This window comes from Lepidochelys olivacea (assembly GCF_965140295.1).
Source record: "Lepidochelys olivacea isolate rLepOli2 genome assembly, chromosome: 8".
NCBI classification, from domain to species: Eukaryota; Metazoa; Chordata; order Testudines; family Cheloniidae; genus Lepidochelys; species Lepidochelys olivacea.
Window position 1 is genome coordinate 7,094,557 of NC_140418.1, and position 285,542 is coordinate 7,380,098.

The 285,542-nt window shown below is 49.8% G+C and overlaps 5 protein-coding genes, 1 long non-coding RNA gene and 1 pseudogene across 11 annotated transcripts; 2 read left to right on the forward strand and 5 right to left on the reverse strand.

Moving 5' to 3' along the window:
• Nucleotides 1–434: 434 nt before the first annotated feature.
• Nucleotides 435–30,881, reverse strand: SLC6A7 (solute carrier family 6 member 7). The gene is made up of 14 exons (XM_084636997.1): nt 30,677–30,881; nt 22,052–22,235; nt 20,314–20,445; nt 18,320–18,554; nt 16,696–16,834; nt 16,011–16,145; nt 14,730–14,833; nt 13,802–13,926; nt 11,531–11,643; nt 11,299–11,430; nt 10,637–10,736; nt 10,087–10,187; nt 7,868–8,035; nt 435–3,530 (listed from the first exon to the last, which is right to left on the reverse strand). The coding sequence occupies exons 1-14, from the start codon at nt 30,707–30,709 to the stop codon at nt 3,321–3,323; spliced, it is 1,911 nt and encodes a 636-aa protein (XP_084493123.1). The 5' UTR covers nt 30,710–30,881; the 3' UTR covers nt 435–3,320.
• Nucleotides 30,882–40,463: 9,582 nt separating this feature from the next.
• LOC311524593 lies at nt 40,464–44,910 on the reverse strand. Its single transcript, XR_014712585.1, has 3 exons — nt 44,650–44,910; nt 41,379–41,595; nt 40,464–40,735 (listed from the first exon to the last, which is right to left on the reverse strand). It is a non-coding gene; the product is annotated as an uncharacterized lncRNA (long non-coding RNA).
• Nucleotides 44,911–49,552: 4,642 nt separating this feature from the next.
• On the reverse strand, nt 49,553–76,424 carry CDX1 (caudal type homeobox 1; the record flags this gene model as incomplete). Its single annotated transcript, XM_084636905.1, has 3 exons — nt 49,553–49,756; nt 50,895–51,040; nt 75,995–76,424. 3 exons carry the CDS (start codon nt 76,422–76,424, stop codon nt 49,553–49,555), a joined length of 780 nt encoding a protein of 259 aa, XP_084493031.1.
• A 20,582-nt stretch (nt 76,425–97,006) lies between these two features.
• On the forward strand, nt 97,007–159,748 carry PDGFRB (platelet derived growth factor receptor beta). 2 transcript variants are annotated; one of them, XM_084637661.1, is made up of 23 exons: nt 97,007–97,372; nt 121,444–121,517; nt 123,637–123,933; nt 124,453–124,719; nt 125,888–126,015; nt 127,277–127,451; nt 130,391–130,583; nt 130,876–130,991; nt 132,138–132,264; nt 133,431–133,642; nt 134,959–135,056; nt 135,827–135,959; nt 137,121–137,225; nt 137,771–137,881; nt 138,827–138,980; nt 142,688–142,854; nt 143,132–143,250; nt 144,311–144,433; nt 149,481–149,592; nt 149,929–150,028; nt 150,154–150,259; nt 151,695–151,933; nt 152,563–159,748. In XM_084637661.1, exons 2-23 carry the CDS (start codon nt 121,445–121,447, stop codon nt 152,711–152,713), a joined length of 3,306 nt encoding a protein of 1,101 aa, XP_084493787.1. In that variant the 5' UTR covers nt 97,007–97,372; nt 121,444; the 3' UTR covers nt 152,714–159,748. The 2 variants fall into 2 exon arrangements, with proteins under 2 accessions (XP_084493787.1, XP_084493786.1); XM_084637660.1 differs by lacking the exon at nt 97,007–97,372 and adding an exon at nt 119,579–119,673.
• A 9,745-nt stretch (nt 159,749–169,493) lies between these two features.
• CSF1R (colony stimulating factor 1 receptor) lies at nt 169,494–200,655 on the forward strand. 2 transcript variants are annotated; one of them, XM_084637719.1, is made up of 21 exons: nt 169,494–169,681; nt 175,110–175,364; nt 176,284–176,568; nt 177,474–177,610; nt 178,505–178,664; nt 180,012–180,201; nt 182,512–182,627; nt 184,382–184,502; nt 185,464–185,654; nt 188,493–188,605; nt 191,561–191,687; nt 192,307–192,411; nt 192,802–192,912; nt 193,482–193,644; nt 194,492–194,583; nt 194,739–194,845; nt 196,045–196,167; nt 196,576–196,687; nt 197,033–197,132; nt 197,969–198,074; nt 199,097–200,655. In XM_084637719.1, the coding sequence occupies exons 1-21, from the start codon at nt 169,633–169,635 to the stop codon at nt 199,226–199,228; spliced, it is 2,895 nt and encodes a 964-aa protein (XP_084493845.1). In that variant the 5' UTR covers nt 169,494–169,632; the 3' UTR covers nt 199,229–200,655. The 2 variants fall into 2 exon arrangements, with proteins under 2 accessions (XP_084493845.1, XP_084493846.1); XM_084637720.1 differs by having other exon boundaries at nt 194,492–194,571; nt 199,097–200,654.
• Nucleotides 200,656–201,528: 873 nt separating this feature from the next.
• HMGXB3 (HMG-box containing 3) lies at nt 201,529–229,167 on the reverse strand. 3 transcript variants are annotated; one of them, XM_084636366.1, is made up of 20 exons: nt 228,938–229,167; nt 227,661–227,808; nt 225,469–225,643; nt 224,012–224,578; nt 223,207–223,305; nt 222,006–222,137; nt 220,248–220,654; nt 219,552–219,727; nt 219,031–219,128; nt 218,320–218,418; nt 217,055–217,204; nt 213,442–213,743; nt 211,989–212,116; nt 211,256–211,387; nt 209,491–209,675; nt 207,963–208,182; nt 206,305–206,438; nt 205,731–205,847; nt 204,969–205,178; nt 201,529–204,251 (listed from the first exon to the last, which is right to left on the reverse strand). In XM_084636366.1, the coding sequence occupies exons 2-20, from the start codon at nt 227,804–227,806 to the stop codon at nt 203,775–203,777; spliced, it is 3,954 nt and encodes a 1,317-aa protein (XP_084492492.1). In that variant the 5' UTR covers nt 227,807–227,808; nt 228,938–229,167; the 3' UTR covers nt 201,529–203,774. The 3 variants fall into 3 exon arrangements, 2 of the variants coding, with proteins under 2 accessions (XP_084492492.1, XP_084492493.1); XM_084636367.1 differs by lacking the exon at nt 224,012–224,578 and having other exon boundaries at nt 201,533–204,251; nt 228,938–229,062; XR_014712626.1 differs by lacking the exons at nt 201,529–204,251; nt 204,969–205,178; nt 205,731–205,847 and having other exon boundaries at nt 207,963–208,153; nt 228,938–229,062.
• Nucleotides 229,168–259,611: 30,444 nt separating this feature from the next.
• On the reverse strand, nt 259,612–270,218 carry LOC311525629 (neuropeptide Y receptor type 2 pseudogene; annotated as a pseudogene). Its single transcript, XR_014714708.1, has 2 exons — nt 269,952–270,218; nt 259,612–261,212 (listed from the first exon to the last, which is right to left on the reverse strand). The product of XR_014714708.1 is annotated as a neuropeptide Y receptor type 2 pseudogene (transcript).
• Nucleotides 270,219–285,542: the final 15,324 nt, after the last annotated feature.

Here is a 285,542-nt window from a genome sequence, read left to right on the forward strand (position 1 = left end):
CATTGGTGTGTCTGCTTCTGGTCTCTAAGGGTGTGTCTCCCATGGGTTTTTCATCCCTGTGTAGACGTACTCAGCGTCTACACAACTGGCTGTGCAGAGGATCATGAATATGAAAAACAGCAACCCAGGACCCTCCATGGGGTAGCTCTCTGGGTGGTTTTGGGAGATGATGCACTGGGCTCCCTGGCCTCTAGGAAGGAACCAGTAGGTTTGGAGCCTGTGTTCGGGTTTGAGCTCAGGTTAAGGGAGAAGTTTGGGCCCTTCGATGCTGTGTCTGAAACACTGCTCAGCTCGAAGTGGAAATAACCCTCCTCCCCCACAAGGTGGCGTCTAGCCACTACACAACTGGTGCGTTAATAACGCAAGAGCGAGTGAGCTGCGGAGCCGCCCGGAACCAGCCCATTTCAAGCCCAGTGTGCAGTGAAAACAGCACGCACAGAAGGGTGGATCTTCATTTGTTTGCAATGTTACACCAACGACACACGCACACTTGAGAACACACATCACAGCAGGCGAACACGGGGTACATTACAAACCACCACGGGGGCAGCTTAGGTATTGAACTGCTGCTCCTTAAAAGAGGATGCCCTGCACCCTCCATACACAACAGCACCGGCAGGAGCTGAGCTGCTGACGCACAGACGCACAGCGGCTGCCAGGACCCTGCGGGGCGGGCTTTCAAAGTTGGAAATCACATGACCCAGAATCATTGACGCCCTGGCTACGCTGGAGCAGGACGGGCGAAGTCTGGCGCAGAGAGACGTACCCACGCTAGCTCTGATCAAGCTAGTGCGCTAACAGCATTACGTACCCGCAGCAGCGGGAAGGCCTAGCAGCCTCAAGTACAAACCCGGGGGAGGCCCTCGGCACCTACTGGGGGGCAGCTACCCCCTCCCACCGCAGCTCATTGCTGTTTTTAGGGCACAAGCTCTGATTGCGCTGACAAGGGATTGCAGCCCCAGCTCGAGTGCGGATATCCCCGCACTGCACCGTGGACCTGGGCTTGTGGACTCAGTGTTTCCAAGCCTGCACTTGAGCGTCCACACTGCATTGTAAACCTGGGTTCACAGCTGCTGGACCCGGGTCTCACAGCCATGCAAATGCTTCCATGCTGCACTACGCAGACCTTCTGACTTGGGTCTGCGGCTTGACCTGCAGCCACGCTGCAAATTGCCAGGGCTTGGACCCACGTCACAGCAGATCGCAGACTCTGACCCACTCCCCTAGCAGGGTTCTAGGATCCAGGTCAGACTGATTTGTGTGTGGACAGAAGTGGGACTTGGGCTCAAACCTGAGTCAGAGCCCAGGCTTAGGTTATGTCTACACAGCAAAGAGCCTAGGTCAACTGATGCAGGGTTCAAGCTGTGGGCTAAACATAGCAGTGTAGATGCTCAGGCTTGGGCTGGAACCTGGGCTGTGAAACCTGGCAGCAGGGGAGGGTCTCATATCCCAGGCTTCAGCCCGAACCCGAAAGTCTACACTGCTCTTTTGAGCTCGGAGACTCGCTGCCACAGACTGATTGATTGATTTTTGCTGTGTAGATGTACTCACAGTGCACAGGTAGACATACCCTCAGACTGCTGGGGGAGGAAGGTGTGGAGAACTGTGTGTAGCATAGGGTGAGCAGAAGACCTGATTTTATAGGGACAGTCCCGATATTCGGGGCTTTGTTTTATGTAGGTGCCTGTCACCCTCCACCCCCATCCCGATTTTTCACACTTGCTATCTGGTCACCCTAGTGTAGAAATTGTAACAGGCCATGTGGGGAGAGGACTTCCTGGAGACTTTGACAAGTCAGTACATTCCTGGAACTTTACTCCATGTCATGCAAGCAATGGCTGCCAGTCCAGGATTTTCCTATTACCATGTGAGATAAGGGGCACCCTCCCCCCAGACTTCAATAACAGGGACTACAAGGGAAGGTGAGCCGTGCCCCCCTTGAGTGGACTCTGGCACTGGAGGAGAAGAAGTGAGACTGGATTTCTGTCCCTGCCTGGAGAAGACTCTGGAGGCAGCCCCTCAGCATGGGGTCTCTGTGCCCAGCGAGTGGGATCTTACAAAGAGCCCATGCAGAGAGGTTTCTTCCATTCCTTTCTGTGAAGTTATTTTAGTAACACTTTCCAATAGCTCCTCATTCATAATTCACGGGCTAGTCAGCGCAGCACAGGCCCTGCAGCACAATGGACCACCGGTGCCAGAGAGCACGTGGCTGGTCCTGCTGCAGCCTTCACTCGCGAGTCGGCCGACCCCTTCGCATTGCAAACGTGGAAAAAACACACGTCAAGTGCCCCCCCCCGCCCCCCGGCCTGCACTCTGCTCCCAGGGCGTGTGACTGGGGGGGCACTGCTGAGATTAGACATCGCCCCCTCCCAGCCCCCACTCTGCTCCACCCTGGGCGGGAATAGGGGAGGGACAGCCACAGCCAGAGACTCTGCCCTTACCGCCAGCTGCAGTCCACGGAGGGGTTAACGTGGCGCAGCCTCACCCCGAGGTTCTGAATTCAGCTGTGTGAACAGGGGCCCAGAGTGCAAACGGCATCTCTTAAGAGCAACCTGCAAAGGATTGATTCATCCCAGGACCAGGGTTTACCTTTCTCTGTCGTGCACAGAAAGGCCTGTCCAGGGGCGGGTTGGTTTGTTTTATAACATGGGGTTTCTTTTCCCTAGACTTATTTATCAGGAATGGCCACTCTGGTCTTCCCTGGTGTTGCTGGAGGCTCCCAGTAGGGGCAGGACACACGGGCACCATGAGGACCTGGTGTTGCTGGAGGACCCCAGCAGGGGTGGGACACACAGGCACTCCACTGACAGGGTGGGGTTAACAAAGACATCCTTTCTCCACAACGTCCGTGCGTCATTGGAGTTAAACAGGCTTAGCAACAACAAACACCACCAACAACTACTAGCCTTGTTCTCCACTGCCTTGCTCACTGATGCCTGTGCAAAAGGAGCGCAAAGTGGGTGCATGTCGCAGTCTTTACACAGGGGTCAATGAGTCATAACTCTGGGCAGAGGGCACCCAGGCAGGGTGGGGCGGGCCTGGAGCAGGGTAGGGTCCGGGCAGCTGGTCCCAGACACTGGAGAGCTAACACACACATTCATTACACAGCTTGCCACACTGAACAAAAATCTCAGCAACACTGGAATTCTCAGCAGCGTTCTCCTGGAGAGGCCAGAGCATCCCGTGGGATGCTGGAAGGTCAGCAGCTCGCAGCTGCCTCTAGAAAGGCCTGTTATCTGGCCCGAAGTGCCTAAGTGCAACTGTGCAAGTTCAGGGGTGCAGTCCCCCATTCTCTGCTCCCCACCGGGGTCGTGGCCTCCTCATATCATAGACTCCTCTTCCTCCTCGATCTCCCTGTCCACCTCGATGGCTGTGTTCTCATAGCTGGTGATTCCCCCGTATTTCCTCATGTGGACCATCAAGGGTTTGGGGGACTGGCTGCCGGCCAGGGTAGCCACGTACATGCCGGTTCTGTTCTCCTCCAGAGAAGGGCCCCAGTCCATGGCTGGCCGGCTGGCTTGCTGGATTCTCTGTGGTTGAAATCAGGAGATGAACAGCAGTGTTACAGAAGCACCTGCTAGGCACTAAGGCTCAGTAATGGTGACAGATCACCAGGTGAGCGCTTCAGACAATGCCCCAGCATCCAATGCTTTGGACTAGACTCACTCCATAGCTACTGTCAGGGTATCAGAACCAACGGGGACTCTAATCCCATGGGGCACCAGACCATCTCCAGCCAGCCCACTGGGGGTACTGTAATCACATGGGGCACCAGACCATCTCTAGCCAGCCCATAGGGGGCGCTGTAATCACATGGGGCACCAGACCATCTCCAGCCAGCCCATAGGGGGCGCTGTAATCACATGGGGCACCAGACCATCTCTAGCCAGCCCATAGGGGGCGCTGTAATCACATGGGACACCAGACCATCTCTAGCCAGCCTACAGGGGGTACTGTAATTACACGGGGCACCTGTCCAGACCATCTCTAGCCAGCCCATAGGGGGCGCTGTAATTGAGTCTGAATGGAGCAATTGAAGCTCTAAAGGTGCCCCAGCCAGCACTTGTGTGGACAAGGATTTGCTGCTGCTCTGAGCCCTGTTCCCCGTGGCTGGGCCTCTCCTTGGACAGTCCCCCTGCCTCACTAGTGCCGGTGCAGCACTAACCCGGCACGGCCGTTTCTGTGTAACCTGGTCTGGAGGATGGTGAAATTGCCAGGGAACGCTAGTGCCATCTGCATCGGTGCCCTGCACCGTCGCTAGACGCTGGGAGACTTCCTGGGTGCAGTCAGGCCTAAGGGCGCCTGCGGAGATTCCCCAGGGACAGAAGAAAAAGGGAACATCGTCCCTGTATTGAAGCATTCCCAGTGCAGTGAATGATGCTGCGTGCCAGGAGCCAGCGGACTCAGGCCCTGCTGCCTGGGGCTGCTGTGTGTTTGGATTAATGCATCGGGCACTTTGCTCACTGCTCTTTGGCCCTCCCAGGGGTAAAGGCACTCCCAGGAGCCATGTGATCAGCACCCACACAGGCCACCTGTCTGCCCAAGTCCTGCAGCAGTGGCCCTGGGGGAGGACGGAGGGGGGGGACTCCCTCTCGCTCCAGACCTGCATCTCAAAGGGCTGCTCAGCTGGGCAGCTCAGGGGTCTGAGCTGCTGCACTCTTCCCGTCAGGTTGTGACCTGATGCACCTGAGGACTAATCAGCAGGGTGAAAGGCTTTGGGGGCAGAAGCACTGAGCAGGGGGTACAAGGAGGAGGAGGGACTTCCCCCTGAGAAGCAGCTTCCCACTATTCTCCTCACATCTGTGTGATGAGAGCAGCAGGGCTCAGGGGACACCAGTCCAGTGCAGGAAAATCACCACCCACCAGAACTGCCATTGCTTTGATGAGTAATCACCAGCTCGCAGCTGCAAGCCACCAGCAGAAACCTCTGCTTGCACAAGAAGAGGAGGGGCCACTCAGGCACAGAGGGAAGGGATTGGCTGAACCACCCTTCCATTAAGGACTGGAGAGGTGGGGACAGCCTTGTCCCAAGGCATGATGGGAAGGCAGCTCAGTATAAAACCCCCAGCAGTGGTCTAGCAAGCTAGCTAGTGGAGTTGTTTATGGTGTATGGGGAAAGGGTTGGGGGTCCTGAATTAAGTGGCTGTATTTGTTATGATTTGTCCTAGGTGCTGTGGCTTTGCTATGCAGTAAGTAGGGACTGATAGGGAGTTTCCTTTATTTTATTAGTCTGTGTTAGAGATTGGGCCAAAGCAAGAACCCAGCTTCATCCCTCTCCTGTGGCCAAAGCAGTAGAGAAGCCTGGATCTGGGTGCAGCTTTGCCACTTGAACCCTCTCAGTTGCGTGTTTTTCCTTTGTCAGGGAATGAGGAAATTCACTGAAAGAATCAGACCTCCCAAGGCCACTTACATGCTGCTATTTTGGGAGTCAGCTTGGTCATTTAACCTCAAGAAAGCAGGTGTCTACCTCTCTTTGCAATGGCCTCTGGGAGCCCGGCTGGGCTTCACGCTGGTATAGGGCACAAGTGAACTAGTGTCCTGAGCTCTAATCCTACTCCCTAGGGGGTGTTTGTTGCCCAAAGCCTGTGGGCAGGCAGGAAGGGTGTGGGCTTCTGGGGTGTGTTAATGGAGTCAGAAAGGCTGTTGCTATGGCTCAGTGTTATCTACAACAAGAATGTAGCTCCTGTCAAGAGGGAGGGAGAATGCTGCGAAATGTACACCGCAATAGCAGTGTGAAAGGCTTTGGGCTTCAGAGCACTGGCCAGGACCAGCTGACTTGACTGACCCAAGCTACTGCCAAACCTGGCTACCTGAGCCCATCCCAAATGCAGCCGTGGCCCTTTGTAGGAGCATGTGCTCAGAGAGGTTACTTTTGGGGCAATAGTGAGCCACAAGGGGTAATGGTTATCTGACACAGCAGAGCTGTAAGCACGGACCCATTAAGGCTCAGCATTTGGACAGTTGTGGGGAAGCCTCTCACCTGACTGAGTTAGGCATTTGTTATTTCTGTCTCTTTCCCCTTTTGTTGTTCATCACCATATGATGCTAAAGACCAGGGCAAAGTACTACACTCAGGAAGGAAAAATCAAATGCACAGCTCCAAAGTCGGGAATAGCTGGCTAGACAGCAGTGCTGCTGAAAAGGATCTGGGGGTTATAGTGGGTCACAAACTGCATAGGTCAACTGTACAATGCGGTGGCAAAAAAGGCAAATGTCCCTCAGGGCTGTATTAACAGCAGTGTCCTAGGTAAGACCGGTGAGGTAACTGTCCCACCCTGTGTGACACTGGCAAGGCCTCAGCTGCAGGACTGCATCCACTTTTGGGTGCCACGCTTGAAAAATGATGTGGACAAATTGGAGAGAGTCCAGAGGAGAGCAACAAAAATTAGATGTTTAGCAAACCCTGATCTATGAGGAAAGGTTGAAAGAGTTGAATGTGTTTAGTCTTGAGAAGAGAAGGCTGCGGGGGCATGTAACAGTCTTCACATTTATAAATGGTGGTTCTGCAGAGGACGGTGATCAATTGTTCTTTATGTCCACCAAGGGGTTGAACAATAAGCAATCAGCTTAGTTTGCAGCAAGGGAGATTTAGGTTAGATATTAGGAAAAGCTTTTTAGCTACAAGGACAGTTAAGCACTGGAAGAGGTTACCTAGGGAGGTTGTGGAATCTCCACCATCAGAGGTTTTTAAGAACAGGCTGGACAAACACTTGTCAAGGATGGTCTAGGTTTACTTGGTCCTGCCTCATCCCAGTGGGATGGACTAGATCTCTTGAGGTCCATTCCAGCCCTATGTCTCTATGATCCTGTAACTCAGGGAAGTTCTAGGATGAGAACAGAGAGGCTTGAGAGAGCTGTATATGGAAATCTGTAGCACCTCTTTAGCTGTAGCCTCTGCCATCAGAACTTCACTTTCCTGAGGCAAATCCACTGATTTACACTGGTTTAACCGCATAGCCTGCTATATTAATGTCACAAAACGCACCAAGAGGTGCGAACACACATGGGGCTGTGGCCTGCTGTCTGCTGTGCAGCATGCACTAGGAATCCACCTACAGCTATCCCCAGGTACGCCCCAGTGCATCCATCCCCCCTCCCTGCACGTGGGCTGCATTCGGAATCTGTGCACAGGCTCCGTCCACGTGTGAGCCACGAATAGTGATATCACCATGTGTTGCCATAGGGCCTGGCAAAGAAGTGAGGCGGGGCCTGTTTCCTCTCTGGATTATCATTCCCGTTCTACATCCCAAATAAGCATGACTTTGTGATGTCCCATGCAAACCACGAGAGGGTGCCACACACCATTGTAAATACACGGGAATAAGCTGTCCTGTACACCAATTCTCAGGATTCGTGGACAGGGAGGGTGGGATGGGAACCTGTGCTTCTGAAGTGAGGCCTTTGTCCTTGCTGGGGCAGATGCATTAAATCCATTCTGCAAAGGTTAGACAATATGGGTATGCTGGGGCCCTCAACTCCGGACCAGGCAGAGCTTGTGCGGGAGCTAACAGGGTGAGCCTGGAGAGCGGAAGGATTTGCCCTAGACAGGCTGCAGTGACAAGCCACAGGTTGAGCAGGCTGTGAGGTAGCCCAGTCTGACATGATGCTCAATTCTCAGCCCTCACACCTGGGAACAGCCCCAGGAGCCGGCCCCCTTTGACCTATGGCTAGAACGAAGACTCCAAAATGAGCAGGAAGGGGGTTGTCTTTTACCCAGCATGAACCAAAGAGCAAGATTTCATGGCACAGAAAACCAGTATCTAGCAGTGGGGAGAGCTGGGGAACGCAGCCAAGGGAAGAAACGCCCTGGAGGGGTAGAGTCCCCTCCCTTTTTACAGGCTGCCGCCCACGTCCATCTGCCACTTACCTCCCACAGCGTCCCTTCTTCTCTGAGCACCGCGACCACCATCCCTGCGGGGATCATCAGGCAGGAGAACAGCCCCATCAGGATGCCCAGGACCTCGGCCCAGTATGGGAAATGGTAACTCCCATACTCTGAGGGCTGGTACTTGACTATATTGTACACCAGCAGGGCCTGCAACACAGGGAGAGAGTCAAAGGGATGCGTCCTTCCTGGGGCTGTGTGACACAAGAACCCCTCAGTGCCAGCTGGCCAGAGGGTTACAGGAATGACCTGATTCTGGGATGCACATTCTGGTTCACCAACATCATATGAGCTCTCAAATGAAAGCCAGGGTCACACCAGTCACTAATCTCTTTGTGAACCGTATGTACAGGTGCTATGCAAGGAGTTATGTGTACACACAACACGGTCAATACATTCTTATTTTGTATCACAGCAGAGGTGGAGAACCAGGTTTTCTGCCAGATGAGGTGTTTATTCACCTGTCCCTCTGTTGGCTAGACAAGATGGGTGAGGGAATATCTTTTATTGGCCCAACTTTTACTGGTGAGAGAGACAAGCTTTGAAGCTACACAGAGCTCTTCTTCAGGTCTGGGGAAAGGATGTCACAGCTAAATACAAGTCAAACAAAGAGTTTAGCATAAGTAGTTAGCACATATTCTAAGGGCCCATTCAAGGTGAAGTGGCCCATTTACACCTCTGCAGTCATAGGACAAAAAGGGGGAGGGGGCTAGTGGGTTGCAGATTGTTTTAATAAACCACAAATCCAGTGTCGCTCTTCAGTCCATGACTTGTAGTGTCTAGCGGAGTTGTGAATTTAAGCTCCCAGGCTCGTATTTTGGAAGTGTTGGGCAGGTTTCTTTGGAGGCTGAGGACTGAGAGGTCAGATAGAGAGTGACCGCTGTCAGAAAAGTGTTCTCCCACAGACAACAGGGTGGTTTTGTCTTTTATCATTTTCCTGTGTGAGTTCATTCAAGAGCATAGCGATTGACTGGTTTCCCCTACTTAGGTGCTGGGGCATTTAGTGGGCTGTTGTGATAGGCATATGTGGGGACCCATGGATCTTGACAGGTGTGTTGCGGAGATATGTCTGCAGGTCTGATCTCTGTTGGATGTGAATTAAACATTGTAGCTAACACAATGGATGCCCCTTTACATACAAAATTATTGAAAATATGTGATGTCAATAAGAGAGCAGCACACAGGAAACACAAGCCCCGGGGGGTTATCCTGTCTCTGAGGATAGACAACAAACTCTGGGGATACAAGTAGAAGTCAAAGAAAACACCCCTTTACCCTGCCCTAGTAGGTAAATGGGCAGTGCTATTACATTCATGAAATCAGGATCGCAGCCCAGCTGGACTGAAGATGTTGCAAAAGGCTTTGAGTGAGATAAAATTTATTAGACAGGAGGCTAACCTGATAGTTAAGGTTAGTCTCTAGAAAATGGACAATGATTTTGTTTCCAGTTTCCTTACTCATGATCACTTGAATCTTGGCACTTTGATAGTAAATGCATTGCTGTTTTCACTATCAATGTATCTCAGTGCGGTGGTGTTAAGCAACGTGCTGGGCCTGAGTTGAATCGTACACGCTGGTGTGCGTACTGTTCCTTTGGGGATGGCAGACCTGGTGTTTTCGGAAGTGTTCAATGGAGAAGGGGCTGAATGCTATGGGGAAACGCTTCCAAGGGGCTCGGGGGCTGGGGCACACCTAATGTTAACCTGCAAGGCAAAGCTATGGCTGGCATAGCCCAGAGCAGAGGGCTTGGATGGCGATCAGGCTGGGGATGTGAGGGAGCAGACACCCAGTTACACACAAGCAAGACTCTCTCATGCTGGCAGCAGGAGGGTAACAAGGTGACTCCCAGACCTAGCCATCCCGAGGATCATCACAGGCTGTCATCCAAAATCTTCTGAGGGTTTCACACCCAAGCCCAGCCCTAGAACTTAGTGACACCTCCCCCACACCCAGAACCTGGGCTCCCCAGGCTGGGATGGGAAGGGGCTACCTGGACCCCACCGAGACAACGCAGGTTGGAGACCCATGCTGATACCAGGGTGCAAAGACCATTCCATGCTGCTGGCTGTGAGGGGGAGCCAGGCGAGTTGGGAAAGATTTTGTCCCAAAGGGACTAATCCAAATGGTGCTGAGACCATGACAATGGGGAGTGGGCAGAGTAAGGGAAGCTCAGCAAACGTCGGCAGGGTCACACCAGTTACCGTCATCATTGCCGGGGACAGGAACATCCAGCAGGCTTTAAAGTACAGCCCTGGTTGGAAGCCCAGCATCATGTGAATATCCCGGCAGAAGCGCTTCATGCCTAGAGAAAGGAGGAGGAGATGGCATCAGAAACCAGCCAGCAAGTCTAGCTGGGGGTTCTCCTGGCGAATCCCTTGGCTCCAGAGAGGCACCCCACCAGCTGTGTGAGCTCAGGGATTGGGCTGTCAGCCACGGGGGCAGAGAGAGCCTGGAGAACAACGGATGTGTTGTTTCTCCTTCTGTATCACGTGACTTTCGCTGCTCTGCTATGAGAGCAAGGAAGGGGTCAAACTGAGGTATCCGCTACCATTGTGATGACACAAATGTCTCTGGCTTGATCTGGAACTTCCATCCAGCTGCCTCGACCCTGGGAAGCAGCAAGAGCCTGGAGCTGAAGTGTCTAGCCCTCTGCCGTGGGGTTCATCTGCACAAGCTGGAAACTATACTTCCTGCTCCAGTTCAAACGCCCACTGAATAGACAAGTTTCCATGGAGGCCAGTCCCCCCTTACCATAGACACGTGTCACCACCAGGCAGGTTGTAATCACCACCACCAGGAGTCCAAACCCAGCACTGTAGTCATCCAGCAGGACGAGCCAGTACATCCCCCCCTGGAGAGAGAGAATGACAAGCAGCCAGACCCTCAGGGAAGGACCCGTTATCACCAGAGCTGGTCAACAAGCTCCCACCCTCGCCTTTTGGGATAAATTCTCTTGTGCCCCTTTCCTGGTCACATTTGGGAGGCTGAGTTTTAGGGGCCTGAATATTCGTGGGAAGCGAATGCCAGTGTATCCACCCTGTTTGCATGCTCATCCAATCAGGGGACAGAAGTAATGCCACGCCACATATTAGATCAATTGCAGCTTGGATTGTGAATCTCAAGTATGGAATACTCACAGCGAAATGTTAATAAACATGGGCTCTACTGATTAGATAAATTATTCCCTGCGAATGATTCACTCTGCTCTGAAGTCACCTAGCGTCTCCACTCCCACGGCCCTATCCGGTGGGACGCTCCATCCATTTCTCTTCCCGAGCCCCCTCCCACTCAGTCATAGTCACAAATGATCATGGATCTGACAAACGTCCCCCTGTAAATCCTCAACTAACTGAGCACTCAGACGCCAGTCAAAGTCGACTCTGACAAGCTGGCCCGTGGGAAAGATTGCCTACCTCTGTCGTGAGAATGAGCCCCATCAGGTACATGGCGATACAGATGATGGCTGAGAAAAAAGCCTTCTTGGGCCGCAGGTAATAAGGAAACTCATCTGTCACTGCAGTAACAATGGTCTCCATGAAGGCAAACTGCACATAACGGAAAACAAGCCACCCTAAGCGTGTGCGTCTGTGTGTGTGTCTGTGTGTGGGGGGCTAACGTACAAGGTTCGGCATGCTGTGTCCTTACCTGGCTGTCCAGGCCCAAGGTCAGCAGCATGAAGAAGAAAAGGAAAGACCAGAGTGGAGAAAGAGGAAGCATTGTCATGGCCTGGGGGTACACCACGAAAGCCAAGCCGGGACCTAGGGGACAGGCAGAGGATGGGACAGTGAATGGGATCGTACATCAGACACAGCTGTTACTGCTGGGCAGGGGGAGGCAGTGTACCAGCCCAGGCAGGGTATGGCACCGCTGGGAGAAGGGGGGGCGGGAGAGGTGTCCTACAAGAGCAGACAGGAGGTGTTCCCATGTGTGGGATCGAGCAGAAGCAGGCAGGGGCCGGCACCGTGGGAGGGGGCAGGAATCCAGCCTCAAGGCTTTTTCATGCTATTTTTTTAGATAAAAGGTCACGATTGCCTTTTCTTGATCAGCAGGAGTGTCGCGCAGCGCACGGCGGGCAAGGAGAGCCCCCAACAGCGGGCACCTCCCTTCTGCCCGGAAGGTCTCCCCCTGTCACCCACGGCCCCAGGTTTTCAACAGAATTGTACGCTGCCCGCAGCCTGGGAGATGCCCTGGCTGTGGTGGCAACGTCTCCCCAGCAGGGGGCACTGTAGGGGAGGCTACCCAAGGGGGAGCTGCTAAGTCGCTCATGGCTTCACCCGCCTCCCAATAGGAGGCCCTATAGGGAAGCCCTGGCTGGTGGGAGCTCCCAGCTGGAGGAATTGCAGTAGCCTGCGGATGGAGGAGGTCCCCAGTACCTCAGGTCTCCCCACTCACTGCAAGAGCGTCTGCCTCCAAGACCTGGGAGGGAACCAGCGCGGAAACGGACGTTAGCCCTTTGAGAGGGGAAGCTGATGGATCACAGCCTCCAGGAGCCACTAGAGCGGGACTCTCCGCTCTGCCTAGTTCCTTATCGCCCCGCCAAGGCCCTGAACGAGACAGCTGAGCATGATGAATGCCCCACTCCCCCCAAACCCACTCGTCTGTATCAAGCTGCCATTGCTACAACAGGCAGCGCTGGCTGGTGGAGCTGCGTGGCTTTATTCAGCCTCTTATCTGTCACCCCACCACCACGCAGCTAACATTCCCCTCTCTGCCAGCCCCGGGTTTGTCCTGGGAACGACATCAGTGCATGCAGGAGCTCCTGGGACGTCTCACTAAGCACCAAGGGACAGGGTTGTCATTCGGCCCATTCCTGTGGGACTTATCACAGCAGCTCCTGCCCCGATGCACTGGGGTGGCTCATGTCTCTCGTAAGGTGTTTCCCCCTGGGCCCCCAGTCAGGAATGGGCTTTGCAGAGAGCCTGGAGGAGTGAGAAGCTGGCTCTGATTATTGTTTCAATGCTCTGGCCTGGTTTTGGAGAGCTAGGCTAGTGCCCACAGCTGCATGCTCAGGCTCTGTGTGTCCTGCTCCATCCCTCCATGTGTCAAGCCTCCCCTCTGTAAGTAACACCATCCCCTCCTTCACCCGTGGCCTCTGGGCAGCGCCTGGTCCCCACCACGCTTGGCAAGGAGAGTCCCAGGGGCTCCCAAGCCATCTCTCCTGCATGGCAGAATGAAGAGCTGGCATCACACCACCAAACCGCCCTTCTCTTCCTCTGGGCGTTCCTTGCGTTCTCTGACACCCGCTGCGGTTTTGTTTCAGTGCTTGGCTCCTCTGGTTCCACGGGTGCCCAGGGAGACATATGTCCCACCTGAGCCCAGATTCCTCCCTGAGGCTCCGTGAGCTGGCTTCAGCTGTTTTATCAACCTAGACCACTTTGTTACAGTCCTACCAGACCAGCTGACACTTGGGCAGCAGCCTGGACTCACTGCAAGGGAAGGAGCAATGGCTCCCTGCACACGGGAAAGGATAAGGGCCTGACGACTGCACCAGAGGAGCTGCTCTGGGGAGTTCTGTCTGCGCTGGGAGCTGGAGAAAGAAAAACGACTGGGAAACAGTCACCATTAAACGCTGATTTCAGGCCCCATTAGGTGGCCACATAAACTATGCTCCCAAATCCTGAATTTGCAGCTGGGCACTTAGGCGCCTGCTTCCCTGTTTTCCCCTGGTGAGGGCCCATTTGTGCACCCACCCACCTTCATAATGTGCTTTGAACTGCTCCAGTGAATGGCTCTTTATCCATGCAAAGTCTCATGGTTATTATTGTTTTAAACTATCACACCTGAGTCTTATAAAGCACTTATAAGCCCGTCCCTTCTGCATACACACCCCAACCTACATATATCCCCACACACGCATGTATTCACACACACACACACCAAGAAAAGAGGGAAGGAATTATTATTTTTTGGTCTGACCTGCTTTTGCCACTTGGTTAACCGGGATGCCCAGCTCCTGCGACATGTAGCCCAAGACGGAAAAGATGGCAAACCCGGCCAGGATGCTGGTGATGGCATTGCCTAGGGTGACTATAAATGTATCCCTGCAGAACAGACAGCAGCTGATCTGAACGTGTCACCATCAGAGCCTAAAGAGACTGCACTGCTGAGAGCTCGCATGGTTTCCAGAGGAGAGAGAGGAGGCAGCGGCTGACTGGGGAGGGGCACCAAGAAAAGACCCACTTTGGGGGCACAAGCTGGCTTTCTGCGCCGAGCTGAGATGGGTTCCCCAGTTAGAGAGGGGACAGGCTCTTTTCTCTTTGCCAACATCCGCATTCAGGAGCCTGTGGGGAGCTGGACTTACAGAGAAACTAAAAGTGTGGAGGTGACACTGGGCAACTTCCCCACCTGTTTTGGGTTTTTATTACGAATATCAGGGAAAATCAATGGTGGGGGGCAGCAAATTCAGCTGGTTCTCAGCTCAGCTTGGCTGTGACACACCCCTCTCAACACTGGACAAGGCAACCCGTTCCTCAGCATCTGCTGGGGGCTGGAACCAGGCTAGGGAAAGCGGCACTCAGTGCCTGGCTCGTGCCAAGAGAAGGGCCCCTCCTGCATGCAGATGAGGATGCAGGTGTCTCTCCTTACAGGTTGCCACTGGGCTCCATGCATCCCTATCTTTCTGCTTGTTTCTTGCCTGCTTCTTTCTTCTTATCCACCTTATCCTGACCCATCTGTTCCCTTTAAAGAGACAGTTGGTGCTTACCCGTTGGTGCCCCATGATATGCAGCTTCCATTCCGGGAAGAGAGGTTGTAATAACTCTAAGGACCCAGGTCAGTTTGAACCCCACTGTGAGTGTCACCCCGAGGCTCACCTCCATTTCCTGTGTAAGGACTGGAAACCTACCTGTAAATATTCTGGTGGAAGGTGTTATAAGACGCAAAAGTGAGCAGTCCCCCGAAGCCCACCCCAAGGGAGTAGAAGATCTGCAGAGCTGCCTCTATCCACACCTGGGAGGGGGAAACAAGGAAGAAGAGCTCACTGCACAGAAAGGAGTGCAAATCTCAGCTCCACTCTCAAGAAGAGAGTGCTTTCCGGGAGGGATTCCCTCTGCTCCAGACGGACATGCTGACTCCTTTTACCGAGCATATCTCCACTCTTTGTCTGCATCGCCAACACAGATTCCATCCAACACGGGTCTCTTAGGGTCAAGTGAGGGCAGTTCCCATGGTCCTTCGCTTCTGGGCTTCTTCACAGAGAACTACCAAATGCTCCAGTGGACTCCAGCCCTGACCTGGTGCAACCACCTTGGGCAGGTGTTTGGAGTCCATGCTTGGACTTCTCCACCTGCTCTGAAATGGAGACCCCATCAGATTTGGAAGTACCCACATGGAGGAGGGAATTCAGTCTAGTTGCTTATTGATTACCCTAGGCTGCTCCACCAATGGGCCATCACCCTAAGGGAGGGAGAAGGTAATCAGTCCAGGGGTTTCTGCACTGGCCTCCAACCCAAAAGCCAATGGTGGAGAAGAACTGCATTTGGCCTTTTTGTTCGGGCATGCTTGGGCTTCTCTTAAAGTGCAGGCTGTCCTGGGCTTCCTAACAGCTGCTATTCATGCTGCTGATGTGTTTGCCGTACTTTATGCTACGCAGTGAGATCCTGGTTGCAGGGATCAGGCTGGAAATGATTTCCTAGTTTTTCTTTTCTACTTTCAAAGGCAGGAAATGATTTTGCATCTTGTTTGCATGCCAGTCAGCTGGTAAGAGTGTTAATTAGAGCCATGAATAACCAGATTGACCTGCCGTGGCATTAAAAGTCCTTATACAATGGAAGCTTTTCTTTTACACACATGTCAGATTTGGGGATTTCCCTGTTTCACAGCTCTGCTTTGCTTGTCATCATCATAGAATCATAGAATATCAGGGTTGGAAGGGACCTCAGGAGGTCATCTAGTCCAACCCCCTGCTCAAAGCAGGACCAATCCCCAATTGTTGCCCCAGATCCCTAAATGGCCCCCTCAAGGATTGAACTCACAACCCTGGGTTTAGCAGGCCAATGCTCAAACCACAGAGCTATCCCTCCCCCCCCCAAAATCACTTGAAAGCAGCGGCCAAAAGACTGGATCCCAGCCTGAACCAGGTAACTGAACCCCACAGTATGTTAAAAGTGCCCTGTCCCCTTCTCACCTTGGAAGACAGCAGGTGATCAAACTGGGGTGTGAGGTAGAACTTGATTCCTATCCAGGCCCCCTCCAGTGTCACACCACGAATGAGCAGCATGATCAGGATGAAGTAAGGGAATGTGGCAGTGATATACACAACCTGCGGGAAGAGCAGATGGATCTGAGTTTAAGCTTCAGCAAGACCTTCCCTTAACCGCACTGACACACAGGGGATCTTTGCCCACTGGACAGTTCCGGAGTCACTTGCAGAAGAGGCGTGCCCTTTGGGGAGCATCTCTGTTCAACTAAAAGTCTGCTTTATCTTGCACCTCACTGCTGTGTGGGTTTATGATGTGGGCAACACAATGTTGGATGGGTCACTGTGGTGTATCCATGCAATTTACTGAGGCACATGGCCATGCTAATTCCATCGGAAGCAGAGTTGTGTCATTAACTACATTCCAGCCCTGAATAGTGGGCAGGCATTTGATGATCTGCAAACTACCACCCTCTCCAAATTGTGCCTATTGATAGCCATTGTATTTAGCAAGAGAGCTAGTTATTCTAATTGATATTTCCAAGATATATATACACAGCCACACACACACAAATACTGTAGATCACGGAAAATGACCACTTAACCTCGCTCGGTTCATTCTCGTGAAGCAAACGACAGGGGGCTGCAGGAGGAGAATGACTCCTGGTCTTACCTTGCCGGAGGATTTGACTCCCTTGAGGATACAGAGGTACACGATGACCCAGGAGAGCAGGAGACACAGGCATAGATTCCAGCGGATTCGCCCAGGGTCCCCGATCCCAGAGCTCCCTTGGATATGCAGAACATAACGACTAGGGCAAAAGGAGAGCCATTAATAAACAGGTAGCATCCTCCCTTCAGCAATGTGCCAGGGACCAGAGCTCCTGTCTGAGAGCCCGTACTTTACGCTGCAGCACCTTAGAACCTGGATCTAGCTTTGACTCTGACAATAAAAATGATACTGAAAATCCCTTTGCGCAAGGAGAGCCAAGGGTTTGATTCCTTGGCGGGGGGAGTTAATTCCTGACCACACGTTAATGAACTGAGAGGTCCCCAGGGAAAGGCTGGTTTTTAGCTTAATTGTCTCAATCAACACAAATGAACTATTTTGAACATAAGAACGGCCATACTGAGTCAGTCCATCTGGCCCAGTATCCTGTCTTCTGACAGTGGCCAATGTCAGGTGCCCTAGAGGGAATGAACAGAACAGGGAATCATCAAGTGATCCCATCCCATCGTCCATTCCCAGCTTCTGGCAAACAGAGGCTAGGGACGCCATCCCTGCCCATCCTGGCTAATAGCCATTGATGGATCTATGCCTACATAGGCGACATGTTCCATTTTCACAAGTTCGTGTAAATTAACCCTTCTGCTGGGTCACATGATCATTCCGTACTATGGGAGACTCCAACAGGGCCAGAGAGTGCAGAAGTTCTTGACCTCGCAACTGAGAACGTCTCTCCCACACCTGCCCCCTGCCAGAATGGGCACTTAGGGTGGCATGAATTTTCTATGGCATGGTCACCCAAGTGTTTGGACCCTCACTAGCTACCAAGTGCTCTGTGCCTGGCAGGGTGGAACGGGCACATTGTAAAATGACATCCAGGGGTTTTGTACAGCCACAAAAGCTATTCAAATGTCAGCCTTAAAGAGTCAAAGAAGAGAGAGAGAGAGACACACACACACAAAGAGAATGACTGCGTTTAAAATAGACAGTAGAACCGTCGCTAATGGTCATCCACTAACCAGGGTCACCCATCCTATGTAATGGCTAGTGAAACTTCAGTCCCTGCAAGTGGTTACTCTCGTCTGACCATGCAGCCGCCTGTCAGAACAGCCAGCAACATACCCAGGCATTTGGTGGCTAACAGGTTCCACTGAATCAAAAATACACATGGAACCAAGGCCGATTACACAGAGACAGGACCAAACCCAGGCCCCTTTTGCCCATAACCACATGCCCCTTCCGCCTAAACTACAGCTTCCTGTATCTGTGAGTAAATGGCAAACTGTTAGATAGTGAAGCCAGCCATGAGAAGGCACCATGATCCCAGGTGCTAAGCTGGCATATAACATATACGACCACTGTCTCATTGCAGCAACGCAGTCCAGGTTGTGCCGACACGCTGGATAGTGCTGATGACAACAGCCGCACGCCTCATCGTGCACTTGGAGAAGGTGGGTGCCCATCAAGCCATAGCGTGTGTGTTGTAGACCCATCGCCATGGTTCCTACACCAGTCTCACTCACTCCAACCCCCACCCTGCTCTGCCACGGTCTCTGGCTAGCCTCCTTACTTCCAGTACTCCTCGCTCGGGCTGACGGTGTTAGTGATGTTGAATGGGATGGCAGCATTCCCTGCCTTGACGACCTGGTGATCCAAGCAGAGGTCGGTGTTCCACCAGTTGCCGCAGTGCTCCCAGGGCAAGTTGCTTGTCAGGGATGCGAAGAGGTAGAAGAGCACGTAAGCAATGATCATGTTATAGTAAATGGCCACCAGAGAGACAATCAGGATCGTGCCCATCCCAACACCTAAGGGAGGGGAGATGTAAACACAGCTCAGTGTGACGGCAAAGAGACACCACCCAGTCATCTCTCCCAGGGGCTGCTTAGCTACTGCGATGCTACCAGAGGCATCCTAGGGGCCCAGTCCTTGGTACAAGCAGACCAGCTGTTAGGAATCTAAAATGAACCTTAAACCACAGCCACGAGCTAGATCAAAGCAGAGCTGCTAGGTTATTGTGCAGGAAGGAACAATAACCCACCATAGCGAGGGGGATGTTGCATGAGAACATCAAGGATCTGCTAACAGGCTCATTGCTTTCCTGGCTTTTCCTGGCTCAGGCCCAGAGCCGAGAACTCTGCTCCAGCCACATCTGAGCCTTTCCTCCTGAGATCGCTTTGAAAGTCACAGGCACTGGTGCAGAAATGTGATAGATCTATGCAAGGGGGAAGCTGCCTTCTGGTGGAGAGAACTACTCTAGATTCCTGTAGACAAGTGTCAGCCAGAGAGACTCCTTTTCCCTTGTCAGAACTCCCTTTCCAAAGCTCAGCATTGGAGGTTTGCACTGGGTGAGAGAAGTAGCGTATATGCGCATACAGACCTTATATAAACTTTAATTATTTTTATATCTTAAATGAGTTTCATCTTGAGCAGTTTTTAGGTAACTTTTCTCTTTCAAGATGAAACTTTCAGAGCTGTGTTTGCCTTATGGCCCAGCCCCTGTATACCCAGATTGTCTTATTTGCATGAAGAATGATGGCATCTGATCATAAGATGTTCACGTTTATTTTTACTTTTGCTGATGGATGGACATTGAGTGGCTGGTTGTAGCCTAGAGTCTTTTCAAGCCATTATTTTTATAGGATTTGGGGTCAAACTTTCCATAAAGTGGTGAAATAATGTCATCGCAAGTTCTTTTCACCCAGCCAAGGCCATGTCAGCCTTCTCAAAAGTAATCGTATGTTCTCTACGTTTGATATTTGAAGGAGTGGAGGGCGGCTGTCACAGACGTACAGCCTCTGTGGTAGGCAAACAGTGAATATTTTTTAAATTGCTGGCTTAAGCAGGACTTTTCTCCAAATTGACACTAGCTAAGCATGATCTAACTCAAACCTGACTGGAGCAAGTTGCATGGCCATGCAAGAATTGAAATTGAAGGAAGGATCTCTGGCACTGAGGTTGAGGTTCAGTCATTAGATAATAATTTGGTTTCAGTGTCAAAATATTTAAAGAGCTCCAAGTTATAGATTCGATTGACTTTGGTAAAGCTCATTAGCTGGGCTTTATAATGAAGTGGACAGTCAGCTCCTTAGATGCTGTCTTAGAATTTAAAAGGGTTGATTACTTGTTGCATTCATCAGATGATTTAACTAAATGATGATTTAATTACAATCCAATATTGAAACTAATGTGTTGCTTTGACCTTGATTTGATGGCTGCATTGCTTTATTCTTAGGTTAGTTTAATATTTGTAACAACAGCTTAGCTGTGGTGATGTCCTCTCGATATTTATTTTTGTTCAATAGTTGTAATAAAATTTATGAAATTGACACTGAGTCACATTTCTTTCTGGAAGTAACGTGGGTCCAGAGCCCTGGAGGACCTGGATGGATAGATGCCAGCTAGTCAACCTAAAAGCCTGACGAGCTCCCCCTAATTAGATTGTAGTTCTCACAATTGCCTTAAAGATCAAAGGATGGCGATGCTAACACATCTCACCATCAGCCCTCTGTTATGAGGGCAGGAAGAAGGAGGGAAGAGAGAGCAGGATTGGGGTTCGTCACACACCTTTAAAGAGTGGGCTTATCTTCCAGACTGCAAGTGGCCCCAAGCTGGAGAACTGGCCTAGTGAGAGCTCCATGAAGAAGATGGGGATACCACATATTGCCAGCATGATGAAGTAAGGAACAAGGAAAGCTCCTGTAGGGGACAAAAAAGGCAGGGAGGGTGAGCCTGGAGCGCTGGTGCTGGGACAGGAGATCAATACAGTTTTATAAAGCTCCTGAAACCCTGAAACATCTCAAAGTGCACAGAGCCAAAGCCTGGAAGGTGATGAGTACCCACCACTCACATTAAAGGGTCAGTGAGGGTTGGGATTGCCTAGGGCCTCTCAAGATTTGGCCCTGTATATGTAGGGATCCCTCCCCCCACCACTGCAACAGTCCTCTCTGCAGCAAAATGCTGTTCCAGCGAGACTAAGCATCAGTTCTTAGGTCAAGGAGTCAACGACTGGGGGAATTTCAGCAGGGAGAATGTCATTATTATCTGCTAGAGTATGGTCAGGACCCCAGGGTTAGCACCCCACGAGTGTGAAAAGTTCTGGGAAAGTTATAGTAAGCAAGTAAGTAAGTAAGTCACGGTCTTCATTTTAAATCTCTTCTGCAAAGATGGCATCTCCAACAGCAAGGCACCCCTTGGTGTCATATTATCATGCCAGCTGGACACTGACTCAGCGGGATGCTGCCTGCCAAATCATAACCATTTACTGCAGCGTCCGGGAAATTTATTAGAGGTGTTCCAGGACCAGCTCTGACTCTGCTTAGCTTTTGGAATCTGGGGCAAGGAGAGCTGGGCAAATAATGCATCAGGAATGGTTTATTTCCTGTCCTTGAACTCTCTGCAAACAGGCTGTCAAACTCTCCAGTTTATTTACTATTCCAAATTACTAGCAAGTATCTCTCTGGAATAATTCTTCATCTGCGGGCTGTTTGCAAATACCCTACTGTGAAGATTTGTGATGATGTGCGGGATGGCCATATCATGATGGATCAGATCCTGGAATGGATGACGCATGTGACCAGACAAAACCCTGAATTTCAGGAGTCAAGTTGGCAATTAGCACTGTTGGTTAGTTATTGCATTGTGAAGAGTGCATGATGTTTGAGGTTTCACCCATATTCAGGCTGGGGTAGCCTGTTCACTGAGACATTTGCAGGGAGTGATTGCACAAAGGGCATGCCTAGATGCTGCGAATTTGTTCCATAAGTGAGATGAATACCCGTGGGAATTGTTTGCCAGGATCTACAGAGGTCTGGATTGGACCAACAGCAATGTGAGGTGGCTTTAGAGGTGGTGCCAAAGACCAGGAGGGACTCATAGTGTTTAAGACTATCAAAGCCCAATCCACATTCCCATTTTAAGGTCTTTGAATAGCAGGCCCCGTGGGGTGCTGTATTGTCACACACAGAGTGGGGGTTCCCAAGCATGCACTGTATATCCTTCTAGGGCATCATCAGATGAAATCATCCTTAGTCCATGGTAAGCCACTCCTGTACTGAGATACCAAGCCTCACAGAAGTGGACTGGTCCACTGAGATAAATCCTAGGCTGTTCGTCCTGACCAGTCTGAAGAGAGATCAGGCAGTTGCAGGGAAATCATCTGAAAGCCAAGAATTTCCAAGTAACTGCAGATTCCCAACCCTGAGAGGGAAGGGGAGAAAGGGACATAAGTGAGGCTTTAGTCCAACATGAGGGGATGGAAGTGGTGAAACTGAACCCATTAAAGAGGGGATGATCGAGCATGTACCTCCCCCATTGGTGTAAGCTCTGTATGGAAACCGCCACACATTCCCCAACCCCACACAGTAGCCAATACAGGAGAGAAGGAAATCCAGCTTCCCGGTCCAGTTCCCTCTCTCTGCTGGGTACTCCATCTCCAGGTCCCCATCTCCTTGGTCGCTGGGGCTCATCAGCAGGTCTGGAATTATGGGCTGACCGAGAAAGAGAAGAAGGGGGAGGAGGGTAAGGGAGTCGGAGAGAAGTAGGCCAGGGAAGGAGAAAGAGAGAATGAATAAACGAGGGGAGAGGAGAGTGCAGGCCGAGACAGGAGAGAGGATGAAACGAGGGAAGAATGACAGAAAGGCAGAAAGGGTTTGTTGTAGAAAGGGAGAAGGTGGAAAGGGAAGAGGTATGAGAAACAAGGTTAGAATTCATGTGGCTGATTCACCAAGACTTTAACCCCAAGGAAGGGTCCCCTAAGAGTCCCCTTATGGTCAGTTCCCAGAGGGCAGGCTGACACAAGTGACTCCAGCAGACCCTTGGCCATCGTTCAGTGGAATACTATCCCTTCCACGTTTCTTCCCACTCCTGGCTGAGCTAAGGAGTGCCATGGGGACTCTCCTTGGGTGGCCAGAACCATCTCCCAAGCACTATCCTGCCTGCTTTTCCCAACCAGAAAATTCAGAGGTGGTAAAGCCAGAAGGGACAATGATGAACATCTAGTCTGACCTCCTATAGCACAGGCCAGAGCATTTAGGAGGACAGAATGAGAAGAATGGTCTCTACATTGCCACAGACTGTCACATACCCACTGAGCCTGTGCTGGTGAGAACTGGAGTTGACCCTGCTTATATCCCCTTGCTACGTGGGACACTCCATGCTAAAAATGCTGTATTTATTTCCCACGCTTTTGGCTTACGGTGACCAGATGTCCTGATTTTATAGGGACAGTCCCGGTTTTTGGGTCTTTTTCTTATATAGGCTCCTATTGCCCTCCCACCCCCGTCCCGATTTTTCACACTTGCTGTCTGGTCACCCTATGTTGGCTTGAAGTACAGTGCTTCAGTGATAACCATGTGCCTGGTGCCTAAGATCCCTTCCAGGCTCACAGAATCTGACCCCTGATCCGCAGAGTGCATGCTGCTATCACATGGCAGGGTATTAACCCTTTCCTTTCCCCCAGGATCTCAAAGCTGGGCCACAGCTCAGCAGGGGCAAATCTTAAAACACAGCTAGTTTTGCTCACGCTCTTTGATCTGAAAGTGTGACTGGATATTTGGCTTTCCAATGAGATATCCAACCCTTCCTGGTAAGACACGCTTTCCGTAGCTAAAAAGACGGCAGAGCCTTACTTGGGGGATTGGCTAGATCAGGGGTTTTCAACCTTTTTTCATTGGCAGACCTTTAAAAAAATTCGAATGGAGGTGCGGACCCCTTCGGCATCTTAGACAAAGTCTGCAGCCCCCAGGGGGTCTGTGGACCACAGGTTGAAAACCACTGGGCTAGAAGATTAAGGCTGGTCCTTACTTTAACTGAAGTCATGCACCCAAATGACCGAACCTCCCTGACACACCATTGCCCGATGAGATCCCTGTACTGGTATGTCCCCAGGCAAGGGCTCTCTGCCACCCACAGGCATCACAGACCAAATGTCACAGGGCCAAAGCCCAGTGACAGAATGAGGGCCTCTCAGCCACTGCTTAGCTGCATGCTGAATATTCTAAGCCCCCAAGCTGCCGCCGTGTATCATGCTCTGACCAGTGCTGTGATGGCAACGAGACAGTGGAGGCAAGTAAGGCGACAGGTGTCATGGGACCACAACAAACTCACTGGCCAATAGAATACACACGGGTCAATGGGATGACGTCCTCCTAGTTCTAGCCCCTCCAACATTTGTACTAGGCTCTTACAAGAAAGACCCTATAAGGGTTTGGGAAACATCTGTATGAACAGCTGTCACACGGCGGGGAATCTGCAGGGGGCACCTGGTCTGTAGTTCCATGTTTTCTGCACAGGGATGGAGATGGCAGAAGACCCAGCTGCAGCTGTAGGGTCCCTTTTGGCCCGCACCCCAGAAAAAAAACAACAGACCAGCAACTAAAACGTGACTGGAAAGCCCAGTGCTGACCGTGCCGCTGACCGGCCTTGCCAAACCCGCCCAGCACTCAGACAGCAGCCGATGCTGGTGAAGCCTCCCCGGCCTGTCCTCCGGCCCCCTCTTCCACTTCTCTCCCTCTCTTGCCGCTGAGCTAGGGCTGCAAAGTTCCTGCTGCTCAGTTTCCATGGAGATGAGGAGCTGTTGGAATGGAGAACGCATGTGTGATGTTTAGCCAATCTGATCATTAAACACAGACCTGCCTGGGACGTGTGGGTTTGCCCAGATGGTTACACACCTATATGCCTCATGCCTGCCTCACATTTACATCCATGCATGCACACATAGACATACTTACACATGGGCACACATCATGCACACGCCTGCGTACCCATGTGCAAATACACACACCCACATTCTGGCAAGCTTGGAAAGAATATCAACCTAATACATAGCAGCAGCGTCCAGCAGTTTGGACAGAATTCTTCTGAAGTCTCAACAAAAAATCCAGCCTGAAGAATCTAGACTGAGACCAAAATAGTATCACTAAAAAAAAAAAAAAAAAAAAATGCAATGATCATTGAAGACACCATTAAAAACCTACCAGTCCCTGCTGGATGCCCCTATAACAGTACAAGGGCTAAATGAAAACCTCCAAAAATTCAAACTCAGAATATCATGCAGCTCTGTTAGTACATCAGATGAAAAGGAGTACTTGTGGCACCTTAGAGACTAACCAATTTATTAGAGCATAAGCTTTCGTGAGCTACAGGTCACTTCATCAGATGCATATCGTGGATGAAGTGAGCTGTAGCTCACGAAAGCTCATGCTCTAATAAATTGGTTAGTCTCTAAGGTGCCACAAGTCCTCCTTTTCTTTTTGCGAATACAGACTAACACGGCTGTTACTCTGAAAATACATCAGATGAGTGGCTTGAACGCAGCACTGACCACATCAAGGAAGCCTTTCTGAAGCAGTTTCATTTGGCTCTTCAGTTCAGAGACTTCCCTGAGGTATGGTCACAGACTAATTGCCCCAATACACATAAGCAGCGGTGACTTTCACTCACAGAAGCACCTGGGTTTGCCGTAACACCAGCAAATTATTCTGTAGCCTCCTTAATGAAAGATTTGACCACTAATGAAGTCAGCCAGGAGGGTCGAGCTGGATTCCTCACTGAGAACCAACCCCCCGCTCCCTTACCACCCAGAGAGCACGTTCACAGATGTGTGGACTGGTAACCAGACAAGGGAGCTGTCTGCTGTGGAGATTTTTAACAAGCTTTTGACTCAACCTGGTGCAGAGGGCTGAACCTTAAAATGGGAAGGAAAGGGAACGAGTGCCGCAATGTATGACCCTGTTAAATCCATAGACCAATCATCAAACATAACTTAAAAATAAACAGCACAAGATACGGAAGCCCTTTAAGCAAGAAAAGGCAGCAAAACAACCGGGTCACCTCAGGCTGCCCTTTTCCATCACGAATGAGCTTGGCACTCCCACCAAAAACCACAGTGGCAGGCAGGTGATCCGCTAGCACCTCTGCAAGACAGTCGCCAAAGGCATTCATATGACAGCTGCCACCAAGCTAAGTTTGACACTTGCCCAGTCCAGAATCAGTGACTGCACACAGAAGTGGAAGCCAGGGGAAAGCAAAGCAATGCTGGCCCCCCCAGTGAGCAGTGACTGCGAGCAACCTGGGGTGGAGATGAACTCTCTACTGTCATACACAAAATGCCAGGGAGTGGGAGAAAGAGATTCCCTCACATTATTGCAAATAAGAAGCACATTAAAAAACAATGAGGAAAAACGATGCCTAAGAATGGAGAGACCCGGCAGAGCTGGCGTCAGGGGACAGAACAACCTGCCACCGGGTCAAGGATGACCAATGGACCTAGGGGTTCAAATCCTCATAATCCTGTGAAGCTCCATCTGGGGTAGACTGTACCTACTTGTAACAGCGGCTGGAGGGTCTTTGGCAACACTTGTATTCAGCACCGTTAGTGAAATTCAATAGTGACACTAAATCTGCACTGTCTGGGGAAAGCTGGGGTTCATCAAACATTGGACCCGCTTCACACAAGGACTTTCATGAGCTGTGGGGCCCAACCGTGCACAGCACAGGGGCGTGGTGTTGCATATGTGAGTACATGCCATAAGGAGCGCTGAGGGGGCCGGGGAGTGCAGCAGGACCTGATCCTGCATCGCAGAGAGCACTGCTGCCCAATGACGCCAGCCTCACAGAAGGAGTGAAGCCGGACGGTTTGTCCCAAAGCCACTGAAATCAGTGGCGGGGCTCCCATTGATATTTGAGCACTGAATCACGCCCAAACAAAGACACCTGTAGCTAAGAACCTTGTGGACATGCTGCGGTGACGATTAAGACTCTCTCTCCTCAGAAATGCCCATTCTCTGCCCAGGCTCAGCCTCTCTCTTATCCTGGCACCTGTGAGTAAGGCACGCAGAGGGGCTCTAGACTTCTTTCTGCTCTGTGCAAAGGGCTACACCTCAGACTTAGCTTTCCTCACACCTTGTGCAGCCTCCACTTGCTCTTGTGCTGGACGGAGCACAGCAGCCTGGCACGTGGGCGGTGAAATACAAGCAGAATGGACACTGACCGGTAGTGCCCCCCGGGAAGTCTTTAAAACAAGACTTGAGCGTAAGAGAGGGGTCAGGACGAGGCCGAACCTCACATCCCAGCCCTCTCTGAACTTCCTGGGACCCACCCCAAATCCCAACCCCCAGCTCTGGTTGTGAATTTTGGGCCCATCTCCAGCAAAACCCAACTCAGACCTTTATGGAAGCACTGGTTAAGGGAAATCGGGTATAAAATCCATCAAGCATGAGAGATGTCTTGTTTTCTGTTACACCTGAACTTCCATCCATTTCGGAAAAAGACCTTAAACTCCCAACTCATGGATGGAAAGTGGATCAAAATCAGAGGGAAAAGCTCTTGAACTATCCGAGATGTGACCCCCCCCCCAAAGCCAACACTGTGTAAAACCTCTCAGCAATTGTACTGGGCTCCTTGGAGGAAACTTGATTTAAGAGATAATAACAAGTGTTCAAAGGTTCTAGGTGACAATGAGCACATGGGATTGTGGAACGGTTAAAAGGCCTGACCTGTTATCCCCCTGCCATTAAGTTCCATGAGAGTTTTGCCAGGATAGGGCCCAAAATGTTCTGTAGCAAAACAGCATGAATAATGGGGAAAACAATCCTGGAGACATACATTTTACTTGAGCTGGTATTTCAGGAACTAAATGTATCCCTGAATCAAAGTTTAAAATTGATCTCTATCAGGCGCAGTGATTGCTCATATGGAGACTTTGGAAGAAGGTAGGAAAAACTTGCCTATATGAACTTTTAATGGATCTGGCAGTCACTTTGTCATCCAAAGCAGTAATTTATGGGAAAGTGAATGAGAGGGAAGAGCCCAGCATAAGCTGGACCCTGCACTGAAACATCAGAGGGAGGGAGGAAACGTAGAAAAACATCCTACATTGTGCTGGGCAGCATAAGAGAAAAAGTGAACTAGGCAGAGACTTACAATGGGCAAAGAATCATGGGTAAGGGGTGATTTTACTTTAGCTCTCTAAACAGATATATATTACACAGATTATTCCAGGGAAACCTGTTGCAGGAGGTCAGACTAGAAGATCACAGTGGTTCCTCTTGTCTGGGAATCCATGAATCCAGGCTCAGTTACAGATGAGAGCAGGAGTTCTCAAATCTTTTCATGGTGTGGCCTACATTTCAATAGTGAGATTATCTCCTAAACCTCTCCCCTCCCATTCACTACAGTACATCCCCGCCTTCTCTCCCATTCCCAATCCTGCAATGTCCCTTTGGTAGCTACAGGAAAGAAACATCTGAATGTCTGTCTAACTGTCTTTTAATGTGGATTGGCAGCTAGAAATAAAGAGGAGCCTGAACCATATGACTAGCTCATGGAGGATCAGTCCATCAAGGGCTATTAGCTGAGATGGTCAGGGATGCAACCCCATGCTCTGCGTGTTCCTAAGCCTCTGACTGCCAGAAGCTGGGAATGGACAACCAGAGATGTATCACTTGATAACTGCCTTGTTCTGTTCATTCCCTCTTCTGAAGCATCTGGCACTGGCCACTGTCAGAGACAGGATACTGGGCAAGATGGGCCACTGGTTTGACCCAGTACGGCCATTCTTATGTTCTTAGCTAGGTAACTGCAGACCATTGGTGGTCAACAGAGCACAGTGTGAGAACCTACATACAAGGCTGTAAATGGCACCTATGGGATGGAACAGTAACGGTAGTAGGTGTAAATAGAGAGAGAGAGGTATGGAAAGAGAGTGTTTATACCTCATTCATTTACAGAGAGGGGAATTTAATTTTCAGTCGATTGAACTGTCATTATTTGAGACAAAATCACTGACAAAATAATTATATATATTGAACAATAAGCAAGCCTTCCACAAGAGCAGCGAGAGACAGGGAGGGCCAAAGCAGCCAAGGCTGGTAGAGTGACCGTATGTCTTGGTTTTACTAGGGCAGTCCTGGTTGTTCATACCATGTCCCGGTGTCTTAGGAACTTCTTTCATCATACCTGAAATGTCCCACGTTTTCGTTTCAGTCATCAGGCTGCTTGGACTTTTAAGAACTACAGAATATGTGGTCAAGACCAAGCTGGAATCCAGTCTAATAGGAAGAGTCGGGCGGCATGAGCACCCAAATGGGAGAAGGGAGAAGTTGAGCAGGCGTTCGCGACACTTGTAACACGTTTTGTGATACGCTCAGACAGGCACTATGCCGAGCGCTATTCTAGCAGGAGCAACCCCAGCCCCCACTTCTTAATGAAGCGCACTCTTCTCTTTCAAATGAGCGTTGGGGGTCTGGCGGGAGATTGGGGAGCTGGGCGCCGTGGCAGAGAGAAGGGCTTGGTGCAGATGGAAAAGCTCCACACGTGCTGGAGAACAAACAGAGTGCTGGAGAAGAGAGAGAGCCCAGAAGTAAGAGGAAGAGGGTCAAGGGGAGAGACAGAGTCTGCGAAAGCAGGGCCTGAAAGCAGAGGTTTAATAGTAGGTTCCTAGGCTGAGAGTTCCAAAGGGGCCGGAGAGGGAGCGGAGTGCCCAGCACCTATGGGATGACAGACCCCCTCAGGGCCCTCTGAACTCCCACCTTATGTGAAGAAAACTCCCTTCATGAGACCCAGTGTAGCCAGGCATTAGGGCTCAGTCCTGTCTGGAAGCAAAGGGAGAGATGGGTGGGAGAGTGCCCCAGTCACATTCGCTCCATTGTTTGGTCCCCTCGCGAGGCAGAGGAAGAGAGGCAAGTGGAGGGGAAAGGGGAGTTTTCTGGGGGTTGAAAGGTCTCTGAGAAAGGGGGATGCTTTGGTAAGGGCGGGAGGGGCCACGCGAGCTGAGGGGGGATTTAAAGATGAGACGGGGTGAGACAATACCCGCTTTATTTGAAACTATTCTGTAAAGAGCCTCTCAGCATTCTCCATGTCTTGTTAGCTGGATTCATTTAAAGAATCCCACCGGTTTCCCTTAAGGTCTCCAGATGTTCCCCACACAACCTGGGAATCGCAAAGAAACCTGCATCCGACTGGCCGTGAGGCTTCAGGGCCCAGGCAAGGGAGCTATGGAATCTGACAGGAATAAGCCAAAGGGGTGACATTTCCTACCGGGGTGACGTTTCCCTTTCCTACCCGGGTGACATTTCACCTCAGCTGCCAGGGTCTCATCCAGGGCAAATGGAACATTTGTGCCCTTTTGTGGTCCTGCATCTGTCTGGGAGGGGAACACCACTCCCAAGAACTAGACTTTGGGCCGGGGGGAGTCTCTTTATTAGCCAAAAGTCCAGCTGCTGGCAACTGAGGCAGGGGAGCTGGCTGGGACATGCCAGGGAGAGGACCAGTGCCTGGTCTGGGGAGGATCAAACTGCTTCCTGTCCGCTGGCCAGTCTGCTAATCCCAACAAAAGATCACTCGGGCCCTACTCCCTCCCCAGAGCACCTGTGCCCGCCCCACATCTGCTGCATCTGTCCCACCTTGGGTGTGATGCCAGGCATGCAAACCACCCAACACCTCGAGGAACAGCATGTTCCACCTGAGCACCCGCCCCGACACAACATGAACCATCCCGACGGAAACACCTGCTCGCTAGGAAAAGCATCTCCACGACGAAGCTGGCGGGCGAACGTGGGACCAGCCAATTAGCTGCACAGCGCCGGGCGTCGCTATTTACTGAACTTGCTAATTAAAGAGAGCGAGAAGAGCTCGTTACGAAATGACAGCCACCCACCTGCTTAATCTGCTACTGAGCCAGCTTTGGCTCCCCAAAACAGAAAACTCTGCTCTTCCCAGGTGCAACGAATGACCGTTAATAAGTACCCGAAAGAACCCCCCTACCCCAGGGGGAGAGGAGATGGAGGTACTGTGAGGCTGAACGTTAGTCCCCTCGACCTGCCTGGTTTGCATTAAAAAGGCATCCCCATGCTGGTCAGCCCTGCAGCTTTCCCCCTCCTCTCCTTCCCTGGCATCTCATTCTGTGTGGTTACAGATTGCTGCTTCCTACCTCCCGGAGATGGTGCTCCTGGACCTTCTTCATCTCTGAAGCCCTGCTGCGATGCTTCCCCTGCCTCTCCGCGCTCTGACACCTTCGCTCTCCTCGGAGACCGTCTCTACGGCGATGGGGAGGGAGACGAGTCCGGAAAAGAAAAGGAAGAATCCCACTTCTCGCTCTCCGGCTCTCTCCTCCTCGGCTGGGTGTTCCTGGCACAGGCAGACGAGATGTTAACCCTGTCTAGAATGAGGCAGAATGAGAGAGGGATGCCAGGCAGGCAGGGTGCAACCATAAGGGTTGGCAAACAGGTTTGCTCTGAGTTGGAAATCGCTGGGTGGGGAGCAGCAAGTGGGAAGAGGAGGGATCCCAGCAGGCTGCAGATGGGCTCTCCATCAAAAGGGTTTCTGCCATCTGCGGGGTCTGTGGGCTGAGTCCTGCTTCGGGAAAACAATGAGTTCCAATGAGGACAACCCCGGTGGCTCAGGGACTGGAGATCCTCAGTAACCCAGTGAGGGAATGCTCATTGGGTGGGAATAAGGAGGAGACCAGAGCTGCATCACATGTGGAATGAGTGTGCTGGATCTCATTGTGGTCCATCCCGGTCATGGATCCGGCTGGCAATCTGCCAATGCTGGCCACCTATGCCCGAAAGTGGCCCGGGATTGGATCAGCAGGCCATGTCACAGGTGAGGTTTGAGGTGGATGAGCTGTGGGGGGCACTGGAATAGCGGGGCACAGTAAGATGGGGCTGAAATGCTGCGGGGGGCCGGGGGGGCAGGACTTTAATAACAGGGTGTGCTGCTGGTAAGGGTCGAGCGATCAGCAGATACAATGGGATCAAGCCACTAAGAGTCGGCCTAGATATCCAGAGAGACTAGACTCATGGGGTTCATCCAATCCGCACTGACTGGGCCCTTCTTTATGCAGGCCCTGCGATAGCCCATGCAGAAGGCACCCCAGGGTTCTCCAAACATCCTGTAAGAGATGGGCTCTGAGACAGGGAACTCCGAAGCACAGCTGTAAATGTCAGACACTGGCGAGTACCCCAGCAGCCTCCCTGGACAGCGCGACAGCCCAGCAACATACAACAGGGTTAGTGTGTCTGTCTGGGAGCAAGAGCTGATTCCCCAGCAGGAGAGGGGAACATGTGAGGGAAGTCCCTCTTTCTGGTTGTAGAGCTGTCGGCCAGCATGCAGGTGCAGGACAGAAAACCAGACGTGTCACGCTGCACCTCCCGGTTCATTCCTGCCCGTATTTATTTCCCTTCCCCCAAAGAGACATTGCCACAGGAGCCATCGCCTGCAGCAGCCGGCGCTCCAGGGAACAGTGCTAGGACAGGGGCTCTCAAACATTCTCATAGCGCAGAGCACCTCTTCCTAGAGAGATGGGCTCCCAGACATCTCCCCTCCTGCCATGTCCCTGGGATAACTACACCAACTGCCAACCCACAAAAGGAACCTGAGGGACCATCAGCAGCTGGAAATAAGGAGGAGAACATGCCTCATTTACTTATTGGCTTTTCTCTGGTGCAAATTACTGGAATCTGAACATCTCACATATGCTAATGAACTAATCCTCAGAGCACCCACGCCCGATGAGGAAGTATTATGACACCCTTATTCTGGGGAAACTGAGGCACAAAGTGGTTAACTGATTTGCCCAAGGTCCCAGAGGTCTGATGCAGTGCTAGGAACAAACCTCAGATCTCCTGAGTTCCAGCCCACTGCCTTAACCACAAGCCCATCCTTCCTCCCACGCAATTAGTCAGCTCTCCAGGAACCACCTGCAAGGGTTGCATAAATCATCATTTGTCCCTGGATCACAGCTGAACACCTGCTAAGCTAATGGGCTGATGCTGTGACTTCCTGAGGCAGGACTCTGGGCACTGGCATCATACTGTGGTGGCAATTTCCCAGTTGCACAGAATCTAAGACTGCATGCACATAGGCACCGGGAGCCCATTCCTTTCCTCCTGCTTCCAGAGCAAGAAAATCTTTAACATCCCCAACTCTGTGTTCCAGCCTGAGACCCCAGCACAAACCGAGGCTGCAGTGAGACACAGAGGGACAGTGCTGGGATGTCGGGGAAAGATCCCCCCCCCCCCCCCCGGGCACAGGCGACATTCCCCCATCCCCAGGCTGGGGCATGAGAACGACCCAAGCAGAGGCAGCTCCCAGAGAATCCATCCCAGAAGCTCTGAACAGTGGGGGAGAGCTCTTTACTTGATCTCCAGCAGACAAGCAGCCATGTCTGAGGTGCCCGACAAAGCTGCCTGGAGTCTGTGTGCTTAGTGAAGGCTCCCAGTAACCTCAGCCTTAGGCCCCCGTCTGCACAGAACTGGGCTAGCGCTTGGCTGTGCCTCCCGGTTCTATCGCGCGTTGGCCCCGTCCGCACTGACCAGTCACAGCAGGTTAGAAATGGCCTGAAATGAGTTCCAGACACAGGCCCCCACCCGAGGGGGGCCAGGGGACCCTCATACCCACAGGCCAACCAGACTCCCCCTAACATGGAAGGGCTACGGAGAATATGGCTCTTTCCCTGCGGTCCCCATCCTCCAGTGAGAGACCCCGCTGGGCCATGGGCTCTCTGAGGAGCGGGGGATGTTGCTGCATACCTCAGCTGGTCTGGACACCATGATCCTGCCCACCCCACCCCTCGCCCTGTAAAATCCTACGGATCAGATCAGATCTGGGCTCCTTCTCTCTCCCTTTCCCCTCCCTCCATCGTGGCTCTGCTGCTGTCATTCTCTCCCCCTCCTGTCTTGCTTTCCTCCCTTCCCTTCTCCTCCTCCCCTTTAGCCCTCCTCTGGGTGGGAGCTGGTTTCCAGCCCTGCTCTGTCCAGGGGAATTGGGATGATGGGCTTTGGCGGCTGCCATTCCTACAGGGGTCTCTGCACAAGGCCCAAACCTGGTGTCCCTGCTCCCCCTGCTGGCGGAGCTCTGCAGCAGGCCCAGTTCGGAGAATTCTTGCAGCATGGGAGCAATGGAAATAATTAACTGGCGGGAAGGGTTGATTTTAAGAGGGGGAGCCGCTTCATGGTAGTTAGGGCTGTCGGGGGCAGGAGCAAACCCCAGGGAGGGAGAGGGGTTATTTAGGGTGGCACGCAGGGGTATAGTTCGGGCGACATGTAGCAAGCAGCGATGTAGGCGGGTGCTCAGCGGGGACCTGCTGGCAGTGAGCTGTACCAGGCTGAGCCATACAATCTCCAGCGAAGCGCTGGGACACTGGGATATTTTAGGACATCGGCCCCTTGCTTGGGGCATTTTGCTCCCAAGCAGGCAAAGCGATGGACAATGCAAGGACCAGCTCTGTATTGGGAGGGGACCAGCTCCCCTCAGCAGGGCTTGCCCAGCTCTTATCGCTCTGTTTCAAGAGCGAGAAGCAGGAATCCGCACAGTAAGGAACTGGGCCGCTCTCCCTTCCGTCAGGGCTTGCTCTGCTGGTTGTTAGAAGCCCAGGAGGAGGAATGGGCAGAGACTTCTTCAGCCCAGACGTCTCTGGGGCATTTAACAGACCGGCTGCAGATTTGAGGGACGGGCGGGGGGTGCATCTGGAAGGACTTGTTGAGACTGGAGAATAATACCCGACAGTGCTGGGCGTGAGCCCGGCATGGCCATTGTAACAGTGGGTAGGGTGAGCCAATGGCCTGAGTTATTGGTAAGACCCCACTTTTATGGAGTATCCCAGTGAATTATAACCGTGCTGGTATCTTATCCCATGGTGTCTTATCCCACCCACACTCACTGCTGCAAAGTAACCCTGGAACCCCAGTGGAAGGGCCTTCGGGCTGGGCCCCTGAGTGGCATTTCCCTTTCGCGCTGGTCCCGTTGCTCTCTTCTAATCCATGCGTCTCTTCAGCCAGGCTTCTCTGAGTTATGGGGAGCAGACGCCAGGGGGAGGCTGCTTGACCTGTCATTGGCCACAGGCAAAGTACAGTTCACATTCCCGGGTACTTGGAAATCCTTGCTGGCTACTTAGTGGGACCAGGTGTCCCTGAAACCCAAGGATGTCCCTGTTTTCCTCCCATCATGTTGAGCCAAATCCACAGGGGGCTGAGGAGGACAGTTGCTTGACTGAGGAGAGGAAGAAGTGGGTCCCCTTCTCTGTCTCAGCCTCCCTGATGGCCACCAGAACCATCTCCAGCGCACTATCTCCCCCTCTCCAGGATAGCTGTCCTGGTTTGCCCTGTTAGAGGCAGGTAAGTACCACATCCCTGAGGCTAATGAAATCTGGCCTTTGTTTTCTGCTCTCCCTCCCCTGCCCCCGGAGCTGGGTTCTACATGTGCCCTCTGCACGACAGGGGGCGTGTTACAGGCCAGGACATCATAGAGTGAATGGCTGAGAAATCCCTACAATGTGCCAGCCCTTGGGGGAATTAACTTGAGGACCCCTCTGAACATCACTGAACTCCTCTGTCAGAGCTCTAGGCATGAGGGGGCAGGACCATCAGAGCACGGTGGCTTCACAGACATGGGTAAAGATTCCAGGGTAGGTCCCGTTTACCCCCCCCCCAAATACCTTGTCAAACATGATCTGTCCAATACAGGGCCTGGCAGCCATGCTGCAGTGGCTGCTAATCTAATGGGAACGTCCCCAAGAGCCGCTGAAGCCATGATATCTACCTCCTGCAATCTGACACTCCATGTCTGTGCGTGAGAGCAACTTTGCCCATAGCCGGCTGCAGCAGCGTCTGTCCTCAGATGGCAGGAGCACTGGTCTTGCAGTAATGCCCAAAGGTTCCAGTCAGGATCATTACGGTTATAATACTTTGCGTACAGCATCCACAGATCTCAGTGTGAGTTATGAACACCCATTAGCTAAGCCACACGACACCCCAGGCAGGGAGGTCGCCACCATGGGTTGGTCTAGGACTCTAGATATATTTAATTCAGTCTCAGCATGGGATGGGATGGATGAGATGGCCTCTTGAGGTTCCATCTAGCCCTACATTTCTGTAATTATCCCCATTTTACCAGTGGGAAAACTGAGGCATGGTGCAGTGAAGTGACAGCAAGTCAGTGGCCAAATCTGGAGTGGGATCTTAGAGTCCTGACGCCCAGTGCCCTGCTCTAATCTGGGCCACAGATGGGCTCCTGTGGAGGGGAAGCAACTACAGGCACTCCTTAGGGAAAGACGGAGCAGCTGCTAGAGAAGGAAATAGTCCCTGGGGCTGGCGGTGCCCCCGGAGCTGGGATCCAGCTTTGGGAAGGGCCTCACGCAGGCAGAAGCAAGGTGTCTGCACTTCCAGGAGCTCTCACACCTCCTTGGCACTCGCAACCCAAGAGAGCAGGGGGTCTGCGGCTTCAGGGACTGTCTAACGGGATGCCGGCCCGGTGAGCATGTTAAAGACATGGAAGGCACCGCCAGTGAACAAGGACAGCTTGATGCCACCTGGCTGCAGTGCCGCAGTCGACGTGCTATTTCTGAACTGATGAGAGCAAAGAGGTCAGGCAAGCTGCAGACATCACTTTGAACGGAGGTGCTCCCTTTCTTGACTGCTGGAGGCTGCATCATCACCGATGCTAACGAGGCTCCTATAGATCACCCATGTCTGTAGCAATAAGTGAATGTGACAAAATATTTGTTCAGTGCAACCCCCCTTGCTGTCTACAGCTTGGCAGCCAGCCATCTGATGCGTAGTACGGGGTGCCTGGATTGGAATTCCTGCTCTCTCACGGACGTGCATGAAGCCAGTGAATTGTACCCAGGTGACATCGCCCTCTCTCCGTGGGTGCTGGAACTAGGGGCGCGGGGGCGTGCTGCAGCACCCCCTGACTTGAAGTGGTTTCCATCATACACAGGTCTTACAGTTTGGTTCAATGGCTCTCAGCTCCCCCACTATCAAAATTGTTCCAGCACCTTTGCTTCTCTCTGCTGTCTGACAGTTGGATAAAACTTTTCACTGGGTGGACTTGTTTTGTGCTGTACAGCGTATAATAGCTGGGTAGGCCCTTGGTGACATGGGGGGCGGGGGCATTATTTGGATCACTCTATCCAGCTCCGCCTTGTGAATGTGCAAGTGTTCTCCTGAACCCTCCAACCTGCTTAGGTCTGAGGATGAACAAGGAGCGTAGAATTTGTGTACGTTGGGGAAGGTATTAGATTAAATGATAGAGAGCGAGATTTTCAAAGTGCCCAGGGATTTAGGAGCAAATCCCATGGATTTCCAGTGGGATTTATGCACCTAAGTCCCTTTAAGCAGTTCTGAAAATCTACCCCTAAAAGGAAAAGGCGCCTACACATAAAAAGAATTAGCTACAAGAGCAAAAGGATGATGCAGTGCCTCAAAGTTTGCACAATTTACCACTTGGAGTCTACGTTTTATGATCTGAATTTCCCAGTGGGAGTGGGTGGAGCTGAGTGAAAAATGTATCCAGTGAATTTCTCCTCTTATCCTGCTATTAGAACAAACAGAATGCCAGATCCCATTTTTTTCAGCTGTATTCCCTATTTGGGAATACTCTGTGACTGCCCCTGCCGCCCCCACATACACCAATTTTGTTAACTCCATGGATTGCTCAAGAACGACAGCTCTTTGCAGATCTTCACTTTTGAGCTACATTGGTAGGCTGTGAGAGGGCAAAGAAGTCACATGGTATTATTTCTGTTCCCGGATTGGCTGAGTGTGCAACCGCGTAGATTCATAGATTATTCAGCCGGAAGGGACCACCACCCAGATCATCTAGTCTGACCTCATGCACAGAACGTTCCTGAATTAATTCCTGTTTGAACCCCAGCAGACCTTGTAGAAAATACATCCAACCTTGATTGAAAATTTCCAGTGCTGGAGACTCCACCCCAGCCAGTGGTATGTTGTTCCAGTGATTAATTACCCTCAGTCTTTCAATTTTGCACCTTATTTCCAGTCCGAATTTCTCTAGCTTCACCTCCCAGCCATTGGATTGTTGTCAGACCTTTTGTCTTTTAGCCCGAAGAGCCCATTTTCAGAGGTCTCACTTCTGGCTTACACTGTGCCTCGGCAGAACCAAGTTTCTCCCGTCGTTTGCATGTGCAACTTTGAGCTTGCCTGGAATATTTGTACCAGTGAAAGCCAATTGCATGAATGTTCATGGACAGTGGAAACAAAGCACCTGCCATGAGCAGTGGGTGAAACTCGTGATGTCAATGGAGTTGGGGCCATTTGCTCTAGCAGAGAATTGGGTCCAAAATGGGTGTGGGTGAGACAGATGCAAATTCACTTTGGTGCAGACCCGTGTAAGGTGTTCTGCAGAACCGGCCCAGCTCTGGCAGTGGGAGGGAATCTGCTACTCCAGCCGGTTTGGGCCCATTCAAGAGGAGAATCTGAGCAGATCAGGGATTGCACTTGGAATGCTGCTAAGATTAATATCAGGTAATAGGCTAAAAACCCAGACCTGGTGCAGGTGGCAGGGCCTCCACTGAGTTTAATGGGCTTCCTTCAGGGCTGCTGAACCTGGACCTACACTGTAGCAGAGATGGGAGGGAGTGGGGGCTGGATCTGCGGATTGGGAGGCTGGGATTTGGTGATGGGATAGGTCCCGCAAGAAGGCAAAGTGGATCTGGGACCAAGAAAGAGGCAGGGGGCCTAGGAGCAGCCGCAGTTCTGTGTTAAAACCATTGCGATTCCCTGTGCAGATCCCGCCAAAGTGCCGCCTTCTGCTGCTTTCCCACCCTCCTAACTCCCCAGACGCACCGGTTGCGTGTCAATTCTCAGCCCCAGAGTGGAATTTATGGCCACTTTCTAAACCCGTGAGAAGACGCGTTTCTGATGGAAAGGCTGGCACAGTCCCCACCCCGCCCCGCGGTTCTGTTCTGTCCCGGTAGTGCTGTGATCGGCAGAGTCTGCCGGTGCCTAGCCAGCCCCCCGCACTCCTTCCATCGTAACCCTCTCTGCACAGCTCCCGAAGGCCGCCAGGGAAATAGGGCCGTACAGGCACTTGACTAATGAGGAGGCAGACACTTTCTATGGAAATGCCCCGGGGAAATCGCTTGGCATCGCATGGCAGCTTTCCAAGGACTGAATGGTGCCGAAGGACCAGGAGCGGGTGCTACGGGTGGAAGAGGGTGCAAGGAGGAAGAGAGCCCACCCACACAGCCGGTGCATACACAGGCTGAGCACATTTGCAGTCTATACAGGGTGGTGCAAAGTTAGCAGCACCCGCAGCGCTCCAAGCCTCTCCTAAGAGGGTGGGCAGGGGCATGGTCATATCTCAACTCCTCCCTTCTGCGGCTGTCTGCTGGGAAGGAATGGTGAGTGGAGTTGCAATCGTGCAGTGCCCCAGCCATGCTACCCCGCCCCGCGCCCCCCGCCATTACTTACTATTATGCTATAGAGCAGGAGTGGGCAAACTACGGCCCGGGGGCCGCATCTGGCCCTCCAGCCATTTTAATCAGGCCCTGGAGCTCCAGCCAGGGAGTGGGGTTGGGGGCTTGCCACGCTCCACATGGCTCCCAGAAGCAGTATCATGTCCCCGCTCTGGCTCCTACGCGTAGGGGCAGCCAAGGGGCTCAGCACGCTGCCCCCACAGCTCCCATTGGCTGGGAACCGCGGCCCGTGGGAGCTGCAGGGGCGGCACCTGCGGACAGGGTAGCGGACAGGGCTGCCTGGCTGCGCCTCTGCGTAGAAGCAGGAGGGGGACATGCCGCTGCTCCTGGGAGCTGCTTGAGGTAAGCGCCACCCGGAGCCTGCACCCTGCCCTGACCCTCTAGTGCACCCCAACCCCCTGCCCCCTCCCTCCCTCTGAACCCCTCGGTCCCAGCCCAGAGCATCCTCCTGCACCGCCAACCCCTTATCCCCAGCCGCAGCCGGAGCAATCACCTCCCTCCCCCCCCCCTGCACCCCAACCCCCAATTTCATGAGCATTCATGGCCCGCCATACAATTTCCATACCCAGATGTGGCCCTCGGGCCAAAAAGTTTGCCCACCCCTGCTGTAGAACCTCAAGGGTCCACCTGAGACTGTGTGTACCCATTGTGCCAGGTACTGTCCTACGTCAACCCAGAGTGCCTGGCGCCTTTGTCCTTCCATCGGGGCAGCGTGCCGCTGCACCTCTCCAGGGCTGGCCTTTGGCCTAAAGTCACAGCTGAGCACTGAGAGGACAAGCCTGTACAGTATCAGGGGTGGCACACATCGCTGGTGAAAGTGAGGGGCCGATTGAGCTGGCTGGTGTAGCCAGCCATTGTGCAGCTTCTCCTGCAGCTCTGCCCCTGCCCGTCTGTCCTGCAGCACGCCCCCCGCCCCCCCGCCAGTCCCACTCACAGGCTCACTTGAGCAGAGGCTACGTTACACAGGCATCTTGCAATGGGAACGAGTCCATAGGTGACAGAGATGAGGACTGCAAACACATTTTACCCAGGAATTGGAGCCAAGGCCCTTGGTGAAAATTGGTGCAGTAACTCCCTGCACCCTGGCTGGAAGGCGGTTTGTCGCTGTGCCCACCTGGGACTCCAGAAGGAGTCAGATGTTTCATGTCGGGCATTGTCACAGCTCCACCCTTTCCGTTCCATGCACTGATGCTTTGTTTGCATTTTGCCACTTTTTTATCTCAATCAACCTTTTGACTTTTTCCCCAGGGATCCACCTAAAACACACAACAGCATTAAAGAGAAGAGGTGGGTGTCTGGTTGTTAAAATTGCCCCAGCACAATGTCACCAGGGCATATACCTAACTGATGAAAAACAATGCAACATTTAGCTGAACTGATATCAAACTACAGGCTTGTTTACAGGGAGGAATTTTACCAGCAGAACTATACCAACATAATTACACACTACAGTGATACTGGTATAGCTCCACATGGGAACAGTCTTATTCTGGAATAAGAGGATCTTTATTCTGGTTTAGTTTATGTCATTTTGAAAGCAATATAATCACACCGGTATAGTTTCTGGTCAATTTACCCATGTAGACAAGCCCTAAATGTAAAGAGATTCGCCTCCACCATCAGCAGAAGTATGCCCTGGCAGAACCCCCCACATGGGCAAAAGCCTGAGTAGCTAAATGAACTTTGTCCTTGTTCTGTCAACAGATCTGAGCTCCATTCGAGCATTGAGGGCCCTCTTCTGCAAAAGTATTGCCCTAATGTGTCTTCCTGCAAAGAGAAAAACAAATACTTTCATTCAGAAATGAGAGTAAAGAATAAAGAAGGAACCAAAGTAGAATCTCTAAGAGAGAGCATGGTGTAGGGGTCTCTATAAAGGGCTGCAGCTACTCTGAGAACAAAATGGCTGCTAAACACTGCACACAGGGAGAGATCTTAGGCTCTGGAAGCTGCAGCACACCTAATAATCGTAATAATAATACCAAGCTCTGTTCATCCATAGACCTCAAAGTGCTGTACAAAGGAGGGAAGCATCAGTACCCCCATTTTACAGATGGAGAAACTGAGGCACAAAGCAGGGATACTTGCCCAAGGTCACCCAGTCACTTAAAACCTAAGGCATCAGTTTCAAAGCTGCATACGCTGCATGCCCCAGCGCCCAAATGTTCACTGCTCGGGAGTGTAAGTGACAGCACGGCTGTCGATTTTGGCTGCTGTGACAGAGCATGAAGAGAGCTGCTTCCTCTTGTGCTTCCTGCTGAGGTGGTGCCAAGCCAGAGCTCTGAGGGCAAGGCTGGGCTGAGCTGCTGAAAACATTTGCCCTGCTGGGGTGGCAATCCCAGCAACCATAGAGAAACATTTCACAGTTTTGCCACAAATTTTCCTGGCAAGCTTTGCCTGTGGCCAGACTCACCGTAGCTTTACGTGGGAACTGAACTGGCCTGGGTGCACAGGGACTTGTGACAGACCAGGCCATTTATGGCCGAGAAAACACGTCCGTCCCTCCGGTGACTAGCTGAGTGCTGTGAGCGGGTGAAGGAGAATGCTCCTCTTCTTCCTCCTCTTCTTCCTCCACTCAGCCCTGGCACTTCTAGGCTTGGCGGTTCATAGCCCTGGCACCTGTGGGCTTGCTGTGTCAGTTATGAGAGTAAAAAGATTGCTTGAGTGCCGGCACCTCTTTCATTACAAATTAAGCCCTGCTTTGGAGGAATTGACTTTGGGATGTAAATCATCATAACTGAGGAGCTGGCCCTTCGTGTCAGTAATGGGGCTGTGGATTGGGAGGGGAGTAGGGAAACATACCAGCCTCTGCTCTGGGCCCATTGTACTGATCCCAGCTGCCTCAGACCCTGGGCAAGCGGGGGCTATTGTTATTTACGTGATTGGTGCTTTACAGCCGGGTCTGAAGAGCAAATATCAGTTCTCTGCTGGTGTGAAAGGCAAAATTCCATTGATGTGACAGACGCTGGGGTCATTTGTACCAGCAGAGAATTTGGCCTTTCAACTTCTCTGGTCCCAGAAAGCTTATAAACTGCACCGTCCTGAGCCAACTGGTCTAGCTGCTCCGCTACCATGCCCCAGCCATCCTGCAAGCTAGCAGAGAGCCCCTGATCTCGGGACACAGGTGTCCCAATTCAGTCTCCACTTTGCAAGACGTAAGAAAGGAGACAGATGTCTCAGGGCACCAGGTAGTCACTGTTTGGTAATGTACCTGTTTGGAGACTGTTGGCAGGGTGGCTGCGTGTTGGGCTAATTATATTTTGTGGGTTTACTTTGTAAAGAAGGTGTCTCCATGCAATGATTTACCAGGATAGCATGAGATCAAGGAAATGGTGCTGAAAGCCTCTAGGAGCATCGAAAATCCTGACGTGTAAGGGGCTGAGATATATACACACACCTGCAACACACACACGGTGTGGCCATGCTCCTTGGCCTTCCTCAGAGCCACCCTGTAAGTGCCAGCAGCCCAGTCTCTGTCCTGTCTGCCAGCGCTGGGATGAACTGGGAGCAGATGTGCAGTGGCCGCTGGCAGCTGGTAGGACTGGGGAAGGAAAGTGAGTGCCTGCCACCTGCTGGTGGTGCGCCTGTCACGGCGACACGTGGCATCTGGCAGAGCTGCCCGGGGGGAGAGTTTGTGTGTATGTGTCTGTTGGGGAGCTGGCTCGGTGACTAACGATCAACTTGCTCCCACCTTCTCCTCCAGCTACAGTCATTGACCAGTTCAGGGCAAACAGCAATATCCCAATGCTTTCGAAACCTAAAGCCCCAGCAGGGACCTGGACAGATGCATTTCATCACCCTGGGCAAGGTGTGTTCTGGGGTTGGGGGCACATTTATTGCCACTTCCCGAAGCTGCCTGCTCCCTGCACACACATGGCCAGCAGGAACCTGAGGGCACAGCGGCTTCATGGACTTTTACCCTGCTGTGCAAACAGTCAGGCACCTGATAGGAGTATCAGGTGGAATTTCATCCCGACATCGTAGTGCAGGAACAACCTGCAAACGCGTCTTCTCTCCCTCCCCCAGGGCCATCCCGTCCCAGACCCGTCCCTCCACCCCTAGCTCTCCAAGATGCCACCTCTCCTTCCTGCAGCTCTCCCTGCGGTACCACTGCTCCTCCCCCATGGCTGCATACCGTTCCCTTTGCCCACCTGGTCAGGGCCCACTCCCCTTCCAGCCCAGTGCCCTTCCTCCCCTGCACACCAGTGCTCGCACACGCAGACTTGCAAACCTGCCTGTCACACACACACACAGCGTGATTAGCCTGCTATCTCCACGCCAATGGTAGGATGATGGCAGAGGTGCCAACGGGCAGTGATGGAAAGACCTGTTCCAGCCACTGACTGGTGTGTGCCAGTGAGGGAGCAGCAGGGGCCTTTCTCTCCCCACCAGCTCTCACAGCTAACCTGGTGTGTTAACAACCCAGGCAATCCACAGCACCAACATTCAGCTGCAAGCCTGGGCTGGCTGGAAGGAACTTTGCTGCTTTGTTGAATGCTCTATTCGTGTAACTCACCCACCCCAAACCTTGGTTTGATTCCCCCTTCTCTTAACTTTTCCCTGCTCTTGTCCTGCCGGTTGAAAGGAGAGACAGCTCCTTGAGACACTCCAGGTCCAGGCAGCACTGGGGAATATGTCCCTGCACAACTGCCCCTTCCCAACCCCTCCCCTCCTATGAGACCTTCAGAGCTAACCCAGAATCTCTCCTCTGGCAGATACCTTCTAGTGCAGATATTAGCCCAGGTGCTCAGAATCTCCCATCTCCTTTACCCAGCTCACCCAGACCCAGCTCAGGTGTGCAAGGATGGTCCAGTGGTTAAGGTGCTAGACTGGAGCTTGGGAAGGAGGGTTCATTTCCCGGCTCCATTGCAGCCTTCCTGTGGGATCTTAGGTACGTCACTGAGGGCTCATCTACCTGGGTAGAAAGCCCCACACAGCTGGTGCTGAATAGCTAATAGCTATTCCACGCTAGTGCCCCTTTGTGGGGATCCGGTTAATCTGCTCTAGCACAGAATAAGAGTGTCTACACGAGGCAGTAGTGCAGAATAGCTATTGCACTTTAAATTTACCCCCTAGCTCTTGCACACTAACTTCCTTGTGCATTCCCCACGTAGGCAGCCCTTCATCTCCACGTCTCCATTCTCTTGCTGCTAAATGAGGGACACAAATATTTATGGCTGGAAATTGAAGCTAGACAAATTCAGACTGGAAGTATGGTGTACATTTTTAGCAGGGGGTAATTAACCACTGGAACAATTTACTGAGGGGGGCAGCGGATTCTCTATCGCTGAACATTTTACATCAAGACGGGCTGTTTTTCTTATAGATTTGCTCTCGTCCAGCCAGGGATTCATTCAGGCCCGTGTGAAGCCAGAGGTCAGACTAGATGGTCACAGGGGTCCTGTCTGGCCTTGGAATCTGTGAGTCTATGAATAGCTGCTGTGATGACCACCCTGGTCATGTCCCCCTCCCTATACTGCATTGACCCCCCCCCTGTTCTATATTAACTTCATCATGCCCCTTCTCCAGAGCCCCGCGGAGCTCTGCCCACCTCTCCCCCTTCACCTGCTCCCTGCATTCTCCCTCTCCCACTCGCTACCCCATCTCTGTACCTCCAGCCCCTCCATGCATTAGGCCTGTAGTAAGCTCCCCATGCTTCCCCCGACCCCACCTGCCAGACCCACCTTCACTGCAAAGCGGCTTCCCCACGCCATGCAGGTGTTCCCACCTCTCTCCATGCCTCCGGGGGAGGGCGCTGTGTTCCGTGAGGTGAACAAACAATAAAACGCACTGCTGATTAATACTGGAGAGGAGTCCCAGGCGCGGGCAATGGCTGGAAAGGGGTTTTCAAAGGCACTCAACCTTGCCCTAACTTTGCCATTGGCAGAGCAAGGCCCCATGTTGAATCCTACAGACAGCTCCACCCCAGCATGCCTGAGTCTGGATCTCCCTCTCCAGGGCCGTGGCAAACAAGGCGCTGGGTTAATATGGAACCAAAATGACGTAACCATCCGGTCCTCCTCACACCAGCTCCTCTCCCCTTCCCCCTCAGGTTACCCCAGAAGCTCTCTGGTGCTAGCAAGCCGAGAACAGCAGGGGGAATTGGCAGGGGGAGTTGTGGGGCTGGGCAGTTGGGAAGAGGGGAGGGTGAGGAGGAACAGTGTAACCGCAGAGGAAGGGCGAGACAGGGAACGGGAGCAGGACCAGGATGTGTTCCCAGAGCCAGTCGCTGCCCATCCGCCCCCGTTCTCCTTCACCATCCCTTCACCGCGCTGCCAGGCACCGGTGCCAGCTGTTCCACGGGCTATCTTGCATCTTCTCTCTTTGTTTATTGTTCTTGATTGGGGAGGGTATTTGGCCTGTTAACCGCCATAAACAGAGATTAGAGGTGAGAAAACACCTATCAGAGGCTGCCACGTTTAGTGGTGGCTGGTGGCCTTGTTCTTTGTTCTTTCCCCTCCCCCATGATGTTACAAGATTACAGCCTTCAGGGAGGTTCCCCCAGGCACGGCAAACTGGCCCAGGAACTGGGAACCAGGACACTAGCTGCGTGACAGTCTCGGCCCATTGATGGAGCCACCTGATTCTTGCTAGGGCCTAGAGGAACTAAATCTCTGTGCACTGCACCCAAAACATGCCTGCATATGCTCGGGGCATTGGGCACTGATGTGCCCATATGGGCCAGGGACACTGGGCACCAGGGAAATGCCTGTATGAGCCAGAAGCACCAGGCACTGGCGATGTGCCTGCATGGGCTAGGGGCACGGCACACTTCATACGTACCCCTGGTGTTAAGGCCCGGAAAACGATCACACTAAAAACCATAGAACCCTTTATTAATGTGACACAGACACTTCAAAACGAGTCAACAAGGGGGACGAAGGGCCCCTGCGCAGACAGCACTAGACACAAGCGTGCCCCCCCCAGCCATCGATGTCGGCGTCGGTAGCCAGGTGATTGGGGGCATTAACTTGGCTGGGATCATTGCCTTTTTCCCAGCCTCCACCAAACCCGGCGTGATGAGATGCCTGCCCAAATCTGACAGCCGGCGGGCTGGGAGCTGTGCGGAGATGGTCAGCATCCTGTTGGCAGCTGGGAGGAAAGCGAGAATGGCAGTGTCTTGCTTTGCTGCCTGGAAAACTCTCATTAGTTTAGATCACATCATGTGAATCTGGTCCGAAGCTTCCTCCAAGCCTGTGCTGGATACTAACTGAGACCGTGAGACCATGGGGGTGGGAACTGGCTAGCAACAAATTCACAGTGGGCCAGGTTCTTGCACATTTTTATTTTTCAAGCTGTTTTTTAAAAAAGGATTCCACTGTATGTACAAAACCCTGAGCCGAAGCCCTGAACCAATATAAACATCAATGTTTTGACCCCTGACAGCAGCAGGCAGGGAGTGTCCAGGGGGCAGTGCTCATGTGTCGTGGGATGGGAGGGAGCTAAAACTGCACTGGAGGCTGGACGCAGGAGCAGGGCTGGCCCAGGGAACAGTCCAGGACCCTCTGTGTCATCATTGAGACCTCAGTTTCCTTCCCCCATTGGACTTCTTGCTCTCTGGGCTGGAAGTTTCTGGCAGTACCACTGGGATATTAACCTCGGCCCCAGGGGACTGGGAAAGGAATGCATGGTATTCACCTGCAGCCCCCAGCAACCGACGGGCTGAGCAATGGTTGGGGAGATACAAAGTGGGTCTCGTCCAGTCCTCAGACTGTTATGATCCCCACGGAACTCCAGGCCGGAACGCTGCACCAACCCAAGAGACAGACCCAGAAAAGGCCATCCCAGCTTTGAAACAAGGCCCAGTGTGTGGCAGGACAGGACATCTTCAGAGGGTTCCTGTTCACTTCTGTGGTAGCAGAGCTGCAGATGCTCAAGCAAGCTGCTAGTTCTTTACCTTGGTACTGAGGCCCAGAACCCAGGCTATAATTAAGGAGTGCCCAGCTCAGGGTGGGGGTTGCAAGGCTGGACACAGTGCTCCCCTGCATAGGGCAGCTGGGTGCAGTAACTGTCCCCTGATGTGACAGGGTTTGTCTACACAGTGCCATAGTCCAAACCAGGCCCTGCTGGCATGAAAATGGGACCTAGTTCACACTGATGTAGTCCCGTGTCAAACAGGACTACGTTAAAGTGAATGATGGACCTTTGAGTTCACGCCAGCGGGGTCTCCATGGAGCAGTTAGAGCTCAGAGCGTTAAGAGCGCGCTACAATTCACACACACAATCCTAGTCCGGACTCCGGCATCATGTAGACAAGCCCTTAGAGCATCCTAAGGGCTAATGTAAGTTACGGTGACTGCCAATGGCCTCAAGGGGCCAACGTGACAATAATGGCTCGGGGAAAGAAGGGCCATCCTAGCCATGCGCCTACGTGGGCACCCAGGACCGGGGGTGGTGTAGAACTCATGATGCCAGCTGCACACCACCTGAGAATTCTCCCAACACTGGGTGATCTTCTTGAAGCTGGTTATGCCAGCTGTATGTCCAGATTGCTCTGCCAGTGCACTGGGGTCTGGATCTTTTTTCCGTGTTTATCTGGAACACAGTATAGATGGTGACAGGAGCAAGGGGCTTTGCAGCAAGAAGAGGGCAAGGGGGATGGTGGTGAGGAGAACAATGGATGAAAACCCAGAGGGCTCTGCGGTGTGCAGGACTCCACTGAGGCAGAGAAATGGGAAACAACCATGCTCACTAGCTTTGGAAAACCACAACTTTTACAGCATCCTCCTGGAGCCTGCATTTCCCCACACAGGTGGATGCCACTGTGTGTGCTGTCCCCTCACATCCATGGGGTGAAATCCCACCTTGGTCACCAGGCTGGTTGCATACAAACCCGATGCCACAGCAGCTGTATTCATTGTCACGTGTCATTTAAATCCTCAATTCTGCGCGCTGTACTAAGGGACCCTCTAACTTCACACACTCCTTCCCTTTGCACTTTTATCCTCCTCCACCTATTGGCTCATGCCACAAGCTGCAAGAGAAGACCTGCTGGTGGCTCCTGAAGCCTCCAGTAGGACATGCTCTGTGACTAGGACCAATAAGAGGTGCCCAATGGAACCAGCATGACCAGCAGGAAACTAACAGACTATTGCATCACCTCTGTAATAGCCCCATTCTGAATTTGCTTGGTCACACGAATCTCAGATATGACTTCCACCACCCCCTGCACCCAGCCTCAATTGGTTATGCTGCCCAGATATCAAACCCCAACACAACTAAAAATACTCTTATGCTCAGCTTGTTCTCTTTACAGTTCAGACTGCTCCTACAGGAGGACAGATCTGCAGACCAGATGCGGAAATCTCTCGGCATTTAAAGACTTCTTAAGACAAGAATGAGCTAGCTCTGGCAGTTCCTTCAGTCAGCCTTCCTCTCTGGCTAACCCCAAAACCAGGTTATTTCTTGCCACTCGCATTCCATATGGAGAATTATTCTTGATGCTCCTTGGAAGGGAGGGATGACTCTGTTGCCTAGCGGATTTAGGAGCTGAACTGTCACCTCTGGAACTCAGCTTCAGCCTTTGGCTTGGAGCACAGTAAAATAAATGTGGGCGAAGGTGGGCGGGTGGTGTCAGCCTGGCTCCTTCTGGACATTTGTCCACTTTACAAATCAATCCCTATGCACCTGAACCCGGTATCCCAGCTGTTCAGGAGACATGCAGGACTGGACTAGCATTGGCAGAGCTGTGTGTAGGGAACCTGGGACTAAATAGTGGGTGCTGCAGATGAGGACAAAGGCATGTTAGTGGAGTTCCCGCTCCTAGCCCAGTACTAAGAGGCCCTTGTTTAAAGGAGGACCAAATTCACCCTGTTTAAAACAGCCACCTTTCCTGGAACAGCGCTTACTCCACCTCCCACTTTCATGCCTCAGACTTACAAGAACACACTTGCTCCAGAGAACGTTCCTAGCTTGTCCCCATGTCCCCTCTCCACTTCTGTTCTCCCTCCAGGCACCAGCTGAGTGTCTTCTCCTGGCTAATCCCTTCAGTCCTGTCTCCTGTGTGCTCCTCACCCGATTCTCTGCAGAAGGACTTCCACTGCTTTTCTCCCTTCTCCCGCTCTGTGACTGTGGGGGATGCCAGAGACTGATTCAGAGGCTTGTTCCCAGCAGCACATCTACCTAGTGGTTAGTCTAGACTTGTTTGAACGGCCCCATTCCGCCTGATGTGCCGAGGGGAAGTCATTCCTGACCAGTCTCCTGAACCTCCAGCCAGGAGCCCAACCTGTCCCCCTCCTGCTAATGACATTTCCTAGGCCTCACTGTCTCCTCCCATCCCCCAAGCGCCCCCTCTTGCATTTGATTATAAATATTTGAGGCCCGATCAGTGTTTCTTTCCTACCACAGAGTAACAGTAACTAACCTATTGTTTTTATACATAGAACTGAGTCCATGACACGGCCACAGAGGGGTCGTCTGCCATCAAAAAGAAAGCTTATTCTTCCTCCGGAGAGAGAGGAAGTGGCTTCATAGGCTCAGCCATTGCAGCATCAGGTCTTTGTGAAGGGATGGCCAGTCTCCAGAGCTCCCCACGTGGTTCCACGCCGCTGCACGGCACATCTAGCCGTGTCTTGCTGTCTTCTGGCCTTAGGGCATGAACTCTTCTTTGATAGTCATTGGGGAAGAGGAGACCAGGTTGGTGGTGCTGCTGCAGATGCCGCCAATGGGACCCGGGGTGCCAACGGCCGGCGGGGTGGGAGTGGTGGTGCTTGTGGGTTGCGTCTGCTGCTGCATCTTCTTCTTGTTCACCTTCCTCTCCTTGGCTCTCCGGTTCTGGAACCAGATTTTCACCTGGGGAGACGAGACGAGAGAGACGGACAGGCATGGGAGGGGCCGGGGGAGAGAAACAGGGAAAGGAGAGAAGCAGGCAGGATGAAATATGGCAGTGAGCGAGGCCAGGGACAGAAGGGGAACGAGCATTTGGGAGGGAAAGAGCGTGTGAGGTGATGGGGACGAGAGGGTTGGAGGGAGTCAGTGCAAGGAGTCAATTCTCTGCCGGGTTAGTTTTTCTGTCTTCACTATTGTTCCTCTGGCACACACAGGATGGAGAGACTTTCCGACAGGGGACACCAGGGGATAGGGTGACCATATTTCCCAAAGGACACCGTGCAGGGCTAGCCCTGAGCCCCTCCCCCCTGGCCCGGGGGGGGGGGGGGCTGGCGTCGCCATTTCCCCCCCACACACAAGCACATTCCTCCACACCCCACATTTTTGACAGAAGTCGGCACTTGTCCCGTTTACTCTTGCCAACTGATCAAGCTTGGCAAGAGCAAACAGGACAAATGCCCACTTTTGCCAAAAGAGTCGGGACAGGGCTTAACAAAGGGATTGTCCCGGCCAAAACAGGACGTATGGTCACCCTAGGCAGGAAGGAACGAGGAGCCGTAGTGCGGGGCTTGGCGGGGAAGTCTTCGTTTTATGAGCCACGTCGCCGCTCTGAGCCTGTGCCCGAACACGAGCCTCCCGCCCCCTCAGAGCGCCCCTGATTCCTAACCTCGCTTCCCATCTCCTCCAAAGCTTTCTCATGTCCCCTACAGCGTTCCCGTCTCCCCTAGAGGATGCTGACTCTGCTGTTTTATAGGATCAGCCTAAGAGTGGGCGGGTTTCAAGAGCTCTCCGCATTGGTTTAATTGCAATGGAGTGCAATGGAGTGCAAAGGAGGGCAACTCCTATGCACTCGGGAGTTTTACCGCTGGCTTCAATGGGTGCAGTTAGGCCTAATGTCCGAGGCTGCCTGCATCAACCCATCCCACGGGACAATGCAGGCGCCACGTCTCAGCTGCCGGGGATGGGATCGGCTGGAGGAGCCCTTAGCCACTGGCAGTGGTTGGATGGTCACCCATCATCCTCCCATTGACGGTAGCTGGTGGGGCGAGAGGGAGAATAACCCCAGCCCGGCCCAGCGCGTCGTGGCTAACGCAGCACTGACCTGCCGTTCGGTGAGCCCTAGCGTTGCTGCCAGCTCTGCTTTCCGCCGGATGGTGATGTAGCGGCTGTAGTGGAATTCCTTCTCCAGCTCCAGGCGCTGGTGGTCCGTATATACCACCCGGTACTTGTCTTTTGTTCTGGTCTTGCCTAATGGGAACAGCAGAGAGGACAATGTCCAGTGACTGGAGTGGGGACTCGGAGTGCCGGCTGGCAAGGGATGAGTGTGAGGACATTACCCCCAGGGACCTGCCGGCTAGCCACAATTCAATGCCATGGATCGCTTGGTAGCACTGCAGAGCCCTGGTACCCAGAGGGCAGCGGAGACATCAAGCCCTTTCGGAAGGGATGCGGAAATGCTCTGCCCAGCAATTGCCCAAGTCAGTCCACCAGGGAGGCCCACAGACTCCTACCCATTGGCAAGCAGTCGCTGGAAGAAGAGAGCTGGCTGGGGCGGGGGCATCCAAGAGAGAGATGACACCGTAGACTGAGGAGGAGGCTGTGCGGTATCTAATTGCACCCAAGGAAGAGAGAGACACACGTTACGGCACCAGAGAGAGACAGAGTGCCAGAGTCAGGTGTTGGAAGGCAATGATGGACGCTGGCTAGGAAATGTAGAATGAACTGGTTTGAAATGAAACCTGAGAATGCAAAGGAAACCGGAGTCCCTTGGCCATAAAACTCCAAACCCAACCTATTGGAAGAAGGTCAGGTTTGATCGTTTTAAGATGCATGCGCTAGAAGCCAGGGAGGAAAAGTGTAGTGGAGTCTAGGGGATGGGGCAGTGGATTGGGAATCAGGAGACCCGCACTCTGTTCTTCTCTCTTCCTCTGACTTGCTGTGCGTCCTTGGGCAAGTCGTCGTTCCCCACTCCAGGCCTCGGTTTCCCCTCCCACCCTTTGTCAGTCTTGTCTACAGAGATGGTAAGAGCTTCAGGGCCAGGGCTGTTTCTCGCTATGTGTCTGTACAGCGCCCTGCACAAGAGGGCCCTGCACTTGGTTGGGCCTCCAGGGAGTACTGCAACCTGCACAAGAAATAATAACAGGAAAAGAAGATACCAGCAGAGCTAAAGATTTTCCCCCGGGAATAACAGCAGGATTGCAGATAGGAACAGCAGCTATGTCACAGCAGTAGCCCCAATGAGTTTACTGTCAGCTGTTTGGGGCCAGTTCTAGGGGTGAGCAAGCAGGGTTTTTCTGGGTGCCAAATTCCAGGGGCAACATGTTCCTGTGCCCCTTGACTTTTCCCCCCTTTCTCTGCTGCATTGGCTGACCTGGTTTTTCACTGTTGCTTGGCCAGCCGGAGTTGGTTTGTCTGATTTTCCCCCTCCACTGCTGAGGCGGGGGCGAAAACGTTTTCCACCCTGGCTGGCAAAATGGCTAGGGCCGCTCCTGCAGCTGCAGGCGAAGAAACCTAAGGGCTGAGCTCTGTTCCTGGATACCTACCCGAGACTTCTAGCAAGTGACCCCAGCAGGCAGTGCACCTAAGGAGGGAAGAAGGCCCTGAATTGCTCACCTCAGCCCCTAAGTAATAGTGAAGCAAAGGGGCGGCTTATGGAATGTGCTATGAACACACGTGTGTCTCTGCCATTGGGACAGGGCAGTACCACTTTTTCAAAGGGCAGCACCTAAGTTGTGTCTGCAAATGTGGGTTTTGTGCACAAAGCAGATGCAAGGGTATATTTTGCAGGTGCAGCTTAGCTGTCCACCTTCGACCAGCGTTTAGCGAGACAAAGCGTAGGGCAAGTTACTTGTTTGTTTGTTGAATGAGTTAAATAGGTTCTTTGGGGATATTTGTTGTGAATCTCTGCATCTGTTCACTGAATAATTGTTCGCAAACATATTTTTCTGTTACTCCGTTGGGCCCATTGATTTCAATCAGGAGTTCAATAGGGCTCTTTGTAAGCAGCAGATTTGATTTGACTGTGTTGATACATTTCACATGTAACACTGGAAAGGAAAGTGAACTGTTCTTCAGATCCATCACATGGTAAGTTATGTGAAAGTTGATTTTCTTTAGAGATGGCTGCTAGGCGGTAATAGAATGATATATAAAATATCTAGAGCCTATATACTGTAATAGAAATGATGATGATGATGATTAATAATAAAAGACAAAGCAGAGATAGAGCCCCAAAACCCCCAAACTCCACAACTGGACCCCACACATTGCTTCTCAGCCTCAGCCATAAGTAATTTAATTCCTCTGTATAACTATTTTCTCCTAAATGGAAAAATAAATGTAGAAGATGATACACAGGTCTCCTGCATTAGCTCATTCAGTGTGTGACATATATTTAGGGATAATATGCAAACTAAAAGATAAAGGTTTAATGAAAATATACCGTAAGAGAGAGGGCTCTGTCTTGGAGTTCCTGTGGGATTTTGCAGAGTAAGACCTAACTCTAACCACACAACAGGATAATGGGATGTATGCGTCAAAGACCATGGGTCGGTCATCCATTTTGCTAATCCACAAAGGTTTTGTCCGACAATTCTAGGGGTCCAAAATGTAGCATATTGGCTTTGTTAGCATTAAATACAAATGTCTGTTGAGCAATCCACATCGCTACCAAACAGAAGCCTAATTGCAGCAGAACATTCAGCTCCGCAATACCACGAGGTTGCCTGAAGACAAATGAGTCATGCACAACAGTGTCCTTGTGTACAGACAAGCAGTGACTCAGAAATACAGCAAATAAATACAACATAGGCCTTTGATGGTCCTGCCATCTCACTTATTACATTCCTGGATCAGTGGACATAGGTCCTTTCTTTCAAGACGTTTTAAAGAAGAACTGGATATACCCACATCAACAGGTTTACTAATAAGAATGTTGTGATTATCCCTACCAAATACCCAAGAGAGAGGGCAACAAACACAGCCATGAAAGTTTGTTTCATATCCAGAAATCAATAAATTTTGTTCCAGAATGGCAGGTGGGTCATGATGGTGTTTTCAACTGCATATTCAACATCCTCCTGCCTGGGAATCAGTCCATTTGTCTTCTTGGAAAACACAGGACAACAGATGTAGATGCCTGTCTTTTCCTAAACTTTTGCCAAAGAGACTGGAGCTGTACCAGGGAACAGTGGGTGCAAATCCAAAGCATCTTAATGAATTTCAATTGAGTTGCTCCGGATTTACATCAGTGTCACTGAAAACAGGGTTTGGCCGTGTGTTTTTTGACCTACAGAGGTTCTCCAGAGCTTGACACAGCAACAACTAAGAGATTTCCAAAATTCAAGAAGGCAATGGGCCAAAATCTGTTCAGTTGCACTGGTGTAAACCTGGCGTCACCCCACAAAAGTCCGTGGAGTTACACAGATGTAAATCTGGAGTAATAGAGGGCAGGATTATGTTCAAGACAGCTCATGCTGCATGGTGACTGGTGGTGCCAAAGCATGGAAAGCCTTTTTCATTGAGAGGACAGAATATTGTCACCTCCCTCTTTTTTAATTTGGAAAAGCATGTGAGGGTATTAAATATATTTTTAGAGTGTCAGTGTAATACTGTAGCAGTGAAAGGAACCATGAAGCCCTTCCAAACTAAGAAGTGTCAGCAATAGATTACATAAATCATCACAACCAGTCCCCCATGCCCACCCCACCCCACCCCCCATATACAGCTACCAGTTACTTTGCTTGGATCAGTTTAACCAGGAGGACATCCTTATATAGAGGGCCCAGTTCTTAGGTTGCTTGACACCCCTGCATGGTACAAAGCAGCTGGAAACCTGGTGGACACTGCCCTTCTGAAGATTCCCTCTGTGCAGGGGGAATCTGTGAGTGCCATAAAGAAAGTTTAGTGCTCTCTAGCATCCCGTCCTGGGACAGGGGACCTGGCCAGGGGGAAAAGGGCATGAAAAGGGATGTGAGAAGCCCACTGGAATCTCTAAAGAGGGGAGTTATTTGCTTTAGTTTTGTTTGTCTTTATCCTTCTTTAAGAAAAAAAAATGTCCCTTTCTCCTGATACTGGAAGATTCTTGTATGACTTGTTGACTCCATCTCTCCATGATGACGGCCATCAGTCACACTTGGTAAGACTGGCATAGTGAAAAGGAATGGGGGAGCTATGTATGATGCTGTGTATGCCGCTGCTGTGGAAAGTCCAGGCCTGGAGACCAAGATCCATTCCTACAGAGCAGGACAAGGTATCGGGATACAAAACCTTTCACTTCAAGTTCTCTGGTTCACGTCTAGCCCAAGACAGGAATGTTGCCTTGCTCTAGAGCAGTGATCCTCACACCTCAGTGATTCAGGAGCCAAATTAGTGATCAACATTACCCAAAAGAACCACAGTCGTGTGAATTCATTGTTTCATTTCCTAAAGTACTATCGATTCACATGTAAGCAGTATGCCAGGGGAAGTGTTTAGTATAACATAGTAAAAGCATCCTGACTGGTTAATAACTGAGATTGGCTAATAATTAAATGACCCAGTGTTTTAATACCATGTACTGAAAACAGCTGCAGGAGACATGTTAAAGAGTCACTTGCAGCTTGGGACCCTCAGCCTGAGTATCACTGCTCGAGAGGCATGATAACATATTGTTATATTGTCAGACAATTCTAGGTGTCCAAAATGTTGCATAGCTCTCCTAGGTGAAATAAATGGTACCTGGTGGACAGGTATCAAGTCACCACAGGTTTCAGAGTAACAGCCGTGTTAGTCTGTATTCGCAAAAAGAAAAGGAGGACTTGTGGCACCTTAGAGACTAACCAATTTATCTGAGCATGAGCTTTCATGAGCTACAGCTCACTTCATCAGATGCATCCGATGAAGTGAGCTGTAGCTCACGAAAGCTTATGCTCAAATAAATTTGTTAGTCTCTAAGGTGCCACAAGTCCTCCTTTTCTTTTTGCGAATGTCACCACAAAGCATGGGCAGCGTGGTATTCTCATGGGCATGTCTACTCACCCCAGGAGGGGTTCCTCCAGGAGAGGACTGGGCCCCATTGGCGGGCAGTGGAGGAGAAGCTTGAATTGCTGTTTCGGTGCTGTTCCTGTTCCACCGAGAGACGGCTCAGCCTTCCTGGGCTGCCAGCCTGGAGCCTTTCCACAGCACTACTCAGGCCTGCTCTTCACATCCCTGTGCCCCGCTCACTGTACCCTGACTCTTTGGGGGCCTGGTCTTTGCCCAGACTGCAACACCATCTTCGGAGAGCTAGAAATACAAACATACAGCCTGCCTGGCTGCTAGTCGATTTACTATGCCCATCACCGGGGTATCCGAACGCCAGTTAAAAAGATCAGCATCCATGGCTCATGTGGAAATGTCCTAGAGGCTCTGCTGTGGAACAGGATGATTTGTCTTATTATTAATCCCAGCAACCAAAGAGGATTATTGACCAAAGGGAACTGAAGCAGGAGAATTAACGCAGCAAAGGAAGCAGCGGTGAAAACGGGGCAAGATTTGCACGCAGAGTGCAGGGACGACCCAACTGACTCAGTGAGCAAAATGCAAAGCCAGTGGCAAGGGACTGAAAAGGTTCCACTGTGAGTTGCTCATTTTGCATCAGTCTGGGAATTTCACGTGGCTCCGTGTCATAAAGGCTCCAAGACTGGCACTTGGCCTTTTCTGGCCATCAGTCAGCTCCTTGCGCACAGGAGGGTAGCCCACAAAAGGAAGAAAGCAGAGGAGGAACAGGGCTCAGAGGAGGAGGCACACACTAAAAAGGAAGAAAGTGGGACCTTATGCCCATCACTGTGGTATCTGAGGGCCTTGCAGCCAATGCCTGGCCGGCAAACCCAGGCCAATAAAATATTAACTGGTCCCTCCCTCAAAACCTTCCCCTAAAATATGAGCAAGCCCATTTCTGAGGGTAAAAATATAGGAGTGCGTGTCAGGCTGTCCTTTTTAAATTTATGAGTAGCAGCCTGGGCATTGCCTGCTGTCAGCCTCACCCTCGGGATGGAAAGGCCAAATGGCAACGGAGAGGCTCTTCCTGGTAAGGGTGGGGCCGGGCGTTATTACACCACCTCACCTACCCGAGGCTTGGTGTTGATCGTACCAATGTTTGAGGGTGGGAGCAGGAAGCTAAGCCCCTCGCCCCAGTCTGGTCTCCCTATGCACTTGGAACGCTTTGCCCAGCAGGTTCCAGCCACCAAGTTGCCCCTTTCAGCCTCTCCGGCTTCCTTTGCCGCCCCATGGAGGGTTTGGGAGGGGAGGGCTCGAGGTCTCTGCAGAGTACACCAGAGAAGGAACCGCTGGAGTGGAAGACGCAACGCCCCCTTGCAGCCCTACCTAGCTGGATTTTCCCCTCATTCCGGGAGGCCTCAGCCGGCCGGGTGTGTCCCTTCTATACCTTCCCCATCTCAACGAGATGGGGCTTTTTTTTAAAACGGTTTCTTTCATGGAAAGAGGCGAGGAAACAAGGGTGAGCGTCATCAGAGGGCAGCGGCTCTGTGGCGGCCTGGGGCTCACCCTGGGCCAAGGCACAGGACCCCGGAGGGAAGAGTCCTCAGGAGAGATGTTGAGGGCAGGGTCACCCTGCTGAGTGATTGACGAGGGATCAGCCCACTGGCAATAAGAGCGGGAAAGGGCAGCCGCCACAACAGGTGATGTCTGAGCGTCGGGGCAAAAAGCAGCTGCTTTTCTAATGAGTAACCAAGCCCAAGCCAGTTTACTTCCTGCTTCCAGTTTGCCACCAAGCCAGATGCAAGAGTGTAAGCGTGTGTCAACACATGGGTATGTGTGAACGCATGTGTGAACCCGGGGGATGCGCCTGCATATGGGCGCAAGTGCTGGGAGACAGCTGATCCTGCTGGGACGGGACCTGAGGACCCCCGGCTACAAAAGCAGTCGCTCACCTTTTCAAGTGGAAGCAGGATTTCCATCCCTGTACCACTCACCGGGGCTTTTGTGTCCTCTCTCTAGGCCTCTGGCTGAGGAAGCCATTGAAGTGCATGTACTCGGCAAACAGCTCGAGCATATGCCCGTGCATACAGCCAGGGTTGCTCATCCCTATGTCAGTGTGTGTTCGGAGGTACACAGGCGTGGAGCATGGATTTGTATGAGCACCTATGTGGACAGAACAAGAGTGGGATTTCATATAGCACCTGTCATCTAAATAATAACATGCACATCTATGCAGCCTTGCCTTAGAGGAGCTCAAAGCAACTGACAAGCAGCAATTAAGTCTTCCAAGAACTCGGCGAGGTGGGCAAGGGCACAGCAAGTCTGTCACACGGCCAGGAATAGAACCCAAATCTCTTAGAACTGGGCGTTAGCCACTAAATCGCACGTAGCAGAAAAGACCTAATTTGATCATCCCTTGCCAGTAGAAGGGAAGCAAGGTAGTAAGACTGGCTCACGTCATATCTGCTCAGAAGAGAGCACCCAAGTTGGGTGCTGGGACGATTTTTATAGGGATTTTATACTGAAAGTCACTGAGCAAAACTCTAAATGCTGCATGTGATGGAAACCGCGCATTTGGATGTTATTATTACTTCAAGCCAGCACCTCCAGTTCCAGCGTCCTACCTCAATTCCTCGTCACAGCTAGCAAGAACGAACAGCTCGGTGACCACTTGAGAAATGTGTTTCAGTGTGAGAGTAAGTAGGTGTAGTTGTGCAAAAGAGAGATTTTATGTTTGTGTGTGTAACACGTGCAAATATAGAGCGAGACAAACACAAGGTTAAGAAAAGGGGCCTTATTATATTATGGACCCACCATAGCAAATCCACGTTTACTGTTGTAAGACAATTTGCATTATAAATCTGATTTCCTCCCTCTAACTTCCACAGACTATAGGGCCTTTCCATCTGAAATTTGCATCTATATTCTCCTGCTCAGGGGGATTGTTGGTGAGGTTTTTTGCAATTGTGAGGTGGATCTCACCGGCTGTGTATGCAACATGTGACTTCAAAAATTACTGATAAAAGTTTTGAGCTAGGAACTCTAAAAGTGTTGCAGTCACTAGATGCCAGAGAGAACTAGTGCACAGATGTGTATTAAACTGTGCCCGATGGATTATTGAAAAGCTATTAGCTAAGCAACAGGAAAATGGAACATCTTGGGGGCCATTGCTCTATGTATTCTCTGCAACGGCGATAACTTCCATGTAGAATTCTGTGTCTCTCACAACTCCCTCAGGCAGAGTATGTGGACAAAGTGATCCGAATTGCTCCAAGTCTCTAAAGTTACAAGCTGTGTAGGTGCAGCCTGAAATTCATTACCTGGTCAGGCACCCCTGGTCCTGAAATTTATAAATTCCGTTCACTAATTCTTAAGGGTCCTCTGCGTAGTTTATAAACTCTGCAGGGATTCTTGCAGAGTTAAATTTTGGAAGGACTCCTTCCAAGTTTATAAGCACTGCCGGGCTTACAAGCCCAATAATTTATAAACACAAGGAGTCATGAAGAAGTTGTAAACTCCACATGATCAGTGAGGTGGAAACCAGGGCTTCTACTCATGCAAAGCATATGGGAGCTCCATAGGAATCTGACTTCTAACTCTCTTTGCCCTGACTATTGTTGTGGGGGTGGGGGGGACCATTGGGAAGAGAGGAAATAAGATTAAAAATAAATGTTTGAAATTCAAAAATCAGATGGTGGGTGAATCCTGAATGTTCCATGAATTTTAGCAGGAATTATTATTCATCCAAAAGTCCCTGCGGGAAATTAGTCATTCACTGTTAGTTGCTGTTCACCAGATCTCATTAATTAATTCTCCTCTTTGTTTCAAATGTTTCAGTCACCTAATCAGGCAGATGAAACAATACCATGTGACTTGAGCGACCAGTCACTCACCACAAACATTATTATTAACCTTGTTTATTATGTTAGGGCCTAGCAGCCAACCAAGAGCGGGGCTCATTGTGCTAATACCACACAAACACAGAGTAGACAGGTCCTCCCATGTGGCACTTACAATCTAAACAAAGTAGCAAAGGTTGCACATTCAACCCAAAGACTGACGGTAATTCATCCCAACTAATGGTCAAATGCAAATACATCTGCTGAATTCTAAAGTGGCTTGTGGCAGATTTAGAGGCAGAAGAAAAGACCAAAATAGTACTCACAATGAATAATTCAACTCTCTTTAAATACAAATGCAGAGCTGCAAACTTAATGCTATCTTTACAGTGATTTTTGTCCATAACAGCAGCGCAGACTCCGCTGTCAAGCTCACCTCAGGGCCTGAGCCCAAACGTCTACACAGCTGGTTTCAGTGCGATAGAGCAAGGCTCACTGGCATGGGTTTTCAAACACAGTGTAGACGCACCCTCCGTGGTGGGTGTAGAAAGAGAGAGGGCTTCAACCAGGCATTTGTGGTGTCGAGCTCTTATTTGCAACAGAAAGCGACGCGTCTGAGAGATGAACGATGTGCTCGCTCCGCTCAGTCGCATTGGAGTGAATTAAATCGTTGGTGGCTGGGACAGAAAGCCACTCATTATGCCAAATCCTTCGGCCACCAAAGATTTCACCTCAAGACAGCTTTGCTCTGTTTGGAAAGACCAGAGCTATAAAACTGGACCTCTATTTCCAGCAGTGAAGATGGGAGACTTAATGTACGTACTCTAGTGATGCACATTATTAAAAATCAAATCACATCTCCAACTACCCTCATCCATGTCCCTCTTAAGGTGTGGCACCCCCCCCGCCACACACACACACCTGAGTAGACAGCCCTTCCATACTGTGTAAGCTTCATTTAAACCCTTAGGGGCCAATCCAGTCCCCTCCGTCATGGCTGCAGAGGCTCCCCTGGCAGGGCATTGCTCCAGGGTGGGCCAGGAACACATAAAGGACGTGCTCCCCTAGCATGGTAGAGAGCCCAGCTCTGCATTGCCCACTGCACTGCAGGGCACTGTAGTGCGTGGGTGGGGCAGGGCAAAAGAAGGTTGGGAAGGAGCCGCACCAGAAGGCAAACGGCGCAGCCCTGCAGCTCTCTCCTCCTCCTCGTAAAGGGGTAACTTTACTGCCACTCACTGTGCTGCAGCCTCAGAGTCGCAACAGCAGCTGCAGAATGATTCTGCAGGCTAGGACTTCCTTCCCTGCTGAGCAACCCGCGTAGCTCCCCAGCCCCCGGCGCAGCATCTGGGCTCTGTGCCGCGTGACTACGTTTGGGCCCGAGGGCAGAGCTCCCGTGATCGTGCACAAGCCCGCTACACCGAGCCACACCAGCCTAAGTGTAAGACTCATTCACGCGTGATGCAAGCCTGCAAGGATCGTGCGTGGAGTGTGGATGCCCCCCCGCCCACGCTCCCCAAACATGGAATCTTAAATTAAAACACAACCCCCCCGGGGCCCAATGCTATGTTTCATCCCCAGCTGTTTAAACTGACCGCACGGTGCTCCCGTTCTCCAGAGAAAAGTCCCGTGTAGGGGCAAGTGCTCCAGTGCCCCGGGCCCCTCAGGAGCCACAGCAGCAGGGAGGATGGGCTTTAATGAACAGCCCAGAAGCCACAACCAAGGTCTCCATGAGCACTTTCCACCCTGCCATTAATAAGTGGGCACATGTCAGCTAAGGGAGCTTACAGAGCCACCTGCAGTGTTGCCTACAGCCACCCTTCTCTTTGCCCCCCCGCCCTCCGACAAGGTCTGAGGGGAGCGCCAAGGCCCCCACACTGGGAGCTTGAGCCAACTGAGGGCTGAGGGATCGCTCAGTGGTTTGAGCATTGGTCTGCTAAACCCAAGGTTGTGAGTTCAATCCTTGAGGGGGCCATTTAGAGATCTGGGGCAAAAATTGGGGATTGGTCCTGCTTTGAGCAGGGGGTTGGACTAGATGATCTCCTGAGGTCCCTTCCATCCCTGATATTCTATGAGTCTTTTGGATAGCTCTCAGGCAGGCCCAGTTGCGTGCCATGGAACCTGGCCTCAGGTTCCTGAGAGTATCAGCATGAACTCGCTCCCTCTCCCTGACATCAGATTCTCGCTCGCCACCTTTGCTTTTTAATTCCCCCCTACTCCTTATGAATGAAGCCCGCCTCTCCTGACAGCCTGGCCACGGGCCTCCTCAGGCCTGGAGCCCTTAACTGGCCGCTCAAATTTTTGAAAACGTTATCACTGCCGCTTGACAATCTGCAGCCAAGTCAGGCCGGCTTCTTTTTAATCTTTCTCTGTCCTATCACAATCATGGCAGGTGAATGACCAGCCGCAAGGAGCCCTTCACGAGGCCAGTGGGAAGGATTTCAGCACCAGGATCAAGAAAGGGCCAATGTCTGTGTGGGGAGAGGGTATCATTATCTTTGTTAATATATAACTCTAATAGCCCTCACCTTAGCCACGATTAGATAAGGGAGCAGCTTTAATGTGCTGTGGAAACCAAAAGGGACTCACTTCTGAGCGTGTGCACACAGAAACACACACCCACTCGCACACATGGGGAGGGGGACGGGGATGGTAGGTTGGGTCCAGATTCTGAGCTGCACCCAGCATCCACCTGCTGTACTGCCTTCTCACAGATAAGGCCTCGTGGGCTCTGCCTGAGATCGCGCTCACTCTGAGACAAGGAAGGGAGCTCCGGCCTCAGCTCCAATGCACGGCATGTCCCATTATACCACATCTCATCAGAACGCACCTCTCTCACCATCTCCCAGCAGACTGGGATTGGCTGTGGCTGGGTTTAGGAGCTGGGTCTCCATCCATTCGCTGTGGCCCATGCAGCCCCAGACAAGGCGAGCTTTGTCGCTCCCTCCTAGCAGGGGAAGAAAGGGGAAATAAAAACTTCTTCCTGCTTCCTCTATTCTGTATCCTGGACTAGAGCAGCCTGCATGAGGCCAGCAGATAAATGAGGAAGTCAAAAGTCGCTGTTGGGGCTAGAAAGCAGAGTTTGGCCTTCAGTGAGGTCAAGGCGAATGGAAGATCCCACTTGCTCATGCCCAGAGAGGCAGCAGTAGTCAAGCCTTTCTCCCCAGGACTGACCTCCTCTTCCTGCTTCAAGACAGAGTTCTCAATGAGGAGCCTATGAGACTAGGCACCCAAAAGAATACTTTGGTATTGAATTGATTGTGCAAAGAACAGAACGATTCAAGGCGTTAGGTCTAAACTCGAAGAAATGGGCAAATATAGGGATGTTCAGATTAGGGTGGTATTAGGAACTGGAGGCTCAGGAAATACTTGGGAATATTCTGATTTGGAATGGAAATAACTGCATTAAAGAGTGACGGGCAAGGGCATAAAGACAGAAACAGCATTGGAGGAGCAGGCAGAAGCAGAGGAGGGGTGAGACTTGTATTTATTTAACAGAGGTGGCTGTTTCCTTTTTCTTCCTTACCAGAGATCCAGCCAGCCCTGGGTGAGGAGGGCACAGCTGATGCAGCAAATGGGAATGGCTAAGAGGTGGGCACCATTGTGTTGGCAGATGGATAACAGGCATTTGGCATACACTGCAGCAGCAGGAGCAGCACAAATGCATGCAGAGAGGACAGGAGAACTGTACAATTTTATGATGGTGATGGACTCATGAGCACAGTGATAGAAAGAGACACAGATTGGAGCAGGTTGTGTTGTGTCCCTATATAGTGGCTGCTCCACATAGAGGACAAGAGCCTACTACTGCTACCAGCTAGTGGAGTTACTCCTTTAGCTCAATTGGTAGAGGCTGGTGTTTCTGGTGCTGAAGGTTCAGGATTATATGCTCATTGACAGCCCCTGGTGGGGACCCTCTCACAGGGGAGAGCACAGTGTGGGGGCTGGGGTTGGCAGTTATTAAACCAAAGTAATTAACACTGGAAACTCCAACGAGGGAGAGTGACCTCGAGAAATGCCAGCTGGTGGATGTGGTCAGGAGCACAGAGCGCCGAGTCCAGCCATTTATGCCTCAGCGTGTAGCACTGCTGATCAGCCCTGCGCATGTGGCTTCACTCATCCACAGTTAAAACTAAAACAAAGAATGTAGGTTTCCTAAACCATATGAATAACGTAATAATAGACTGGCCTCCAGAGTCAAAAGTCAGAAACATCCAAAACTAAACAGGCAGAACCTGCAGCAAGCGAGCTTGAGCCAGGCCAGCTGTCTGAGAAGGGCACAACGCCCTGTGTTTGATGTGTGGGGTGCCTGTGTCCACTTCTTGCGAATGCTGCCTTCTCTGCCCCTCACCCTGCACTAGCAATGAAGCCAGCAGCAAAGCCTGAGAGAGCGTGGCACTTCTGTCCATCCATCTGTCTGTCCCCATAAGGATCTTCTCTCTCTCTCTCATGTATCCCTTTCCATAACATCTAGCTGCCATTTTTGTTTTAATTTTTTTTATGATGAAAATCCGTACTTATCCAAATACAACCATGGCACAAATGTTGACTAATTACACCTCTCACCACCCCTGTGAAGTAGCTAAGTACCTATTATCCTCCCTGTTTTATGGATGAGGAAACTTAGGCAGGGAGGCAAAGGGACTTGCCCAAAGCGACACTGCAAATCAGTGGCAGAGTCAGGACTGGATCTCAGAAACTACGGACTCCAAACCCTGTGCTGACTGCTCCTACCTGCACTTGCTCCAACTTTAAATCAATGTCTCTTTTGTAGTTTGGAATAGGAGCAACCTACTGGTTTTTCTCCTCATCTCCTGCATGAAGCACAGAGAGGAAAGCAGCAGGCAAAACGACTCATCGGTGATGGCAAGATGGCTGCCACATCAGTTACATGACTGAGATTGCAGATCTAGACACTTATTGGTTCTCATGAGGTTTGAAGGCCTCCCACTGGACTCTAACCCTCTCAGGCAGTCAACCATTTTCCAACCCTTTCAGTGTGAATAGTCCTGAGGTTCATGCTCGTCGGCCAGTGTATGATTACAGCGGCCCCTCCCTAACATACATCCCTTCCGGCAGCACCCAAAGCAACAAGAAGAAGCCAAATATACAATACACCACTGTCAACCATGGCACATCTTCCTAAGAAAATCACAGAGAAGAAATATAGAAGTAATTAGCTGCCGGGGCAGTTATTCTATTCTCTACTGTTGCAGCATTATCCTGGCTCCTAAGAAGCTTCTGCAGCGTTTCGGTCTCACAAGACCGACAATCCTTGCACTACAAAACTGTGGGGTTTGTAATACTGAGCCTGCACCCCTCACAACTCGCTCCAGCCTCTTCCACCAGGCCCACAGATCCTCAGAGTATATACCCGTAGGGTCTATCACTATTATCTTACCCCACAACTCTTGGTAAATCCCACCAGGGTCCGTGAGAGCCACAGTCCCTTACAATATCATCCAGCAGGATTGCCCACAAGTAACTATGAATCCAGTACCTTAAGGGTATTTCCATGGGTTGGCTGAGAGAGAAGAGGAATGTGCCAGTAAAGAGATGGTTTCCTATTAAAGTCTCTAAACTATCCATGCAGGTGTGGGGTGGGTATTTTATTATTGAGATGGTAGGGGGCTTGATAGCTCAAGGGGCTGATAATGGGACATGGAGAATTTCGCCCCTCAGCCAGTTATTCCGGCCTGGGTCAGGTCAATAGCCAACCACAAGCTGTTACCAACTGAAGGCTGCTCAGTAACCTTATGTGAAATGTTTGACGGTCCCAGTTCAGTTCTCACTGCAAAAGGGCTCCCATCACCGATAGAAATAATGGTAATTGCCTCCTAGTTCACAGTGTCACCAAAGAGGCCAAGAACTAAGCAGGAGGGCCTGGGACCCGAGCTACACGTCCTTATGGAAGCACAATAATCATAACGCTTTGCACTGATACAGCGCTTCCCCTCAGAAGAATGCCACACACTTTCGGCACATTATCTATTTTGCTAATGAGGTTGCATGGGGAAGCTGTTACCCATGGAGCTAAGTGTTCCCTGGCTAAAGAGCGGCCATCAGTCCTCAGGACAGTCAAACCAGCACATTCCACCATCACTAAACCCACTTTGTCTGAAGGAAAAGAAAGGTTGAGACAACAGCCTCCGTCTGAGAACCTGTGAGCCCTGGTAGCACCTGCCTTCCCTATTCTACCCACGCTCCTTTGTCGCCCTTGTATTTCATTGACTTCAGGCAGGAGCTCACGGGAGCTCCTACGGGGTGGGGGAGCCAAACGCACGATGGTTGAAGGACACTGTCCTGGCTGTGAATCAACAGGCCTGGTTTTCACAAGCCCTCTCCTACCCCTTTCTCAGCCCCCCACCACAGGAAGTGGAGTAGCAAAAATATAGACAGTGGATGAAACACTAGGGGTGTAATCTCGCTTTCAGAGGGGAAGGGGATGTCAGGTCATAGATGTGGCCAACAGCCGGTGTAGGAATCCTAAGAAAGCCCCTCCAAGTGTCCAGAAGCCAACATTGTACATGTTCCAGCAGAACTTTCACGTCCGCTGAGTGGGAAAATTCCAACGTCCCATGTGGGAGTTTTCATTGCAAACAAACTTTTGTTTCATATGCACAAGTATTACTCCTGGGGAATTCTGTGCCACTGTGCAGAATTTCCTTTTCCCCACAGAAATGCACTGCCGCCACTATGGGCTGCCAGACCTGGCAGAGCCCAGCTTGCACGCCGAAGACACTGCTGGCGGGAGGGAGTGGGAGCTAGAGGGTTCCTGGCAGCTGCAGTTCCCAGCCTGCACACGGGAAACTCCGTGCAAGCCTGGGACTGAGCATCAGGCTGTTTCTCCCTCTGGATCCCTGGGCTCTGAGGAGGGGGAGGGAGGCGGGTGTCTGGGCTGGGGGCGGGGGGGGGGGCTGTGGCTGGGCTCTGGGGTTGAGGGGTGCAGGTGTATTGGCTGGGGGGGACCTGCAGCTGGGCTCTGGGGGGAGGGTGTCTGGCCCCCTGGCTGGGCTCTGGGGGGGTCAGGGAGCAGAGAAACAGTAACTGGATTATCATAGGGGTTTCTTTAACTGTACTCCAGGGGGAATTTTTGTGTGTGTCTCTATTGTTACAGAAATGCTTACTAACAGGTATTATGAAACAAATTGCCAAAATAATTGAAACTGGCGTGATTATGTAGTTTGTTATTTTGACAAATAAAATTTCCAGAATTTTGCAGAATTTTTGTGTTTTTGGTGCAGAATGCTCCCAGGAGTAAAGCACAGTGTTCATCTAGTCAGGGAACAGAAATAATGCCATGTGACTCATCTTATCGGACCAATCACAATTAACCGCTACATCTCCACTGCAAACTATTCACAGAAGGCTGGCTGCAGTCAACTATTATTTACAGAATTGTAGTTGATTTGAGGGCTTTTGTCTGAATGGGGGAAAAAGTGCTTCCAGAAATATGAATTATTTCCCCAGTTTTGTGCCTATCGGAAAGTGGTTGTCAAAGGCTCCACAGTGGTCCAAAGCCAGGCTTAGTTACAAGTTAAATAGAGAAAAACCCAGTCCCTCCTGGATCTCACCATAACATTAGAGGCATCTCACAGCAGTGAGGAAGGATCAAGAACCTGTGAGAATTGCAAACCAAAGCAAGGATTTCTTAATACAACCCACAATGAAATTCAGGCCCCAGCCTAGGAGATGGTAGAACAGCTACAGTTTTCTATGTCACCCATCCCTAATCATCATCACACCCCCCTATTTAACGGAAAATGCACTGAAAACGGTGCTCTCTCTGAACCATAGGTGGATTAACTGTTAGGACGACATCACACGCAGACCTAGGGCATGTATTTCATGCAGACTCGTCTCTCCCCTTCCAATTCCTCAGAATTCAGCACTGATTTTGGCACCTGGCTGATTCTTTTGATTGCTCGCCCGGCTTTTCGTTAGTACACTGCTAAACCTCCCATCAACCGTACCTGCTGTGTAATGTCATATGTGGGAAGGTAGAGCTGAGGCAACAAACAGATCAGCTGGAGGGTGGGTGTATTGCGTACCGATTTCACATGGTTCGCCACACCCTGGCTAATGAAGCATGGGCCTACAGCCCCAGCCTACCGTAATTCAGCACCTCTTAGGATTTTGCCTGCTGTGTCAGAAGGAGCAGTGCCTTCCTACAAAGCAGCTGCAGACAGTCCCTGAAAAAAGAAAAGGAGGACTTGTGGCACCTTAGAGACTAACCAATTTATTAGAGCATAAGCTTTCGTGAGCTACAGCTCACTTCATCGGATGCACTGAATGCTTATGCTCAAATAAATTGGTTAGTCTCTAAGGTGCCACAAGTCCTCCTTTTCTTTTTGCGGATACAGACTAACACGGCTGCTACTCTGAAAACAGTCCCTGAAGATACTACAAAAAGAACAGGAGTACTTGTGGCACCTTAGAGACTAACATATTTATTAGAGCACAAGCTTCCGTGAGTTCTTTTTGCAGATACAGACTAACACGGCTGCTACTCTGAAACCTGAAGATACTAGCCCATCTTTACAGCATTTTCTACTCTTTTCTCAACTGCTTTTCAGCTCCCAGCCTCTGCGCCACAGTCAAACTGTCCAGAGTGGGCCTGATTCTCCTTGCGCTTATAAATCAGGAGCAACTCCACTGAAGTTCATGGAGTGACCCCAGTGTAAATCTGGTGTGAGAGCAGAATCGGGCTCCCTTATCACCATGAAAGCACGGTGTTGACAGAGTGGGAAGGTGGGCATCCTTGAAGGTTCCCCGTAAGAAACCTCCTCCGTTGGCCAGAGGTTTTAAGTGTCCCTTCACTAATCTCAGGGTATTATCTGGCCTGGCCTGTCACGTAGGTATCTTTAATGTTCAAGGGAAGCCCTTTTTTGTTCAAGGAAAGTCAATTCTAAGAAAGTTTGAAAACTCTGTACCTTGGACAGGCAACTAGCTGCTCAACAAATCCCTGGGTTAATAATTTAAGGGTGGCGGGGGTGGTTTGGGTGTGTACGTGCATGTGTGTGGGTATATAGTGTGTGTGGAGGGTGGGGGGTTAATTGTGTTAAGGACTTTAACAATGGAGCATCATTTACTGAAAACGCCCCCCACACACACACAGTTTAGCAGGCTGAATGAAATATACTGACCTCCTCAGATGAGACAATCCCCCTATTCACGAAGACATTGGGAATGGCTGCAAACGTTCCATCCCTGAGACTTCCTGCAGCAGAATTTCCAGAGCAAAACTTGCCACAACATCTCAGTAATTAGATTTTCTCCTCTCAAGATTTTGGGGTTAATACCAGAGCTGAGCAAATAGCGTGGGGAAAGTTCTGAGAATACTTGTTTGAATTCTAGACACATTTTGATTTGACCGCGCTTGCAGCAAGTTTAACATTTGCTTCCCACCAGCATTCAAGCGCTCAAACGTCACTGACATGAATGTTTGCAAAAAGCAGACTTTTTCCACTCATGGATGCACCAAAAAGTGAAGTTTTAATTGTACAATCAATCAGCTGCAACATTTGAAATTCACACCATGTTCATGAGTTACACAAATCCTAGAACACAATCCATACCATGCGCTTTATGTAACTCACCAGCACCGCGTGAATTTCAAAGTTCAGATCTGAAACATTTTCAGCAAGCCCTTCCTAAGCTATTTCCAGAGTGAGGTGAAATTCACAAGGAGGTTTGCAAATAACTGTGAACCATGAGCAAGCACGAGACTTTCACACTCTGCTTGTGAACATTTTATGAGCAGAAAAAAGAGGTGACGTTCGACAAATAATTTGTTAGGAATTATGTGTTCAATTCTATTGAATGCTTGGTTTCTTAACCAATTTCCCAACAACCCTTTCCCTGAAGTCTCTCAATTCTCTTGCATGGTACAGACAGCTGGGACCTCCCCCCAATAGTTTGGTAGTTCAATTGGAGGAGAACATGTAAATATTTAGCGATAACTATATAAAATGTTCCCTTATTTAAGGCCTGTCCAAAGCTCATCGAATGACTCAACTAGAGACTTTTCATAGGGTCCCCTGGGCTTTGGATCTCTCTATAGGATTTGCACCCCTTTCTCCCATATAAAGTTTGATGTTATTACAGTATCTTATTACCTAGGAAAAACACTTTCCCAGCGGCTTTCAGGCTAGAGACTAGTAGCTGTTTATTCAAGGAGTGATAGAGAGGAAGGTGTAATTTATAACCTTCTGAAATATTATGATTTATAGCACTCATAATTAAACTGTTGATATTTATAGTAAAAACGCTGTGGTATCAATTTCCTATTTCTTTTGCAGCAAGGTGGGTAGTTAATCAATCCAGGTTGATTAATGCCCAGTTTATTGATTGCAATAAAACAGTTCATTTAAGCATTTCTCCCTTACCTGTGCCAAACGTGCCTCTAGGCTGATTACTTTTTGTCTTAATAAAGAAAGTTTCTGAAGCATTTGCCTGTTTTAAAAAAGAATGGCCCAGGAAAGCCCTCAATATTTTATTTCCATTAGGTATGAAGGACCTGATTCTGCAAACGCTCTGCATACACAAATCCCACTGAAGACTGGGGTATATAAACAACATCTAATTGGTGCTAACCGATACTAGTCAATGGGAGTTTTGCTATTGATTTTGGTGAGGATTTCACCCAAGATCTCCCTGCAGGATGAAACTGCAGATTCTTACTAAGAATCCTGCTGTCCTACTCAGGCAAAAAATCCCACGTGTGGAGTGCTTGTGCATGGAGGAGAGGGACAGAAATTCTAAGCCAATTTTCGAACAAAATGAACTGGTACTACTGGATATTGTCTGATTTGGCAGCTCTTTCCCGGGGGAAATGCCCATGGACTTTGCTGGGAATTTATCTTGAGTGAGGCCTGCAGGACTGACTTCCCGAGGTAAGGACTGCAAGAATGGGCCTGTCATTAGAAGCCAACGATGCACTGGGCAGACGCAGAACTTGTTTTACACCCTCCTGATTTTAGACATTGGCTGGGGAGGGGAATTTCCTAATATGCATTGAAGGAGACAATGGCTACTTTATTTGGCCTTTGGTGTGTATTTAATCTAAGAGATACGAACTGAGCACCTCACGATATTTTTCACAATTCAATCAATCCAATTGTCATTTAACTCAATCAGAGGCGCTTTCAAGCCCCCATTTTATCTTAATTCCACTCCTGGGTGTAAAATTATTAAACAAGGTTCACCCAGAGAAGATGTTTGTTGGTTTCTTTCTCCCTTTATCAATTGTTTCAAACTTCTGCCCCTCCCAAGTTTCTCCTCCAAGGGCTGACCTGAGAGCCCAAAACTACCCCGTGCAGCTGGCTCTTCTTTTGATAATAGTGGATCATGGAGTTTTGATCATTCCAGGATCTCACTGAGCACTAATCAGAATGGGAATAAATTCCTGCCCTGGTACCGGGGGCTCTGGAGTCATCCACCCAGATAGTAATATCATGATTCACTCATCACATGTCCTCTCCAAGGCCTCAATTCTGCTATTTGCTGAATGTGCCTATGCAGAGCCCAGTGGGAAGGCAACAAGCTGCAAAACTGGGCACAGTATATGACAAAGAATTCACATGTGCTCTGCTCTAGTCAATTAATAGTATACATACAACTAATTCAATTAGGATTCCTATTGTGTAATCAATTATTGTTGTTGGAGTGCCTTTAATCTCAAAGTGTTTCTCAAGCTATGTACTTAGAGCACCACTGAAATACGACCACCTCTGGGGCAGAAATGCACAAGCAACTCTTGCACAGTACAACAGTACTGAGGGGATGGGGTATTTTCAGCCAAAGATATCTGGGCAAATGCCATTGTCCCTGAGAAATGCCAACCGATCTTTAGTGTCCACATAGAGCAGAGAGAGTCTCATATGAGAACACCGCACCCGCCATCTTACCCCACGTTGAGACCCTCCTCTCCCAAGCCAGTCACTTGGGAGAAAGAGTTCCCATTCCTATATCCTGAGCTACTGCTTCATCCAACTCATGACAGCTGCACCCATCCTGCTGTAAGAGGGAGAGGGCATCTGACCTGGTCGACATGTAGGTTTTGTATCCGTATAACTATTTCAGTTAGGAGTGTGACTTTTTACTGAAATAATGACACTGGAGTGCGATTACACTGGCGCATCCCAAGTGTGGATGCAGTTATACCAGTATAAAGATGCCTTGTAGCAGTAGAGTTTATTCCCCTTCCGGTATGGGACTAGCTGTACCAGTATAAGCCCTTTTATACCAGCATAACTGCATCCACACTAGGTGGCTGGTACTGCTGTAATTATGTTGCTACAGTTGAAGCCGTACAATTTTTGTGTGACGACAGCAGCAAGAGATGGCTACACAGCTCAGCAACGGGACCTTCTTGGCAGATGAGAACCCCCCATGGCCATATCTGTCCGCTTCGCATTCCAGCAGAGACTGAGGCTATCCCTCATGACAGCTCTTTTCCCCTTGGACTCAGGTCTCCTGCATGGCAGTGCAGAGCTCTCTCTCTACCCGCTAGATCATTACCCTATCCAAGCCATTCAAACATGTTGGAGGGGGTTGTTGTCAAAACTTTGAAAAGCTGCATAAAATAGGAAGTGCAATATTTAGATCACAGCCAAAGTGAGACACGGAGCATGTCTCATTTTGGCTTCTATTTTATTTAAGTTCTGATACCACCCCCACCCCCATGGCATCTGGATAGATGGATGAAAAAGATCTTCAGTGCTGGTGGATCACATTCTAGCAGGGACATATTTCCAAGCTGAGGGGCTGGTAAACCCACTCAGATTCATTTGATTTGTAAAAATTCCCTTTTCAAAAGGACACCTCCAAAACTCTCTTGACCATGAAGCATTAGGTACCTGAATTTTAACTCGGAACAATTGCGTGGAAGTTAGCAGGAATTCCTGGGTGCTGATCAATGGCCCGACTGGACATTATTGGCCTGATTTTCAAATGTGATCCCCAGCAGCTCTCACAGAGATGGATAATTGCAGCTGAGTGCTGGGCAGTTTTGAAAATAAGGGTGTGCACCGATTTCCCAAAGCAACTTTTGAATCAGAAACTTCCCTTGCTAAGGTATTTATTCTGTGTACTATATGCTCCCAGATATGGTCAAATTGGTGCAGATTATATGATTAGTGTGTAAATGAAGATTTTTAATATTACCAAGACCCAGTACTAGTGGGGGGCATCCTAAAAATCTGTACTCAGATACGTAGAATTTATACACAGCTTGATCTTTCTCCCACTGCAATCAACGGCAAGATTCCTACCGATTTCAATAGAGCAGGATCAAGCCGCAAGCTGTCTGTTCTGGCCCAGATCTATACAGCCCTGCAACTCCACAGATATCCACTTTAAATCCAGATGCAGATATCTGTGGACCATTTTTGCGGCTCATGGATCAGATGTGGATACAAATTCAGATCTGCCCCTTTTGCTAAGGTTGAGTAGTACCTTACTGAGCTACAAGCCCCAGGAGAATTTGAAAGCCCACAATGCTTCTGGGCTGTATTACTACTTGAAGAGTAAGTAAGGCAGTACTCAGTCTAGTAAGGTTCCTGGATTTAACCTTCCACTGTCATCTTGCTCAACTCTGAACCAAATCCAGACCAATCACGGTAGATGCAGACATGGAAAATCAGGGATTCCCCAGCCTGGGAGTGTGACTCCCCAAGACAGACCATCCAACATATCACCACCTACAGCCCAATTTATAAATATGAAGGAGGCATTACTGCAATAAATTCTGCTACCCCTGATGTAGCCATATGGCTTGATCAACTTCAGGGGAAATTGTAGATGCTGCTCTACACCAGCCATAGGAAAGAAGACGTAAGGAAGACAGAACTGGACCCCTTGTAAGGGCAGTTTAAGTGATGGGCTGGTCTACATGGGGAAATTTACCACTTCTGGTCCGCAGCTCACTCTGGGCAGAACCCTGGTGCATGTGAAGCCAATGCCAGTAGGATCTGCTCCTCTGATACATATATTTTTTAATAGGAGTCCACTTTGAGTTTGATATTGCTGGGGCTTTGGGGTCCTCACACCTCATGATGATAACCCCCATCTGAGGGGCAATGATATGTAGCTGGTAGCCTTCTGGGTCAAATCTGGCTCTCCCCATGTCCCCTGAAGCCGCCCACCTAACTCCAGTGGGGCTCTGGGATCTAGGGAGGATCTAGGCAGCAGGATTTGACCCAAAGGCAGAGCGGGGAAGGGAGCAGAGCCCAAGCCGGGCTGGAGATGCGGGGCAGCCAGCCATGGGTCCAAGCCACTCACAGCCGGCCCCTTTCCAGCCTGGATTTCCCAGTCCTGCCAGAGCCCTGCCGGGTTGGCGACGGCAGTGGGAGAAGGCCCCTGTGCCGCAGGCTGGGGAGGTCGGCCAGCAGGAGCTGGTTGGGCCAGTCCCCTTCGCAGCCTAGGGCCGGGTCGGGGGCATTGGCCAGGCCTTGGCCGCCCCGGCAGTGGGAGCGGGAAGATGTCTCTGGGGCGAGGTCCTGCCCCGCACCGACCTCTCGGCTCGGAACATCAAAGAGCAGAGCAGGGGCGACAAAGGCCGAGGACAATGGGGCTGCTGGGCGCCCCGCGCCTTCCTGCAACCCGGAGTCACTCCGGATCTGCATGACAAAGGGCAGCGCTTGTAAATTTGGGCTGCCCCCACTTCCAGCCCCCCTGCCTTAAACAACCGCGCTGCCTTTGAACTGGGCAGCCGGGCGGCCGCGGAGCGTGTTCATTTGGGTTGGCCTGGGGAGAGACTTCCACCTCCTCCCCCCCCGCCGGCCCCCCGCCTCCGGAGGGGTCAGGAGTTCAGCTGCGGCCCGGAGCCTGCGGGAGAGGCAGCGAGGTGCAGCCTCGAACCACTAGCGGCGGGGCCCGGGGCGCGGCGCCACACTGCGCCGGGGGGCAAGGGGCCGGGGAGAGCACGCCTGGAAGGGGGAGCTGGACACACACACACACACAACCCTGCACACCTCACACAAACCTCCTCTCTCACACAAGAGCCCACACAACCCCTACACACACCGCTCTCTCACACACAACCCCCCCCCGCACCTCCCACACCCCAACTCCCCTATACACCCCCCCTTTCTCACAGACACACTCACACAACCCCCCTCTCCAGCCCCCACCTCACCCACACACAGCGCGGGGGGCAGGGGGGCGGGGGCGCTCTCTAAAATCAGTGTAGGTCACTCCAGTGACTTGTGCAGGGTCTGTCCGGGATCTCCTCCAGAAAGGGTCTGAACGATCAGAAACTCTCTTCCCTCCTGCCACTTCCCTTGGGGACGTGTGCTCCCAGCTCTCCGGCCCCAGCCCTGATCCAGTGGGGCTTGGGAGAGGCCCCCAGTCTCCGCTTAGAAGCCTGTTGCTCCGAGGGATAAGCTCTGGGCATTTCTTAACTACACCAGAAATGGCAAAACTAGAAGCCACTGGGCCGCCTGAGATCGAAGCTCGCCCGTTCATAATGCCTGGCTCCCAATAACAGTGGACAGGAGGGGATATAGGCTGTCTGGGTCTGATCCTGCATCAGCGGCACACCCCGCACTGGGGGGGATTGGGGCCCTCAGGGGAGAGCGTCCCAGGCTGGGAAAAGCCAGCCTAGCACCAGCGTCTCCTTACCGGTTTGAGGAGAAACGGGTAAAACACCCAGGCCCTGGAAAATTGGGCCCTGAATCGGCCCCTCTCCGAGGACCATTGGGCTTTGGATCAGGTCTTGGGTGTTTAACAGAATGGCGTGACCCGAATTTGGAGCTAAACTCTTTGGATTCCAGTCCAGGCGGACTCCAGGCAGGGCCGGGGGTTGAAGAGAGAGGTCTTTGCAATAGGAAAGGAGGACTTGTGGCATCTTAGAGACTAACCAATTTATCTGAGCGTGAGCTTTCGTGAGCTACAGCTCGCTTCATCGGATACATCGGATGCAACAGGTTTCCCCGCAGCTGCCGCACCGGGGATGGCGATATTGCCCCGTGGGGACTATCATTACCACAAAGCAAGAACAAAGCACTTTTATGCAGCTCTACTGGGCAGGGGGAAATGCACTTCGACTCAGGGCCCGTACGGGCCAGCTCCGGGGACACGCTTGTGAAAGGACCCCCAGGAACCTGAGGCGTCGCAAGCGAAGTCTCCGAGATTGTAATTATCCCCCGAAGTTCAGATGGACGAAACCGCCGATATAAACTGCGTGTAAATATTAATTCACAAGCCCTGCGCTCTCCGAAATACCCTGGCACGTTACGGTGTCATTGACCAGAGCTCTCTAGGGTAATGGGCATTTGAAAACTCAGCTTCTCCCAGGCCGAATGCTGCCCTCCCTTCCTGGCATTGTTGGGGTGCAGGATTGCGCCCCAGCTACGACCTACGCAAAGACAACCCCGAGAGGCCGGGGGCGGGGGGGGGTCCTTACCACTGCTGCTGCTGGTTGGGACGCTGCGCCTCATCCACTCATAGGGGGTGCGCCTTTGCGCATTGGGGGAGAGCTGGGCCACCGAGCTGTTGATGGCTGGAGGTAGGAGTCCAGAGCCTGGCGGCTGAATTGGGTTAAAATCAGGGGGGCTGAATCCGAGCTGCCCCGGGTTAGCGACGGAAGAAGCGGCTCCAGGCCCGTAGGAATGCCAGTCCTCCTTGGTGGGTGTGTATGGCGACCCCCAGGCGCCCGCAGGCTGCCCATGGTGCGGGTCACTGTTAATCCCTGGCACGTGATGGTAGCTGGCAAAATCCGAGTATTGAGGGGGCGCAGGCACGTAGTTCTGGGGGCTGAGGTTCAGGCTGGGGTGCCTGACCGGGGCAGGGTACATGTTAGTGTCCTTATCCAAAAGATAGCCCACATACATCATCCCCGGCTGGCTCTGCGCGCATACTGTGCCCCTGCGGCTGCCTCTGGCCTGGCCTGAGCTCCCTGTAACAGCTCCCACTCCTTCCTGATAAGCGGTTCACCTGAACTTCTTGGGCAGCTTTCCCCCACCTCGCAAAGGCACCTCCCTGACGAAGGGCTTTTATTGGGCCAACCTCCCGGAGCATTTGCATTGAAAGGCAGGTTTGCATTTCAAAGTGCAGGAATCAAAGTGGCAGGCAGCGGGGCGAATTCAAACGGTACAAATCGCTCGCCAGGCACAAGAGGGTGGGGGGGGGGGAAGAAGGCCCATCCTGTGGGAAGGTTTGAGGCGGGTGGGGAAAGGCCGAGCGGCTCCGGGAAACACGGAGACCTCCGGGCTCAAGGAGACCGGCCAATGACCCGCTCAAGAGAGCGGAACTGCTGGAGCCCGGGGAACTTTTACAAAGTCTCCCCTACCCCTCCGAGCACCTCCGTGATGGCAACGGAGCGAGTCCCTTTCTGGTGGCACGAGTACTATTAGGGCCTGATCCAAAGCCTGATGAAATCAATGGAGCCTTCCCACTGAGTCCAGGGAGCTTTGGATCGGCTCCCCCGCCCCGGGGACACGTGCCCAGATTTGGGGTTATTTCCCTTGCTAAGGACCTGGCGCTGACCCTGGCTCCATGTAACTTCCCAGCTACTGGGGAACCCTTGGGGCTTCTGTCAAGCGTCTTGTTTTCCACCGACTTGCTGGGGCTCCTCTCCGGCGCCAGGAGGGCTTGGCTGGGGACCCGGAGGAGTGCGCCTGTTATGTGCAAGATATGGACCTTCATAAGAACACAGCGAGTGTAAAATACCAGACTTTTGTGCCCCTAAAAGGGCCCAACTGTCACCATTTTAAACCTACACGTTACAAAGCTCCGGGGTCTAATCGCAGTTAGGATTCCAGTTTATTTATTACCCACAAAAAATCCCCCCTTTTCTGGCCTTTTTCCCTGGGGCCTGACTCAGGCCAAATGTCAGGACGCTAATGGGGAGTTTTGTTTGTATCAAAAACTTCCTGACCTGAGAAACCCTCTTAAATGACGAAGGGAGGGAGTGAAATGAGCCACTGGCTTTGTGAGGGTACCATGGTCACCTTATCTCCCTAACACACCAATGGCTGGGCCTGTATTTATAAGGACGTTGGCCTTCCCAGCTCCAAACTACGGCCTCCAGTTAGTGGAAAGCCTCCTTTCCTGACTGGGGCAACCGCAGGCTGCCGGTGTGGGGACAGGACCGGCTCCGCCGGCCTGGCTCTGCCCTGTAGGGATACTGGAGGGCGAACGCTAGCTGGCTGGTGGGGAGGCTCTTAACCATGGGATCTGGCGGATGGAGGGAGAGATCAGATTCATCTCCATGCCTGAGAGGAGAATAGTGGTCGTCGCCCCACGTCAGCCAGGCACACTGCTGGACACAGTGCTCTCAGCCGGTTCACTCCCTCCAGTACTGCGGGGACACCCTCCCGAATGGGCTGTCCATTGCCCGTGTCACCCCTGGCCCGGACCCTCCAGCCATGTGCCGGAAGCTTTCCCCCTGAAGCCCCGGAGCCTGGCAGTCTCCCCCCGCCCCACCCCATCTCTTTCCTCTTGCTGGGGCAGCTCCCAGAACAGCTTCCCAGCCTGGATCTTGTGGCGGGGGAGGGACTGGGGGGAGGCAGGACTAAATGGGGAAATCATCAAATGCAGAGCAGGGGGCCCCTGGCCCCGCTGCCTAGTTCCACCTCCTCTCCCCTGGGCAGAGAGCCACCGCCCAACGCCCCTTCGTGCGCTTGGCCAGGGGCCAGGCAAGTCAAGTCCTAGGACGGGGCTGAAGTCTCTGCAGTGTATGTGGATTACAAGAAAGGCCCCGGCTCCGCTCAGCCCCTGCCCCCCAGCCTGAACCCTAGGGTCACCAGGGGATCATGCACGGAAGCTCACCCCCAGAAGAGGAGTATCCCAAACACAGCCCTGGCCTGCAAACCGCAGCTGGGCTCCGGCTCCAGGGCGCTCCACCCCCGGGGGCAACCTCCGAACGGAGCCCGATCCCTTCCGCACTGTACGCGGCAACAACCCCCCCCCCCGATTCGCTTCAGTGGGAGAGCAGCCCCTGCTCCCCGAGCCTCCTCGGGGGGATGGGAGTCCCGGGTGACCGGAGTCCTTGGGCGGAGGGTGGGTGGGTCTGGCTGGCCTCTCATCAAAGGCTGGAAGTGCGGCGGAGACTGGGAAAAGGGCGAGAAGGAGAAGGAAACAAGCCACGATGGGCGGTTGTCAGAAGGAAATAAACAAGGTGCCTCAGAAACACGTGGAAGCTGTGTCTGTAGTAATGACAATGTAATGTAACCGCATCTAGCCAGAGCCGGAAGGGACCATCAGCATCTACTCTGACCTCCCGCGGAGCTCCGACCTTACCCAACTCACCCCAGCCTATATTATGGTATATATAGTGGGCTGTACATTTCATATGAGGCACCCCGGTGTGCTTTAGCAATAATGAGGACACTGGCCATTGGCTATTCTGGAGAACAAAGTCGACATCCCTTATATGCCTTGTTCCTTTCTCCCTTTATTTTCTTGGGAGTCAGAGGTTTCATGTAAGCCCCGGTGTTTCTTCGAAGCATTGTGACTTAACCCCTTCAAGCATAAACACGATGTCCAGGTTAAGCACTTGTTTTGTACCTGGCCATCCCGGGCTTTTAAAAAAATGCCTTCGAAGCTGGAATTTGACCCTCACTATCTTGTGTCTCAGAATGAATTTTTCCAGCCAGGTGAGGAAGAAACGTTTTCTCAGCCTTCCCCCTCCCCCCCAGTTTAAAAAGTTTGTATTGCTTTCTAAAACAAAAAGGGGGAAAGAAAAGAAAAGAGGAACTATTCTATTCTATTCTGTTCTGTTCTAAACCATCCATTCATTTTTATTATATGAGCACTAAATGGGTGTGGAATTCTCTCTCTCTCTGATGGCCCTCGGCCATCGACAAAATGGTTTCACTCCAGCATGCTGATTCCGGGGACAGCTTGGTCCCAGCTCGGCACAGCCCTGCTGTTTATTTCTTACCCACATTTGAAAACCAGAACCACACTGGACCCATTGGCATTTTGGCGCAGACCGTGCAGAACAAGGGCATTTCCTCCCTTTTTTTTAGCCTCATAGATTCGAAGGCCAGGAGGGACTGTAATGATCATCTGACCTGATCTCCAGCATGACACAGGCCAGAGATCCTCCCCCAGTAATTTCCGCACCAGGCCCATAGCTTATGGTTGAGCTACAACAGAGCTTTTAGCAGGACAGCCAGTCTTGATGTAAGACGGCAAGTGAAGTCTGATCCCCACATCCATAGGGCAATTGTTCCAGGGGTTAATTTTACCCTTCCTGTTACTTTATTTCTAGTCTTTATTTTGTCTCGCTTTGGTTTCCAACCACTGGATCGCATCATCGCCGTCACAGATATTAAATTATTATTTTCATCAAGTCCTGGAGATTTTTTTAAAAATCCACTACAGTGATTCAAATGAGAGAAGCAAGGAGATTCCCCTCTCCTACACTGAGCCTGCATCTGCTCTGCTCAAACGCAATGGCAAAAGGCCTATTTACTTCAGCTGGAACAGAAGTGGGCTTTGATTGGAAGCTTCTTGGGGCAGAGACTGAATTTTTGGTCTGTGTTTGTCCAACACCTAGCACACTGGGGTCCTGGCCCAGGACTGGGGCTCCTAAGTGCTACCAGAACACTAAAGACTAACACATCATTCTTGGCCCAGGATGGCAAAGCAGTGCCCTTGATAGGAATGGAGAGAGTGTAGGTAAACTGAACATGTAATAGGCTGGAGAGAGATTGTAATGCAGGAATGGAAACGTAGATCCTCAGTGGAATATTAAAACCCGTGACAGTTCCGATCCCGTTTGAGGTTACGCAGGACGGACACTCCCATATGCCCTTCAAGAGCTGGTGGGGGCAGTGACTACTTCTGCAGCAGCCACTCCTCTGTCTGCTGTAGTGTAATGTGCAAAGATTGTTCCCCTTCCCCGCCCCCAACTTCCTGCATGACCCTTTGATGTCTGTGATGTTATAGCCCTTCCAGTTCTCCCATGGCCCAGAGCATACTGCCAGACAGCCCAGGCCTGACGTTTGATTCTAAAAAATAAACAAGACCCGCCCAAAAATTGGAAAATAGAACTCAAACCCTGCTTAGCCCGTTTAAAAACAGAATGAAGCCACAGCAAAGGCCACCGAGCTGTTTCTCGCCCCCCTACCTCCTGCTGAACAGATGGTTATTTGTGCGTTTGAAGGTCCAGCCTGTAGGATAGGATCAGAGCAGAGAGTCGTATAAAACCCTGGACCGATTGACAAATAGATACATAGGGTTTCTCCCAAGCACAATGGTAAACTTGGGATTTTTTTGCAAGGGCAGGACTGGGTCCCAAGATCTGTAGAGGTGAAGGAGGGGTAAAAGGATAATAACAACAATAATATCATAACATTGAGAGCCCCTTTTATCTGAGGTTCTCAAAGCCTTTTACATAATATTATCTCCGCTTTCCAGGTGGGGAAACTGAGGCACAGAAATGGTCAGTGACTGGCTCGGAGCCAGGCAGCGAATCAATGGCAGCCAGGGACAGAACCCTGCCCTCCTAACTTTTAGTCCATTGTTCTAGCCACTGGATGCTGCTGTCTCTCTTCCCTCCTCCATATAAAAGAGGTTCTTCACAAAAGTGTCTTAAGGCTGAACTCATCTATGGTTGCACAGGGATTTGAGCTCCCAGAGATGCTGTGGAAATGCCATTATTTATTTGCTTAAGGTTGGATTTTCCAAGGGCTCAGCCTCCGCCTAACTCTGTTCTGCCACTAAAAATAGGTCAGCTAAATGTGAGAGCTAAAGATGGGCCAGACCACAGCCCAGCAGCAGCCCCAGCCCCAGAACGATGGACCCAGTGACTTGCATTGCAGACGCAGTCCCAGCATGTCTGATCCTAGTTTGCTGGGTTTTTTTCATTTTTCTCGATTCAGTCTGAGATTAGGCAAAAATATTTCATGTGCTTGGAAACCTGTTTTTATCTTCTCCTGCTGGGAAGCTGCAGCAGCCACATGCGCTCCCTGCAAAAGGGTGAAAAGTCCATAGTGAGATTAAAGGGAAATATGAGGGCGAGATAAGGGACGGGCCTGCAAAGGGAACCCTGCAGCTCAGTGACACGCAGGGGAGGCTGAAGCCAAAGCAACTGGAAATGAGCTCCTGGCACTCGGAGGCTAAAAGCAGAGTAGGTGATGCTTGGCCTTCGAAGCAGGGAGTCTGAACCCTGCCCTGGCAGAGCTGTGCAGCTTCTTGGACTTCCGTGTAACTGAGGGCAAGATTGTTCTAAGCACAGCTCAGCCCGAACTACTAGCAAAGACGTGCCAGCAGATCTTGCTACACCCCAGCCACAGCTGCCCCGGAGACGTCTCCACAGAGAACAGGATGCAGCCCTAGACCGTTCCACCACCTTTTCCGGGGATTCTCCACAGGGCTGAGCGGTGTGGTACCCCATCCGCCCTAGCCCCGCCAATGCCGCCCCTGCCCCGCTCACCGACTCCTCCCAAGGCCCCAGCTACCCTGCCCACAGCACAGATGCCGGACTTGTAAAGAAGCTGTTGCAAGGTTTGAAGGTGGAAGACAGTGGTGCAGAGATGGCTGAGCCCACTCTCTGTGCAGGTGTCAGGGGATCTGCTTGTGGAGGGACCTCTCCAGGCATGGACCTGGGGGCGGAGGGAGTCAGAGCCTGGTAAGGAAAGGATCTTGGCTTGACCGGTGGAGGATACAAAAAAGGGTCCCAATTTAAAACATGTAAATCTTTCGTCAAAGAGTTTTTTGTTTGGGGTTTTTTTTTTTTTTTTTTGGGTCAGATTTGCAGCTTCATGGAGTTTAAGGCCAGGAGGGACCATTAGCTCATCTAACCCGACCTCTTGTATAGCACAGTTTGTAGAACCTGATCTAGTGATCCCTGTACCGGCATGTGGCACGCACAGAATGCATGATGGTGTGGCCTGGTACACAGGCTTCACCGGGGCTTGGATGCTTTGTGTACGCTAGCTGGTTCCATCCATCATGCATATGAAATGTGACCATCCAAACTTATGCAATAACAGCTGCACCGTCGTGTTTGCTCTCTCTCATATCTACTGATTGATTGACTGATCGATAAGCAGGACAATTCCATTTATCCCAGATCCTAGACTTGCTAACAGCTTTACTTAAACCCAGAAGTCAGTGCCCTCTTCCTCCTCCCGCTCTTTCATGCAAAGAAGCCCCCAGCTCCCACTCCTGTGCCTGAGATGAAAGTCCGGGTTGGACAGAGTAAAAAGAAAAGAAAATACCAACCAGTGGTATCACAGTGGGACAAGCGAGGGAACTTTATACATTGTTAGACAGCTGCTGTGTTCCTCCCCAGAGGTGGCTACATTTCAGCCATAGGTGACGTGGTGCCTACATAGGGCTGGATTCTCTCCTACAGCTAAGCTCCACCCCATGCAAGGGAAAGATGTGGGGGGAGTGGTTCAGTGAGCTGGTTATGGTTGCCTGTTCCTGAAGGCTGGTGTGTGCCAGTCCCAGCAAGAGTTAGAGCAGCCAAGGGGCTTGTTTAAATTATGCCCCTGGCCCAGAGTCCCCAACCTTTGCCAGTGTGCCCCTGTTGGGAACTGCAGGAAGCACCTCCAGGGGGAGAAGGGGACTGGGGTATGTAGTTAAAAGCAGGGAGCGCTAAAGGGATGTGGCAAACCTCACTGTGCTATTGCTCCATATGAAGAGCGATAAATAAGACTGGGACTTTTCAGCTAGGAACAGAGACGACTAAGGGGGCATATGATAGAGGTCGATAAAATCATGACTGGTGCAGAGAAAGTAAATAAGGAAGTGTTATTTACTTCTTCTCAAACTAGGGGTCACCAAATGAAATTAATAGGCAACAGGTTTAAAACAATCAAAAGAAAGTATTTTTTTCACATAACGCACAATTAACCTTTGGAACTTCTTGCCAGGGGATGTTGTGAAGGCCAAGACTATAACAGGGTTAAAAAAAGAACTAGATAAGTTCACAGGGGATAGGTCCATTAAGGGCTATTAGCCAGGATGGGCAGGGATGGTGTCCCTAGCCTCTGTTTGCTAGAAGCTGGGAATGGATGACAGGGGATGGATCACTTGATGATTCCCTGTTCTGTTCATTCCCTCTGGGGCACCTGGTACTGGCCACTGTTGGAAGACAGGATACTGGGCTAGATGGACCTTTGGTCTGACCCAGTATGGCCGTTATGTTCTTATGCTCTGTTCTCCTCCCCCTGCAGTTCATTCCTTCTGCAGTGCCCTTTGTTTCTTCCTACGGGCCCAACCCCGATAGCTGGGTTTGGGTCACAGGTAGAAAAAGGAAACAAAGCTACTTCTTTCCATGGTGCTGCTCACGTGTCCACGGGATCCTTCCGCCTGGACACAGGCAAAGCTCCCACACAAGTCAGGGGGGATTTTGCCCTCATGAGGCCACAAGTCCAGGCCACAAAACTCCTGATTTGTAGCAAACAGTGACAGGGAGAGAAGCTGGAGGGTGGCAAAGGCTCAGAAGCAGGGGCAGACCCCAGCAAGGGCCTGGGGCCTGGGGCAAACCTTACTGCCAGATTCTAGGAACATCAATGGGTGTGGGGAGCCGAGCTCTCTGCTTGGCGTTGTTTGTGGTCACACAGGCACCTGCCCCCACAGCTGGGGAGAAGCAGGTGGAAGCTACAGCTCAACGCCCATTTGCCAGGCACTTGCTAAGGACAACTCCTCCAGCTCTGTGTGAGTTCCCTCTGCAGGGAGTTTACCTTGGTGGGAGAGACTGGGGGGGGGGGGGGGCAGGGAGAAATGACTGAGGAAGACAATGGTGCCAAGACAATGGTGTCATAAAGATCTGGGATGATAACATTTCTTTTTCCTCCATTTTATTGCCACTCAGGGTTGTGTTTGGAAAAGTTTGTTCGTGGAAAACAACAAGCCCTTTGTGGGGCTGAGAGAGGAGCTCGGTCTATGGCAGGCTACACCCAGAAGACCAGGCGCACCCTAGATCAGCCCTTTGGAGGGCTATCTATGGTGGCTGGTCCACCCAGCTCTCACTGTGTGAGAAAGCAGCAGCCCCCTTGGGGGGAAGGGAATCAGAGCAGCTTTGATGTGAGTGCTGATGATTTAGCGGGTGTGTTAGACTTGGAGGGGCCCTGGGCCAGATCCTCAGGTGCACTGCGATGGGATAAGATGGCATAGGTGGCCTTTCTGCCCCCACCCCATCCCCTGGGCAGCAGCGTCTGGTCTGGATCACCCTTGGCACAGTTTAGCACAGCCTCCGGGTTTCTCTAACTCGCTGGCAATAAAGGCCTCCTGGGGGCCAGAGGCAGCAACACCACCTTTACCTCACCTGGGGGTTTTCCTTGGCCAGGGACATCCCTCTGTGGCAGGTTAAGCCAGCTCCGCACCCACTTTGTGCCACGGCAGCAGTACCTAGAGGGTGGAGCTGGGCTGAAGATCTGGTGCTTAGAATAAAAGGCTCCAGGCCAGAATCCTGGGGGCCAAAACCTAATGGGGTCCTGCAACCTTGGGCAAGGGACCAGGCCTTAACCTTCCTCCTGCATCCCCCTGACCGCAGATACAGCCAGATCCCACAGGCCCGGCTTGCCTTGCCTCTCTCACCCAGTGCCTAGCCCCAGAACAGCCGGAGGACTGATACGCTGCAGAGAGAATGTGATGAGTTCAACGGTGCCTGAGTTCCACTCAGGCCTGGCTCTAATGGGATCTAACAGGTGAGCTATACGCAGGGCCCTGAGGACCCCCAGAGTCAGGTCTTGGTGCATCATCAGAGGGAGCAGATACCCTAGGCATCTTGGTGCATCATCAGAGGGAGCAGATACCCTAGGCAGAAGTCTTCTGTGGGAAGCTCATTTGCAGGATCTGACAGCCCAAAGCCCTAATGGGCCATAAGGTCTAGAAAGCGACAGAGTACAGAGATAGGCTCTCAGTGAGCCCAGGCCAGACCACTGAGGGCTTCAGAGTTCACAGCCAGTCCCTGGGAGGTGCCTTCTCCTCACACATTTATGCAGGTGTCAGCCCGGGAAGGGGGCATTCCTGTTGAACAGGGTATGTCGTAGGCCTCCTCCCCTTTTCGTTGCTAGTGCGTTGATGGGAGGGGACTGGGTGAAGATTTCCCAGCCTCAGGGGGGTTCTTCTGCCTTTCTGGTTACCACTAGTCCATCCCTGTGGGGTGGGGGGATCTGTGCCCCTGGGCCATCCAGGGGATCCTGCAGGGGAGCGGTGGGTGTGCCAGCTCTGATCAGGTGTATGGTAAATCTGAGTGAGCCTGGGGGCCTTGGGGATTGTAAATTCCTGTCCTCTCCCCACCCCTTTCCCCTGCCACTGGCAGGCACCCAGTTTAAAGCAAATCATCTCTAATTGCTGCCCCTGCTTGAGCTGCAGGGACAGACAAGTTTTGCTGTAGGATGCCCAGGACGGCATGTCGTTTGGTTCCCGTCGTTCAAGGGGATGACACCCTCAGACTCCCCTTCAGGACCCCCCCAGCCCCTGTGCAGATTACTCAGTCGAAACCCCGCTGCGAACAAAATGTGGGTGCAACAGCTGAGAAGCAGCCGCCTCTCCTCACAGTAGAGGTAACTGACTCAAGAAGGAATGAGGCAATTCGTTGTCCCATTAATCGGCCCAGGCTGGTCAGGGGTGGACTGAGGCAGGATCCCTGGATATGGCCCTGGAGGCCTGAGCAGGCCAGGTGCCACAGGGAGGACCAGGAGGAGGAGACCAAGGAGTGAACAGATCAGGGAATGAACAGGGAGGAAGAGTCTTTGCAGGGCCTGGAGGGAAGCACATGGTTTTTGGGTGGCCCCAATGTTTGGCGGGAGGCAGAGCCGGGCTCCGGTTAGCATTAATCCAGCACTGCCTTACGGTGTTCACTTACGGCGAGGCCCCAAATTCCTGGCGGCGGTGCTGCTTTGCTTCAAACCGGTGCTCAGTCAGGCCGAGCGCAGGGAGGCAGCAGTGCTCCTGGGGCAGACGGAGGCCAAGCAGATGTCAGGCCCAGCGAGGCAGCGAGGAGTCCACAGCACCGCACAGCTCCCAAATCCAGGGCCTGGGCTGGGTTTTTCCCTGATTTATCTGTGATCTAATGGCACCACCTTGTGGAGCCAAAGGGTCTTGGTGCAAACAAACCAGAAACCAGGGCAGTGAAAAGGTAAAGCTGCTGCCAGCCCTGGGTTATGAAACCGGCACAGGAATCATGCAGTAAGAAGAGGGGTGAGGATTCCCCCCACCCCAAATGTTCTGTGAGTCGGCATTGAAGGGAGAGGAAACCTATGTGGCAGACGGAGGGGGCAGGGGTTAAATATCAACACAACGCCATGAGCATGTCGGAATTGCACCAGGCTGCCTCCACCACCCAGAACTTCACTGTGGCAGCAGGTACAGAACTCAGAGCACCAGACCCTGACATTTGAAGCTTCTCTTTGATAGACATATAGGGGCTATGACACACAATTGCTTTTCTGATTGCACCCAGCAGAGGGCAGTGGTACATCCGCACACACAAACACGCTCTTTCTCCATGCTGGGCACAAGTCCTTGACATGCTGCTGTCATATCACAGACCCTTCATTGACTTCCCTTGGCTTTTTCTTACAGTTTTCTTGCATCAGTATCTCTAAAAATTCCAAGGAGGTACCATACCTACCTACTGATGCCCAGGTTCATCTTCAGAGCCCCACCCCAACATTGTCACACCCTCACTGCGCCTTTGCTGTTTTATCTCCCAGCTTTTCTAGAGACAAAGGGCACTCAGAACCATCAGCCCAAATGAGTTTATTTTAGAGGCCGGGGAAAGCAACAAGCCCAAGAAAGAACATAAGTAAAGTCTCCCTAAAACAGGACAGTGCATGAGTCCTCCACTACAGGCTAGGTCTGAAACTGAACGCAACGCGGCAGCTGCCTGCAGCAGGTGGCCAGTGTCTGGAAGTTTAAAGGGCATAAGACACGGAAAACAATCACAGTAACTTGTAGCTACAGTATGCACACCTCACACAGCTCTTGGGCATGGGCTTTGGGTATCATGGGCCATTCAGGACTGAGGTGGCCAGGATAAGACCAGTTGGAATCAGGTGTGATCACAGTTTTGGGCATGTGGACGCCTTTCCCCTAAGAACTGAATGCAGCCCAACAAGCCAGCATTAGTTGGGCACTGCTGACCCGGCTGATCTGCAGATTAAAAAGTCTCCAGCTCCTATTCCCAATCCCTGAGCCTGCAGGTGTATATCACAGTCCAGTGCCCTGGCACTACTCCACTAAGCTTTGGGTCCCGGGGGATACTTGATGTGTGAACAGAAAAGAAGTGACTCCAAGACTGAACGTGAACATGAGCCTAGTCCGGCCCGGACCTGGGCTTGGAGCTGTTCCACTTCACTGCTGTGGTGTGTGATCATTCCCACTTCCCTGCCGTCCCTGCGCTCTGGGAGTCTGCTGGGACCAGGCGTGGAAACCCAGGGACCCAGCGAGAGAGCTGTCTCTGGGCTGTTGCAGGTATTGCTTTTGGGCCACGTTTGCAAAGCAGCTCGGCCCAGTGGGTGCACGGCGAGCTGAAAATGGGCTGGAGCGAGGAGCTCCCAGCAGGCTCTGCAGCAGGCCTGTTCTCGCAAGATTCCCAGCCTGGCTTCTGGACTAGGAGCGCAGGCAGGGGGGTAAGACTCGGTGGAATACCACCTTCCACTTCCCCCGTGTGGTCCCCAGCAGAATCTCCATGTCACTGATGTGTGGGAGGAAGAGCATGGCCAGGCTGACGGGGCGCAAAGCCAGCACTGCATGCTCCTGCCTGGGAAAGACGTCGCTGGCTGGAGGCCAGTCAAACCAGCACAAGATATAGCTTCTGTGGGGACACCAGGGTGTAGGCAGTGGGGGGAAAGGGCTGGCAGCCTGGTACCGAGCCAGCTGGGAGCATTGCAGCACTAGGGACGCTGCTCACACAGGCCCCTCGGTCCTTGGCGTGGGCCTCCTGACTGCCCTGCCCCATCACCGGCCCTGCCTTCCAGATGTGGCAGACCTTGGAAAACCAATGATCAGAAACCTATGGGGGAACACAGGTGCCGAGGTAGAGGAATCATTTTGCCCACCTCTGGTGTGGAGCTCAGTCATCAGTGAAGAGCGCCTTGTAAGACTCCACAACAGCGTAGGGCATGAAGAGAAGGCAGGATAGCACCTCGTTGTGAACCACAGGGGGACGAACCTCATTGCCCAGATTTGAGCCTGGCCACCAACGTTCACAGCCCTGTTCCTGTGAACAAATCCCGAATGACGGCAAGTCTCTCTGGCTAGGCTCGCTCGTCACCGGGGTATCCACTAGTCGCCAGGACCGCGGGTTTGAAAGAGAGAAAGAACAGGCTGGCAGATCGTAACCAACCCGCCAGGTATAAGCGTCTTCAGGCCAGTTCCCCACCGTGTGGGGACAGTTCCCTAACAGCCCTCAGCTGTGGAGCCCCCGCAGGAAATCCCACAGCCTGAGGCGCGCACATTTCAGCGTGCGCATGAGAACGGCATGTCCCTGCCATGCCGAGGGCCTCCGAGCCAGCCCCCGCTCCCACCCCCAGCCAAACCATGCGGAGCACATTGCTCTCATTCCTGAGGCATGTGGCTCAGGCTCTTCCTTCCAGGGAGCTGGGAATGGGGATGGAGAGGAAGGCAGAGTGTGGCCTTTGCTTTCGGTGGGCTCAGCTGCCCTACGCGGGGGGGCTCCACATCCCTTTGCCCTCGCAGGCCTGCAGATGCTCTCTGGAGCGGAGGAGAAAGAGAGATGCTGAGGGGACGTGGGAGCAGCAGATGGTCAGCGCCCTGAGCCAGAGCTGGGACCATTAATAAACAGGGACTACAGACAGAGGGAGCAGGGAACAGCCATTTCCCCTGCCCTGCTAAACGCTAAAGGAGACTCCCCCGCTTGGCGAGGGTGAGCAGACCCCTCCCTCTGCTTGGCTGACATGCTGAGAGCGCCCCCTCCTGGCTCCATCTCCGTAACCCCTGCTAAGGGACTTCTCTTGCCTCGCTGGATTCTACTGCTCCCGCCACTCCCTGACACTGCTGTCTCCGGTGCCATCCACGGGCCCCATCCAGGCCAACCAGTTTTCAGCGCAGCATAACTCAGGGCTCTGTCGAGACTGCCGAGAGCCGCCCTGCTCTCCCCAAGTGTTGCACAATCATGAGCCTGGCCTCCAAAATCATGAGACTCGCTTAAAAGTGACAAGAGTTCTTTTTGAAAGTGGGGCGCTTTAGGGTACACTCAGGTCCTGTTTTCTGGCTTTTCTCCACCACCACAAGGGCAAGAAACTTCCTTGGTTACAAAAGGAGCATTGAGAGTCTCATCTGTTTATACAACTCCCAGAGCTGGAGCTTTGTGAAAAATCCTAAATATTGCAATCCTCAAGATAAATTCACGTGCATTGGCAGTGCTGAGAGAGTGCCCTGATTCTTATGGGTGTACTGCTGTCGAAGTGGCCTTCCCCTTCTAAGTCTTCATTCCTGGCATCCCTTCTTCCCTCACCTCTAAGGTATATGAAACAGGCCCCACACTGGAGGATACTGGGATCAGGAATTTGGAGCATGACACGCACTGTTATTGGCATTAGCATTATTTATTCCACTCCATAGGTGTGCTCAGCCTTACAAAGGATTAAAAGGCAGGAATTGTGCATGTGATCTAGCCAGCCACAGACGTTTGCCAGTCAAGGGGGGGCTTTTTTTTGCACACTCATCCAGCTGTGCACATGCAAAGTAGATGTGCAAATGCCTGTCTACAACTAAAAGCCTACCCGGGTACTGCAAACCACCGTGAAGACCTGTATTGTACTGTCTAGGCTAGACTTAGATCTAATCTCATCCAAGTCATCACTGAAGAGTCCAATGGTCCTTCTCTCCAGATGCTGGTTTTCTTCCTCTACACCCCCACTTCCTTCTCCCCTAGGTTGTTGCTTCCATCCTGCACACCCATAATAATGACTGGGAAAGTGGTGAATGGCTTTTTCTGCTGCAGGCATCCCCATGGAATTCACAGAACTGGCCACAGGAGGGCAACAGGTGCATTCTCCCAGAGACTGTGGCTCAACACCTGGAACAGGGTGAGGGAACCCCAGGCTAGCGAGAGTGAAGCTCAAGGGGCAGGACTTTGTGTGTGTGTGTGTGTGTGTGTGGTAGTATTCACAAAGATTGCAAGGAACAGCCACTGGGCCCCTAGATCTGCCTCTTCAGCCTCTTTCTGTATGCGCCAGTGAAGAGTGTGTTATGCTTAAAGACCTCAGAATTGCCAGTGGATTAGCAAGAGTGCTGGTTGCACATTCCCATTGGGCTAGCATGGGGGCAGGGTGTCTCTTCCCACTGGGTTAGCATGGGGGCTGGGTGCCTGTTCCCACTGGGTTAGCATGGGGGCTGGGTGCCTGTTCCCACTGGGTTAGCATGGGGGCTGGGTGTCTCTTCCCACTGGGTTAGCATGGGGGCAGGATACCTGTTCCCACTGGGCTAGCATGGGGGCAGGGTACCTGTTCCCACTGTGTTAGCATGGGGGCTGGGTGCCTGTTCCCACTGGGCTAGCATGGGGGCAGGGTGTCTCTTCCCACTGGGCTAGCATGGGGGCAGGGTACCTGTTCCCACTGGGCTAGCATGGGGGCAGGGTACCTGTTCCCACTGGGTTAATATGGGGGCTGGGTGTCTGTTCCCACTGGGCTAGCATGGGGGCTGGGTGCCTGTTCCCACTGGGTTAGCATGGGGGCAGGGTACCTGTTCCCACTGGGCTAGCATGGGGGCAGGGTGCCTGTTCCCACTGGGTTACATGGGGGCTGGGTACCTGTTCCCACTGGGATAGCATGGGGGCAGGGTACCTGTTCCCACTGGGCTTGCATGGGGGCTGGGTGCCTGTTCCCACTGGGCTAGCATGGGGGCAGGGTATCTGTTCCCACTGGGCTAGCATGGGGGCTGGGTGCCTGTTCCCACTGGGCTAGCATGGGGGCGGGGTACCTGTTCCCACTGGGTTAATATGGGGGCTGGGTGTTTGTTCCCACTAGGTTAGCAATGGGGCAGGGTGCCTGTTCCCACTGGGTTAGCATGGGGGCTGGGTGTCTGTAATCCCTCCGCTGAGAATGCCTACGGTGGCTGCAGGTTTTGTGATGTGGACACGCGTCTCATAGGCACTGGATTGACACCCAGCCACTGGTTTCACACACAGGCTCATTTCACACAGAGCAGCCAGCCTTTCCGAGTTACTCCTTATTCCCTGCAGCAATATAGTTGGTGGGACCGGACCGTGCGTGTGTGGCAAGAAACAATCCTTTCACTCCCATCTCGACTGATCCCTGTTACTTACGTTGACCCTGCTGCGATGGGCAGGGCAGAGTTGAACCCTTGCCACTGAAACTGGAGAAAAAGGGCAAGAAGCTAATGCAAACCTGGGCCCTATATCTATCTGCCCTGTGTCAAGGACCAGGGAACAACGCTCTAAACCAAACAGCAGCTCTCAGCTCTTCCTCTCCAGCCGATGAGATGCCTGGGTCCTAGCTCTGGCTAGGGATGGCAGCAAGGACACCTGGGACTAGACTGGCCGGACGCAATCTGGCCCCTGCTCTGTGGCTGCCTCAGCAGGCTCAGAGAAGGGGCTCACTTGGAGATGGGGAGACAAGGCTACCTTTGCTAGATGTCTCCTGTGGGAGGAGGAAGGGAGAGGAGTCCTTGTCATTCCGTTTAAGTGCAGGCATGAGGAAGAACCTGCATTGCTCTTCGGTCTCCATTATGGGGATCCAGGGAGGGGCCCAGGGTAGCAAGACCCCTTTAAAGCCCTGTAAAGGAATGAAGGGACCAACTCCACAGTAAAAGAAGTGGGGTGTGTGTGTGTGTGAAAGGGAGACAATAGAGTGGTTGGAGGCTCAGCAAGGAAACAATGGAGGGCCCAGCCCACACAGGATGGGAGTGGCCGGGAGTAGAGGTCTCAGCGTTTGCCCTGGATTTTGTCTGGCTCGTCCAGGCATTGCACTAGCTGAGCTTGCGAGGGGTTAAATATTCCAGAACGTAAGTGGCTCCAGATGTGTTGGAACGTCTGGGTGACCGGAAGGAGCTGCTATTATTATTCACCACTGGAGTTTGCTGCCTCTGAGAACAGGGCTGAGCCCACTGAGTTACAGGGCAGATCTCCCGTGTGAGAAGGGCTCAGAGAGCAGGACGGGCCGGGGCTGGGAGCTCTCCGCAGCCATCCGGGGGGAGAAGGTGGCGTGAGTTTGCCCCGAATCAACCCCCCTGTTGCTAACGAGGGCTGTTTCTCTCTGAACAACTAGGGGCAAAGTGGGCATGAGGTTCCTGAGAGATGGGGGAGAGGGTGGTAGGATTGCCTGCTGGGGCCATGGGAGAGGGTGGGGGGGGCTGCACAATCCCATCAGGCTAGTGTGATGCTGCCTCTTTGTGGCATGTTGTCACTGCGTCCCTTTTAGGACAGGGTGATGCAGTGGCTTGGTATGGTGATGCTGCATTTGAACGCTCTTTGACTGCCCTGCTCACTGGGCCAATGGGATACAGGATGGGCCAATGACACTGAGGAGCATCCTGCCTTTTACAGGGTGGCTGACAATACTCCAGCCCACAAAGGAGTTAATATGAGTGAAAAGCTCCCTTGCAGTCCCTGGCTTTTGTCCCTTGGCCAGTGCACGAGTGTGCAAATCCTCAGGACTCTCGCTCTGCCCCAAGAGGGGGAGGGATGCAGAAGGGGAGTGCTGGATGCCCTTGTTTTAGGGATCTGCGCTTTAGTGCCTGGTCATGTGATTGCTCCTGAAATCTATCCAGAGCTTCCTGCCTGCCTGGACTTCCTTTCAAAACTCACTGCTATCACTGCAGAGAAAATAAACCATTTACTTTTTCATCTGGGCGCTGGCATCCATTTCCGCATCAGCCCCCTGGACCACAGCATCAGTTCCCCCACAAGCATTGCTCGGGAGCAAGTGCTGAAAACTGTCCTTGAGAAGTCCAGGCAAAATCCTTTTAAAGCCTGGCTCACAATGCGTTACGTGGGAGCTGGGTGCTCACACCCGCTGGATGGGAGGAATGCTGGGTGCTGTCTGTGGGTTAACCAGGTGTTATTCTGTGCACCCCAAAGCCAATGACCAAACTTTACAGCTTCTTTCATACGGTCTGAGCCTTAAAGGGCTTCCCTTTCTTTGCTCAAATCTGCAGGGAAATTGGCACATCCCAGGCCCCTCTTTTCTTTCCTAAATGTTGGAATCATTAACTGGGCTATCTCCATCCTTTTGTGGCCTCTAATGCCCTACTATTAGAGCAATCTTGTGCCCTCACTGAACCTCCCTCACACAACAAACCCAGGTCAGGGGAAAGGCAGTGCGGGGGAGGGAAGCTAGCAAATTGCTGCTCCTCTCCATGGTGGCAAAGGGGTGATGACTGTTGTCAGGATCAGCCCCAGGCTGAGTCTTTCATAGAGAGGCAGAGTCCCTGTCCGTAGGCTGGATTGGAGGTGCGGTCCAGCTGTCCGTCAATTCTCTCCTGGGGGCAGGAATTGGGGAAGACCAAATCCAGATGGGTCTCAGGCCTTCTCTGCGCTAGGGATTTAGTCCCTGGTGTAGCAGCACCAGTGCAAATCCCTGGTGTAGACAAGCAAAGCTACTGTGAACCACCATTTGCACAGGGCAACTTGCTGTGGTTTCCAGCTGCATGAAGCTGCCCTGCTGCAAATCACAGCTGCCAGCGGCTGAGCCTGAGCTCCCTGCAGCAGTACCAGTGCCCAGAGTGCCCCGGGGAGGCAAGGCCTAAGAGAAAAGTAGCTAAACCCCTCGAGCAGTGTGGCCAGAGGCCCCTTAGACTGGTAGACTGGAGCAGGAAATAGAGGAAGGCAGTGAGAAAGGACTGGACACAGAGCTAGCAAAACCAAACCAACCCAAAGCAGAGACAAGCTCCCCTTCCCCCCACCCAGTTGGGTTACTCTGGTTTTCGTGCTTCCTTAGAACAAGCCTGTCCGAGGAGCCTCTTTAGACCAAACAATCTTTGCTTCTGAACAAAGCAACCTTGGACACACACTTGGGACGCATCAACAAGGTCCGGTTCTCACAACAACGTTCCCAGCATGCGTCAGGCCCTTCTTAGTGTGACTTTGTCTATGTGATTTTAAGCCTTTTCCCAAAGTCCCAGGGTAATGGGTCAATGGCCTTGAGCCCAGTTTGGTCTCTCTCCCCTAGGTAGGCCAGTGCCAGCTGCCTGCTACCATTGCCTGGGTGCCAGCTTTCACTGCATAACACAGGGCAGAGCACTGAAGATTCTCACCCTGAGTTCATTCTGGATGGGAGTGGGAGCTAGGGGATTCCTCGGGAACAGGTCAGCCATTTGGGGGCCCAGCACTAGGAGTAGAGAGTTCCCAGGAGTAGAGAACTCTCCTGGCAAGTGACTAAAATCTACCCCATGCCCCTTTCCAACTCACTGGTAACACAGGGCTGGCCTGTGGCAGGCTGAGGCCTAAATCTCCATGGAGCTCAGATATTCTGATCCTGGAAACCAGGGAGGGTTTCACTACACAGAGTCTGTTCTAGGGCTTGGCAAACGGAAGCAAACACAAGCAGAACCCAAGCATGGCCCCCAGCCGGCTGCTTTCAAGCCTGATCAACGAGAAAGCTGCCAGGTCAGCTTGGCAGGGACCTCATAGACGTTCGCATCACAGTGTTACCTGGTGGCACCAATGGGCAAGAGAGGCAGGGTGGGCAGGGTGCCACCAGTGGCAGGGTGGGGAACTGCAGTACCTGCACCCAAAGGTCACTGGGTTCATCCATCCCAACCCCGTCTCCCCTCACTACATGCACATACAGCTTCGTGCACTTACCGGAGCCCTGCCCAACCATCCAGCGAGGAGGTCACCCCTAAGGATTCATGACTTCCCTCTGAAGAGGTATGTCCACGGGATCTGGCGCCTCAACGCAGGGACTCAGAGGGAGCCAGCAGCTAGGGTAAATCAAACTCTCTATGAAATTGATTTCCAGCAAAAATGGCACAGGGGAGCCATGTGCTTTCACTCACCCAGATCTATGCCACATTCTTCCACTAGCCCAGCCCAGCCCACCCTGACCTCCTCAGCAGGTCTCTGCACAGGCCGGTGCAAGAATCTTCTCTACATCTCCTGCGATCCTGGGAGGACCTCCCTTTCGCCCTGTTCCTCGCTTCCCTCTCTCTATTTTCAGATCTCAGCTGCTCACATCTTTCCTCCCTGGCCTGTACCTCTGGGTGCTATGGTAATGGCATTATCTGCCCATCACAGTGGAGTAAAGCACTTGTGTGCAAGATACCATCCCACATGCAGTGGCATTGTATGGTAATGGCCTGGGGTTTGAACTTTCCTCCCCTCAGCAGTCAGATGAGATCGCTGAATAAACAGTCTGTACTTGGATTTTCATCAATGGGAAGACAAGAAACAGGGGAGATAAACCAGAGATAAATAGCAAGGGTCTAAACTGTTAAGGCTCACGAATTATTAGTCAGCTCTATTGTAAACACATCCCCATAAGGAACTACTAAATGATGACTCCCTCGTGTAAACACGGCAGCTCTTAGGCCTGGCCTACAACAGTTTTTGTACTGGTGCAATTATGTTAACTAGGGGGGTGATTTTATTACTTTGGCCTGGTCTAAACTCAACATTGCTACTAGCAGAGCTATGTCTGTTCGGGATGGGACTTTTTCACCAACACAGCTGCACCGGTATAAGCCTTTGGGGAGCTGTTATAGACGATACAGGCAAAAGACCTCCTGTGCCAGAATAAGGTGCGTCTCCACTTGGAGTGAAGACCAGGCCTTGCTACGGAAGACGGGCCTCTGAAAGTTCTACCAACACAGCGCCTGGCATGGATGCAGTTACACCAGTATAAGGGGGCCTGAGGTCTCATTTACACTAGCAAGTTTTACCATCAGACGGGCCTGTGTCAGAGAGGAGTGTGAGAAAATCGCGGCCCTGGCCATCCGAGCTGTGCCAGCAGAAGCTCTAGGCAATCACTACAGAAACCACTCTGTGACAGCGGCTGAGTCTGGGCCATCCCGACAGCGGTTCTGTCAGGGCTGGAGACGCTGTGGCAGTCCTGGGAGGGCACATGCAGTCCCTTTAATACAGGCCTTCTTTAATAAAACCATGAGTCAGCTGCTGGCGTGGGCAGTGGATTTTCTAAACATCCCCTCATATCCTGAGAAAGGGGGGAAAATGGAAAGCGGGGGGAGGTTTGAACAAACTACAGGGAGAAAGGCCAGAACTGAAAGCAGACAGAGAGAGCTTGAGCTGAGCCCATTCCTGTTTCCTCAAGTCCAAGGAGGAAAGGCAGGGTGCTTGTCTCCGCTTTTGTTTTGCTTTGAGCTGGGCAGAGCTCAGGTCCAAGCCCTCCCCCGGCACCCCCCCCCCCCCGCAGCTCTCAGTGAAACTCCCCCTTGGAGCTCGGTTCCTTTTCGTTTGTTTTGAATCGAAAGTTTTGGAAAAGGCTCCAGCTGGCAGGGGGCGGGGGCAGGAAGGGAAGAAGTTTTAAAGACGGCTCCAGCCTTTTGCCTATTGGACCAAAGCCTCTCCCCCCAAGTTCTGTGTTTTTTTCCAGTTGTATTTTTCCCCACCGGCTGCCGGGCTGTTTCTCCGCAGCGCGGCGCGGCGCGGCGGGCCCCCCAGGCGCACGGCCCGCCACCCCGGCGCACGGCCCGCGGCGATGCTCTAGGCTCCGCTGGGATGCGCTAGGGGCAAAGCCAGGGCGCCTCGAGGGGAGCGGGCCGCCCCTGCGGCGCGCAGAGCGGCCGGGAGCTGCGAGGAACGGAGCCGCTGGGGCGGGCGGCGGGCCGGGGCCGGGGCCGGGACGCTGCCCAGGAGGGCGAGCGGGAGAAGAGGAGGAGGGAGAGGAAGCGCTCGCGGCTGGAGGCTGGGGAGCGAGCCCCGCGCACGGTAAGCTGCGCGCCCGGGAGAGCTCCGCGGCGCTGCGCTGCGCTCTGGGGCTGGAAATCCCGCCGGGCGAGGCGGGCAGCGGGGCTGGGCTCACGCCCGCTTTGCCAAGGGGCCGCGCTCAGCCCCGCGGCCGGGAGCCGCTTTCGGCTGGCGGGGAAGGGGGAGGAAGGGACCCCGCTGCCCAGCCTGGAAGCGAGTGAACTCCAGCCAGCCCGGGCAGCTGGATTCGCACCTGGCCCTCGCTCCGGGTCCTAAGATGTGCTGCCAAGCGCCCAGCTGCCAGGGAAAGGCCGGGGGGCTGCAGGGCGGGGCAGCATCCCGCCCGGACGGCCGGGGAAGCGAGCTCGGCGCTGCTTTAAAGCGCGGCTGCTTCCCCTGCAGAGCCCGCTGGGGGTGCCCCGGGCGGGAGCAGCAATCCGAGCTGCAGGGACGCGCAGCCCGCACGTCTGAGCGCAGGGGGCAGGTCTGAAGTGGGGCAGTTAGTCCCGAGAGAGCTGGGGAAGCCAGGGGGTTCCTGCCTTGCTGCTCGGTCCTTGCAAACCCCAGTCGCCCCTGGACAGTCTTATGTTCTTCGCATCGTTTTGCCCCTGCCCAGGAAGAGCCCTTTGCTATTGTAGGGCAGGGACTGGGCCCTGGGAGAACAAGGCTCTGGATGCTGGAGTAATGTCTAGGTAGATTGGATTAGCAGGACAGACCGATTCAGATCCTGGGGGCCTTGGGTCACTCTGGGCACTGCTGGTGACAGGGCAAGGTCAGCCTTCCCCAGTGCGTGTCCATCTACTGGCAGGGCTACAAATCTGGCTGTTTTATCCAAGGGCAGCGTGGCCTCCGGGGCTCAGGGCTTGGTTCCCACTGGCACGGCTGCAAATCTGGCTGGTTTATCCAAGGGCAGCACGGCCTCAGGGGCTCAGGGCTTGGTTCCCCCATGAGCCTTGTGCGCAGCCCACACTGACCCGGGATGGCAGCAAAAGCAGAGGGAGCAATCGCAAAGGTTAGCGTGGTTGGCTGCTGAGCCGCATCTCTCCAGGACTGGGTCATGGAAAGGTAACCACAATGCTGAGAAATTCCTCTGCAGCAGGACAGGAGGGCTCAGGAGATGGGCAGTGGCCTTTCACCTTCTGGGCATTTATTTTGCATCTCTCCCAGCAGGATGGCTGCTTAGCACGCTCTGGGGCGGGAGCTGGGGTCTTAGTCCAGTTCTTACTGGAGATAGGCGCTCAGGTCACACAGAGCACCACCACCAGTCACATGCTTGCTGGTAGTCTGAGCTGAGAGGCCGGAGTCTGAATGGGACCCCGAGACTGAATTACCATCAACTGAATTACCATCAATGTCACATTGATGGGGCACAGTGGGAGGAAGCCTGTAGCCCCTTGGCCATCCTCTGGTACTCTAAAGCAGGGATGTCACCCTGGTTCTACAGAGAGGGCCGAGTTATGTTTTTAAGTGTGAGCTTTGGTCAATGGCCACAAAATTCAGTCTAGTCTAGCCTGGCTCTACAACGGAGCACCACGCATCTAAGTGATGGAAGGGGGGCCGTTCCAGAGTAATGGCAAGTTTTAGGCCTTGCTTCATGGAAAGCTGTGAAGCACCAGCTCCAGTGTCCCCCCCCCCCCATTTCAATGGGAGTCGGGCACTTACTTCAGCGAGAGAGGGCCAGGAGGCTGAGATGTTCTGACAGTGAGATTGTGAAGCAGGCAGGGCTTCCTGAATGAATAGCAAGCCCTTGGGTGCAGCTGATGGGAAGGTGGCCACATTTACTCTGTATCCTCACATCAGAGGGTTATTAATGCTAGGCTGGGACTTTCCGAGGGCTATGAGGGCTGGACAACATGGAACAGGCCATGACGCGGGATGGAGCGTCCATCGCAACCTGCAGCCATTTGAGGTTATTAGCCAAGAGAATTAGTGCTTCCTGCAGGGCAGAAATCCCTGGGCAGGACAGCCATGCCTATGACAGCGCTGAGATGAGGGTCTGCTGGTTATCAGCCCAGCAGCACGGATGGGGAGCATTTTCTTTGAGCCCAATCCTACAGCCCTTACTCAGGTGAGTGGGCCTCACTCACACAAGTAATTTTACTGATTTCAACGGGAAACCCCTAGACTGGACGGGGTTGGGGGGGCTTGTGAGGTGGTGACTGTCTCAGGCCCATGGTGCAGGGCGATGTTTGGTTCTTACCTACTGTACTTGAGCATTGCAGGCTCCACTCTGCCCTGAGCTACCCCTCCAGGGGTAAGTGGAAGAGTGGGAGTCCGCTGCTGTGAGCTGGACCAAATCCTGGCCCCATTTGTTGACTTCCATGGAGTCCAGCTCTGTCCCCGAGTCCGCCTGAAGGCTGGGATTGTTCTGGCTTTGTCAACCTCATGTCAGTGAAGGCCTCTGGGAGTTTGTTTGTTTTGTTTAAACAAAGGGGACGAAATCCCAAAGAGGATCTTTGAGGGGATTGTATAAACCGCGTATTGTTTCCCCAAGAGCTGGAACCACTCCAGAAAGCTCCTTCTGCTCTGCTTGGCAAACAGGACATAATGAAGCTGGTTTTGGTTGCTATTCCCCACCCCCCAAATGCCTAATTAGGCTCCCTGAACCAAACACCCCTCTGGCCCCCTCAGCTTCCAATCCCCCCAGCAGGGACTGTCCGGGTCTGGAGCTGCAGTGTCTTTCTGGAACCCAGCAATATATTGAACTTGATCATTATTATTTTCATTGTGCTAACACTGTGAGGCCCCCAGTAAGATCCAGGCCCCATTGTACTAATGTGACATATACACCCAGCAGGAGACAGGAGAGCTCCCCCCAAAGAGCTCCCAGCCTAAGCATACCAAGAAGGTTTTAGTATCCCCATTTTACAGATGCAGAACTGAGGCCCAGAGAGTCAGTGAGTTGCCTGAGGTCGGAGAGGAAGCCTGTGGCAGAGGTGAAAATTGACCCCAGATCTCTCCTGGGCCTCGATCCAACATTTCAGCGACAGGAGCAAATTGCACCTTGCAGTGCTGTGCTGCATGGTGTGTGTTGAGAGCCCCCAGTGCCCAGCGAAGGGGGCAGTAACTGGAAGAGAAAGGACAAGGGGCAGATGGGACAGCGTGGAGAGAGAGGAAGTGCTGAGGTCGGGGTGGAGCTTCGCCCTCTGAAAGATGCACAGAGGCTGCCAGTCCATTGCCCCTCCCTGCAGCACAGACGTAATGTCCCACTCACAGGGTGCTGCTCCTCCCGCACTGTGCAGAGTGCTCCCTGCTGGCTGGGCACTGCCCTCCTTCCCAGGGGGCTATAGAAAGGTCAGAGATCAATAAGAATGAGGATAGTTGCATAAGGAGTCAGCAGATTGTCATTGAAAAGGCCGGTGCACCGGCAAGTCCCCATAAGAAATGAGGCCTGCAGGCAACTAAAATTCAGCGCGGGGTGATGTAAATGACATATGTCCCTCTGGGGTGTTTGTTCTCCTATGCCTCTCGTGTACCCAATTGCCATGGCATACGCCCGCCTCCGAGCATCACATCTGCCTACACCCATCACGCCAGGTCTCCTACATCCCTAGGTGCGCCCACCTCTCCCCAGCACGAGAGTACCCATTATTGTGCCCCTGGAGAAAACCTGGAATGGGGGGTGGGGATGGGAACAGGAACAAAGCCCTGCTTGGAGGGTGTGCGGATGGGTAAGTGCAATGGTGCATTGTACCTGTATTTTGGGAGCAGAGACAGGCCTGGATCAAAAACCTGGTTCCCAAGGCATCTGGTTCCAACACCTCATGGAACAGATGGACTTTTATCCTGCCCAGAAGGGGGTTTATCCCTTACTAGCGACACTCGGTAGCCAGAGAGCTGGCAGGCAACCTAAGCCAGCTGATCGATTTTGCAGGCCTGTCTCCTGCCGCTGTGCCCTGCGCGTTGGGTTCTCTGCCTTCATATTCTTGGCCTGTCCAGCACTTTAAGGGGCTGTGACTGAAATCTTAATGTTACCGAGACACAGTAATTGGCACCAATTAAATTGCTACATTCATGTTTGAATTGCTTTAACTGGCGAGACACACTGTCTTATTTATACAAAAAATATGTTTGCTTGTGGGTTTCTCTGAACTGGGGCCAGGAGAAAATACACCATCGCAAGCCATTTTCCCTGAAGGCGCATTCACCCCTTGCGAATTGGAAGTCACTTCAGTTTCAATTTATGTGCCTGGAAACCGGTTGCAGAATAGAAGCCCCACTTGTTTTAGGGGGTTGGGAGCTTCCACCACCTTTCAGAGCTCCCCCATTTCTCTTGCACACAGCTGCCAAGCTTTTCTCCTCCAGCCTGGGAGCTTTTCAAGAGAACATGGATGTGGCTTTATTTAGGAAGGAGAAATCCTCCAGGCCTAGGAACGCATATTGATCATTCTCAAAGCTGTGTCTGTCGGGCTGAGAAGAGAAGGTAGATTTGGGGAGCTGGCTGCAGCCGGACTCTCCCAGGAACGCATGGAAATCCAGCTCAGATTAGTGTCCTCCCAAAGCCATTGGCCGCTGTTCAGGGCAGGGCCTGTTTGCACAGCACCTAGAGCAATGGGATCCTGATCCTGACTGAGGCCCCAGGGCATTAGAGTGGTGGGACGAGAAGAATGGAATGCCAGGGTCTCAGCTCCCTTGCCCCTGTACGGGGGCACTGAAAGAAGAGGAAACATTTCCAGGTTATAAAGGACAGGCTCCCCAGCCCCCCGCATCCACGAAGGGTTGCGGCTCCAGTGACTTAGGTCTCCATCACGTCTGCTGGAGCCATGAAACTAAAGATCTAGAGGATCGACGCTCCAGTGGTTGGGCTCCCCGCCCTGCTCTCCTGTGCTGCTGGGGAGTGGGTCAAGAGCTTTGCTTGGAGCACTCCCACCTCCTGCAGCCAAGAGTGGAGATCAGTGAGTGTTGGGACATCACCAGCTACCTCTAGTGCCCCTAACACACTGGGATCCTAGTGGAAGTGCCTATCATTTCTCACGGGTGGGCACCCCTTGCTCGCTGCCACTCCTGCTGCCCTTCAGGCTGAGCTTGGCGTTGGCAGGACTGGGGTCACATTGCTGAGATAATCTCTTCGACTCCTTCGAGGCCTTTCTGAGGGTGCCCCCAGCAAGCAGGGGTGGATCGTGTCCATGGGGGGGAGGACCTGTGAGAGCAGCTGCCTAACCCTCCTGGCAGATGCACCCAGGGTCGTTCTCTGCCGCTCTTTGTCTGTCCCCTCTTGCTCTCCTGTTTGCCTGGTAGGCGCCCCTTCAAAATATTATGATTGTAAGAAGGGGTGGGGCGCCCCTTCAAAATGTTATGATTGTAAGAAGGGGTGGGGGGGCCTCCGCAGCTCCGCGCAGCTGTATCGCAAGGGTCTGACCTCAGCTTCCTGCTGAGCCGGCAGGAGGTTTGCTGCTTGGCATTTTGCAAGAGAGCAGGAATCTTTGCGTGCGGCTGTGGCTGTCAGACTGCCAGGCCTGGAATGAGGAGGCCTTGGCTCTCCTTCCCCTTTTCCGATCTGTGGCTTTCGGATCCCAGAAAGACAGCGAGGCTTAAGGAGTATGCAGCTCCCCAGGAGCGGTGCGAGCATCAGGGGTTGATGGGGATGGAGCTGCTGACAAGCTAATTGTTTCAGGGGCTTGGGGAGCTCTGGCTCCGGGCCAGGTGGTCAGCAGAGTTATGCAGGGGATGAAACTGACCCCGGTCTCTTGTGTGAAGCTGTGGGAAGTTTTTGACCCACCAGCTACTCAGTGAGCAAAACCCTCCTCTTCCATCCTGTGAGTGCAATGCTCCAGTCTGACCGTGGGCGTCCCAGAAGGTCGAGTCACCAGTTCCTCATGGGATTCTCCTCTCCCCTCCACTGCCCCCCGTCCAAACATGCATGTTCCCCTTAGGGGCTGCCCGTCCCCTGCCACCCTTACATCCATTTTGCTTTCCCATCTTCTCCAAGGCAGCGACTAGAGCTGAAGGGAACAATTCCCGCCCCCCACCCCCGCACTGGTCCAATCGGCAGGAAATCTCATCCCCACTGGTTTCGGAGCAGATGTTCCGAGGCACAAATGCCTCCAACGGTATCACTTCGTGTGTCTATGGCACTTCCCATTAGGAGCTCTCGGAGTGCTCAAAGCACGAATGGATGAGGCCTCACTGCATCCCCACTTATTTTTCCACATAGCAGCACCAAGGCACAGAGAGATCAAGGGTCCACAGTCTCACACTTGTTCCCGGGCCTGACTTGTGTGTGCACCCCTCTCCCCCCAGTACAGCTGCACCAGTGAGGGGTGTTTGCACACCCTCTCCTGACACACCTGTGTCAGACTTCTGCACGCACGTCGATGTTGCATTATGCTTTTGAGAGGGTGGGCAGAAGCCACATGCTCACGGTCACACAGGGAGTGAGTGGCAGAGCAGGGCCAGTGCCCAGATCTCCTGAGTCCCACTGAGTGCTTTAACCACAAGACCATCCACTCCCATCCCTTGCCTGTAGCATTTAGCCCTGCACCTCCTACCCTGTGTTATTTTTTTCTCTGGGCACCACCAATCAGTGTGTCAGCTACACTGCGTAGCTCAGCGAGGGCCCTCAGCACCATACCTGGTATTCATCTTCTGTTCCGTTCCGCTCCCTCCTTTCTTGTCACTCTCTAATCTGCTGATCACTGCTACACCTCTGATCGTAGGGTCTACCCTGCACCCCAGTGATGTCCCATGAGTATCTCCACCTACCTCTTTGCACTGAGACATACTATTATCGTTAATTATTTGTATTACAATAGCACCTACCGGCCCTAGTATGTCGAGCACTGCACGGACACAGAGTGAGGGGCAGTCCTCGTCCCCGGAGAGCTTACAAGAGAAGCAAAACACTTCGGGTCAGCAGCTGTCCTAATGGTCTCTGTTTGTACAGTGCCCAGCACCGTGGGCTCCCGGCCCGTTACTGGGGCTTCTAGGTTCTAGTGCAATGCAAATTCTAAAGAGTGGGAGGAAAAAGAGGGGCACAGAGAGGGGAAGTGACCTGACCTAGGTCACTGGTAGAACCAGGAACAGCACCCGGGTCTCCTGGTTCTGGTGTCCTAGCCACTTAGCCATGCTACAGGAGAAGAAGAGCGGGAAGGGGTCGTGTTCCACTGATTGCACCTCCCCCTAGGTTCCCTTCCTGGCTGCAGCCTCTGCAATCACAAGAAGCTGCCCTGATCACACTTCCACAAGCAGGCAAAGTGCCCCCGAAGCCCTTTCCAAGAGATTCCTCCCCGACCTCAAATCTGGAGAGCAGCTTAATCCTGGGCAGAAGGACAAGAAGCTCCATAACTAAGCAGTTAAGCCTGGGTCCTTCGCAGATGGTGGAGAATAGAAGATCAAACGCCTTCGTTGGAGCTGTTTCATCTCTGTGCCTGGCTAGTACTGTGTTTTCAAATTAGAGGCAGATTCATCTTCCTTGGTTCCCTTGGCTGTGCTGGGAAAATGCCCTGGTAGCTGCTCACTGCATTATGTGGGTTTCACTTTTGGGGCTCAGAGATGTCTCTGTCCCTGGGCTTTGAGGAGCTCCCTGGTTCCATTCAGCGGGGGGTGTTGAAAACTCAGAGAGGAACGTAAGGGGAAGGGGAATATTTTTTCTTTCTCCCTCTCCTCTTTGGCATCATCTCCCGCTACATCCCCCAGGCCCTCTCTGTTTATAATTAGTAAATAACTTGCAGCCAGTCAGTACATGGATGGCTCTCCGGATCCCACCCTGACTTAAACTTTGCCACAATGGCCATGCTGAAAGGACAGCATCCGAGCAGCTGAAGGAAAGACTCCTACGCACCAGGAGCATGGGTTTTTTCCTCTTGTATTCCTTAGTATGGCATTTCCCTTTAATTACTGCAGGAGGATAGATCACAGCTTCCTGCAAGCCACAGAATTATTTGACAGCAAGAAAACATCTGTCTGCCTCTCTAAAGCCAGCCAACTGCACAGTCAGAGTAACAGAGACAGCATCCCACCTTTGTTCCAGCCTTACTCACCGCTTCAATCTGATACCCAGTGTCTCCTAGCTCCTTTTTCACAATGGAGTGGATGTAGTGAAGACTGCACTGAGATAAGATGTGCAAAGGGTGGGGGGGGGAAGAGATGAGCAAGGAGATGAAAGGATGGCTGCTCTGAGCCCTGATAACAGGTCACTTTCTCTGGCATGAAGCTTTGTGGGTCTCTCTGGCTTGTCTCCCGGTTGGGAGAGTTCAGCGCTGGCCTTAGCACACAGGGATGGGCCTGCAAAGCTGTTTCTCACAGATCCCTCCTACCCCAAATTACAGCTGACTCCTGTTCTCTCCCATCACACCACAGGTGCCAACTTTTGTTGGTGCCGGTGGGTGCTTGCGCCCCCGCCCCGTCCCCTGCCCTGACTCCGCCCCCTCTCTGCCCCTATTGGACCCCTTCCCAAATCCCCACCCCCATCCCGCCTCTTCCCCGAGCACACTGCATTCCTCCTCCTCCTTCTCCCTCCCTCCCAGAGCTTGCCGTGTGAAACAGCTGTTTCGCGGCGCAAGCGTTGAGAGGGACGGGGGAGGAGCAGGACGCAGCGGCATGCTCAGGGGAGGAGGCGGAGGCAGAGGTGAGCTGGGGCAGGGGGCAGGGATCTGCCGGTTTTTCCCTGTGGGTGTTCCAGCTCTGGAGCACCCATGGAGTCAGCACCTATGCATCGCACCTCTATATACCTAAGTGGAACAGACTCATTGTATCTAAGAAGTGCATGGAGGAGTGGAAGAGGATCTTTGAGCTACTCCTAGCCTCCGGCTGTGAGGGAGCTGGAGCCCAGCAGCTTGTGCTGTGGCCAGTGTTAATCACCAGCATTGTAGGGATGTTTGCAAGGACCAATTACCTAAATAAGCCCAAGGTCTGGAGGCTGCTGGGCTCCCACTCAGTGGAGCAGTTTTGCACTTTCTGGTTTATTTCATAGTTATTGTTTTGCAAACACTAATTAACCAGCACAGATTTTCTATGAAGTTGTCAGGACCAGGTGTGGGTGGCCAGGCCTAGCGGCCAGGTGCAGCAGCCAGCGACCAGGATCTGTGCCGAGGATCAGAGTCAGGCACCAAGCAGGACTGGAGCAAGGCTGAGAACAAGACAGGCTCAGGAGTAGTCACAACTGCAGGCATAAACTGCTGCTGATCTTAAAAGCAGGCCTGCCTGCTCCCCTCAGCCAATCAGGCAGACCAGCAGCAACCCAGCTGAGCTTATTAAACTTCCTGAAGGCTGGGCTGGCTAGTCCTTAGGCTCAGCTGAAAGCACTCCATCCTGATGATGGCAGGCAAATGTTCTTATCCCCATGGAGGGAGCTGGGGGAAAGAGATGGAGTGACTTGACTAAGGCCACAGAGGGACTCGATGTCAGAGCTGGGGTTAGAATGCCCCAGCCTCATACTTCATTCAGTGCTATTGAGCTGTTCCTCCTTTCCATTACATGGAAGCAGATATTTTTGCATCTATCTTTAGTATAGGCCTGATTGTGGCTTTAAGCCATCGGCTGCAATGAAAGAGGACAAAGAGGGTCAGCACAGAGAGTCCCTGACAGAACTCCGGCCGAGTTACCACAAACCATCAGGACCAGGAACTCCAACCACCACTGACAGGGTGCTGCCTGCATCCCCTTGCCCACCTCCCTCCTGCCGCCTCAGCCTAGCTGGCTGGGGTACAGTAGGGCAGCAGGGCTATTGGCCCCATCCCCACCTTACTTCTCCCCATGTCCTTTGGAGAGGCTAGTTCTTCTGCTGTCACAAGCCTAGCATGGACTCCCCACCCATGTCTGGCTGGCCCAGGCAGGGGCACAAGCAGTGGGTGGGAAGGTTCCTTGTGGGCCCTCCCCCAAACCCTCTTGTGCACACGCAGGGGGCCCTGGGTGTGTTGAAAACTGGTGAGGAAGACAGGAGGGGCCTGATGTCTCCATCGGTTTTGTATTGGAATTGAGTGACCCCCGGGATAGCCAGGGCCTGATTTCTTCTAGCCAACTACGGGAGGTGGCTAGCGCACTGCTCTTTGGCCTTGGGAGCTCTGCTTATAAATCCTCATTTAGGTCACCAGTGAAGCAGGATTTCATGGCCTTCGTCAAGTCCCCGTCACCACCATCCAAACTGGCTGGGCGCCTCAGGATTTGGCTGTCACTGTGCAGAAGACGACCGAGCTTGGAACGAGTGGAAGAGGCAGGCGTCATCCATCAGTCGGGAGCAATGGCAGAGCTATGTCCCACATCCGCTTTGCTCTAGGTGTCCTGCGTGTGCTGCTCCTCTTCCGAACTGTTCCAGCCCTCGTTTCCCAGTCTTTGTCCCCGGCCCATCCCCAGCCCCTCCTCCTACCTGACAGGCAAACGCTTTCCCCACAGGCAGTCCCACATACCCTTGCACTCAGGAATAGCCTTGCGCCTTCTGGAACCTGTTCTTTATTCTGAAGGCGGAGCTGGAAGAAGCATGCACAGCTGAGTGGGTGATGAATGTCGACCCTCCCCCGGGACTGGGGGATTATTTATAACACTGGCTCCTCTCCAAACAGATGTTTCCTTTTATTCTGAATTTATCCAAAACAGGTCATTCCTTTCCTACTTCTCCCGGGGGCCTGACGGAGAGTGGGGCAATGGGCAGGGCACGGCCTGATCCCAAACGCCGCACAGGTGATGCAGTGAGCTTCCTTGAACGGACACGTGTCCACACAGGCATGTGATCACATGTAGCTATGTTCATGCACATACACAGCGAGCCACGCACTGAAACACCCTGCTCTCTCTCTCCCGCACACACACGTGGCAGGCATGCCAACACAGCTTGCACACTCAAGCAAGGACAGGCATGGTAGTCACACACACACACAATAACGCCAGCTCATTGTGAGCCTCCGGCCAACCTCTGAGCCAGCCCGTTTTTTGTTACTCTAAATAGCTGACAGCAGAAATGCTGAGTCACACAACCAGGGTTACACATGGCACAGAGAGGAACTCAACATCATTTCAAGCCTCCTCCCCCTCTATTTTTGGGTTGTCTCCCTCATCTTGGGCCTTTGTCAGAGGCTGTCAGGCCGATGAGCCAGCTTTGTGCACTGGGAGAGTTGTGTTTTGGCAGGAGTGGGGGGGCCAGGACTGAGTTACTGCGAGACATGCATGGACACCTTGAGAGAGAGCACGAGAGGCAGCTGGGTCCTGCGTCCTGAAGGTTGACCTGGTGTATTCTCGTGCTCATGAAAGTGAGGCCTTGATAGTAACAAGGCTAGACCCAGGCTAAATATGAGCCTGATCCAAAGGTGATTGAAGTCAATGGGAGGCTCTCCACAGATGGCAGTGGGCCTGGGATCGGGCCCTCTATGGGCTGGCTTCCCAACCCATTGCCACTGTTAAATCCTTCCACTCTCATGCTGCTCGTCGTGCAGTAATGTCTCTTCTGAGCTTTCTTTTGTTCCCGTGGTATAGAGAAAGGGCTGCTATTTTAAACCCCAGATAGTTTTATTCCTGGGCTAATTGCCATGGTTTTTCCTTTGCATTTGCATTGATTGTCTGTAGGGCTCCCCAGCCTGTTTAGACTGGAAATCTCTGTACAATAAACCAGTAAAAACCAGTAAAATCAATTATTAGAAAGAGATTAATTGGGCATTCAGGAAACTAAAGGCCTGATGTCACTGACATGTGATGCTGGAAATGACCATGCCAGCTCCCATCACACTGCTCTACCTCGCTCCTGATTACCCACCCTCATTCTGATCCAATTCTGACCCGCTTCTAGATGTCCAAGGCCACTGAAGTCATTTCACAGGGGACTCAAGCCGTGACTAAGATGAGCCGTCCAGCTGTGAAAGGCTAGTTTATGCATCCAATATGCCTCCTCGCCTTTCTAATGTCTGTGACATTCTGGGGCCAGATCTTCACCTGGTGTCAATTGGCGTAACTCCATGGTAAATCAATACAGAGCCATTGTCTTCAATGGAGCTACATAAGTTTACGTCGACTGAGGATCTGCCGCTGGGTATTTAACTCAAGGGTAAAATTTACTAGGACCAGAGTGGCGATCCTTCCAGTACAATATTAGCACGTGGAGCTGTACGTTGGATGGATTATGTTCATCCGTAGCATAACTTCATTGACTGCCGTGAAGTCACTCGAAGAATGGATTTGGCCCTAAATTTTTACAGAAAATGTTCATTTTTGGTATCTAAAGTCAGGCACCAACATCCATCCCTGGGCTCTGAAATTAAAGGCACCTGGTTCAGACTTCAGTGGGCTCTGAAAAGCAGGCTGCATTCATTGAGCTGCCTAAATATGGATCTAACAAACATTAGGCACTGACGTGTGAAGATTTCGGCCCTCAAGTTTTGACCCCCTTTATGCTAGCTTTGCTGTCTCATCAGGGCACACTGTGAAAGTCACGTGTATGTATGGGGCACCACCGGAAAGGAATTTGGAAGGGGCGCCTGTTTATAATATGAATCTGTCTCTGAGCCTAATCATCTGTTCATTGTGGGCAGATCAAGGAGCGCTGGAAAACCCACTGAGAGGAGTCCCTTTGTGTAGAGGAGGCAGGGTAGCTTAGCAGATAGCACACTGGTGTGGGTGTCAAGGGACCTGCCTTCTACTCCCAGCACCGCTACTGATCCGCTGGGTGACTTGGCTGCATCTGTGAAATGGGGATAATTCTACTGACTTCCTTTGTACAGTGCTCTGAGATCTGCTGCAGAACATAGCTGTACAAGAGCTGGATGTTACTTTTGTAGCTGTGGGGTTTTCAATTCGGAGGGTTGTTAGAGGAAAGGCTTGCAACATCCTGCTGACTTCAACAGGGAAAGAGCTAGACTGGCATGTACTAGATAACCACGCAGGGCCTGATTCTCATCATTCATACCTGTGCAAAGTGGGCCCAAAACTACCTGAGCAGAATGGCAGCAAGTTATACCCACTTTGCACTGGTGCAAATGCCTACACAGGCTGTAAGCAGTGGCGAATCAGACCCAGTCTAAATGTCCTAGACTGGAGCCAGGAAACTACATTTCAGCATGTGTGTATGTACCATGCATCCCTTGGGACTTTCCCCCGGCCCCCTGGCTTGGTTTCAGATTTCATACCTCTGTGTTTTATCATCAGTTGTTTATGGGCTTGGAAAGACAGTCTCTCCACATGTGTGCGCCTCCTAATTCCAGCCATGTGCTGGGAAAAGGCTCTCTGATGATAATCTGGCCTGTGAGTAAATGCAGTGTCATGGGAGCCTCTGGACCCCAGAGAAGGGATGTTGCAATTGAGGACAGTTCCAGCCAAAAAACACTCTGGTTTATTTAGATTAAAGGGTGGGAAAGAACTGGAGTCATGGAGGCGGGGTGGTGGTGGAGGAGACAAGGCAGATGAGGAGACTCATTGCAAAGACATGGTGATCAAAGTTTTTAGAACTCACCTTGCCCTGTTTGAGGAAGAACAGTGGGTCCCCAAAAGTGAGAACCCCTAGAGCCCCAGTGGGCAAAGCCTGGCAGGGGAAAGTCCCCAGTGTGGATGAATGGAGCCAGTACACACCGATCATGGGATCCATATGATGATTTTCATTGCACGTGGGCACCTATGATCTCACTTACTGACTCAGATATAGTGAAACAAAGCAAAAATAAAGTCTGTTTACTTTCAGCTAATTTACAACAGCTGTACTTTGCCTGCTTGGCAGAATTTTGGGTCCAGCAAAGCATTGTGGGAGATCCTGGAATCGCAGACAGGCTGGGACCTCATAAAAAAGAGCTAGAAATAGAAAACGAGAGGAAGAGAAGTGGCTTCGCTTTAGTGCCTGAGGCCTGGCTTCTTCCCACTTCTCTGCTCATTTCTTTGCCTTAGTTCTGCAGACAGTAAATATCAGATATCAAAAACCCCAATGGTTTGGGGCCTGGTTCTGCGGTTCTTATTCCAACAAAACACACCTGATTAACCCCCTCTTTATCTGTCACTGTCTCCCGTGGCAGGTTAGCCTGAGGAAGCAGGGGATGGTTTGCGCCCAGCAGAGGGAATTGGGATTGAAAGAGGAAGATAACAAAAGAGAGGGATGGGGCGACCCTTTGCCAGATGGCCTGGACTGCCTTTGCGGAAGTGTGATGGCATGGATTCTAGCTATGGATGGACTCTAGCTATGGATGGATTCTAGCTATATTTGCTGAGAGATTGCCATGCATTCCGATTTTGGTGGGACAGGAACAGTTTAATGGTTGGGTCAGAGTTCACCATCCTGGCCGGTGGCATGCAAGGTTCTCATTGTCTTCCTCGGCCCAGCATGGCAGCACCCGTTGTCCTATGCTGCTATCTGTGCACAAGTGGCCTTCCTTTTCTTCAGCGCATTAGCCACTCTCACTATCAACCTGCCGGATTTGCATGATGGTTTTCCAGTTTATTTGTATTTTTGGGAGCCCTACAAGATCATCTCATCTGCCCCTCTCCGCCCCACCCCCATTGCATCCCAAAGGCCCTCCCTATGGGTTTCATATACGCCACTCCAAACATCAGCTGGAGGGGGTGGTCACTCACCAGAATATGAGGTGTTCACTCCCCTACCCCTATCCCCCAGAGTTCAAGGGTGCTGCTTCCAGAACACCCCCTTCCCAGTAGAGTGAACTTGGGACTCCACTTAGGTTCCCATGTGGCTCTAGCCCTCATGGGGTGTGGGGAAAAGGTGGAAAACATGACCTGAGTGCACCCTAAAGCAGGACTGGTGCTATCGGGCGTGCAAAGGGGACGTTTGCCCCCGCCAAAACTACCTTCACGAGGCCCCAAATTATTGTCAGAAAGGCCAAAATAGGTCCAAAGTTTTCCAGTGTGAAGCAGTGAAGCAGCAGCAGCAGATTGGGCCGTCTTCCCCCTTTGCTATAAGTCACAGCAAAATACTGACACAGTGGCCAAATTTTACCTTTTTAAGTCTTGCAATCCAAGATTTTCCAGGGGTCTCACAAGCCTGGAAGGTTAGTTAGTTGTTTTGCAAATAGAGACCTCCAGGGGCACCAAAATACCCACTCCCCCAACAAGGGGACCCCAGGACCAGCTGTGCCCTAAAGGCTCAGACACCAGAAGCTAGAACCCAAGAGAGCCCTACATTTACTTTCAGCCTCCTGCACTTTAAGCCAATCTCTTGATTTTGAGGCTGGGGGGGCAGACTCGTGATTTGCAAATGCTGGGAGTGGGCAGTACTGTGTGTGGTGCTTACTTCATTCATGTTGGCAAGAGCTGTGAGATCATGGATGCTGGAGACAGGGGGAGCCAAAGGGCCATTGCCACCCCACCTTTTAAATGGGGGGGCATGCCCCCCTCTTTAGAGAACCTGAGCTCGGCAGGGCACAATGAGGGGCGGGGCCAAGGGACCCAGGCCTTCCCCACTGCCCCGGCCCATGACTACAGCAGGGGGTGTAACGGTGGAGCCCCTTCCCGGTGGGCAAGGCAGAGGGGCCACATGTGGGTGAGTAGCATTGTGATCTGGCTCCCAGGATCACAACGCCACTCAGATGTTAATCAGAGAAAAGATCATCTACCCAGGCGCGTCTGAGTCCCTGCCCTTGTGCCTGAGCCAGCCTGGCATGAAGGGCTCTCCTAGGGCATCCTGGCACTGCTCTCCTGTTAGCTTCCTACAGGCCTCCGCTCTTTGCACAGCCCTGGTGAGCTCCAGGGAGCAGCTGCGATCAGGCTGCATAAGGGCTCAACCGAGGCCTGGTTCTGATGGCAGCCAGCGTATGGCCATGCTCTGAGCATCGCAAGCTCCAGGCCTCTTGGCTGCGTTTGCCTTCGCGAGCCAAGCTGGACACACGGCGTCTGTGACGCTGCCCTGTTTGGAAGGCAGGCTGCATGCCTTGGAAGAGGCTGCTGGAGCGTGTGGGTGGGTGCGCACGCAGGGCTGCTGCTCCTTGTGGGTGTGCCCAGAGTGTGGGGGAGGGGGAGAGCTTAATTCCTCATCAGGAAACAAGTTGAGAAACCTGAGACTAAACCCAGGGGACTGTCTGCCTGGTGCCACACTGCTGGCTGATACCTGGCCCCCCAACTTTTGCAGTCTCCCCTGTGCCCACGTGTGAGATGCTTCGCCGGAAGCTGTCGCCCTGTACAAGCACTAAGGACTAGCGTTCAGAGCAGACAGGCTACACGCTAGGGAAGTCAGCATAATTTCTCATCCTGTTACTCGTTACATGAAGAGAACTTCGGTGACAGTCATACCAGAGCCCTCACAGCGTCCCTCCAGTATCAGTAAAGGGGTCTTTGGCTTAATAACATCCTTGTGCAAGATCACTGCCCAGAAGGGGTGGAAATGTCATGAATCAGTGTGATCCAGTACTAGCCTGATAACACTCCTCCATGTGATGTTGCAACGTGGTCAGAGACGGATAACAGGGGCACGTGCATCTCCAAGTAAAGGCAGGATGTTTTCCCCAGACAGAGGATGTACCAGTTACTACCATTAAACTGAGCGAGGAATTGGACCTGACCTAGTTCCCATCGCAGGACTTCCAAAGCAAGTTCGTTGCCCTAGAAGACGTGACTTTGGCAGACTATCATTTGCCAGAGGGCGGTTGAGAAGCCACAACTGCAACCCGCCCTTGCAGACAGGAAGCAAGGGGAGAACCGGTCCCCTGAGCGCTGAGAAACAGCATGCTCCAGCAGATGGGACCCAAGCTTGGGATTCAAGAGAGGTGGGGGTCTATTTCCAGCTCAGTCGATGACCTGGGGCACGTCATGTCACCTCTGTTTGCCCTCCATCCTTTGGCTGCCTTGCCTAGTTAGGTAGTCAGGTCTCCAAAGCCTGGACCCTGTCCCTGCAGAGCTTAGCACAGAGGGCTCCCGGTCTTGGTTGGGGACTGTAATATTAACAATCAATCCAAAGAAGAGTGGTCAAAGGAGCTCTTTTTATTCCATCACCGCATGTCGTGCTCTGAAAAGCAGCGACCTAGGGCCAGGGCTGTGATAACATTTAACAACTGCGCCATGCTGCCCAGCGCCTCCCCGCCCCGTGCTTGGCTCTAGCCAGAGTTCTCAGACCTTCCTTTCCATGGGCTTGTAAACTGGAAAACTCCAGCGCTGCCCCTGTCCTCTATCTCATCCTGCAGTCATGAATCCAGCTGGCTTGCTGTGCAGAATATTCCCACTGATCAAAAGGAGCGACCCCTGCCTTGTGCTTGCTGACTGCAGAGGCATATGTGTGCAACATCCAGGAGGGCCTGATGGGATTAGAGATGAGATAAAATATGACAATCAGGGCATGGTACAGATGTATAGAAGAAGGTTGGTTTGTTTCCTGGTCCCATTTTGTCTACATCTCCAACGCCTGGATTTAGTTCAGGGGTCCCGGTTCGGGCCCTTCTCAGCGTAGCGGGAGGCGGGGTTTTGGAACTAAGCACCGAGGCAAGAAGCGAATCTGGAGGCGTTGGGACACTTTCAGCGCCGGCCTACGGGACTGTAGCAGCAGCAGCTGACAATGTGCCTTTCGGTGAGCAAAGGGCCTGCGTTTCCAGTCCAGCCTGGGCTGGGTCCCAGAACCGAGTGACCTCCCGTCTCCTCTCCCAGCCAAATTCCTCTTTTAGAATAATAAACAGTTCAGCTCAGAAAACCTCCCCTGACAGGCTGCTAACGATTTTCCTTCGCACAGCCCTCTGGGGCAGAGATGGGGCGGGGAGGCCGGGCAGCACTGGCGTGGCCAGAGCCACATCTATCTCCCGTGGCAGGGGGAGGCCTCTGCCAGCGTTCAGCGAACTCCAGTCTGGCTGGTTTGAATCCCACCCTGTCGCAGTTGGGTGCTGGGATGAGAGAGGGGAGGAAGGCTACTTGCTGTAAAGTCGCGGGGAAGCACGCGAGGAGTCCGGTGCCCCGCTTAGCAAGGAGAGCCGAGTTGGGGGAGGGGAGAAGCGAAAGCTGTGTCCTAGCCCTGGACCAAGGCAGCAGATTCCCCCCACTCTCTCGTCCCTCCTGCTCCCGGTTGATGCGCAGAGCCATGCCCCGGGGTGGGAGGCCGCAGCGGTTCATTCCAGGGGCACCGGTGGCAGTGAAATTTCCAAAGAAGCCCCCTGGAGCGGAGTCACTAGGTGGAGAGTTGTCTGTCTGGTGCCGGGAGAGGTGGACAACAGCTTTTCAGCTGCTCCAGGCCGGGGCAAGAGGGTGCAAAGGTTGGGTTCTCACCCACAGCTGGAAGGCAGAAGGGATATGAAACCTCATGCACCAGGGCTTCAGGCAATCGCCCTCTGTTAGGAGCCAGGATGAGAGATTCATGGGGAGCAATTACCGCACATCTGCCTACTGAGTGGGGAGGGCTGTACCTTACTTCGGAACATCTGGTGCTGGCCTGGGCCTGGGCTGGGCTCAGACCTCAGGTCTGAGCTAGTCCGGCAATTCCTTTATATCTGCCTTCTGGTTTCTGAGCATTTGCAGCCTTTTCATACAATCATAGAGTTCAGGGCCAGAAGGGGCCACCAGACTATAGTCTCACCTCCTGTATAACACAGGCCACTAAATTTACCCCACCACCCCAGTACGAAGCCCAGTAACCTAGATTAGATGGAAGTGTTACAGCCCTCCAGACACTGAACTAGTGTGCCCCGGATCAGAGAACAGACTTTTCTCTGCAACCAGCAGGGCTAGAGTCTTGTTGGTGTTTCAATGAAAGCCGAGGGTCTCACCCTTATTCCAGGAGATGAGCTAGGAGGAAAAGAGCAAATATCACAAGAGTCGCAATATGACTGCCAGAGCTGGCAGTCCTCCACGTCACCACAACGCCCACTTCCTGAGACATTTTCCCATCTCCAGATGCAAAAGTCTGGGGCTAATTATTTGGGTTAAGTTTGAGGAGGTCAAACCTGACAACATTTGATGGGATCCATGTGTCATGGAGCCTTTGTGTGTGTGTGTGTGTGAGAGAGAGAGAGAGATAGACCTTTGTGACAGCAAGATGAATAAGGATAATAAAATACACTCTGTCCTCCAGAAAGACGCCATGTAAATAAAAACCAAACACACTCCCTCAATGACAGTGTCTCCTCCTCTCTTCTTTCCATCCTCGAGGCCAAGGAGAACATGCCAGCTGTGTAGTGAAGCAACTGGAGAAGATATTAAGCATTTCCTGTAAGATGGGAAGAGTCTGTGTATGCCTCTCGCCCTGCCAGAGCGGATAAACAAAGGCGAGGTCGCTGCAGTCGGTGAGATGTCACCATCTGTACGCTGTATGGGGAGCATTTCCAATGGAAATGCCCTCTCGCAGACAGCAGTTTTACTAAAACCCGCTATGAAGGCAGCCAGAGGCACGAGAAAGGAGTATGCTGACAGCGCTGTCCTGACTGCTCTTTGGGCAAATGTTACCGGTGTTGTTTCAGTGTTGAACTGTGTTCTAACTGAGGCCCAGTTCCCGACACCCTTCCAGGGAGGACGTAGCTGGTGGATTCATCCGTGGTCAGGCCTGGGTCTGGTAGTGTACACTATTTTCATGAGTGACTTGGATAATGAAGTGGAGCATATGCTTCTAAAGCAGCATTTCTCAAATGTGGCCACCAGGAGTTTTTTCTTGTGGCCACAGCCTCCTGAGCAGTTATGTGGGCGGAGGAGTGCAAAGCATTCACCCCTTCCCCGGGGACACCAGTAAGGGTTGGGCCCTGCCTCCTGCTGGAGCCATAAACACCAGAGGAGCAGGCAGCCAGTGTAAATTCCCTCCTTTCCCAGGGGCAGTGGGGCTCAGACTTCTGGCTTCAGCTCTGGGGCGTTGGGCGGCAGTCTCTGGCCATGGGGCTTTAGGTTCCAGCCACAGGGCTTGGGTTCCATTCTCCGGCCAAGGGGTTTTGAGCTCCAGTCCCGGGCTCTCAACCCCGCCCCCCATCACCCATGGCCCCAGCTGCCTTCCCCAGCCCTCTGTTGCCCTTGGCCCCCACTGCCTCCCTACCCACCTCTCCATTCAGAGCTTAATTTTTCCCCCAGCTTGCCAGAGCTGAGTAAGTCTGATGTGAAAAGCGATATTAACAAATCTACAAATATCTGTTTTCAAGGGAGCAGACTTACTAGCTAGCAAGTCTTAAAAAAAACAGCAATCAAAAACCTCCAAAAGAAACAACAACAAAAGAGAAGAACGTGCAAAGCACCTTATTTCGTTTCTATTCTGTTTAGGTCCTGTAAAGAATAGAGACAACTGTACATTATTTTTATTATTGAGTCTGAAAAAAACTCTACATAAATAAATTACAATGACTTGGATGTGGAAACGTGCATATTTATTTGTTTTTCCTAAAGTTAATTAAGTATTTTAGGAAAAATTGTCAGCATGTCCACCAGCCAGAGGCCGTGCTCTGAGGCCACCAAAAAATGTCTTGTGAGAACCCAAATTTGTGAAGCCACCATGCTGGGAGAGGCTGCAAGCACTTTGGAGGACAGTATTAGGACCTTGATACACAGGAGAATTGTTCTGAAATCAACAATGTTAATTCAGTGAAGACAAGTGCGAAGTACTGCCCTTGGGATGTGGCACAATCAAATGCACAGTTACAACCTGGCGAATAGCTGGCTAGGGGATAGTACTGCAGAAAAGGAGGTGGGGGTTATGGTGGATCACCAGTTGAATATGAGCCTGCAATGTGATGCAGTGGCAAAAAAGGCCAATTATCATTCTGGAATGTATAAACAGGAGTGTGGTACGGAAGACATGGGGGATCATTGTCCCATTCTGCTCGGCACTGGGGAGGCCTCAACTGGAGGACTGTGTCCCATTCCGGGCGCCACACGTTAGGAAAGATGTGGACAAATTGGAGAGAGTCCATTGAAGAGCAACAAAAATGATAAAAGGCTTAGAAAACCTGACCTATGAGGAAAGGTTAAAAACCCTGGGCCTGTTTAGCCCTGGGAGGGGAGGGGGCTCCTGATAACAGTCTTCAAATATGCTAAGGGCTGTTATAACGTGGACAGTGATCAGTTATTCTCCATGTCCACTGAAGGTAGGATCAGAAGTAATGAGCTTAATTTGCAGCAAGGGAGATTTTGGTTAGCTATTAGGAAAAACGTCCTAACTCTAAGGATAGATAAGAACTGAAATAAGTTACCATGGGAGGTTGTGGAATCCCTGTCATTGGAGGTTTTTCAGAACGGGTTAGACAAACACGTGTCAGGGATGCTCTAGGTTTACTTGCTCCTGCCTCAGCGCAGGGGGCTGGACTAGATGACCTCTCAAGGTCCCTTCCAACCCTACACTTCTATGTCAAGTAGCAAGTAGTACCTTACGCCATGAGTGACCCCCATTGCAATCAAAGGGAATACTCATGGAGTAAAGTACTACTCAGCATGAGGGATGAGGATCAAAGTCGGGCCCCAGGTGAGGTTAATAGTGATAGTTTTTAGATCTTCTTTGAATCAAGACTGGATGTCTTTCTAAAAGCTGCCGTAGCGCAAACAGAAGTTATGGGTTCAGTGCATAGATTGGGACCTGTAAAATACAGGAGGTCAGACTAGGTGATCATAATAGTCCCTTCTGGTCTTAGAATCTGAGTAATACACCTTGTTGAAGGTGGATTGTGGAACAAAACCAATTGTTTGTTTTAGCCTTTACTGCACAGTTAAGAAATATAAAGCTGGCTAGCTAGCGATCTCTCTAGCCCCTCTCTGCTGCAGGATTAGGGCAAGATTCTTGGAGGACTTGACTTGTGATGTTACATAAGTTTTCAGCCTAAGCAACATCTCACTCCTCTTCTCCACAGAGGTGTGTCTACCAACAAAGTAAAACCCAGACGACTCGGGGCTCTAGGGTTTGGGCGGTGGGGCTGTTTCATTGCTATATAGATTTCAGGCTGGAGAGCTCTGGGCACTCCCAGCCCACAGGGTCCTAGGGCCTGGGCCCCAGCTTGAGCCGGGAAGTCTACACAGCAATGAAATAGCCCCACAGCCCAAGCTGTCTGCGTGGGCCGGATGTGGGTTTTTCTTTGCTGTGTAGACATACCCTAAGTGAACTGACTCTCTCTCTCTCTGGGAAATATACCTCTGAAGAAGCAGGAAAGAAAGAAAAATAAAGCTTTGGGGAAAGTTGCTGAATAAGTCAGCAACCTGGCAGGATTTGCTGGTAAATCAGTTATTTTCAAGCCAAAGCGAGAGAAAAACAAAAGCAGTGGATGACTGCACGTCATTTCAAAACCATTTCCCTCTAACGCCAAGCAGACACAGGCACAACCATAGGGACAAGATGCAACATATCGGTGCGGCACCTAGCGCCAGAGTTGGCAACATTTTGCGTGCCACAACTACCACGTTATTTCTTTAGATACGGACCTGACAAAGAGACTCCGGACCGGGTTCACGCTGTTAATGACCTCACAAGCAGAGAGCTGCCTTTGCATTTGTCTCTTCATTAGCTCCAGATCCACCATTCCCCAGTGCTTTGCGAGGTGGGTAGTAGCAGCGCTGAAAGATGCTCCAGCCCATTACAGTGATCAGGCGCAACTGTGAAGTTCAGATCTGGGTCTGAGCTTTCTCAAAGTTCAGAGGTGCGCAGGCCCACCTCTTGCTAATCCATCAGGTAGCTGTACCGAGGAGGTGGCTTGCCGTTGGGAATGGGGTTCCATGCTCTGTGTTACTGCCCGTTTTGGATTCAGTGGCTGTGCAGGGTGAGATGGTCTACGTCGGCTCCTCCCTGTCACAGGGAGTTGTGGACAGTTTTCCCACCAGGGCTTTTAGTGGGGAACCTTGTACTGTGTCTGAGAGCAGGAGGAAGGGTTTGGTCAGACTCCTTGGTATTTTGAATCATGGTACAGTGCAGCGGTTCTCAAACTTTAGCAGCCCAAGGACCCCCACTTTGATTTAAAAGTTTTCGGAGACCCCCTACACCGCCCCTTAACTGAGGCCCCACCCCTGCCCCACCCCGTCTCCGAGCCCCCACCCCCCATTCACTCCATCGCCCCTTCCTCTGTTGCTCGCTTTCCCCCAGGCTCACTCACTTTCACCAGGCTGGGGCAGGGTGTTGGGATGCAGGAGGTGGGTGTGGGCTCTGGCTAGGGGTGCAGGCTCTGAAGTGGGGTCAGGATGAGGGGTTTGGGGTGTGGGAGGGGACTCTGGGCTAGGGCAGGGGGTTGGGGTGCAGGGTGGGTGAAGGCTCTGGCTAGGGGTGTGGGCTCTGGGCTGGGGCCAGGGATGAGGGGTTTGGGGTGCAGGAGGGGGCTCCAGACTGGGGTTGGGGGTGGGGGAGTGGGGGAAACTCAGGATTTTAACCAAGTGAAAATGTGTGTGGTAAGGTCTGCTTTCCTCCGAAACTTTCAATATTTTGCAAGAAAACCCAAACCACCCAAAATTTATTCGTTTTTTCAACAAAAAGTTAGATTTTTCAGGAGTAAAAGATCCCAGGGTCCACCTTTCTCCCCAACCCTTGACCAAGGGGAGAAGAGAATAAGGAAAGGAGGAAGAGAGAGCAGGGCTCTGCAGCTGGTCCAGTTCAAAGGACTGAGATTTCAAACAAACAATGAGCAAGACATGACACATTTCACTGAAACACTCAGCAAAATCCCTGCTCACAAGAGACGCTTTAGAGTTGGCCTCTATGTGACTCCAGAATGAGGGAAACTAGGTAGGCCTGCTAAGAGTGAGAGACAGAGAGAAGCTCACGTTGGACCATGGCCTGAGATGACCAGTGGCCTCAGAAGACTGGAGAGAAACATGACACTCCTGGCATGCTGGCAGCCAGCAAGGGATGCCCTGACACAGCCCCTGTTCAGTTTTCTCCTGGTGGTTTCACTGCCAAGGCCCTGCCTGTGTGTTTGGAAGAGTCACCTAGACCGCCCCAGGGATAGGATCCAGAAGAGGGGAGTCAACAGCCAAAGGGATGTCAGAATAACAAAGATGGGTCCTTTTGCCTGGTGTATTCACCTGCGGCCTGATAGGTCTCAAGAGGGGTCTGGGGGCAGATGGTGGGGTTAGGGCCCTCAGCGAGGGGGACTTGAGAAGGGGAGTAAACTCCACAAGCCTGGACCGTCATCATCCTCAAACAAGCCAAATGCCTTGGAAACATGAAATAAAAAGGTCCTGCTCCCTGCAGACACCTGGGGGCTGCACTGAGCTGGTCTGGGGGCTGAGAAGGGACGGGTAACAGTATAGTTAGGGAGATGGGGGCTGACCTAGGAGTCCTTTCTGGTGTCATTGCACTAATTGTGGGTTGCCTTGGACAGGATGCGGCCTGCAGTGCAGCTGAACCCCACCATGCTCCTTCCAGCTCTGAAGATGTTCCTCCTCTTCCTCGCAGGTGAGCGTATGGCTGGGCATGAGGGTGATTCTTTGCTGACGGATGATTTCTCCAAGGATGTTTCCCGCTTTGGGGACAGAATGATTAGGGCGATGGGGGGCAGTGGGGCTGAGATGAACACACACACCTGTGCACCCACAGTCCCATGCGTAGACATCCACACACACACACTCACACACACACACAGGCAGACAAACACCCACACCAGCATTCATATTTAAAGGGCTAGTGTCACACATTTCTGGTCCAAATCAGGGCCCAATTTCCTTTTCCTACAGGGCTTTGATGCATGTGAGATGAGTCGAGAGGAGGATTCCAGTGGCTACACGCGTGTCTCTCACGCAGCCTTGTGGGGAGAGCTGCAAAGTGCAGCCGAGGTGCTCTGCCAGCCTAGGGATGAACAGTTCTTAGAAGCTGAGTCAGGACTCAGCTGCCATCGCTAGCAGGGGATGAGGCAGGTATCCCCACATTCATTTGCTCCAGGCTCCCCGGCTCACTGAATCTCCCCTCCCAGGTAACATGCACAATAGTGCAAAAACTCGGCTTCAAAAATTGTTCTCTCTCTCTTCACTGCTCTGGGCCAGGGAGGTGCGTGTAGCTCAGCAAGGGACCCCCCCCAGCTGCACCCCGCCTGCCAATGGGAGCGCAATGCTTTAGGAGCCCTGGTGGCAGGGTGCTGAGTGGAATACTGTGTGCGCCCTCCAGTTCCAGAGTGCTTCTTCTGCCAGGAACAGGTGTGTAGGGGCAAGTCTGAGCAAAGAGGGCAGCTAGGAAGCCGTCAGCAAGGAAGAGCTGACAGGGAGTGGCACAGGAAACAATTCAGGAAGAAGTTGCCTTCTGTATTGCTTCTAAAGGATTTCCTGGAAAGTTTATTTTTGCTTTCCCCCCCCCCCCTTTTTTTTTTTTTTTTTTTGTTAAACACCATGGTCCAACCTCATCCATGTCTCTTCCCACACTGCCCCATGGGAACAGAGCTGATGGGGAGGGAGCTCCCTAGCGGTCGACCTGTCACATCTAATGCAGGACCCTTCCGGGCCTTCAGAATATGCATCTGGGGCCCTCAGTGAGGAGGGAGTGAGGTGAACTTGCATCAGGGCCAGGGTCATTTCTGTGACACGTGCACTGTTGGCTATAAACACAGCTCTTGGACTCAGCATTTCTGGGGCAAATAAACCAGAGCAAGGGGATTCATAGGAAGCACAGCTATTAGCAGGCTGTGAGGGGCCCTCGGGTGCTCCCTGGCCAGATTCTCACAGCACTGTCCACCCCAAAAGTTCCCTTCCACGATCCCGAGGGCAGGTGTAAAGGCCTCACGCCGCAAGATGGTGAATTTGGCTCAGTGCACAAACTTTTAGCGTCCAAGTTTTCAAAGGCTGGCACCTGACTCACACCTGGACAGTTTGCACACTCACCATCTGTGCCATCCCATCCCAAATGTTCACATGAAAACTGAGCTCTACAGTCCCTTGGGGTGCACTGTTACCTCATACATGTGGGGGGTGGTCATTTAGGTACAGCGCAACACTGGGAGTCAGGAGGACCTGGGTTCTATTCATGCTGGGCCTCAGTTTTCCCATCTGTAAATGGGGGTAATAAAACTTATCTACCGCCTAGTGTTGCTGAGAGGCTAAATGCATCAAAGAGTGCAATGAGCTTTGAGATCCCCAGAGAGAAGTATTCATTCGGATGGTCTGGTTATTGCTGATGGCAGGTATGACAGGTGTGGGGGCTCCATCCAAAACGTGAATGGCTTGGGGGGGCGGGCTCCGAAGGATTTTGACACACACTCTCAATCAAATGAACGGGAGTTGTGTGTCTAAATCCCCTGGTCGGTTCTGAAAACCCCAGGCCGGGTGGCAGCGGCAAGAGTCCATGTGTATTAAGAGCTGCGGTGAAGCCGGCAAAGGGAGCACCCGTGTTGCTGTATGGATCTCAGCCTATGGTGGCAACAGTTAGCTCCAAGTCCGTAGCGATGGAGCCGTGAGGTCATTCCTGAACGCCACAATGGGTTACTTACCCTCTCAAAACAAATGCTCCTGCTCTAGGTTCTGATCCAGCCCCCACTGAGCTCAGTGGCTCCATTGCCCCACTCTGATTTACTCTCTACGCTCTCTCCTAGGTTTGCCAGCTGCGGTGTCTGGAAGCAGCAAGCTGTACATTTCACCCAGCAACCCCGAAGTCATCCTCAGTCTCTTGAGCAACTTCTCACTGACATGCTCGGGGGAGGCCGAGGTGGTCTGGGAACGGGACACGCAGCCCATAGCCGCGTCGCCAGAGTGGAGAGACGGCACCTTCTCCAGCACGCTCACACTCTGGAACGTGACAGGCCTTGACACAGGGGAGTACGTCTGCACCTACAACCAATCCCAGAACCAGAAGCACGCGGAGAGACAGGCCGTCTATGTCTTTGTGCCAGGTAGGGGACAGAGCACCCCCATCCCCTCTCTGTGTGCATCTCTGGGGGATGGAGGGCAGTGGAAGGATGGGGCTGAATTTGAAGATGGTAGAGGGGGGTTCTTCTGCTCTGCAGTAGGGCTGCGGGGACGACAGGACCTAAGAGAATGAGCGACATACGTGGGAGGCTGGAGTCGCCTATCTGCATCGAAGTGCCCCTGCAGCCCCCCACCCCCAGCGCAGGGGCCTGGTGCAGACCGGGAGAAGTATAGGCCCCCAGGTGGGAGAGGATCATTGGAAAGAAAAAGTGAGTGAAACTCACGTCTTGGAGAACAAGGCACGCAGCCCCGATGGGACATGTCCCTAGTAATAACCCCAGCAGCTTCGGGAGAGAAACGTCCCGGGAGTTTAGCACATCCGTCTCCAAGCAGAGGTGTTGTCCCATCCCGTGGCTCGTGGGAAGTTGCAATCAGGGCTGCAAAGCAAGTTCTTCTCCTGTCTCTCTTGTAACTGGATTGCCTTCCCCCTTTCCCTTCTGCAGACCCCTCTTTGGTCTTCCTCCCCACAACCTCCGAGGAATCATTCATCTTCATGACCGGCAACAGTGAGGCCACCATCCCGTGCCGCGTCACTGACCCCCAAGCCAGGGTGACTCTCTATGAGAGGAAGGTGGAGAACCCAATTCCCGCAGTCTATGACAGGCAACAAGGCTTCAAGGGGTTCTTCGAAGACAAGACCTACATCTGCCGGGCAACGCTAGATGAGCGGGAGGCGGACTCTGAGGCGTATTACGTCTACAGAATCCAGGGTGAGCCACTTCTTAGGTCTGCCCCGGTGGGATGGATCAGAGGGGTCTGGGCTGATCTGTCTAAAGGCAGCTTCAGCCTCTCTCCAGCTAAATATCTTCTTCGGCTGCCCCTTGCTGTGAGGATGGTGTCTGTCCAGGGGGGTCACTGGTGAGTTTTTAAGTGGCTGAGGAGCCCAATTCTTGCCCTGCAGATTTTCCCACAGAAGTGTCAGGTGTAGTCTTGGAGGAGACATAGTTGTTGGCTGGAGTGGTGTGCCCGTTCTTTCCTCCTTTGTCGCTTCTCTGTCTCAGGAGCACGTCTGTTCTCCTCAGCGTGAGCTGTGGCTTGGTGTATGGTGTAGCATCACTGTGTTCTGGCCGCGGCCCTGCTGGAGAGGCCGCCCTTTCCTGGGTGAAAGAGGATTCGGGCACTGCTTTCTATGGGGTACATTTTGCTCTCGTTTACCCCAGTGGCTCTCCATTGGCTTTGCCATAATGAGCATGTACCATGGTAAATAAAAGCAGAAGCCAGGCCTCTGGGCTCACTCTGTTCTGAGTTTCCACCACAGTGCTCTAGCAGCGCCCCCAGAGGAACAGGCTCTCCTCTCAGGACTGCAGACCCCCTGTCCCTCCTGCCCTGAGCCGTTCCTAATGACAAGCTCTGACGGCAGGCGTAGTGCTCAGTGCAGGTCCACGCACTCCTTCCCTGCTGAGCCCGCAGCTCCAGCTCCTGGGGAAGGGAACGGTCTCACAGGGCGGTAAAATGGGCACAAGGTGGAACACGTCAGAGCCACGCTGGATTCCATCGAGAAAAGGGCTTCCTCTTTGCTTCCCCCGGAGAATTCCCTGGCTCCCCGGAGGTCCCTGGGCTCCCCAGGATCTCTTTAAGATCATGCCCCTGCCTCACTCCACTGTACTTTTTTTCCACTGTATTTGCAGTAAAGCCTAGTGGCCAGAGCCCTGTAACGCTAGGCACTGCACAGTCCTAGACCAAAGAGGCCGTCTCTGCCCCAGAGAGCTTACAGGCTGAGTAAGAGACAAGAGACAGCAGGTGGATGCAGACAGACGGGGAGAACAAGGAAGCCATGAGACGATGGTGGGAGGTAGTGGTCCCCGCATGCCAGCTGCCTAGGGTTTAGCTCTCCCAAGCAATGATTCACCCCCTGCTGTTTCCCTCCCTCCTCTTTAGTCTCGTCCCTCAATGTTTCCATCAGCGCGGTGCAGACCGTGGTGAAGCAAGGCGAGAACATCACTGTGATGTGCACTGTAAGCGGCAACGAAGTGGTCGATTTCAGCTGGTTTTACCCTCGCCAGGAGGTGAGTGCTGCAGCCCACACTCTGTAACCAGATTGGCAGCTCCTCCCCTTGCCGGTTGTGCCAGGAGATAGCGGGCCAAGGCCACATCTGTGTCAAGCCGGGCTGCCCCCTTCACGGCAGGAGCCCCAGGACTCGGCTCCCACAGGGGGTGCACAGCTGCCATCTGGCCACCCGCCATGTGTCTCCCTCGGTGCCCGCCTGACACAGTCTGTGAGTCTGCTACAGGCTTCGGCTTGAGAGTCTGGCTCCTTAGTTCAAGCTTCAGAGACTCATGGATTTAGCTCTGGAGGGCCCCAGTTCAGACTTTGGTGCATTGGCTGAGAGAGCAGCTCTCAGGGTTTAAATTGCTGTCGGGCTCTGGCCCATGAGACCATCACACGTCCACCACAGAGCCCAAGAGGGAGGAGATGCCCCACAGCAGCTGGGAGTCCTGGGCTTTTGACCTAGCTGGCATATGCAGCACACAGCCCTGGCTACCTGGAAGGTGGGGGTGAAGTCAGGGGGCAGATTGTGGTGGGTCTAAACCCTGCACCTTTTGGGTAAAGCCATTGCACCCCTGCATTGCAAGGTCATGAACTGTGTCTGTCTAAGGTATGTATCTGGTCCTCATCCTACCTGAACACCTCACAGCCCCACTGGGAGGTAGGGAAGTGCTGTAATCCCTGTTTACAGATGCGAAACTGAGGCACTATGTGGCTTATGTAGGGTTACACAGGGAGTGTGGGGTGAAGCAGGGGACTGAACCCAGGTCTCCCAAGTCCAAGGCTAGTGCCCTAAACCACTGGGCCATCCTTCCTCTGTGGGGGACTCGGCCCGCTGGTCAATGCTCCCTCCCGCAGCTGGCTGGGCCAGCAATGCACGGCTGAGTTCAAGTAGACTGAGGAAGGAGGGGGAGCTGTGGGGAAGTACTGCTCACTGGAGCCCGGGCGAGGTGGGAGAGCCGCTCGCCCCTTCTCTACAAACCCTGCCACTCAGGGGAAGAGTGACCTCTGGCAGTGACTAGGGAGCGGGGCCAGTGGACTCTGAAGGGAGCTCCTTCCAGTGCTCCTGCCCCTGGGGCCCCAGGACAAGGGCAAGCCCAGAGCTGTGTTCATGCCTGACCCTGCAGTGAGTTCTTCAGCTGGAGAAGGCTGAGGGTCCCCACTGCATACGCAGGCTGATCCAAACACACGGGGAGGTCCAGTTTCCAGTGCTCCCCTGGCCTGGCGGTCTTGTCATTGCTGATCTCACGGGGCGGGGGTCTCCTCTCTCCCCTGCACAGGCAGGTAAGGCCGTGGAGCCTGTGATGGCCTTCTTGCCTGGATCCAGCCATGACATCCGCTCCACCGTGACCATCCAGAACGCAGAGCTGGAGGACGCCGGCACCTACATCTGCCACGTCTCCGAGGTCTACCTCCAGAATATGGACAAGAAGGACATTGAGGTCAACGTGATCGGTGTGTTGCCACACCCTCAGGGCCAGCTAGCTCTGGGCACCAGCTAGCCCTCCAACCTCTCTCTCCCCATGCCACGCAGGCCTGGCTTCATCCCTCTTCCACATGGCCCTGGCAAACCCTGCTCCCAGAAAGTCACTCACCCGCCCCCCAAAGAGGCCTAGACTCACCCTCACTTACTCCCCCATGTAAGAAAACCCCAGCATTTTGCTTATAGCCATGGGCAAGAGACAATGAGCTACTCGTCCATGCTGGGCCTAGGAGATCTGAGGCCCCTTGAGATGTGGCTGGAGCTCGGCTGCAGCCTCCCCAGGACACAGGAGCTGGCTCAGCCAAACACACTCGCCTCATGTGTGTAATTCCTCTCATTTTAAACTGGATTTTATTGAGTGAAACCTGCCCCTTCAGAATCATAGAAGATTAGAGTTGGAAGGGACCTCAGGAGGTCATCTAGTCCAACCCCCTGCTCAAAGCAGGACCAACCCCAACTAAACCATCCCAGCCAGGGCTTTGTCAAGCCTGACCTTAAAAACCTCTAAGGATGGAGATTCTACCACCTCCCTAGGTAACCCATTCCAGTGCTTTACCACCCTCCTAGTGAAATAGTGTTTCCTAATATCCAACCCAGACCTCCCCCATTGCAACTTGAGACCATTGCTCCTCGTTCTGTCATTTGCCATCACTGAGAACAGCTGAGCTCCATCCTCTTTGGAACCCCCCTTCAGGTAGTTGAAGGCTGCTATCAAATCCCCCCTCAGTCTTCTCTTCTGCGGATTAAACAAGCCCAGTTCCCTCAGACTCTCCTCGTAAATCATGTGCTCCAGTCCCCTAATCATTTTTGTTGCCCTCCGCTGGACTCTCTCCAATTTGTCCACATCCTTTCTGTAGTTGGGGGCCAAAAACTGGACGCAATACTCCAGATGTGGCCTCACCAGTGCCGAATAGAGGGGAATAATCACTTCCCTCGATCTGCTGGCAATGCTCCTATTAATGAAGCCCAATATGCTGTTAGCCTTCCTGGCAACAAGGGCACACTGCTTATATCCAGCTTCTCATCCACTGTAATCCCCAGATCCTTTTCTGCAGAACTGCCGCTTAGCCAGTCGGTCCCCAGCCTGTAGCGGTGCGTGGGATTCTTCCTTCCTAAGTGCAGGACTCTGCACTTGTCCTTGTTGAACCTCATCAGATTTCTTTTGGCCCAATCCTCCAATTTGTCTAGGTCACCCTGGACTCTATCCTTACCCTCCAGCATATCTACCTGTCCCCCCAGCTTAGTGTCATCCGCGAATTTGCTGAGGGTGCAAGCCATCCCATCATCCAGATCATTAATGAAGATGTTGAACAAAACTGTCCCCAGGACCAACCCCTGGGGCACTCCTCTTGATACCAGCTTCCAACTAGACATCAAGCCTTTGATCACTACCTGTTGAGCCTGACAGTCTAGCCAGCTTTCTACCCACCTTATAGTCCATTCATCCAATCCATACTTCTTTAACTTGCTGGCAAAAATACTGTGGGAGAATAACAAACTCCTTTCCTGCTGTGAGTTTTGCTGGCTTCCTAGAAGCCCTCGGTCTCCAGAGGACCCCACACAGACCTTGGAAGGACCATCCTCCAACTAAAGACGGGTCTGAGGCACAAAGATTGGATCCAGATCAAATTGTCCCGAGATTTCAGGGGCATTGGGCCATCTCTACTCTTAACAAATAGAGTTGTGTATCCATATAGCGAGTAGCCAGATCCCCTTCCTAGGGTGACCAGGTGTCCGGTTTTGCACCGGAAGTCCTGGTTGAAAAGGGATCCTGGCAGCTCCAGTTAGCACTGCTCACTATGCTTTTGACTGTCCAGTTGGTGCCACTGCACAGCGGGGCTGGTAGGCTCCCTGCTAGCCTCCATGCCACGTGGCTCCTGGGAAGCAGTGGCATGTCCTCTCTCCAGCTCCTATACGTAGGGGCAGCCAGGGTGCTCTGCACACTGCCCCCGCCCCAAGCACCATCCCCACAGCTCCCATTGGCCGGGAACCGTGACCAATGGGAGCTGCGGGGGTGGCGCCTGTGGACAGGGCAGCATACAGAGCCGCCTGGCCACACCTCTGCATAGGAGCCGGAGGAAGGACATGCCACTGCTTCCGGGAGCTGCTTGAAGTAAACACTGCCCTGAGCCTACACCCTTGAGCCTCCTCCCCAGCCCTGATCCCCCCTCCCTCCAACCTCCCTCCCTCCAAACCCCTCAGTCCCAGCCTGGAGCACCCCAAACTCCTCATCCTTAGCCCCACCCTAGAGCCCGCACCCCCAGCCAGAGCCCTCACAACTCCCCATGCCCCAACCCCCTGCCCCAGCCCTGATTCCCCATCCCACCCTCCAAACCCCTTGGTCCCAGCCCGGAGCACCCTCCTACACCCCAAACCCCTCATCCCCACCCCAGAGTCTGCATCCCCAGACAGAGCCCTCACCCCCCCAACTCCAACGCCCTGCCTCAGCTCAGAGCTCCCTTCCATACTCTGACCCCCTCTGCTCCACCCCCCAGCCCGGAGCCCCCTCCTGCACCCCAACCCCCTCATTCCTGGCCCCACCCCAGAGCCCGTACCCCCAGCTGGAGCCCTCACCCCCTCCTGCACTCCAGCCCCCTGAGCCAGCACAGTGAAAATGAGCGAGTGTGTGAGGGTGGGGAAAGCAAGCGACGGGGGGGGGGGGGGCGGTGGAGTGAGTGGGGGGCTGGGCCTCAGAGAAGGGGTGGGGCATGGGCAGAGCCTCAGAGGAGGGGCGGGGTGGAGGGCAGGACAAGGGTGTTTGGTTTTGTGCAAGTAGAAAGTTGGCAACCCTACCCTCTCCCACCCTTCTCTCTGTCTCCCCCCAGCCTCCCTGCTCCTGCTCCTTCTCCTTTCCTGGGAGCAGGCCCTGGGATGGGGGTGCTGACCCTGCCCCTCTCTGAACCCTCTGCAGAGCGTGGCTTTGTGAGGTTCCACACTGGTCTGAACAACATCGAGTTGGCCGAGGTGCACAAGAGTCGCACCATCCAGGTGCAGATCGAGGCCTATCCGCAGCCAACCATCCTGTGGCTGAAGGACAATGAGACTCTGTGGGTGGGGAACAGCAGCGAATTCGCCATCACCAGCAAGAACCTGTCGGAAACCAGGTGAGGCGGCCCCGGTGGGTGGGACACAGCCCTCCCCCCAGAGATTGGTGTGGCAAGGGCCCAGCGATACAACCGTTCCCATCCTGAGTGGAGCAGGGCGATGGGAATTCTCTGTGCCCAGCCAGAACGTGGTGGGGGGTCCTCCACATTGATCCTGACTCGACCGTTTGCTGTGCGGTTTCTGTGCCAGCCTCAGGGTTCGGCTGGATGGGAGCGACTCACCCCAGTACGCCTGTTGGGCAGCAGAGAGTGTCTTCCCATCTTCACTGCTCTGGGATCCTTTTCCCTCCAGGTACCAAACCACTCTGACCCTGGTGCGGGTGAAGCAGAAAGAAGGGGGATTCTACACCGTCCGGGCATCCCATGAGGATGACACGCAGGAGCTGTCCTTCTACCTGCAAATTAACGGTGAGGAGGCGGCACCAACGACCTTTGAGACACTGCGGGTTAGAGAGGGTCCTAGCAGCTCCCGCCACAATTCACAGCGGGACATAAAGACCCGGCTGCTTTGACTGCAGCCTTTTTGGGTCATTTTTGTCAGAACAACAGGCGGAAGCAGACAACACCCTCACTCGAAATGTCTCGGATTGATTCACCACTGCCTACTGAAACTAAGCAATACTATTGCCATGTGCATACAACAAACAATCAAAGGCAGGTGAATGCTTCACATTTGGTCCGTCAGGTGGCATTATGTACTGCAAGTGTATGTTCCTGCCTAAAAACAGTCCGAAAATGCCAGTTGTTTTTTGCGGGAAATTTTGTGGGAGAAAGTTGTGGAGGTTTTTTTTTGGTTTGGGGTTTGTTTGTTTGTTTTTTAATTTCCAGTGTTTTTTTTATTTCCCTAGAACCACAAAACCAGAACCACAAAAGATCTGTAGTTTTCAGAAACCATTTCCAGTCAAATTTCCCAGTTTTCAAAACTCCCGACGTGTGTTACCAAAACATTTTTTCATTTTGCTCAAAAAGCCTTTTTTCAAAAAAAACATGTTGCTGGAAACCTGTCGACCCTCCCTGGGCATAACACGTTCCCAGCGCGGCGGGACTCGGGGGCCCGTCGTGAAATGGGTGCAGGTCTAGCAGACACAGCAGAATGGCACTGACCCCACTTACACTGTGTCTGAATTTGCCCCTTAAATCGCAGCCCATCTGAGGTGTAGAAGTGTTCCCTGCTAGTCCCCCACAAGCTAGCAGGGCAGTCTGGGAGGGAAACCTACTGCCCGCACCACCTCGGCTCACCCTCTGCCTCCAGCAATGGACTTCAAGGGAGGGGACACGCTCATCCTCCATTCCAGTGGCTGGGGGCCCTCAAATTGTACAGCTATTGCTGAAGGGACCATAGCTGTGTACATGGCCACCAGCCCAGGCCCCTCCTTGGCCCTCTGCAGAGTGACTACTTACTTCACTCATGTTCTCTAGCATGGATGAGTTCCTGCCCCCTGGCAGTCTCTCTCCAAACACATGGTGGGATCTTGCATGGCTCCAAAAGGGAGGCTTTCCTGCTCCCCTCCTGCCGGCAAAGCAAATGGCTGACTCTCTCTTTTCCCTTCCCAGTGCCCGCCAATGTGTTGTCGCTGAAGGAGAACAGCAATGCCAGCAGTGGGGAGCAGACCGTCACGTGCTCCACTGAAGGGATGCCCCAGCCGGAGCTCAGGTGGTTCACCTGCAACGACATCAAAGGGTGAGGGGGCCTGGTGACCCAGTGCAGGCATGGAAAAGTGTGTAAAGCACCTCTTGCTGGGCGAGGATGGGACTGACAGTTGTGGGTGTCCTCTCACCCAAAGCTCCTGGACCATGCCCTGTAGCACTTCCTGCTGTGAGAAACCGGGAACTGGGCATCTCTAGGCATTTTTCGTCCCATGCCCAGACCTCCCACACCTCGCTTACCGTGTCTCCTGTTGGGAAAAATTGGGACTGAATTTTACTGTATAATTGATGCACTTGTGTGTCTAGTTAGTGCTCCATAATCTCAGTCCTGAAGGGGTTTAGATCTCTGCCAGTGGGGTAAAGGAGACGGAGCTCTGGTTGTTCACCTCAGTTATTATTTGTATTACCATAGTGCCTAGCAGTGCCAGCCACAGATGGGAACCCCAGTGCACTAGGGGTACAGACACAGAACAAAAATACAGTCCCTGCCCAAGAGAGCTTCCAGTCTAAGACAAGAGACAACAGGTGAATATGGACAGACAGACAGACGGGAGGCTGGCTTATGTGATAGGCAGCAGTCACAGCACATGTGAATCAGGTCACTTAGGGGCTGACCTTTGGCCTATTGCTGCAGATTGGCACAGCTTGTCCTCACCAGTCTTGAATCTCCCATTTTTGTTTTCTAACATCCTCTGTGAGGCCCAGATATTATTTCTCATGGGACACACAAAAATCAGTGGGTGCTCCCCCTGCTGGCTCTGCCGCAGCAGTGCACTGTTCTCAATCTCCATTCCCGGAGCTGCACAGGTACAAGCAGATCCGCGTGTTGTGCTGCGAGAAATGGAGCCCAGCGGCTTGTTCCCTCCAGCCCTCGCCATTCGTTTGTGTCACTTACTGTTTACGAGGAAAGGGGCTGGAACAAGTGCCTCAAAACAGAAGCTGAGATGGGGCTCACTTGAGTCCCCCCAGCTCATCAGTGATGGAGCATGAGACCAAACAAAGAGCTCTGTGTTAGTAGAGATGCAGCGCCAGGGAAGTCAGCGGGGCAGGGAAGCTCACTGGAGGAAAAGCTGTAATCCGCAAGCATTTGCAGGGCACAGGCAGGGTCACAAAGAGCCGAGCTATAACAGCTATAATACAGCATCCTGCAGCATCATGCAGCCGGGATTGTCTCCCATGTGTGGCTTTTTCAACTGGAAGGTGCGGCACCAAGGAGCAGCCCACCAGGGTCCTGGGGAACAACTCAGAGGAGATCAACCTGCAAACCATCTCTACGTACCACGAGACACTGAAGGTTTACAGAGTGAACAGCACACTGCGGCTCCGCAGGGTGGACGAACCCCTGCTCATCAGATGCTCTGTGCAGAACCTCCTGGGCAGTAACTTTCAGGACATCACCCTGGTCTCACACGGTGAGTTGGCTGGCACTCGCTTTGTCCCAGGTGTGCAGGTCTCTGCGCTGTTTGCTGTGGGGTGGAAACTTAGCCCAGGCTGGGGGACTAGTGTCTGCAGCCTGCTCTTTTAGTTCAAGCAGAAGAGGCCTCTTTATGGAGCAGCGTAGCTGGAGCCCTTGGTGCCCATTGGATGTGTCCAACAATTTGTGCCACCTGAATGAGGCAACTTCAGTGCCTGGTATGTGCATGCTTTGCCTATCTGGATAAAATAGCCCCATTCCTCCCCTCCCTCTCCCGGCTCTTCTTCCTGCAGAGCTACTGCCTCCTGCTTTGGAGTCTGTGTCCAAAGGGTAACATTTACACATCCCTTTCTTTGCACAGTCCAGTTGTAATGTCCTCTGTCCTGACACCGAGCAGTAACATCAGTGTAGAAACCAGGAGCAGGTGGATGTGCCAGAGCCAGACCCCACTGCGTCGGTGCGAAGGGAGAGCAGGGTGTTTGCACAAACAGATAGCAAGCAGGCATCACCCTCAGTATATTTCACCAGCATTCGTGTGAGCAACTTGTTATCCAGGCTGCAGGCACTAGGGGGAGCCACAGCCACACATTTATAGAGTGTGAGAGGGCTGAGGCTAGGCCACTAAAAAAGGAACCAACACTCTGGGCTAAAGGGTCAGCCAGGCCAGCTCCCACCAAGAGCCAGACCACTGCCTCCTACAGCCCATGGCTCTGTACACAGCCATGAGGTCAAATCTCTTCCAAAAGCCTCTGGGCTGTGGGGAGCTCTCCTGCAGCAAAGGGGCTGGAGCGTCACCACTAATTCCTTCCCACCGCACCCCGATGGAGTGGCCCCCCTCCCCGTGTGTTTGTGCCGCTTTCCAGCACCCCTCGGGGGGATTAGTTCTAGGGACAGGGAATAATCGTCCAGGGTTACCCTGAGTCCAGCAGAGAAGGGAGAGGGTCCTCTCTGGGCATCCCTGGCTGGTCTGGATCAGTGAACACTTCTCATGGGAGTAAGGGCTGGGTACAGCCAGCCAGGGGACACCGCAGAGGCCTGGCTAAGGGTCACTTCCTGTCAGTTTCCAAGGGATGGCACGAAAGCACCAAGATGTGCCCCAGGCCCCAGCAGTGGCTGCCAGGGGTTGAAGTCATCCGGGGAGGTTTGGAGAGGGAGGGAGAGCAGGACTTATGGGACAAGACAGGGCAGGGTCTCAGAGTGGGGCATTTTGGATGAAGTCCTCTTGGCTAGTTTCTCCCAAGTGGCTGCCCTGAGCTCCCCAGGCCACGTGGGGCTGGAGGCATCTGATTGTTTTCCATGTGGTTCTTGTCGTAGCTTTGCCCTTTAAGATGATCATCATCTCAGTCATTCTGGCCTTGGTGGTGGTGCTTGCCGTCATCTTCCTGGTGGTCCTCATCGTCCTGTGGCTGAAGGTCAGAGCGAGCACCGTCTCCCCCTTCGGGAGGTGGGGAGGTCTCCTCCCTTTGACTGCATGCACTGAGAGGGCTTGGCCGGGCTGCAATGGGCAGCTGGGGAACATCCCCCTCTTCTAGCTCCTTGGTGCAGAGCTGGAGGTGCCAACTTCATGGGTGCTCCAGGGCTGATCACCCAGGGAAAAAATTTAGTGCTTAGCACCCACCAGCAGCCAGCGCCCCCCTCACCCTCAGCACCTCGCATCCGCCGGCGGCCCTGCCGATCAACTCCTTCCCCTCCTTCCCAGTGCCTCCCGATCAGCTGTTCTGCGGCATGCAGGAGGTGCTGCAGGGGAGGAGGGAGGAGCAGGGATGGTTGGGGGAGGAGGCAGAACTAAGTAGAAAGAGGCGGGGCAGGGATGGGCGCTTGGGAGAAGAGGTGGGATGGGGCGGGGTCTGGGGTGGAACTGGGTGGGAAGAGGTGAGGCAGGGGCGGGAAGAGGTGGGGAGGCTTGGGGGAAGGGTCAGGTGGGGGCGGGGCCTGAGGCAGAGAGGGGGTTGAGCACGTCCAAGGCCCGGAGGAAGCCGGCATCCATGCCACCTGAGCTCGCCGGTGTGACGCGCAGCAGCGGACCTTCCCTCTGGCCATACTGTGCGAGGCAGCACCGCTGGGATGTCTCCCTGCTGGGGCTGTGGGAGGCAGAGGGTGCAGGGTCACTGTCTGCAGGGGACACCTCCCAGCACAGCCCCACTCTCAGCTCTCTCCTCTCCCCTCCCTTCCCCCTCTCCAGAAGCCTCGCTATGAAATCCGTTGGAAGGTGATTGAGTCGGTCAGCTCCGATGGACATGAGTACATCTACGTGGATCCGATGCAACTCCCCTACGACTGCAGCTGGGAGCTCTCCCGGGACAAGCTAGTGCTAGGTACCGTGTGCTCAGCAGGAATCACCAGGGGATGCTCAGTGAAAAGGACGTAAAAGAACGGGGCACAAATCCATGACTCCACAGAGGGAGAGCATGCCTCCAATGCCAGAGGGTGGGCCTGTAGCCAGGGCCAGCTGGGCAGAAGGTGGGCCACAGATGCGCTTTCACGGGATGTCCATGTCACCGACGCGCCGATGCTCTTAGCACGGAGAGATGGGACATGGGGAGCACATCCAGATCGCACCCAGAGCCTGTGCTCCTTAGGGCATTTAGGGGAATTCAGTGGCCTACTGCCTGCTTTGGGGTGGGCTAGTGAGGCACATTCCACAGGGCTGTCAGGTCCGGTGGCCCTGCCTCTAGGCCATGCTTCTCTCTCCACTCCGCCTGAACCAGGGGCATTGCTGCTCGGGCAGCATCAGGGTGATGTTAGCTGTGCTCCCAGCACCGGAGGCAGCCCCCAGAGGGTGGGAGCACGCTAGTACATATGGGACCATCCATGAACCCACATTCAGCATTGAAGAACGGCCTCCATTGTGGGAATAACAATGTGAGCGTTCCCCGTCCTCCTACAGCCCTTTACCTGGGGATCTCGAAGCCCTTCACAACTGCCTAGGGGGCTGGGAGAGCAGGAGGGCATATGGGTGGGGTAGAAACACCAGGACTTTCCTTGGGCTCAGGAACTTTTGGTAGGCCTGGTCCCAGCATGCATGGGGGAACAGAGAGCGTGGGAATAGGACCCATTAGAAATTTCAGGGCTAATAGATCCAGGCCCCCGTCAAAATGATCACTGAACTGTCAGAAGGAAACCAGACAGTATAAAGCACCTCTGAGAATGAACCTCTGCGGGGATGGAATTGTCAAACAGTGCTACCCCTGGTGACCACATCTGGAATAGCTACAGTTCTGTTTGGGAAAGGAGCCTCGGGCTTTTCCTCTTTATTAACACGCTTCCCAGCCAGGCAGAAATCAGCCCTGGCACAGACATAATAACTCCCAGCTTCCGCCATTCCCTGCTGCAATCGCCGGGGGTGTGCAGTGCTGCTGTCTTTCCAGTAAGGGATGCACACTTTCTGAGCAGCTGCCTTGTGGGCCCCTCCCATCTGGCCCTCTGAGGGTTGCTGTTGCAGCTGAAATCTGCATCTCCCTGGTGTTTTGCTGCAGGTCGCACTCTCGGATCCGGAGCCTTTGGCCGAGTTGTGGAGGCAACGGCCCATGGCCTGAGCCATTCGCAATCCACGATGCGAGTGGCTGTGAAAATGCTCAAATGTGAGTTTCCCACCATCTCTTCCCTTCGTTCACTGTCACTCTACCCCTCTTCCATTGCTCTCCCCCACTGCTTCCTTCCCTCTCTCTCCCTTGCTTGTTCCCTCTCACCGGGAGACATTCCCTCCCTCTGCATAGACACCAGCTGGGTCAGTCATTGTCTCACCGCTCCCAGCCCTGCCCATGGTGGGATCAGGACTGTGCTAGCTACATGTCTGTTCACTCACAGGTGATTCTAGCAGGGTTCTGTGGCCCCTGCCTAGCATGGACAGCGATTTATTTCTAAGCACCACTGTCTTTCTTGCCTTCTCTCCAAAAGGCAAAGGTCTAGGTAAGCAGAGGGAGTTGCTTATATCAGTATCATAGCCTGGACAAGAACTCAGGAGCTCCCGCCTCCCAGCCTCGTGCTCAGAGCACCCCTCCCTCTGATGACCCAGTGCTGTGTATGTGACACCAGTTCCTTGTGGGTGTGCGTGTGTCAGGGTCATGCTCGCATCTCTCACACCTCAGCATTCTTATTTCATCTTACTGATGGGTCCGTTTAACAGCTACCGCCAGGACCAGCGAGAAACAGGCCCTGATGTCTGAGCTGAAGATCATGAGCCACCTGGGACCTCACCTAAACATTGTCAACTTGCTTGGAGCCTGCACCAAAGGAGGTACCTGTCCCCTCCCATGTCCCTCCCCTGGACATGACCCCCCTTCATCACAGCTGGTACCCGTCCCCTCCCCCTACTGACCCAAACATTAGCATCCTGCTTAGAGGTCACTACCCTTAGTATGGTGACCAGGCTGAGTTTAGGCGGCCCAGCCCATCTGTCCGCATGGGCCTGCTGCCTGAATGGGAGAAAACTCTGCGCGAGTTGCCAGACTCCACTCCTCCCTGCTGCGTGTCCATCCCCCTCCAGCAGCAGGTATAAGAAAATGATCTCCATCCGATCTCCTTCCAGCAGCATGACCCATGGAAAGCCCAGGTAGCCGACGGTGCTCCAAACTCGAAGGCCAGTGGTCCTGCCTGCTCTCCACTCATCTGAGTGTCCCAAGCCCTCAGCAAAGCAAGGGGCCTTCCTCCCTGGGGCTTCCTGAATCCCCTTACAAGTGGTTGTGAGAACGTGCAGACACCTCTTTGTGAAGGGGTTGGCAGTAAAGCCGGTTGGGAATTTCACTAGAAAATGCCGATTTGTCAAACTGAACCTGTTCTCAGGAAGAAGTCGGTTCAGACAAATTTTTCAACCAAAAAAAAAAAAACGCTGAAAAGTGTAGAAATTGTCGACATTTTCACAATGAAAGATACCAGTTTTCTGTCTCAAAGTGACTTGTTGTTTTGAAATTTAAGCTAAGCGTAGTCAATAAAATTGTTTGTCAATAAAAAATGGTCGAAACTGAAATGAAATGTTCCAGCTGACCCAGAACCAAACGTTTCGAGGGGGTTTCCAGTTCATGACAGTTTGCAAGATTTAACTTTTCGTCCTAATTCGGGACAGGGAAATTCTTCGTTACCTTGCAAATGTTCACAAGACAGGAACCGCCTTTCCCACCCAGCTGTGGTCGCTAAGAAAAGGGCCCAAGCCCACACCTGAGTCAAGCGTTCTCCTCTCCTGCAGGCCCCATCTATATCATAACGGAGTGTTGCCGCTACGGAGACCTCGTGGACTACCTGCTCCGGAACAAGCACACCTTCCTCCAGTACTACACTGAGAAAGCAAGGCGAGAGATGGAGGTGTATGGGAATGCCTCCGAAGAGGACAAGGTGTACAGGTGCCTTTAAAGTAATAGCCTTCTCAGGAGCAGCAGAAGGTCTCTAAAAGTAGGGGGGCCAATGGTGCTCAGACAGTGGCCCCGCCCCCCATGCCGCCCCTTCCCCCTGAGTCCCTGCCCCTTCCCCCGAGGCCCTGCCCCCGCGCCGCTCCTTATCCCTGAGCCCCCGCCCTTGCACTCTGACTTCCCCCGAAGCCCCGCCTTTGCACTGCCCCTTCCCCCCAAGACTCACCCCCTGCTCACTTCTCTCTAGCCCTTCCTCCCACAACGTGATAAAGTGGGAGGGTTATTTCCTCCCACTTTTAAAAGTGGGGGGGCCATGCCCCCCCCATTCTGGTGCCCCTGCCTTCTATTTCCTTTATGCATGCAGCCATCCCAGCCAGCCACAGCAGGGTCCTGTCCTAAATCCTACAGATTTTGTTCTCTTGTTCACACCAGGGAAGACTGGTGACTTAAGGGTAGGCTAACCTATGGACCAGATCTGCAGTACATTAATTTCAATGGAAGTTAGGAACCTAAATACCTTTGCGGATCTGGGTCCCACCCTGGAATTTTCTGCTTTTAGCTCTGCATTTGCCAAACAGGTCCTGTTGAGCTCAGTGCCGAAGTGGGCAGATTTAGCACAGCTTTGTGACAGCTCTTCTTCCCCGGCTGAAACAACGGAAAATAGTCCTGTTACTGTCCCGCTGCCGTAAGAGGTGTGGGAATCTCTGTGCGGATTGACTGAGAGGCATCGCAGATGGACGTTACAAGGCAGTGTTTTGTCCCAGTGCACAGAAGCAGTAGTGAAACAAGACAGGCGCTCAGTACATTGATGGAAGCTCTTGCAGTTTCCATTTCAAGTCAGATGAGGCAATAATAAATGTTGAACAAAAGAACATTAATCTGGGCTCTCAGACTTCAAATTAAGGCCTTGAAAATGCTACCTACAATTTTGTGCACACCGCAGCTTTTCAGGGGAGTTTTGGCAGGTGCAAAACTTTGGATTTCTGCATGCCAGTTGCATTTGTGCAGTGTACATGGATTGGGATTGCCAGGCATCCGGTTTTTGACTGGAACCCCCGGTCGAAAAGAGACCCTGGCGGCTCCGGTCGGCACCACTGACCAGGCTGTTAAAAGCCCAGTCGGCGGAGCAGCAGGGGCCCAGGGCTAAGGCAGGCTCCCTGCCCTAGCTCTGAACGGCTCCCGGAAGCGGCCGCCAGGTCTCTGCGGCCCCTAGGCGCTGGGTGGGCAGGGCCTGGGAGGTTCCATGTGCTGCCCCCGCCCCAAGTGCCCGCTCCACAACTCCCATTGGCTGAGAACTGTGACCAATAGGAGCTGTGGGGGGCGGTGCCTGCAGAGCCTCCCTGGCCATCCATGCATCTAGGGGCTACAGGGACCTGGCGGCCGCTTTCTGGGAGCCATAGTAAGCACTGCTGGGACCCCACATCCCTCCTGCACCCCAACCTCCTGCCCCAGCCCAGAGTCCCATCCTACACCCAAACTCCTTCCTGGAGCTCGCACACCCCCGGCAAAAGCCCAGCACCCTCTCCCAGCCCCCTCCTGCACCCCAAACCCTCATCCCTGGCCCCTCCCCACTGCCCACCCCCCCAGCCAAAGACCACACACCCCAACACCCCAGCCCCCTCCTGCACCCCAAACCCCTCATTCCTGGCACCCCCAGCATCCCCTCCAGCCAGAGCCTGCACCCCCACAACACCCTAGCCTGCTTCTACATGTCAAACCCCTCATCCACGGCCCCACCCCACTGCCCACCCCCCCAGCTGGAGCCCACATCCCCCAACACCCCAGCCCCTTCCTGCATCCCAAACCCCTTATCCACAGCCCCACCCCAGAGCCCACACCCCCAGCCGGAGCCCACACACCCCCAACACCCCAGCCCCCTCCTGCACCCCAAACCCGTCATCCCCAGCCCCACCTCAGAGTCCACACTCCCAGCTGGAGCCCACACCCCCACAACACCCCAGCCCCCTCCTGCACCCCAAACCTATCATCCCCAGTCCCACCCCAGAGCCCACACCCCCAGCAGGAGCCATCACCCCCCTCCCGCACCCCAACCCCCTGCCCCAGCCCGGTGAAAGTGAGTGAGGGTGGGGGAGAGCGAATGATGGAGAGAGGGGGGATGGAGCAAGCAGGGGCGGGGCCTCGGAGAAGGGGTGGGGCCTTTAGCAACCCTAAAATGGATAGGTTTCAGAGTAACAGCCGTGTTAGTCTGTATTCGCAAAAAGAAAAGGAGGACTTGTGGCACCTTAGAGACTAACCAATTTATTTGAGCACGAGCTTTCGTGAGCTACAGCTCACTTCATCGGATGCATACCGTGGTATGCTCATGCTCAAATAAATTGGTTAGTCTCTAAGGTGCCACAAGTACTCCTTTTCTTTTTGCTAAAATGGATAGTTACCATTTAGGTAGTCAGGCCCAAAAGGAGACCTCAGGTTTTGTGTACAGGGTTACCATAGCAGCACATGAAAAAGCTAATTAGATATGCACCATCACCTCATTTGCACACTGTGATGGGGTCTGTCAGGCCTTCTCTGCTGCCTGCTAGAGGCTTTGGGTCCCTGACAGCCTGGCCCAGATCTGGACTCTTCTGCTTAAGGAAAACCTGCTCAGGGCCAGGATACCAATGAGACGCAGTCCTCCAGGGGCCTAGAAGGGCCATGAGGAGGCACTGACCAATAGGGAGCTAGCACACCAGTTAAGAAGGCTTGCCTGTGTCTGAACTGGGCAGTGCTGAGTGAGAGAGGAACAGAAGAGGAGGTTCTTAGTACTAGCCCAGAATACTCGGGGCGGGGCGGGGCGGGGCGTGGCAGGTAGGGCAGGGCAGGGCAGGGCTGGGCTTGGCTTGGCTTGGCTTCTACTTAAATACTATAACTAAGCAGTCATCTCTTGTGTTGACTAGTTTAAAGGCACAGAGCCAAACTTGAGTTTGGTTAGCATTAACCATTTAAAGACTGGTGCTGCACTCACAGCAAAGGCGGTTCTGCTCCAGCCCAGCTGCCCGCCTACACACGAGCACGCAAGAGTAAGCAGGCAAATTTGCACACACTTTTGCATACAGGCCTCCCTCTAAGGACCCCGTTCACCTGCACCAATGTGAGTTGACTCCTGTGCAAAAACTCACACGGGAAAACATGTAGGCACCAGATTGCAAGTGTGCTTAGAGAGGCTGGGCTCAGGCCTTGTAGGAGATGTGACCCAGTGGTTAACTAAAGAATGAGGATTTTAAAAATTCAGTTTAGTGTGGCTCCTGCCACCTCTCCCAAGAGAAGAGGGCAGTTCAGTCTTCAGAGTCATTCATTTCCAGGGCTTTCAAATGTACCAGCACTCCCCATAGCCCCAGCTGGGGTGGCCCCCTCTCCTGTGGAGGGAGAAGGAAATTCAGACTCCGATTTTTGCCCTTAGGCATGTGTGGATATGTGCACACCTCAGATATGCAGCAAATTTCCAAGGTGCGTGTGGAAAGGGGGCATTTGCTCACACGTGGCCATGCAAGTGCCAGTCCCTGCTTCGTGCATCGGAATTTGCACCCACAACTCAGGCCTGAGCAATGATACGTGTACAATTGTCCATGCCTATGTTTGGAATTCTGGCCCTCCATAACCACAGTCCCTGAAATTAAGTCTCCCTTCTCTGAATCTGAAATCCACTCCAACCTTTTCTTACACTATCTGTTCTGAATGGTTTCTTTGCTTCCCCATTCCAGCCTCACCTCCTTCTCTGTCGAAAGCGACGGGGGCTACATGGATATGAGCAAGGATGACTTCCTGGACTACGTTCCCATGTCTGATATGAAGGGAGAGATCAAGTATGCTGACATTGAGTCCTCCAACTACGGCACCCCCTACGAGCTGGACAGCTATTCCCCCTCAGGTAACGGGAGTCCCTGGATGGGAGGGAGATGGTGTTTGTGCCGGGGTGACTGGTTTCCTTTGCTTTAGGAGCTGGTTGGGATGTGAGCTGATTCCCGCAGGGTCTGTTGAGCCAGAACAGTGTTGGCATAGTTTCTCCCACACTGAGGCTCTGCGGAGGCCTGAAAAACCCCAGACCAACTTCTGTTCCCTCCAACGTGAGCCCCAGCTTTAATCCGTGTGGGAGCCTGGTAACAGCCATTGTGCGTCCCTCTGCTCTGCCCTTTTCCTCCCTCCAGCTCCCGAAAGGACGGATCGCGTGACCCTGATAAACGAGTCCCCGCTCCTCAGCTACACAGACCTGGTTGGGTTTAGTTTCCAGGTGGCCAACGGGATGGAGTTCCTCGCGTCCAAAAACGTACGTGTGCTGAGTTGGCAGGTGGGTTTGGTGGGAGTCGACTCTGAAAGGGAAGAAATCAAAGCTTCTTCTTGGTGTGTGATGTGAAAGCCCTCTTGACCAGCCAAACCTTCAGTCAGGCTTCACCAGGAGCCGACTCTGCTTCTCTGACGATGTTGCCTCCCTCAGGAGAGAACAGGCCTTTGCATTGAATAGCTACTGACCGCCTTGACTTTCTGGCACTGTCATGGGGCCTGTGTGACCAGACTACATTTTCAAGTAGGTCTGGCTCCAGTCAGGCCAAGCACTGCCTTCCAAACCCCCAGCCTGCAGCCCCCTAGAACCGCTCTCCGGGTGCTTCTGGTGCTGTCTGGTGCCCTTTCCTCAGAGCCAGCCTAAGCGTCCTCACCAGAGGCCAGTGTTGTGTCAATGAACAAGCAACCCAGCCTGGGGCAGAGCTCTCTCCAGACACCCGTCCAGCAGCCAGGCTTACTGGTGCAGCGCTAGGGCTTCTGGAAACAGTGGGTATTAAAGCCGAACTGCCAATGAGGACAGAGCTCCCAGGGTCTCTAAGGCTAATTTGACTGGCTGAGCTTCAGCCAATTGTGAATGTAACCAAAGCTCTGTTGTTTGTTAGGAAAAGTATTTAGCTGGGGTGTGACAGCAATGGGGACGGCCCTAGAGAGAAGCTCAGAGTGACATTTCTGGTCAGTCTCCCAGTCCCCTTCACATGCCTGGCCAGGCAGCTTGCATTAAATGAGATGCCAGCCATATCAACTGTCCGTGCTTCAGTGATGGATTGATACCGGAGGAGCCTGCCTTCTTTGCTGGTGCCAGTGCAATGCTTGAGCAAACCCCGTGAGCATGCTTTGTCCGGGGTACGTGAAGGCATAAGCCAGGCTGGCCTAACCCTGCTGCTCCAAGACTCCGACTGTCCATCTGCAATGCTCGTTTCGCTGCTCTCTGTGGGGGTTTGCTCTGGTACCATGGCGACCTCTGTGGCGCCTTCTGTTGCTCTGAATGCAGGTGTTTCTGTGGCCTGAGCACCCCTTCTAACAACACCCTGTCTCCTCCCTTACAGTGTGTGCACCGAGACCTGGCAGCAAGGAACGTCCTCATCTGCGAGGGGAAGCTGGTGAAGATCTGTGACTTTGGCCTGGCCAGAGATATCATGAGAGATTCCAACTACATCTCCAAAGGCAGCGTGAGTCAGGGACCCAGCCCTTCCTGCCCGGTTCCAGCAGGCTCACACACGCCTTGTTCTACCGGGCGGAAATCTCTCTTCCCAAGGATAGGGCAGAATTCTCACCTGACTCCCTTGATCCTCCCCCACTCCCCAAATAGTCCAAAAAGTCCATTATCCTGACAACAAATCAAAAAATCATAGAACTGAAAGGGACCTTGAGTGGTCATCTAGTCCAGTCCCCTGAACTCAAGGCAGGACTAAGTATTATCTAGACCATCCCTGACAGGTGTTTGTCTAACCTGCTCTTAAAAATCCCCAATGATGGAGATTCCACAACCTCCCTAGGCAATTTTTTCCAGGGCTTAACCACCCTGACAGTTATGAATTTTTTCCTAATGTCCAACCTAAACCGCCCTTGCTGCAATTTAAGCCCATTGCTTCTTGTCCTATCCTCAGAGGTTAAGAAGAACAATTTTTCTCTCTCCTCCTTGTAACAATCTTTTATGTACTTGAAAACTGTTATCATGTCCCCTCTCAGTCTTCTCTTCTCCAGACTAAACAAACCCAATTTTTTCAATCTTCCCTCATAGGTCATGTTTCCCGGACCTTTAATCATTTTTGTTGCTGTTCTCTGGACTTTCTCCAGTCTGTCCACATCTTTCCTGAAACGTGGCACCCAGAACTGAACACAATACTCCAGTTGAGGCCTAATCAGCGTGGAGTAGAATGGAAGAATTACTTCTTGTGTCTTGTTTACTCCTGCTAATACATCCCAGAATGAGGTTACACTGTTGACTCATATTTAGCTTGTGATCCACTATGACCCCCAGATCCCTTTCCACAGTACTCCTACCTAGGTAGTCATGTCCCATTTTGTGTGTGTGCAACTGATTGTTCCTTCCTAAGTGGAGTACTTTGCATTTGTCCTTATTGAATTTCATCCTATTTACTTCAGACCATTTCTCCAGTTTGTCCAGATCATTTTGAATTTTAATCCTATCCTCCAAAGCACTTGCAACCCCTCCCAGCTCGGTATCATCCGCAAACTTTATAAGTGTATTCTGTATGCCATTATCTAAATCATCAATGAAGATATTGAACAGAATCGGACCCAGAACCGATCCCTGCGGGACCCCACTCATTATGTCCTTCCAGCATGACTATGAACCACTGATAACTGCTCTCTGTGAATGATTTTCCAGTCAGTTATTTGCCCATCTTATAGTAGCTCCATCTAGATTGCATTTCCCTAGTTTGTTTTTGAGAAGGTCATGCGAGACAGTATCAAAAGCCTTACTAAAGTCAAACTATACCACATCTACTGCTTCCCCCCATCCACAAGGCTTGTTACCCTGTCAAAGAAAGCTATCTGATTGGTTTGACATGATTTGTTCTTGACAAATCCATGCTGACTGTTATTTATCACCTTATCATCTTCTAGGTGTTTGCAAATTGCTTAATTATTTGCTCCGTTATCTTTCCGGGTACAGAAGTTAAGCTGACTGGTCTGTAATTCCCTGGGTTGTCCTTATTCCCCTTTTTATAGAAGGACACTATATTTGCCCTTTTCCAGTCTTCTGGAATGTCTCCTGTCTTCCATGGCTTTTCAAAGATAATTGCTAATGGCTCAGATATATCCTCAGTCAGCTCCTTAAGTATTCTCCTGTCTCTGAAATGGCAACAAGTGCTCAGGGTAATTAGTGCCATTTGCATCCCAGTTCCCAGAGTGCTTTGCCTCGTGGTGTTACACCTTGGTTAGACTAGATAGGTGGGGAACTCTCCCCGCCAGCCATAGAGGAGTGGGAGCTGTGGGAGCACTGGTCCCCCAAGTCAGGGAGAGGAAGGAGAGATTTCCCTCTGCCCCCCCTTTCCCCTCTTACTTTAACCCCAGCTTTACCTGTAATGGAACCACATGATCATGCTTTCTAGGGTCCTATGCAGGAACTTAGAAAACAGCAGTAATGACTGCCCACAAATACAGCCCCTTTTGTTCAAGGACCCTAGAGCACAGGACTACCCCTCATCCTATCCCTGTGCGACTAGTAGCTCTGAATCATCCTTCAGATTGAGAGGCTAAACTGCGTCACTGTGAATTTCTTGCAGAGCTGGGAATGGGATCCAGACCTTCTGACTCCCAGGCCCCTGCTCTAACCACTCGACTGCACAGAAAGAGGAAGTGCTTTTCTGCAAGCTCCCATGCGAGTGCTTTCAAGGAAGGAGATTCGGGTCTTTCAGGTCGGAAAGAGCCCCTGGTTCCAATGAGCATTCTCCAGAATGTTCTCTTTGTTTTAAATTGCAATAGACGAGCAAGTGCTGGGGGAAGATGAATAATCCCTAGCTCTTCACATCAGCAGCTCTCAAAGAGCTTTATGAAGGAGATCAGTGTCATTACCTCACTTTACAGATGGGGAAACTGAGGCACAGAGAGGCGAAGGGAGTTGCCCAAGGTCACTCAGCAAGTGAGTGGCAGAGCTGGGGCTAGAACCTAGGTCCTGAGTGCAAGTGCAGGGGTTGAGCCACCAGACCACACTGGAATCGTGTCAGGGCTCTTCTGTTCCACTCTCCTCTTCTTGCTGAATCACTGCCAGCCAGGCGAAGCTGGGAGTGGAGAGCTCGACAGGGGTAGGTGAGCTGCCCTCGTTGCTTGGAAGCCAGAAGCAGCCAGTGTAACACAGGAGCTTTGGCCACCCACTCAGCTCATGGGCAGGGGGCAAGGCCCCTCCTTTTCCCCCTCCACAGCAGGGCTGGGGCTTTCCAATCCAGCTTTGCTGCCGCTGCTGTTCCTGATAAAATAGGAAATGAAACCAGGCCCCTTTGCAATCCTTCCTGGGGATTATTTTTGATACCAGTTGCGCAAGGAAATCCGCATCCAGCATAGGGCGCCACGCAGCCAAAGCCGCACGCAAGCTGATAGAGGCAGGGCCGGATTGGGCCAAAGACAGGAAACACGGAGAGAAGAGGACTAGGATATCTATCTTGGTCCTCTCTTCCCGGCTTCTTAGAAATCTCCAGTCAGGTCCTGTTCTGTCAGATCTATTCATAGTAGGGTGACCAGACAGGAAGTGTGAAAAATCTGGACAGAGTGGGGGGTAATAGGAACTTATAAAGAAAAAGACCCAAAAACCGGGATTGTCCCTATAAAAATCAGGACATCTGGTCACCCTAATTCATAGTGATGCACATTTGCCAGGTTTCAGACACTCAGCTTAGACTGGGATGGGTGGAAAGTCGTCATGTGACCGCATTTCAATGGCCTGGGGTCAGTAGACTCAGTCGAAGGCCGGGTATCCGTGGCATAAAAGCCTCCATCGCAGCAAGCAGGCCTGTTGGCTGAGATGAGAAGGGATGTAGAAACCAAGCTGGTGCCTGACCTGAGCAGGCATCTTCTCCTGGTCAGAGCGGAGGCGCACCGGAGAGCGGACCTGAGGGAAGCTTGCACTGCTGGGGCCTTCTGTCCCCAGAGCGGTCATTTTGGCACCAGCTGCAGGTCTGTCTCAGAAAGGCAACAGTCCGTTTTGCCAGGCTGATGTAGTGGCCCAGCAGGAGAACTCAGCCCTGGAAGGGAGGTGGCTTTGCAGGGCTGGAATAGGGTGACCAGACGTCCCGATTTTAACCCATTTGTCCCGCGTCCCGACCGCACGTCGGTCAGGACGCCCTTTGTCCCGATATCGGGGACGGACCGGTCACTGTCACCACCAAAGTCCTGGGGCTGGCGTGGCGACACTTCCTGGGGCAGCTCCCGGCGCCCGCCCGCCGGCAGGAGCCTGCAGTGCGGGCGGCCCCTAGGCACAGAGGTGGAGGGGGTCTCCCCGTGCTGCACCGGCTCCCTCCTGCCCAATCAGAGCTGTGGGGGCGGGGCTTGCAGGCACTGGCAATGGGCAGAGAGCCCTCCGCCCCCACCCGACCCGACCCTAGGAGCCAGAGGGACCTGCCAGATGCCTCCTGGGAACCACCCCAGGTAAGCACTACCAGGACTCCCTACCTCGCCCCGTGGCAGGTCCCTCTGGCTCTTAGGGTCGGGGTTGGGGGGCAGGGGGTTCTGTGCATGCTGCTGGCACCTGCAAGCCCTGCTCTGCGGCTCCGGCAGCTCCCATTGGTGCTTTTTCCAGCCAATGGGAGCCACGGAGCTCGCACTTGTGGCAGGCGCAGCATGTGGACAGTCTGGAGACCCCCCCTAGCCGCTCTGACCCTAGGAGCCAGAGACCTCCCAGCAGAGCTGGTGAGTGCAGCCAGGGAAGGGGGCAGGGTGTCATGGAGTGACTGTCTGGGAGGTGTGGGGAGGGGGGGCGCTGGGCAGTGGGAGAGGTTTGTGTGTTTTGGGGTGCTGGGCAATGGGAACCTGTTGGGGGGTGCTTGGCAGTGTGGGAGATCTTTGTGCGTCAGGGCACTGGGCTGTGGGGGTCTGTGTGGGGCATTGTTTAGTTGTAGTGGTGGGGCTGTGGGAAAGGGCACTGGGAGGGAGGAGAAACCTGTGCCCCTGGCTCCATGGCTTCTGCTGGGGGCTGGAGCTGGGGCCATGAGTCCTTGCCCCATGGCTTGTGGTGCGGGCTGCAGTAGGGGCCGTACACCCCTCTTGCAGCTTCCTAGGGCTGTGCACCCCCTCTCATGGCTCCGGTCAGGGCTGTGCACCTGTGGCTCTCTTCCCCCTCCCCGCCCCACCCCTTGCCCAATGTATCCTGATATTTCACTCTTGCAAGCTGGTCACCCTAGGCCAGAAGCTCTCCGTGATGGTGTGAGAGGGGTGAGAGACCTCAGCAGGGCCACAGCAAGTGTCAGGACTGAGTGGAACTGTGAAGGGGACTGCAGTTCTCCTGGCTCATCTGACATGGGTCAGTGTAAAACCCTGCTCTGGGAAATTGGAGTCAAGGCCCTAAGGAAAACGGTTGATGCAAAGTGCTCAAGAGTCGCTCCAAGGGGCTCTCCTCAATCTTTGTAAAGTGGGCTCCATGAAGAGTCAAGGAGAAGGTGTCCAACTTCTCTGCTTATTGGTGCAGAAGTGAGCTGTCTCCAGGGGATTGGCTGACTCATGGGCCTAACCCATTCCTGCTCTCTCTCATCCTCACAGACCTTCCTGCCTTTGAAATGGATGGCGCCTGAGAGCATCTTCAACAACCTCTACACAACCCTGAGTGATGTGTGGTCTTTTGGGATCCTCCTCTGGGAGATATTCACTCTGGGTAAGTGCCCTGACATCACTCTCCTTCAACAGAATGCAGCCTACCTCCCAGGACCACACAGGTCCCCCCGTGCTTGTCCCTGAATCTTCCTCCAGTCCCACCCTGGGAGAAAGATACCAATCCCTGAGTCCCATCCCATCCATGCCACAAGGGGGTTTCTGTGGCAGAGCCTTGTCCGATCACACACTGACCAGCACAGGTCTGATGATGAAGGTGGGGTAGGAATGGTGAACAGAAGGGAGGGAGGGTAGTGCTGATTTTATAACAACACTGACAGTGTGAGTGTGGTGGAGCCTCCCCGTTAGCCTGGTTTCCAACTCTTCTTTCTCCTCCTAGGTGGGACTCCATACCCTGAACTACCCATGAATGAGCAGTTCTACAATGCCATCAAATGTGGCTATCGAATGTCTAAACCCACCCATGCTTCCAACGAGATGTAAGTGTTCACCGTGGACGTTTGCACTGGCCACACCTCCTCAAACTGGAGAAGCATCTTTGCTCCATCACCCCTTCCACCATCTAACTCTCTATGGTGTCCTCCCCCCCCCCCCATCTCCCCAGCTATGACATCATGCAGAAATGTTGGGAAGAGAAGTTTGAGATAAGACCTTCCTTCTCTCAGCTGGTGGTACTTATGGGGAACCTCCTGGCAGATGGATACAAGAAGGTATGTCCCAGGAATGCTATGATGGAAGTGTGGGAAGGAGACTCTACTCTAGACAAAGGAGGGTCTAGTGGTTAGGATACTAGCCTAGGGCTTGGGAGACATGGGTTCAAGTCCCTGCTCTGCCGGCTTCTTGTATGATCTTGAGCAATGAGTCTCTCTGTGCCTCAGTTCCGTGTCTATAAAATGAGAAGAACACCACCACCCTATCTCAGAGGGGTGTTGTGAGGATAAATACATTAATGATTATGAGGTGTTCTGATGCTATGGTAATGGAGAACATGTAAGCACCTTAGTTAGATACACCACAAGCATTTCTTCCTTTGTCTAAATTAGACATAACCTATCCATGAAATATACAGAGTCTGTATAAGAAATGAGCCCCATTTTACAGCCAAACATATTCTATGCTTGGTGACACCTCTTTCAGATGAGCTGGAGAACTGAGGCTCTGACAAATTCTGGTCTATAAGATCCCCAGGTACTTTTGGGAGGGAAAGGGGTGTTAATCCCATTTTCCAGGGCATATCCCAACTCAAGCAATTACATTCTGGCGATCTAAATCCCTCTTGCAGTTCCAGCTGGACACAGCATTCTGCTTCCCTTCCTGCCCTAAATGCTGTGTAGTGTTCCTGTGTGCAGTTAAACATTTGCCATTTCTCAGAGCGGGCTGCACTTTGGTGGCAAAGTGCTCCTTGTGTATAGTTTGTCTGAGCTTTTGTAAAGCACTTCTGGCTCCTTTGGGGTCAGTGGTGATAATGAAATGTTAACAGTTTAATTCATAAGGCTTGAAATATATTTGCTGGTCAATTTAGAGAAAAAATTTACAAGCGACGCTAAAAATCAGCAGCCTTTCGTAAAGTGACATTTCCCAGCGTGGCTGGGTTTATTGGTAACACTGAGAGTGGCCTGGATACATAAAAAGAGAGGGACAAATGTAACGTGTGAGCATTGTCTCTTTGTTGAAACCCAGGATTGGGGCTCAGGAGATCAGAGTTCTGTTCCTGGCTCTTCCCCGGTGTTCTCGGGTCACTAAATTCCACGTGCTTCCCCAGTTGTCCAGCCACCAGCGGGTGTGGCTCCGTTTTTGGACACAGAAGGCCTGATTCTCCTCTCACTCACACAGACGTAGAGCACAATGGAGCAACAGCAGTATCACCCCTGATATCTCATGTGGCTCACGCAAAAATTGAACCGCTCGGCAGATGCTTGGAAATCGGCCTCCTCCCTCCCAGGGTTGCCCTGAGGGCTTCATTAACGCCCGGCTGGGAAGCACCATGCAATCCTGCAAGGGAGGGCACTATAGCAGTGCAGAGTGGGAACGGGGCCCAGACTCTGTAGTTTCTCTTTATGTGCCTGGGGATGCCGGCTTGACCTCGGTTAGCGCCACCCCCTCTCACCCACCTCATTTCTTTTGTAACCTGCCCTACGGGAGCAGAGGTACCAACAGGTCGAGGAGGAATTCCTGAAGAGCGACCACCCTGCTGTTCTGCGCACAAGGCCCAGAATCCCAGGGGTCAGCAGCGCCGGGCTCACCCCCAGCTCCGGCACCGGAAGTGTCCTCTATACAGCTGTGCAGCAGGATGGGGGGGACAACGATTACATCATCCCCCTCCCTGATCCCAAGCCCGACGGAATCGATGACGCCCCTCAGGAGGCTTCTGTCAGCCGGGCCAGGTAGCAAACACAGGCCTCTTCATGTTTCCCCCTAATCTGATCTCTGTCACCACTGACCATCCTGAGAGCTCAACAACAAATGCTTCACACAACAAAAGTGGAAGCAGGAGAGTGTGGTCAGGTAGAAAGGGGTAGGGATGGGGGTGGCGGGAGGCGGAACAGGTAAAGCAACCCCAGGATCTGCTCCCTTCACTCTCAGGATCCTTAAATCTACCCCCAGCCTGGCTTTTCCCTTCACAGCTGCCCAGTTATTCTATCTGCACGGCCATGGTCCTCACACCGCGCTGGGCTGGAGGCCCGGAGAGAGGCTGGACATCACGTTGTTATGTATACCCAACAGCTAGCACTCCAGGTGTGCACAGCCTGTGGGGCGTGGATGGCTGCACTGTGCGCGCGTGAAGGGGGGCGAATTTAAGTTCCATTTTGTCAATCGCTCGGTGGGAGTTGGAGCCTCAGTAGAAGCCTGTCTAAGATGGAGGGTGGCACTGGGCCCCTGTGGGGCATAGGTAGTAACTCCTCGTGCCACAAGAGAGCCAGCCATGTCTTCCCTAGCAAGTGGGTCCTTGCTTGGGTCATCAGCGATTACGGACAGCACATTTATTTCTCTCCTTTCTCTCCTCCCCCTTTAGTTCTACTCTGAACGAAGTGAACACAGCGTCCACAATATCCTGCGACAGCCCCCTGGACCTACAGCAGGAAGGGGAACAGGAACCTGAACCAAAGTCGGGCTGCCAGGAGCCAAGCCCAGGGCACCACGACATGGAAGAAAGTTTTCTGTAGAAGGGGCAGAGCTGATGCTAGCCCACACCCTACCAGTGAGACCAGCTGTGGGGCAACCAGACTTGGTGGAGAACCTTGTTGGGTGCTTATTTATCCCGCCCTCCGTCCCACCTCCCGGCACAACGTGGACTATAGAGGCACCTTTTCCCTCCCCCAGCCTCACTGCCACACTCCACCCCATTGATCAAACTACTGAAACGAGGAGGGGTCTCCTCACAGACAAACCTCTTCTCCTCACAGTGAAGCCTGCAGTGCTCCCAGACCAAGGGGCAGAGCGCCAGCGAGTCTCCAGAGGAGATCCTGCCGTTCACTCCACTTGTTTGATATCCCAGCCTCCTTCCCGTGCCCCGGTGCAGTAGGTGGCTCTGAATTTCAGTGTCCGTCTAGGCCGAAGCTGCCTCTTTGATGTTCTGCGTGTCCACCACGCTGGGGTACAGCTGCCGTAGTGCTGTACATGGCTGGGCTGGACAGATTCCTTGCAGCTTACTGGTGGGGTGTCGGGAAGCCGACAGGCCAGGCCCCAGTGGCTAGAGAACAGGATCATACTGAGTGGATTCTCTCTCGAGCACAGAAGAGCTATTGTGGCCGCTGAGGAGAAACCAGCCGTGGGTTTCGGAGACGTTTAGTCACATTCTTGCCCTGTCCAGCCTTTCTGAGATGGATGCGGCACCACACGCACTATGGTACAGGTACCTGTGGCACTGGGCCACAATGCTGCATCTACCCCAAGGAGAGGTCTTAGGCTGACCCTCTTTCTGCCCACAGCAGCCTGGGTTCCAAAGGGCCTGCCAGGAATCAGGGATGCTCCGATTCTGGCTCTGCTGTGGCAGCATCTCACTCCAGCATTGTCTTCCTCTATGTGGACTCTAAGCCTAGACATTCTCCATATCGCTCATTTAAAGGGAACAAATAAGATCTCTTAATTCACTAGCCAGGCCAGTATAGGAACAAAAATGGCTTTTCATTAATCCTCTAGTGCCAGGGAACCTATTTCACTTGCTGGGAAAGTCTCCCAGCTGGTGCCAGAATCTTTGTTTTATCTTTGGGAAGCAGGGGTATGAAGTTGATGTTACTTTGTTCATACGAATTCCCCTTTCCATGCCGTCTGGGTCCCTCACGTGAATTGCAGCCTCTTGCCCTAAGTGAGTAACCAGGCTGCATAAACACAAGCCCAGGCGGTCCAGGGACATAGAGAGAGAGAGAGGATGAGAAGTCATCTGTAGTGATGCGAGACTCACCCCTGCGGCGCCTCCTGCTGGTCATCCAGGGAATTAGCTCGCCAGCCTCCAGATCGCCCTCTGTCAGCCAGTGTCTCACCTCTCGCTAGCCCCTGTATCCCCCCTGAACCCCGGTGTCCCTTTCCCTTGGAAGCTGCCCCCTGGCAGTACTCCCACAGTCTCTGGGTCTCCCGTCCCAGGGGTACCCCCAACCCCCTATTCCCACCTCGCCTCAGTATATGGTTACTGCCAGTCACCACCTAGCCCCTGTTCACTGGGACGGACTGCAGTGTACAAGCCACTCATCACAGGTAAGGGGGGTTTGGGCCTGCTGCCTCCGCCTACCTTTGGGCTGCCCTGTTGCAACCCCAGTACCCTGTCTTAGGCTGTCTGCCAGGCCTGCAGCCTGGGGCTTTTCCAGCCTGGAGTCTCCCAGCTCCTCTGGCCTTCCCCAGCCCTGCTTCACCTCAGGTACCCTGGTATGCTTCCCAGCAGCCAGGCCCATCTCTCTCCACAGCTAGAGGAGATTCTGTCTGAGCATCTGGCTCACAGCCCTTTTATAAGGGCCAGCTGTGGTCTGTTTGGGACGTGGCCCCAGTGGTGCCTACTTCCCCAATCAGCCTGGGAGCTACTTGCCCCCAGCCACAGCCCTCTCCTGGGCTGTTTTAAGCCCCTCTGGGCAGGAATGGGTGACCACCCCGCTACATCATCTGAGAGCTGTATATGGTCCTGCCACTTACAGTCTCTTTGACTGTACAAATACATGGGGGAAGCCAACTTTTAAACAACAAGCAGCATTTGTGTTTGCCAGGAGCAGCCGTTCTCATGCTGACAGGATCCATGGAGCCTTGCAGGATGGTACATTTTGGGACCCAAGCAGAGGCAGAAGGATCAGGTTGTCAGATGGGAAGTGGGCCTTAGAAAGTGGAATGCAGAATGGAAATGTTGGAGACCCCTCGTCTTCCTTCAAACCCCTCCTCTATCCCCATTGGCAGGGCTGTGACCTGTAGTGCTCTGAGCTTCCACTCCTTATTCAAAGAGTTAAACCAGGTGGAAAGCAAGGAAACCATGAAAATCCCCACCATAGTGGCTGAAAAGCCATAAAACCAGGAAGGTTATCACAATGGCTTCAGCTAGGAAACCAGCATTTTCTCCCTTTTGAATAGCATCAAATTTCTTAGCACCCTTTTCCTCCACATCCACAGCTCCTTCTAGCTCATCCAATTCCCTGTCTCTCTCTCACACACGGTGGCTGTGCACTTAATAACAGAGATGGTTGGAAATGTTCAAATTTTCAATGATGTTCTTTGTGGAGGTTTGTTGGCCAGTTTATAGAGCCGTCTAAAACTGTCCACCGAAAAACACTGAAAATTTTGGTGTCTTTTCCAATCAGCTCGAGTTGTTAACAGTGACATATTTATAAAGTTAAATCCAGAGGAACAGGTACCTGTGTGTGTGTCGGGGGGTTATGTTTTTAATAAAAGGTGAAAGCTAGACATAGCACTGTTAGTGGTAGCCAGCCAAGTGCTACTGCAATACTGCAAACCATGGCCAGGGGCGTTTCTCTATTTCCTGCAAGTATGGTCAGATTTTCTCATATCCCCTTATCCTCAGGAATCGTTGTGTTTTCCGACACACTTTTCCTCTTGATCATAGTGCAGGATCCAGTGGACATTACTCAAGAAATGCCCCAAACCACAGGGAAGCAACAAAACATGAGATCGTCGGGGTTAGCTCACTTTTCCTCAGTTTCTTAGGTGCTCTGTAGGGCACAAGCCACTGCAACTTCAGCCAGGTGAAGGGATACTGCTCTTATCAAATAGTTTGTGTCCCGCTTTCGTCCCAGATTTCTAACACCTGTCAATCTGGGTGGATTTAAGAGATCCTCTTTATGGTCAGAACAGATTTCTCTTTTTATGATGCCCCATGCTACTACTTGAAATAGAAGCTGTGATTTAAAGAACCCATTAGCTAATGCCTGCATACCAGCCCTATGCAAAATTTAGCTGTACAAATCTGACCTTGTGACTCTGGGGCTAGCAGGAAGTCTGGCAAATTTGTGCTGGTGCTGAACACTGTCTGGCTACTTCCAGCCCCATCTGGGCTTGACATGAAGAGTTTGATTTGCCTTCCGCTCCGCTGGGTTGGAAAGCTTTTTGGTTTCACATCCTGCTGCGAGCATGCAGTGTCTCGCTGCCTTGTGTCAGAGTGAGACACCCACTCGGATAAGGGCAGACAGCGCTGACCAGGTGAGCCTACCCCAAGGTAAGAGGTCCAGCTGGGCAGCCTCAGTAACACCAAGCAGGGGAAACCCTTTTCAAAGAAAGGAGTCTGCTCATTTTAATTCCCCCCCAGCCAATGGATACAATGGTGGCGGGTCCATGGGCAAAGTACACCTACCCCTTACAGTTGCCAGAAGAAATTCCCTGGCCAATCCCTGCCAGGGGTTAAGGTTCACACCCTCTCTCTCTCTCTGCTTCTGAAATCCCCACCTGGATCCGTCAGACTTCTGGGGGTGACAAATGTTTTAACGCATCTGTTGCCATCAATTTTGTAGCCATAATTTGTCCTGAAGGGAACCAATTCCTCTAAGGTTTTTATTTTATATTGTTACTATTTTTGTTTGTTTTTAATGTTGGGGGATGGGTCCAAACTGAACCCCTTTTCCAAGGACCCCAAAGGGTGGAGTCTCCAAACCCCCAAAAGGGAACCCAGTGCTGCAGTTTGGGCCCATCGCTGGTATATTTTTTTAACTCCTATTTTAATCTGCAGTCATTACAAAGTTATCTGCTCCCATATATGCACATTCCTCCTGCCAGTCACGACTTCTGTGCATCCAGGGGGTCTATTGCTACACGACAGTGTCTCTCTCCATATTTAAGATGCTTCCTCAGACTGACATGTTTGACTTTTTAATGTTTGTCATTTTCAGTTGGGATGGTTTTATGTAAGGAGAATCGTGTTTAGTGTTTTGCGTCACAGTGTAAAGTCTAGAGCACAGTGGACTTTACTTGGAACTAAGTTGCCTCTATTCACCCCTCTGGGGACCAGCAGCTCCTTGGTGGACTCGGAGCAGTGAGATGGGAGCTAGACATGCAATGGCAATGAGCAGTCAGTAGAAAGGTGGCCAAAACTGGTGTTAAAGACCCACCTAACTTAGGATTGCCAACTCTCTGGGAGGTACAGCACCAACAGGCAGGAAGTATCCAGTGTCAGATGGAGATCCTGGGGAACACTGTGTTATGTCAGTACACTATACTGAACTAAGATGGGGAGGGATATCTCATAGCTGTATCCTTTTGGGAGAGTTTTGCCACATCCCAAGCACCAGGGAGGGCGGGGATCTCTTCCTTGTTCCACTGCACAGAGGTTAGAGAAAGAACTAGAGTAACATGTTGTTAGTCTGTCTCCTCCTTCCAAGCAACGCAGGGTTGTTCCCCACAGGATTTCTGCTCCAGCTGAGTTTTAACTTGACCCTCGCCATTACCTAGGGAGGTGGTGGAATCTCCATCCTTAGAGGTTTTTAAGGCCTGGCTTGACAAAGCCCTGGCTGGGATGATTTAGTTGGTGTTGGTCCTGCTTTGAGCAGGGGGTTGGACTAGATGACCTCCTGAGGTCTCTCCCAACCCTGATATTCTATTATTGTTGAAGGCCTCATAGCAAGCCAGGTGGCAGTCCCAGAACAGGTGGGGAACTAAAAGTGACTGGCCACCTGACCCCGCTCTTCCCCCATAAAGGGAGGGGGAATTTAAAGAGACAGAGCCTCCCTTCTCACCCTCCCGTCTTCCCCCACATCAATTGATGCCAATCCCAGCGTTGCCAGTTTTTGCAAAGGGGTTAAAATATTGGCACAGGCTCACACAACCGCCACACACACATGCAGGGTACCAGGGAAATGCTCTCCTTTCCCCACTTTAGGTTTAAGACAATGCTAAGAGAGTGGCTGGCTCCTGACCCTGCCCTAGAGCGCTGGTGACCCTAAGTATGACACAGTGGTTTATTTCAGAGTAACAGCCGTGTTAGTCTGTATTCGCAAAAAGAAAAGGAGTACTTGTGGCACCTTAGAGACTAACCAATTTATTTGAGCATAAGCTTTCGTGCAGTGTTTCTATTCAGACAGCAAAACAGCCGCTGACCTGCAGCTTTTACATCACATTGCTGCAGATGGCAACTCTGCTCCATGGCCCATGGGACCAAGCTCCTGCAGCTTCTAGATTTCCAGACCTGTAGGGACACTTGCTTAAGTCAAGCCTATCAGAAACCTGAGCTGCATCAGACAGGTCACTGACACAAGCCTAACACAGCATGTCTCAGTGACATGGCAGCAGCAGGGAACGTAACACATTGGGAAGAGGGGAGAACCATTAATGAAATCCTCCCCAGTGAGATCAAACTGCAGTGAAATGAGCCACCCATCCCCGTGGCATGTCTCCTGGGCTCCTCCTCCCCTCACTTTCAAGCCTCATTATAGGCTCAGCAGCTTCCTTCCTGCGAGCAGTCATTTCAGACCTGGCGCATCTCTAGTTCCTCTAACCTTCGTTTCAACCTTCTGCGTTTCTGAAGGTATTCAATGGACAGGAGCCAAAGTTTAAAGCGCCAGGTCAGAACTGGAGCGGGACATCTGACACAGACTCTCAAGTGGCAGTGACAGAACGGAAGGGAAGACCCTGCAGGGAAGGGACTGTGGATTAGGAAGCAGGTCATATTGAGCCATGGTGGCCTGATGCAGAGTTCAATGAAAGAGAATCAGATCTTTCGCTTGGAGCCACTCAGCAATGCCATTTCTAAAGGCGAAGTGATATTGATGCCGGTACTCTGTGCACACGCAACCTTGCAGTCGCAATCACTTCCACACCTTATAGACAGGGAATGTCAGGGAGGGACCTGCCTGCCAAGCAGATTATCAGCCTCACCCCATTTGTTTCTATCTATGGTACTTATCTGACTCTCATTCCTGAGGTATCTGTGCGCTTCACAGTCTTTGGTGTATTTGTCCTCACAGCACCCCTGTGGGCCAGGGCAGTGCTTCTATAGCCACTGTACAGAAGGGAACTGATGCCCAGAGAGGCTAAGTGACTTGTCCAAGGTCACACAAGGAGTCTGTGAGAGAGCAGGGAAATGCACCCAGGACTCCCAAGTCAGCACCCTCTCCACTGGACCAGTTAAATGGAGTTCCCAGTTTCCCGTGAAAGGGCAAACCCTGCTCTCTAGTGTAAATCTGGAGTGCCCGAGCGTAGCCATGGAGTTGTTCTAGATTTGCTCCCGGGTTACTCTGAGAAGAGCTTGGCCGGATGTGTGATTCGTTCCCTCTAGACTGAAGGGATGCATGAAATTGAGGAGCCAAGCAGTGGGAGGGCATATGACACAGGGGACTGGTATGTCTCGCCTCCCCCCTCCTCCGCCCCCCGTTTGCTGTTTCCCCCTTTATAGACTGCACTACCAATTCCAAAGCACTAGTGAGTTTGCCCACTGATTTCTATCTCTCTCAGCTCACCCCCGCACGGTACAATATGGATAATCTGTTGGGATTGCACCTTTTTAAAGCATGTTATTTAGGCCTGTGTGGAATCTCTAAACAGAAACAGCGCCTGTATTTGCATTTTTCCTATTAACCTGTCCTAAGCCATCATGGGGGCAAGACACGGAACAGCCTTCAAACTAAGGTACCAAAGAGTTAATGTTATCCTAGGTTTACAAATGTATTTGTAGGGCTCGTATTAAGTTACATTTATACCTATGAGATATTTTTATGCTGTAAACTTTATATACATGTTTTTAAGGAAAGATTTTAAAATTAAAGGTATTTCTTCTTTTTCAACCGTTTTCTTGCTGGTTCCTGATTTGTTTGCCTTTTGGGGAGGTTTTGGCTGTGTTTCCTCCCATAATCTCCTGTCTGGTTGTGTTTGTGTTTTGGTGGGAATGAAGATTAGCTGTGGGGAGGCTAAGGGAGAGGAATGTTGTTATGCTCTGTAGAACTCCCCAGGCTTAGGCAAAGCTAAGCCAGCGATTGTGGATGTGGATCGCCCTGCTCGAGCCCTTCGATTACTGAGCACACGGGGCGTCGGTGTCCTGAATGGAGGCAGGTGAGTGGAGGGATGCTATTCAGCAGCATTTCAGGCAGATGTGCAAATAGCTGAGCTCTAATGATTCCCAGGGAGGGCCCATGAGCCCCTCTTGAAGACTCCACCTCCCTCCTTTTCCCCTCCTGCAAAAGCCCTGTGTCACAGAGGGCTTCCCACTGGTGGAGGCAGCCTGGATGCTGCTTTCCCAGCACAGTACAGCTATGCCAGAGAAGTGGGGTGGTCCCCTTTCCCCACCCCATCCACGGCTGGGCACGTTGTCTCTACAGCACACCCAATCCTGGTCGGAAAGTGAGCAAGGCACCTAGCACGGGGCTAGGGATGAGCCAGGAGCTGGTGTACGAATGCCCCCGAACCTAATGCATCGCTGGCTGCAGAGACAGACCCATACTCTGGGCGTTCAGGCCCTGCCGTCATCAACCTGGGCCTGAAGCTGTGCTGGCCTCTCAGGTCCTGGAGGGCAGTCACAGCTTCTCTCTCCAAGTCAGACGAGGAACACCGGAATTGGCAAGGTCCATGTAGCCCAGGTGCTTCGGAGGTAAGAACCCAACAGTAGCAGATGCAGGGTAACCTGTCCTTGCCCTTAATGTCTCATCCTAATCCCAAGCAACTGGAGATTGGCTTAAACCCTGATCCAGAAGGTGTAGTAGCTCAGAGAGGCCAGGCCCAGCGCACGCTCTGGAAGTGCAGGATTGAGAGTGGGGAAGGCGATAGCTGGGGCGGAGGGCCTAGCCTTGGTGCCTGAGAGAGAAGTCCCATGTGGTTTGGTTGGGTAGATCTCTCTCCCACCCCCCTGGTTCTCCTCCCACCTGGGTTTACCCACCCTCCTCTCCTTCCCCACCATAATGTGCAGAAATTAGGTAATGTCCCTTTAAGCAGTTTGAGAGCTCTCCAGAAGAAGCAGGGTGGAGAAGGTCTTCCAGGAGGTCTCCTAAACTATTTAAAGGGACATTACCCAATTCCTTTATACTAAACCCCCTCACTCCGGGCTCCCTGCCTCCTTCCTTCCCACCCCGGCTTTCCCTCTCTGCCTCTGGGGGTTTCTACCATCCCCTAGAACCACAGAGAACAGTAGAACGCAGTCAGGCTACTTCCCAGGGTAATGAACCTTGCCTGTTTAGCCTGACCCAGTGTGGCCAAGGCCGCAGACATAGACTACAGCAGGAGACAGTGAAGTTGCCTGCCCTCGGCCATTGGGACCGGCCGGCCCTGTGCGCCTGTCTTTGACACGCAGTGTTAGTTGCGGAACGTGAGGCTGATGGTTTTCTGAGTAGCTCGGGGTGGTTCTCCCAAGGAAAAGACAGATGGGCTTGCTCTGATTCATGTGGCAAGGCTGAGCTGTCACAGGCAGGCTGGCACCTTTTGTCCCTCAATTGAGTCAGCCGGAGCTGACTCAGCAAGGGAGAAAAAAATCCCCTTCTCAGTGAAGACTGCAGCAAGGTCCTGAATCCCTTGGGGAGTAGACAGCTGGAACGCAGGGTGGGGGAATGTAGCTAGCTGTTACTGTGGGAGCCAGTTCCCACCCCCCTCCTTGGCCATTCCCTCCCAGTTTCCTCTCTGGATTTTAGACCTTTTGCATGAACACACGCACTAAAGAGAAGCTGCTAGTGTTCTAGGGAACATCTTAATGCCCAGGGAAGAAGCACCAGTCATCAGGGGAGCAAGGTGAGGTGCTTGTTAGGCTAACGCTTCACCTGACCATGAAGTGAGAAGGAATTGGCTTCTTCTGTTTCCTCCTCCATGCTGTGGCAGTAGCAATGAAGCACGGTGGGGTGGTACTGGGACTTGGCTCATGCCCCGTTCCAAATGTGAACCATGGACTGATGTCTTCCTTCGTCTGCAGAGGAACTGAACCAATCACTCTAATGGGATGTTGACTCTGAAGCCTAATTATGTGATTGTCAGTATTGTTCATTACTCGTTTCTGATTATTTTAGCAGAAGCTTATTCTGGTATCATGGGCATAGTAAGGAACTGTCCCCCCAGCACCCTTCTCCCATCATTCCCTGTCTACATTCTATGCAAAATGCCTATTACTATTTACTCAGGATAAGGCAGATGCAAACTGTTTGCATGTTCCTGTGGGTTATTTGATCATTAATTAGACACCTGAGGTTACTAGCTTGCAAATTAAGTATCCCACAGATCTGCAGTTTTTAATAGGTCTGCACTGTAAGTGTGAGACTTCTTGTCAGTGATATGAAAATGGTGCTAATGTAATCCAGCTGTGTGATAACACTATCATGCTCTTCACTAGGATGTCCTTGGGCCTGGTGCCATCCCATCAGCCTTCATGGCCAGAGCCGAAACAGTGACCCACTGACAGGATTGCTCATGGGCTAGCAGGGGCATTGTGGGAGTGTTCTTGTGATTATCTAGAGATACCTTCTGGAGGATGCATGCAGTGGTACCAGAGAACTCTGAAGGGAGCTCCCCACACAGCCCACCCTGTGCTGGAGGAAAGGTCTCCATCAGGTGGCTCCTTTGTGAGAAGGACAGAGTTTAATTTGTGCCAGGGCTGAGCCCTGCCACCTCTAGGCTTGGCAGTTCATAGCCCCAGCGCCTCTCGGCTTGCCACATCAGTTACGAATGTAAAAAAATTGCTTAAGCCCTGGCACCTAATTGCTTGAGCCTTGGCACCTCTTTCATGACAAACTAAGCACTGGAGAGGGAGGAGTATAAAGGGAGGAGACAATAGAAGTAGCGGCCAGTGTAAAATCCGAGCTGTTTTCTAGTTCTCTCAATGGCCTGGCTGCGAGAAAGCCTCATCTGTAACGCCTCTGCCTTAACGATCACATTTAGAAGGAAGGGCAAGTAGCGGTAACAGGCTCAGACTGATTCGCCTCTTAATCTGAGCATGAATCGGACAGGGACTGGACAACGGGAACAGCTGAAAGTCGTTCATGCACAGATGGTGAAAGGATCTGACCTGGCTGTATGTCGTCTTGGATGCAAACCGTTAAACCCCTAAATGCAAAGATTTTGTTTTAGCCACTAAATTCCCATTGGCTACTACCACGCATGACCCCTGCATGATTCCAGACCCAGTGGTCCATCCTGATGGAGACACCAACACTGAATGCTGCTCACTTGGTAGAAGACCCTCCTTGATGTCCTCTCAAAAGATTTGTCCTGGGCCCGGCCCCAAGGTCACCTCCAACTAGGAAGGGTCACAGCTTTTGAGAGTTTGCTGGATGTTTGCACTAACTGCAGCTCACCCAGTCAGCACAGTTACAAAATTTTCCTTGGAATTAGGTCACATTTTACTTACCAGGCTCAGGATTAACATGAATTCTGCCACTGCTGTGAACTAAATTGTGTCTCGTTAGTCCTAGTTACTCATTTCTTACCTAGATTTAGTCACGTTTGCCTGGGTCTGCTGTGTGATATCGTGCATCTAGTGTACACGGTGCAAATCCTCTGTCACTGCTTATCTCTGCTTCATCTCCTCCGAAGTGCCTGGAACGCCAGCTTTTCAAAGACCGTCGCTGACACTGTTGCAGCAGAGCGTTTATCCTAAGTCTTGTGTGAGTGACCTGATTTGATCTCCCTGCTCTCTCCATTGTAAAACTATGTAGCAAGATTTCATGCTTTCCTCTGACTCCAGTAATTTAGCCCTAAAATTAGCAGGCGTGCAGTCTCCTTGGTCGCAGTGCAACTAGCAATAGTGCACATGCTTGCCCTCCTTTGGGAGTACGCTGACTGAGGAGCATCCCTCATAGAGGACAGCTTTTCTTTTTAAACCTTATTTGCTGTAGCCAACTTCAGTTCTCAGTGGAGAGCAGTTCTCCCGGCTACATGTCAGCCCTTGGCCATGTGGTTTCCAGTGAGAGAAAGGCATATGTTCTCCAGACACTGACACTCTGAAGTGGTGCAGCTACACCAGTGCCATCTGCATTTCCTGGACCATGGCCTACCTGTGCTCTTTGGTGAGAAGGAGCTGGAGGATGACAATGGCCTGGCCTCCCAATTGTGGCTTATGGAAATACCCTTCCAGCAATCTGTGGCTGAATGGAGCAGGAGGACAGAGTTCATTCTGCCTCTGGGATGTGGATTAGGCAGTTTTGCCAGCACACACAACGTACCCTTTCAAATGTTCTGCTGCCCCTGGGGTCTGTGGGCAGCTCTGAAGCTCTGGTTTCCCCTTGTGGGAATGCAGCATTGGTTCCTTTGGGTTTACATTTACTTTTGCGTTCTTTGCCCCTCTGGTACGTTCAGCCCCTGGATGAGTGACCCTTATGCTCGCCTTCCCAATTCATCAGTTCCGAAGATAACCGCACTGACCCACTGGTGGGGATGAGATCAACGGCTGCCTTTCTAGTTGGGGCTTGATTTGCAGAGGTGCTGAGCACCAATAACTCCATTTCAAATCAGTGAGAGCTGCAGGTGCTCAGCACCTCTGGAAATCAGACCCTGGGTCTCCCACATCCCTGGAGGGGGACAACTGTTCTCTCAGCATAGGGAGTGGACTTTGAACTTTTGCTCAATGGGATGTGTGGGGAAAGTTGTCCTCTTCCTGCAGCCCCGGAATGCCCAGCTCAGGCAGTTCTGATGGCAGCAGAGGGGGCTATCTCTGGAGCACTGCTCGTGATGTAGTTGGATGTGGTAAATGTGCCTAGAAAGAAATCCAGCAAAGTACCAGTTCTGTTTCCTCTTTTCTCTGTGGTCCAGTACATCTGCTCCGAGCTATTTGCAAAGGGCTGCTCTGTTCATGGACGCTAGTACACGGAAGGAACCTCTGCACAGATGGACACTCACGGATTTTGAACACTGCTCAGGAACATACTAGAATCTGGAGAGGGCCCCTTTAAGAAAACCAGCTCTCACTAGCAGCTGCGTGTGGGGCCCACAACCCAGGCTGATGTTCCACAATTTACTGAGGAAAACCAAAGGGGGCTGTTTGCTTTTCCCAGATGGAATTACAGCTCCTTATGCACAGACAGCCCTATGGGAAGCCAAAAGAAAACAGAGGCCTTCTGTTGTTATTCACAACACTGAACATGGTCTAATGGCATTGGCCGGGGGAGGCTTTAGAACCGTGGCTCAGGAGCCAAATTAGCGATCAACATTACCCAAAAGAGCCACCGACGTGTGAACTCACTGTTTCCTTTACTATTTTTATATGTAGCTATATTATTCTTGCAGCAGAGTGACTGACTGAGTGTTCTACAATTGATTAACAACATCGTAAAAGCATCCTGGTTGGTTAACAGCTGAGATTGACTAATAATTAAACGACAGTGTTTAAACATCACGTGCTGCAAAGAGCCGCAGGAGACACGTTAAAGAGCCACTTGCAGCTCTCGAGCCACAGTCTGAGTATCACTGCTCTATCTGTTGAATTGGTTCCCAGGAACACTGAGCAAGGTTTGGTAGCCTCAGTAAAATTGCTTTTTATGTGGAAGACCTGGTATGTGATGAGTTGTCACCCTCACGTTGTGGACTGTCTATCCATAGTGTCTGAGCACGTCCCGTGGTGACCTTGTCTCTCTTCTCTCCTTAACCTGGTAGCCTTATATGATCATGTTATGCTTCCTAGTGATAGCAGGGGGATTTTACTGGCGATGCTCCAGGAGCCCTCATTACATCTTTCTGCCGCACCAGGATCAGTTAGGGTGCCGTGCTTTTGCCCTCTGGCTCTTTGATGTCAGTTACCTGGGTAGCAATGCCTGGCATCTGGTGAAATGGGCTCCAGCGGAACAGGCTCAGTGCCAGCCTGAAATGAGGCTGTGGTACTGAGTATGATGTGTTTAGGTGCTGGGATGCTAACATTGCTACTGGAGATGGAGCAGTATCGGCCATCGCATCTTAGGAGAAACAACCACCAGCAATAGCCCCCATGGGCCAGAGGTTTGCTGCAGCCATCAGCTTCCCTTGAAGCCTTCCTAAAAGTGACTCTGGCACTTACTTATTGTAAGAACTTCAGCATCTCTTTCCCCAGCGTGCCAGTGACCCGTGACCAAAGTCGCCAGAAGGGAAGAACCCGGGGTCTTCAGTTGCGAAAGCACAGGCCCTACTATGGAAGCTGAGTCTACACTAGCTTTTCCTCCTCCCTCCCAAATTTGATCTGGTGGTAACATGATAGGAATTTTTTCAGAGTTAAGGGCTAGGCGAGGAATAAGGCTATTAGCCGTCCGCATTTAGCAGCCTGTTGTAGTCGCTGGGACCAGCCAGTGGGGGTGATAGGATCATACACTAATCTAGACTATCACAGCTCAGGTATCCCAGGTCCACCAGCATTCCAGTCCCATCAGCAGTGCTGTGCTTTGTTATCCGGGGTTTTCAGTGGTTGGTTTGCTGGCATTTTGCACATTCTGCTATGGGCCTGTCCAGAGGGAAGAAGTAATGGATGAGCTGCTTGAGAGCTTGTTCCTGTCCCTGTAATGAGCTGGGCTGGTTTAGCACTTGTTCGTTCTGGTGAGTCAGTTCCCTCTGAGTTGGCATTTGTTCCTGGAAAAAAGGAAGAGGAGAGATAAACAGGCTTTAGAAATCCCCTCTGGCCCGAAAGACAGAGAAAGAGAATTAGCCCAAACGTCTCCTGCACTTTTGAGCAGCCAGTGTGCATCATCTCCTCACCTGCAAACGCCCAGCTCTGGGACGTGACCCTCATTTGAGACAGACTCCCCCTCCTCTGCCCTGCACTGCAGATTTTAGTGGCAATTCTTCTTTCCTTGGCTAAGCCAGGAAAAACTACCGAAAGGAAACATTTTCCTTCCAAAAGCTGTCTTTTCTTTAACCCCCCGCCCCCAGACTTTCCTCACATCCTCAAGGGCTAGCCAGTGTTAATTAAATTCTGATCCAAATCCTGGACCCCCTGATCCACAGAGAGGCATTACATCTATGCTACTGCATGGCATTTCTGTGGCAGCACTTTCCAGGGCCCTTTTTACAAATTCTGATTAGTGCCAAACCACGTTCATGCCATTTCTCTTTTCCCTTCCCTTCCCCGCCCCCCGCTGTTTCTTCCTGCCAGACAGAAGAGTGAAGGGAGCAGATAAATCATCACATTGGTTCTTGAGCTTGATTAATTCAAGCCCTCACTTAGCTATGGACAAGGTCAAATCAGCCTCAGTTTGGCTTTATGCTTTGGCATTTGCATGCAGGATATTTCCTGCTGTGTTCATTTTAACACACTTAGATGTTAGCTTTAATTTGGTGTCAGGTTTCTTTCCTGGCTTTGAACTTGATTTGGCTGGAAAGGCTAGTGTTCTGTAAGAAGAGGACTGCTTTCCAAAATAGGTCATTAGCTACGAGCTCGGCCAATAAATAATAACAGTACGTAATCAATAATGCATAGGCTGCACACCTCCTTGAGAAAGGACTCTTTGAAGTCTCCCACTTGCATAAACAGGTCATTTGGTGGCAACAGATTCAATTGGACCAGCAAAGCCTGCACTGACAAGCCCAGTTTGGTAATGATAAAAGATATTGGACACTCTGTGGTGACCGGTGTGCAACAAGTCTCAGTTGTGTGCTCAGTGGACAAGTTCCCACATCATAAACAACCATCAAAGTGAGCATTTATTGACTCCCTCTGAGGCAGCCTCAGCAAAGAGCATGAGCCACGTCGCCTGTCATTCACAGGGCTGATTCCCTATGGGCAGCTTATTCCATAGGTACCTGTGTGTTCTACCTCACCAGCACATGTGGAATCCCCATTGCTGCTTGTGGGCGTCAGATGCATGTATGGAGGAAACAATGAATCACTAATGGCTGAGCTCATGTCTAGTGCTTCTTCCGTCCCCCACCCATCCTCTGGCCTGACCAGAGAGGGCGAGCTGCAATCACACAACTGGAGATGGTGCCTGGCTGAGACATCTAATTACACCCATTTGCCAGATACTGGCAGCTGAAGGAGTTATTTGGAAGGATACCATGGTACAGGTCACAAAGAATATTCCCGACCTCACTTTCCATAAAGCCGCTCTGAGCCATGCCTTTGAAAAGGGTGTGCATTATGGCAAGAAGGCAGACGTATTGTTTTGCAATGTGAGTGTCACCTCAGAGCATAAGACTATATGGAAAAACCAAAATCCTTTCTTAAGCTCCTTCCATAGAGGAAAAAAATACGGTCAGAGCAGAAGTGGGGCTGGAGCACCACAAAGTTTATGGTAAATTGTCTCCCCTGCTAGGTGGAGCAAGGTACCAAATAACTGACAGGAGTTTTACAAGCCTGCCTTTCCATGCATTTGAGGTCAGGGGGGTTGGAACAATTTTTATGCGGGGGGTGCTGTGAACCATTGAACCAAACTGTAAATCCTGGATATAATGGAAACCACTTCAAGTCAGGGGGTGCTGCAGCACCCCCCAGATCCCTAGTTCCAGCACCTGTGTTTGAGGTCTCCTGGCATTTTGCAGAAACACTGGCACAAGGATTTCTTTGAGCATGTACAAGTTGCAAAGCGCTAAAGAAAAAGGCAGCAAAGGCAGCTGGTGCTATCTGCAGAATACACCATGGGCCATGCATCGGGCCACATCCTCAGAGGGTGGAAATTGGCATGGCCCCGTTGACTTCACTGGCGCGATATTGATTTACACCAACTGAGTCCCTGGCCCACTGACTGCATGTAGCCCCATAAAGCTGTTTCACTCCAAAGTTCAGCACAGAACTGCTGCTTTAGCATATACAGCCCTTGGCTCTTGGTTTACAACGGTTTCGGCAGGGTGAGAAGTGGCCACAACTTCACTAATGCTTACGGATAATGCTCACTGAACTGTCCTACTGTTGATGCTAGTGGGGAGGCCTAACCTTGGGTGCTTCTCCTTACATTTAATATGTACATATATAAAACAAACAAGGCTCCTCCCATGCATGGGTTGCCTGTTGCCCATATGGAATAATGGCCTCAGGTACAACCTGGCTTCTACAGTCTGAATCCTGAGGATCTTGCCTTTGTTCAGTCCTTTCGTGGACATCACTCCCTCTGATTTCACTGGGAAGCCACAGATGAAGGCCCTCAGGGTTTGACACTATGCGCCAGCTCTCCACGGCTGTACCCCAGTGTGCTCCCTGGCTTCACACAACCTGCATTTGGTGTCAAATTTGCCCTGACAATCCCTTTGAAATGATTTCTGGATTAATTTCTGCCATGGTGGGAATGTAGTTGAATTCTCAACAGCCCGGCCCCCAGCCCTGCAGCTTACTGTCGGGCCATTGCAGTGCATTGGCCTGTCCCTGCAGCTTACGCTAGTGCGTGTTTCACGTCAAGAACGTTTTCCGTAAATCTCCACTTCACGATCCAGCTTTTAGGACTGTAAATAATTGACCCATCACAAACCCAGGAGGAGACAGGGGTGGGAGGAGGCTAACCCAGGCCTGCGCTGAAAGGTGGGGTTTGGAAAGGTTCTGAGCAGAGCGGTGTGCAGTGGTGTCCTCTGCCACTGGTGACACTGTGTAACTCTTTTTTTTAAAAATAAACAAACAAAAAATAGGGATTTCCTAACTTGTGGTCAGTTCAGAAAGAAAAGGAGAAGTTTATCCCAGAGAGAGACGGCAGCAGAGAACAGTTGAAGACGACTCAGCAGCGCTTTCCATTCCAGCCTTCTCCGTTCTACTCGGGAGGATCCGCTGAGCTGAAGCACTTGTTCCTTCACCTGAAGAGGCACCTTCAGTCCAAGGGAGATGGACCCTGCCGTCCTGGTGCTTCTGGCAGCAGCTGGCATCTGGCATGGTAGGTCTGACAGCACCAACTCCACTGAGCCAATGTGAGCCCGCGGCAGCTGGAAAGCGGTGGCATGTAGGATGTGTCTAGAGAGAGACTTGCATGTTGGGGAGACTCTTTCTGCATGACCCATAGGTGACTCTGCAGAACAGGAGGGATCCCAAGCTCCCTGGTCAGTGTTTGCTCCACCCTTTCTCCAGCAAACTCCCATTAAAGTCACTGGGCCGGATTTTTAAAGGTGTTTAGGACCCTACAGATGCAGATAGACGCCAACTGGGGTTTGCAAAAGCACTCGAGTGCCTAACGGCTTCAGGAACACCTTTAAAAATCTGGCCCTTAGCGCTCTGCCTGGGTCAGGATGGAACGGAAGTTCAGCAAGGTGCTCCGGGTTTGGCCCAAAGAGCATGCAGCCCCGAATCCAAAAGGGAGCGCAGCACTCATGATCCCATCCCCAGCAAACCAAGGGGGGCTGGGATGAAGCGTTACAGCCCCTCATTCAGCAGACTGTTGCAGGGGGCAACTGCTGCAATGGTGGGAGAGTTAAAAGGCGGCCCCTCCGACACAGCCGGAATAGGCAAGGTGTGGTTTGCCTTGCAGACTCATTATGGCTCATTTATAGCACTGGGCACAAGAGAATGATGCTGCACTAAGAGCAACATGCCAACATTATCAGGGATTTACAAGACAATCTGAGGCTCCTAGGGCCAGATTTATAAAGGTATTTAGGTGCCTAAAGATGCAGAGAGGCACCAAGTGGAGTTTACAAATCAAGTTCTGCAACTAACTCCCATTGACTTTTGTTCTGTCTGTACTGCGCCTCTGATGGGGGTCCTGGTCCCTGACAAGGGATCCGAGACGCTCTGAGAATCCAGATAATAAATAACAATGGGAGTTAGGCACCTAACATACTGAGGCAGTTTTGTAAAATCCTCTAGGTGCCCATCTGCCTGTGTCAGTCCAGTCCCTTGTGTCCCAGCTGTTAGAGCAAAGGGCTAGGAACCAATAGAGCCCCAGGACAGATCTCCGCTAAGCTGTGGGCTCATTCTATTCGTAACGCCTGCACCATTGTTTTGAACATATAAGGCACTGTAGACGTGCTAAGTGTTATTGGATGGGCGTGGACAAGCCCTGGTGGTTTTTTTTTCTCTTGGGAAGGCAGGATCCCCAGTGAAAATCATGGGCTGCATCTGAGGGGCACTTATTCTCAACTCAGTCCCCCTCCACTCAAGAGCATGAGCATGCTCAAGAGCTCCACTCAAGAGCATGCTATGAATAGCCAGCGCTGGTTCCTGCAGGTGGCCTGTAAACTCGGCAGTGGCTAGGGTATTGGGGCGCTGTATCAGATTGTGTTTGAGGGTTGCAGCCCTTTGGTGATGCTGGTGGTGCATATAGATTAGATGCTTTTGTGCCTTATGACCCAGTGTTTCCACCTCTAGCTGTCTAGTGCCACGTTTCTTGCTCCATTATAATCTATTCCCACAGCAGCAACGTCTTCTCCGATCTTTTTTTTATGTCATCTCTTCTCCTTCTCTTTTCTGTCTTGCACCAAGTGGGATCCAGTCAAAGGCTTGTCTAGGAATACTGGAATTTTTTTATATCCCTACAACATGCCTAAGCCACTTCAGCCTGCTTTCTCCAATCATTGTGAAGGGCTAGGCCAAGGGTATTGTTAAGCCTTTCAATGGAATGGGATGGGAGAGAAATACAGCAAAGTCTGTGCTGTCTGTTCTGATTTGGATGCTATGCCCGTTCCCTGTCATTGTCTCTCTTCAGTCCTCCAAGAGAAGCATGCAGGATTCTCCCGCCCATTTGCAAAATAAAATATGGAAAGGGGACCCCTCTGGAAACTGAGTGTTTTCTGGTTTTGCATTTCAAGCAATGGTGACATTGTGGGAGAGGTTCCCTCCCCAGTCCCTCTCCCCTGCAACCGAACTCTAACCCTAACCTTTAAGGAACTGTGCAGTTCCTCCATGAAACTGAGCATCTGGGACTGTCCCAGGAAGACAGGAATGGCTGGGAACCCTGGGTAGGATGGGAACTTGGGATAATGTGAACTAGGCAGTTACTGGGGAGACACAAGGTTTCCTGGAGCCTAGAGAACTCTGTCAGGATCTCCACTGGAAACATAGACACGTTTACAATGAAGATCCACATTCAGTGGGTCCATCTCATTAGGCATTGCTGGGTATTTCCCTACAGAGTTCCCCCATGAAGCCTTTGATAGCTGAGTTTTATCACAGTTATTCAGAAATCCCACAGCACCAAGAATCTTGAAGCATCCCTAGGTTTGCATGAACCAGCATTATCCCTGCATAAGTCTCCAGTGGGTTGTATTTTGCTTTGTCTGAATTTGATTAATCTGTTTCTTGACTCCTTAGTTGTTTCTTTTGGCATTGCTGTGTTTCCTCCTGCTAGGTCACAGTACAGTTGCTGGGTCCCAGATATGCTATATTTCTTTAATAACTTTGGGCCCAGTTCCCAAACATGGCATCCCTGCCCCCAGATCAAATAGGCTGGGCAAATCCCACATCAGATGCCCCACTTGCATGCAGCGACTGGTTGTTTGCGTATCCCAGGGTGGAATCTGGACACCCTTTTAAGGCACCTGTGTTTGAAGGTTGGGCTTTGAGGGCTGACCCCTTCAAAGGAGTTAGGCTTCTAACTTCTGTTGATTTCAGTGGATGTTAGGAAACTAAATAGAAGTTAGAAGCCTAACTCCATTTGAACATTCAGCCCCTGAGTGTTTGACACCTTGCATGCTGGGACAAGTCTGCCAAGGGACTATACCATTTTCAAGGGGGTCCTAACAAAGGCATGGAGTGTCACTTCACTGGACATCCCCACAGGGCAGTGAGGGATGCAATGTGGGCTACGCTCCGGTAGGGACATAGATGTAAGGTTATTCCTGATTCTGGAGGCAACTGGAGCTGCCTGGCTATTAGAATATTATGGACTAGACAGCTGGGATGTGTGTGAGAGAGAGAGATTGGGCACTGAAGGATGCTGCAGTTGACTCTGGTTAGTTAGTGCCTCAGGAATTGCTTCTAATGCAGGACACTGAGCCATGAGGCCCCATGCCCTTTCAATTTCCAACATCTGATTTAAGTCCTGCTGACTCTGTGTGAGCCTGGGGGACGTCGCTGGGCCTCCATGCACTCTCAGGCTGGAACCTCACCGGATACTAGCATCTGCCTCTGAGCTTAGAGTCCCTGGGAAAATAAGTTTAAAGAACAACAAGCTCTGGCCCAATGAAGGGGCCTGGCTAATTGTTGTGGCTGGGATGGTCAAGGGGGATGGGCTTCATCCTGCAACTGGAGGTCATTGTTACACAACCATGGTGTGATGAAGCCAATGGCCAGCAGTTACCGACAACAATGAGGAAGTTGGTGGGTGACGCTCTCCAGCTTTGTGTGAGATTGCATTCTGGTCAGCAGGAGAACAGAACCCTGAGCCAGAGCTCCTGCCACGTTACGGGGGGGGGGGGCTGATTTACTGTCCTAATGCATCTCACCAGCAACTCCACTCACACTCGGGTACTGGCCCTGGTGCATGCTTTATCTGCTTTAATCAAAGCTAGTTCAGGTATGTCTACAGGTGCTGTGATCACACCTCCCGACTGCAGTGTAGACATATCCTTAATACTAATGGCCAATGCTAAGTTTACCAAGCAAACCAGTTAGCAAAACAGTGACAGCAAGGCACACTGATGGCTGGACAAGAAACCAACATACAAGCAGATCCACTCCCATCCCCTCATACAGAGCTCTAGCATAGAAGGGAGCAGGAAACTGTAGATACATGGAAAATATGGTTTCAAAGGGATTGTGGGATATTCTCTGCTTGGGGACTAAATGGGTTTTTTCCTGTTTCTATAAGAAGTCAAAAAACAGCAAAAAAAAGTTCAAGAGGAATAAATGTCAAATATTCCATATGTCGTCCTTTCCAATTGCTCATACACAGCTCTGTTGGAGTCTGCTCGTTGAGTTCCTGTTGAGTTAGGCCACGTCTACACTAGGAGCACTTTTCCAGTATAGGAAGGGGTTTTTTTAACTTGAGTGTATGTTCTTTTAAGATCTGGGGAAGAGGTTAGTGTTCAGAAAAGCAGAAGTGGGAGAACAGCCAGCTCTTGGAAGGGGCTGGCTGTGTATTGGGGGGGGGAAGCCAACCCCCTCAGAGCACAGATAGCCATTTGCAATGTGTTTCCTGTCCCCTGAAAGAAAACCTGTCATGAGGGTGTTATTGCAGCTTTTTCCCCATAAGGCACTGATTCATTTTTCACTTCCCCCCTCTCCTTAAATATAGGCAGTGACTAAAAGAACTCGCTGACAAGACAAAATAAATGTGTTTCTCTATGACAGTGAGGACTGAAGGAGGTTCCAGGTTCCCCTTTACTCAAACAGATGAAGGAGTTAGTTCCACAATGCCTCTTAAAGGCAAATATGGCAACTCAAATTCAGGCCTGAAGTGTGACCCACTGTAAAATGGTGATCATTAGGCTAGGAGATCATGTGGCCCAGTGCATAGCTACAGGTCTGTGAGTTAGGAGGACTGGGTTCCACCCCTGGCCTGGCCAATTACTCGCTGTTTGACCTTGGCTAAGTCATTTAAATGCTCCGTGCCTCAGTTTCCCCATCTGTAAAATGGGAATAATAATGCTTCCCTTTATACAATTCTGTGAGTACTAAGGATGAAATGCTATCAGATCTGGGTAGTTATCTGGCCTCTATCACCACAGTATTTGAGTACTTATACAAGTACCATGTATTATTTTGTAATTTTCAAAATCCACGACTCAGCCACCAAGAAATTAGTTTCCCCAAAACAGTTTTTGAAACAAAATCAGTGCTTTGAGCTCTTTCAGTTGCTCTGCACAAAATAGTTTGGCACATTTCTTTCCTGTTCTGTTCTGATGTTAGCACTAATGTAGTACACAGAGAGAAGTAAACAAAAGAAAATGGCATTGATTGCTGCTGGATTAAAAATGCAGGAGTAGGAGTATGTCCCAGCACAATTTACACAATGTGCTTACAGCTCCACAGTGAAATTTACGGCCAAATAAATGCTGATCAATAGGAAAAAAACAACTTCTAAGAAAGTAAAACAAAGCAACCCTGGAGCCTGGATTAATCAGTGCAAAACAGTGGATTTTGCCACCTAAGGCTCTGAATGTTCTGACAGCAAATACCCCTCCTAGCCTAAAATTCATTCCATCAGAGAAGTAATTAAAATAAAAAGCCCAGCCAACCATATCAGCCTAGAATCTGGGCTATGAGTATGAAATGAACCAAAAGTCCAATTCTGGCCAGCCACCCCAGTCTTTATGGCAACTGTTCCTTGTGCCCTTGCCAAGATATTCCATGCGAGGTGAGATGAGATCCCACCAGTTTATCTGTAAGGCACGCTGGTTGTTCACCTATCCTCTCTTTCTTGTTTGCAGGCTCGGCATCTCCGACAATCGACCCTAATGTCACCGCCATGATTGTGAACAAAGGAGACCCCGTAACCTGGCGCTGCTCTGGGGATTTCAGCGTGGAATGGGTCGGCACCAGACGGAATATGATCGTGGACTCGAGGGGTACTAACAGCACTCTCACTATTACCAGTGCCACGTACAGGGACACCGGCACCTATCAGTGCGCTTATACCCACGGCGGAGACGTGGAGCGAGCGTCCGTCCATCTCTTTGTGAGAGGTAGCTAATGCCGTTCCTTCGCTTACTGTCACACTCATTTAAGGGTTGTCTACACAGGATAGTTTTACCTGTTACCCTGATACAATTGTAGCCATACCAATACCAATTATACCAGTATAACCCTCTCCCCCACATGTGGACACTCTTATTCACCCTTAGGGAGACAACGTGGCCTCCTGGATAGAGCACTGGACTGGGCCTCAGAAGGCCTGGAGTCCATATTCCTGGCCTCCCACTGGTTCGCTAGATGAGCTGGGCAAGTCATGTCACTGCTCCATGCCTCAGTTTCCCCATCTAGAGATCTATGGATGAAAAATGCTATGTAAGAGCTGGATATTCCAGATAAGAGATACTCTGGGATTAGAGTGGATTAGAGCGGCTTTCTTTTTTTGTTTTGTTTAAACCCCTTCCAAAACAGCATAAACGAGACCTCATTGGGACCTAGACCAATACAGTATGCATTTAAATTCACACCTTAGCTTATACCATTATAACTTTCTTGTGCGGAAAGGTTTTGCTTACTGCTTCTAGTACACTCCTCTAGTGCAGTGCTTCTCAACCGTTTTGATGTCAGGGACCAGCTTGCTGCCTTCCTAAACTGTGTTGGGAAAATCTCAGGGACCGTCACTGGTCCGTGGATCAGCTGTTAAGAAACACTGTCTAGTGCCCACACAGGTGACTGTCACCTGGCTTCTGCTGAATATACTCTGCCAGGCAGAGGGTTTGCTATTGGGGACCCTACGCAGGCAGGGGTGCTATGATGGCCTCATGGACGGAAATCCACGGTGCACTGCAAGCCACGAAGCTATGCTCCCACCATTCTGGGAAGGCGTGCAGCATATTACCCCCTAGTGTAATATTAATTATTGTATGCGCTTTGCTTGATTCCACTATCTGGTTTGTCTTATTCCATCGATAGATCCCGAGAAGGTGTGGTATGTCCATAGCATCAGGGTCAGAGTAAGCGAAGGCCGTGATGCACAGCTGCCATGTCTGATCACTGACCCAGAAAATGGGTCCAACGTTACCCTGCTGAAGGACGATTATTCTCCAGTCTTACCAGGGACCGAGTTTTCTTTCAGCCCTCGGGATGGAGTAACCATATACAACGTGAAGCAAGAGTATAAAGGATCTTACAGGTGTGGGGCCCTGATCAATGGAAAAATGGAGAGGTCATCGAAAATCCAATTGATTGTCCTGAAAGGTAAAGGGTTAGGTTTCTGATCACTCTTCCAGCAGTTCCATGGGGAGGCAGCTATTGTTAACTCTGTCAGGAGCGGGTCTAGGGAGCTCGTTTGGGGAAAGGTCATAGAAGTTAGAGATGGAAATGACCTCCTGGGCCACGGAGGCTAGAATTTTCGAAGGAGCCTAAGGGAGTTAGGTGAACAGTTCCCATTGAATTTCAGTGGGATTTGGTCACCTAATCCCCATAGACACCTTTATAAAGCAGAGCCCAAGTCCATCCCTCTACCAATGCAGGATTGTTTCTGATTGTGTATTCCCAGGACTTATGTCCAGTCTAGTTTTAAATGTTCCCATTGATGGGGTTCCACCCCTTTCCTTGGGAGACTATTCCACAGCCTGACAGGAACCTTTTCTCTGTACTCTGTTTAGCACGGATGTGCTATTGGACAGTCCCGTGTACACTGCTGTTACTACATGAATAATACATTTGATCGATGGACTCCTATTAATGCTGATAATACCCCTGGCATCTTGCTCCTCTACCTCCTGGCTGTTTGCATCATGCAGATCCTTGCAGATGCATCCAGCAGCCTGAAGGAAAATCTGCTCTTCCTACTGGAACACTGCAAATCCTGAGGCCTTGGTGCAGTGCTCTTGCAGCTGGGCAAACAGGCAGATGGGACAGGGATTCCTCACCCTGTAAGGCTTTTGAGCCAGCTCGTGGTGATGTCCCCGCCCTGAAAGTGATAGTGCTGGGAGGAGTGAGGATGACAATGGTGGTGAAGGTGGTGCCAATGATGGGTGAAGGGATTAAAGTGGATGGCAGCAAGAGCCAAGCAGCCACGTCCTTGGGGATTCTTCAAGGATGCAGAGGCCTTTAAGCCCACCTGTAACTAATCCTTGCCCATCTCTGCCTTTGTTTAGCAATGGTAAAGCCGCTTTCAGTCACTGTGGAACAAAAAGACCATGTGCGAATACAGGGGGAAAGTTTCCAGATCACCTGCAATTTAATTTCTCCTTCCCACAAGTACAACATCAAGTGGATCCATCCAGCTCAGAATGTAAGTCATTTTCCCCTGTCCGTAAGGGGGAATGTGATCTCTCTGGAAAATGGGGAGGGAGAGGATGGCCAGAGTCATTCCTGACCCACGGAGCCTTCCATATGGTAGCCGCTGATGGGAGCACAATACTGAAGCGCATGATTAGACTGCGTATTGCACGTAAACGCTGGAGACCTAAGCACAGCCATCCTTTCTCTCTCTCCTTTGTTGCGGTGACAGTTTACAAAGGGTTAAGAGACACATGCACACATTCTTGGTGGCTCACTGTACGAGAGAATGAAATGGGGGTTGTTTTATTGGGGTTCGCTGAACAGTGCCTGCAAAATGACACGTAAAACCCACTTCTACAAGCCAGCCTTGCCCCAGTAACCCCATCAACATCCTAGCTCATAAAACAACAAACACCCACAATGCACAGACACTCCCCTCGAGAAGGGGAGAGCAAGGGCGGTCTTCTTGTGTTGACTTTAGTACATTATGGGTTGGTTTTAATACTTTTCATACATAGATAAAACTTTGATGAGTGCATTTTAAAAACCTAGGTTAGATAAAATAGTACTTCCTGGTTGAGAGTTGTTACTGTCTCAGTGTAGGAGATGATATTAGCACACAAAGTATAGCAGTCTGTTCAGATAATGCAATGTAACTACAGCTCATAATCAAAGGGTTGACAATGAGTGTAAAGAAATCTATATGCCTGTCTATGCTACAAGTATCTGCACTGAAGACTTCAATTAACTGTATCTGTTTGTCTCCACTTGTCTGCACTTTAGCCATATAAATTCTTGGACAAGGTCTAGTAAGGTAGAAAACAAGACGAAGGGCACAGTAATCGCTAATACTGATTTCTGTTCCAAAACAAATCAGTCTAACATTCCTTCCCTATGGCTGCAGGTCACCATCACTACCAACAACGACTTTGCACAAGAGGACTATTACGTTTCCTTCACCCTATACATTCCAGCGGTGACAATAGGAGACAGTGGACTATACAGTTGTGTAGCAAACAATTCTGTGGGATCCAGTAATTCTTCAGCTGTGCTCCAGGTTGTAGGTGAGCAATTCCTGAACAGGCAAGAAAAGTGAGATCATGAAATTTGTGCCCATGCACACGCACATACAACCTCGTCTCCCTCATTCATTTGCATCTAACACCACAACCTTGTCCCTGTGTTGGTTTGCCAGTGGAGACCCCCTGATTAGACCCACCTGGTTCAATCCCAGAACTCTACAGTGGATAGAAAAGGGAAGTCTAGGTGTCTTGAGAGAAAAGGGGCAGGTGCCACTATCCAGTTAGTGATCTGGTCGCTGGTGCAGTCAGATGCAAAGCCAGGGAAGATCTTCTCTTTGTCTACAAGTTTAATAAACAGCCCCTAAAAAGATTAATCAGACAAGGTCACAGCAGAGGCCATTGAAACAAAAGCTGACTGCATGCCCCACACTGGGAGAGGGTGGGTCTGTGCTCCCTTCCAGTGGCAGATCCATAGAAGAGAATAAAAGTCTAATGCAGATGCAAGTTGAAAGAGCTACTTCTGCAGTTCAAAAAGAAGCAGCTCATCCTTTTAGCTCTGAAGCTCCTGAGCTCAAATTAGCTGATGACCAAAGCAGGGGTTTGTAGTACGCTGGTGGGGGAAGGCGGGCTCAGATCTGAATGTGCTCCCCAGACGAGAAGAGACCAGGGGCTTGGCAAAGGGAATGGACTGGACTCCTGGGGGATGCACAGGTGATACAGCCTGCTAGTTTAGCCACATCACTCTTTAGCATAGCTGACTCAGCCAATGCATTCAGGTCCTCCCCTTTCCCAGCTATCCTGTCCGTTAATCAGTTAACCTCAAGTCCTTGTCATATCAGTTCCCTCCAAACCTGGGTATGGGTCACACTATATAGTAAGGTTCTATTTATAAGGTGTTAATGGATGGTTCATAGATGCGATATGCTTGTTGCCGACATGAGTAGTGTAGGTCACATGTGGTTATAAGAACACCAGCAGACAGTGTTAAAGATAGTCATAAGCCATGGTTCTAAGCAACCAGTTAACCTGCTGGGCTGTAACAATCTCTAGCAATTGATTAGCCATCTATTAGCCCTTTGTAAATGGAACTTTAATATGAAGTGTGACCTGGATATGCCCCAGCCTCTGAGAGTAACTGAAAGCTCATCAGGAAAAGACAGCATTGCACTGAGAGAATGTAATTTCATTGTCCCGCGTCAGGCTGAGCTGGGTCCCACCAGGAACTGGGATCAGCAAAGACCTCTCTACGCCCAAGCCAATCTTGATGTAAAGGCAGGCGACTACTGAGATCAGTGGAGCTGAGCAGCACTTGTGCCAGGGCTGAATGTGGATGACCTTTGTCCTTCGCAGACACACCCACTGATTGGCTTTGCTCTTTTTGTCTCTCAGAGAGAGGTTATGTACATCTGTTGCCCATGCAGAACAGCAGCCACGAAGTACAGTTGGGAGGAAATCTGGAACTGCAGGTCTTGATTGAGGCTTACCCCAGACTTAGCAACTGGAGGTGGACACATGAGAATCCTTCCCAACACTCCGTGAGCGCCGTACACAATGACCAAATGGTCCCTGGTAACAACAGGTATAGTATCTCCTCTCGCCTTTGTGCTCATCAGCAGAGTATTTCATCATAGGCACCATAGAATATCAGGGTTGGAAGGGACCTCAGGAGGTCATCTAGTCCAACCCCCTGCTCAAAGCAGGACCAATCTCCAATTTTTTTTGCCGAATTTCCCTAAATGGCCCCCTCAAGGACTGAACTCACAGTTCTGGGTTTTGCAGGCCAATGCTCAAACCACTGAGCTAATTTCCAACACTGCCAGATGGATCCTTTCTACTAGGAACAGGCTCCCCCTACAGCAGACCCCTTCTAGGGGGATTATTCATTTTAAAGGGCAAGGGGACTATCCCCCCTTATCCAGAGAGCAAGGCAGCCTTTCCTTGGGCGGCACAACAGGGGAAGTCCCCATCACTCTCGTAGGCATTTGATACTGTTGTTCATGTTTGTTCACTTTTTGGTTGGGGGGCAAAGAAAATGCAAATGTGGGCTGAGGACAGGGTGGCTTCTTTCAATGCAACCAGACACAGGGATAAAGACAGCCATGTCTTCATAATTCCTATGGGATGTGACAGGGCGGAGGCAGCCATACGTCTGCATGTCTCCTACTGCATCAGACCCTTCCATTACCAGGGGCTGCCCACCACAGATCCACACCCAGTCCACCAGCCAGACCAACAGCCCCTATCCTCCACTGTGGTCCCAGCTGACTCTGGGGCCAGTGGACTTCAGCTGAGATCGAATTCCTTAAGTGGCCTCTCCCACATCCATTTGCACTTCAGCTCCACCTACTGGTTTCACCAGTGGCTATGGAGCTCTCACACAGGCTGGGGGATGATGGCCAATGCTGGAGGTGGGTCAGAGGCAGATGAGATGTGGCCAGAAGCCAAAGGAAAAGAGCTGGCTGGGACCTCACACAGTGCCCCACAAAAAACCAGCACATTTAAAGAACAGAACCTTCTGTTAGTTGGGAAGAACTGGCTAATTCCCCTTTTGTTTCTCAGAAACAAACAATTACCCACCGAACGAGGAACTGGAGCAGTGAACTATGGAGAGGGCCCTCCATCACTCAGAGTCAGGGTTCTAAGGGCTGTGTTAGGGGTTCAGGAACACTAATGGGATGAGATAGATGGTGGGGCAAGTTGAGTAATGAGGGAAAAGTCCATCTTTTCAAAATTTGTGTGGCTGGCCATTCCCCGTCCTTCTCAGTTACAGACTGGAGACTAACTCTCCTCAGTGTCTGAGTTCTCTCTCCTGCTGGGGCGGGCGTACTGTAACCTCTCTGGAGTTTGCTGTCTTCACACACACTGTTTTATCACTTTGTTGGGTCAGCACTATAGATAGCAAGGGGAATAGGGGAACATCACATGGGAGGCAAGCTGCTCACTTCATCTCCTGCTCCAGCCAGGGCGATGGTAAGAAGATATCATTTTGGAAGGTGTGGAGAGAAAAGTGTCCCCAGCTTCTCCCCACACACATAGGGATTATAATAATGACCATCTCTCTGGGATCAAGCAAGTCATGTTTGCAAGGCACTTTAAGATCCTTGGCTGAAGGTACTACTACAAAAGTGTCTTGCAAACTTGAATTGAGTGAGTCCAGAGAAGTCCAGATAAAGAACCTCTTGCTGAGAGGCTAAGTGACTTGCTTATGGTCACAGAGAAAGTCGGTGGCAGAGCTAGGAACCAGAATCCGAACTGCCAATCCTTTGCTTTAACCACTGGACTTTAACCTGTTTGGGTTGGCAATCCAGAAGTGCCAATGATATTACGTGACAGCTGTTTACCAATTGCTGGTGCCTTTCATGTCACTGTTTACATCACAAGATGCATTCGAGGTCAGTGGAAGCTGCGTGTGCTCAGCCCTTTGAAAATCAGACCTAAGATGTGCTGCAGAGGGGAAAGTGTTCATAGCACTCCAAGGCCGGCACAGCACAGAAGCAGGTGTTTTTAATCCAGGCTCCTGAGTCAAGGCAGGGACAGAAGCTCCTGTGGATATGATGCTGAGATCCCTCTTGCCTGTCTCGAGAGGCCAGCCGGCTGAAGACTGAAGTCCCCATAGCACTCTCCTGGGCAACATCCTCTCTCTCAGAAGAACAGGTCTCATGTCCTAGGGGGAGATTTTCATTGCCTTTCACAGAGGGTGAAGCCGCTAGCTGCCCTTGGTGCCACTGAAACCCTCCCTGTAAGGCTAGGTGTGGGTTATTGCTAGGAACGCACTGGCTGCTGCAAACGTGCATGCAGCGATCGCACCACCACTGCGCAGCACTGAGAGACCTGGTTGTTTTTGTGATGTGCAGCTTTCTTCAGTCCCTTTTATTCTCTCTCGGGACAGGTACAACACCACGCTCTCCCTGAACCGGCTGAGAGAAGAGGAAAGCGGACTGTATACATTCTATGCTGCGAATACTGAGGCCAATGCATCGGTGACCTTCAGCATCTCCCTGAAAAGTAAGTGCCCTGCCTGCCGCCAAATCTGCGAAGCAGAGGATGGAAACCAGTAGCGGATAGCAAGGGGATGAGAGGAGATGGTTCTTGCTCTTCCTGCCAGCAAATGAGGAGCTTACGGAATTAGTTCCAGGAAGGCAGCTGTCACAGTAACCATCAAAGCAGCCGCTGAGAACATCAAAGCTGCTAAATGCTGCCTCACTTACGCCTGTGGGGTGGTGCACTCACGAGAGTGATGGTAGCGATGGCCACAGTGGCCTTTTCACAGTAATCATTGTGCTTGTCAACTCTGGCTCTCCAAGCCCTTTGCAATGGTGGGTCACTGTACCTGGATACAGTCACCTCTGCTAAGCTGGTGTTACAGTCAGAAGTTCCAAGGTACAGTGACTGTAACATGGCAGAGTCAGCATACAGGGAAGGTGTTAAGCTTTCTACTGTACTGTATTCGGTGGATTACCAGCAAGTAAACTATGACAAATATATCATTGTATATTTACATTAAATACCAGGATTCACGGTTTAAATCTTACTACATTCATTACTGTATGCAAGCTACAGCATTGTTACAAATTCCAGCTTCGCAGAGGTGAATTTATCCAATGGTACTTCAGGGCAGAGAATTTCAGCCTCGGGCCACTTGTAGCTTTTAGATTCCATTTAATAAATGCTGTCTCTGTTTGTTCACTTCAGTACCATAATTTCACTGTATGACATTTGTAGCTCTACTGTAATTTCAGAATAAAGGCTGTATTTTTTTTCTGTAGGGTAGCCTTCTTTGTTCGTTCTTCTACAGTTCTCTCTTTGCTTCTTTTCTGGGGAGTCCTTGTGGATCATATTGAAATAGGGGTCACTGGCTACATGGATTGTGAATCCCCAAGATTCTGTAGTGTAGCATATTGTCCATATGAGAAGAGGGTCGGGACAGAAGAGGGTGTGCACTACTGATGAGATAGGTCCCAGCGTAGGGAGTGTCCTGCAAGATGACGAATGAGAGTAACAGGAAGGGTTTGTGCACTCAGTAAAGACTTGTCCTTGCTGGATGACAGACCATGTGAAATGGTGCTTGTAGAAATGCTGCCATAAGTAACTGGCTGGGAGGACTGATAAGGAGCTATGCGACCTTCCATCACTAGATCACTGGGTCCAGGATGGCAATGCCTGAAAGTTGTTACCACGTGACAGTTTGGGGGGTGGCCTATGGAAGTGGCCATGGAGACTGAATTCTCACTCCCAGAGGTCACCAGTGGAGGCAGTCGGGAATGAGAAATACTGTATAGGATGGAGTAGAGCAGCTCGCCCATACAAAACCTGGTCTCTGGATATGCAGAGTTGCTTTGTAGCTGGGCTGTTCCCAGGATATTAGAGAAACAAAGGAGGTGAGGTAATAGCTTATATTGGGCCAACTTCTGCTGGTGAGAGACACAAGCTTTCAAGCTTACGCCTGAAGAAGAGCTGTGTGAGGCTGGAAAGCTTGTCTCTCTCACCAGGAGAAGTTGTTCCAGTAAAAGATATTCACTCACTGATCTTGTTCTCTGGATAGACAGATTACCAAGATACAGCACAGGGAAGGGGCAGTGTGGAACCTGGATCCCAAAGACCAGGCCAAGAGACCAATAGAGACTATTACCCCTTCCCCCAAACACATAGCACTCCCCCTGCCATTTTGACATTGCACATAAATAAGTAGGATTGAAATGTAGAGAGAGCTGTGTTCATATAACTTCCGTACCTAACATTCCTTTGCATTCCCTATTCAGTCCCGCCTGAGGTCCATCTCGTCTGGATGGTACTCAATGACTCCACGAGCCTTCACTGTAAAGCCAGTGGTTACCCTGCTCCACGTATTGAGTGGTATCAGTGTTCTGGGCAATCAGACAGGTGAGAAACATCAGAGAGGGCTGGGGAGCCTTCCGCTGTGCAATGCGTCCAATCGCAATGCCAGAGCTCGCCGCGTCCTTCCCTGCCCCTACAGTAGAACTCCGAGATTCCCCATAGATGTCATCTGTATTTGCTAAACTGCTCAGCACAGACTTGCAAAAGATACATGACAATATACCAGAGTTCTGTCCAATATTACAACAACAGAGAATTATTCTGCTATTTAAAATAGATGTTTATAGATTTCAGCATCTGTCCCAGGGGTGGCTTTCCAACACCAGGTGATGGGTACCAGTTCCTAATAGCAGTGTCTAGAATACACACTAAAACATGCTTGCTGATGGGGCAGACCTGCTTAATGTGCTATTGCCCCAAAATTCAGCCCTGGTGCATCATTTGGGAAGGGATGTAAATGAGGAGCCATTCCCCAGTAATAAAGCTGCTAGGGAAGGAGATTGTTGGCACAATCAAGCTGATGCAACCCATACAGTGAGCAGGAGCTGGGTCCAGTTTTTCCATTCATGTGCAGGGGCACTGCTTTGCTGACCATCTCTATCACCTGAATGCAGGGGGCAAGGGTGCCGTGCCACCCCTGAATTACTTCCTTTGACAGGTCTATTTAGGGAGGGATAGCTCAGTGGTTTGAGCATTGGCCTGCAAAACCCAGGGTTGTGAGTTCAATCCTTGAGGGGGCCATTTAGGGATCTGGGGCAAAAATTGGGGCTTGGTCCTGCTTTGAGCAGGGGATTGGACTAGATGACCTCCTGAGGTCCCTTCCAACCCTGGTATTCTATGATTCTCTCTGAAGTTGGCGGGGCAATGTGTAGCATTTTGACCCCAGACCACTTGTCTAGCCATCTGTGTCCACCTAGCCCTCTGTGATAAGGTAGCAATGGATTCCATTTGTAGTCAGGCATGTTCCATGGAAATGTTTTCTCTCCCCTGCTTGGTGTTTCTGCAGATATGACCAGGGAAGAACACTGATTCAGAATGACACCAGCCCATTGGTAATAAGCAAATTGCCCTTTGGAAAGGTGGAAGTAGAGAGCATCCTTCAAAATAAGGAGTTGAAGGACAATGTTACTTTTTGCTGCTGGGCCATTAACAGCGAAGGGAATGACTCACAGATGCATAGCTTAGTCCCTTTTCCAGGTGAGATAAATCAGATCATTTATTATTTATATATCATTAATCAATTTAATCCAGACTTCAATTAAAGATGGCTACAGGCTATTGAGGATCCAGTTGTTGGGGACACTGGGCACTACACTAGGTAACTCAGGAGGGTGGAAGACCATGAGTGTCAAGGAAGCCCTCCTGCTCTAGGCCGGGATAAACCAAGGTCCCTTTGCTTCTTGAACCCTCTGTTATCCTGCATAACTCTGAGGAAGCTAGCACACAAACAGACAGGTTTGCACACGGCTCGCCAGCCAAGGCCAGCTTCGGCCTGGGAAACAGATAGATAAGGCAGAAACGTTTAGCAAAAACCAGTAACAAATAGGACCAAATAAGGCAAGGCTTGGGCAATGCTACTGAGGAAAAACACAACTGGCTGCTTTAGCTGATTGGCTACGGTATTGTACGGGGCAACAGGTAATTGGTTGCATAAGATTCTGTAGTGAAGTAGGAAAAGGTATAAAATGTATACTGGAATCTGCTGCAGGATTTGAGACAGCTCAGTCTCCCTGCGCCCTATTTGGAGCTCCAAATAAATCTCTTTGCTTCTCCACCCCATTGTGGTCATTGGCGCGACGCATACCGGGCAACGAACCCAGCTGTTGCTTGCCTCGGGCACTCTGTGCTGGCAACACAGTCTTCCTGTGCATACACTCTGAATGCCCCAATAACTGCTCTTGTTGACAGGTTTCAGAGTAGCAGCCGTGTTAGTCTGTATTTGCAAAAAGAAAAGGAGGACTTGTGGCACCTTAGAGACTAACAAATTTATTTGCACATAAGCTTTCGTGAGCTACAGCTCACTTCACGAAAGCTTATGCTCAAATAAATTTGTTAGTCTCTAAGGTGCCACAAGTACTCCTTTTCTTTTTGCTCTTGTTGAGTTCATTAAGAGGGCAATCAGATCAATCCTAACTTGAAGGGATTAAGTATGTCTCCTCCCCTTGCCAATAACATACTGCTAAAGAGGACTTCAGTTTTCATTACTTGCATCCATGAGGACATATTGGTGACCTGGAGAGTTTGGGTTTGAATCCTCTGGATGCTGGAGGGGATGATGGGTAAATCTTTAGTGGAGTTCCAGGGGTTTTAGCCACACACAACTCCTTAGAACGTCAATAGGAGATGCATGACTAATTCCTGAAATTACACCCAAAATCACATACCTGTCAGCGCAAATTTAAAACCTAATGAAATCAAGAAGAAAATATCATTGTTTCAGATCGTCTGGCCTTCTCTTGGTCCTAAGTGGCTCTTTTGGGGAAAAGACACATCTTTGAGTTTAATCTAATCCATTCATACTGGCATTTCCAAATACATCTACTGCTTTGGGGGAAATTTCATTTCCAGCCCCATAGCAGTGTAGGTAGGTTGGTAAATCCTGGATTTCTAAGGCTAGGTCTTGCTGTACAGCATGTTGTTCTCCTGACCCTGTGAAATCTGGGAGAGAAGGCAATGCACTAGTATAATTATCCCCTACATAAGGCACTATCATATGGAGACCCAGAGATTTCAACTCAAGACTTTTATTACTACAAACATAGGCTACTCACTTAGCTACACAAGCAACACCAATGACAAAAGAAACTGTTGTATCGGTACATCAAATTCCAGTAGAGGGCATCAACACACACACACACACACACCCCAGACTGAAAATGTGCCAAACCACTCATTTTCACGCTTAAAGCCATACCATTTTTCTCAGGTATTTATATGGATTTGCTAATTTAATCCAGAGTGAAACTTCACTTTGCAGGCCGCTGAGCTGAGCTTTAACCTGTGGAGACGACAGTGAAACCTCCCATCTTAGACATCCCCCAAAATGGCCGTTGCTCAGCAGAAGAACCTGCTTTTAGTTGCTAACCAATTTATTTGAGCGTACGCTTTCGTGAGCTACAGCTCACTTCATCACTATGGATGCATCCGATGAAGTGAGCTGTAGCCCACGGAAGCTTATGCTCAAATAAATTGGTTCGTCTCTAAGGTGCCACAAGTCCTCCTGCTCTTTTTGCGAATACAGACTAACACGGCTGCGGCTCTGGAACCTGCTTTTAGTTGTTACATTTATAAGTAAAATACTGACGAAGATCGAGTGCATAATAGCCTCCATTTCCTACCACAGTGAGATTTTTTGGTCCACCCCTTAGTGCGTATGAACCATGTTAGCGCCGAGGCAAAGTCACACAACAAGATGCTTGAGATGTAGATGATAAGGGGGAAGTTCATTATATTTCCTGGGTTTATAAGGACAGTTGGTTCTACTAGGACTGAATGACAGTCCTGTCTCTCCGCTAGTGCCTACAGTAACACTAGGGACATGCATCTGCTGGTGCTGATACCCCACATGCAGGTCAGGACAGAGGGATATGTGAATGGAAGCACGAGACAACATTCTGTATGGAACAGGCCTGCGTTGGCCCTGGGCAGATGGACTAATAGGCTCCTTTTATTGTTAATCATTCTGGGTCAAATCCTGAGGTCTTTACTCAAAAGCATTTTACTCTGGCACATTCTCACTGAATATGGGTCTCAGGAGCTGTCGCTGTATTATGAAGGGCTGGGTGGTTTTTGTTATTCGTCCCTGTTTCTATTATATACTTTGTAGAACAATATCTTTCATCTTGAAAAATTAAGACCTCCCTCCCCCGACTCCTTTGGGGGCAGCACATCAGCTCTGGGGCCACCCCCGTGTAATTATGTACAGGGGGATTCTAGAGCAAATACCTGGTTGGGTAAAATGCTAGCATGGATGACGCTCTAGTGAAGTAAACATCTGAACGGCTGGTTCTCACCATCCTTCCTTTGCTCCTCTAGGAAGAACATGGATGCACTCACATGAGCTCTTCAACCCCATTCTCTCCGCCTCTGTGGGAATACTGGTCCTGCTTCTCCTGCTGCTCCTCTTCCTGCTGTACAAATATAATCAGGTCAGACTCTGATTCCTGTTCTCTGGAGAGAAAGGACTGTAACCCATATATAAATGTCCGTATACGCAGCACTGCCCCTACCCAGCGATGCAGCCAGTGGGTTTGCCCAGGAGCCACAATGGCCAAGATCCTCCAAAGCATTTAGGCTCCTCTAAATTCCACTCCAATCCATGGAAGTTAAGAGCCTCAGGATCTGGGCCAATGAGTTGACATCTCACTGAAGCTCCATTGTCTCTTAGCTGGGATACTGTAAGATCTGGGAATGATCAACAGTCCCTGAGCCCATGGCTCTTCCCCTAGAACCCCAGGAGGAATTCTAACTCTGTGCCTGCCTCCAGGTCCCTCTCCCACCACAAGAACGTGACTTCTTAAACCTGACTTCTCATTAGTCATTCAATACCAGTGGAAGTCTGATGCAAACCCGCAAAAGCCCAGCCACTCATGGTACAGGCTCTTGCTCCCCAAGTGACTCATCCCAGTGTCACTGGCTCACAAATCTGTGCAGGATGTTACTTGGAGCACTGGGCAAAGGAACTAGCTCCCGCTTCTCTGAACTGTAAGAGTATTTTGTATGGGTCAGCTGAAACATGCATTCACTGGAGGGCAAAACTGCCTTTTCAGCCAGTGTTTTGCAATTTTTGCCTCAGTTTCCCCTACTCCCCACTAAACAAAAAGCTGTTTCCACAGTGACAGTGGATGCTGGGAATGCTAACACCCAGTTGTCTCTAGTGAGACTGCTCTATTGTCTTCACACAGGAACTGCCCCCGTTTTGCCTATTAGAGCTGTCTCTTGGCTTTGGGGAGATCACTGATAGAATTTTGACAATAAACCACAAATTGTCCGTCCTTGCACAACTGCTGAAAACAGGATTTCTTTTCCCATCAGGGTTGAAGGTTTTTTTGTTTGTTTTTTGTTTTGTTTCCCCATAGCTCTTGTTACATGCCCTGCTGCATGAGTTTCAGCAAGTGAGCATAAGGGAACTTTATCCTCAGTTGTTGAACTCCTGTTTCTTGTCTGTTTAAGCTGATAATTAGCATGGAATATCTTACAAAATGAGGAAAAGCTAGAAAAGGTGTCTTCAGTTCTGAGAAATCTCAGTCCCAGGCAGAGTAACTGAGACCTCAGCTCCGCATTCTACCATCACTGGAAGGAACAAGCCCTCAGACACTGATATGGAGAGAGAGGCCAGTGGGGACCTGAAAGCAAGCCCAGCACCGATGATGCTGGGAATTTAGGAGAGTCTTGGAACACAAAGAGAAACAGGAGGTGCTTCTGAAAGGATGCATCACTGCTGGGTTTCTTAATCCAGCCTGGATCCCTGCAGCCTGAGACAATTCATGGAGAAAAAAATCAGCAATGCTCCCCCTGCATGCACGGTCTACAGTAAACCAAACCCAGGTGCACACCTTTGATGCCATGTAGGACCTACCCTCATTGCAGCAGTTTCTGGGGACTTGGACCTGCTGCCTTCTTCTATCATTGGACAGACCTTTGTGGATGCAGGTGTTTAAACCTTAGACCTTGGATTAGGAAGAAGGGAAAACTGCCCAGCCAGGAAACACAGAGAACTTGCCCTAGCCTTAGGTGGTGTCCATCTACCTCAGTCTTTCTCCCTTTCATGCCTGTGGCCCACTCAGCTCCCTAGCCATCCACATGGGTGACTCACCTTTGTCTGCAGCTGCCCAGCAGCAGCAGAAGGAGGAAGAAGTGGTGGAGGAGGAAAAATTTCCACATCCGGGAACTTGGCCGCAGAGTGAATCATCGTGGTCATGGCTCGTATTGAGCCAGCACGCTCCACTCCTGCTAGTGGGCAAAGACAAGACCTCTAGGCCCTGCTGTGCAGACAGAGGAGGAGATGTCTCATTCCCCTTCGCTCATGGGGGTGGGCAGCACAGATCACTCTAATGCCAAACTCTTTCACTTCCTCTTTCTCCTTACATCAGTCTGGTCTCTCCCATCCTTCTGACGTGATATTGACAACAATCATATCAAGCTGATGGCTGCTTCTGTCCACCGCCGAGAGCAGCTTGCCCTCCTCTTCCCTGCCTGTTTACTTCTGCTGGAATCAGACACAGGCAGAAGAGGAGAAATGCTAAGTTCTATTTCTCTGTTTTAAAAGGAACAAAATACATGCCAGTGCTGTGCTCAGCAAAATGGAGTCAGGCAGTGCTGGTTCAGGAATGCAATGGGGAGGAAGAGAGGCTCCTTTAGGAGAAGGGATAGCTCAGTGGTTTGAGCATTGGCCTGCTAATCTCAGGGTTGAGAGTTCAATCTTTGAGGGGGCCATTTAGGGATCTGGGGCAACTATGGGGGATTGGTCCTGCTTTGAGCAGGGGGTTGGACTAGATGACCTCCTGAGGTCCCTTCCAACCTTGATATTCTATGATCTATGATTTCCACTGAAATGAAAGCACTTACTATGCTGACATCTGCTGCCCACTCAAACCATCTAGAGATGTGCTTCCTCTATTTGTGGTACACACCAACTGTTCTAGCACCATGTTCCCAGATGCTCTCGCAAGCTTGCCCAGAGAATGAAGAGAGAGTCGACAGACAGTTTCTGAGAACACTGCAGGCCCCCTTGCTGCTACTTGAGGAGGAAAACGGGAGTGCAAGCCTAAGTGCTGACCTCAGCTGGTGGATGGAATGTGTAGTTCTTAATATACAACCAAGAACAGGGGGCAATCAGGCTTCACGACCAGCCAGAAGGACCCATGATGTAGGTCATAATGCTTAGAACCAGCTTGTCAGCTTTCTTTCCATTCACCCCACATTCAAAAGCAAGAAGCCCTCGATGGTATAAAAATAGGACTCTCCAGAAGATCTGTGGAGCTACGTGATGCCCCAGGGAATGTGATGGGGATTTAAAGTCACTGTGATACGCTGCATTGTTTTTACAGAGCCTTGTAGAGCAGGAGAAGGAATTTTAATTAATCAGATTCTCTTCTTTACAGAAACCAAAATACCAGGTGCGGTGGAAGATCATTGAGGCCTGTGAAGGGAATAACTACATCTTTATTGACCCCACCCAATTGCCTTACAATGAGAAATGGGAATTCCCGAGGAACAACCTGCAGTTTGGTGAGAAACCTTCAGAGCTTCTCTACTGTTGGTCGGTGATTCAACTCTCAGATCCAGATTCTCAGATGTGCAAAGCTAAAAGGGCGCTGACGATGTCCAAACCCTTGTGATCTCTTGCATACAGGATTAGAAAAATACAATACAATATTGTCCCCATCCAAACGCTCACATCCTCTTGCATGCAGAACTACAAACAACATGATCCTGCTCTTTCTGCAGCTTTCCATGTGCTCTCACATACAGAGCTAGGGTGCTATGATTCTGCCCCAACCTGTCACATGCAGGCTCACACATTCAGAATGAGATCACCCTCTCCAGACTTTTTCTGACATGTAGAGAAAGACTGATCCCATGTCTGGACATTCACTTCCTTACAACTCTGCCTTCACTCCCAGTGAATGCCCCATACATGTGGGCAGAGCTCCATGTCACTTGTGGATTCCATATTGCTCACATGTTCTGCATCTTGCCAGGGTTCTGCTGCTGACATGTCACTAGGCTGTCCGGAGGGTCTGTCCAAAGCATAAAGAGAGAGAGCTATGTCAGCATAGAAAATCACCATCACTCAGTTGTTGTTTGGTTGGTTGGTTGGTTCTTCTGAGTACATTTATTTTTGTAGGAAAGACCCTGGGAGCAGGAGCCTTTGGAAAAGTGGTAGAAGCCACTGCTATCGGGCTGGGGAAGGAAGACACTGTCCTCAAAGTGGCTGTGAAGATGCTCAAATGTAAGTCAAGAGCAGACTGCAGCGCAAGGCACACTGAAAACACAAACACATGTGCACAGAATTTGAGATGTGATTGTTGCACTGGTTGCCAATAATGGATTAAAATGCATGGTTTTTAGGCACCAGTTTTGGCAAGACAGCCATCGCTGTCCTAGGCATATATATATCCAGGCAAAGGAAGCATGTTCGTCATCTTCTCATGCCTCAGCTCTTTCCTCCTCTCTCCATCCCCATTTTTCCACTGTTTTCCTCTCTCTCGTTTTTTCTCTTTCATCCTTTTTCCTGCCTCCCCCAGCTCTCTCTCACCCTTTTCTCCTTCCCCCCACCTCTTCTCTCTTTCTGTCCCTACTCCCATCAGACTTGAAGTAATCTTTTCCAATTTGATTATAGCAACAGCCCACACAGATGAACAGGAGGCCCTTATGTCTGAGCTGAAAATCATGAGTCACTTGGGCCACCATGAGAACATTGTGAACCTGCTGGGAGCCTGTACTTATGGAGGTAGGATGTGCTGGCACCATTCCTCTAAGAGCCTCAGTAGACATCCTCCTGAATTCTGTTTTCAGTGACACCTCCACCCCCAGGGGAACACGAGGGGCTTTGCACAAGTCTTAAGTTGCTGACTCCCCTTATAATCCCAAGGAGATGGTCTGCTTAGATGATCATAATGGCCCCTTCTGGCCTTAAATTTATGAACATTCCTGTGGAGGCTTTCCATGTTTATTTCTTCTTCAGGGAGCTCCCTAAGGGATGTGTAAACCAGTCTGCCTGTCTGAGCTAGCAGAGCTGCCCATCCTGTTGCCTAGACAGGCTCCAAGAATTAGGGAGCATTAGCATGGAGACCCATATCTGAACTGAAGCGGCAGTCTCAAGATTATCTAATTTATTGAAATCTACCATTTTCACTAGAGATGGAGACTCACACCAAACCTATCTATGTACTCATGCACCTATTCACCCCCACACATCCAGGCCTGCCATTCTAAAGAGGAAACCAGGCCTCCAGGAGAGAGAGAGAGAAAGGATGCAGTGAAATCACCTCTTGGTGATCACCACTTCCTACTTTTTAGGCCCAATTCTGGTCATCACGGAGTACTGTCGCTATGGAGATCTGCTGAATTTCCTGCGGAAGAACGCAGAGTCCATAATCATCCAGGACTCAAGCCTGGAGTCCTCTCTGGATAGCACAGCCGATTACAAAAACATCTATCTGGAGAAGAAGTATGTCCGAAGGTAAGACTCAGGACTGGAGATTGTACATGCAAGCCCTGGAACAAATTGCCTAGGGAGGTTGTGGAATCTCGATCATGGGAGATTTTTAAGAGCAGGTTCGACAAACACCTGTCTGGGATGGTCTAGAATAATACTTAGTCCTGCCTTGAGTGCAGGGGACTGGACTAGAAAACCTCTGAAGGGCCCTTCCAGTCCTACGATTCTATGTAGAACTCCAATGCCTGACAACAGGAGGCAATGGGAAGGTTTTATTGGCATGAGGTTGGGAGGTCATGGTACTCACATGTAGAAATGTTTCACTTTAAAAAAAAAGAAGTAGTACAGGTAATATTTTTAAACCCTCTGTAAAGCCAGAATGCACCTGGCCAGGCCTTGGAGTGGAAAATCATGACTGGCACATTTCAGAAACCTCTGAAAATTACCGATAATGTTTTCCACACAAATGTGATTTTATGCTTCTTGTCCATTCCTCCCCCCTTTTTCCCCCCATCTTAGCTACTGAGTCAAAACTATTCCATTGTTTGCAGTTAGTGTCATGTCTCAGAAGGAGATCTGGCCAGTCACACTGATTCAGGAAGTACCTTTTACAGAAGGAAAAGTGCATTTCTAGAAAGGGTAGTTACAGTCTATTTCTTTGCTGAATGCTTCCACACACAATCTAATTAGCATGGGGTATTTAGATCACTATTGGCATTTGCTCTGCAGTTCAGCTTTTAAAATACGCCAAACCTCACAGGTACTTAGAAGTGTTTTCTCTGCTCAGCACCCTGGGCTCAAAGGATGAATAGACAGATATAGTCCTGATTGTTTTTAACAACTTGTCCCGTCTCTGTTCTCTCTGGTTCAGTGATAGTGGGTTTGCAAGCGAGTGTTTGGAGACCTATGTTGAAATGAGACCTGTGCCATCAGACTCCACGCCAGCAGGGGGTAAGTTACAAGGTATGGTTTCCGTCTTCCATTGGGCTCTGCATTCTGATAGGCATACTGCTTGTATCATTCCCCATTGTGGGCCAGGATCCAGTGCACGCAGCACTTACATCTCCTGCCAGAAGGCAGTTCCTGGGTTAACCATAAAGAGCTCTTCTCTGTTCCAGGCAAGAGTGCAAAGGAAGAACAGGATACTCGGCCCCTGGATCTGTATGACCTGTTGCAGTTCTCCAATCAGGTGGCCCAGGGGATGGCCTTCCTTGCCTCAAAAAATGTAAGTGGCAAAGAGGACGGTGGCCCAAGGGCTGCCTACCAGGTTAATTAAGAAACACACTGTTAGCCCAGAGCATAAAGATCTGAGGGGCAAAACATAGTCAGCCTTGTGAACTGGGGTGGAACCTCTGTCCTTGAGCCTTCTGAGTAAACTGCTGCTTGCATCTTGGGCAAGGGGGCGAGCAAAGAGGCCTCTAGCATCCAACTTCCACTTTTTTGGGTCGCAGGATAATGGGTCTTCCTTGCTGATGTGGCCTCACCCAGTACCCAGTTCAGATTTCATTCTGTAATCCTGCCTGTATTTCATGGAGAGTAACAACTAATAGTTCCCTTTGAGTGTTTGCAGCTCCACGCGCACAGCTCGATAGATCAGGGCAGAATTACTGAACTGAATTTTGTGTGTGTGTGTGTGTTGTGTGCCAATTTCACATCTCTTCCACTTGGCTTTTACATTAGGTCAAGATTTAGGCTCTGCACGGTCCCGCACCTATAGCCTTTTTTTTCCAGGAAAAAGGAACAGAAAGTGATAGTTGAGATTTCTGCCTGAACCTGGTTATATACATTTTAAAAAAGAGCAAACGTACTGAGTGTTCTCCATTGACATGGTCTGCAAAGACCCCCATACATCTGAGACTCCATCAACACGGCACCTGAGGGCAGGGCCGAGTGATTCCAGGATGTAGTATGAAGCGTTTCAGAAGTGAAGTGGAGTGAACTGGGTTCAAAAAAGAATTTAAATAAGTTTATGGAGGAGAGATCCATCAGTGGCTATTAGCCAAGATAGTCAGCAATGTAACCCCATGCTCCGGGTAACCCTAAACCGCTGACTTGCAGGAACCAGGAGGAGATGGGTGGATCTCTCCAAATTGCCCTGTTCTGTACACTCCCCCTTGAAGCTCTGGTACTGGTCGGTGTCAGACACAGGATACTGGACTAGAGGGACCATTGGTCTGTTTCCAAATGGCAGTTCTTATGTTGATAATAAATTGTAGGAAGGGGCATGTATAAAATATGAGAGAGCACCTGCAATTGTAATTGCTGACATCTAGTATTTTTCAAAGGGCTTCATGAATTCATCTGCCCCACACCTGTTGGACGGACAATTACCTTCTTAGAGGGAAGAAAGGAGGTTTTGAGAGTGTTCCATCACTGTAGCAGGGTATTTTATTTGGATGCTGTTTTGCCATCTGTTCTGTCCAGTGCATCCACCGGGACTTGGCAGCAAGGAATGTGCTAGTGACCCACGGACGAGTAGCCAAAATCTGTGACTTCGGGCTGGCGAGGGACATCATGAATGATTCAAACTATGTTGTCAAAGGCAACGTAAGTAACTGGGAGCATTAGCAGAAGTGAGGTGTAGGGCAGGGATTCTCAAACTTCATCGCACCGAGACCCCCTTCTGACCACAAAAATTACTACATGACCCCAGGAGGGGGGACCAAAGCCAGAGCCCTCCCGAGCCCCACCACCCTGTGTGTGGTGGGGAACTGAAGCCCAAGCACTTCAGGCCCAGGCAGGGAGCCTGCAACCTAAGCCCCATTACCCAGGGCTGAAGCTCTCAGGCTTTGTCCCCAGGTGGTGGGGCTCGGGCTTCAGGGGTCCCAACCCAGAGTTTGAGAACTGCTGGTGTAGGGTGCTTAAGGCAGGGAGGATGGAGCAGGAGAGAACAGGACTAGAATTGTAGTGTAAGTAAGCAAGTTATCCCCTGAGTGGAGCATTTTGCCCTTGCAGGCCCGGCTCCCGGTGAAGTGGATGGCCCCAGAGAGTATTTTTGACTGCATATACACTGGGCAAAGCGACGTGTGGTCCTACGGCATCCTCCTCTGGGAGATCTTTTCGCTGGGTAAGGAAGGATCCTTCAGAATTCTCAACCTCCATCACTTACCGATACACAAATGTCTTTAGGCAACAAGTAGAGATTGGAGAAGGGCTGATTGAGAAACTGGGCTTTGGGAGGTAGGACCAAAGCAACCTGTTTAACACCAGCTGTACAAATTACTGGTCCTTGTCAGTGTCTGTTACCATCGGCAACCTGCCACAGTAACTGTTCTATTTGGTCACAAGAAACTCAGTCCATGCAAACTCCTGCAGCACCACTCAAAGGCATGCTGCATATTGAGTTTGATTGCAAGATCTCTCGTTATCACGTCTGCTCTAAACCATAGCTTGTTTTCTGTTGTGGATGCAGGTAAAAGCCCATACCCTGGCATGCTGGTGAATAGCAAGTTTTACAGCATGGTGAAGCAGGGGTATCAGATGGCTAGACCAGACTTTGCTCCTATGGAAATGTAAGTACAGCCACTTGGAAATGCATGGGTAGCAAAGGAAGCAGGCACAACAGCTAGTGAAAAAGCTAGCACTAGCTTCAGGGTACTGAGGGCCAATGAGTCCTTCTGCTGGGAAGTTCATGATTTAATTACTCTAGCGCTAGAGAGAGACACTCAAGCCACAAAGTTTCCATCCTAATTTAAACAGCACCCAGTTTTTGGGAGTGTTTGGTCTGAGATTTTGTTTCGGACCCAGCTCTGCTCAGAGCCTGTCATTTTGCTGCTTAAGATGGCACGTAATGCTACAGGCAGTAATGCCATTGTCTAGGCATATTTCCGCCGGATATACGAGCATGCAGTGATGGGGCTTTCTGGGAATGGACTGTAGTTTCCTTCCAGAAACCACCCATGACATGGCACCACTTACCACCTTGTAAATATTAAAGGAAATGGTTTTTATCCAAATGAATCCCATTACCAATTGAAGGTAGGAGTGTAAACACAAATTCTTGCAACCCACAGAAAAGAAGCAAGCTATAATATACAGTCCATAGAGCACTGCATGAATGTGTGGCTTCTGGCTCTTTAGGCTTCTAGCAATAGTCTGTACTCTCTCCTAGAGCAACTTCCATCTGAGGAACTCAAAAGCACTTTACCAATATTTATTAATTACTCGTCACAAGCATGTAAGGTAAGTGCACAGAGAGGGTGAAGGCTGGCTCAAGCCAAAAGGTCATGCACCCAAGGCATGAAGTATGTCCATCCTATTACAGCTTCCTGGGAGAGCCTTGAGCCATGTCAGCATGCCCATTGCTCAAAGTGAGGCTAACACTTGTTACTGCTGTTTGATACTGCAGGTATCGCATCATGCAAGCATGCTGGAATCTGCAACCCACCCAACGGCCCACCTTTGACCAAATATGGCTTTTCATTCAAAAGCAACTGGATGCCAACAAGGAAAAGGTGAGACTCTTTGGAGACTCAGGTGCAGATAAGTGTGGGGAGAGAAAGGATGTTCCTTTCCATCCACCAGTGACCCAGGGCCCTGCCTTATCTGTCGCTTCTCATCTTTTAATCAAAACGAACACTTTTTAGTGCTGGTGGAAAGGTACAGAACTGGAGTACGCAGTCCCCCAACTCGCCCCTCACATAGGTACGTTGACAGCACTGGTTTTCTGATGGCATCCATTTATTTCAGCACTAGGGACTACTAGTGAGTGCTAAGAAAATGGGTAAGTCACCACACTGATTCAGTTGAGGCTGCCAGTAGCCATGATGTTCTGGGGTGTGGACACATCTACATCTCCATTCATTTCACGCAGGCAACTGGTGGTAGAAACTGTACTGTCACTCCTAACGTGGAGTGGCATGGAAGCAGTGAGGCAAGGGGTGCCATACCTCATGAACAGTACCCTGGTATATCCAAGTGGCCCTGGAGAAAGCACAGATTTGCTCTCTCGGAGGCACCTAAGCAGGTCCTTGATTATCAACAGCAGCTCCCCTGCACTTAAACATGCCACACTCTTGCCTGGCCAGTAGCACCTTTTAAATCAATTAAATGCTTAGAAGGCTGAAGTGATTTTTTTTTTTTTTAATACTGTGCATAGTTCAAGATGCACAAGAACTTCTAAGTGTCACGGCCTTTCTGCTTTGCCAGCTATGGCACAAGTTACAGTCATACCACAGAAGACGCAATATCAAGAGCACATACTGTATTAACCAATTACGTGGGGGGATCTTGAAGTCTAGTTAGTGCCTTATCCACAAGGGTCGTGCCCAGCTCCTGTACATTCAATGCCTACTGAAATCAAAGGCAGTTCAGCATGTCCCCCAAAAGGTAAGAAAATCCACAAATATAAATGATGAGTCTCCTGGGTGTGGAAGCAGCAGCATTTCAGTCTGGCAAGTGATATGGAGAACTAGGCCACAGCTGGGTTTAAGTAAACTCAAGGGACTGAAACTTATTTTCCCTTTCTTACTTTAAGGACTATACAAACCTCCCCAGTAGCTCGGAGGAAGACAGCGTGTGTGAGCCCTCTGGCTGCTGTGAAGAGTCCTGTGACCAAGGAGATAGCAGTCAGCCTCTTCTGAAGAGCAACAATTACCAGTTCTGTTAATGTGTAAGGTCAAATTTGGATGGATCTTCCCCTATCCTTGCAAAGGACTTAGTCCCTCTCTTGGCTAGAAGGCAGGTTCCTCTTGCTCAGTGTCTCATCTCTGTGCTTTCTAAAGTGTGAAAGAATTACAGAACTCCCCACTTGAAAGGACATCATTAGAGGAGCTAAGAGCCAAGACTCATGCATGGTCCCTACAGTTGTGTTGAAGCATAGCTCAAAGTCACCAGGAATGTTATACATGATCCATGTATATGAGGAGATGATCAGATCCCCTTAGAGTCTCTCACCAACACTGGTAACATACAGGCCACTGATGCAGTCGTCCTGACAAAGCACTTCCTAACTCCATGCTAGCCGTTCTTGCTTGGCTGGCTCTTGACTCGTAAGAAGTTTCCAAAGGCCAGTTTTGCAGGCTGGTATGCATGTACCATGTATTGTTCTACATGGATATGTATTGCTGTGCACCTATAATGCAATCCTTGGGTTTCTGTATGTGAGTGTATGTCTGGAGGCACAAGAGCTTCAAAGTAAGCCGCTTTAACTCCTAGACAGCCCTGCCTTTTTCTTCACTACTCTCCCTCCCTCGCCTCACGTTACAGAATATTAGTTATAGCTGAAAAGCTTCTCTCTAGCATTAAATATGTGGCAGACCCCACATCCCAGCCAAGTGCAGGTGAGGATTCTGCATCTCACTTCACTCGAACGGCTGCTGATGTGACACTCAGCATTACAAACTTTGAGAGAAGAGTCCCTTTGAACCATGACTGCTCCAAAGGGTGAATGTCCTCAGGTGAAATATGAAGTATGACCATGCTCTCTTTAAAAGAGTCATGGAATGTAAATCCCCATCAAGGAACCCTGGAAAAAAGCTCAACATCACACACACACAATACTGTATGTTTGAATTACTGAACAATTAATGTAGCAACTCAGCAACTACTGCCAGTACCAAAACCATTGTGGGAATGTTTTAAAGTAGATATTGATAATGTTATACAAGATCATTTTTTTATAAGCTAAGGCCCTGCGGCCCTCCCAGGAAGCTTTTCTAAATCTTTAATTCTTTTACTCAGGGTTACTAATTCTACACAGCAGCCTAGTCTATATTAGTGTAAGACTTCTGGTCAGGGAGTCTCTAATGAATGTTAGCCTTACCCGACTGCATTGCCAAAATATATTATATGACAGGGTATATACACTGACTTGGCTTAGGCAACTGTTACTGTACAATAGCAGCTATATAATTTGATCTTTATCAGACTACTACTATCCATTACTTTGTGGGCCGTTTTTAATTAAACTTTACACTTACATGTTTAAAGTGTAAAGTGCAAGTGCTTCTTGCACCATGAAGATACATGGTTTAATCCTATGTTGAAGATAAATTATTCCTTTCCACTAACTAAATACAAGCTAATGTATTTCCACTTAGCATTATAATGATGAAAATATAATTAACATGATTAACACAGCAATGTTGTCCATTTTTTCTTCTCCAGAGAACCTCATAGGAGTCTTTCCTCCCCTTCCCTTCAGGTGTCAGAGAAAGGGCAAAGCCTAGCCAGTCACTCTAGACCCTACTGATTTGCTCTGATAATTATTTAGGTAGCTAACTAACCCCTTTTTTCCAGTTGTTGGAATGTTGACTTGATTACAAGCTGACAAACTTGTTAATGGCAAGCTTCTTTTGAGCTGAGGTGCTTATCTGTTATTGGGAGAAGTAAAGTAATGGAAGGAGGAGGGGTGCAACTGCAGGATATTTTCATTCATAGGTTAAAACACTTTTGGGAAGAAAATAGATGAAATTATGGTATTCGCCTGTGCCACACACTGGGTAGAGTGGATGCCTGGCTGAACAGGATAGGTTGGCATATGAAGGGAGAAAGTGCCTCTTTACCTCTGCTGCCTCCTTCAGAGTCTGTTCCACACCAATGCACAATTGAAACAGCAAAAAGCTGAAGATGAAAGTGAAATGATTTAAAAGACCCACATCAGCACTGAGGGAGAGGCTTACTGGTGAGATGTCATCTGCTCAATTTCCCTCCTACAAAACTTTTTCATTATCAGAACAGTACAAGTAATTGTAGAACTATAAGCTTGTATCAACCCCTCCTTTTCAATGCTGTATCTTAGCTATATGGGAGTGCTCCAATGCTAATTCAACCCTTGTGTAACTGAGTCAGTGGAGTTACACAAATGAATGAATTGGACCTGTTGTACAGTGAACCAAAACCTAGACTTCATTCTGCGCTTCTTGCACCATGAAGATAAGCAGACATCAGTATATCTCCAAAAGGATATTTATTTTTAAATATTGTGTTCACCCCAGAAGAGCAGCTCGATGATGCATAATCTCCCACATGAACATCTGAAATGCTGGGGAAGGGGGAACATTTGACTCTGACATTTGTTTTACAGTTAGACACCAGGATTAATTCTTTATCTCAGGGGCTGCCTTCTTTCCATTTAAAGGAGGTACACTATAATTGTATTTAAAAACACAGCTTTTTCTGAAAACCTCACAGATTCAGCAGTGGGGGTTAGGAGCCCAGGTAGCTTCTGTATTTGCCCCTTTCAGAACTTAGCGCTACAGAGAAGACCAAAAACTTTTCCCCTAATTTCCCCTCACGTGAAGTTCATGTAGCTGTGAGAAGCTGGCATGCCTCTGTGTCAGCAGCACGGCTAATGTATCTGTCAGACCACACGACTAATTGGCAGATTTACAAGCTTTTCCCATTAGCTATCAGTCCTTAGGCTGTCAAATGTCAATAAAAACGCACTTTGCCACATAGTTTCACCCAAAAAATTGGACTTAATTTATTAAAATTTATCACTGACTGAAAAAAGTCACTAATGTATTTTATAATAAATTAACATTTTTAAACAGAAAAAACCCCAAACCATAATTACTGCATTTGCTCATACTTAATACATTTATGTTTACAGTATGGTACTCAGCAGGTTCCCCTTCACAGAAGGAAATTTTCATCTACACCACAAGTCTCTTATCCACTCTTCTGACCACACCAGGAAAAGCCTTCCTGGACGTTTTCCTGGATTCCCACCATTCCAGTATCCCACCTTCTACCTTGTTTGAGCCAGACCAGACGTGTATATTTTGAGATTTATGGCCAGCAGCAGAGAAAGGGTGTCAGTGGGCAATGCAAGCAGCTATACAAACAGGATTTGAGCTGCTGTTTAAATATGTTGGAGGGAAGGGGGACTCAGCCTGTCTCGTCAAAGGAAAACAGTGAGAGCAGTGTATAGATAGCATGAGACCCATTTAAATTTTACAGCGCTGTGGGGATAATGGCAGGATGGGTTACCACACTTTGCAAAGGCCCAAGAAAGCAGAGAAGCTGCAGCCCCCTCAACCACAGTCTCAGCAGAGAAAGGATTATAAAAATCTCTCTTTGTGGGCCTCTCTGGTTATGTTGCATTCATTGCCTCGTTACTGCTGCACAGATGTCCTTTGCCATTCAACCCCAATTGTAGGACAAATATGAATTTTCCTTGACGTCCGTGAATGGGATGTAACAGCTAAAAGAATAAAGTGCCCAAAAAAGAAGTGCGTGGAATTTGAGTGCCTCACTGGTTTAAGTTGTTGCTACCTTAGATAGCTCAAAGCAGTCCTTAAAGAAGTTTGTTAGCCCTTGGCTAGCCAAGTCAAGGGCAGCCCATCAAGTTCAATGCTTAGGTAATGCAGATAATCAGCAACATCTACATAACTATTACTGCTCCTCCTGTTAAGGGACTAACAGTCCTAGAAACTCAGACACACCTCTCCACATGCTAAATACCTGCACTACTGCACTGTTACTGAACCCAGGACAACAACAAGAAACATCCACCCCTCGTGACTACTTAACTCAGTCCTGGGCACCAGCGCCTCCTGGGAGGCTACCCAGACATGACTATTTTAAAGCTGCAGGCCACCCAACATGATCCTTTTGAATGCCTAGCCAGATGGAAGGGGTGATTCCAAAGAGGGAATGTCAGTCTACTATGCTAATCCATTCAAACTTGGACATTTTCATCCGCCTTTCTTCCGTCTACTCCTGCTCCCCCTCACCCAACCCTGTATTGAGGATATTAACAAGGTCAGCAAACAAGATCCATTGGGGTGGGGGGGGGGGGAGCACGCAGGGGAACAAAAACCCAACCCTGTACTTTTCTATCTCAGACATTCCCAGGGACTAGAAACGGATCCCCCCTTCACTCCATCCAGCTGCTGTGTGAGAACAGCCCATTGCACGACAAATCATTGGGTCCAAGAAGCACCTTGGAAGGGAATCCCATCCTGTAAGCAAGAATGTTAATGGAACTTATGCTCACAGCAGCACTCATGATCCTCTGGAAGCACATGGCTCTTTGGTCAGTGTAAGCAGTCAAAGTCAGCAGTATCACAGCTTCTTTGTTTAAAAAAAAAAACAAAAAAACAAAAAACACTACCTCAATTAAGCCTGGCCAGTCTGCCAAGACCTTGCAGCAGCCCAGCATACCATCTGCATGGTTAGATAGGGATTAATCACCAGTTAAGAGTGGTTTATTCAGCAACCTCTCCATCATCTTCCTGGTTCTCTTCTTCCTCCTCCTCTGTTTCTGTCTTGATCTGTGCCACTCCCAGTCGGTACAGCGTGTCCCGGATCACCACCTCACCAGGCTGACAGCTCTGCACGATTTCATGGATCTGCCGGTTCACGATCTCCCTGCTGGTGAAGAAATCCATCAGGCGGTTGTAGAGGTAATAGTGGGTCGCGTTGTCGAAGGTGATGGGCCTTTGGCGGACACTGCTGGTTTTGCTGTCATTGATGGCAGTGATGATGGCACTGTAAGGCTCTAGCTCTTGGCACAGTGAGATGGAACGGTGCCGAGCAGTTGGACCACTCTGGCTGTTCTGCTCTGCCCCGGTGTGAACAATTCGGCGGGCTGTGGATTTGGTGACTGGGTGCTGGACAGAGTGCTCAGCTACAGTCATATCTACACTGTAGTGTTGGTCTAACAGCTCCGGGCAGGATACACACTGAGGGAGAGATAAGAATAAAGATTGCACACAAACCAGCTGAATGCTCAGCAGTTCCCCTCAACCATGCCTGATCCCAAAAAATAAGAAAGCCCTAAAATTTCCCTGAATTAAAGAGACTAGAATAATGACCTGGAGCAGGATGGAAGCAAATATACTTGGCTTGCCCCAAAAGTCCTAGAAGGATGGGTCCGTACACCCCATTGCCACCACACAGCAGCTCATCAGTGATGTTCTCTGACTCCCCAGCCTCCCTATCAGGTAAGTAATGACCAATAAGAAGTTATGTTATACAGGGTACACTGCACTGTCCCCCTTAAAAATGTGTCACATCTCCACAGTCCGTGAGTTGGATAGTTATGGTATTCAAGAGACAGACTGCGCTGGTAAACCAGCGACTCTGTGAGGAGTACAAATGTCATGCAATACAGACAGTAGAATTAGTCTGTAACTCTCGTCAGGAGCAACATGAAAAGTGAAGCCACAGCACTGGGCAGGTCATGAAACATGCATTTCCAAAGGTTCGGTCATCTTAATAGGCAGAATGTGGGGCTCAAATCTCCAAGATTAGCCTAGTAACAAAAGGTTGCATAAATCACTCGCTTTTTTTTTTTTTTTTTAAAACTTCACATTAATTGCACACTACACAATACAGATACCAACACTAAAAATTCCTTATATCCTCACAGACAGCATAGACTGAACAATGTAACTAACCGTTGGGGGCTCCATAGGATCAGAGAAGCATCCCTGGTTTTTCCCCCACATCTGGACAGTCAGGTCAGGGCAGCAGATATCGGCACACAATGCCACCGAAGAAGCCATATCCACCACATAGACTGGTGGCCAGTGGCGTGAGGAGACTAGTAGGTCCACGTGGTCCCGGGCAGTTTCCCCTCTCACAATGTACTTTGAGCCACACACCACCTCGGAAGAAAGTGAAGAGGACAAACATGAATTTTTGGTCTGGTGCATTGCACTAGAGCTGAGAAAGGAGAATTTCTAAGGAACAACAAAGAATATAGAACAAATCCAGTGTTACACTTCCTCTCCTCAGTGCGTCTTGAAACTACCTGACTCAGCAACCTCATGTTGTTTCAGATTTTCTCTCTCCTCCCCAAAAAAGCTGACTGTATCCCAGGCAAGGAACAATAATTTCCAATTCCACCTCTATGGCAGAGTCAAAAATTCAACACCAAACACCCTCTTACTACTAGGCAACATGGCATGAATGCTTCTGGAAGGCAAAGTCCACCCCCAGGAGAAAATCTGGCTCATCTTTCCTCACCCCTGAGTGTGGATAACAAGAACCCAAAATTCACTACCTGCCTACTCTCAGCCTCCTGTTTATTCTTCCAAGAGGAAAAAAAAAAAAAAAAAAACCCACATTTTGTGGTAGGTCATGTGTCAGTCAAGTTACTGTCTAAGAATCTGTCAATCACATCTTATAGCCACAATGCAGTTTCTAGTTTGCCTTACCTGATGTGGACACACTTTGTAGATTTTTCCTCCTGTGTGGTGGACTGGGGGTTGTTTGGCATCTGCCCCATTCTGAACAAAGTCATAAAGAGCCAGGAGGGAGTAACAGAGCTGATTCTAAGAAGAGAGAGACCAAGAGAAAAGCCCGCATTTAAATTAAGAATCAAAGCCTGGGGCTCTCCAAAGAAGGTCATGGCTGTAAGTGAAATATCACAGAAGTTGCATTTAAACACATGGTAACTAACAGCCTTTTAATTCATTGCTCAGTACCGTGAGGATGACAAGCAACTCCAAGATGAGAAGCCCACGACAGAGTAATTATAGGTTTCCATTTTCCAACCCACCAGGGTTGAATTTTTCCCCCATGTGTCAATTACCCTGTAATCTGCAGGGTCTTGTCATTTCTAATCACCTCTTTCCTTCCTAAATATAGTGGAGTGAAAAGTTACTTCTCATATTATCATTCTGAATAACCATCATCTCCTCTTGTCTTACAAGAAGGCATGAGAACGGTTCCCCTTCCAAAACTAGATGTGGTGGGGGCATAGCGGGGGACAGGGAATAGGCCTGTTACCTTCGTGTCTGCTGCCCCCCAGGGGATGCTGCACTGTGTCAAGAAATACTGCAGCTCTTCCTCACTATAAGAGTTGATCTGCTCCAGTTTGCAGGATTCTTCCTGAAGCAGCCTCACCAAAGCACTCCCACTACCTGCAGAAGCAGAAAGCACTCTCAACACCCACCCTCAGAAGGGAAAGGACACCATGTAGTTTCTCCAGAAGTGGGTGGATTGTAGCCAAGAAACACAAGGGAAGTCAGTGAGGCTACAGTGAAAAGGCAAAATATGTGGAAAGTCCCAGAACCAAAGGTAAAGCCCAGCCTGATCCTGAACTATTGAGTCAGCAGATGTTTATGTTTCTAATGAGGTTTTCTGGGTTCTGATAGCATCATGACATTTAACGTGCACCAGTTCTAAGAGTCAGCAGGACCAAGTCATCCAAGGAGCACTCTCAGTCCCTCCAAATATTCTTAAATAATTTGTTGGGATTAAAGTGTTAAGTGGGCATCAAGACAAGACCAGTCTGCTGCATTCTCACTGCACAGCAAGTCCCTTTCTTTTAAGAGCTGGCCTACCCTTTGGCCTACCTCTTCATTTTTGTCTCCACAACTCTTTTTCCATCCAGGCCTGCCTGCATGCTGCTCCTCCACTATGCAGTGCTGGCTCCCAGGTGCAGCCCCTCTCCTAGGCCGGCCAGCCACTACCAAGGGTCGATGCTTCTGTTTCTCCACCGGCTTTCCGGCTCCAGTTCCCTCCCCCAAAATTGGCCACTACCCACCTTCTGCTTCAGGAGGGCCACATGCTACTATCAACTCTGCCCTGTGCCTTTTCCCCGGAATTCAAACTCAGTTCAGGAATGAAGAGGTTAACTTTTTTTTTTTTTTTAAATTCACTCCCCCTTAGAATTTAATAAGCCCTGGGAGTCAGTTCTCTCCAATTCAAGGTAAAATTTCAGTGTCTCTGCTAACCAGAGTTGTAAGAAAAGAGCTAGTAATGGTGAATCCAACTCTGATGCAAGTTATTCACTCATAGCTCATTATTATATATGATTGAAACACAGGCTGTCCTGACCCAGCATATTAACAGCATTAACCAGGAGTAAATTTAGATTGTGGTATCGGAGCTATATTGCGCCCATCATCTTGTCCTTTATTCCTTTTATTCCCCATACAGACTTAAGACATGTCTCTCTGGTGTCTCGGCAGCAGCACAAAAAAGGTACTGTCTGCAGCTACAGAATACAAGTTTTCACAAAACAGAACAAAGAGTATTCTAACAGTTTCAGCAAGTGCTGAGTGACTAATCTCCCTGTAACATTCTGAAAACACATTCTGTTTATAGACTTTGATGTACTTTATTTGCAGCAATGGGATGTTCTGCTGGAGACAAGATAAAGGGAAATTTAAGTGATCACAGCTAAGCATTCAGACTCCCCTGGGTAGACCAAGTCCCCCATTTGGGATTCAAAATTAGAAATACCAAAATTTGACCTACACATCCCTCTCTGGCTTTGGTGGATCTAAAGACTCCACCAGGAAGTGCCAAGCACTTCTCTTTAGAGCATATTGTGTAACAAAACCCTCAGTTCTTAACTGCAGATGGGTCACCTACTGGTATCCAACAGCAGCACCACCCCTAGCCAAAGCAGCCCTAGGAGCTCTATGGCAGTGAGTTACCTGGCACCGGACGTGCATCTAAGTTCTTGTCCTTCTCAGTGTTGACAACCACAGCTCCTCTCATCAGTGGTGGGAAGAAGGGGGCAACAATAGAGGCATCAAACTTGGTGATTGGGATGCTAGATGGGAACGCCACCTGCTCTATCACTTCTGTCTCCATTGTGGACCAGAAATCTTCCACATTTACCTCGCTGGATGACAAAAACTCTGGCCAGGTAAACTAACAGAGGTGAGAGAACAAACATCATATATTCAACAGCACACATGCTTCATTTCTAAACAGCTCTGTATCCACTTGTGACTTGAAACAGAAGCATAAGGCTAACACGCACACTGTCCAGAGTAGGAAGAGGAGCCTGGGGTCTGCTTACTGTATTTGGGGTTGGAGTCCACAGGACCCTTCTGCCCTACAAGGATTCAGACCAATCTATTTTAGTTAGAAACAGGGTTTACTACATAGCACTATTCGTTTCCCTGTGTGTTAGGAAAACACTCCATGACACCTCAGAGAAACTGCTACTAACAAAATCAGAAGGATGCTTCAAAGTCAATACACAAGAGAATGGTTATCTGAGAGTTTCACTCAGCTCCCTTACACCAGAATCCTGTTGGCTCAATGGTGTGATCCAGTAGGACAGACCCTATTTTTCCAAACTGCTTAGCTAAAATCTCTCTCCCCCAAGAGAGGACAACATGTGGACAGCATGGAGTCAGGCCACATGCTCCTGTTTGTCTAATATTTTCTGCTGATGCCTAAATCCTTGTGTGTAATGACTATGAATTACTAAGTTTAGACTGAGCAAATGTCTTCTTGAGACTTTACCTGGGGGCCTGCCCCTTTATGGCCAAGAGACCTGGAGATAGCCAGCTCTGTTTAATTAGCCCTGCCTTGCCACACCTGTGCTGGGGTTAGGACTTTAAAAGGGAGGAAGCCCAACAGTTAGGGGTTGGCTGCGGAGGAGAGCAGTTGAGCTGGGTTGTGGATGGAGAGCTAAGCCACAGGAGTGGAGCTAGCTTCTGTGGTGGGTCCCCTGGAACAAAGGGCTGGGCTCCAGGCAGGCTGTCCACAAGGGGAACCGGGAGCAGATGATGGAGAGGAGTGAAAGATATTTAACAGTGTTTTATTCTGGAGCTCTGCTGAGGGGCCCAGGGAGAAGCTCTGGGATATGCTCCTCTGCGAAAGAAGAGTGCAATTCTCATTGATTTAGAAGGACTTTGCTGCTGACTCAAAGGGACTATGAAGAGGCCAGCTGGGAGAAAACAGCGTGGGGCCTGTGTTACAGCTGGACTTGGATACCCCAGAAGGGAAGGGAACTCTTAAGTGACCTAAGGGCTAACCCACAGAAGACACAGATTAAGGAAACCAACAGGACGCAACCAAAGGGAAGGCCCAGCAATTCTGCACCCAGCCACAAGGAAGCGCTAACTGGTGAGTCACTTCTGCACATGTGGGGCTTGCTCGGGGATGGAACTATAGAACAGAGACATGCGTTAAACAAAAGCTGGAGGGAGATTTGTGACAATCTACCTCGACATTCTTTAGTGCCAGGACATTTTCTGCATTCCTCTGGGCTATCTCAATCTTGGGTGCAATGCCACAGACGCCACAGATCATATCATTGTAGTCCCGGACAGTGAGGCACTCAAAGGCCCAATAGCCATTGCACAGAAGCTCCTGGAGCTGACTCAGCTCCTCAGGACTCAGGGTTTTCTCTGTGAAGAAAAGAGCAGGTTACTTTTGAGGTCATTTCCATGGTTTACTCAAACTGCATTCACACAGCTTTCACTTCCTAACGCCAATGGAGACAGCACACTACTCACCAACAGAAAACATTTCATTACTCAGAGAAAGCACACTCCATAGATATATCTCCATGAAATTTTTGGGGAGAATTGATAATAAAGGTACTGTTTGAAATGGCTCTCTTTCCGAGTCCAAAGTCTCTCAGCAACAGGCCAAGTCTGGCTCTAACCGGAGTACTTTCTAAGGCGAGCTCTAAGAACAGCTGGACACCGAAGAATCTATAGTAGCTCTTGGAAGCAATTTTACTTCAGGGTGTCAGTGTCTTTCCCCTTGGAAATAGCCTCACAGAGGCAGCTGGACAGTTCCAGAAGAGAGATTCATATAATGTTTCTGGATTCCTCAGAGAGAAGAGTATGACCATAAACCCCCCACTTAATAAAAACAAGCATCAATAGCTCAGAAAGACAGGCAATGACATGTTGCAAACAAGATGCAGACACAGTCTAATCTACTTTAAAGTGAAACATCCCCCAGGAAGGGTTTTTAGACAAACAAGGTTTTAAATTAACCCAAGTAACCCCTAGACAAAGCACTTCAAGAAGCAAAGAGCCACGTGTTCTGTTGCTTGAAAAGGAGGAAGTTAATGGCTATATGGGCCATTTTCTATCAAAGACTGAATGAATACAGGTTCAGAAAGAATATAACATTAAACACCTGTGTCATTGGTAGGCCTATGGCTAAGGATGGCTCTGATCTCACTTCCTGAAGACTATTCCCTGGTGCCATATTGCTTTCCCAGTCACCTGGACACTTCCAGCCACACCTCCATCTGTCCAGTGTGTGACATTCCATAGCTCCAATCACTCACCCCCCAGGCATCAATGATAGATCTCCCCTCCGGCCTAACCTAGGACCCTAGCTGCCTTCTCAGCCTGAACGCATCACACTGGGAAGTCTCCAGGCCAGCTGCCTGGTTCACCTGACTGAACAAAGAACTCAGGCCTTCTTTATTTTCCCCTTTCTCCTCTTTTACCCCCAACTGTCCTTGGCATTGCAAACAGATTAGCTGCCAGAGTAACCCCTTGTCCTGAAAGGAGTAGCCCTTCCTTTCTGCAGAGGAGACATTAAGGATGCCCGGGCAGAAGGGGGCTATAAAATGTTATATCCTGGGAAGATGGGGATGGAGCCAGTAGAGTTCAGGTGAAAGAGAGGGAGAGACAGTTTTTCCCCTTTCACAGAAGATGGCAGCCACCAAACAATACATTTGACTGATTGCTAACTAGAGCCATTTCCATTGGTCTGAATACTAAAAAGATACTGAATTCTCTGTTTAACACACACAGTAGAAACCTCTCTCAAAAACAAAATTCTACCCAGCTCAACAGGAATACATTAAACCTCAGAAGGGCTGAGTTTTATAATCCAGCAGTCACTTACTACTTTCATCTAAAATTAAACCCAAATCCCTCTCCACACAATTCTCAGAGAAGACAGAGGTCAGCAAGTTCAGAATAGCCACTGTTCCGAGAGGGCTAGGGGAGCACCTTACCGGTCTGTTCCTGCACAGATTCCAGGATACTGCCAACTGCCACTTTGGGATCCTCTCCAAGTTTAATATGGTTTCGGAGAGTGAACAGAAGGTCCAGGCTCACTAACAACTTGTTACCCACGTTGAACAGGCCTGCAGTTTAACAAACAATACAGCAGTTACCAGGGAAGATTTAGAATTCCACAGACACCGAACGTAAAACACTTGTTTATTGCCAAACAAGTCATGCTGAGTTTGGTTTAGAAGGACAAATACATTATGTCTAGAAAGGCCTTCTGGGGTCTGTATTCCCTCTCCTTTCACTACAGCAGGATTAGCTCCCTTTTGAGTCTTGCCTTTAATTGTAACAGCACCCAGCCCTGCACTGCTTTACAAAACCTACAATGATCACAGCTTCAATTCCCTGAGCCAACAAGGACTAGGAAGCCCATGGAATTTCAGAATTGTTCAGCTGAGCCTGAGCACTCATGGTCTGCACCACAGAATGAATGATTTACTATTTGCATATACAAAGACAAGTGGGGTGTGCTCTCAGTCACTATCATGACGAACATATACCTCAGTAAGGAAGAGCAGCAGCTCACTTCTCAAACCAAAAATTCAAGTCTGGTAGGGTGGAGAGAAGAGATCTTTTCTGTACAAGGAGGACTCTTCTGTCATAGTCCAGAAGCCCTAGATTTCTAAATATCAGTCTCAATAGATTAGCCACTGATAGCTTGCTTTTTCCCCCTACCTGTGTATATATCCATGAAGCTATGCAAGGCCAGGCACTGCAGATTCAGACACACTTTAACCTGGGAAGTAACCACCTGTAACCGGTTAGCAGTCAGCAACCAGCACTCCTGTGGACCAGCAAGAGAACTGTAACATAGAAGCAGGTGGGGGGGGGGGGGGGAGAAAAGAAAAAACACATAATTATCCCACTAGCAAGCAACCACACCAGCCACTAGCTGAGAAGATGGGAAGGCAACTGATTGCCAAGATTCTTTCCAAAACCATCAGCCTGAGTTCTAACAACAGACAGAACCAAACCTAGGCTGAGCTTTGAGAATTTATGCACAACCCATCAAAACTATCAGGATCCACACAGCAAGCACTCTAACCGGCAACAAAATGAGAACAGGGAGAACATGTAGTATTACAGCACATCTATAATCCTGCAGCTTTACACTATTGCACCCTTCACACCTGCCTCACCGTGCACCTCACAAAGCATCAGAAATGGAAAAATAAAATGGGATTAGCAACCAGAAGCCGATAAGTCAAATAAGTCAAAGAAGTCAAATAAGATTTAAATCTAGATTTAATGCTCACTCAACCCACTGAACTCTCCTGCTGTAGGAAAGCAAACCCCAAGGATGTGAAACTTTAATCTGAACCTGGAGAAACCAAGAGACAGCTCATACCCAATCTCCTAAAATATCGAAGTACAAAAACTGTCATAGGGACAAGTAATTCAATGGAAGAAGAGAGTTTAAGGTTGTGGTCATGCATCATACGTTAAATGAATGTGAATGCTTGAAGTTTGCTTGTTAGCTTTCAAAGGAGTGCAGGAGCTGTGATAGGATGAGAATCATTGCTGCTGCACTTCAAAAGAATCTGGAGTTAATCTCAAAGATGGTAGCTGCACAAGGATTAATATTTGTCAGCTTTCGTGCCTGGAAACCTTGGTTCATTGGATGTTATCAAAAAGATACTACACAGGTTGACATGATGGCGTGAGCATTCAGGACTGAAGTGTTCTGAGTAACAGACATACTGCAGGTCAAGCAGAGCTATGAGAGGGTATAGAACTGGAGTAAGCAGGTGGTACTACAGGACCAGGACTGAGGTGGACGGATAGAGCTGTGGATGGAAAATTTACATACTGTCTGCTTCTGGATAGTATTTGCAAGTCCTTCACTTTCAGAAGAACAACATTCAACACCATCACCCATCCCAGATGCAGAAAGGGCCTGAATACATATTACAATAGTCTACTCCCAAACTCACATAAACATGGATGTGAGTAAGGCTGACCTTGGGAGCTAAGGGAAATGTGCACTTCTTACAGAGATGCAGGTTGCATGGTGTTTACAATGGCTTTCATATGGAGAAAATAAAGCAGTATTTTCCTCAAAGACATCTTTAATACAGAACATCAGATAAGAGTGAATGAGAGTCACAAATCTAAAACAGGATCTTACTTCTGTCCCCCTTTGAACAAAGGGCTGTTACAGAGGAGGCACTGCGTAGATGGAGACTCATAATAGTTTGACCAGGAGGTCTGCTCGATGGTGACCGTCTCCTCACTCACGTTGGACAGGATGAGCCGTGAGCTGTTGAGTTCATGGATGAGTGCGAAGACCTCTGCCAGTTCCGACTCATTCTCTGGAATTTGCATTACCTTGCGCAGCAGCTGCAGTGTTGATTGGCGCTGGACCTCTTTCTGGGACTGTGTTAGCGGTTCACTGGTGTTCAACACATCAGGAAGACCTGAGCTGACCTCCTAGAAAGAGAGCAAAATGTCACTTGGATTTTGTCAGACAAATGTGGAGTAAAAAGCTGATTATGAAGCCTCAACACTCCTGAGAGGTAGATAACTATTCTTCTCATTTTGCTGATAAGTAAACATATACAGAGATATTAAGTAATCTGTTCTCGGGCAGAACAGCATAGTACAGAATCCAGAAATGCTGACTCCAGTCCCCTGCTCTGTTAGACAATGCATTGTCTCTGCAGCTCATAGCTTTAAGGGCTGGGTTATTTATTTTTATTTCAGTAGAACTGCTTTATAAAAATAGGTAGAATGCAGCAGTGAGGAAACCTCACCTACCATCATTTACCAGCTCCTGCATAAGCAACAACTCTTTGCAGGCCTTCAGAAAATTTGGTGATGAAGTGTTATCATATAGACTGCATGATGGAGAGTATGGGGTGAGCACAGCAAAGGTATACACATTAACATTTCTGCAAACTATCATTTACTCAACTGCAGGCAACTGCATAAATTCTCCTCCCCTATAGCACATGGTCAGACACAATGCATGGTATGTAGAAGATAAAAATCCACAGAGGAGGTGATTAGCAACTGAATGTTAAGAGAAAACTAAGTGTCCAGCACTGAATGCACTGTGATTTTAAACAAAAAAAAAAAAAATGATTATGGTGCAGTCTATGGAAATACAAGCGACTAGGACAGGGGTGGGCAAACTTTTTGGCCCGAGGGCCACATTGAGGTTGCGAAACAGTATGGAGGGCTCGGTAGGGAAGGCTGTGCCCCCGCAAACAGCCTGGCCGCAGCCCCCTACCACTTCCGGCCCCCCTCAGAACCCCTTACCCATCCAACACCCCCCGCTCCTTGTCCCCTGACTGCCCCCTCCTGGGACCCCACCCCCATCCAACCCCCCTTCTCCCTGTCCCCTGACTGCCCTGACCCCTATCCACACCCTTGTCCCCTGACTGCCCCCTCCCGGGACCCCCCGCCCCAACCATCCCCTGGGGACACCACCCCCTATCCAACCCCTCCCCATTCCCTGACTGCCCCAACCCCTATCACCCCCACCAGGCCCCCCAGAACCCCCGACCCATCCACCGCCCCCTCCCGGGACCCCACCCCCTGCTCCCTGTCTCCTGACCGCCCCATTCAACTGCCCCGTCCCCTGACGGCCCCCCATCAAACCTGCCCCTGCCCCCTTACCATGCTGCTCAGAGCGGCAGGACAGGCTTTATTGGAAAGCCTGGGAGGTGGGCAGGCGCAAGCCATGCTGCCTGCATGGTGGCATAGCTGTGGGGGAGGAGGGACAGCAGGGGAGGAGCCGGGGCTAGACTCCCTGGCCAGGAGCTCAGGGGCCAGGCAGGACGGTCCCACGGGCAGTCGTTTGCCCACCTCTGAACTAGCAGCTCAAAGAACTAAGGTATACAGAAAAAGAAGAATCAACACTAGGGGGCTCAACAGGACAGAAAGAACATTACAGCCTTTAATCCAACTAATCAGTAAAACAAACCATCCTGATAATGCTTCAGCTTGTGTTTCTGTCTAGTCTAGTGATAAGATAAATGGCCTGTCCAAGAAAAGGGTATACTGCATTGATTCCAGAACAACAAACCATATTACACGAATGTTAAGGCTTGTTAAAAACAAAAACAAAAAAAACAGAAGTCCAAAAAAGCCAACAAGGAGAAAAACAAACCAGAGTCTCTCTCAAAAATGCCAGTCCATCTTCGTGCATTAAGGAAGCAGTTAAAAGAAAAGCATTACATTAAGTATCTGTCTATGTGAGAGTTTCACATGGGGTTATTGGAGGAGGTTTTTCTGGGGGGGAGAGGGTAGCTTTCACACAGTATGCAGAACAATTTTGTACTTCCAAATAAAATACAGCTGAAGGAAACAAGTTTCCTGTACAGACTGGCAGGCAGCTGGCTTAGCTAGCGGGCTCAGTCAGCACATAAGAACAGGGCAAACTCTTTGGTTTTATTCAAAACAATTTTGCATGTAAAACACAAATGAACTTCAAAACTAAATTTATAAAATCCAGAAGAGATGTTTGCTCACAGTGGCAAAAACAAGCATCTTAAGAAACCAGAGTTCATTATTAGCACTTTTATATGTAAAAGTAACGAAAGCAACTTTATTTAAATAAAAAAAAAAGAAAATCCTGGCTGAGAATGTGTCTGCCAACAATTCAGGCACGGTGTAAATTTGAGTTACAAGCTCTTGCAAACAGGACATTGTAGTACACAATGGACAGACTGAACTGACACTTGCCACCGCAGCTCAGTCACAAAGGCAGCATCAGACTACACAAGTGGGACCGCACCTTCTTCAGACTGCACAAATCAGACAAGGCTGCTGCTGCTCTCTAGTTTTAGGAGGTTTTGCCCCATATGCATCTGATCCATGAGGCATTTTTTTAATTGCTGAGTGCCCCCAGAGGTAAGATTGAATACAATAAGTCTGTAGTACCTATTCTCAGTGAAAACTACCATTCACAGCTGTGGGCAGCGTACAGCCCCCAAAAGAGGTCACTACACAACTACAGTGGGTTGACAGTTTTCCAGCGGATCATTTTCAGTCACCAGATACTGATTCATCAAAATCTAAACGTTCACCTAAGAATGTCAATTTTGATAAATTTTTCACTTTTACAAAATCAGTTTAATAGGGTAGAAAAGTTCCAGACTTTCTTGGAATTAGTGTTTTTACTTTGTGGTTCTAAAGGCCTGTTCACTTCAAAGAGAAATTTTTTAAAGTCAAAATCAGAACCAAACTTGCCTATCAACCTGAAACTAAATTTTTTTTTCAACAATTTCATTTTTGTAGAAAATTTTTAATCTTTTTGGTTTTGTTCTAATTCAGAGCAAACACAAATTTCAAACTGTCAGTTTCCCACAGAATGGAAATTCTGAGCTTCAACCAGCTCTCTCTCTATATATATATATAACCCAGAAAGCCAACAGACTACAGCAAGGTATAACACTAGTCAGTGGCTGGAAGCTGAAGCTAGACAAATTTGAACTAGAAATGAGGTTGTTTTTTTTTTTGTTTTGTTTTTAAACATTGAAGGTAATTAACTAATGGAACAATTTACCAAGGGTTGTGGTGGATTCTCCATCACTGGCAATTTTTAAATCAAGATAGGATGCTTTTTTTTAATAAGTATGCTCTAGGGATTATTCAGGGGAATGCTATGGCCTGTGTTATTCAGGAAGTCAGACTAGATAATCACAATGGTTTCTTTTGGCTTTGAAATCTATGAATCTAAAAGACAAAATATAATTAACTCAATAGTTCAGCAAGCGTGAAAGAACATAACTCACCAGGGATTTCACAGTTTTCTCAGCTCTATCTTTGGCGAGGTTGTAGCCACAGCTGGGACAGATCCGCGGCTTGTGCCTATTTGTGTATACATAGCTACAGGAGGGGTTCTTACACTTCCCTCTGCCGCGTGATGTTGCCAATCCCAAATCCTGGAAAGAGACAGGCAAAACTTTCTTCTATCTTACTTTCATATGCCAACAGGCTCAAGACAACAGAAGTCTACTAGAATAGCACATGCTGACCCCCAATATCTAACACTTAGTTTCAGGGGATAAACCACAGGCATGGCCACTTACTTTGAGGACCAGTTCAATTAATCTGTATGCTTTAAATCTAGTTCCAAATACCATAGATACTTGGCAGAGGAAACAAATTCAGCAATAAAAGGATATTTGACCCTCCTGGATTAATACAAGGGGGATGTACAATTGCATTAGGGCACTAAGAAAAATCCAGTTTTTAAGGGATTAGTAGTGAATATGATTTCAACGCAACACTAAACTTTCTAGTTCAATGCAGCTGTTGTAAGTCAGCAATGAAACAGGATATTTCCGTGCAAGCCTGAAAGTCGCAGGAGCAGAGCTATTCTAGAGAGATGAGCCTGACTGAGAAGCCAAATCATAAGGACTGTGTGACTGAAAGTACTTGTAATACCACACAGAACCGTCCAACTTTATGTCACTGGCTCAAATCCAGCCCAGGTCAGTAGTGACCTGAAATCACTACCTGCTGAAGCCTGCACAGCAGTTCATGGAAAAAATGAGCTGGATTTGGCCTCTCAGGTCAGACTCTGTTAGAGAGGTGTCACTTCACAAAAACCACCACTGCAACAGGTGTTTCGTATGGCAGTCTCAAGAGAACAAATATTTCATCAGCATGGAAACTGTAGCCTACATTCTTCCCTCTAATGATGGCTTCTCCAGCACAGAGTTGAATGTTAGTACTGCCATGCAGGGAAGTTTACCTTACCATTACCCATGCAGGAGACTGAGATGTTTAGTGCTGTTAATGCAGCACATTATATGGACAATACCTGCATTTAAAAATTAAAAGAGCCAAACCCTAAGCTGTGCCTTTGGAGCAGACTGAAGAGCCAGAAGTGGTTGCTTGAGTACCCACAAGAGACTTGTTAAGTTTAGAATTTTCAATTCCAAAGCACTAATGATGAAGAAGAAAGCAATTGCCTTTCAAGAATATTGCCACTTCTCAAAACAGGCTCAGTGGTGCCCCCCCTTAAGGAAGCAAACCACCAAAAGACCCTTACCAAAGTTACGGTGCAGCTGTATTTATAGGAGGGAAATACATCTGGTTTGACCTCCACTACTTTCACCTGAGATGCTCTGCTGGCTGGGCTGCTGTGGAGCTGTAGATTGAGAGCAGTTGAGGAGGGGGAAGCATATAAATCAAACATTTGAGAGATCTGGCACTGATTACAGCTCACAAGCAGTAACTATTAATGGCTTTAAAAGAAGACCAGTGAACACCTTTAAGTAACAAAGGATTTTAGTACATTTTTTTTGCAAATTATAGGGTTAAAATTCAAACTTATTCCAACAGCTTTGCTTCTTAACTAGTCCTCTCACAGCACACCTGCAAGAATATTACTTAGTACTTCTATCAGACATCACATTTTCAAAGCACTAATGGATCTCCAAAATACCCCTCTGAGATAACTAAGGAGGTGTTATCAAAGACGCAAGTGGAAGGACTAATCCAAGGCCACAGAGCTTCAGACCCAGGATTAGAACTCAGCATTTCTTGGCTCCAAAGTCCCGTGCTCCAGTCACTAGCCTATGCTGCCTGACACAAGTCTCACGTACTAAGTAACAGACACAAATTCCATCATCAAGGAGTTACCAGATTTATATTCCATTTCTGCACATTCAGGTCAAAAGAGTGAAATCCTACCCTGAACCTACCAGAGAAATCCAAGTGCAAGCGAACATGCACTTGAAAAAGCAAGAATCACTCTTACCTTTCGCTCACTAATGCTAGATGGCTGTAGGACAGACTGACCCAACTGCTTCAGCGTACTGGACTTCAGGCCTGAGGTTCTCACAGGGGAATGCTTATCTTGAAGAAGGAAAGAAAACAGGTTAATTGTGTGAAATCTGCTTTTTGTTTTGCTTTGACAACTTTGGCAAATGCAGCCACGGGACACAGTGGAGCTGCAGTTCTCTGAACCTGAACTGATCAAATCAGGCTTTGCAAATCCCATTCTGTCCAGCTGAGGGGTCAGGTAAAGTAGCCCTTTGCTGCCGAAAGCTGACTTTGTAAAGAGTCCACTGGTGACTACAACAGACCCACCGAACTCTAAACCACCTGTAATCCAAACAAGTACTTCTAAAATGTCTTTGTGGGGCATTAACATTGTAATATCAAGCCAGCAAGTCACTATAGCATTCCACTACATGCCATGTGCTAATTGCCTCCTTCTCCCCATGCTTAAGGAGCTTCTGCTGTCTAAGCCTATTGTGGATGGCTTCTTGTTTTTACCATTACTTGGAAAGCCCTGTCGGCTACTGAGCTGCTCTGTGCGGGCTTCCCTCCCCAAGCTAGCAGGGGCAGGTAGGATCGCTCTCATGGGTCTCGCAGCAGCCAGTAAGGAGGGCTTGGGTTTTGGTTTGCTCTTCAGTTCTTGTCCTTTGGGTGCAGCAGCAAGAGCATCAATTCTGAAAGACAAGAAGTGCAATTGTAGCAAAAGTTCCACCTATGCCAGTGAAGTGCAGTCACATACCATGGCAGAGGGAAGAATGGAAGAGAGCAAAACTAATAGCTACAATGTTTTTGGAGATCAAATCTCTGACCTCGGATTTATCCTGATTCACTTGTTACCTAAATGAGCCATCCCAAGAAGCTCAGATGCCAGTACTGATCAGTACCATGAACACTGCCACACACAACTGATGGCTCAGCGTGATATCTCTATGAATCACTCAAAATTGACTGGTTTCAGAGTAACAGCCGTGTTAGTCTGTATTCGCAAAAAGAAAAGGAGTACTTGTGGCACCTTAGAGACAAACCAATTTATTTGAGCATGAGCTTTCGTGAGCTACAGCTCACTTCATCGGATGCATACCGTGGATGCATCCGATGAAGTGAGCTGTAGCTCACGAAAGCTCATGCTCAAATAAATTGGTTAGTCTCTAAGGTGCCACAAGTACTCCTTTTCTTTTTTCAAAATTGACTCACCCCATTGGCTTTTTTACAGTGGCAGTTGGACTGGCAAGTGGACTTGTCATCTCAGCAGATGGCTGTGACCCTATCCCTATGCTGTCTTTCTCAGGCTGCTCTAAGGAGGAATTGCCTTGCGCATCGTTCTCTTTAGCCAGTGTTGCTGCTGCTGCATTCCCTCTGTTTGCAAGGATGTGAGCCTCAGAGATGATCACTTCTTCCCATTCAGTCTCCTGTAACTGCTCCTGAAGAGGCACTGCATTCAGTAGCTGGCTGACAGCTTCAGAGCTTTCCAGAGTAGACTTGGTGGCATCTTCCCGAGCAAGTGCCTTCTCTGTGGCTACTGGCTGCTGGCTTCTTTTAGCCCCCGGTGCTTTGAGGGGGATACCTGAACTCTGCTCAGCTTTGCCTTTTGGTTGCTTTTCCTAGAAAGAACAAGAAGATCAGAACATCCCAGATGTTTTAGAGCATCAGACTTTCACATCCGAAACTTATTCACATCTTGGCTGATGGCTGCTTAACATTGGCTAGAGGAGCAGCAAGGCAGGGTCTGAGCCAGAACAAACCTTATCTCCTCAGACACTGAGATCCTTGCTAACATTACATATGAAGTGTTCTATCTTGTCATGCCTTTTTCACGAACACTTCATTACGTAGCATGAGGCCACGTCTACACTACGGATTCGACAGCAGCAGCGCCGCTGTAGCGCCACCGTGTAGACACATGCTATGGCAAAAGAAGTGGTTTTCCAGTCAATGTGGGTCACTCACCCTCCTGAGCAGCAGTAGGTAGGTCAATGGAAGAATTATTTAGTCAGCCTAGCCACATCTTTCCTGGGGGTTAGCTTGGCTTAATAATGGCACTCAAGTGTGATTTTTTTATTTTTTTCCCCACAGCTAGGTTGTTCCAAATTTTAAGCATAGACCAGGCTTTAGTCATTTTTGAAACCCTCTCAGGACATCAGCATTACTATCAAAATAGCCACCTCAGAACTCGTTCATCCATTGCTTTCTCTAAATATGGTGCCCTCTCTTTACAGCTCCAGCTCTCTAGAGCTGCCTTTTCCACCACACCCAAACCAGGAGCTAAGTATACTAAGTGAGCAGCCAGGTCTGTTACACACAGGACCTTGCTGACCCAGACTGAAGTGGGGAGGAGGGTGGTGGTTCTGGAATTCCTGTGGCTTGGCTCCCAAGTGGTCCAACTGTCCTCTGTATTTTGAAGTTTGCTGTTTGTTTCCCTTTGAGATCATGCTAAAATGGCTGTAGTGGAATCTTACCCTACTAAAATGGCTGCAAACCAGACAAGACTATGCTTGTTTTGTTTACCCACCTGTCTATAAAAAGACCATGAGACAAGTGGTTGAACTGAGTCCCTCAGTTCATTTGATGCTGTAAGCAGGTTTGGTGGGCACCTTTCAAACACTGGCATCATATTGCAGTCAGAAAGCAAGAAAGGAACAGTGTCCTGTCTAAGGATCCGGGCTTCACAAGGTTGTCCCTTTTATTCATGATTACTACATGAGTGGCATCCTCAGCACAGAGACAAGAAATCCAGAAAAGAGCTCTGTGACAGAAAACAAGTCTAACCCTCTCACTGGTGACTTGCTCTTGCAGAGACACTGGTGGAAAAGTACAGAGATTCACTTCCTCAGGTCTCTGACCTGCCCAGCACACAGACTTTGGGGTGTCACAGGTATTCACACAAGTGTCACTTTCCAGCTGAGACTCAGTCATTGGAAATAAAAGAAAGTTATGAGAAGTGTGGAAAGGTACCTTTGGGATCCATTTCCCTCCCAGGAAGTTCCCGCACTTTGGGCACTTTGGCGGTTTGTGCCTGGTGACATAAGTAAAAGAACAACCAGGACTGGTGCAATTTCCATGGCCCCTGCGGGTGTAAGTGGTTGTCTGAAACAAAAGGGTTGCCAACAATTTCTTTTCAGAATTAGATACATAAAGCCACATCACAATCATCGTTCTCTACCAGTAAGTACTCAAATATTAACTCTATAATCACCACAATCCTCCATAAGCCAAGTAGTACTACACATTTTACAGATGACGAACTGATGCACACGAAGGTCAAATATTTTGCCTGTAAAAGGTCAGTGAGTCAGGGTTGTAGTCAGAACCTAGAGGTTCAGAGGTCTAGGTCCTTTACTGATCACTAAATATTATCAAGGCCCTTGTTTTCTGCGGCTGTGCAATTTGGCACAAGATATAACCCTTGCTGCAGAAGCTAAGCTTGCATTTTTAAAAATGCATCTCAATCCTTTATGAATGTGAAGAAACATGAACCAAGCATAAGCTGATTCACTGCCATACCAATATGCAAATAGCCAAAGAGACGTGAACTACTCTATTAATCGCAGTGGGTGTTAACTGTAATATCCGAAGTTGACCCTTAAATTGTGAAATATCTCACGGATGATGATTTTAACAAAAGGAGAAATGGAAGGCAATTCAGGTTTAGGTATAAAAAGCCTCAACTGTGTCTCAGAACAATTACCAGCTGCTCCTTCGTCCCCAGTCAGTCTATACAGTATAGTTATTCACGCACCGTTACAAAAAACGTGTGTAGCTTACTACCAGATGAAAGTGTGAAGACAGCCTAAAATAAACTAAATTTACTCTCAAAGTAAGCAGCACAGAAGGCGGTTGTATTGACTGCATTATTTGTTTCCATATTCATTATAAAACTCCATTTTTTTAAAGTTTATCTGAAGCTGTGCACTAGAGTATACAGGAACTTATATGAGAGAGGAAGGGATAGCCATCTGGTAGGGTAAAGGAGCACAACATGATAAAACCTCTTAAAGCTATATCTAGGCTAGGAGTTGGAAGGTGTCAACCAATATATGTTAACAGCCTAATGTAGACAAATTAGTACCCTAAGGTAGACAAGGCACACTAACACCTTCCATATACTACTGTAGATAAGCCCCAAGAGAAACATACAAGCTCCTCCTTTACTCACCAGTTTGATTGCTGTTGGGTTCTCCACAACAGAGTGAGCCGGGAGAGGCAGCATAATGAACTGTGTAGTAGGCATGGAGGAGCAGCTCTCATCTGTGTCCTAAAAATAAAAAGCGGAAGAGGAAAAGATACATAACAGACAGGGGGACACACCTAGCTAGCTGTGTTCTGACCTTTTATTGAGGGTCTCTTCAACATCAGATTTAAGAGTATATCATACAGGAGAGCAGTGGGGCACCACCAGTACAACTGGAAGGATTTCAGGAGTGAAGGCCTAGTGGCACCACTCTGCAGCCTGGATTATCAGATTGTTACTCTTTTTACAATCTAAGCACTATGAAAGCAAAATACTCCGTTCCTAAACAGAAACTGCTTTATGTCACTGAATCCTTAACACCAACCAGGGATTCTAAAGGACTCCTCATTCAGCCCTCTGCAGCTGGGAAGTTAGCCACGTGGGAAAGAGAGATAAAACACGGAGATACCATAGAACAGTGCTTTAGTATATCTGTGGAATCCAACCCACACCTTACAGCTTGATCCAGCACTTCATCTTTTAGGCCTGAGGGGAATAGTGGAAGGGAGGAGAGGAGACACTGCACTGCATTTTTGACTGACTTATAATGAGCAAAGATTGCTGCTCCCATCACTATTGATCTAGTTGAGCTGTGGAGCAGGAGTGGTGTAATTTATTAATGTCACTTTCAGCCAGCATGAATCACTATCAAGATTTTAAGCAGCTCTATGAAAAATTCAGGCAATAAGTTAGCTAGTAACTATTTCTATTATCACTAAGCTTAGCTTACCCTCCCGGTCACCACTGTTACCACAGACAAACCATCAGAAACCTGGGGTTCTGCCACAGCAATGCTCCCATTGGAGATGTCTCTGCAGCTGCTAACCAGAGTCTCTTCAATAACCACACTAGTTGTCTGATATGGATGCCCCTCTCCTATTTCCAAAGAAGCCTCGTCCAGGAGGATATCTCCAGTCATTTTATCTGCTATGGGTCTGACATAATGAGAGAGAATCTCTGAAGCAACTACTTCTTCTATAGTGTCTGACTGACCAAATGAGGCAGTCTCTTCCGTCAGTCCTTCAATGGCAATGCACTGTTCAGAAATGCCAACATGGCTCGAGTCCACAGAAAGGATGTTTTGCATGGAATCGTGGGCAACACTCGTGATGTTGGTGGAAGCTGTTTCTCCTTCAGATGCTGTTTGACCCTGTGCCACGCAGAGTTCTAGGTGCTGCCTGCTCCTGTCCTCTTGAAGAGTGGTTTTGGGGATAATTATGTAATCCGAACGAGGGAGGATTTTACGGAAACCTGGAATGTCTGGAACTACTGCAGTCAGAGTGGACAGCTTGGAGTTCTGTTGACAAGACAAAGCATGGAATAGAGAGGAGCAAGGGACACAGAAGGAAGTAGGTTTGGTTCATGATCATGGCTAAGGGGTGGGTTTTTTTTTTTATTTAAGTGCTCCATTACAGCTCAAATAACTTCCAAAGGCAGATTGCTGGCGAGTCCTTCACATCTCTAACAGAGCCTTCAGAATCCCCCCCTCTCTTCTTATCCCTTACATTAATTCCACTCAACCTGGAGGCCTTACCAGGAAGTCACTATTCCTCTTACCAGTAGGTACTGGACAGGACCCTTTTGGAGTCTGCCAAAGCTGCTCCTTAGGTTGCTGGCTGGAGCAACAGAAGAAGTCACCTTCTTTTCACCCCCAAGCCTCTACAACAATCTTAACCCAAGCAGGACTACAGACCAAAATCCGTAATTAAGTGCATCTCACCAACATAACCATGATCTGCATTGCCACTAAGCCAGCCATATTCTAGGACTGGTCTAAAACATCTCTCATACATATAGTTAGTCTGCTTCTGTCCTTTTACGCACTGTGCTTTGTCAGGTTACCATTACTATAACTGTAACCTGTCTGACTGTACTGCACTATAATGTGACTTAGTCCAGCGTAATCAGATATCACTGGACTCAAAATGCTTTGCAAATTTAAAGAAAAGGAGAAGCTCTTCAATTCTAACGGAGAGGTCATCTCAACTACATCTGAGTACGCGGGAAACAATGCTTACCTGACACCAAAATCAAATTTAGATTAAGTAAAAAATAGCTGGCAGCTCATGACTTTTCCTAATATTTTACTCATCATATTTTCAGGCAAAAGCAAAGGATAAAGCAACTGATGATTCATATGCCTAGGGACAGCAGGAGATGTGAAGCTATTTAAGAAAGTTGACTTACCGGGTCCAATCCTTCTTTCTCCAGTTTGGCCTTTTCCAAATAGTAGCTTTTTTCAGCCACACTGAGCAACCTCCAGCTCTCACTGATCTTCTTGTTAATTTCAGATTGGGGGAGGTGGGGGAGCTCCTGCTGTACTTTCAAATATATATCATAATAGTACAGGAGGTAAGCAGATCTGAAACACAAGTGGATACTGAACTTAAAGTCTATTCCTTAACAACACACCTGAAACAAAGACACCATCAGTGGTATACTGGCCTCAAGGGCAATTATGAGAATTTATGAGAATTATGGGCTTGTTTTCCATACACAGCCAGAGAAATGGGAAAAGTCTTTATTAATAAAAGTAAAAACATATGAAGAGTCTTAGGGGACAGGGCACACAGACCAATAATTATTCAACAAAATATGACACATACTTGAGTCGCTAATAGTGCTTTAACCATTTCGTGGACAAAGCAGTGGATCACAAATTAAACATGCAATTATTGGGTACTGTCAATGGATGGATAGCCTCTTAAGAGGAGATGGGCCTCAGACCCACTTGTGACAAGATCAGCTCAGCTCCACAGGTGGGAAAATGATTTTGCTCATGTGATAGGAAGGGCAGGTGACTAACTCAGGCCAAGCCTAGGGATATAAGGAAGAAGCCAAAGGAAGAAGCCAGTAATGCTCTAGGTAGGACAGATGCCTGGGAACCTGTGGCTGGTCTGAGTAAGCAGTTGCAGGTGAGTGCTGCAGGGAATAAAGGGATTGTTTAGATCACAGTCTAGCTCTAGAAAGGAGGGCTATGGACTCTAGATTCCTGGTTCTCCGAAAGAATGAGACCGCTAGGATTATAAAAAGGACCCTACAAAATTCATGGCCATGAAAAACGCGTCATGGACCGTGAAATCTGGTCTCCTCCTGTGAAACCTGGTCTTTTGTGTGCTTTTATCTTCTACTATACAGATTTCACAGGGGAGACCAGCATTTCTCAAATTGGAGGTCCTAACCCAAAAGGGAGTTGCAGGGGGGTCGCAGTATTGCAACCCTTACTTCTATGCTGCCTTCAGAGCTGGCTGGCCAGAGAGTGGCAGCTGTTGGCCCGGTGCCTAGCTCTGAAGGCAGTGCCCTGCCAGCAGCAGTGCAAAAGTAAGAGTGACAGTACGATACCATGCCACCTGAGCTGCCGCCAACAGCAGCACAGAAGTAAGGGTAACAGTACTGCAACCCCACCCCATAATAACCTTGCAACTCCCCCAACTCCTTTTTGGGTCAGGACCTCTACAATTATAACACTGTGAAATTTCAGATTTAAATAGCTGAAACCATGAAATTTACTTTTTTAAAAATTTTATGATCGTGAAATTGACCAAAATGAATTGTGAATTCGGTAGGTCCCTAACTATAAGAAAGGGGGAGCTGGCAGGTGCCTGTTCAAGGAGAGAGAACTGTTTGAATTGTGGAGCCCTTGGTATGATTTTACTGCCTTTAAAATACTAATTTATTTTCCTTTGCTTTCATTTGAGGTAAATGCTTACCTGTACATTACTCTGCTCTATTTTATAACCAAGAGCCCCGTGTACTTGGTGACTACGGTGGCCTAAATTCTACCACACTCCAGAGCAGCAGACTAGAAATTCTAGCAGACTCGTGTTTTAAAAAGACTTATTTAAAATGGAAATACTAATGTTCAATTTGATATAAAACACTCTATTATGACCCTTAATACTTCAAGTTGTCATTAGGTGTCAGTCAATACTCAATTGAGATGAATGAAGTTGTTCCCCATTAGAGCTTCAGTTTCAGGCTGCTTGCGACTCAGACAGGCAACATAAGTGTGTTTTTTAGCTACCCTTAGGGTTGCAATGGTTTTTAAATGAAATTTTAGATTCTGGAGTGCAATTCTGCAGTAAAGGGTTTCCACCCCCCCAGCCATGGAATTGCAGAACCTGCAGGACTCTGGTCAAGCAATAGCAGTTATCACAAAGGTACGGTACATACATAACATTATGTCAAAGTGGTATGGCTATATTCCTGTATATAGGATACATATGTGCTCTTCTGTGCTGAGTAACAGTTGTTTAGATCAATAAGTAGACCAGACCAAATATATTGCAGAGGTGAATCTTATACCAAAGGTAATGAATACTGCTCCCAAAATGTACAAAGCCAGAGATTATCTAAGCAAGGAAGACAGAGGAGCTCACCTGGGTTTTTTGGCCCTTTCCCCTTGATCTCCAGGACTTCTGTATTTTTTCTTCTTCTTAGATGGTACTGGAGATGCATAGGTGTAGGTGCCCTCTATTTCCTCCATCACTACAGTTACTTCAGTGCCATCATACTGAGCCTCCATTGCTAAAACAAACCATTATTTAAAAATGCATAACTTCAGAAACTGAACACCACTTCAGTTTTAGTAAATTGTCTTTAATTCATCTTCATAAACTCAAGACTGCACTGGCCCTTGATTCCAACAGATCAGATATTTAGCTTTATTTTCACTATTCTTGAGTTTTGTACAGTACAAAAAACACAGAGGGACAATAGTGAAGTAAGTACAGCACAGACCACCAATGTAGTCAAGATAATCACAGTAAGGTACTGTGATAAGGAAAATTAGATTTCAGAGTAGCAGCCGTGTTAGTCTGTATTCGCAAAAAGAAAAGGAGGACTTGTGGCACCTTAGAGACTAACAAATTTATTTGAGCATGAGCTTTCGTGAGCTACAGCTCACTTTATCTAAAATAAAAAATTTGTTAGTCTCTACAGTGCCACAAGTCCTTCTTTTCTTTAAGGAAAATTAGGTGGCTCATGGGACTAGCTATTTTCCTTTAAATTGTTAATTCAAGTCCAGCCCAGAGTAGCTGCACCTAAAAGTTATTTGGGGCAGCCACCATGAAATGTTTTTTTGGGGTTTTTTTTAAGCCCAGGTCTCTGTGGACAGTTCCAAAAGCCACTTTATCTGACTGTCCTTGCTCACGACAGCAAAGATTGAATGAGCATGGAGCTAAATAATCCTCTTATCCTAACAGGTGCCCACTCCATTTGTTTTTTTGTTTGTTTGTTTTTGTTTTTTGAAGCAGGCTTCATTAAGTACACGAGAGTCAGGCTTTCAGGATCCTCATGACCACAACAGCAGAACAAAATGCAACGGAATAAAGAAAAAGGCCTCCGAGCTGCCTCACACCTCGGCAGGACACAGCCAGCTCACGGGAGCGACGCAACGCAAGCCTGCCCGCGGGAAGAGAGCCGCGTTCAGGTCTGGCTGAGCGAACACGTTGCCGAAACTCGACCACTCGTCCCAGCCAGGCCCCAGGCCGCAAGCAGCGCGTGGTCGGCCCTGGCAGCTCCGCGGGGGAGGGCGGCGCCCTCAGCTGTCACGGAGAACGGGCGCCGAGGGGCAGCCCGGGGCAAGCAGGCGCAGCCCAGGGATCGCCTAGGAGCCGGCGGCAGCCGGGAGGGGCCAGGCCGGGGCGTTACTCACTCGGCGGGGCCCGGTCACATCCCAGCCGGGGCCCGGCGTCCGGCGCAGCCGCAGCGTGGAGGCGGGGGCAGCGGCGGACATGGGGGGCCGCGGGCCCAGGAGGCGGCGCTCGGCGAGGGGGGCGGCCGCCCCAGCATGCCGGGGAGAGGAGGCGGCGCCGCCGCACGGCCCCGCGGGGAAAGCGGCGACCGACCGACCGACCGCCGGCGAGGACCCGGCCCGCCACCGCCGGAAGTGCCGAGCCCTCCCCAAGCCCTTCCGGGGTCAGAGCGCGCCCAACGGCCTCGCGCCTTCCGGCGTCCGAGGGAAGCGTCGGGCGGCGGGGAGCGGGCGTCACCTCAGAGCGGGAGGAGTCCTGTGCCCCATAGCGGGGCGGGCTGCCCCGTTGGGGGCCCTGGGAAGACGGAGCGAGGCGGGAGGAGAGGCCCCCGGAGGGGTGTCGCGGGTAACGCCCCCTTTGGGGGAACACACAGGCCGGCGCGTTGGCCCCACGCGCCAGGGGGCGCGAGCCGTCCGTTGACCCGGGCCCCGTGGGCTCCCCCCCCCCCCGGGCCCTGCCCCTGCCCCTGCCCCTGCCCCCGCCTCGGGGCTGAAGGCCGTGCGGGGGGAGGCCAAAGGGCCGGCTGGAAGGGGCCTGGCTGACCGGCACAGGCTCGAGCGGCAGCCGCGCCTCGGATTCCCGCGGGCACAGCCGCTCCCGGCCTTTGCCCCAGCTCTCGCCGGGGAAGCTGCTGGTGAGGTTGTAAACCCCGCAGGCCACCGGTTGGGTGGGTTGTCCCCTGCCTGAGACTGAAACCGAACCGGAGGTGGATTTGGGCCGTATTGGGTGTTGGAGACACCATTTTGAGGAGCACGCTGCTCCACTGTGTGACCTCCCGCGCCCTGCAGGTGAGGTCGCAGGAGCAGGGCAGCGCACTCCCCAAAATGGCATCCCGCCCCCCCCCCCCATGTGGCATGTCGTGGGGGGTAAGTCACACCATTCCTGCAATTACCAAATGTCTGGTAGTCTGGGAATGCATGAGTGGCCACCCTACAATCACCAAGGCTCCTAATTCACAAGATCCTTTTCCCCGCCCCCCAGCTCACACAGCCATTCCCAATTTCATCCCAGCCTGCACAGCCACTCCTGCCTCATCGCAGCGAGTCCCTGCTCTTACTCCAAATGACACATCCAGTCCCTTGTGTTCTTTCAACTGCCATAACTACTCCCAACTGACCCAGACTCTATCATGGGAGCTGCTTATCTTGTATTATCATAGTGCTTAAGAACCCCAGTCTTGGACCAGGTTGGTGCTGTACAAACAGAACAAAAGGACAGTCGCTGCTCCCTGAACCTAATGTGCCCCGGCCCACCCAACTGACTTAGCTATTGCCAAATCACACCCCAGCTGCCACAGCCGCCCTGTATTCCATCTCTCTCTTCCACTGAGAATGCCTGTCTGCTCTGAAACAGCAAAGTAAAAGAAGAACCAGATTTATTCTAGCTATAAGCTTGACACTGAGAACTAGAACACAGCTTCCCCCAGAAGGAGGAATAGGGGAACTGATAAACGCAGAGACCTCTATAGGTACAACTCTCTCTCTCTGATCATTAATTCAGACACTTTCCAAGAGCTGCCTGAAAATAGGGTACCCTCTTGGTACTATTTAGTGGGTCTGCTTCTCGTTTGGGTTTTATTTGTATATATGTATATATTTTACAGGCATTCCACCTCTAATGATAGGGAAATCCAACCCTCTTCCATCCCAGAAGTATAAACACATCAAATCTGAGCATTGGAATAGGGACTCCTTTCAGCTTATAAAATCAGCTGCTAGTGAGATGACTGCAGGTATTAAATCTGAGGGCAGTTATCCTGCTGAAATTCTGCAGCTGTTGACCTGTTGTGTATGTGTAATTGGTGGCAAACTGTTCTGTATTAAGTATGATACAGCCTACTTTAAGACCCTGTACAGTCCTATAAATTCCACAAATTGATCCCAGAGCAATGTGTGGCCATTAGACATTGTATATCATTCTTTTAGGGGGGGCAGGAGGCTGACTGAGTTCACCTGGCTGACCTGTAAATATTTTCATTAATTCAGAAAACAAGTGAAAGTGTCTTCTTTGAAAGAAAGTACTACATTTTGCACATTGTTCTTAGCTAAGTTTCTCATTCTGTATATGCTGTCAGTTGCATTTGAAATGAAAGTTTTTGTCTAAAGTGGGCATTTCAGAGCATTCTCTGGGCATACAGCTTTATTGCTGAAAAGTGACACCAGCAGTGTGAAATTTTTTTCCATCCTGCTGTAATAGTGTTTTGAGAAACAGAAAAAGAACATTGCTATTTAAAGATCTCAATTTCTGGCCTGCGGAAGAGTGCAAAGATGCGCACACTGGCCACCTTTGGAGATAGAAAGCATCATTTCCCCAGTACTCCCAAGCCACTGTGTCTCAAAAATTCAGACTTGAGAGAAAAGTGGATCACCCTCTTCAACTCCCTGCAAAATTATACTTATTATTGAGCTAATATACTGCTCTTTCACTTCTGATGAGTTATTTTCAGATCCTGATTTGGTTACTGATTAAATTGAACGTGATAGTCTCATTGGGTTGTTATGGCTACTGTTCATCCACTCTGAAAGCCTTCATTCAGAGTCCCATGCAGCTATGTCCTCTCTCCCCCATTTTATTTAACATCTGTATCAAGCTTTTGTGAGGACTGGTGAGACAACTAGGGCTTGAGCACAAGCAGTAAGCAAATGACCCTCAACTCTCCATCTCCTTTGTGTCAAACAAACAGTATGATTTCTAGCTCTCTACCTAGTTGAAATCAGCATCTGGCTCAAGATAAACGCAAGTATGAACAAGGTGACCCTGGCAGGAAGAAGGAAGTGCTTCAAAGAACTTTCCTCCTCTATACCATCCCCCCTCTATAGAGCATTTTCATGTGGTATAGACAGGATTGAGTATTCAAAACTTGATTGGCTTCTGCACAAGTCTTGTTTACAATAGGGAAAACTTGCAGAAAATTCCCATTGATGCTAATACTGGTTCAAGGGTAATGCAGCATTTGATTAGCCCTCTTCTGAGCCAATCTTAGAAGATGGGGTGCTTAAGCTGCCAGTGTTTTATGTTTCAGGCTCTTAATATTGCTAATTTTGGTGGCTAACATGGCTATTATGTTGATCACTTAGAAGTTATTGTATACTTATGTAAGCAGTGTCAGGGTGAGCTCCACCCTGACATCTGGTGGTGAGGTGTGGCAAGTTGCGGAAAAGAACTTCAGGGGCCGATCTCATTTGCATAGGTACACCCACCCCGCCTAGAATGAGGCCATAGCTGCCCAAATGGTCACTTTGGCTGCTGTGGGATCCCCAGTGTCTCTGTTATTGGGGCAGGAAGAATAAATTGTTATTACCCTGATTATGGGAACTGTGCTTGGAACTGTACTTGGCCTTTTGTTATGATGGAGGGACTCACCATCAACTAAGTGGCACTCGCTAGGCATGGGTCATGGGTTCCAAAACTGTGAATGGAGAGAGGTTGGGGGACAAGTATTAATAGTTGGTGGTATGGGCCCCTTGGTGAGTGCCTTACATGCTAATTGCACTTCCTCCTCTCTCCACTGTGGAATATCAGAGCTAATTTTGATTCTATTAGGAGTCTAGTTACAGGCTGCTGAGCTCACTTTGGGCTAACAGTGCACCAGTACTGAGGCTCCCCTACTATAAGCTGAATTTACCTAACAGCTGAATTGACTAAGAAATCACTGCGTGTTGTGTTAAGTAGTGGGGGAGCCTGAAGCTATATTGTGGAGCAGTTTGCAGTATGGCTGGAGTGCCTTGTGGACAGGCTGGTGGAGCAGTTCATAGGACGGCAGGAGCTGCTGGTGGGACGCGGAGCAGTTTGTGGGACGGTGGGAGCTGCTTGTGGGCCACGGAGTGAAGGAGTTTGTGGGGCAGCTGGTGGAGCGGAGCGAAAGGCCTATGGAGCTGTGGGGCGGTCAGCTTCAGATCATGTAAGGTGCCTCTTACCCCGTCCCGTCTTCATCCAAGTTGGGAGGTAAAGCTCCGCAGATAAACTTTCAAACTCTGACGGGCAGAAGGGTTACACTTAGTCTTTCTGTCTTTCATTATAGCTATTTATCTGGTGCTCTTTTTCTTGTGGCTTTGGGACTCCTATTTTGTCACACCACTCAGAAAGATTCTTCTTACTGATGAAGATGCAAGTCTGTGAAATGGAGGCTAATGAAAATTATATAATACAGAGAGAGAAAAGACTTGTGTGTCTGTCTGCAGAATGGTAAATGGGTCAATTTTTTGCAGAAATGTTGAAACAAGTTGTTACTATTTTTAAAATGGCACTTGTGGAGAAGCAAAAGTGGTCCTGTTACTATTTTGCTATGTTTGAGAAGTGTCTGCAAGGACAAACACCAGATCTCAAGCAGGTTAACATTTTCAATATTCTTAATTATATACATAGTGTAAAAGAGTTGGAAGTGGGAGCAACAATAGTTTAGCTCACAGACCTTAAAATGTTCAGTAGGGCTTGTCAGGAGCCTCATTGTTTTTAGATTTAATAGGCTTTTAAAGTAGTTCTTGTTGTTTATTAAGTGCCTTTGCTTACCAAACATGTTTCTATTTTTGGGAAGTACATGCCTCCTTAACTTCACCAAACCCTAACAAAGGTTCACGTCAACCAGGAAGCTCTTCCCTTACTAAATCAAGGATTAAGAAAGATGGACCATTTTGTGTGGAAGGGGGAGTCATAAGAATTCCACACATATTTTCAATCTGTAATCTGCGGCAGGAAATCCAGATTCATAAAGACATTTCTCTTCACAAACATACAGCGACTGGGAAAAAAATATCCGTCCCCTAATGTAGCAATGCAACCTAATAGTCAGATTCCCTCTCCCAATTCCCCATCGGATAGAAAAATTGTAGTGTCAGATGCCTTCTGAGGCTCAAAATATCTTTAGCTTATCTTAACTCCTGAAATGCTAGTCTGAGAAGTTGAGCCTGATCTCCTGTTCAATAGCATATTGCACTTCTTCCTGATCGTTCAGATCAGACATCGACCTGACCTGAAGTGAGTTAGATTGTTTCATCCTTAACCATAATGGATTTAAGTTCACCTCGTAATGCGACGTAGAAGTCTTTGCTCAGGATTGGGCTGTCACTGGAAAATCGTGTATAGTAGGGATGAATATGTGGCAGCTCAGGATTGGAATAGCATAGCTATACCAGTTAGGATTAGGATACTTTGGTCGGGCTGTTTAGGAGATTCTCATTATTGAGGCTTTGGTTTCCAGTTAAAATTAATCACTGAAAGCTGTGGTAAGTGGGGGGGCCCTGAAGACATCTTGGCAAAGTGGCCAGCCAGGCGGCTAGCAGAGAGGGCCAGAGCAGAGCCCCGCAATCGGCCATTGGGACGACGAGCGAGTGCCGAAGCAGCGGAGCGTGTAAGGTGACTCCTTATCCACGCCCCCTCCACACAAGGGTGGGAGGTGAACTCTGTAGATGAACCTCTGAACTCTGGGGATGCACTGGCCAAGCAGAGCAACTGTGAGTGGGGTGCAGAGAAGGGACGAGCACCTCAAAGGGACTTTTGGGTTGCTGGACTTAAGAACCTGAAGGGAAGAGGGCTCTGCCCAACTTACTTGTGAGTGGGTCTTTTGATCCTGGTTTATGTTTATGAACCCTGGTTGCGGTGTTCTCCCAAATTAATGCAGTGTTACTTTCCTCCTTTTATTAAAAGTTTTTGCTACACTCAGACTCTGTGCTTGTGAGAGGGGAAGTATTGCCTCTTATAGGTGTCCAGGGGGTGGTGTGTAATTGTCCCAGGTCACTGGGTGGGGGCTCGAGCCGGTTTTGTGTTGTATTGTTGAAAAGGAACCCCTAGATACTGTACCCACCCCTTGTTGCTACTGGCTCCACCTGGCAGAAGGATTACACATACAGTACTAGCTAGAACATTGCAGGTTGCAGAGACAGCGTGCTTAATCACTGCACAGACAAGAGCATGTTTTCTCACCCTGAGTGACTGTCATGTGTCATCCCAGTTGCAGTATTGAGAGGGTTCACAAGGAAGCACAACAATCTCTACTGGGCTGGAAAGCCAAGATCAGACCAATATGGGGCCTCTGGGGAATGAAAAAATGGAGGAAATGCCAGATGAATTATCCCATCCCAAAATATCTCTGTACAAAAATGATGAAATCTGGGACTCTTAAGTATAACTGCCTTTCCTTTATTGAAGTTGTAATTAATTACTCAGGACCTAGACTGTTAATGAGTTTAGACTGTTGCATAAGAAAAGAGGTTGTAAGTGCTGTTTGATTTAAACTAGATTCCAAGAGGAAAAGTCTCTCTTCATTTCATTAAAAGCAAAATAACCATTAAATGTAGAGAGTTATTGCACTGACTTATCCATAACCTCCCTGGAGCATAAACATTTCAATTTATCAAAGAGACCTAATATACCCATACATAGTGCTTACATAGGGTTTCATACATTAAAAAACAAAATGGGCCTCTCTTCTTTGAAATTGCTTTGACTTAAGTCCCCAGCAAACAAAATCTGTCCAGCAGTAATAAGACTAGGACATATTTCACAATAAGATAACTGAATTTGTTTTAAAGAGCGTACATAAAACATTTTCAAGGCATTTAGTCAAATCTTCTTAACCACAGTAAACAAAGGGACACAGATTCAAGTTGCTTCTGTAGTCCAGTTATCCTTATATCATTGTTTGCTAGCCTTAAAGGTGACTTTTTATATTTCAAAAGAAAATCCAATTTGTATCTTTTTTCCCCAAATGATTTATAAAGAATCATATTTCTGGTAATGAAAATAACAAAAGGCCTGGGAAGGCTTCTGTGTGAGGGGAATATTGAAAAGATTAGGACTATTTTGGAGAGGAGACAGATAAATTAGGGGCATGACACACACAAATTAACAAATGGCACAGAGCAGGTCAGCTGGGAGCTCCGATGTAACTGTTCTCATAATAAAAGAACAAGGGACAGACAATTAAATTGAAGGCTGTAGCTCACGAAAGCTCATGCTCAAATAAATTGGTTAGTTTCTAAGGTGCCACAAGTACTCCTTTTCTTTTTGCGAATATAGACTAACACGGCTGTTACTCTGAAACCTGTCATAGTTTATGTAGTGGAGGTAAGTGGTATTACTTTTTGCCAATTTCAGATTGGTTACCTTTCCATTTAAATCTGAAATTGGCAAAAAGTAATACCACTTACCTCCACTACATAAACTATGACAGGTTTCAGAGTAACAGCCGTGTTAGTCTGTATTCGCAAAAAGAAAAGGAGTACTTGTGGCACCTTTAGAGACTAACCAATTTATTTGAGCATGAACTTTCGTGAGCTACAGCCAGCTGTAGCTCACGAAAGCTCATGCTCAAATAAATTGGTTAGTTTCTAAGGTGCCACAAGTACTCCTTTTTCTTTTTACATAAACTATGGAACTCATGGCCATTTGTTGGAGTTCAAGAATTTAGTAGGATTCAAAAATGTATTAGACATTCATATGGATAATGAGAACATGCATCCATTAATGCTGAATAGGATAAAAAAATAAAAGATTCTAAGCCCTCTTGTTTTAGAATAATCCGACCACTAACTGAAAGGAGTTAGGAAGGAACTTCCTCTATGGCCAAGTTATTCCGTAATTGTCCTTTCAAGAGGTTTTTGCACCTTTCTGTGAAGCATCTAGCACTGACAACTTTTTGAGACAGACTGCTGGACAAGGTGGCACAGAGGTCTGATCTGCTGTGGCAATCTCTGCGTTCCTAAAGCAATTGTGGATGATTCTTCTACCCCTTCCCCCAAGAATTTTTATGCTTTTTTTCTTATTTAAAAAGATGAGGTATATCTTTCCTGTTTTTTATTGAAGGTTTTCTCTTGTTCTATGAGTGGGAACCTTTTCTATCCTCAGTTGGGCATAGATTTTGAATTTTCTCCCATTTTTTTGTAAGTTATTTGAGTTTAGTAGTGTGGTGCTTCGCAGGTGTAACAACGGTTGTGAGTCACTGCACTACCACCTGCCCTTAGCATGAGAAGTCTCATCTGTATCTGCCCTGTATTGCCGACTCCACCTGCCACAAGCAGCACAAGGCACACTCCAACCTCTGCACCCTCCAAGCATCTCCTTGGACTTTTCAGCACTTGTTCCATTAGACACTTGCAGTATTCCGATTCACGGCTTCCAATTAAACAGTACCCCCCAGCTTACCAGTTTCATCTCAAATCACTGTTCTGCTTGACACACAGCACTTAGAAGTGTTTATAGTGATAACAAGTAAAAGCTTATTTAACAAAGTATAGAAATTCAAGAAATAGCAAATAGAAGTATTGGAAACAAAAGGTTACATATAAAAATAAAATCATAACATGCATTCTAGAACCTATACTTACTTAGCTGCTGGTTGTGCAGTCAACAAGAAAGGAGTATACAGGAAAAAACAATCTCTTAATCAGCATCTTGGGTCTGCAAATAGGCACACATTGTGAGGTATTCATATACCATGATCAGACTGGGAGATAAGTGTCTGTTACTCACTGCCTGAAGGGAACCTGCCTGAGACATGTTCCCTCCTGGTTACCTATCTTAAGAATGTAATTTTTAGAATAGACCCATAAGTCTTTAAACATTAGCCATACAAATACTTTGCAATGGTTATGATGACCGCTGCTCTGTTAGCACATCGGGTTTATTGAAAGTCACCCTTTTACTGAATTGTTATGCAGATATCTAACCCGGGGGATCTGTAAAATCCTTTGAAATCCCTGTGTACTCTGCCGCTTGGCATCAAGAAGTCCCTGGGTTACAAGAGTTGTTAACAACAACAAAACCCCACGTTCAAGTCCTGGTATGTTGTGTGGTTGTTTTGTCCAAGACTGCCCAAGCCATTTAATGACAGACATAATCAGAGACATAGGAAGATCATCCTAATACGGGGCAAGCCACTGATGTCACACCAGCAGTTGTGCTATCTCCTCCTTCATTCTATCCTTTCTGCCAGCATAGAGGCAATGGGGACATGGTCAGGATATCTCTATATTCTACTGATACTGGACTGATATTTTGGCCTCCAATTGCATTATGAAGGATTCATCCTCTTGTTACTACTATATGAGAAATCCAAAGACAGAGCCAGCCCAGGGCTGTGCACTGAGGCTAACTGCTTGGGGTCTTGCAGAAGGCATATGGATTTTGTACTTCTTACTAGTTTGCTGTTCCAGAAATAATATAACTTTCTGATTTTAATGTGGTGCTACTCTGTCTGTCTTGATTAGAAGCCTTGCAGACATGCTGGACCCTGAGACTCATAAGCAACAATGCTATCTTTCAAAAGCAGCCTGTTGCTTTAATTTGTTCTGGATTTGTTTATTTTTTGTAAAAAAATATTACACAGAGACACTGCACCCATCATTTAATGAACATGTTAATGAATTAGATCCATGATGGGTCTGCTTCCAATGTAATGTATTCCTCAGATCCTTCCAGAGCTCACAAATTACAGATATATGTCTCACTGAGCTCATTGGTTAGGGGTGGGCATTTACAGGCTCATTGCCTTTTGAAATTAGAATGTCCTTTGTGCTGAGACTTGGCCTAGGTGATTCACAAGTGGAGGAGATATCTGGAGTCCATCTGGAGTCCTGGAATTGAAGGCTGCAGCTGCAATAAGCAGCTTTCTCTGGCAATAATAGTACTTATCACTTTACGTGCAGTAACTAACTGATCATCTCAAGTGAATTAGGTAAATATTTTTATCCCTGTCACAGGGTGGCTGGCCCTTTAAGGGGAGCTGGGCTCAGCTTCACCTGTGACTGATCAGTGACCTCCTAGCCAAACCTGAACAAGTGATTATAAGAACCAGTAAGTGGATTAGTGGATGGAGAAGGTGTGACCAGTAGATAGGTTCTTGTAGCTAGTCCTGGAGCATGGGGAGAGAAGTAAGGGAAAAGGCAGCTGCAGCTTTCTTTGGTCAGAGAACTAACTTTGTTTTGGTATTTGAGGTTTGAGGAATACAACTGTTCCCTGAAGGAAGGGCCTGAACAGACACTGGCTGTGGAGTTAGTCCTTCCTGTGCTGAGGGAGATGGACCAACAGCCTACAATCCCCTTTTTACTGATGGAGAAACTGAGACACAAAAAGGCTAAGGGCCTAATATTCAGAAGTGGTCCACATGCTCATGCTCCCAATGAAGTCAGTTACATCATTTACTGAGGTCATAAATAAAGTTAGTGTCAGAGCCAGTTTTGGAACACAGGAACTCCTGGCTTGGCACAGACCAATAGATTCTAGTGACCACTAGACTGTGTTTCTTCCCTCTCCACTCTTTGCATGTGGTACAGCAGAGTATCGTGGTGACATTGAAACAGGCCCACTATTTCCCAGTATTCCTAACACCAAACACTTAAAAATCATGAATCAGCTCCTTAAAGATCATGAGAGAGCACAGATCTGCTCTGCCTATACCCAACAGCCAATTGCATTCCCACCTAGAGTTCAGTACATTCAGGCATCTGGACACCTTAAAGGAGTTTCAACCTAAGACTTGTCAGTTGAACCCAGTGCCCTTCATGGCTTGTGAAAGAGAGTTATGGACAGTCGGTGCCACTCCTGATCAAAATAGCCAGTGCCTCATTCAGAAAAGAAATCTTCCCTTCCTCCTTCAAACATACAGTAATCCAACCAACACTGAAGGTGCCCCTCCTGGATACATCGTGTGGTAGTTGGCAAGAATCAGTGTCAAACCTCCCATTCATGAGAAAGCTCACAGAGAAGCTAGCCAAAGGCCAACTTTAAACTCATCTGATTGATGCTAATACTCTAGACCTGGCAGTATCTGGACTCAGGCCAGAACTGAATTGAAACCACTTTAGTGGCACTGATGGATGATCTCCTGTCAGTGGATAGAGTGCAGACATCCATTCTTCTCTTCTGAGACTTCTCTGCATCATTCAGCACTGTCGACCATGAGCTATTGCTATCTGACCTGAGAGGTGGCAGGGGTCCATGGTAACACACTAAAATGTTTAGAGTAATGCTTTCTACCATCTCCAGTTAGCTAGAAGAATAAGTCCCAGCATGACAAATGATAACCTGGCCTCAGTTACTCATGCGTTCATCATCTCTTGGCTGGACTACAGCAACGTGATAGACCTGGGCATGAAGCCTTCAGTGCTTAGGAAACTCCAATTAGTATGGAATGCTGCACATCTCAGCAACACAGGCTACTGTGAGCGTATAAAGCCTGTCCTATGTTCCCTACACTGACTTCCCAGAGAATTTAGAATAATTCAAGGGCATGGCCCTTACCGTCAAGGCTCACCATGGGCTGGGCACAGGATATCTAAAAGACCATATAAAGTTCTCAGATGAAGACTGTGTCTGACAACAATGCTCCTCTGGCGTAATGAAACTTTCTACAATAAGGGTAAAGCTTGTCTGTGTGCGATACAGGACTTTCTCTGAGGTTGGTCTGAGACTGTGAAATGAACTCCCCTTGGAACTAAGGGCCATCATAAACCTCATCACCTTCTGTTCCAAATGCAAGGCACATTTCTTTGATCCTGTCTTCTCTAACATACATGTGGGGTGGGGGGTGTGGAGGATGTGTGAGTGAATTTAAATAAAAACACTCCTCTGCAAATACTTCTTTCCGTGGGGAGAGGATGAGAGAGCGAATGTGGCAGAAGTTAGCCATGTTGGTTAATACCTGACTGGAAAGTGTTCAAAGACTATGGTAATGAGCACAGTGTAAGAACCTATGTAGAACAGGACAAAGTAAACTCACTGCCCAGTCTAGCCATTTGAGCAGCTAGCGTCTTCTCCTCTGCAGTTCCTGGATGGCATATTAATTAAAGCATGCTGGAATCTGGCTTGTTTATAGATTCCAATGCCAGAAGGGACCATTGTGATCACCTAGTCTGACCTCCTGTATTACACAGGCCATTGAACTTCCCCAAAATAATTCCTAGAGCAGCTCCTTTAGAAAAACATCCAATCTTCATTTTAAAAATCGTCAGTGATGGAGAATCCACTACTTCACATTTGGGGACAATGTATACCTTCAGATCAGCGGCACTGCTATGGGTACCCGCATGGCCCCACAGTATGCCAACATTTTTATGGCTGATTTAGAACAATGCTTCCTCAGCTCTCGTCCCCTAAAGCCCCTACTCTACTTGCGCTATATTGATGACATCTTCATCATCTGGACCCATGGAAAAGAAGCCCTTGAGGAATTCCACCATGATTTCAACAATTTCCATCCCACCACCAACCTCAGCCTGGTCCAGTCCACACAAGAGATCCACTTCCTGGACATTACAGTGCTAATAAACAATGGTCACATAAACACCACCCTATACCGGAAACCTACTGACCGCTATTCCTACCTGCATGCCTCCAGCTTTCACCCTGACCACACCACACGATCCATCGTCTACAGCCAAGCTCTGCGATACAACCGCATTTGCTCCAACCCCTCAGACAGAGACAAACACCTACAAGATCTCTGTCTAGCTTTCTTACAACTACAATACCCACCTGCAGAAGTAAAGAAACAGATTGATAGAGCCAGAAGAGTTCCCAGAAGTTACCTACTACAGGACAGGCCTAACAAAGAAAATAACAGAACGCCACTAGCCGTCACCTTCAGCCCCCAACTAAAACCCCTCCAACGCATTATTAAGGATCTACAACCTATCCTAAAGGATGACCCAACACTCTCACAAATCTTGGGAGACAGGCCAGTCCTTGCCTACAGACAGCCCCGCAACCTGAAGCAAATACTCACCAACAACCACATACCACACAACAGAACCACTAACCCAGGAACTTATCCTTGCAACAAAGCCCGTTGCCAATTGTGCCCACATATCTATTCAGGGGACACCATCACAGGGCCTAATACAGCACAGAAGTAAGGATGGTAATACTGCCCCCCCATAATAACCTTGCAACCCCCCACAACCTTCTTTTGGGTCATGACCCCCAGTTTGAAAAACATTGGTCTCCCCCATGAAATCTGTATAGTATAGGGTAAAAGTACACAAAAGGCCAGATTCACAGGGGGAGACAGATTTCACGATCCGTGACGCATTTTTCACGGCCGTGAATTTGGTAGGGCCCTAACTATAAACATATCTGAGTGCTTTGTGCTAAGTGGAGTGGTGATCTGAGGTGAAACTAGTAAGCAGGGGTGTACTGCTTCTTTAAAAGCAACACATCTGCAAATACTGCAAGTGTCCAGTGAAACAAGCTAGATGCTCTAGAGAGACGCTCTGAGCACTCGAGGTTTGGGGTGTACCAATTACTAACAAGTAGACTGACAGCAAGACCTAAAGGGCAGTGCTTCTATTGCCCATGGAGCTGGGGAGCTGACCTACTTCAGGCACAGACAAGGCTTCCTCATGCTAAGGGCCGGTGATAACAAGGTACCTTACAACCCTGGGTACCTTGGGAAGTGCCACACATCCAGTGGCAGCCCTGAATTCCAGAGGTGCAAAGCCAGCATAAAGCCATTTTTACCCTGACCCCTTGGCACAGCTCAGAATTGGGGCCGTTGTCTGTATATTGTTTTTTAATACACTCTTCCAGATCTGACTCTGTAACTAGGAGTTGTACGCACACATCTCAGGGCAGAATTTGGCCCTTGGTGTCTGTAAAGCATTTCCAGCCCCTCAGATGGATGTGCAATGCAAAGCATTGAGGTTTGGGACAGCAGTTTAAAAAAAAAAAAAAAAAATCTCTGCTGTACGTTAACAGGCAGACAGCACATAGGCTGCAGGTCTGGGGGGATGTGATCCAGCCACCTTACTCATAACAGTTGAGACACAACAGTCTGCTTTCCAGCAGCCTAATCTGGATGTGAGAAATATTCTACTTCATGAGGTCACCTATATGCTGCTCCCAAATTTCATTTTCTGTCATTGCAGGTTGCCAAGATATATGTGAGATTATAAACCTCCTTTGTAAGCTATTTGCATCATTCTTCTCTTCAGTCCATTTACCGCTGCTGAAGTCCAGGGCTCGTGATCTTACAACTGTTTCATAGGCGAAATCTAGTGATGGCACTTTATATATCTTGGCAATCAGGGAAGGAAACACAAGACAGCACATGGCAGTAGTGAGAGTTTGCTAAAATATGCTGATTATTTAAAAAAATAGCCTCTGTGGAGCAGAAAACAAAAATATTTTTACAATGCATTTCTATATCACCTTTCATCTCAAAGATCTGCTGATGTTTTGCAGTCCTTTCTCAGCCTCTACTCAGGCATGGTTCCCATTAAGATCAATAGAAGTTTTGCCTAAATACATTGGATGCTTCTCTGCACCTTTGCCAATGGAGAAAATCCCCTTTGGATTCACGTATGATTGTTAGGCGTTTTCTGGTAACTTGTCTCCACAGAAGAGCTCAGAGACCACACCTGATTTTCACTGAGTTTTTTAACAACACTTTAAATAAAAGCAACATCCACCTCTGTTAGCAAATGACTGAGAAATTTAGTTTTGTATTAAATTATGTGTTCAAATACAATGTTTCACTTCTGTAGCATCATTCAACTAATAAGTGCAGAGTGCTCTGGAAGCATTAATGGATAAGTCTCAGAACACCTCTGAAAGGCAGCTGTTATTCCTATTTCATACCTGGGGAAACTGAGGCACAGAGGTTAGTGGCTTGCTGCAGATTTCACAGGAAAGCCAGGACTAAAATGTACAGCTGGTTCTATTTTCTGTTAAAGTTTTTTTGACAGATGTGGTAAGGTATTCAAATACTGCACTGCCCTAGCAAGGGTTAATGAGCTGCTGCGGTCTCAATTAACTCCACCCTGCTACATCTGCATGTACTGTCAGGCTTGCCTTGGAGAGGGCCCAGCTTAGTTGATCTGAAGGCAGTGCAGAAGTAAGGGTGGCAATACTGCAACCCCCCTACAATAGCCTTGTAGTTGCTGCCTGGCTGGAAGGGAAAACAGATCCCTTGCCACCCTTACTTCTGCACTGCTGCTGGTGGCCGCGCAGCCTTCAGAGTTGGATGCCGGAACAGCTGCTCTCTGGCTACCCAGCTCTGAAGGCAACACAGAAGTAAAGGTGGCAATATTGTGACACACACCCCCTTTCTTGGGTCGGGACCCACAGTTTGAGAAATGCTGACTTAAGGGCTTTACATGTTTATAGTTTGCTGTTTTTAAATACATATTCATGCTTTGTTACAACACTGTGAAATTTAATATTTAAATATCTGAAACCATGAAATTCAAGATTTTTAAAATGCTGTGACTGTGAAATTTACTAAATGGACTGTGAATTTGGTAGGACCCTACCTATAAAACAAAAGTAGCTTTTTAGAAAGCCTCCCCGTGCTGCTGAGGGGCTCACAGTCAGGAGTTTGATACCCATGTTTCAGAGGGGTCTATGTTTCCTAGGCTCTTCTTGCCAATAGGAATGCAGCAGCTCCCATCATGGACTCCAGTTTAGCCTCTATGCATGTACAGGGGTCCCCAACACAGTGCCTGCAGGCACCATGGCGCCCGCCGGGGCATTTTTGTGTGCCCTCAGGAAACCCCGCCGCCGAAATGCCGCCGAGAAGCGTTGCCATTTCTCTGTGGCAGCACTTCTTATTTTGGTGGCGGGGTGGCTGGCGCCAGCCACAGTCTTCTGGCAAGAGCGATATGCTATTCCCACAAGAAAGGTTGGGGACCACTGCATTAAGATAATTTCTAGGTCTGGGATGTGCAGCTTACTGACTTTCAATGAAGCCAATGGGAATTCTGCCGGACTAAGAACTGCAGTATCAGGCAAGAGGGAAACTGCTTATCTGGATCAGATGTTGCCAAGAAACTGCCCCTTTGAAGGTGACATCGTTGCCACGAGGAGTATCCTATCACTCACTGGCACTCTTCAGGCAATTTAGAGTTTCAATCAGTTCTTGCCATGCTAACTCTCCCACATTAGCTTTGGTTAATTGGGCATTGCAGGTCGTCTGTCCCTGAAAAATGAGCCTTGTTCACTGAAACCACTGCGGCCCTTCATCCAGGCTTGGAATTTAAAGTGGTATTTCACACAGCAAAGCTGTGAACAAAACCGGAATGACATGCTGAATTGCTGTTCAAATGCATTAGCTGAGGCCAATTTACCCATTGACTGCCTCTTGATATTGGAGATGAGCTTCTAGCTAACGAATCTGATTTTGAATTTTTTACAATTTAAATAATAGAGGTCCTGTCTAGACACAAATCAAACTTTAACACTAGCTTATCTGGCAGGGACTTAGTGGCATTGTATGCACATGTCTATGGGGCCACAGGATTTAACTTCATCCCTTACGGCTTTTAAATGAAAATACCTGACTTATTTCCCTTTGATAGGTTTTATTTCTGGCACTCAGAGTTCGACCGTCAGGAGTACCACTGTGCTACCTCTGTGTGCACTGATTGTAGTTGACAGCTGGATTAGAGCACGTGCAAACTCTGCTGCGAAATGCCTCCCCTGGGTGGAGGTGGCACAATGAGGGATTATTTCACAAGGCAGAAAGAGCCCAGAGGCTCACACAGCCAATCATGTCGGAAAGACAAGGTCAGGATTGTGCAGACTGGGACAGCCGCTTATGCTTGCGCAGGTCATGAGAGACCTTCCTGTGTGAGAGGGTCAAAGACCCTGCCATGCCCTGAATGCACAGGCTGATTTTCCAGCATTGCTGAGCAATCACAGCTCTCAAGAAATCAATGGCTGCTGAGCACCTGGGAGAATCAACCCTCTTTCACTGAGATGCCTAGATATTTGTTTAGCTGCCTAGCAGAGAGGACGGTTGGTGCAGTGGTGTGTAGAGCACCAGCCTGGGATTTGGAAGGCCTGGGTGCAATTCCCTGCTCTGCCACAGACTCTGTGGGTGACCTTGGGCATGTCACTTAGGCTCTCTGGCCCCCATGGACACTAGGAACCTAAATATCTTTGTGGATCTGGGCCACTGTGTCCCAGTTCAGATGATAACACTTCTTTATCTCAAGGGGGTGTTGTGGGATAAACACACTGAGGACTGTGATTTGCTCAGATATTACTATAATGGAGGCCAGATAAGTAACTAGATTACTTTGGGCACCCATGTTTGAAAACATACAATTTAATCAAAAAATTATCAGAAACAATTACACAGAGTGTTCCTGAACTAGCCTTCTATTTCACTTGTTTTAGTCCCTTGTATCATCTAATCAATGCATTCAAGCCTTGATGTTTACCCTTAAAACACTAGTAGATAGGCTCTCCTTCGCCTGGTCTACACTACAAAATTAGGTTGACATTAGTTGCCTTGTGACAACCTATTCATGCATGTGATTACACTCAAATTTGTCTCCTGCCAATATAAGCAATGCAATAAAAACACCTCCCCAAACAACATGGAGCCACCGCCAACCTACTGAGGTCAACACAGTGCAAGTTTTAGATGCTCCATGACCTGTGTCGACCCTACCAGTCCTGCAGCAGCCATCCCACATCATAACATACTTTCTAGAGATGAAACCTACTTTACCAAGCTAACCTTCTGTCTAAGGAAACGTATCTCTCCCCAAAGTCTTTTGTCACATTTCAACAAAGCCTGATTGAGATCCTGTTTCCAGTAATTAAAATGTGCTGTCCACCCTTGGCAGTCCTTGGAGAACTTCATGGTTACAGCTCACTACACTTCCCATCATGCCACGTGGCACCAGAAGCTGCATCTTTACCCCTCCGCTCCACACCTGGGGACAGCAAGGTAAGCCACAGCTTCACATATGCTGACCTGTGAGAACCACGGTTGGTTTAGGAGTAGCTACAGTGGATGACATTTGTGCACTCTAATGGACAGAAGTGTTTGTTTGCTACCTTTCCCATTTTAAAATTTTACTCCATTTATGTTAAAAGCTTGTTTGCATTGCCTGATTTTTTTTGTATGTTGTGTTTTTTCTTTTTGCACTGTTTTTGCCACTCAATAAATTTCTGGTTTTTTAGACCATAACATTATCTTTATTAGTTCACCAGGCATATTACAGAATGCATAAAAACATTCAAACCACTTGTAAATATACAGCAAGCACCACTGAATTCATAGGTTCAAGAAAACACAGCTGTATTTATAAATGTACAGCACTACATAATTCCTAGCAGCACCCAAAGCTCCGGGCCCAGAGACACTCTAGCATAGAACACTACTGGGGCTGACTGTTGAAGTGCCCTTTCAAAGCCTCCCTCAACCACATAGCTCCACGTTGAGCTCTTGTAATGGCCCTTGTGGCTGGCTGTTCAAATTCAGCAGGCAACCTTCCACCTCCACCTTGGCAGAAGCTTGTTCCCCTTCCTCTCACAGACATCATGCAGGACACAGCAGGCATCTCTAACCATTGGGTATTTTTCTCACTGATACCCAATCTAGGGAGTAAACACCAGCAGTATCCCTTCAGTCTACCAAAAGCACATTCAACCGTCATTCTGCACTCACTGAGCCAGTAGTTGAGTCTTTCCTTGGTGTTGTTGCAGTGGCCAGTGTACAGCTTCATGAGCCAGGGGAGCAAGGAACAGGCTGGGTCTCCCAGAATCGCTCCTGGCATTTCAATATCTCCAATAGTAATCCACCGTTCAGGAAAGAATGTCCCCACTTGCAGCCTTCTGATCAGTCCTGTGTTCTTAAAGTGGGGCCATCCTGCTGATATCGGGGAAGCATCCCTGGTGATCCACCAACGCTTGCATGCCCATAGAAAAGTAGCCCTTTCAGTTCATGTACTCTGTGGGAAGGTGGGCTGGTGTCAAAATAGGGAGATGTATGCTGTCTATCACCACAGTTCAGGAATCCCATTGCTGCAAATCCATCCACTATTGCACATTGCCGAGAGTCAGAGTCCTGTTTATTTGGAGCCGATTAATGGCCCTCCACACTCGTATAACAGTGGCCCCTATGGTAGATTTTCCAACTCCAAAATGATTTCCCACTGACTGGCAGCAATCTGGTGTTGCAAGCTTCCAGAGTGTGATTGCCACCCATTTCTCCACTGTCAATGCAGCTCTCATTCTGGTGTCCCTGCGCTGGAGGGCTGAGGGGAGGTTAGCACACAGATCCAGGAGTGTAGCCTTTTGCATCCAAAAGTTCTGCAGTCACTACTTATCATCCCAAATTTGCATTTCGCTGTGATCCCACCAGTCAGTCCTCATTTTTCGGGCCCAGAAGCAGTAGTCTACCATCTACAGCTGCTCCTTAAATGCCACCAACAATCTTGAATTGTTTTTCGCTATGTGCCTCAGCAAACTCCTCCCAGAAATTCTCTGTCCCCCTTTGTTGCAGTACTTCCTATGGGTCTGCATATATCCTGTATTTGCAATGTTCATGAGAATAGTGCAGAGCTCTGCAGGCTCCATGTGTCTGTCCGAGATGGCGGACACAGAAAATACTGCATGGGTTTATTGGATTTTTTTTTAAAGGCACAAAAACTACGGGATATGGATTTGTGAGTCATTTCTGTCCTACAATACATTGTGAAAAGTTCCCAAAAGGATTGTGCCGGATGGCACCATGCAGCACACTGGGATACCTACCCATGGTGCACCGCACTTTGTATTGACACAGGCACTCCTGGTGAGTACATGTAGCATTAATGCAAGCAGCCAAGTACACACACGTACAAACAATATCCAGACTTCAGCAGCTGTACGCTGCCATAACTTGTGTTGACCAAAGTCTGTTGTGTAGGCATGACCTAACTCTCAACTGGCCGAGTGAGCAAACAATTGATCTGGTTCTTTCAATCTTGTCTCATAAGTTGGTCCCTCCTTCTCCTGTATCAATTCTTTAGCTCTTCTCTCTATCCCCTGCAGTTTACCTGTCTCTTTCTATGTATTCAGAAACTCAGTAAGAGTAAATTACCTGCATGCAGTACAACTGGTATAATAATGACACAGTAGAAAAACGGGCCCTCATGTCCAGTCAGCACCCAAACAATTGTGACTCAGACCTGAGGAAACTTCTCTCTATCAGATATTAATTTCTGTGATAGACTGATGAGTCAGAAAGCTGTCAATGGGTGCTCAGGCTTCAATCTTTGCTTGGAGATTGCTTGATCGGAGTAATTGACATTGATAAAGTGATTTACATAAATGCTGCTTAACCAACCACTAGAATGGCCCATTGAGCTTTCTCTTCCGTTTTTTTCCATCCTCATGGTTTCCTCTTGTATTTCCAAAAGGTTTTTGAACTTTTGTGTGGAAAATAGAAGTCAGTGCTGAGAAGAGCTGGGATTTTACCCTCCCTACCTGTGCAACCCTTGGAGTCCTGTGAAGTCAGGTTTGCTGAGATGTAGCTGTTAAAACATGGCCCAGTACCCCCTGTATGGTCATCCTGTTGTAAGAGAACCCAGTCGCTGGATGCCTTGTGCTTCCAAGCCAACTGGGTCTGGGTAGAGTCTAGTCACTGTTTCTAGCTCTGGAACTATAGGCCACACTCCCAACCTCAGACATCTTGTCAGACGCCCTTCTTTGAAATAGGAGGTGCCACCATCCAGCTCCCCATGACCACAAAATTGGTGTTTGAGACCTCCCAGGCCACCCCAGTCACTTACAAATGCACCCCTACAGCTCCACTTGGGCTGTGGACACTCTGGCCTTCTTGTTTAACCCCTTCAGGTACAACGTGGTAGTCAAGCAAGGAACACAGGCTTTGCAAAAGAATTTCTTACCCACTACAACTTTCCTCTGAAAGCACCCAAGAGGTACAGATCTTTGACAAACCAAAGAAAAGTCCTGAAACGCTCCCTCCCCAGGTCTGATCTCTCCCCTTCTTGTGAATCCAGACAGGACAGAATCCCCACTGGTCTCACTCTCCTGCATGTCCTTCTTACTTGTGGCAATGGTCAGTCTTTTACCCTGCACAGAGCAGTACCCCCTCCCCCCAGCCACTTTCCACTGGGAAGTTCCAAAGACTTTCCAGTCATGTTTCCCTCCGCCCCTATGTGGACCCCTGTGTAGAAAGTCCATTGATAGGCCGGTAGTTGAGTGACAGTCAAAGTCCCTGGCCCTGGATTGCTGTCTTGATGGTTTCTCAGTGATAGATAGTCCTTCAAAAGGGTGTCAAGCACTGCTCCAAGACAGGGCAGCTGTCTGGAATACACCCTAATAGGTTGCCCTTGGGCAAGTTAGACATATGTTCAGCACATAATACAAAATAGAGTTCGTAATCTGATACAGACATATCCTCCTCTGTCACCGTAACTGAGAGCACAATTCAGCCCTCTATGAAATTTTCTAGTCTCTCTTGTGGTAGCGATCCTGTTCCTCCTGGACTCTGGACTTCACAACTCTCAGCTATTAGCGCTCTTGCCCTTCAGACATACACAGAGACAGTGGTATCTGCTCAGGATTTCAATGTCAAAGACACACGCCCCAAGAAAATTCTTCTGTCACCTCCATTGCCTCTTCTAATGCTTCAGAAGTTGTAATCTTATAACCCAACTGATACCATCCTCCTCCTATATTCAGGTTGTCTTTGGAGTGGACAAGTAGCCAGTAGATGAATTGCCCATTCACGCTTGTGACAGGTGGTGTCTGAAAGTGTGCAGGGGCTAAGCAAAGTGACCCTGTATGGACTCCATGCCCAGGCACTTTAATAAACTGGTGGTAAACAAAAGGCTTCCTTCTCTACTTCTCTACTAACAGATTTATTTGGGTCTTTAAGGTGCCAGCAGACTCCTTGTTGTTTTTGTGGATACAGACTAACACTGATACTTCCCTCCCCCTGATACTTCCTTCTCCACTGTTTGCAATCTTTGCTAACGCATTGAAAGCAAAATTAAAAAATACATAAGAAAGGACCACATGCCAGTCTCCTCCTGTGAGCACCAGGAGATGTCTGCTCTATTCCCTTTCTGCTCATTACACTGCACCGGCTCTGAAATAATATTGTCAGAAAAAGCATCTTCTGGGGAATAAAAATCATGAGTGACAAAATGGTATTATTATGGGCAGAGGCAAAGTGCTTTCCTCCCACAGAATTACAGCCTCATTCAATCCCATACACATACGGCACTTCTGCACCCAGTGGTGGGGTGTCTGGGTAGTTAATTAAATATGTGTTGTGTATGTCTGAAGATAAATTGGGGCCATGTGTGAGAGTGACTTTGTCTCTGTCTTTGTCTGATTTATCTTTAACTTATAAAACACTGAGAATAGAGATAACTATAAGCTTTCAAAATCTACTTTCCCCTCAAACCACTCCTATATAAGTCTCTTCACTGAAATAAGCTCAAGAGATAGATAAATGCTCTGGCAGGAGTATGCAATATTATTTCTGGCACTTGAAGAACCTCAAAATAGATAAGGGAGGAATTGAAAGGAGGCTGTGAAGCCCTGTTTGTTCTAAAGCATGGGGCCAAATTTCGCTCAGCAGTTGAAGTGAGCTGTAGCTCACGAAAGCTTATGCTCAAATAAATTGGTTAGTCTCTAAGGTGCCACAAGTACTCCTTTTCTTTTTAGGTCCAGAGTAATTCTTTTTAAACTATTGGAGTGGCTCCTGATTTATGCCCCTTTAGCTGAGAGCAAAAATTGGCACAGAATGGTTTTTTAAGAAAACAAAGCCTGCGGAAACCCCAGAGCCCCCATAATTAATAGATCCACAGACGACAATTCCAAGAAGAAAAGGCACCAAAATTGCAGCTCGTGCCCAAGCAAAAGGTTAATTTGGCTCCAGAACAAATAAGCACTAATAATGAAAAGCTTAATACCTGATTTCAGGTGGAGCGCTGAGCTGTCAGTGACCTCATTCTGGAGCAGAGCATCCCAGGCATCTCTTGTTAGGATCGATTCCTCTTTCTCCTGACATAGCGTTCGTTCTTCCTGCAAAGCCTTTGCTAAAAACCCAAGGCAATGTTTTCTGGGGCCATGTCCAACAGCATATGTGGTAAAATAGAAGCCATCTGACAGTGTTTATTTGGGCTTTCACATGTCCAGGAAGGGACCAAGTTTTACTGCAGTGTGAATGTTCAAAGGGGGATTAGCCTAGTCTCTCTAGCTCAGAGGCCCTTTGGGAATATTTGGTTCCAACTCCAGTGGAACCCTAATACAAGGTCTGTGACAGGCAAACCCTGTTGCAGAACATTCCATCGGAATGATCACTACATCCCGAGCCTTCCCAAATCAGCCGTGTGATGGGAACAAAGTCTGACGTGCAAGGACAGAGCAAGCTCTAATAGACACTCAACTGCTCTGCTTTGGCATTAAGAATCTAGATTATACACGGTTCTTAGTAGCATCTCCGCACTCATTACCTACAGCTGCCTTGTGCTCAGAAAAGTGAAACGGTCTTTGGCCATGATTGTATTCCCCTAATCCTTGTGCAGCAGCATCCAGTTCCTTCCTCTCTGACCCTGCAGAGGGTTCTCCATGAATGCTGGGATTTTCACATAGGAAGGGGGAGGGGGATTTGGTTTCTTTTTGCCAGACCTCCCCTGCCCCGGTGGGGATCCCCCTTTAGGGAAGGGCTCCAGGAGAGCTGTCAGATAAACATTGACGCTACGGCTCCAGTGGGGCTTAGCTGCCAAGAAAGAGGAGTTGCATGAGCGAAGAGTTAATGTGGAAGCACAAGGATTCCACAGATGGCTCTTGGCTCCCTCTGATCACCCCACCAGTCAGCTGTCCCCTTCTTCTGACTGAAGCCCATGGAGTCCAGACAGTGGAAAACCAATGAGAGGGGAGAACTGGCTCCAAAGTCATCCAGAGAAGTTTTAGAAAATGTTTAAACCTGGAATCTGTTGTGAGATTCATGGACAAACTTTTGTTTTCAAACTCTACCGAACCCTCCACCAGTGAAGGCAAATAGGCACAAGCTGGTTGAACCCAGCCTGCAACATACTGATAGGGATATGCCCCAAAAATACTCTGTGAAAAATAAAAACCAAACCTATATTTCTTATATTTACACTTGAACTAAATTGTTATAATCACATCTGCTTTGGAAAGCAAATGGGATAAGATTTTCTAAAGCATTCTAGAGGATTTAGGCACATACTTTCCAATAAACAAGGTGGATGCTATGTATCTAAATCCCCTATACTGCTTTGAAAATCTCAACCATGCTGTTTTTTTCAGTTCTGTGTTGTGTTCTATAGGGACTTGTTGCAGAATGCTGGTTTGATAAGGAACTCTTGGGCTTCTGAGAGCCCTGGAAGACTTTGTAAGAGAGAGACCACAATTATTAACAATAGCAGCTGTTTCTAGACTATGTTGCCATGTCAGTGTGGTTCCAATGTCCTTTTCGCATTTGTAATATTACGTGTTGGTAAATTACCGAATAGCTTCAGGTTGGAATAGGACAGAGGACTAAACATGGAGAAGATGTCCTGCAGCCCTACCAAAACAGACATTACGTAGCAACTCCATCCTGCTTCCACTAAAGTCCGTGGCAAACTTCTTATTGACTTCAACACGAGCAGGGACAGATGACCCTACCTCTGGGCTTTGGAAATATATTAAACACTTGAATTGTAGCTGCTTACAAGTTTTGTGGGGCTTATCATGCAATTAGTGTAATTTCATAGGCAGGGGTTACACTGGGGGAACCCTTGAATCATATCAGGTTTCTTCTTTATGTAAACTTAAATCTATTTGCCTTTCAGTGGATTGTCATAATTGTTCTGAACATGCTGATTAATTACCCAGCGTATGTGTGTTTGGTAGAGAACTTCGCTCCTTTGCTGTTCACTTTGTCCTGTTTGATTCGGCAGTGAAGTCCAGGGGTCAATTTCTCTCCTTGTAGGAATGCAATTTCCACAGAAACCCTGCGTGCCCATGTGATACTGTGTATTAAGAGTATGTCTACTCTGCAGTTAAAAACCCACAGCTCACCTATGTCAGCTGACTTGGGCTCGCGGAGCTGTAACATTTGCTGTGTAAACATTCAGGCTCAGGCGGGAGCTGGCGCTCTGGAACTCCACAAGGGGGAGGGTCCCAGAGCCCAGGCTCCAACCCAAGTCTGAACGTCTACACCACAAATTTTACAGGCCTGTAGCCTGAGCCCCACAAGCCTGAGTCAGATGACAGAAGCCAGCCCTGGGTGTTTAACTGCAGGGTAGACATACCCTTAAGATCACAGTTATTTCCAGTAGCCGCGGGGGGGCAATAGGCAGACAGCTCAGAGAAAGAAATCCCTTAATAAAACTGCAAGCATATTCAGTAAAGCAAAGAGAACTTTGCTGAGTATATTTATTTTCAAGCAAATACTTTTCTTTCCTAAGTTTTCCACAGAATGACAGTTCCCCTATAAACAAGATCACTAGCTTTTATTTGGGAAGGACTATGGCCTATTGAATTATTTACCCATGTTTAGTTTAAAAGCCTGACTCCAATTAAATGGTCATTCATAATGTCATCATGTCCATCCTTCTGCAGTCAGACATGCTGTGTAGTGTCACAGGACAAGACAATTTGGCAAGCACTTAGGAAAGCAACTTGGCTTCCCATGCTTCTCAGCTGACGGAACGATCTGCTCCAGAATCTGTCTTGCTGATGTTCTACTGTGACATATGTTACTGAGCGCTAAATTGCTTTATGACATGTTTGTTGGTAAAACTCAATACTTGCCACTCATTTAAGCCTCCTTTAAGAAGATAAACATTTTGTTATCCTCTGGTCTGATGAAGATACATAGTGATTTCCTTGGAAGATGGATCACAGAACTGACAAATTCATTAAATAGCAAAGGATTTTGCCAAGATTGCTCCTATATAAAGAGGATACCCCTGTTATCCAAACACCAGAGCTTAAATTCATTAGCAAAATCCCCATTTGTTCCCAAGCACTCTAAAAAGAACCGCATGGGGTTTGATTTAGAAAATCTGCAACCAGCCAGGTTTTATGACAATTCTTCATAGCAATTGTCACCAGACACTCTGCCCAGGCACATAAGTGAGGTCTTGGTGCCATAACTTGCAGCGCAATGGTCCCTCTGTTTGGAAAGAATAACTGTGCCACCTATGGACTTTTTTATACCTCCTTGCAGCTAGGGTTAAATTAATGCAAATACTAGGAGGAATGAAAAGACTGGAGGAAACTAATCTAATGTGGCAGCATAAAGCTGAGCTGAGGAGCAAGCATGGCTGGAGCCTGGTCAAGACAGGGAGGGGGTAGGAAAACAGGACCCACAAATAAGTCATTTAGCAATTTTTCCCCCCCAAGCTTCCCAGGACTCCAGTCTTGATGGACCAATGATCTGATCCAATATGGCAAATCCTATATTCCTGTGGTCTTTCATCCTTCTCTCATTTGTTTTCCTGTGTTCCACTGAAGACTTACAAATCTTTTTTTTTTTAAATTCGGAGGTATGTCAAGTCCCTTTTCCGGGGTTCTGGAGAATTACTTTCCGCTCTGTTGAACACTAACTTCAAATGACACAAATGATGAGCTGTTAAGATCACTGTGGCAATCAAGTCTCCTTTGATGGGAAAGCTAAAAATATGTTTCTCCAGCTGACGCAGCCTGAAAGAGGAAAATGCTGGGGTTGGTTTAAAAGAATATATCTTTTTCTGTACAACTTCCCTTAATGTAAGTACAGGGACATTGTCATGGTGGGTTGGTTAACAGGTTATTTCTGCCTTCCAAACTAGAGCATTTATATACAATCTAAATCTGACTCTAAACAGACTGTACCTTAATTAAAAAGAAAAGGAGTACTTGTGGCACCTTAGAGACTAACCAATTTATTAGAGCATAAGCTTTCGTGAGCTACAGCTCACTTCCTCAGATGCATATCGTGGAAACTGCAGCAGGCTTTATATATACACAGAGAATATGAAACAATACCTCCTCCCACCCCACTGTCCTGCTGGTAATAGCTTATCTAAAGTGATCATCAGGTGGGCCATTTCCAGCACAAATTCAGGTTTTCTCACCCTCCACCCCCCCACACAAATTCACTCTCCTGCTGGTGATAGCCCATCCAAAGTGACAACTCTTTACACAATGTGCATGACAATCAAGTTGGGCTATTTCCTGCACAAATCCAGGTTTTCTCACATCCCCCCCACCCCCATACACACACAAACTCACTCTCCTGCTGGTAATAGCTCATCCAAACTGACCATTCTTCAAGTTTAAATCCAAGTTAAACCAGAACATCTGGGGGGGGGGTAGGAAAAAACAAGAGGAAACAGGCTACCTTGCATAATGACTTAGCCACTCCCAGTCTCTATTTAAGCCTAAATTAATAGTATCCAATTTGCAAATGAATTCCAATTCAGCAGTTTCTCGCTGGAGTCTGGATTTGAAGTTTTTTTGTTTTAAGATAGCGACCTTCATGTCTGTGATTGCGTGACCAGAGAGATTGAAGTGTTCTCCGACTGGTTTATGAATGTTATAATTCTTGACATCTGATTTGTGTCCATTTATTCTTTTACGTAGAGACTGTCCAGTTTGACCAATGTATATGGCAGAGGGGCATTGCTGGCACATGATGGCATATATCACATTGGTGGATGTGCAGGTGAACGAGCCCCTGATAGTGTGGCTGATGTTATTAGGCCCTGTGATGGTGTCCCCTGAATAGATATGTGGGCACAATTGGCAACGGGCTTTGTTGCAAGGATAAGTTCCTGGGTTAGTGGTTCTGTTGTGTGGTATGTGGTTGTTGGTGAGTATTTGCTTCAGGTTGCGGGGCTGTCTGTAGGCAAGGACTGGCCTGTCTCCCAAGATTTGTGAGAGTGTTGGGTCATCCTTTTGGATAGGTTGTAGATCCTTAATAATGCGTTGGAGGGGTTTTAGTTGGGGGCTGAAGGTGACGGCTAGTGGCGTTCTGTTATTTTCTTTGTTAGGCCTGTCCTGTAGTAGGTAACTTCTGGGAACTCTTCTGGCTCTATCAATCTGTTTCTTTACTTCTGCAGGTGGGTATTGTAGTTGTAAGAAAGCTTGACAGAGATCTTGTAGGTGTTTGTCTCTGTCTGAGGGGTTGGAGCAAATGCGGTTGTATCACAGAGCTTGGCTGTAGACGATGGATCGTGTGGTGTGGTCAGGGTGAAAGCTGGAGGCATGCAGGTAGGAATAGCGGTCAGTAGGTTTCCGGTATAGGGTGGTGTTTATGTGACCATTGTTTATTAGCACTGTAGTGTCCAGGAAGTGGATCTCTTGTGTGGACTGGACCAGGCTGAGGTTGGTGGTGGGATGGAAATTGTTGAAATCATGGTGGAATTCCTCAAGGGCTTCTTTTCCATGGGTCCAGATGATGAAGATGTCATCAATATAGCGCAAGTAGAGTAGGGGCTTTAGGGGACGAGAGCTGAGGAAGCGTTGTTCTAAATCAGCCATAAAAATGTTGGCATACTGTGGGGCCATGTGGGTACCCATAGCAGTGCCGCTGATCTGAAGGTATACATTGTCCCCAAATGTGAAGTAGTTATGGGTAAGGACAAAGTCACGAAGTTCAGCTACCAGGTTAGCCGTGACATTATCGGGGATAGTGTTCTTGACGGCTTGTAGTCCATCTTTGTGTGGAATGTTGGTGTAGAGGGCTTCTACATCCATAGTGGCCAGGATGGTGTTATCAGGAAGATCACCGATGGATTGAAGTTTCCTCAGGAAGTCAGTGGTGTCTCGAAGGTAGCTGGGAGTGCTGGTAGCGTAGGGCCTGAGGAGGGAGTCTACATAGCCAGACAATCCTGCTGTCAGGGTGCCAATGCCTGAGATGATGGGGCGCCCAGGATTTCCAGGTTTATGGATCTTGGGTAGTAGATAGAATATCCCAGGTCGGGGTTCCAGGGGTGTGTCTGTGCGGATTTGATCTTGTGCTTTTTCAGGAAGTTTCTTGAGCAAATGCTGTAGTTGCTTTTGGTAACTCTCAGTGGGATCAGAGGGTAATGGCTTGTAGAAACTCGTGTTGGAGAGCTGCCGAGCAGCCTCTTGTTCATATTCCGACCTATTCATGATGACAACAGCACCTCCTTTATCAGCCTTTTTGATTATGATGTCAGAGTTGTTTCTGAGGCTGTGGATGGCATTGCGTTCCGCATGGCTGAGGTTATGGGGCAAGTGATGCTGCTTTTCCACAATTTCAGCCCGTGCACGTCGGCGGAAGCACTCTATGTAGAAGTCCAGTCTGCTGTTTCGACCTTCAGGAGGAGTCCACCTAGAATCCCTCTTTCTGTAGTGTTGGTAGGGAGAACTCTGTGGATTAGTATGCTGTTCAGAGGTATTTTGGAAATATTCCTTGAGTCGGAGACGTCGAAAATAGGATTCTAGGTCACCACAGAACTGTATCATGTTCGTGGGGGTGGAGGGGCAGAAGGAGAGGCTCCAGCGAGAAACTGCTGGAATTGGAATTCATTTGCAAATTGGATACTATTAATTTAGGCTTAAATAGAGACTGGGAGTGGCTAAGTCATTATGCAAGGTAGCCTGTTTCCTCTTGTTTTTTCCTACCCCCCCCCAGATGTTCTGGTTTAACTTGGATTTAAACTTGAAGAGTGGTCAGTTTGGATGAGCTATTACCAGCAGGAGAGTGAGTTTGTGTGTGTATGGGGGTGGGGGGATGTGAGAAAACCTGGATTTGTGCAGGAAATAGCCCAACTTGATTGTCATGCACATTGTGTAAAGAGTTGTCACTTTGGATGGGCTATCACCAGCAGGAGAGTGAATTTGTGTGGGGGGGTGGAGGGTGAGAAAACCTGGATTTGTGCTGGAAATGGCCCACCTGATGATCACTTTAGATAAGCTATTACCAGCAGGACAGTGGGGTGGGAGGAGGTATTGTTTCATATTCTCTGTGTATATATAAAGCCTGCTGCAGTTTCCACGATATGCATCTGAGGAAGTGAGCTGTAGCTCACGAAAGCTTATGCTCTAATAAATTGGTTAGTCTCTAAGGTGCCACAAGTACTCCTTTTCTTTTTGCGAATACAGACTAACACGGCTGTTACTCTGAAACCTGTACCTTAATTACTCATTGTTTATAGGGCGTTAGAAAATGGGGTTATTGCTAAAGACCCTCAAATAGTGATTCGTACATTTTCCTCAATGATCAGTGGTTCTGGACGTTGGGGAATGAGGCCCACATCTCTGAGTCTGAATGAAAGCAATACTGTCAATAATCCTGAGTCAGGAGCTTAACTGATCCATGCAGAGGTTGTTCATGATCTGCCAACCCACATCTGCTCTCCCCTCCCCACATTTGCTCTTGATCTGCCAGCGCCACAACATTGTTGTCACTGGCTCTCTGACTCCCAGACTAACTAAACACAGCTTGCATTGCCTAGTGTCACCACATGGCAATGCAATCCTAAATCCTTGCCTAAACTAAGCAGTCATGGAACAAACTACTAATTACACAACTGCTACTACTCAGCCTTTCTAGAAATAGTAGCTCCTGTTAGAGGTAATGCTGGACAAGTAACCCATCTGCAATGGCTGGAAATGTAAAATCATGGGACAGGCTTATGTGCTGCATGACTTTAACTTTCAGCTGCTCAATCCTGCTTGTCCAAGACTGAGTCTGAGTTTAACAGCAGCAAGCAGAATCCTAAGTGTTACTATTTCTAGGATAAAGTGGGATTCTCCTTGTTTGGAATCATTGTCTAGGGAGGAATGAATAAGGGTCCCGAGGAAGAGATTCAAATAAGAGCATGTACATAACAGATACAAGAATATATTTAATGTGCATCAGTCTCAATAGATTCATATTGGTGGTGGATCTTATTTCAGTGAATGGAAGCTTTTTCACAACAAATAGCAGAAGAGAATCGCCTCATTTTTTAAATGGAAATATCCTTTGTACAACACATGTTTCCGTGCTTACGTACAAACAAACTGCTCTCTGTACTTCTGGACAAGTAAGCACAGAACTCAAAGGACAGAATACTTAACCTGTTTCATAAGACAGAATGGACAGTACACCGGGTTGATTGTTTTGATAGATACAGTAGGTGCTTCCATTTGGCTACAGTAGCTACAATATTTTGGCAACACAACATTTCCCTCTAAAAGGCATCAGTCCTGGGAGGAACTGTTCAGGGCAATCAGTCTCTGCCCTGTGGATAATGGGTTTCTCATCTCTATACCTCTGTCGGCAGCTGCCCATTGCCAGCAGAGTGTTTGATGCTCCCATTCAGAGTGGTGGCCTTGAAGGTGTAAGACCGGCGTCTAATTGAACCGTCAGTGTAGATACTCTCAGGCTTGTTCTGGCAGCTGAAGAACGTGAGGAACCCATTCCGGTAGTTCTTGTTCATCCACCCATAGAGCAAGGGGTTTACAAATGTGGAGCACATGGCCACCACATGGAAGACAGTGTAAAGGAGTTTGTACTCATGGAAGATGAGCACCAAATCCAGGTCGATGGCAAGCTGGAAGATGTGGAAGGGGAGCCAGCAAACTGCGAACACCACCACCACCATCACTAGCATTTTTGTTGTCTTCTTCCTCCGGCACTGGCTGTTGCTGCTGGAGGTGGGGCTGATATGATTTTTCAGCTTGAACCAGATCCTGATGTAGGCATAGCAGATAATGGCAAGTGGAAGGATGTACTGCAGAAGGAGCATGGAAAGGCTATAAATGGTGGCATCTCTATTATTTCCGGAAGGCCACTTTTCAGAACAGACGGCTATTTTGAGGTTGATGGATGGGATTTCCTCATGCCTGTACTCTCTGAAGATGGCCAGCGGGCCAGCCAGGACCGCACCAGTCAACCATGTAATGGCTATGATCGCGAAACTGAGCCTCTTGGAGATCCTGCTGTCCAAGTGGAAAACAATGCATCTATACCTGTCCAGAGCTATCACAGTTAAGGTGAGGGTAGACACATGGACACTCAAAGCTTGGGCATAAGGGACCAGATGACAAAGAACAGCCCCAAACTTCCACTCATCCAGCAGTGTGTACACCAAAGTGAAAGGCAAACAGAGAGTGTCCACCATGAGGTCCGCCACGGCCAGGTTAGCGATGAAGAAATTGGTTACAGTCCTCATGGTTTTATATTTCACTATCGTGTAGATCACCAGGGAGTTGCCGATGAATCCCAGGAGAATGATTAAGGAGTACGCTGCGATCAATATGACCTGGACCCCAACGATCTTGGTACTGTCCATCATCATGCTGCTGGAACCTTGGAGACCCTGGCTAGGAGTGACAATGCCATTGGAGTGCCAGCCTAGTGGCAGCTTCTCATCCAAGACCAGCTCCTCCATGACCAGGGTGCTGTTGGTTTGCTTCAGCAGCCCCATGTCTGACGTGTCCTTTCAGGAGGCGGGGAGGTCTATAACGTCACCTCTGGAAGAGTAAAAGGGAAATAGTAAAAGTGAGACCATTTCAGACAGCAGAGCAGCTTCAAGCACCTCAATTCACAGTGGCATATCCAGGTTGACATTTCAAATGAAGCAGCTGCAGTAACATCCCTTGCCTTTTCCCTACTCCCTGATAAATTTGTGGTTTCCAGACATAGTTACCACGGCCACTCAGAGGGATGTTAATCCCCATTAGACCTTATTTTAAACATACGCTAAAATTCATCCTAACCCACCAAGGAAAGGCCAGTGCCCATTCCATTTCCCAAATGAATTTTTCAGATTTTATTTATTTAAAAGTGAATGGTGTTTTTAACAAAGCAAACAAACAATCCTTCCACTCGCCATACTGATGCAACAAGACGGAGCTCAGTTTACAGCACCACTTCTGTGCGCCTTGCCTGTTGTGGTCTCTCAGGCCCCTGCTGTGCTTTAGACTAGAGAGAGAAAAAATAAAGTACCCAAGCAGGGGCTGGAACCTGTGGCACTGTTTCTCCCAGCCGGTGTCTAAGGGTGGATTGGCACAAGCCGATATCATGTATGAGAAACACCAGCGTGGCACACGAGAATGGGTGCAATAAAATACTCTAGTTCGGTACGCAGCCATCAGCTTCATGTATAACAATAAGTGTCCATGTGACATATCCACCAGGGCTGTGAACTAGCCCTGCACAGGAAAGTGAGCATCTAAGTAGTTCTTGCCTTTACCAGCACTGGGTATCTTAGTATTTCAGTGTGAGCATCTGAGCAGGAACAAGCCATCGTTATCAAGTACTGAAGTCAGTGTCTAGGCCAGAATGCAGTTGCATGCAAAAGAGTGAGCATATAAGGCCTTCTCTACAATAGGTAGACTAGAACCTGTAATTCACCTCCTACTCTGAACAGGGTTAGATGGAGCCTTGTCTACACTACCACTTCAACCATTGTTCCCACTGATGCTAGGTCTGAAATCTGCCGCTGAAAATTCAACCTGAGCATTCACTGACATTCTGCCGGAACGTGTGTGAATGTGTGTGCACCGGAGTCGTGGATGGGAATGAATGACTGAGTGTGAACAGGCTCCACCAGTGTTGTGCATGAGCATCCAAGCATGAACAAGCATCTGAGCGTGACACACAAAAACAAGAGTCCCGATGTGAATATGCCCCCCCAGCAAGGTGCACGAGCCCAAACATCTCACATGAAAGTGCCTCTGGCAGCATTGTGCATGATGACACAGGGCCAATCCAACTCCATAAGCCAGTGCTGGATTTTGTTGCGATCACAATAAGAGAATGTTGCCACTGCAGGGGTTTTATTCAGCACATACACCGCAGCATAAAATTCAACACGGCTATTAAATCCCCACCAGCCTTTCTCTGACAGAACCCCTCCAGCTGAGAAGTGACGGGGGCTGAGCAGAGGTCACACTCTCCACCTGCTCAGACCCAAATGTGGGGCCAAGATCCAAGAATAATGCTTGAACAAAGTGCTGGGTAGATCGCTTGAGTTGCATAAATAACAACGTCTGCAAATTTGCCGTTCAGCTTTTCTGTTCTGGATCATTTCCAGTTGAGCGAAAGGGTTCTAACGCTGCTCAACTGAGGTAAATGAAATATGGGTCCAAAATGAAGAGTGCACCCTGAGAGGCAGGAGCAGCTGCACAGCATCTTATCGTCCTTCTTTCAAATGAATTGGTCCAAGTTTCACATTTGTTTCTACAGGAACCAGCGAACCGTCCGCTTCTGGGCAGCTCAGCAGATCCTAACCTGACAGCCACAGTTGCAGGGTTCTCAGAACAGTATGTCCCGAGGCATGGATGACTCTGAGTTTTTATGTGAAATGTGCAAGTGGTTTAAGCTAGTTCCTTAAATAAATGGAAGAAAATATTGGCCAGCACGATGGTAAATGAGGCTGCAATTATGTTGTAATGAATAATAAATAGCTGTGTTCATTTATCACTCCTCAGAAACAAGGATCATAGCTCCCCTTGGGAGCAGCTTCAGGAATCTGTTCTGGTGGCTGCAAAGCGATGCTGTTTGGGAAGCCCAGGGAAAGGGGAACAGCCTCATTTAGACTCGTCCCAGCTGTGCTCTGCCTTGCGCGCTCTGTGTTTTTATTGGCACCAGTGGCTCTGCTGGCGGTGCTGGTTTCTATGGCAGAGATGCGAGGGTAAGTTCTCCTCCTCTCAGCGCAATCAGTGCAATCCCATTGCAGTGACAGGTTTCAGTGAGGCTGCACTGGTCTGACCAAGAGGAGGTGATTCTCTGCCTTTGTAGTATTTCTCATCTAGGCAAAAGCAGTGCATTGACCGAGTAATTTCTGCACAGCTACAAGTGAGGGAGAAAGGATGGTCCAGGGGTGAGGACGGTCCCTGGACAAATTACTTAGAATCTCTGTGTTTCAGTTCCTTAGCTGTACAAACAGAGATCAAATCACTCTGCTTGGCTCTCAAGGGTGTTGTGAGGCTAATACACTAAAGGCCGTGAGAGGCTCCCATAGTATGGTAATGGGGGCCATATCTAAGGTGGGAGAGGTCAGGAGCAAGGGTAACCCTAGGCAGCAGGGGGGAAAGGTAACACCCCCATTCAGCTGGAGGTGAGGCCGGGAGGAAGGTAATGAGGGTGAGAAGTCAGCGTTGAAGGTAACCTGTGGCTGGGTGGGGTAATGGGAGGGTAACCCCACTTGGCACTGGTTGTGTCTACTAAACCTTCACCAACTAAACCAACATCCCCAGGCAGGTTTGCTGGAACTGTTCTCTTCTCCCTGCGGGACCCGTTAACAGCAACAGAGAAAACCCTAGGGCCACCTGCTCATCCCAGACAACTAAGAGAAGCTGGCTTAGCAGCTTGCACCACAGAGGCTTCTGCTCTTGCACTGAATGGAGACATGAGCTGAGCAGGGAGAAGTTGGGCCATAGAGAATGTATTGATCAGTGCACAAAGAAAATGTGGAGAGACACAGTTTGTTGCATGAGCCTCCATGGAAACAAAGCTGCCGATCAATGGGCAGCATGCTGCAGTGGTGACCCAGCCCCACTGCTTCCCTGCGGCCCAGAAAACTCCCTCCGGCCTGCTGCCCTCCTCAGGTGCCAGGTGCTGGGCTGAGCCAAAGTCAAACTGCAGTAGGGAAGAGCAGAGTTACACTTCAAAGGCTGAGGCAGAAAACAGAACGAATGATGGGCATGTTTTCACTGCTGACTTTCTCAGCTTCCTCACTGCAGTCTATCTTGCCCCATCTGTAGTCATCTAACTAGCTATCTACCCACAGCCTTGGCATCATCCCTGGTCCCGAACCTTTCCTTTCTCTTTTTCCCACATCAGCTGCCAACTGGCTGCAGAGTTTCCTATTTAAATCAAGCTATTTTCTTTAGTTGGAGACTGGCGATAAAAACAACCTGGGAACAGCCAGAAACATAATAATCATTAGGGCTGTTTTTGCCTCAACCATAAAAGGTCTTAATGGACTTTTGCTTTTCAAAGGGCAATAATTAAAAACCAATTAAGGAATTTTAGTTAAGAGGCAAAACCGCAATAGGCTCATAGACTCATGGACGTGAAGGCCAGAAGGGACCATAGTGATCATCTAGTCTGACCTCCTGCACATGGCGGGCCACAGAACTTCACCCCGCCACTCCTATAATAGATCCCTAACTTCTGGCTGAGTTACTGAAGTTCTCAAATCATGATTTAAAAACTTCAGATTACGGAGAATCTACCATTGACTCTAATTCAAACCACCAAGTGCCTCAGGCTGCAGAGGATGGTGAAAAAACCCCCACCACTGGGCTGCTCCAAGGCCATTTGGGCTGCTTCTAGGTCGACAGCTCATGCACCAAGGTTCATCCCAATGGGAAATCAAACTGTGGAGTTACAGCCCCCTAAATGCATATTGGAATGTGGGAGTTAGGGTAGCAAGCCACTCACACCCTAGAGTCCCAGCAAAGCTGCCAGGCTAAATGGAGAGATTTCAGGAGCTAGGAACTACTTTCGTGGGAACGAAGCAGTAGCAGTGCAGACAAGTGGGCTGGCAGAACCAGAAATACTCCCATTGCTGTTCAGTCCTCTCCACTACCGTAAACACCTGGGAAAGTGTTCAACGGCCTTGTGCCTCTGACAGGGAAATTATTTAGATCTGTTCCACTGCTGAGATGAAACCTACCTTCTCTGTCTCTTCAAAGGCAAAGTCACGCTGAGGAAGGTCTGTGGTCTGCAGGGAGCAAGAGGTGACCTCAGGGGTAGAGATATACACCCAGCTGTCTCTGAGAGGAGTGTACCTTTCAACGGGAGAGGCACAGGTCAAGTCTCCTTGGTGGCCCAGGAGGGTCACCTTGCTCAAGGGCCTGAGGATGCCTGATTTTCAGAGGTGCTGAGAACCCGCAAATCCCACTGAAGTCACTGGGAACTGCTTGTGCTCAACCTCTTTGGTAATCAGACGACAGTAGCACCCTGTGCAGCACTGAACACATTGCTGGGGCCGAGTAATAGTCCTGTATGTGGATGCTTCATCCTCTGCTTCAGGGAAGACCTGCCACACTGAGAGTGGCAACTGCAGCCCAAAGGGGAGAGAGGCTACCCCCAGTAAGGAGAACTGGGATGTTGGATGTCTCCACTCCTGGGTGCTACAGTCTACCTCCTGCCCATATGGGAATGTGGGAGAGTGACACTGTGCACAGTGCAGGCTTTAATGGCTGCACCCCAGTTCTCAAGGCAGGACAGGACCAGACTGAGGATGGGATAGAAGCATGTCTGGTGGACATGCAGCCACAACTGGGAGTTCTGTAGCTTCCAGTTATGCATAGAAACCCCAGCCTAGCATCCATTCAAAGGATCCATCAGGGCTGCAGCCACAGTCCATCCCACCTGAGCAGAGCAGTCTACTTTAGGTTCCTTTTCTCCCAGGGATTAGACCCAGAGTCCACTCCAGTTGGCAATGAAATCCAGTTCCAGAATATTCACATTCTAAATGACCTGGCCTGCCTGCCTGCCTGCCTGCCTGCCCTCACTATCCAGATCTGCTCACCTGGGAGTGATAGGTGACTCACAAATCGCACTGTCACTGGGTGACTGGCCCCTTTAAGGGGAAATGGGACCAGCCCCACCTGTGCTGTAATTAATTGCATCTCACCCAGAGGGAGTGGGACTAATGGGGTTAGGTGTTAGAATGGCAAACACCTAAGCCTCACATTAAAAAGGCTTAAGCAAGTGCAGTTGGGACTGACTGTGGAGGACAGCAGTTGAGCTGGGTTGTGGCTGGACAGCTGAGATGCAGGAGCAGAGCTAACTCCTGCAGTAGGCCTTTGGAGCAAGAGCGAAGCCTCCAGAGAATCTGGGCTGTGGTTCTGCAAGAGAAGTAGGGAGCTCACGAAGACTGAGAGGCTCAAGCCTGGAGAGGGGTGAAATATCCTTCAGTAGTGTTTAATTTCATTTGTAGTTTGAGTTCATTTGCATTCTACTGAGGAGCTGGAGGAGGTGCCCTGGCACGTGCTGCTCTGCAAAGGAAGTGTGAAATTCTGTCAAGTTCTGTTTGGAAGGACTCTGCTGCCAGCCCCGGGGAAGCCAGGAAAAGGACTCTGAAGAGGCGGACTGGGGGAAGCCAGTTTGCAGCCTTACCAATTACAGCAGGAGGACTTCCCTTGCCTTAGGAGGGGACTGAACTTTAAGTGTGACCTGGCTGAGTAACCCAGAAGAACTCTACTGCAGAACCAGATTGGCCACCAAAAGGCAGTTCTGGAGTGGAAAGAATCCCTGCAATGCGGCGTCCTGACCTGCAAGGGTGAGTGTGCCCCCACGACATGCACCCGTACAGCCCCCAGTACTAGCCACCTGGATGGTTTGACTCCTATCTATACATTGTTTCCGTGAGTGTCCAGGCTGTGGACATGCTCCATACAGAGACAGGACAGGAGAAATGGCAGAGGGCATCTCCTGAAAAATGAGACAGTTGGACAGAGTTGGAGACAGAGCGGGAGAGTCTTTCCCTTTGGAGACAGAAAACAGAGCTGGTTAATTCAAAGCCGTGCACAGTGAGATTATGGTGGCTCCAATCAGCAGTTTCTGAGCGTGAGGGGGGCACAGGGAGCGGATGGGAGGGGGATAATGGCAAAGGCTATCCTTAGATCAAAGGCCCTCTGGAGTCACGAGCCCGTCACCATTAGGTTTAAAGTGGGAAAGGAAGGGACCTGGAGCCAGACTCTTCTCTCTGCTTCCAATCTTAGAGTAGCTGTTCTGATTAACATTGCACATGGTCTCTTTTTGCTCCTGGCATGGGGCATGAGGAATCAAAGGGCTGCTAATAACTTCTGTATTTTCATGTACCTGCTCATGGTCCTGTTGCTGCTATTCCCTCTCTCCCGCTCAGACCCAAACTGGCCCATCAGGTCAAAACAAGAAAAAGTGTTGAGTTAGGGCTTGGACTAGACCAACACCTAGAAAGGACTAGACCAACTCTCCCTTCCCTACTTCAGACCGACCTCACGGTTACCACGTGAGGTGGGGCAGCAACGCTGGAGTCATTGCCTGAAGCCGGGACCCTGCAAGAGCTGGATCTATCCTTCGTGCAACACCAGGGAATCATTATGGACCGCACTACAGGGGGACTCTGGGGTCTGAGCCACTCTCTGCCCTCCAGAAATTATGTAGCAATAACGTTCTAGGTTTCCACTGTCCCTGGTTAGACCTAAGAATTGCCAGACCAGATCAGACACATGATCCATGTAGTCCAGATCCTGTTTCTGAGACTGGCCAGTAGCAGATGGCCTTCAGTGGAAGGAGCTATGACAGTTTTCTCTGGCTGAGGGTCTGCCCCAAAGTGCGTGTGTGAGAGAGCGAGAGAGACACCCTTCCAACCTGCCCACTTTCCACTCTACTCCTCGTTCCCTGCAAAATATCATCTGATCCTGGAGGAGCACAAAGCCCCCATATTGTGTAGAACAGTGATAGGGCTTTCTTGGGAGGGTAGAGATTGCCGGACAGAGAGGAAAATCAAGAGAAGTCAGGCAGCTGGAAATTGAATCATAGAATATCAGGGTTGGAAGGGACCTCAGGAGGTCATCTAGTCCAACTCTCGAAGCCACAGAAATCCAAGAGCACCATCAAGTGGCCACTTCCCCAGCACTCTGGCACCTCCTGTGCTCAGAAACCCAGTGGGCCCAGGTTTGAATCTTAATTGATTCTGAAAACACTGGGGAATGTCACGCCAGCAAGGTGGTAGCATAATCCCTCGTCACTCCATGACTGAGCCCCTGGGTGGAGGAGAGAGGATAAAACAAGGAAGGGACAACAGCACTAAAACCACCCTAACAAATGTAGAGGTCAAGAGTTGGATGACCTAGCGCTGCTCAAGCGATGAAGCATAACTGGGGGGAATAACCCCAGGGGCTCCTGTTTCCGTACGGGGACCTGCGGGTTCCTAGCATGATGTGTTCCTACTTTCACGTTAGGGTGCTTCAAAGGAACAGTAGAAGTTTCTGCAGGAAATGGTGCAAGGGAATTGATTGGGGGAGCTCCCAGCTACTTGGCTCAGAAGAGGAGGAGCAATAGGAGGTAGCAGCACTAGCTGTAGGAGACATAATTCATCTATACTTCAGCCCTAGTTCTCCCCCCACAGAAAGCACTGGGGGGAATTTGCAGGAGCACTGACAGCGGAAGAGCTCACAGCCACTCTAGTCCCAGCAGAAGATCCAATAGGGAGGGATGAAGGAGCACTGGCTGTGGAGAAGCTCACACATACTTCATTCCCAGTGGTTCCCAGCCCTGTGGAGAATGACAACGGAGCTGGTATTCCCCTTACAGACATGAAAGCCTGTCGCAGAAGTGCCTGCAACGTTGTCATGTGGCAGAGATTGGCTGGGCATGGGGAAGCAGATTCCTGACATGCTTTTCTCTTCACCAGCTGTGGAAGGCTGCAAGAGGTAAGAGAAGGGATATTCTGGTTGTGTGCCAGGATCCAGCTGTGGTTTGGGGAGTGTGCGGCCTGATTCTGCTCCAGGAGTGAGATGTAACCACAGCAGATAATGGAGGAGGCGAAGAGAATCCCTGAAGAGAAAGTTGGAAGGGAGAAACTGGAATCCTACTTCCACCAAACCTGTAGCAGTAACTCAGCTTCTGGTTGGACACATTTGAGGAGCAGACAGCAAAGAGTCTACCCCAGCTCCGGGAGCGGCAACCACTCTTAAAAACAATATGCAACAAGGGAGGAAAGATGGCAACCCCTGACTTTCATTCTACACCCAACCTCTCCGGCTTGCTCCTGGTAGTGACAGCAGCATACCAGGAGCGTGTTCCTTTGTAAATGACAATGGAAACCAGCATAAGGCAGTTTCTATCAGAAGATTCAGGGAAAGATTTACAGGGGGGGAGCAGAATTTCTCAGGCAGCAGCTCATTATATCCACACCTGCCATTCTCTGCTCTGTAGGTTTGTGATTCGTTTCCACAGATGCCCCCAGCCTCCCCACTCCTATCCCCTCTTTCCTCTGAGCATCCTGTTCCCCAGGCTCCCTGCTTCTGCTCAGGAACATCTCAAAACTCTGGTCAGTGTTGCTTGCTGCATGCGTCTTCTTAATTCCATATCTCAGGGCTGCCAGCACCTGAAATCAGTCCCCAGGGTGATGATGCTTAAACTCTGCCATGGACAAAGCATACCAAATCTCCACAGTGCACCAGGAATGAGCCCTTCCCAACCCACCTGGCAAATGCAAGAGCATTCTCTGAATTCAGTAATGAAAGCACAGCAAAGCCACATACCTGGAATTACTGTCTCATCGCTGTCTGGGATGGGGATCTGTCCTTTCCGTTCCACTTTCTCTCCACGTGGATCAACCTATAGCAAGCAGGATTAAAGTACTTCTTCTGGAAACTAACTAACTCCTGGAAAACAAAAAAAAAATCATATGGACGACTGTGCTCCTGGAATGTGCTTCATCCCGGAGGAACAGTTTGACATGCCAGCCTGCAGGCACTCAGAGCTTCCTCCAGGAGAGTGACTGACAATCCCTGCCACACAAAGCTGGATGCTCCGTTAGATACTGAATGAGAGAAAGAAGAGGGAGTGTGTGTGTTTTAACAAACAGGAAAGGAAAGGGGGAGGGAGCCTGCTGCTGCTGTTCATACATTGTTCAGCCACTGAGGAGCTTCTTGCAGTGGAGGAGAGGAGAAGAAGCTGAAATGTTCCATCACATCATCTTCCTATCCCACGGAGAGGTAGTGTGGTCTTGTGGCTAGGACAGTGGCTGAGGAATGAGGTGACCAGAGTTCTGTTCCTGGCTCTGCTCGTGACTTTGGGCAAATCTTATTCCACTCGTTCTGTGCCTGTCTTGCCTATATAGATTGTGAGTGCATTGGGCCTGGAACTATCTCTTCCTCTGTGTTTGTACAGTACCTAGCACAATCTATGTGCTTCAGTGGTATAAATAATAATGGTCTGAAATGGCAGTAGCCACATAGCAACTGCTTGTCCCTTTTCAGAAGTTGGAACTAGGAAGCCGAGTGAGCTTTCCATGTGCCTGGTGCTGTCCAAACTGAACGGTCTCTGCCTCCAGGAGCTTACTGTCTAGTGCAGATGTGTCTACGTTAATACCTTAATAAGGCATTGCAGTGTGTTGGAGTTGGTGGAGTTACATTTTCTATTCTTTTTTTTTGAATAAAAAAAACCATAGAGACATAATTCAAGAAAGAGAGAGGTGATCTATCATGACCGCAAATGTTCGGTGTTGCTGCAACAACTAGCCTGGCAGAACCATGGGGCATGGCAGAATATCCTGCAGCCAGAATGAGGGAAGTAGCAGAGGGGGCAGGGTTTCCTGTCTTGCTGAAACAACGAAGAGTCCTTGTGGCACCTTAGACACTAACAAATTTATTTGGGCATGAGCTTCATCAGATGCATAGCCCACGAAAGCTTATGCCCAAATAAAACTGTTAGTCACTAAGGTGCCACAAGGACTCCTCGTTGTTTTTGCTGATACAGACTAACATGGCTACCCCTCTGAAACCTGTCCTGCTGAAAGTCCCACAGGAGGATAGCCAATAGGAAGGAGGCTCTACGACATGAGCTCTACGTGTGTTTGCCTTTCCAGCTGACCTGGACAAGGAAATGCAGGAGAGAGGGAATGAGGAGAAGGAGACCCAGCATCTGCTTTGAGACACTTCAACTAGGAAGCCATTGTGGCACGGGTTAGTATGACACCCCAGGCTTGGCTCTGGCAGGCTGCGCTTCCTCTCTCTGGTCAGCTGTGGAGAATCAGGAGCCGAATAGCATCAAACTGGGTTTTTTGTGCCTGCTCGAAGAGGTCCAGGGTGCTAAGTGGGTCATTATAATCAGGGGAAGGGAAAAGGAGAAAACCCAGGTGGCCAACAGAGAAAGGAAAGGTAAAACAGAGACATCCCTTTCCTGAATCAGTCTGTCACCCACAGCTTCCAAGCACTCAGTAAATGGATGCATGGGGTAGATTCTAACCAAAGCATTCTTTATTGCTCCGCAATATAATCACACTACTTTTTCAGCAATGTATTAGACAGCTGTACCCAAAGGCCTCTGAGCACCTTAGCCAAAATATAACTCTAAACAGTAATAAACACAGTGCGAGGAGTGAGCAGGCCTGATCTACGCTGGCTGCTGCTACAGGCTGACGTGTAATCATTTCACAAGCCTAAGGATTATGCTTGTTCACCTCTGCCCCCCGTGCTGGGTGCAAATGTGACAGGCACGTGCAGCTACACTTCTCATCAGGCCTGTGGTATATAGAGGACGCCTGAACTCTGCCGGTTCAAGAGTCAGGCCACCTAATCACTCCGTCCAGGGGTCAGCGCTCTGCTCTGGTTTGCGGAAGACTCAGGTCTGAATGTAGGCTTCCTTTGACGGCCCCTCATCAGCATCAGCCCAGGAGACACAAAAAACAAAGCTGCTCGCTGAACCTTTTCCGCTTGCCAAGGTCAGGTGAGGATACAAGGCTGATGAGCTATACTGTACACTTTGCTTTAATGTATTCTGTATTGCCTCTGCAGTGTGTCATTTGCCAATTGTTCCAGGGGATTACATCTGCCCAGTGCAGTGGGACCCTTCAGGATAGGAGGCATTAGTGTATTCATTTGTAAGTTGTTATTACAGTATTATTACTATTCCAACACGTGGGCAGTATTTCAGGACATGGCAGCACACTGGATACTAGCAAAGGTTCTTTCTCTCTATAGTGCTGAGAAGGATGGTTAACTGCTGGAGCTGGTCACGTAGGGAAGTTGTGGAACCCGCAGCAGTGGGGGTTTTAAGAATGTGGTAGACGAACGCCTGTCAGGGATAGCCTAGATATACTTCATTCTGCCTCAGGAGGGGGTGATGGACCTCTTGAGGGCGCTTCCAGCCCTACATTTCTGGGATTCTATATGGCCCTCATCTCCTTAGTTTCTGAGCACCTCACAGTCTTTCATGTATTTATCCTCACAACTCCCCTAGGAGGCAGGGCAGTACTATTATCCCCATTGTGCAGCGAGGGAACTGTGGCACAGAGAGGCTAAGTGACTTGCCCAGGTCACACAGAAAGTCTGTGGCAAAGCAGAATCCAAGTCTCTCAAGTCCGAGGCAAATGCTAACCATTGGACCATTCTTTCTTTTGTTTGCCATTTTCTTTAATAAAAGTCTCTTAACAAGTACAGGACAGAGCTCAGTAACCACAGGCAGGCAAATCCAGCAAGTGTGTCATTTATACACTCTTGCTGAGCCACCCTTGCCTGGGAGGTTTGCATCTCTTTCTCTTCCCCCTTCTTCTTTCACACTATTCATTTTGTTTTAGATGTACCAGAAACTTAAGACCAAAGGGACAGCTGTAGCTCTCAATTCCCAGCTAGCTGGGTGAAGAGAAGCAGCAGGTCAGCCCCCTAAACTGAGGAGCCCCAAGCTGAGCCAGTGTCTCCCAGCTGTCCTCTTGGAAGATAATGAAGCAGGTGATCACATCCCAGCAGGGGAAGCTGATGGGTAGTGAGTGATGCCTAATATCCTGAGTCTCTTCTTGTAGGAGGGAGAAAGTCTGAATCCAGCAACAAGAGCCTTAGAACTAAAGTGGACGGCTGATTTCTACCCATGTTGAAGAGAAACTCCTCCCTTCTCTTCTGGGAAGAGATGCTTGCTACCCGTGCCCCAGAGCTCTTCGCTGAGATCCCCCCTTGGCTGTCCTGAGATGCCTGTGAAGAGGGCAGAGGCTGCCCCCAGCAACATCCTCCTCCGCCTGGTGCTGTCAGGATGCAACTCAGAGCTACGGGTGAGTGCCTTCCATTTCTGGCATTGGGTGTTGCAACATCACGGCTGATTGGATGCCAGCAAATATTAACGCTAAGTCTGGGGCCAAAGAAATTATGTGTTTGTTTTTTTATGGACTTTGGATTAATCAGCGTAACTGTCTGTGCTCGCTCCCCTCCCACAGCTCAGATGGGTCCCAGCAGGGGGTTTAGCACTAAAGATGAGATTTCTGCAAATATTAACAAATCACTTCAGCCAAAGATGAGATATTTCTTTATGGGCTTTGGATCACTTCAGCAGTGCAAGAGTCAGAGCCCTCTCCTCTCCCAGAACTAAACCGGGTCAAAGAGCCTGGGACCCTGAAAATGCGCGGGCTACACTAGCTTCATGACAGCCCCTGTCTCTCCCAGTAGAAGGGGTGACAGAGCCCGGGGAGGAAGCACTGTATAGGCTTAGCTGCTGACTTTGCTGCTGTCCGCATGTGGCCACGGATCATTACCCTGGCAAGTGAAAGAAACCCTGCTAAATAGAACGTTCCCGCCCCTGCAGAGTGCAGTCCATCGCTGACGTACGACAGGCGAGGATGTGCCCCCCCCCCCCCGATCCAGCCCGGCTGTGTGACCTGAGTATTGGAGAGCTCTGCAGCACACCACAGCCTGCAGCTGGGCACTCGTTGCCCTGGGGTTGTGTGCACTCCTGTCTGTCTATTCAGTTAGTAAAGGCCAGACCTGCGTCTAACTGGCAGCTATCCATCCGGACTCGTCTTCTACTTCTTTAGGACTCTACTATGGCTCCTAAGAGCTTGAGTCATGCTGCGGGGAAGGAGTGCAGTGCCAGAGGGGTGGTAGCTGTGTAAGGATCAGTGGGGTCAATTGGCACTCCCGTGTGCATCAGGCATAGAGTGCATACCCTACACCCACATCCCATGCTGCCCTGCCAACTCTAACTGGTATCCAAATGGGCTGGGCCATGGCTCCCCCTGCCACGTACAGACAGGCCCCTCTGAGACTGAGTGCTGAGGGCAGCTTGCCACTCCTTGCGCTCCCGGGGGCTTGCAGCCACAATGGGACTAGGAAGGATGAGGCCCTAAAAAAGAGCCCCCACTCCATGTAACTGTGGAGTAACCATGCACAGCTGTAGCATAGCTCAGGGCTGGCCTGCTAGCGAGCGAAAGCAGACCTCCCATTGCTGTACCACTGTCCACGAGACGGCATCCTGCCTAAGGCTGCCCCCAGTTAGCCAAACCCCCTTGCACAGACCCTGTCCTGAGAGCCTGGCTCTCCTTGCTGCACAGCAGGTTTGGGATGCGTGCCAGCCTTCCTAATCTCTCCATGCCGTAACATAATTATTCATAGATTCATAGATTCTAAGGTCAGAAGGGACCATTATGATCATCTAGTCTGACCTCCTGCACAACGCAGGCCACAGAATCTCACCCACCCACTCCTGCGAAAAACCTCTCACCTATGTCTGAGCTATTGGAGTCCTCAAATCGTGGTTTAAAGACTTCAAGGAGCAGAGAATCCTCCAGCAAGTGACCCGTGCCCCATGCTACAGAGGAAGGCAAAAAACCTCCAGGGCCTCTTCCAACCTGCCCTGGAGGAAAATTCCTTCCCGACCCCAAGCATAATTATTATTGGATTTGCGCACTGGTAGTGAAACGCTAAAACACCACTTGGACCCTGAGCTTCTAATTTATTAAAGAAACCACTGGGCCAAGAGCCACTCACCTTCCTCACTTGCTCAATGGGAGCGATCAGCCTGGGGAAAGCTTTGCTGTAAAATCCCCCACTGTTTTCGAGGGTGGCTCAATTGCTGGTGCAGCAGGGGCTGGGTGATGGCCTATCCCCTCTGCGGAGCCGGTAAAGAGATGGAGGTACCAAGTAGAGGGGCCTGTCTAAATTCACAAATGCCTAGATCCGCAAACTCCAAATGTCATACACCTGAATACCTTTGATCTGGGCCAAACTACTTACACAGTTATGGTCCTCTCTAGGAAAGCCAGCAGGTTCCTCCAAGATAGAGATTCAGTACCAGGAAGCCTGCTTGGCTCTGGGCAAACTTCCTGGCTGCCATTTCCTATGATCCATCTAGCCCAATATCCAATGGCAGCCAGTACTGGAAACTTGGAATGAGTGCATAAAGGCCCTAAAATGCCCCTAACTGCAATAGTGCACCATAGGGGGAAATTTCATCCTGATCCTAGCTGGCAGTCAATTTATGCCCTGAAGCATGAGGCTGGAGAGTCTTTGTTAATTTGTATCCTTGCTAGTGGAAATGTGGGTGCTAGACTTATTCTCATCAAGTCAGATCTTCCCAGGGGAGCACCCTTGTTACAGGCAAAAATATTCCAAAGTGCACACTGGGAAATTTCCACATGTGAGCTGGGCATACACACAGCCATGCATGCGCTGGGGAGGATTCATCCCATGAATGGCCAGTCTTTTTCAGTCTTGCTAAAGGTCTTTGCCTCAATAATATCCTGTGGCAGCAAGTTCCAGAGGTCAATCAGTTACCTTTTCAAGCAATCTGTAGAATTGCTCAGAGGATCTTTGCAGCCCAAAACCCATATAGTGTCTGAGTGTTGACTAGGCAAAAGCAAACTCCTCCCCACTTTCCAAATTTCGCAATGAATTTTGCAACCCCAGGAGCAAAATGTATCACAAAATATCTGTGCAACAGATACAATGTGAGGTTTGACAGACCAGTGGTCTGTCTGGAATGGAGGCAGGTTACAAGTCTTGCTCCTATAAGGCTAATTCAATCCTAGGATGCCTCAGGTGAGGTATTTCCAGTAAAGACAGGGAAGTATTATTACCATTATACAAGGCACTGGTGACACCTCAGCTGGAATACTGTGTGCAGTTCTGGTCCCATGTTTAAGAAAGATTAATTCAAACTGGAACAGGTGCAGAGAAGAGCTACACAGAGGAATGGAATGGATCAGAGAATGGAAAACCTACCTTATGAGAGGAGATTCAAAGAGCTTGCCTTGTTTAGACTAACAAAAAAAGGCTGAGGAGAGATAGGATTGCCCTCTATAAATACATCAGAGGGATAAATACCAGGAGGGAGAGGAGTTATTTAAGTTAAGCGCCAATGTTGACACAAGAATAAATGGTTATAAACTGATCATCAACAAATTTAGGCTTGAAATTAGACAAAGGTTTTTAGCCATCAGAGGAATGAAGTTCTGGAACAGCCTTTGAAGGGGAGCAGTGGGGGCAAAAAAATGATCTGATTTCAAGACTGAGCTTGATAAGTTTATGGACGGGATGGTAGGATGAGACTGCCTACCATGGCATGTAGCCAATCTGCGACTGCTAGTAGCAAATATCTCCACTGGTTGTGATGGGACACAGATGGAGAGGACTCTGAATTACTAAGTGAATTCTTTCCCAGGTGTCTGGTTGGTGGGTCTTGCCAACATGCTTCAGGGTCTCACTAATCGCCATATTTGGGGTCAGGAAGGAATTTTCCCCCGGGTCAAATTGGTAGAGACCCTGGGGCGTTTTCACTTTCCCCTGCAGCATGGGGCAGGGGTCACTTTCAGGTTTAAACTAGAGTAAATGGTGGATTCTCTGTAATTTCAGGACTTTAAATCATGATCTGAGGACTTCAAGTAACTCAGCCAGAGGTTATGGGTCTATTACAGGAGTGAATGGGTGAGATTATGTGACCAGGAGATGAGATTAGAGGATCATGATGGTCCCTTCTGGCCTTAGTGTAAGGCAAACTCTGTGTCTCACTTTCCTTCAACAAATTAAAAAATATTATCAGCTTTTCTCCCCATGAGGAATTTGTCATACAGTGCTTGTTACCAAGGCTTCCAGACTCCGGCTTCCTCCCTCAGCTGGGGCTGGGAGCAGCAGTCGCAACACACATTTTAAAAGCAGCCTTTCGTTTTAAAAACAGCTGTTCAATTCCATGTGCATGTGACTAAAATGTCTAAAACGTTCATTAGTGTGGTTTGAAATCTGCGCTTTGTTGATCAGAGATGGAGACAACAACCCGTGTGATGGCACAAAAAGCCAATTTTCCCTTTTGAACACAACTGGCCACAGGTGCCACAAATTTGGTGATCTCAGCCAAGTATCTGTCAAGTAAATCACCTCCAGAAAGGTGGCGTAAGGATGTATGGTATCTGTCCACCCTCTGCATTTGTAATTCTCTGTCATTGTTTTTAACCCCGCCTACAAATTCCAGGGTCAGAAAAATAATTGGTATCGTTTCAGAGAAAGGTTCTTGCTGGCATATATGGCTGCTCAGATACCGCAGTGATGGGCACTAGGTAAGAACCTAGATAGCTGAGAGAGGAACGCAAGATGTTCTGCTTCGCTGAAGACGAAAGCAGGCAGGGGAGATAAGTACATCTTTAGTGCCAATGCAAATGAGCAAGCACAGAGCAGAGCATAGAGAAACAGATTTACAAAGGCTAATGCTTGTAACCGACAGACGAGCCAAAGGCCCAAGCTCTGCTTCATCGACTACTGCCAGAGTTCAAATCTCCCTGGGATGGATCCTCAGCGGGTGCAAATCAACCTAGCTCAGCTGACTGCACCAGTTCACACCAGCCAAGGATCCGGCCCTCAGATCTCCTTCCGACATACAAAATGTACTCCGCCCAGCTGGGGTCAGCCCAGGCTTTCGTCTTCAGTGAAGCAGCATAGCAGCAGCAGGATCGATCCATCCAGCATATATTTCTCATCTAAGTTCTTATAAGGTGCCCATCACAGTGGTATCTGAGCACCCATATATTCCAGCAAGATCTTCAGCAGAGAAGTCAGCAGTTGTTTCCAGACACATACTAGACTTTGGTCCACTCTGTTTAGCGGTCATTTCTGCTCAGAGCTTGCTAATTGATTGGAACGTTGTTGCTGTTTGTTTATGTACCCAGCTGTCTAAAGAATGGCTTTCACAAAGGGGATAATACCTTGAAGATAAGTTCTTGAGAGCAGGGACTTCGTACTGTGTCTGTACAGCTACAGTGATGAGCAATAATAATATACTATGTGCAGTAAGCTGCCTTGAGAGCACTGCTCAGTGGGTGAAAGGATGGCTGGGTGGTTAGGGCACTAGCCTAGGACTTAGAAGATCTCAGTTAAATTCCCTGCTGCACTACAGACTTTCTATGGGTCCTTGTGCATGTCACTTAATTTCTCTTTGCCTCAGTTCCCCACTGGTAAAATGGGGTATAAAGATATTTCATCCACCTCACACGAGTGTTGTGAGGTGCTCGGATACTTCTGTGGCCCCTAGTACCAGTTTCTCATTGGAATCTGTTTTTGAACAGAAGCTGCAGAACTGGAATTAATTTGCAAACTGGACACCATCAAATTAGGCCTGAATAAAGACTGGGAGCGGATGGATCACTACAAAAACTAATTTCCCTCTGCTGATACTCACACCTTCTTGTCAACTGTTTGAAATGGGCCACCTTGATTGCATTGACTTCATTAGCACTACAAAAGTGATTTTTCCCTCCCTTGGTATTCACCCCTTCTTGTCAACTGTTGAGAATAGGCCACTTCCACCGAGGGTGACCAGACAGCAAATGTGAAAAATCGGGACAGGGGCTGGGGGGGTGATAGGAGCCTACATAAGAAAAGGACCAAAAATTGGGACTGTCCCTCTAAAATCGGGACATCTGGTCACCCTACTTCCACCTTAATTGAATTGGCTCCTTAGCACTGACCCCACACTTGGTAAGGCAACTCCCATTTTTTCATGTGCTGTGTATTTATACCTGCCTACTGTATTTTCCACTCCATGCATCTGATGAAGTGGGTTCTAGCCCACGAAAGCTCATGCCCCAATACATTTGTTCGTCTCTAAGGTGCCACAAGGACTCCTCGCTGTTAATGCAGAATTTGTGACGTGTCAATTACTTCCATGGCTGCAACCTGTGCTGTGATAAACACAGGGTTGTGACATCAGAAGCAGACAGAGCTGGACAGTGTGGTTGACAGCTCTAGCATAAACACTATATACGTGTCAAGCTGTATAAGACCAAAGGCAGCACATTGACTGCCTGAGAAAAATCCAGTATCTGCCTTCTTTAAAATGGATGAAGTACAGGTGCAAGATGCTAAACTGACAGCGAGTGAAGTCTTACACTTAGCTCCATAACAAATGTCCGTGGACAGTGGTTGCTGTCCCACCCCACCCAGCTGCCTCAACTAGGGGTAGCTCAGTGGTTTGAGCATTGGCCTGCTAAACCCAGGGTTGTGAGTTCAATCCTTGAGGGGGCTGTTTAGGGATCTGGGGCAGAAATTGGGGATTGGTCCTGCTTTGAGCAAGGGGGTTGGACTAGATGACCTCCTGAGGTCCCTTCCAACCCTGATATTCTAGGATTCTGAGACCACCTTCAGGTGTGATAAAGGAGTTCCTTCCCCAGAGTCCATTCAGCCCTTGGTCTGTCTGCTGAGGCTGCCACCAAAGGTGCCATTTGTGATGGCGGGGTTTTGTGTTAGGGATGCTTGGGGCCAAGTTCATTTCTGGTGTAAAGTCAATGGAGTTACACCAGAAATTAATTTAATAGAATCATACAAAGATAAGGCTGGAAGGGATGTCAAGAAGTCATGTAGTCCCTCCTCCCCTTTGCTGTTCCTGTTTCTTAGAAACTTGAGTGAGATCCCACAAAACTCATGTCACATATCTGTAGGACACCAAAGAGTTGTCAGATAGGAATGATTATGTCCTATTGTTACAAAACACAGGAACTGTTGCATAAAATGTACAGTTGGTTTGGATCTCCCGGAAGTGATTAAGTGTCACGTTATCTATCTGAACCAGAGGTTGGAGTCATTTATTGGCGGGTCATTGACGAGAGTGACAAAGAGCCTCTAAGGCTCAATCTTGGTGAGGGAAACAATCATGACAGGGTGTGAGCCCAACCCTGGCATGATGGCCAGAAGTAGCACTGAGTGAACAGCAGCTGCCCTGCAGTGAACTGAGAATGGGATTGTTTTACTGCTTGTCAAATAATACTGTGACAGTTGTCCTCTTGGCTACCACCAAGAACTGAACTGGGGACCTCCAGAGCTAAAAGCGCAGATCTCAACAGCTTGAATTAAATAGCCAGGCTTGCCAGCTGAGAGCTCTAAGAGATTCATATCCTTTGTGGATCATGCACAGAGCAGCAGATGGCACACCCTGACTAGTGGGTTACAAATCATCAACATATAGGACTTTGTTCACAAAAATAAGACATGCCGGAGAGATTTTAAACCTTTGAAGCTGAAATCCTGGAATGGAGCAAAGGGGTGGGATATGGGGTCTTCCATAGCTTTGATTTTTTTCCCCCCCTTTAAACTTGCTCAAATTCCACTATCCATCTCACCTTTCCTCCCAGCAACTGCTGCCTTCACCCTGAAGTTCAATAGAATCTGAGCGCCCAGAAGGGGACCAGAGGGAGGATGGGGAGGGAAGAGGGGTGACCCTGGAACACCATTGACCTTATAGGAAGCAGCTGCAAGATAGCTCAGGAACAAGCACACGCTTATGGGGGGGAGCCCTGGAATTCTGTATTGCCCAGGAACACACACGCCTTTATAGGCTGAAGCTTTGGAATATGCATGGCCATATAAGAAGGAGCCCTGGAATCATTCTATCTTAGGGCTTTATAGTACCCAAGCGCCTTCCACAGAGAATAGCTCAGCAATAGCCAAGATCTACATGGGGTTAAGCTCCTGGGAGGGGGCAGGGAATGGAATGTGCACAGCCTAATGGGAGGGAATTCTGGAATGTGCATAACCTTGCAGGAGGGACCTTTGGGTTTGTCCTTCCTTCACTTCTTCCGAAAGACAAAAAGGCAAATTCGCAGTTGCTAATTTAAATAGAACGTGCTAATATTCCTGAGCTTCCATTGCTAGCAAATTGCCATGGGGACTGTGGGACATTTTCCAAGCAACTGCTCAGGTAACACATGCCTGCAATTCAATATTATTAAATAGGGGTTCCGCTCTGCCCAGAGTCTCTCCGCAGAGAAAGGAGATAGGTGAGCCTGTAGCTTATAAATCCCCCTTGATCGCCGCTTCACACTGGAGACAAAAGAAGCAAGTTTCTCCCTAGCGTAAGCAGAAGCAGTAATAACATAAAGCAAACTTATGAAGCATAATGGTTTGGTTTTGTTCCCCTGGCATTGACTTAACTCTGGAACAGAGAACACATCAGGTGCTGATTTCACAATCCTATTCCTATTTGGCATTCTTGGTGCTAGGCAGAAGGGTAGCCTAACAAATCTATTTGTTTGACAGCCGTTACTGCTTGCTGGGACTTCTCGTGCCAGTGTGTAACTGCTACAGGATAAAAAGTCTGTTCCTTTGAAATTGGAATGATGAAATTCCCTGGAAAGAATGACACTAATTTGGAGGTGAAATTCACCCCAGTGCAGAGGAAACAGCACAAGGTCTGTGCAACACACAAGTCCCGCATAAGCCCTATTTTGAGGATTTAAGTAGCGCATAGTCCTTCTGCTGGCCTTTTGCACAGGAGTGAATTTCATCCGTAGTGTCTTTGCAAGAAAAAATAAAGGACAACAAGATCAGCTTAACCAACAGCACAGAGCAAAGGTGCTCGCTTGGACTCGATGCCAGGTCTCCTGTGGTGGTTATTCTTGGTTCTGACACTGGCTCACTGCATGGCCTTGGGCAAGCCAACCTCCAGTGCCTCAGTTTGCCCACCCCTAAGAGGAGGAGGATTGTGCCTCCCATCCTCATTTTGCTGTTGTATGGCTGGAATAATGTTTTTAAAACACTGCGCTCTTGGGATGGAAAGTGCTCTAGAAGTGCAACATCACATAGAAGATCAATTCATCCTTCTTGGTCAGGTCATCATTCTTATTTATACAGACACTAAAACCCTGCCTCCTGGAAGCCTCTGCCTTCCTCCTTGTTTTCTCTTCTGCTACCAAGATTTTCCAAATGCACATTGCAACTTCTAATTTGCGAAGGCACCCATTTCCTCTAATGCTTCTCTGTCACCTTGATGAGGTTTGTGTCTCCTCACTTTATAGTTGAAAATCTCAAACAGCATGTTTTGAAGGCACTTTTCTCCCTTTACAAATGTCGGTTGTTATGGTGACAGTTCCAGAAGTGAACACTTCCAAGGATCTTTCAGGAGATTTTATGATTACAGTATACTTACTTCAATTACTTTGCAGCAAGGAGACCATTATCTTTGCACTCTGCTGAATGAGAATTCCTTCATTTCCTTTCTGAGGATTGCTTGAATGTTTGTATAGCTTGTATTCCTGGACCTGGGGATACTTTTTTTGTGCACAAGTGCCAAAAATAATCAGCTCTAACAGGGAAAAATACAACAAAGAGTTTATGGGTATTTTTAATTAATACCTTCGGACAAAGTAGAGATTGCCCTGAGTTGCAAAGTTTGGCTCTAGATGGGGATCCAGATCTGAGCTTCCCAAAAGTTTGTGTGTGTTTTTATTTAGTTCATGCCCATCCCTAGTACCAACAATCATCACCGAAAGCAACTGTAAACGTTGGCATTTGTATCTGGCAATTTATATTTTGCATCAGCACAGCACTTTGTGACATTCTGCCTGTATTCAGAATTCTTGATTGTCTGTGAATATCTCTTTCTGGCTCCTCTCCTGCTGAAACAGTGAATATACCTTGGTTTTCAAAGACATTTTGCTGCGGCGTAGAGGTAAATGAATTATTTCTCTACCTTCAATGAGCGCAAGACTTCCATGTTTGACATCAAAGTGTTCTGTATATGATTTGAACTTTGTGGCAAACTTTTATGTAGTTAATGAACATAGCAAAAATCACATTGCCAGATAGAGAATAGTGATTTGAGGATCTGATGTGACCTGAAGGCTCTATTTCATGGCTGTGATACCCTGGCTGTTGAATATGTTCAAAATGACAGAAGCGACTCCAACAGCATTTAAACTAATATTGGCCAGACTGTCTGGCCTATATTAGTAACAACTGATTGCAGATCCCAACCCCACATAACTGTGGGGGTCAAACTTCTTGGCAACATCCACCCTCCCCAGACCTGACAAAGGCAACTCTGCATGGTTGGGGGTCTGCAACTCCAGTGCAGGCAGGAGCATGAGGGACAAGCACCATCCTCCAAGACCTACACAAAAGCTGGCACTCCTGGCAGACTGGGGCTGCATTAACTCCCCCATGATGGTGGCAGCTGGTCATTAGCTTATGGAGCCAAGGAAGTATTAACCAGCGACTAAAAGGGTGCAAAACAGCTTTGACAATGCAAGGGTGCACTAGACATCTGTGCTGAGTGTGAAACGTCAGGAGGAATGTATGCAAAATGTGGAATGAACATACAAATAAACAGCAACCATAAACGTTAATATTCCCTGTTAACTCTGTTTTGGAGCTTGGATGAGGGAAGGACTGGGGCTCCTGATGGAATGCAAACATAGATTCCTGGCTATAGGGAAGAGCTGGTGTGGGGAATCTCACTCGTTAACATGTCAGAGCCCTTGGCAGGCAAGCCTCTGATGGTTTATACAAGAGCTCTTGGAGGAAGGAGACCAAGCCAGGCGGAGGTTTTATAACCGTATGAAATGTGCTTCTGTATATTTAGCTAAAGGCAGCAGCATCAAGGGAAAAGTAAATAATGAGAGTCCCGCAGCCCCAGAACATGTCTCACTTCTACCTCCCATCCCTTTTCTCTCTCTTCTCTCCTTTGCCTTACTCTCCTCTTGCTTAATCTATTTTCTCAGCCTCCTGCTTCCTTCCCTTCCTCCCTCTCTTCTCCCCTGCCTTGCTACGAAGGGGACAAGCACACCAGTATATTCTCTCCTTGGTGAATTCATCCCTTTGCAGAAGGCCTGTGTAAGGTCCGCTGTACTACACAAGCCCTGCAAGGAAGAGCCCTGCAGGGGACTTCTGCAAACACAGAAAGGGTCTCAATGCCAGCTCCAAATAGGCCAGGGTAGAGGGGCCTGGCCACGGACAGGGCCAAAGGCTCTGTTCTTATGGGAATCCAGCAGCTGGGACTCCCCCATAGAGTGGATAAGGAAGGGATGTGGCTACTGTTACTGATCAGAGCCCAGAACAATGGCCACAGGGGGCTGTGCTCTGGCCCCATGTCCTGGCTGCAGATTGGGCAGATGGATCCATCCCCCATCTTCCTAAGTTTCCTTGCACAAAGCCCATTTGGGGCTTTGCATGGGGAAGGATGGATGTAATTCAAGCAGAAAATAAGCCATGATGTGAAAATAAGGCTGGTTCTCTGTGGAGCTCCACCAGGTGAGAGCCCTAGAGGCAAAGGAGCATGGCCTAGGCAGGCCATTTGTCTGGTTTGAAGCTGGACAGTCCTATTTGGGGGTGGTTTGTCCCCTGTCCAGTACTGAGACAAACCTGGAAGAAGTTTTGTCCAGTATCTGTATCACACCACACTCTTCAAAATGGCATCCCATGTGGCATAACTTTGTGCGTACCATGCGTGCAAGGGCATGCTGGTGGGGGTGGGGTCACTCCTGTGGGGGTGAGCCCACGCCATTCGTGCAAGTACCAGAATGAATGTCTGATATTCGGGGAGTGCATGAGGGGCCACCCTAAGTATGGCCTATCCCAAATCTCTGGTTACAGTCCCCCTCCCACAATTCTGTCGGTTTTTAATGCCATTTAAATTAATCTCCCAGGTTTAGGATTGCAAATAATAACACTTAGCACTAACACAGGAACGTGTTATATATTTTTGTGCTATTTAAGCATGAATGAATGAATCCTCACTGCCCCATCATAACAGTTGTTATTCCAATTTTACTGGTGGATGGAGAAACAGACAGATTATATGACGTGGCCAATACAACTGCAGGATTCCATACTATAGTAATAGGTATGATAGATGCTATCTTTCTATCTGTCTGTCTGTCTATCTCACTGAAGTTGCCCGGGTGAAGCAGGAATCCTGGAGGACCATAAAACCTGTAGTGTTTGTTTTCATCTCAAGCAAAGTGAAACAGGGAAGAGAAAATGTTGTGTTTTTAAATAACCTTCCAGCTGTTCTGTCTCTGCTTGAAGAGTTGATCCAAGGGCATGGTAACGTACCTAAGCAGTTCCACTTCCAGTTCATATATAATTACAAAGATTTAATGCAAACGGTTT

Excerpts from the sequence above, each read along its gene's own strand:
- CSF1R (XM_084637719.1), top strand. The coding sequence starts at position 169,633 with ATGGACCCTGCCGTCCTGGTGCTTCTGGCAGCAGCTGGCATCTGGCAT. Across the intron at positions 176,569-177,473 it reads CCAATTGATTGTCCTGAAAG|CAATGGTAAAGCCGCTTTCA; the intron begins GTAAAGGGTTAG and ends GCCTTTGTTTAG. Across the intron at positions 198,075-199,096 it reads TGGATGCCAACAAGGAAAAG|GACTATACAAACCTCCCCAG; the intron begins GTGAGACTCTTT and ends TCTTACTTTAAG.
- PDGFRB (XM_084637660.1), top strand. The coding sequence starts at position 119,594 with ATGACCTCACAAGCAGAGAGCTGCCTTTGCATTTGTCTCTTCATTAGC. Across the intron at positions 123,934-124,452 it reads CGTCTATGTCTTTGTGCCAG|ACCCCTCTTTGGTCTTCCTC; the intron begins GTAGGGGACAGA and ends TCCCTTCTGCAG. Across the intron at positions 144,434-149,480 it reads ACTACATCTCCAAAGGCAGC|ACCTTCCTGCCTTTGAAATG; the intron begins GTGAGTCAGGGA and ends TCATCCTCACAG.
- HMGXB3 (XM_084636366.1), bottom strand. The coding sequence starts at position 227,806 with ATGGAGGCTCAGTATGATGGCACTGAAGTAACTGTAGTGATGGAGGAA. Across the intron at positions 224,579-225,468 it reads AGAAAGAAGGATTGGACCCG|AACTCCAAGCTGTCCACTCT; the intron begins GTAAGTCAACTT and ends TCTTGTCAACAG. Across the intron at positions 205,179-205,730 it reads ACAAAGTGTGTCCACATCAG|GTGGTGTGTGGCTCAAAGTA; the intron begins GTAAGGCAAACT and ends CTTTCTTCCGAG.
- SLC6A7 (XM_084636997.1), bottom strand. The coding sequence starts at position 30,709 with ATGAAGAAGGTCCAGGAGCACCATCTCCGGGAG. Across the intron at positions 22,236-30,676 it reads AGGAGCACCATCTCCGGGAG|CCCATAATTCCAGACCTGCT; the intron begins GTAGGAAGCAGC and ends TTTCTCGGTCAG. Across the intron at positions 20,446-22,051 it reads AGCTTACACCAATGGGGGAG|GAGCTTTCCTTGTTCCTTAC; the intron begins GTACATGCTCGA and ends TGTCCCCTACAG.